Source organism: Bubalus bubalis, chromosome 6 (genome assembly GCF_019923935.1).
Source record: "Bubalus bubalis isolate 160015118507 breed Murrah chromosome 6, NDDB_SH_1, whole genome shotgun sequence".
Lineage (NCBI taxonomy): Eukaryota > Metazoa > Chordata > Mammalia > Artiodactyla > Bovidae > Bubalus > Bubalus bubalis.
The window spans coordinates 33,332,933-33,617,090 of NC_059162.1; the positions used below are offsets into that span (position 1 = coordinate 33,332,933).

The 284,158-nt window shown below is 49.5% G+C and overlaps 6 protein-coding genes and 1 long non-coding RNA gene across 15 annotated transcripts in view; 2 read left to right on the plus strand and 5 right to left on the minus strand.

Moving 5' to 3' along the window:
• Positions 1-35,896: 35,896 nt before the first annotated feature.
• KCNC4 (potassium voltage-gated channel subfamily C member 4) lies at positions 35,897-59,502 on the minus strand. 3 transcript variants are annotated; one of them, XM_006064963.4, is made up of 4 exons: positions 57,313-59,502; positions 44,984-45,920; positions 42,810-43,013; positions 35,897-40,451 (listed from the first exon to the last, which is right to left on the minus strand). In XM_006064963.4, exons 1-4 carry the CDS (start codon positions 57,979-57,981, stop codon positions 40,282-40,284), a joined length of 1,980 nt encoding a protein of 659 aa, XP_006065025.2. In that variant the 5' UTR covers positions 57,982-59,502; the 3' UTR covers positions 35,897-40,281. The 3 variants fall into 3 exon arrangements, with proteins under 3 accessions (XP_006065025.2, XP_044800507.1, XP_006065026.2); XM_044944572.2 differs by having other exon boundaries at positions 35,897-37,085; positions 57,313-59,501; XM_006064964.4 differs by having other exon boundaries at positions 35,897-37,023; positions 57,313-59,494.
• A 9,259-nt stretch (positions 59,503-68,761) lies between these two features.
• On the minus strand, positions 68,762-202,625 carry SLC6A17 (solute carrier family 6 member 17). 3 transcript variants are annotated; one of them, XM_044944571.2, is made up of 13 exons: positions 201,862-202,625; positions 197,142-197,338; positions 105,701-106,074; positions 100,559-100,716; positions 98,779-98,905; positions 97,617-97,798; positions 95,869-95,979; positions 76,142-76,383; positions 75,680-75,872; positions 73,613-73,805; positions 72,878-73,037; positions 71,521-71,683; positions 68,762-71,038 (listed from the first exon to the last, which is right to left on the minus strand). In XM_044944571.2, exons 3-13 carry the CDS (start codon positions 105,984-105,986, stop codon positions 70,670-70,672), a joined length of 2,184 nt encoding a protein of 727 aa, XP_044800506.2. In that variant the 5' UTR covers positions 105,987-106,074; positions 197,142-197,338; positions 201,862-202,625; the 3' UTR covers positions 68,762-70,669. The 3 variants fall into 3 exon arrangements, with proteins under 3 accessions (XP_044800506.2, XP_044800505.2, XP_006065028.3); XM_044944570.2 differs by lacking the exon at positions 201,862-202,625 and adding an exon at positions 201,222-201,558; XM_006064966.4 differs by lacking the exons at positions 197,142-197,338; positions 201,862-202,625 and adding an exon at positions 121,996-122,403.
• Positions 157,161-159,457, minus strand: UBL4B (ubiquitin like 4B). The gene has a single exon (XM_044944574.2). The coding sequence runs from the start codon at positions 158,098-158,100 to the stop codon at positions 157,603-157,605; it is 498 nt and encodes a 165-aa protein (XP_044800509.2). The 5' UTR covers positions 158,101-159,457; the 3' UTR covers positions 157,161-157,602.
• Positions 188,283-192,079, plus strand: LOC123334029. Its single transcript, XR_006551763.1, has 3 exons — positions 188,283-188,421; positions 188,632-188,718; positions 191,974-192,079. It is a non-coding gene; the product is annotated as an uncharacterized LOC123334029 (long non-coding RNA).
• On the plus strand, positions 200,930-210,269 carry ALX3 (ALX homeobox 3). 2 transcript variants are annotated; one of them, XM_044944573.2, is made up of 5 exons: positions 200,930-201,285; positions 206,316-206,632; positions 209,423-209,551; positions 209,929-209,985; positions 210,128-210,269. In XM_044944573.2, the coding sequence occupies exons 1-5, from the start codon at positions 201,009-201,011 to the stop codon at positions 210,194-210,196; spliced, it is 849 nt and encodes a 282-aa protein (XP_044800508.2). In that variant the 5' UTR covers positions 200,930-201,008; the 3' UTR covers positions 210,197-210,269. The 2 variants fall into 2 exon arrangements, with proteins under 2 accessions (XP_044800508.2, XP_006065045.4); XM_006064983.4 differs by having other exon boundaries at positions 209,929-210,237.
• A 4,674-nt stretch (positions 210,270-214,943) lies between these two features.
• On the minus strand, positions 214,944-234,435 carry STRIP1 (striatin interacting protein 1). 2 transcript variants are annotated; one of them, XM_025288124.3, is made up of 22 exons: positions 234,151-234,435; positions 231,672-231,741; positions 230,878-230,952; positions 230,321-230,455; positions 229,901-230,021; positions 229,064-229,132; positions 226,386-226,492; positions 226,155-226,282; positions 225,769-225,864; positions 224,737-224,919; positions 224,146-224,363; positions 223,089-223,154; positions 222,920-222,983; positions 221,752-221,823; positions 221,186-221,260; positions 220,893-220,990; positions 219,577-219,703; positions 219,268-219,368; positions 218,460-218,526; positions 217,801-217,905; positions 216,987-217,191; positions 214,944-215,820 (listed from the first exon to the last, which is right to left on the minus strand). In XM_025288124.3, exons 1-22 carry the CDS (start codon positions 234,421-234,423, stop codon positions 215,573-215,575), a joined length of 2,703 nt encoding a protein of 900 aa, XP_025143909.2. In that variant the 5' UTR covers positions 234,424-234,435; the 3' UTR covers positions 214,944-215,572. The 2 variants fall into 2 exon arrangements, with proteins under 2 accessions (XP_025143909.2, XP_006065030.3); XM_006064968.4 differs by lacking the exon at positions 225,769-225,864 and having other exon boundaries at positions 234,151-234,432.
• Positions 234,436-244,201: 9,766 nt separating this feature from the next.
• The window catches only part of AHCYL1 (adenosylhomocysteinase like 1), a 41,023-nt gene continuing 1,066 nt past the window's right edge, over positions 244,202-284,158 (minus strand). For 2 of the 3 annotated variants that reach the window (XM_006064969.4, XM_006064971.4), the window contains exons 2-17: positions 259,427-259,538; positions 257,016-257,159; positions 255,534-255,634; positions 255,022-255,124; positions 253,041-253,135; positions 252,357-252,463; positions 251,415-251,531; positions 251,096-251,159; positions 250,234-250,322; positions 249,809-249,879; positions 249,127-249,221; positions 248,949-249,047; positions 248,482-248,550; positions 247,982-248,060; positions 246,750-246,870; positions 244,202-246,251 (exon numbers count right to left, since the gene is read on the minus strand). In XM_006064969.4, the coding sequence (XP_006065031.1) occupies positions 246,245-246,251; positions 246,750-246,870; positions 247,982-248,060; positions 248,482-248,550; positions 248,949-249,047; positions 249,127-249,221; positions 249,809-249,879; positions 250,234-250,322; positions 251,096-251,159; positions 251,415-251,531; positions 252,357-252,463; positions 253,041-253,135; positions 255,022-255,124; positions 255,534-255,634; positions 257,016-257,159; positions 259,427-259,538 (1,473 nt within the window). In that variant the 3' untranslated portion in view covers positions 244,202-246,244. Of the gene's footprint in view, positions 246,252-246,745; positions 246,871-247,981; positions 248,061-248,481; positions 248,551-248,948; positions 249,048-249,126; positions 249,222-249,808; positions 249,880-250,233; positions 250,323-251,095; positions 251,160-251,414; positions 251,532-252,356; positions 252,464-253,040; positions 253,136-255,021; positions 255,125-255,533; positions 255,635-257,015; positions 257,160-259,426; positions 259,539-284,158 lie in introns of those variants that run through there. The other variant, XM_006064970.3, reaches the window with a different exon arrangement.

Below are 284,158 nucleotides of genomic sequence, written 5' to 3' on the forward strand. Positions count from 1 at the left end.
TCTTCATGCAGAGCTCAGGAGCCAGTCCCCATTCTGTCCCTAGCTAATACCCCTGTACCACAGCCTGGCATTGCTATGTTTTCGGCAGGAGTGGGTCTAGGTCTGGGCAGGACCTAACCTGTCCTACCCACCTGCCAGGGCATCTCTCCTTGCTCTGAGTTATTTTGGGGGACCTAGCACAGGCTAGAAGAAGAACTAAAGAGCCTTTTGATGGAAGTGAAAGAGGAGAGTGAAAAAGCTGGGTTAAAACTCAACATTAAGAAAACAAAGATCATGGCATCCAGTCCTATCATTTCACAGCAAATAGATGGGGAAAATGTGGAAACAGTGTCAGATTTCATTTTCTTGGTCTTCAAAATCAATGCAGATGGTGATGCAGCCACAAAATTAAAAGACACTTGCTCTTGGAAGAAATGCTATGACAAACGAGAAAGTGTATTAAAAAGCAAAGACATCACTTTGTCGAGAAAGTAAAAAATATGATTTTTCCAGTAGTCATGTATAGATGTGAGAGTTGAACTATAAAGAAGGCTGAGCACCAAAGAATTGATGCTTTCAAATTGTGGTACTAGAGAAGACTCGTGAGAGTCCCTTGGACAGCAAGGAGACCAAACCAGTCAATCCTAAAGGAAATCAACCCTGAATATTCATTGGAAGGATTGGTGCTGAAGCTGAAACTCCAATACCTTGGCCACCTGATGCAAAGAGTTGACTCATTGGAAAAGACCCTGATGCTAGGAAAGATTGAGGCAAGAGAAGGGGACGACAGAGGATGAGATGGTTGGATGGTATCAGTGACTCAATGTTCATGAGTTTGCGCAAACTCAGGGAGATAGTGAAGGTCAGGGAAGCCTGGTGTGCTTCAGGGTTGCAAAGAGTTGGACATGACTTAATGACCGAACAACAACAACGATAGGCTCCTTGGTGCTCATTGGGAAAATGATGTCTCCTTGGACTCTCTCCCTAAAACTGTGAAGGTTAACATTTTGACATAAGCATATTGTAATCCAAAGGGCTTCAAGCATCCAGAACAGTGTGGGGTGATCATGCCTAGTGCTGCCTAGGGAGAGGGGCCCAGATGAGCCTCTTGGGCAGCCCTGTCATATCCAGGGCTTTTTCTAAATACTGTCTTGCCACTCCAGTACTCTTGTCTGTAAAATTCCATGGACGGGGGAGCCTGGTAGGCTGCAGTCCAGGGGTCGCTAAGAGTCGGACACAACTGAACGACTTCACTTTCACACGTTGGAGGAGGAAATGGCAACCCACTCCAGTGTTCTTTCCTGGAGAATCCCAGGGACAGGGGAGCCTGGTGGGCTGCCATCTATGGGGTCGCACAGAGTCGGACACGAATGACGCGACTTAGCAGTAGCAGCAGTAGTCTTTGTAGAGAATGTGCATATCTTTTGCTAGGTACTCACCAGAAATATCCACAGGTTACATCACTTCCAGATAGATCCTTACTTATATAACGTTTATTTTGTAAGTAGTGGTGGTGGTGGTGGTTTAGTCGCTAAGTTGTATACAACTCTTGTGACCTTGTAGACTGTAGCCCACGAGGTTCCTCTGTCCATGGGACTCTCCAGGCAAATACACTGGAGTGGGTTGCCATTTCCTTCTCCAGGGTATCTTCCTGGCTCAGGGATCAAACCCAGGTCTCCTGCATTACAGGTGGATTCTTTACTGACTGTAGTCATAATGGAAGCTGTTGTAAGTGGTATCATCTTTAAATAATTTTATTGCTATTGTTGGTTACTGGTATTATAAAAATAAAATAGATTTTTGTACATTGAAAAAAAAAGCCCCTTGGACTTTTCCAGCAGCCTTCAGTCCTATTGGCTAGGGGCTGTCCTCTGGGTGGGATGCCTTTTTTTCTTTTCCCTGCTGCTGGAGACCCATCAAGCCTGGCCATACTCCTGTTTACTCATTGGCCACTTGCAAATCAGTTTTCCAAGGCTTCCAGATTAGGAAGAGCCTAAACACTACAAAGGAGAGATTTTTCTAGGGATTTTCAATGAGTGGGGGGGCCGGCGGGGCGGGACGGGGGAGGAAGGTGCTGGGTAGAAGAAATTCTAGTATAGCATCAATAAATTATATTTGGATATTGCAACTGTTTCTGTACTTAATTTTCTTTTTCTCTTCTACTTTTTTTTTTTTTTTTTTGTCGAATCCCTTTTAGAATTCCAGCCTCGTTGTACTGAGTCAAATTCATTTGACCAGAAGAATGGGTGAGCTTTGTACTCAAAAGGGCGGCAAAGCCCAGAGGTAAAGAGATGCTTTAAAACCCCGAACCTCCCCCCTCCTCACCTCCCCTCAGTCAAAGCTTGTAAGAGTTTGGTTTTGTTTTAGGAAGAGAGACTGTTCCCTTACAGACCTCCTTTTTTCCCCAAGAATAGCCCTCCCCACTGAAAGAGCTGCTTTTTCTTTTACATCTAAAATGAGATTTTGAACCTATCAGTCCCCCTCCTGAAATGTCCTCCTCTAATCTCCTTTGTGTAGGGGCACTTTGAACCCCAGAAGCAACTGTGGGTTAGATGATGGCCTGGTTGGCATAGCCTGCATATTTCAGGGCGTCCGTCTGTCTGTCTGTCTGTGTTGCCCGAACGTGCTCCTACTTACCCTTGGTAATCCTTTCTGGACCAAGGGTGCCAAAGTAAATATCATTCATTCTATCTCCAGCAGCAATGCTAGATGGACAAGAAAACGTCAGCCTTGGAAAATAAGCAGCCCTAATATTAGCCCAGACATGTGGACATGTTTCCCCAACAGGTGTGGGGAAAAAAAATACCCTTAAGTTCTCGTGTATTTTTAAAGCGTGATGCCTGCACCCAAAACCTCCCAGGGTGTCACTAAATGTGTTTTGGCCCAAACACCAGTTATTACCATAACTCTTACCCAAGGAACGAGCCAGCATCCAGCCCTCGGTTCCTTGGCCTCAGGGCAGGCAGCTGTCCCCAAACCTGGTTGAGCAGCTCATGTCTTCTGACCCCACATGTCCCCTCTGCCACCAGACAGGCAGCGATTCTCAAGTCACAGCACACAGCCACTCTTTCCATCTTAGACAAATGTACAAGTGACAGAGGCAGACAGGTCTCTGCCCAGACCCCAGATGGTACTCTGTCACCAGTGTGCACTTACTGCATACAGCAGCAGCCACGCACAGTGAGTCATGAGGCCTGGGTACTGTACCTGCCACTGTTCCCAGGGCTCTGCTCTCGGCACTGAGGCTGCACGAAAGCTCACGGTCCAGGGCTCGCAGGTCTGCCAGTCCAGTTGAAGAGGCCAGACATCCTCGTCACAATAAGAGCTGACAGTGCCCGACTGTGCAGAGCAGTGCTGGAGAAAAGCTCTCAGAGGAGGGGCAGTCCACGGAGGACTGCGGGGGGCAGGGCCAGTGAGGTGCAAGAAAGAAATGGGATCTGAGTGGGGTCCTGGTGCAAACCTAAACCTCAAATAAGCAGGCGGAGGAAAGTGCCTCAAGCAGAATCAGGAGAGGCAGGGATGTTGAATTTGATAAAGACCAAGTGAGGCAGAAGCACAGTATTGCTTCATGGAAGCTAAGAGTTTATCCTGTGGCCATCAGGGCGCCAGAGTGACTTAAATACACAGGCCTCACAATGTAGGCTGCAAGAGTGAGGCAGTCCCTGCTGGCCTGAACTTGACATTCATACTTACAGAGAAGGCACCTGCAGAACGCTGGTAGGCACCAGGGCAAGGCGGAAGGAGTCAAGGGAGAGGAGAGGCCAGGAAAGAATAAGAAACACCAAGCTTTCACTTAGGTCAGAAGACAAAGAGCACTTCCGTGGGATAAGACAATCATCAGTATAAGGCAGTATTCAAAAAGCATCACATAATTGCTCTAACACTCACAGTCTGTTCTTTTAAGCAAACAGAAACATTATCTAAATTATTTGTTATATATTACATAATTATTACACTTTAATAATTTTAATTGTCCTTCCCACACTGCTCAGTGGTGAAGAATCAGCCTGCCAATGCAGGGGATGCAGGTTAGATCCCTGGGTTGGGAAGATCCCCTGAAGAAGGAAATGGCAACCCATTCCAGTATTCTTGCCCGAGAAATCCCATGGAAAGAGGAGCCTGGTAGGCTATAGTCCATGAAATTGCGAAAGAATCAAACATGACTGAGTGACTGAACATGCACACAGGCAATAATTTTAATAGCACGAAGTCAAAACCTATGGCAATTTCTCATTTAAAAGATCTTCAAACAAGTTAGAAAAGTTCTGTGCACATCTGGCTTTAATTTCTTTGCTGTCGAGTAAATGAATATCATGTGTATTTCTATCTTTGTAACAATGCCCCCAAGTTCCTCTTTTTATTCCAGTTAATAGTTATTATTACTAACAATAGATAGTAAAACATTTTTAAAGGAAGTCATTTACTCTCCCACATCTTTCCCTTAGTGGTTTGAAATTAGTTCTTTCTCCTGTATTTCTGTTAATAGTTTTTAAACAAAATCTAGCAAATACCATTAATTGAGAGTTTAGAAATCTCTATGGTTCTGTGAAAGTCCCTGAGCACTGTCCACCTCACACAACCTGAATGAGGTGGCTTTAAAGTTACTCTGAATTGTGAGGCACACCAATCATAGTCAAAGTGGATTTGACTAAGCCTGCTTTTTTTTTTTTTGTGGCCAGTGGGATTCTTATAGTTCCCTGCTGCTGCTGCTAAGTCACTTCAGTTATGTCCGACTCTGTGAGATCCCATAGACGGCAGCCCACCAGGCTCCGCCATCCCTGGGATTCTCCAGGCAAGAACACTGGAGTGGGTTGCCTTTTCCTTCTCCAGTGCATGAAAGTGAAAAGTGAAAAGTGAAAGTGAAGTCACTCAGTCGTGTCCGACTCTTTGCAACCCCATGGACTGTAGCCTACCAGGCTCCTCTGTTCATGGGATTTTCCAGGCAACAGTACTGGAGTGGATTGCCATGTCCTTCTCCAAGGGATTTTCCCAACCCAGGGATCAAACCCGGGTCTCCTGCATCGTAGACAGACGCTTTACCGTCTGAGCCACCAGGAAAGCACATAGTTCCCTGACCAGGGACCAAATCCACAGCCCTGGATTGGAAGTTGAGAGTCTTAACCTCTGAACCACCAAGAAGTCCCAGAAATCTCTATACTTTTAATCAAACATAAAACAAACTTCTTAGAAGATATATTTTGCCTTAATATTTATTTCTTAAAAATATTACCGCCATCTATACATCTTTCAATAATGCCTGACAAAAGATTGCATTTTTTTGTTACCGTGTTGTATTTTGTGCATGATTTCAGTCAATTTTTTCATGGTAGAAAAAGCAAGGGTTTCCTTAAGGGCATGTGGATTTTTGTGTTTTGCAATTACTGAGAAAGACCAAAAGACTCTTATATATATTAATCATTACGTTTAAATACATTTTGTTAAGTACTGGAGTAAGTATTATAATAACTTTGAGCATCAGTGAAATATTTAAGGAAGCTTGTATTCATGGTCTAGATGGTTCATTTTTTAAATATCTTACTAATTGGAAAGCTTTCTTCTATCGTTAGTTAATATCTCAAGGCAAAAACTTAGGTCAGTAACCTCATTACCAATAATGTCAACCATATTTTGGGGATTTATTGTTTCATATCCAATTAGTTGTCCCTGCTTTTGCCTTATAATATAACAAATAAAAAGCTTAACCAGGAGGAGAAAGGCCATTCCAGATATTTTCTTATTGTTTCTTCAGTTCAGTTCAATTCAGTCACTCAGTCGTGTCCGACTCTTTGTGACCCTATGAATTGCAGCACGCCAGGCCTCCCTGTCCATCACCAACTCTTGGAGTTCAACCAAACTCACGTTACATTTGCTTTATTGATAGTATCTCTAAGCAGGTTTCTTTGCAGATCTTTTTTAAAGCATTTGCTCATTTTGTGAATATTATATAGATACATAGTAAACACTCAGATGGTGGTCCAACTGAGAAAAATCTGACAGATGATACAATCATGAAGTCATTGTTTCCTCCTTAAAAAACCTTAAGTATGTACAGATCCCAAAAGGTTGAGATTCATGATCTATGGACTCATCAGTGGGGAACAATCTCATGCCTTCAGTGGTTTGAAACAAGGAGGGAGAAAATTCTATCCCTGGGTTTAGGAAGATCAAGTTTTTAATTCTCAGGGACTTTTTAGCCTAGAAGCATTTTCCTGGATGCCCCATTCTCCCTTGGGAAGAATAAAAGCAGTTCATGGAACTTAATTCTTCACATTTCCCCTGAGTGATATATACAAGGTGAACAATGGAGGAAGAGCTCAGCAGAGTTTGAGATGCACGCCCAAGCCAGTTGGGAATTCTGCTGGGAGAATTCAGCTGTAGTTTTCTTCCCTGATAAATGTGGTGAGCTGATCTGAGCTGGCTGGGTTCTAAGTGTAGAGGAAGTGATCCTGGGGACAGAACCAAGACAGGAACTGCATATAGCTTGACAAAGTTTTGAATGCACAAAATGTCATAGCCCTCCGGCAATCTTTAGGCATCATTTAGGATTACATTTGCCTTCCCGTGTAACAGAAACTTATGTTGGCTTACCCAATTGAATAATTTTTAACTTTTTTTCATATAACCAAGAAGTCAGGAGGTAGGGAGTCCAGTGATATTGTTAAGAAAGTCTTGAAGTACCTTAGAGCATTCTAGCTTCCTGCTCTCCGTCCAAGCATGAGGCTTTTCTTCCCAGAGTCATGAGCCGGCTGCTCCATTCCCACTCATCTCCTCTTCCCAGGCAGGAAGAAAGGGAGGGGTGAGGCCCACATGCAGTCTTCTCCTCTTGGGCATTTGCCTTTTATTAAGAAATGGACAGCCTTCCCAGGGATGTTTACCTGTATTTTACTAGCTGTCCCTGTGTAAATCTGCAAGTAAGCCTGAGAGATCAGATATTTCAACTGAGCACTGCCACCAAATAAAATTGATGTTCATTTACCAAAGATTAAGGGGAGAAAGAATTCTAGAGCCTGGGCTATTTCATGAGTGAACCACCCATGCTTCAGTTTCATGTTGAATAAACCGACACTTGCTTTGCTACAGTCCCCTCTCAAAATCCTTTTCATCATGCCTTGGACAACCTATTACTTTATTTATTTTTGGCTGCACTGGGTCTTTGTTGCAGCACATGGGCTCTTTGTTGCTGTGTACAGACTTCCTCTAGTTGTGATGAGCAGGGGCTAGAGAGTATCTCTAGCTGCCAAGCACAAGCTTCTCATTGCAGGGGCTTCTCCTGTTGCAGAGCAGAGGCTCTAGGGCTCGCAGGCTTCAGTAGTCATGGCACACGGACTTGATTGCCCTGTTGCATGTGAGATCTTAGTTCCCAGACCAGGCTTCAAACCCATGTCCCCTGTGTTGGCAGGCAGATTCTCACCAGGGAAGTCCCCAACATATGACTTTAAAATATTGTCAGGAAGCACTACATGGGGAGAAAGTCTTGCAGTGGGCTCCCCATGTGCCCAGTCATGCCCCTGTGCTGGCCCCTGAATCACTCCTAAAATAGTTTTTTCAGGGTGGCAGGAGTCAGGTTGCCTGGGCCCAGACTTCGGTTTACTGTGGGGCTCCTCCATGTCCTTGACCTACCTTGCGAGTTCTTGAGGAGGATGGCTCCAATTCATAAATAACAGGAGCCATCTGCAAGAGGCTGGGCAAAGGCTGAGCCTTGCTGGCGAACCAACAGTGTTCACCCCTGCTATTCGGCAGACTCCAGGCAGGCTTGCAGCCCAGCAGCCCCGAAGGGCATTGGGTTTCAGCAGCCAGAGACTGTGTGGGAGGTTCTCCCAGACAAGATAAACTGGCAGTGGGAGGCTTAGGACTGAGGACCTAGCTTTGCATAAAGCTATGATTTTCTCCAGTTCCTTGGTGGATCAACACTTCTACTCCAAGTGCCTTCCAAGAGTGATAACTAACTATAAGATCTGTAGATTTTGCTCTAACTGAACTGAATTGATACTAAATTTGCTCAAACACTGTTTTAAGAATTTTCGCTCCATTCTCATGAAAGTGGCATAACATAGGTGACTCTGAGCAGGGCTAATAATCACTTCTGTGGATGATTAGAAGAGGGGTGGATGAGTAGTTTTGTGCTTTTCTTATTGTCAAATAAATATATACACACTGTTAAAACTTTAGAAAATACAGAAAAGTTTTGAGAAGCAGGAAATAAAAACCCTTTATAAATCTTAGGAGTCATATGTAGCTTGTATATACACATATGTATATCTATATATATGTGTGTATATATAATATGCTGTTTGCAAATGTTTGTGTGTACATTTTATCCCTATACAGTGCCTAGAAAAATTCTGTTCCCAGTATCATTCTCCCATTCTTCATTCCTACAGTCACTTCAATGTTATTTAGGGTAGTGAACCAGATAAAAGATGACATTTTGTGACATTCCTTGCAATTAGCAAGCGCTACTCTTGAGAGTCCCTTGGACTGCAAGGAGATCCAACCAGTCCATTCTGAAGGAAATCAGCCCTGGGATTTCTTTGGAAGGAATGATGCTGAAGCTGAAACTCCAGTACTTTGGCCCACCTCATGCAAAGAGTTGACTCATTGGAAAAGACTCTGATGCTGGGAGGGGTTGGGGACAGGGGGAGAAGGGGACGACAGTGGATGAGATGGCTGGGTGGCATCACCGACTCAATGGACATGAGTTTGAGTGAACTCCAGGGGTTGGTGATGGACAGGGAGGCCTGGCGTGCTGCGATTCATGGGGTTGCAAAGAGTCAGACACGACTGAGTGACTGAACTGAACTGAACTGAACAGATTATATGTGGGAATTAGGCGAACTTTCAGGAAGACCCTTAAAGGAGAGAGGAGGGCAGACAGGCCTTGCATGCATGCTCTTTTTTTCCTTTCTGATCTCCCTTTTCCTGCCTGGAATGTGGATGTGATGGCTATCACTCCAGCAGCCATCTTGGATATTTTAGGGTTGAACTGTGTGCTAACAACAGTGATGCAGAAAGCTAGAGGGAACCTGCATGCCTGATAACTTGTCAAGATATCATACAGCCCTGAAATAACTGCCTCTGGACTTCTTCTGGGAAAAAAGATAAACCCCGAGTTTGTGTAAGTCAGGTCTGTGGTCACAACTCTGTTAACAACTAAAAGAGATTCTTAGCTGCTCCAGTGCCTGACACAGTGTAAGTGTCCTGTAAAAGCTTGGGATAGCTTAGAAAGAGCTTAGAGAAGCTTAGAAAGAACTTCTGGTGATGAGAAGGGTGGGCAAAGAATCCTGACCCTTGCTCTATCATCAACTCTCTGAGAGACCAAGCTTCATGCTCTCTCTGGGCCTCAGTTTATTTTCTGTGAAGTTTGAGTGTCAGGTTAAATGCTCTCACCTTCTTTGGGCTCTTATCCTTCTGAATTTATGGATTGGACAGAACTGGGTGTTCTCTGGTTCTACCTCTTACCAGCTTCGTAACTGTTGGTGGGTCATCTCTCCTCTTGGAGCCTCAAGCTTTTCATCTCAGTTGCCTAGCATATCAGATTCACAGGAAATATTTGCTGAATCAATGGGAAAATAGGGGACCATGCTACCTATTTTGGCTGCCTCCCTGCGTGATAGCAAGGATATAGTAAGATAATCCTACACAGTGCCGACTCGAAGAGTGGGTTGCTATGATTCAGCTGGATCCAGGACTGGGTTAACCTGTCTTCCCCCAGCCCCAAGCAGAGCTTTTGGTTGAGGCATTTGCCAAGACTGGCCTCTACTACAAAATGGCCCTGCCACCGTTCTCCCCAAGCAGTTTTTTGGATAGCCAAAGTCCTTGGGTGAAGGAACAGAGAGAAAACTAAATCAGTCCTATGACAAGTGTGAGGGAGAAATAGAATCAATATCAATCCCTGCCTGAGCGAAGTTCCAGACACAGCATCCTGTATCTCCCGGCTGACCCCTTTTGAGGATACCAGGAACTCTGCCATCATTTGCCTTCAGGAGAGGAAGCTGTGGCCATCCATGGAGTTCCTTGATTCCCATTGGCCCAGAGCTCTACCTGTGCCGTTGTTTTCCAACAGGAAGTTCATTTGCCCTGGCGCTCAATCTCCATGGCAACCCTTGCTTTTGAGACACTGAATGGAAACTGCTGGTGTAGGGAGGCCAGTAGCAGAATACTGATTTGCCAGGGTGTCTGTAACCACGACTGCTTCTCAATACCTTTCCAGATACCCAAAGAGCTAAAAATACATCTGGCTCTGTCTAGGGCTCTCCAGCCAGGCTAAGCATCTTAAAGTGAGTCTGTGCTGACTCTGACCTGCTAATATTGGTTATCTTTGGTAACTTGGGCTTGGGAGACCTAGAGTGGAGCTTTGACTGTAAAAGTGCTGAGCGCAAGTCCGAAGGAGGGGTTATGTTGAAGTAAAAAAGGTAAAGGAGTGAGAAGAAGGATCTCCTGAGAGGAAACCAAAGGGTTGGAGAGGGACAGCCAGCAGAGCACACTGAATCCTGACTCTGCAAAGCGCTGGTGAACTTGCTGGTCTGACTCAGATGAGTCAGGCATTTGTTCTTCTGTTCATTCAACAAGCATACATTAAGTCACACTCTGTTCCAGACTCTGTGCCAGGCACAGGGCTTACAGGTGTGAAAAAGAATGCATATGTTCCCTGCTTTTAGCAGAAGTTACAGACTGTTTTGAAATTATCCTGGAAAGTGCAGACATACTCCATATACACCTGGATGCCCTCTCTACCATGCAGCGAGCTTCTTCAACTTGAAGACTGTGTTACATGTAACCTTGGCAGTGTTCCCAGCAATATAGTAGATGGTGAGCTAATACCGGACCAAATGTAACAGGATGGAATGTGACGGCGCTGATGCCACAACTATGGCCTGTTCTGCCGGATTGCAGCAGCCCTCGTCGTGGGCTTCCCCGAGGCGCTGGCCAGGTCTGCAGCCTGTGCTCAGGCTGTGAGGCCCTGTGCTGGAGACAGAGGAGGTGGACTGCGCCACTGTCGCCTGCTAAGGGAGCTCAGTGCAAATGACATTCATTCCTGGTCTGCCTGGCCCCTCACCCCACTTCTTTCCCGTAATCGCTGCACATGTCATTCAATTAATTCTGCATTTCCCAAAGAAGGAAGCTGTGTATGTAGTGTTTAGAGCAAGCAGTTCATGCCAGGGCTGCTCTTAAAAAGCAGGTGTCACACACTCAGCTCACGGTCCCAGCTCCAACACCGGGCCCCTCCACAAGGCAGATAAGCCTCAGAGGGAGGGAGAAATGGAAAGTGACCGCACTCTTTGGGGGCTGTTCTTGGATATACAGTAGGTGCTAAGCAGGCACATGAAGAGCCCACAAAAGATGCACCAGGTCATGTGAGGATGCCGCCATGACCCTGACCGCCCTCCTGAGCCTCAGGGGGTCAGATCTGGCAGCTGATTGGTTGGCTTGGAGCAGCGAGAAGGGGCGGGGCTCCTGGGTGCCCTCCCCACCTCCCACCCCCGGCCACATCCTTCCGGCTGTCTGGCTGAAAAAGGAACTGCGTAACCTAATTCTCTTTTTCGGGCAAAGCCGCTCTGGATATGCCCAGTGGAAGCACCCACTGCCTGAGGGAGCTGTGCTCCTGGTTCCCTGCTGCAATTCCAGGGGCAAAGCTGCCAAGGCGTCTCCTTCTGCCTTGGTATTTGGCGAGAGCAGGTCTCAGATGGTTTTCCTTTCCCCTCTTGCTGAAGGAAGGATCCTGCGGCTCCCTGGGGACCGGTCTAGAACTGATCACTTGCCTCTTCTGGTTCCTCCCTGCAGGGAGGTGGCACAGGGATCTGCAGAGCAAGACCTGGCATGAACGCTTGAGGGCTATAGGGAGTGTCCCCTCTTAGACCAGGACCTCAGCCTGCCTTTTGTTGGATTCACTGGGGGCTTCATTTGAGCTGCTTCTTACCAAGCTGCCCTCAGAGCCAGTCTGATGACACCCTTAGCAAGACATTAGCAGGACCCTTCTCATGGCTGGGGCTCCTGGGATGCAGAAATAAACAGTAGAGAAACAGTAGAGAAACCTCAGCTGACCCAGGATACCACTCCAGGAAACAGATGATCCTGTGTCTGTGGCCTGGCAGAGGAAAGAGCCTTCCACATGGGAAGAGAAAAATCCAGGTCCCAATCCAGCTCTTCAACTAGCCAGCTAGTTCCCACTTTTGACTCAAGCTGCCCTCAGAGCCAGTCTGATGACAACCTCAACGAGACATTAGCAGGACCCTTCTCATGGCTGGGGCTCCTAGGGTGCAGAAAGAAACAGTAGAGAAACCTCAGCTGACCCAGGATACCACTCCAGGAAACAGATGATCCTGTGTCTGTGGCCTGGCAGAGGAAAGAGCCTTCCACATGGGAAGAGAAAATCCAGGTCCCAATCCAGCTCTTCAACTAGCCAGCTAGTCACCTGAGCTATGGCTAGTCCCTCAGAACCTGTATACACACCTTGCAAGGTTCTCAGGAAGATTCATCAAGACATTGGCTATCCAATTACTGTGAACAAGAACACGCAAATGTGTGGCATTTATTCAATACCTGCTTTGTAGTTGGATGTGGTTGGCTGGATGATATGGCAGATACTTGTAATATCTAGAGTTAACATCTCACATCTGTAAGCAGCATGACATCTCAGATGATTGGCTGTTGCTCTTTATGAAACTGCACTCCTTGAAACCACCATCCCCGACTTAGGAGATGCAAACCCACTGTCTTTTTTAATTGAAACAGTTCCCCTGTTGGGACTTACTGAAGCTCGGGGTCTTTTGTCTCAGTACAGAAAGAACAGCAAAAGGCAAAGAGGCAAGTGAAGAGTGAATTTATTAGAATAGGATGCTCATGAGAAATACAAACAGGCAGGTGAGAAGGCTCTGCCCCAAGGACTAAGAGGACTTTATTTGTATAAACAAATGAAAAGCAGGCAGTGGGGAGGACCACCTTCTTCCTCATCCTTGGGCAGATGTCGAGGCTTACATCATTGGCTCCTCCTTGGACCCTGCATGGTTTAATTAGGACTGTTATTTTGTTGTTGTTCAGTTGCTCAGTCGTGTCCGACTCTTTGCAACCCCATGGGCTGCAGCACTCCAGGCTTCCCTTTGCTGCACTATCTCCCTGAGTTTGTTCAAACTCATGTCCATTGAGTCTGTCATGCCATCCAACGATCTTATCCTCTCGCCCCCTTCTCCTCTTGCCCTCAATCTTTCCCAGCATCAGGGTCTTTTCCAATGAGTCAGCTCTTCGCTTCAGGTGGCCAAAGTATTGGAGCTTCAGCTTCAGCACCAGTCCTTCCAATGAACATTCAGGGTTGATTTCCTTTAGGATTGATTGGTTTGATCTTGCTTTCCAAGGAACTCTCAAGAGTCTTCTCCAGCACCACAGTTAGAAAGCATCTATTCTTTTGCACTCACCCTTCTTTTTGGTCCAACTCTCACATCTGTACATGACTACTGGAAAAACCATAGCTTTGACTATATGGGCCTTTGTTGGCAAAGTGATATCTCTGCTTTTTAATATGCTGTCTAGGTTTGTCATAGCTTTTTTCCCAAGGAGCAAACGTCTTTTAATTTCATGGCTGCAGTCATGGTCTGCAGTGATTTTGGAGCCCAAAAAAATAAAGTCTGTCACTGTTTCCTTTTCCCCCCATCTATTTGCCATGACGTATTGGGACTGGATACCATGATCTTAGTTTATTAGCAAAAGTGGGCTTCCCAAGTGGTGCTAGTGGTAAAGAACCCGCCTCCCAGTGCAGAAAACGTAAGAGACTCACATTCGATCCCTGGGTTGGGAAGACTCCCTGGAAGAGTATATGGCAGTCCACTCCAGTATTCTTGCCTGGAGAATCCCGTGGACAGAGGAGCCTGGCAGGCTATAGTCCACAGGGTCACACAGATTTGGACATGACTGAAGCGATTTAGCATGCACATGAGTTAGCAACAGTGTGGTGACGTAAACTAAAATATGGTAATTCATCTCAGGTTTTGGTATAATGTCCCCTTTCACCTATATTTCTGTTCTGGCTACATGCAGAAATGCAGCTCTTCAAGGGCTATTAAATCCGTGATGTCATAAAGAAAGATTCAGACACCATATCTTTTGTCTTGTGTTTCAACTCTCAGTGTTGGTGGCTTGAGTGTGTCTGGAGCTTGGATGTTCCCGGTCTTCCTTCAAGGTACTATAGATTGTTGCTAGGTTACTGGATTCTTTTCTTGAGTGGTCATTAGCTTACATTAATGTAAGACACTTAAGCTCCCTTAAAATTCTCTTTCTGTCCTTAATTCCCTACCGGGATTTCTAAACTGACTATTTTATTATCCTACTCTATCCTTATCATTTAGGGAAGCCAAGATGGGGTAGGAAGAAGGCCTACATATGTGAAGAAAACCAAAGCCATAATGAAGTGCCCTTATGTTTAATAAAAACATTGGGAAATTGCAAGAGGAAGGGGGAGATGGACATGGCCCAATACATCAAGGAATATTTTTTGGAGAAACTGGCTTGAAGCTGGACTGTGGAGATACTCAGTGTTGGCTTCAGAGAGCTGACTGAGAGGATGTGGGTGGGCAAGGATGCTGAGGGTGGAGGGACCTGGTGAGCACAGGTAAGGGTGCTGTGAGGGAAGACAGCCTGCTCAGCAGACTATAATAGCCGAGCTTTGGCTCTGATTTCAGGTCTGTCCATTAGCAGTCACTTGTCTTAGACGAACTTAATTAGCCTTAGTCTCAGTTTCTTGACTTATGAAAAGGTTGATAACAATACCTGCCTGAAATGACCAGTGTGAGGAGTATATTAGAGCCAGGCCGCAGCTCACTAGCTGTCTGACCCACACAAGATCACTTCTCTGAACCTGACTTCTGGTTTTTAGAGAAGGGATCACACCTCCTCCAAAGGGTGATGTTAGGACTAAAGGAGCTAATGCCATGAAATATTTGGCAGAGTAAATGCCCAGTGAATATGATGATATGTCAGATCCATTCCAGGGAGGTGGGCTATTGGGAAGTTTTTTGAAAGCAGAGTTTTTTGAACTGAGCTGTCTGCCCTCTCCCCTCTTACCCATGGAGAGCGTTTCTTTCTTTTTCTTTTTTTGTTTTTATTTTAGTTGGAGGATAACTGCTTTACAGTGTTGTTTTGGTTTATGCCATACATCAACATGAATCACCAGAGGTATACATATGTCCCCTCCCTCTTGAACCTCCCACCTCTCTAGGTTGTCTCAGAGGACTGGATTTGAGCCCCCCTCGTCATAAGGCAAACTCCCACTGGCTGTCTATTTTACATATGGTAATATATATGTTTCCATGCTACTCTCTCAATTAATCCCACCCTCTTCTTCCTCCAGTGTATCCACAAGTCTGATCTCCATGTCTTCGTTTCCATTGCTGCCCTGCAAATAGTTCCATCAGTAACATCTTTCTAGATTCCATATATATGTGTTAGTATACGACATTTTTTTTTTTCTCTTTCTGACTTACTTTACTCTGTATACTGGACTCCAGGAGAGCACTTCTGAGTACTCCATGTACCCAAGAGGAAGAACCCAGTGGGGAGCAGAGCTTCTCTACACCCCCTCCCATGCTTAAGCCAGAGAGTTAACCAGGTCAGCCTTAGCCCTACAGGGTGGACTTTTATCCCCTGAACTCAAATGACCAATTTAATGACTGTAACCAAGGCAGGAAAAGAATCCAGAGAGGGCTGTCCTCTGGCAGTCTCTGGTGGATTGCAAGCCTCATTTCTTTGTTGGAAGAAAAAAAGGAATCATTTTGGTGGACTTATTTGCTTGCCACCTCACTGAATCACAGAACCTGGAAGCCTTTCCCAGCAGTGAAGATGCTGGGCTCACCACATGCCCCCACTGAGGCCTGGTAAAGGCAGTGCACTCAAGCTGCTGGGGCCACGGGGCTCTGGCCACCTGGACCAAGAGCAAGGGTGGGTGTGGTGGGTTGCACGGGCCCCAGGTTGATGCAGAGCCTGCCCTGAGACCCTTAGCTCCTTCCTGTGACCAGTCCTCAGAGACCTACCCAGAGTAGCCAGACAGCTCACAATAGTGGGCTTGGTCTCAAGGTCCCCCTAATAGGGGGACCCCTTCACCCATGGGGTCTGAAAGGCAGCCTGAGGAAAATAAGGACCATGAACCCAGAAACACTGATCTCGAATCTCCTTTACTGATGAAATATGGAGTTGCCAGTGAGAGCCTTAACCTTTCGGTGCCGTGTTTTCTTTGCCTGTGCTATGGGTTGCTGTCCCTCCCTGCTCATCTCATGGGGTTGATATGGAGACCATTTGGGTTAATGCTGTCTGTCATCCTGCCTGCGTGCTCAGTCACTTCAGTCATGTCTGACTCTTTGTGATCCCATGGACTGTAGCCCACCAGGCTCCTCCGTCCATAGCATTCTCCAGGCAGGAATACTGGAGTGGGTTGCCTTGACCTCTTCCAGGGGATCTTCTCCACCCAGCAGTTGAACCTGCATCTCTGGCATAGCAGGTGGATTCTTTACTGCTGAACTACTGGGGAAGCCCGTCTGTCATCCTGCTGCTGCTGCTGCTGCTAAGTCGCTTCAGTCGTGTCCGACTCTGTGCAACCCCATAGACGGCAGCCCACCAGGCTCCCCCGTCCCTGGGATTCTCCAGGCAAGAACATTGGAGTGGGTTGCCATTTCCTTCTCCAATGCATGAAAGTGAAATGTGAAAGTGAAGTTGCTCAGTCGTGTCCGACTTTTCGCGACCCCATGGACTGCAGCCTACCAGGCTCCTCCGCCCATGGGATTTTCTAGGCAAGAGTACTGGAGTGGGTTGCCATTGCCTTCTCCATCTGTCATCCTAACACCTTACAAGTAATCATGAATGACCAAGTCACCTAAGTGCTTCCTTCTTTCTTGGGCAAATAATCCCAAATCCTAGCCCACTAATCAAATCTGAATCCTGTCTCTCTTTCTGCAACACATTTTCAAATTCGTGGCCTGTGGAGCTTGAAGCTCTCTACAAATAGTTCTCTAAGCCAAGCTAGACTAGTGCACAGTTGAGGGTGGTGGGTAGGCATGGCTTCACGTGGAGGTCCTGCCTGGCCTGGGCTCCCCTACCTGCTGGCACTCCCCCCTCCCCTCTGGCTGTGGGCAGCTGCTATCCCAGACACCTGGATCTTTCTCTCTGCTTGCTCACCGCCCCGCCTCCCCTCTCTGCCTGCTGTGCGCTCATCGTCCACTTGTCCTGACCTCAAAGGCTGGAGTGTTAGCCAGGCCTGCAAGTGAGGCCAGTGTGTCCTGACAGTCCAGGAACTTGGCCTCAGGAGCAGCCACCTGCCTCTCTGCCTGGAGGCTGGGCTGAGCCTCCCCCCATCCTCTCAAGAGAAGCCCTGGGTTCCTCCCAGAGGACATGGCTTCTCTTCTCTGGCCACACAGCTGTGTCTGAGCACACAGACCCTCAGGAGTGTGTCTTACCTTCCTCTTTCTCCTCAGGTTTGAGTAGGGTGCCCAGCTGGGTACCTCACTCAGAGGAAGTGTGTGTCTGTGGGATGAGTAGGTGAATGAATAATTGTGCTGAAGGTCTCACAAAGGCCCTGGAGGAGGAAATGGCAGCCCACTCCAGTATTCTTGCCTGGGAATTCCCATGGACAGAGGAGCTACAGTCCTATGTATCCTATGGCTACAGTCCATAGGATTGCAAAGAGTCGGACATGACTGAGCACGCATGCACCTCACAAAGAAATCTCCTCCCCCTTGGGATTTGGTTTTCCTCCGATGTGAAATCCCTACCAACGCAGAAAGTCCCTCCTCCCCTTCCTCAGGCCGGCCATGTGGGCCTTCTTCTCCAAGAGGATAATTCCATTGCTTTTCCTGGGAGTTTCCAACCCCAAAATGGCTCAGGCTTGCGCAGTGGTGCCAAATGTGGCACAAAAATTATTCTGAGCAACTCACAGCCTGGTCTTACACAAATAGTGAAGTAGGGGAGGATGATTCTGGCTTTCCCTTTCTTCATTCCTGTCTTCCCCACTGTCGTTGATTGAGTGAGTCACTCTTTGAATCACTGATTCAGTTGCAGAGCACCAGGCACTGGTAGGTGCAGGTTATGCAAAGGGACCAAGTAGACTGTGTGGCCAGGAAGGAGTCTTTCTGTAAATGAACAGAGCAAAGTACAGGGCTGCCCACTCCAGGGAGGCCCTGAAGTCTAGGGAAGTAAGGAGGAGAGACCCCTCCTGGGGGTGTATCTGGAAAGACTTTCAAGGAGAAGAGGCTTGGGTAGGGGGGTCGTGTGGGCCTAGGCAATGAATGAGGGCTGTCTAGTGATGTGGGAGGGGGAAGGGTGAGACCAGGGAAAAAGGAGCTGTGTTTGGCAACCATCTATCTGCAAGCCAGTGTTTCATTTCACATGACAAAAGGGGGAGTAATGACCCATTCTTCTGTCAGCAACTGATTCCTCCAAAGGTGCTAATTGCTCATTACAGAAAGTGTTAAATGGTAATTAAAGGCATAATTGTGAATTAAGCTTTAAGGTGTGGGCCTCGCCCTTTGGCGGGGGTAGGGTATGGCGGGTGCAGAGAACTTCCCAGTGGCTCAGCAGTAAGTAGAGAATCCACCTGCAATTGACATTCAGGCTCAATCTCTGGGTCAGACCCTCTGGAGGAGAGCACAGCAACCCAGTCTAGGGTCCTGGCTTGGAGAATCCCGTGAACTGAGAAGCCTGGTGGGCTACAGTCCATAGGGTTGCAAAGAGTCAGACATGACTGAAGCGACTGAGCATGCACACACACTCCTTTTGAGAACTGTATTTGTTTTCATTACCTACTGCCTGGGAAGCTGTGGCCTTAGAATTGAGCCAACTTAGGTTCAGAATTTGAGTGCAGTTACTACCTATAATCTTGAGCAAGTCATTTAGTTTCTGGAACCTTCATTTTCTATAAAGTGGAGACAATAATCTCCATCCCATAGGGTTGTTTTGTGGGTTAAAAGAGATGTCACATGGAAAGGGCCTAGCTCAGAGCCAGCGCAACACAGGTGCTCAGAAATCTTGCTTTTACCTCCAAAAGTTAAAAACAGAATTACCATATGATCCAGCAATTCTGCTTCTGGGCATATACCCAGAAGAACTGAAAGTTGAAGAGATATTTGTACACTTATTATTCACAAGAGCCAGAAGGTGGAAGCAACCCAAGTGTTCTCCAGCGGATGAAGGGATAAACAGAATGAAACAAAATGTGAGCGATATCACGTGTGCACACACACACCCACCCACCCCCACACACACACCACAATGGAATTTTTTCGGCCTTAGAAAAGAAGGAAATTCTGACACAAGCTACAATACAGATAAACTTTGAGGACATTACAATAAGATAATCACAAAAGGACAAATACCGCATAATTTCATTATATGAGGTAACGTGCATAGTCAAATTCATGGAGACAGAAAGTAGGATGGTGTTTGCCAGGACTGGAGGGAAGGGGGAATGGAGAGTTGTTTAACGGGTACAGAGTTTCCGTTCGGGGTAATGGGAAAGTTCTGGAGACGGATGGCGGTGATGGCTGCACAACAATGCAAATGTGCTTAATGCCACTGACAACACACTTAAATAATAAATTTTGGTATGCATATTTTATTACAATTTGTAAAAGAGCCATGTTGCTTTTACTCTTCTTCTCCAGCAGCAGAACCTTTACCAGTTTCTCTTCTCTTTTTAAGAAAAGAGGACTAAGACAGGCTTGGTGTGACACTTCTGGAAGGTCACTTGAAGCCTAATTCTCAGGGGATCCTGCCCAGACTCCCAGAGTAGGGACTGATGAATCAGTGTTCAGTGGAGGCTGAGGAGTCTACAGATCAGACTCACTGGAAGGAATCTGCCTAAAGTCGGGCAAAGGGAGAGGAGGCAGATTAGCATTCATGGAGTGTCCACTGTGCGCTGGGCAGAGCGCTTAGCAAGTGCCAGGCATACAAATGACAAGCTTCTGCCCTCAAGGAATTCACAATCAGTTTCCACCTTTACCTGCCAGCTGGCCTTCCCCACTGTAGAGATGGCAAGGAGGGCAAGAGAAAAGACACGCCGCTTTGCAATTGTCTTCCTGGACTCGGGCTCAGAGATTTTTCCAGCAGTCTCAGATTTTGCTAAAGACCTGGCTCCTGAGCCTAGAAGTCAAGTCCTCTGTGTCCAGACCCTAAGGAGTAGTCAGAGGTGTTTAGGGAGGATCATCACGCTGCCAAGGCTGGTTAAGAGCCCAGGCCATGAAGCAGCAAGGGAAGGGAAACCTACTGGGGGCCCTGCTTCCTGCAGCCTCCTGGGTGGGTGCGGCCAGGAGGACCTCCCCTTGAGCTGATTGAAGGGACTCGCCTTGGTCAGCAACCCCTTGAGATCTCAGGCTCTCAAGAATCGAAAATCTTCATGAAGATCACCCAACTATTTCAAGGTCCTAGAATGAGGATCTCATCTTTCATATATCCTCAGTTTCCTGGCATATGGCAGATGGAGACCCCCACTGCAAAGTGTAAACAGTTTAAACATAAGGTCCCAATTCCATGCAAGTGCTTTTCATTAATTCAACAAACATTTATTTAGCCCCTACTTAATACCAGGCATGTTAATAATACAGTCTCTGTACTTGAGCTGTATACCAGATAAGAGATCTAAGTAAAATTTCCCAAAAGTTAAAAGCATGACTCTCATACAGATATGGAATGAACATATATCAAAGACTTTCTTGAACTCGCTAATTAACCAGGGAACCAATAAGATGACAAAGCTGGTTCAAAGAACATTTAAGGACAGAGATTTAAAGGAAAAGCACACCAAAATAATGTTTTCAAGTTAGAGACAAATCTGGTAAATATCCTACAGGGTAATAAAACAGGGATTATCTCTCCTACTGGACAGAAACCATTTGAATCTCTACCAGAAAAAATCTGCAAGTTAAAATGTATTTCACAGTCTGAGTCCTTCATTAATAATATCAAATGACAAAGTCAGACAATGATCTTGCCTCCTAGAGTAGTGCCATCTGATAGTATATGACATGAGTCGGGTGTGTGACTTAAGTGTTTCTAGTAGCCACCCTAAAAACAAATAGGTGAAACTAATTTTAAGAATATATTTTATTTAGTCCAGTATGTCCAAGATAGTGTCAGTTTGACATGTGGCATTAGCCACATTTCAAGGGCTCAATAGCCATGTGTTGATAGCGCAGTTACAGAGAATTAAATGATCTTCCCATAGGTCTGTTAAACAAAGCTTCAGTATGACACTGAAGGAATATACCGTTATCCTCTTGGCCTCTAAATTTCAGATAATTTTCCCTAACATACCTACTTATGGTACCTGTGACCTAGTTGGCGGGGGTAAAGGAAAGGTGAGTCCAAACAGTGACTCTTAAAAGGCAGCCGTATAACCATCCATTGTGACAAATGGTCTTGGACAACTGTATGGGGGCCATGAGGGCCCTTAGTTTTGCTAGCGGGATGGGATGAATCAGAAAAGACTTCATAAAGGATGAGTGGGCTTCACTCCAAGCAAAGGGAAGAATGTAACCAAAAGCAGGACAGTGTATAAGGTCAAAGAACCCTTCTGCTTGGGTGTGTAAGCAGGGAGGGCAAGGAATGAGCTTCAAGTTAGGCTGGGCTTAATCAAGGGTCTTGGGCATCTTACCTCTATCCAACAAGGAGCCATAGAAGGGTTTTCAGAAAAGAAGGGACATGTCCAGATTCATCTTTTAGAAAGACACGTCAAGGAGCTGTTGGCCCTGTGGCTGGCAGAATCTTCTCCATTTGCCCCAGTTGTGAACAGGGAAGAAGTCATGGTTGGTAGCCAAAAATATTTCCTAGATATCAAGTTCCAGATGTGATGCCCAAATCCAGAGTGAAGAAAGCATTGGCAAGGGGGGCAGGGATGCAGCAAAAATGCCTCTGGGTCTGAGGAAGGCTGCAAGATTATTTTTATGGATTGGTGACTTACTTGCAGACACTTTAATAGTCTTTGGGCCCAAATCACTTCAGTCGTGTCCGACTCTGTGCAACCCCATAGACGGCAGCCCACCAGGCTCCCCTGTCCCTGGGATTCTCAAGGCAAGAACACTGGAGTGGCTTGCCATTTCCATCTCCATAGTACAAGGTAAGAGAAATCTCAGCCTGGAATTAACTCAGCCACTGGCCAACTGAGGCAAGAGAGGGCACGGGCTTGATTCCCATCATCTGGATGGAGAAAGAGCTGGCTTTGATTTCTCTTGCCCTTTACATCTGAGAGGGCTTCCCTTGTAGCTCAGCTGGTAAAGAATCCACCTGCAACACAGGAGTCCTGGGTTCAATCCCTGGGTTGGGAAGATCCCCTGGAGAAGGGAAAGGCTACCCACTTCAGTATTCTGGCCTGGAGAATTACATGGACTGTATAGTCCATGGGGTCACAAAGATTTGGACACAACTGAGCGACATAATAAACTGTGGAAAATTCTGAAAGAGATGGGAATACCAGACAACCTGACCTCACTCTTGAGAAACCTATATGCAGGTCAGGAAACAACAGTTAGAACTGGACATGGAACAATAGACTGGTTCCAAATAGGAAAAGGAGTACATCACGGCTGTATATTGTCACCCTGCTTATTTAACTTATATGCAGAGTACATCATGAGAAACGCTGGGCTGGAAGAAGCACAAGCTGGAATCAAGATTTCCGGGAGAAATGTCAATAACCTCAGATATGCAGATGACACCACCCTTATGGCAGAAAGTGAAGAGGAAGCCTCTTGATGAAAGTGAAAGAGGAGAGTGAAAAAGCTGGCTTAAGGCTCAACATTCAGAAAACCAAGATCATGGCATCTGGTCCCATCACTTCATGGGAAATAGCTGGGGAAACAGTGGAAACAGTGGCTGACTTTATTTTTGGGGGCTCCAAAATCACTGCAGATGGTGATTGCAGCCATGAAATTAAAAGACGCTTACTCCTTGGAAGGAAAGTTATGACCAACCTAGATAGCATATTCAAAAGCAGAGACATTACTTTGCCAACAAAGGTCCGTCTAGTCAAGGCCATGGTTTTTCCAGTGGTCGTGTATAGATGTGAGAGTTGGACTATAAAGAAAGCTGAGTGCCAAAGAATTGATGCTTTTGAACTGTGGTGTTGGAGAAGACTCTTGAGAGTCCCTTGGACTGCAAGGAGATCCAATCAGTCCATTCTGAAGGAGATCAGCCCTGGGTGTTCATTGGAAGGACTGATGCTAAAGCTGAAACTCCAATACTTTGGCCACCTCATGTGAAGAGTTGACTCATTGGAAAAGACTCTGATGCTGGGAGGGATTGAGGGCAGGAGCAAAGGGGATGGCAGAGGATGAGATGGCTGGCATCACCAACTCGATGGACATGAGTTTGGGTTAGCTCCGGGAGTCAGTGATGGACAGGGAGGCCTGGCATGCTGCAATTCATGGGGTCACAAAGAGTCGGACACAACTGAGCTACTGAACTGAACTGAGCAACATTCACTTACATCTGAGAAGCCCAGAGAGTTTGATGGGCCTGCTATAAGATGCTGTCTCTCACTCCCACAAGAGGCAGGTCAGACAAGGATAGGGGAAGCTGGAACAGGCATGGAGAGTATGAAGAACCAAGAACTCCTGAATTTTCTGAAATTTCCTCCTTGGCATCCCACCTCATCAGTGTAAGAGAAGAGGGACCTCACTTCCCTGAATTCTAGTTCTACCTGAAATGCACAGAATGAGCTACTTAAGGCTGATAGTCTGTGGCCTCAGGAAGGGGCGAAGCAGTGTGGAGAAGGAGAGGGGATGGCTCTGGAATCAAACCATCCCTCTTGGTGGTGTGTACCAGAGGCCAAGGGGTCTTAAATCAGCTTTTTACAGTTGATGTGTTTCCAAGTGACCAGTCTGAGAAGGCAGACAACTCTTGGGTCCTATTTCCTCTGGGGGTTATATAATCACCATGTGCAGGACTAACCACCCAGTAGAAACAGGAAAATTCTAATCTCCTTGGAGATAAGACTTCCTCTGGCTTTTTGCCATGAATTGATCACCAGCTGGGGCTTCATGTGAATGTCTTCTGATGAAAACTGAAGCCCAGAGCAGCAGAGAGAACTGAATTGGAACTTAGGAAATCGACCTAACCCCCAACCTCATGTTTAGAAATGAGGTGGACAAAATGTCAAATATTCCTTTAAAGCCAAAATCCAGTCCAATAACCACCTATGTTCCAAATATCAGATATGAGTTCAGTTGCCTCTCTACCACAAAGGGGACCTTTTGTTTACTCAGATCTCTCTCTCCCACCCTCCAGATCCAACCTTCCAGCCCCAGCCCCTCGTGGAAAGTGAAAGTGAAAGTCGCTCAGTTATGTCCGACTCTGCAACCCCATGGACTGCCAAGCTCCTCTGTCCATGGGATTCTCTAAGCAAGAAGAGCGGAGTGAGTTGCCATTCCCTTCTCCAGGGGATCTTCCCAACCCAGGGATCAAACCCAGGTCTCCAGCATTGCAGGCAAATTCTTTACCATTTGAGCCACTAGAGAGGCTATGTAATTGCCTGTATTCTCTCTCTCCCCAGTGTAGGTCTCCTCAAAGGTCCTATAGTGGAGTCTACCTATTAAATTTGGAAAGAGCCTTAGAGTTCATCCAGGAAAAAAGGGAGACAGGAAGCAAGGACATTAAACTTTATGAAATGTTAGTTACTAAGCTAAGTTGTAGAGACATGGGCTCTCACTTGAGCCTTGTGAGGACCAGCTGGGTATGTGCATGCTAAGTCTCTTCAGTCATGTCCAACTCTTTTGTGACCTTATGGACCGTAGCCTGACAGGCTCCTCTGTCCATGGGATTCTTCAGGCAAGAAGATGGAGAGGGTTGCTATGCCCTCCTCCTGGGGATCTTCCTGACCCAGGGATAGGGTCTTTACCACTAGCGCTACCTGGGAAGCCTGTGAGAACCGGCTAAGGTGGGCAGTATTATCCCCAGTCCACAAAACAAAGAACTGCTGCTCAGCCAAGCTAAGCAAGCTGCCAAAGATTGCACAGCCAGAGGTGGACCTGAGGCTGGAGCTCTGGCCCTCTAATTCTTGTTCACATTGGGTCCCAGTAGAGCTGATCTGAACTCTAGAGAAAATGGCAGTGGAGCAAAAGTCCCAAAGTGAGAAGGACTCCTTGGGCCAAGCTAAAAAGCCATGCCAGGGGCCACCTGGCTCCAGCTACCTTCATGGTAGTGCTGGCCCGGCCTCAAGCTTCTAAACTAACAGTTCTTCGTCTTGGGGGTGGGGGTGGGGGTGGCGGTGGGAGGTAGGTGCAAACTCTTCTGAGAATCTGATGAAAGCTCTGAATCCTGTCTCTAGAAAACATACGTTTACCCACCCCCACACGTATAGTTTTGGCTGCAATTTCAGGCGGTCCATGGGCCCCCAAAGTCATCAATTCCCTCTGAAACCCAGGAGTCTCCATGGGAGCCTAGGTGGAGAAAGAGAAAATGGTTTGGAAGAGCAAAGGAAGATTGAAACAGTGTGCTCTTGGAGGGTAAGGGGAAGGAGCAAAGAAGTGGTGTGGAGGGCACTCAGGGAAGGAGGCGGCCCACAGCCAAGCCTCCGGTGCTTGGGCACCTCACAGAGTGAAGTTTGCTGGCATCAAGTGAGCTCCTCAAAGGGCATGGTGGGGCTCTGGGAGGACTGAGAGAAACAGGGCCCCCCACACCAGTCCTGACCCATACTGGAAGTGGGCTCTGTTTTGATCAGGGGAGTGGTATTCCGTGGCACAGCTCAAATTCCTAAATCCATTTGGAAAGTAGATTCAGAGCCCTTCCCCTGAAGCCAGCAGCATCCACGGTTAGAAATAAAAATCCAGAGTGGTCTCGGCCTCAGAGTAATCAAACCTTCCACCTGCCAAGGATGGGGTGGCATCAGGCTAACGCAGCCACCACGCCAGTCTGTTAAAAATAATGATTATGTAAAGAAAACATCCTCAGAAAAGAACCCTATCTAATCTGGGCTGGGCTAGAATAAACGCCTCCTGTTCTGATTTACCTCTGAGGTGAAATGATCTATTTCTTCCTTGAATTGCTCCCCCAGTTCTGCACATTCACGTGCTTGCTTAGCAGACTCCCAAACAGAGCGTTTTGGGGTTTGCCCAGATGTTCTATTTCCAGCCTATTCAGTTCATGTCAGGTCCCACCACATGGCTTGGTCCCTCCTTCTCCCTGTCCTCCCCACCCCCTCGTCTTCCCCTTCCTGCTTTTTCTTTCCCTCCTTCTTCCTCCCCCTCCTCTGAGATTCCTGCTCTGCTTCCCCCCACATTTCCTCTCACCTCACTGCCTCACTGGCTCCCATCCCCAGGGGCCCACAAGTCTGTGTGGAAGTACCTTGGGGGTAGCTCTTGAACCCTGGGCTGTCGGGGCAAGAGGAGGAAGGGAAGAGGGCAGAGGCACGGCCAGCACAGGTGAACAGGCTTGGGAACAGGCTTCTCTCTGATTTCTCACGGCTCTGGGTAACAAGTGCGCAGGTGTCTCTGTGCCACCAAGAGGGGAATGACCATCCTAATGGGCCATCTCACAGGGCCTGCATCAAACAGGACGTGGCCTCATCCCATTGTCCCACAGCGAGTGGCCCTAGCAAGGCATTTCTGGAAAAGTGTTTTTTGGTGTTTTCTGTTGCAGAAGTCAACCCCACCCCCACCTACCCCACTGACTGTTTCCCTATATATAAATGGGGAAGGACACTTGTTGAGTACCACGCAGCTACCTGAGCCTGGCTAGCTGTTTCATGTGGTCATCTCCCAATGAGTCCTCCTGGTAAAATTTGCAAGAGATGTCGATGATCCCCATTCCAGGGATTAGAGGCCATGCTCAGAGAGGTTAAGTCATTTGCCCGAGGTTGCACAACTCACAAGTGGCAAAGCCCGTGGTAGCATTCTGAGAGTGGATGATGAATCGATGGCAGTGGGAGTCTGGTGCTGAGGTGCCAGCCCCTTGCTGTGACTGTGGGGCCAGGGTCAGGCTGAATGGGTTCAGGTCAAAACCAGGCTGTGAAATCCACTCTCTATGGGACCTCTGTGCCTTGATTTCTTCATCCATAAGTGGCAGTGATTGAAAGAGCCCTTACCTCCTAGATTTGTTCTGAGGATTAATCCACATATAGCATATAGGGCTTAGCAGTGCTTGGCCCACATAAACACTCAGGGTTAGCTATGACTAATCCCAGTGGCACTGACTCTGATTCTGGAAGACTATCCCAGTCCCTGAGAGGAGGTTGGAGGAATGGTAACTTTCACTTCTGGTATTGCTTTAGGGACCCAGAGGCCCCATACCCTCTTTCTCATTTAATCTTCATAACTCCCGTGGGTGAGGGCCAGGGAGGTTTAATTCCTAAGTCACAGATGTGAAATTGAAGCCCAGCAATAACATCGGACTGGATTGGGCCCCTACAGAAACAACCCCTTCCAGCCTCTCTCTCCATGGCCTCTTAGGCAGCAGGACTTGTGCCAAGAATGCACCCCTGAGCAACCAGACTGGCACTCAGAGAACTGGGGAGAGCATGAGGCTCATAAAAGAACACGCTGATGAAGGTTGATGCGGAGAAAGATGGAGGAGAAGCCAGGACATGAGCCCCTGGCCCTTCCAAGTGGATTTCACTGCCAATCTAAGCCATTAACACCAGGAAGGAAAAGCCCAGCTGGTCACAACCAGGGAAGCCAAAGGGAATGGGGGGCAGTGGATAGGAGCAGTGCTGGTGGGGAAGGGTGGTGGAGAGACCTGGATGGCACACGGTAGTCTGCGGGTAAGGGGAAGGGCCCAACATTTCAGGGAATTGTTCTAGACAAATTTTGAAAACAGACATTGGCTAGAATGACAGATGTGAAGGACAAGAGTCAACAGTGAGCAGCTAATTCATTTGCTTTCTCCTCCCTCCCTCCCTTCCTCCCTTCCTTCCTTCATCATCGAGCTCCTGGATGCTGAGCAGGATCTAAGAGATAAAACTGTTAAAAAGGTGAAGCATCCATAACTGAGTAAACAAGCAACAGGCTATACTGTGATTAGTACTGTAATGGAGGGGCAAGTAAGGTGCAGTGAGAGCTAAAGGAAGAATCCAAGAAGGATTCTCAGAGGCGGTGACAGCTGTGTGGACCTTGAGGGATGAATAAGAGTCTGCCAGGAAGAGGACTCAATACTGGGAATGTGGAACGGGGCAAAAAAGAGAGAGGATCTTTGGCTTAGAAGCAACTGCTATTGCTTATCACTTTGGATTTCCCTTTTGTTAATCAGAGCCAAGCCAGAATTCCTTGTAGAGTCCTGGCCTCTAATGTGATTCAAACAAGGAAGCCCCTGCTTTCTTTCTCCTCTGAACAAAAAAATTATTATCTGCACTGTTTGAAGCTCTCTTGTGCTAGGATGTCCTGTAACAGAGAAAAAGGCTCTCACTCCCTAAGTTGAGGAGAGGTCTAGTAATCCTATATTCTGAGAAATAAAATAGACATGGACTTTAATTTATACTAGAGTGTGAATGACTGACACAAGATACTTTCCTATGCAGAGATTAGAACATGAAGAGAGGATGAGAGAAGGGCCCTGGAAGTATGTGAGTGTTTGAGGGGGTACTACAGGGGAGCCAGAAGTGAAAGCCCCTGACAAGGGTAGAGAAGAGCCCAGGGAGAAAGATGGAGAGTAGCAGATCGATTGTCATAGTGTAGCACACTGATGGGCTCTCAGGTGGTGCTCAACCTGCCTGCCAATGCAGAGACATAAGACTCGGATTCGATCCCTAGATTGGGAAGATCCCCTGGAGGAGGGCATGGCAACCTACTCCAGTGTTCTTGTCTGGAGAATCCCCATGGACCAAGGAGCCTGGAGGGCTACAGTCTATAGGGTCGCAAAGAGCCGGACATGACTGAAGTGACTGAGAACACTGAGACTCACAGGGAGAGTGGTACTCTCTGGAGCCTTCTTACCTGCCGCCTACTCCCACCATTCTACCCCCAAACTCTCTGGCCAATGGTTGCCACCTCCAGTGGGGTCCCGAGAGAAAGAAGTCCCCCAATTGACTGCCATGAAAACAGTGCTGTTCCCTCTGGGGAGGAGGTGGTCCCAAGGCATGAGGCTGGATGTAGGTGGGGCGCTGGGAAGATGACAGGTTCTGTCATGGTCCTTGGTGCTGCGAAGCCCTGGTGCACTGAGGGGAAGGCACAGGCTTGGCCCCCAGGCCGACCAGCCAGCAGCCAAGGAAGGGTTAAAGATCCAGGCAGCTTCTACACGGCCTGCTGGTGGCGATGGCACAACTCTGCTCTCCATAGCACCTCAGGAACCACCACCCTCCGGAGAGCCTCTATGACAACAGCCAGTGTGGGAAGAGGTCCTTTGTGTCTCCCCGCCTCCTGGGCTCACCCCCGGCCTCCCGGGGGGTGGTCGGTCGGGCCTGGGCCGTGATGGGGAGGCGGGCCACCTCCGCTCAGGTCCCCTCTGGGGCCTAGGGCTGAAGGCATTGGGAAAGGTCTGGTTTTGTTTATTTCGCTTTGTTTGCTCTGAACCTTTGATCACGGATATCATGTTTGAGGTGACTGTCCTTGAACCTGGGGTCTAAAGTTGAATTAAGGGGAGTGTGAAGGGGGAGTCTCTGGGGACATTAAGAATGAAGTCATGAGACAGGTGAGGAATCCCAGTCTCTAGTGCCTGCAGAGGCCTCCTCAGAGTGGTCCCCACCACCCCCACCGTGGCCTTAGGCTCTGTCCCACCCAGAGGCCTGAGCAGGATCAGGAGGCTCAGAGTTCAGGATGGAGCACACGGGAGGTGAGGGGGCGCCGGCATGAGGGCCAAGCTGAGCCGGGCAACTCCAGCTTCAAGGTTTCCTTCCCTCTTTCCATGCCCCAACTTCACCTCCTTTATCGTCTCTTTCCTTTGTTCATCAGCCCCCTACATCCTTCCCTCTTCCTCCTCTGGCCTTCTCCTCTCCCCTACTCCTCCTTTTTCATCACTTTCTTCATTCACTTGAATGTTTTCCTGAGCAACCACTGTGCAGAGAACCCTGGGCTGGGCCCTGAGAGGCTTTGGGATGAATCAGCTCCCTGGGGTCGCACATGGTCGGGGGAGGGGAATTCTACAGCGTGTAGAACACCAGGTAGAAATGGCTACGTTCTGAAAGGAAGAGCTAAAGGAACTCTCCTCTTAATCCCTCACTTCCGGCCTGCCTCATTATTCTGACAGTTTCTCAGGCAGGAGATACATAATGTAAAGAGGAGAGCTTTTTATTCCCCCCAAGGACTCCCAGGAAGGCCCTAGAAAGCGAGGTGCAAAAGCTGGGGGAGACAGCTTGGGAGGGATAAGACAGGTCAGAGTCCAGTATTTACTCATGCCAGGCCCACCTCTGCCCTTCATTCATTCATAAAACATTTATTTCACATGGTGCTAGAACCCAGGGACTTCCAGGAAGGCATGCAATAGACAAATAGAGTTGCAAGGAAGAAAGAGCGATGAAGAAAATGAGCAGCTGCAATGACAGAAAACCACACAGTGGTGGCAGGTGGGGCAGGGGGAGAGGGGCCACCAAGGAAGTGACATGTAAAGTCCAACCCGAAGAGCAAGAACTCAGCCAAGCGAAGGGCTGGGGTGAAGTGGGTCACACGGTCATGGGAGGAACAGCGTCGAGGAAACCCCTGAAGGTGGAAGAGGCTGGTAGGTGTGAGAAAGGTCCCCGGGGGCAGAGGTGGAGGGCAGGAGCGGTCTGCTGAGGCAGGAAGAGGTCTGGGGTTCAGCAGAGCCTTGAGGGCCCGCTTTCCTTTGCATACGTTTGGATTTTATTCAAAATGCAGTGGGAATCCAGCCACTGAGGATTTTAAACAGGGATAGCACTTTTTGGTTTGTTTAAGAAGTACTCTCTGCTGTGATGGGTGGACAGTGGGACCCAGGGAGGTCCGGAGAGAGGACCTGGAGCCCACCTCCGGAGTTGAAAGGGAGGAAGGAGATGGGAAACCTGTGAAGCATTTCGGAGCTGGGAGTGGTAGAACTTACTTAGAACTTACTTGCTAATGGCTTGGAATGAGGCGGGGTGGTGGGGGTGGCAGGGAATGCAAGATATTATTAGGTATTTTAATCTACTGGTCCTTTAGTCTGTGTCGCCCATTAGAATGTAAGCTCCGTGAGAGCAGGGATTTCATTGGTTTGGCTCACTCTTGGTTCCCCAGGACACAATACAGGCATTTCATAAAGATTTACTAAACAGTCCAACCAGTCCATTCTAAAGGAGATCAGTCCTGGGTGTTCATTGGAAGGACTGATGCTGAAGCTGAAGCTCCAATACTTTGGCCAAGTCATGCGAAGAGTTGACTCATTGGAAAAGACCCTGATGCTGGGAGGGATTGGGGGCAGGAGGAGAAGGGGACGACAGAGGATGAGATGGCTGGATGGCATCACCAACTCAATGGACGTGAGTTTGAGTGAACTCCGGGAGTTGGTGATGGACAGGGAGGCCTGGCATGCTGCGATTCATGGGGTCGAAAAGAGTCGGACACGACTGAGTGACTGAACTGAACTGAACTGAAGTGAGCTGAACCAAGGGATGAGAGGGCGGGATTAATGATGACATCTCAGTTTCTGGCTCACCTAGGGGAGAATAATGGTAGCATAGCAAGAGAGGAGGACCAGGGAGGCAGAAAGGTGAGCGGTGAAGGTGCCTGCGAGGGGCCAAGCAGGCAGTGTGAAAGGGCATAGAGAGCATGGCGAGGAAGTGGGTGTGCGTTTGGGTCACCATTGTACACCAGCAAGGAGAGCAGTGCCTGGAATAACAGAAGAGGCTTGATGTGTTTGTTGAATGGATGAGTGAGTGAATGAAGTCACGAGGTGAGTTCTGGACTGGGACTCCAAATGTGGCTGTCACCGGTCCCTGGAGGGTGTTGAAGGCCGTGGGCATGGGTGAGGTCATTTAGGGAAGGGTGTCTGGAGAGAGAAAGGAAGGGAACCCGCTAACCCAGCCACCGCCTCTTCCCATGCCAGGTATTGCTGATTTAGGAAGCAGGGACCCTAACTCAGCAAACAGCAGAGAGCTGCAGTTCCAGGAGTCTCCTAGGGAGTAGCCATAGAAGCAGGCAAATCTGGTCGGAGGGGGCCCCACAGCGCTGTCGGGAAAGGAGAGGCTTCCAGCATTAACAGAAGAAGGTCCCTCTGACCTGGAGCCACAGCCATACTCCTGGCTCCCTCTCAGCCCTTGATGCTGTGGTCAAGCCCAACCGAGGTCTCCCAGGAGACAGCAGGTCTCAGGGTCCCTGGCAGCTATTGCTGGCCTCTGACACAATACGGGCTGTTGGGGCACGGGTGTGCTTATCACAGCCCCGGGTGAATGAGCCTGCTCATGGGCCACCTGCTGTGTGGGTACCAGGGTGGGCACACACAAGGGCCTGGAGCTGGGAGATGAAGGCGGGTGCTCCCTGTGGTGATGTTGTCAGGGCCCTGGGAGGCTGCAAGGGGTGGACACTGGGTACGTGTCGTCAACCCAAGCCCAGGGTATCAACCGAGTCACTCTGGACTGGATGCACCCCAAATATCACTCTCTGCCCCACCCTGTGCCTGTGATTGGCTGGGCAGAGGCTGACAGAAAGTCTAGCAGGGAATTCCACCCTAGAGTTGAGGACTTTGAGGAAAATCATGCTAGGAAAAGGAGAAGGCGATGGCACCCCACTCCAGCACACTTGCCTGGAAGATCCCGTGGGCGGAGGAGCCTGGTGGGCTGCAGTCCATGGGGTTGCGAAGAGTCGGACACGACTGAGCGACTTCACTTTCACCTTTCAGTTTCATACATTGGAGAAGGAAATGGCAACCCACTCCAGTGTTCTTGCCTGGAGAATCCCTGGGACGGGGTAGCCTGGTGGCTGCTGTGTATGGGGTCGCACAGAGTCGGACATGACTGAAGTGACTTAGCAGCAGTAGCAGCAGCATGCCAGGAAAGGAGCTTATGAGTCCTGTTCAGAAGACTGGGTTCTGGACCTGCCTCCACGACTGATACCTGTGCGGTTCCATGTACATCAGAACATCTTAGAACTAGAAGGGGTCTTCTAGTTCCACCTTACAGACTGAGCAGAAATTCCTCCCACCAACCCCCAGCCCATGATCATTCAGAATCTCTCTAAACTTCCAGGATGGGGATTTCACTCCCCACAGGACAACCCATTCCTTCAGGAGTTTGTTAGAAAGCCTCTCTTTATCCAAAGGCCAGAAGGACCCAACACCAGAGGTTAACGGTGTCACCTCCAGGGAGGACAGTGGGATTGAGAGAGGGAGAGAGACAGGGCTTCCCTGTTGATTTGGTTTGGGATGCTTTCAGCACTGTCTGTTAAACTTGTGATGGCAAGAAAGGCAGGTTTTTCTTGATTTAAAGCCATCCTGCCTTCCTAACATTTCTACCTACTAATCCTAGGTCTTCTCTCTGAGATCAGAGAATAATCTAAACCCATTTCCCCTCTGATGCCCTTCAAATACCTGAGCTTGATCTCCATCAAGTTTCCACCAAGACTTCTTCAGGCTGAGCTCCAGACCAGTCTCCATCCCAGTACCCCCAGAAAATAAAACTCACTGGGTTGCAGAAAGAAGGAACCAATCACTCCTTGAGCTGGGTGTTAGCTCATGCTGATTCATTAGTGAGGCCTGAGATTTTCTTCTACATTTTGTGTGTGTGTGTGTGCGGGGCGCAGGAGGCATAATCACATCGCTTACTTCCTCCAGTCTTGGTTTTCTTATCATAAAAAGGGAAAACAATACCTTTGCTATGAGAATCAATACAGATGAAGGAAATGAAAAGCATAAAGCACAAATCTATACCCTGGGTGTGATGACCCAGAAGCCCCATTCCATTTAGGTAGCAGCTAAGTGTAGGGCTCACAGAGCCAGATGGCTTGGGTTCAAATCCCAGCTTTACTGCTTTTTGGATGTGTGACCTTGGAGAAATGACCTGACATTACTGTGCTGCAGTTTTCTTCTCTGAAACAAGGGACGATGATAACACGAAGCTCAGGATGGGTGTTTAGGAGCATTAGATTCATTGCCTAGCACTTTAAAAAGGTTAACTGTTGGGTATTAGCACCCCAACTCTATTCCTTCACAGAGAGATAGGGGTTCACAGAAATGAGGCAAATTCATGGCACTTACTTGAAAGGTGAGGTCATTAAGCCAAAGCAGTCATTGGAGTGAGTTGCCCCCTGACCCCAATATTTGTAAACCATGCACTGTGCTAAGGGTGTCTCAGGCCCTGCCTCACTGGATTCTCCCAATGGTTTCATGACGTGGATACCATTATTTCTCCCATTTTACAGATAAGGAAATAGAGGTTCACACAGGCTAATTAACTTGCCCAGAGTCACATAATCAGGAAGTGAAGGAGCCATGAGTCTGACTCCCAGCGTCAGTCTCCATCAATACAACATCTAGCTCTTCTCACCAGCTCCCTCGTTTGGGTTCCACTCCAGTTTTTGGGACCAGAGGGAGTCAGAGCCATTGCTTCCTTAACAGCATTGTCTGCTGTCCGTGAGGTGGGGAAGTGGGGTGGTCCTTGCTTCTAACTGAACTGTGCACTCCTGTACACTGTCCCTCTCCCTTCAGGGGTCTGAGAGTGTTGCTGGGGACTCCAAAGGCATCTCCTTGGGTCCCCTCAGGCTCTGTTGGCATTGGGTACCCTTGGGCTGCTTGCTGGATTCTCAGCCCTGACCATGAAATGGTTCCACACTGATCAACCAAAAAAAAACCCCAAACAACAACAATAAAAAAACCAAACACCATTTTGGATGTGGGCCCTGATGCGTAATATCATTATGGAACCAGCAGCGCATTCCATTCCATTATCGCCCCGCCAAGCTTCTCTGAGGCGAGCCTGGCTGCAAATGGCTTTCTCCTGTCTGGGGGGGTGGGGTGGGGGGTGCGGTACAGCCCCTACTTGCCCTCCACTGCTGGAGGAGAGATTTTATCTTTAATTGACAACTGGCTGCCTGCCATTGCCTCACCTCTGCTGGCCCAGGCTCCCAGCCTGACTCTGCTTCAGGAACAGGCTTCCCTTTGCTTCTCCCCTTCCCTCCCCTCACCCTGCTCCCTCGTGAGCTCTTGTCCTTTCCTGGACAGATGACCCTGGGTCAGGCCTTCACATTCACTGGCTCTGAGATGGGTGCTATCATTACACCCATTCTACAGGCAGGGAAACAGGTTCAGTGAATTGCCCCACCTTACCCAGCTGGGAAGTGGCAGCTGAACTGAGGTCCCCCATCTGCCCACTGACTCGACTTAAGGAGAGCAAACGCGTGCCCAGGCTACATAATTCAGAGCCCTGTGCAAAACAAAAACGCTGGTCCCTTCTTCAGTAATTATCAGTAACTTCCAGAGGGTGACAGCTGAGCATTAGTTGGTTGTGGGTCTTCTGAGCGCCTCAAGGGGCACAGCCCTGAAGCCAAGCCCCTGTGTGACTGTAGGAGGGTCTAGGGTAGGGCTGACATCTGAGCATTCCCCACCACCCCCACCTCCTATCTGGGCCCAGGACTGTTCACTTCCCAGCCCTCAGCGGTCCCAGTTGTGGCCCCAGGCCCTTGTCGGCCTCAGTTCATCAGCCATCCAGTCATTGCAACAACTCCGGCATCCCCTGGGCCTCGGCCCACACAGAATTGGTGCAATTTCAGGGAAGAGAGGAAGCCCCCTGCAAAACAAGGAGGAATACAGTGGAACCGCTGAAATGAACAAGTCTCTTCTTCCACGTTATGGTCGGGGGTGGGGGTGGGGGCAGCAGTGGAGATCACTGCCCAGGAGCCCAGGTCCCAGGTTAGTCCTCTCGGCGGGACCTTGGCCAGAATCACTCTTCATCTCAGGCATTCGTGTCTGGTTCTAAATGCAGCTGGGCTCCACTGGTGATTCCTGGTGGGGGTGGGGTTAGGAGTATGCATTTCTAAAATGCTGGGGGGGCAGCCAGGGAGATCCCCACAGACACAGAAAGGAGAGGCGGAGGCAGTCACACAGCGGGCACAGCAGAACGCTCCAGATGTCTTTATTGGGGCTTGAGCACGGCATGACAGTCACAGGCATGCAGACAGGGCGGTAGGGCCCAGCCTAGGCATGCCTCAGACGCACGAGGGGACAGCTTTAGAAAAGGACGACCAACATCAGGGAGGGGCAGGGCGGGCTGGGAGTGGGGAGGGAGGGCTGAGGCAGGGGCAGAGGCCAAGGTCGAAGGGGGGCACCTGGCCTCGGCTATTGCACGCATCCTCTGGCCACCAGCCAGGAAGTACAGTATTGCAACTGGTCTCCGCTCGCCTGCGGCTTCCCCTTCTCAGACCCCTGAGCCAGATGGGCAGACAGACCCCTTCCCTGCCCGTCTGCCCAGCAGCATCTTTGGAAAACAAATGGACGAAGGAGACAGAACAAAAAACCAGAAATAAAAAAAGACAAAACACCCCCTCAGTCAAGGACACAGGGAAGGTGGAGAAAGGAGTAGAAGAAGCTGCAGAAGAGCCCTGGGAAGTCCCCAAACAACTGGGGCGTGGGGTGGGAGGTAGAGCCCCAATCTGGGGTGGGGTGAGGCCAGTGGAGCAGTGACCCCAGGGGGCAATCTGGCCTTCCACCAGCCTCTGGCCCACAGGGGAAATGCTCCCAAGAGGGAAAGTCTAGCCTGGGACCACCCAGCTGGACTGGCAGTTCCCAGGTGTATTTTTCCTGGGATATTCCACACACACATTCGGCAGAAACAAAGAATCAGTGAAGGGAAAGGGGGTGGGGTCGGGCAAAGATTTGGGGAGACACAGCCTAACGAAGAAGACAGACCACCAAGAGCACGTGCACTACACACAATAGTATAGTATGTATGAATATAGATACTATATGTGCATATATATCTCTTCAATGTACAACAGAACAAGAACATCAAACCCGATGGCTCTGGGCCCAAGGGTCACATGGGAGGTTTTCCATCAGTCCTGTGCAATCAAGGATATGAGTCTTTCCCAGCGAAAGATTCTTGCCTGGGTTCCAGAGTTGCCCTAAGCCTCTGGCTTTCTGTCTGTCTGCCTGTCTCTCTCACGTTGGTGCCGCTTTAAGAGAGGGTGAGGACTTCGGCCTGGGCATAGTTGGACGAGAGGGCGTCTTGGCAGGTCTCTGTGTTTAAAGAGCACAGGTGTGAGACACTGGGACGCACGCTTTCGGCTCAACATTGCCTTCTTGAGAGGTAAGGAGTTCAGCAAAAGAAAGGGAGAAACGAAGAATGAGATATTAGAAGGAAGGCAGCTGCTGACCCACACGCTGTGGGCTGAGGAGTAGGCCAGAGATGCAAGGTATGGGGCCTGGAGTTAAGAAACCAGAAAGCAGGGATACGAAGGAAAGGGTGAGCCCTTCATCGTCCTTCTGCCAACCCAGCGCTGGGCCACAGTGACCCATAGGTGATATCACAGCTCAGCTCCATGCCTGTCGGGTAATGAACTCCAGGAACCAGGAGCCCTCAGGTCCCCAGAGCTGCAGTGCGGTGGGGAGAGGGATCACAGCTCTGCAGCCTGGCATGGAGGCAGCAAGGGAAGTTCCTGCCGGGGCTCTCAGCCCACAGGCCATCGCCTGCCCAGCCTGTGCTCCCCACCCCCCCAACACAGTTCCATCTGCTGTCACCACCTAGGTCTAGTCCACTGTCCCAGGGGCTGGTGAGGAAGGCTCCTGAATGTGCTGCCATGTCAGGCCCAGCCCCTGTCCTCAGTCTGCCAGGAAGAGAGTCCCAGCAGCTGCAGGGCGAGTGCTGAAGAGGAAGCTCAGGGAGGACAATTGTGCCCCGCTCAGGAGAGGAGGCAGGAAACCCAACACCTCAGTGAGCCCTTCCAGACATCTCCTTCTCAGCCTTGGACAGCAGGGGCCTGGGCCTTCCCTTCCCCTGCCTTCCTAGCGGGAGCACAGGTAGGGCAGGCAGGAGGCTGCAGTGGGGGCAGGGACTTGGGGAGGTGATACTCTCTGGCCAGGGCAGACAAGGCCCTGCCCCGAGGAAGCTCTGCAAAAAGGGAGCCTGGGCTGTTGCACAGCGTCTCCTCTGACTCCCAGGCACCCTCCCCTCTGGCTCCAGCTCACAGCTTCCCCTCTCAGAAGCCCTGAGGGCTGAGGACTGGTCTTCACAGTTGTCAGCAGCAACTAGTACAAACAGGAAAGGTAGCAACTCCTACCTGGGCTGCTTCCCCTGCTCTGCGGGGAGGGGCTGGGTCACAGCTGAAGGGGAAGACGGTTAGAAGCCAAAGTAATGGGTACAAGCCCAGATCCAGAGGCAAGGGAAAGCAAACTGTGCTCTCAGACTGTGGGTGGAAGACAGAGCTTTCTCCTAAAACGGGGAGGCCCAGGGCCTGGGCAAGCCTGAGGCCTGTGAAGAGGGCCACCTTCCCAGGCAGGGCCTCGAGTACTGTGGGGCCCTGTATACTTGCTCTGGCCTTTCCCAGGACCCTGGGAGGGAGCTGGGGCGGGCAGCCTACTCAGCGTTCCTGTTGGCTCAATCCTGTGTCAGCCCTACAGAAGCCAGAGAGCCAGGAGGGGTGTGTGGGAGCCCACCCAGCCCCCTCAAGGCACAAGGGGCCCCAGGCTGGCACTCCTGCATCATGTCGCCCAGGGACATCTGTGCCCACCATGGGGGTGCCATGAGCATGCCCGTTCCTGTGGGAGGGAAGAGGGAAGGAGGCGGTGGGTGCCGTGGAAACTTGGGCTCCTGACAACTTGAGGGCTGCCACAGAAATAGCCGCCTCAGTTCCCTGAACCAGAAAGGCAAGTGAGAGGAGGAAATAGCTATACTGCCCATGCTACACCAGTCACCTCACTCACGGTGTCCATGCTGGAGTCAGGACCCCAGCACTGGGGAGCCCAGCGGGGGCAGGACCTAAACCATCCTACTGGAAGAGAAGCTGGGCTCTCAGATGGGACTGAAAGGGTAGAAGGTGTCCTGCTCTCTGTCCTGCTTCCCAGGGCTTGCCTGTCTGTGTCCCTTTCTGAGGGGCAGTGGCATGAATGGTCCTGTATCTTCTCAGCTCTTCTTCTCTTCCTCTCAAGAGCAAACAGGACGCCAGCCCCACAGACCACAGCAGGGCGGGGAGAGCCCAGGACCCACCTTGAAGAGAATTTCCTGTGTCTGTCCAAGGCTGAAGAAGGCACTGACTGAAATGGGAATGTTTCTAGAATATGCTCTTCTTCATTATCCCCTGCAATCCCATGAAATGGTCTGACCTTTCTGCCCAGTTCACCTTCTGGGGCAGCTTCCAGAGTCCCCCGCCTCCTGCCGAGCCCCCGAATGCTGTCTGGTGGTGCCTATCTCTGCCCGTTCTGGAAGGGGCAGACATGGGCCTTACTTAGTCATTCCCTCCACAAAGTTGCATAATCTGGCTCTAAAAATTGCCAGGCGCCCAGCTCTGCTGTCAGGTCTAATTCCCATCAGGTGAAACAGGAAATGTCTTGGCTGAAGTGTGGTCCCTGCGAGCCTGGCTGGTGCGCTGGGGGCATGCCCTGGGGAGGGGCCCTGGGCGTGGCCGCGTGCCCCTGCGGGAGGCAGCGGGTGGGGGCAGGATGGCTCCTGTCCCTGCACTTCCCCTCAGCTGCCCCTGCCCGGGGTGCACCCCTGCTCACTCTGTGACTCACAAACCTGTTGTGCTCCTGGGCTCGTTAAGTAAATGAATACACTTAATTATAGAAATTAGATGAGTCTCCGGTTCTGGCAGCGATATAGAGCGCAGAGGCTGGGTGGGAGCGGCAGGTGACTCAGAGGCAGGACTGGGAGCTGGAGGGAGCAGGAGAGGAAGGAGAACTGTAGAGGAAGCAGGGGAAGCCGCGTGGCCAGCGATGCCGCAGCTCAGGAGGGTGGGGCACAGATGGGAGGCTGGCTCCGAGGCTGGGCTCCACCGAGAGGGGGACATCCCTGCATCTAGGCCGCCTATCCTGGGGCTCCAACTTGGGAACCCCTGCCTGCGCCCCACGCCCCAGGGGACAGCTTATTCCTGGCTGCTCTGGGTGTGGGATGGACAGACAGACAGACAGAGATGTTCAACTGCAGGCTGTTCGGTTACTTGTTGAAGGCCCTGAGGGATGGGGGTGCATTTGCTGTGATTTAGGTGGGAGCCTGAGAGGGAGGCAAGGCCCAGAGACACAGTTACAGAGTCCTAGGGGTGACGGCACCTTCAGCTGAGAATGGGAGTGAGTGGGGTAGGAGGCCTAGAAGTAATTTCCCCTCACTCTCAGGCTCCAGGGCTGAACCTTTTAGGGAGCTGGGTGCTGTGGACTGGAGGCTCGGGGGCCTCAATTCTCCTGTATCCTGTTTGACTCCCGAAGACGCAGGAGGGACGAGGCTGGAGGCATGTGTGTGTCTGTTTGTGTGCGGGTGCCCAGGGTCGGGGAGAGCTGAGAGTGCAGCTACGAGGCCGAGTGTCCAGGGGGCGGGCTGGTGAGCGGGTGGAAGGGGTGGGCGAGCAGGGGCTTTCTCGGAGGGTAGGGCGAGCTGTATCGCGATGCCAGTGGAGACAGCCCCAGACTGGTTCCAGCCGCTCCCGCTATGTTGTTTAGGCTCCGGGACTTTCCACAGCCTTGGTGAAGAAAAGGCACATGGGTCAGGGGGGCGCAGCTCCTCGCCTGAGACGCTCCATGGGATCCGTGTTCAGGGGACTTAGCGGGGCAGGCAGCCCCAAGGCTGGCTGCAGAGGTCTGCTTCAGCTGGGAAAGGCTTCCTGGCTCTCTCTGGTCTCCAGATGGACCCCAAGGGCCCCATCCTCAGCTGCCCTTTTCTTTGTCATCATCCCCAGGTAAGTTTCTCTCCAGCTGTACAAAGACCCTGCAGCCTTCAGGACCCTCCTTTCTCAACCCTAAGAAACCCTAATGATCATGCACCGCTTTTCTCCCAGGGAGTTCATACTCTGTCACATAGGTCTCATTGCTGTCTGTGCTGGTGGATGGAGGAGGCCTGGGCCCACTCCCTCCTGGACCTGAATGTAGCCCAAGCACAGAGAAGTACGGCGTGGTCTGGCATGGGTAAAGTTGCCGAATGCACACTGGGAGTTTGGCGATGCTAACTGCCACGCTTCCTTAGCAGGGCCTGTTTCCCAGCAACCCACCTGTTCCCTCTCGAAGGTCACTCTAATTGGCTGAGCTACATGCTTGTTGCCAAGAAGCAGTGTGGAGGCATCTTGAAAATAGAGCAGCCAGGACCCACAAGCACCCAGAGAGATACGGTGGTGGGACACAGGCTCCCCAGCCCCACGCATGCTCACACGTGGGCTCCTTCTCAGACAGGACCTGCTCCCCAGGACCTCAGGGTCTGTCCTCTGACTTGCACCCTCACAGCCCCCTCCTCCACACCGCTACTTCCACTGAGTCTTTCACCACACTGGATGAACACAGGGGTGCTTAGGATTTGGTTCTGTTTGCTCAAGTCCTCCATGGGGGGTGGGGTCCCTGCCACCCCACCTTCCATGCTAACCACTTAGCATTCTCCAGCCAGAACAAGGCTCCAGGTCTGAACTAGGACACAGGAGAAGCCTCAGTGTGTTTGGGGTGTGGGGGGAGGGCAGGAGGGACAGGCACACCCAGAGCCCAAGGACTGGGCTACGCAGAGGCCAAGGGTGACCAGAGGAGCACAGGAGAGTGTGTAAGTAGTCTGAGCACCATCCATTTAAAGCTCTAAATTTAGCTGGGCCACATCCAGGTCCCAGATTGCTGCTCCTGCTTCTGCCACCCAACAGGGCACATGTCCAGTAAAATTGGACACATAGCTCTCAGGGCTTGGTTAGGGTCAGGGTGCCCTGGGGACAGTGGTGATGAGCAGGCCAAGGAAAGGGCCTGGGAAGGTATCCCTGGACATATCCTGGGCTGGGCAGGCCAAGGGACATCCTTGTGGGGACAGAGAAATCACAGGCTATTCCTACAGCAGCTACTGTCCCTGCCTCACTTGACCTTGTTTTGGTTTGGAATTTGGGGATGGTGGGAAGTAGCCGGGGGAAAGGGATTGGACTGAAAGAAGACAAGCTAAGAAGCAGCCTGCATACCTAGCTGTTTTGGGGTGAGAATTGGGGTTTATCCTGAAACTAGGCAGGCTTTTAAGAGAGGTTAGATGACAAGGACAGGGCAGAAAAGACAAAGAAGTGATGGGGACTGGGCAGAAGGACCACTGGGGCTTGAGAGCCCTGGTCCTCAGCCATCATGGAGCTTCACCTTCCCTAATCATTTCAGTCCCATTTGGTCAGGCCAGGAATCCCCTAGCTCCACTGTGGATGGAATTTCAGCTTTCCCTTGAACTCTCTAAATCCTTCAGAACATGCCTCAGAACATACCCCCTCTCCCTGCCCACTCCCAGCCCCTGGTCACCTTCTGGCTCTACCTGGAAGGGACAGTCACATCCCAAGGGCTTGCACAGCTGGGCTGCAGGACCCCCGGTGTAGGACAGAGGAGGTAGGGCCTATGCCAGGCTCTCTGAAGACCTCACACCAGAAACCCATTCTCACCCTGACTCCTGAGACTCCTGGGAGTCTCCTGGGACTACTTACTGAGGAGGCCCGAGCTGTGTTTAAGGGAGGCCTAGGGGAAGGCTAGCAATGACACTGTGGAGTCAGGCCTAAAGGTCACAGCAGGAACCAGAGGAAAGGACGGTGATCAAACGGAAGGAGCGGGCAGGAGCCCTGATCTGCGGTCCCTTCACCCTCCAGCACTTGTCTTTCCGGAGGGCACCTGGCAGGTAGGGGGGCTCTGTGTACCTTCTGGGGATGTCATGGGCCTTTCTAATCCATGGACTAGAACATCAGGGGACCCATCCTAAAAGCGAGGGTGCGTCCAAGGCAGAGGAGATGGTGGCCATGGCCTCAGAGGAGGAGGGGACCTCAAGCTCCAAGGGGGACACTGGGGAGACTCAGCTCCATGGGGGCTCCCCCCCTGCCCGGCCTGGGGAGCCATACCTTTGCGGACACTACCATCGGCGCAGGCATAGTCCCCAGCGCTGAGCAGGAAGCAGGCAGCTGCCTTCTTGTTTCTGTCTCGGGTGCCGGAGCGGCGCAGGGCCCTGCGCTCCTCAGGGGTGGGGGCGGAGGCCAGGGGCTGGGTGAGGCCGGCTCCCTCCTCGTCCGACAGCACCGCATTGGCATCACCATTCTGCTTGGAATCTAAAGGGGCAGACAGAAAGGAGGCTGCAGGAGGGCTGATCCCTGACCTAGAGCATCACTTACCCAACCCACAGGGAGAGTGCTGCCAGAACCAGGGGGTGGGCCTACTCCTGGGGGCAAAGAGTGGGATGCTGGCTTTCCTCTCAGTCTTGGCTGGAGATGGAGCCACAGGTACCCCAAAAGCAGAGACTCCCCAAGTTGGCCCTGTGAGATCAGCCCAAGGCAGGCAGTAGAGTCTGCTGCCTCCTTGGGTTTGGCTCAGGCTGACACTTGGATGGGTATGCATTCCCTGGGAGAGTGTCTGGCTTGATGGGGTTAAACTTACAGAGTGGCTTCCACAGCTGTCTTCCTGGGCCACCTGAAGGCACTTATTCTTAGTCACCAGGCATTCCAAGCCAGAGTTGATGCCCGAAGGATTCAGAGCCCTTTGTCTCACGGGCTAACTTGTGTCTGGGGGAAGACACCCCCACCCCCACCCCAAGGGGAAGAGGCTCCAATTCTGCTCCCACTGCTGTATGCTCTTAGTCCCGACCCCTGCTCCACCGGACAGTCAATATCACAGGCAAAGCTGAGTCCCTGGGTCTGGAGAAGGGGGGTGGCCAGTTGGTCTGAAGGCAGGGACCAGGAATGCCCTTACTGTGACTGAGGAGTTAGGGTCAGGCTAAGGCACAGGTCATGGTGCCACAGGTGAAGTGTGCATGGCAGAAGCCCAGGGACTTGTACATCGTGATATAACTTACCCTCTGAGCCCTGAATGGACCTCAGGGTAAAACTGAAATTCCCTGGGGTACTGTCTGGGAGATTTCTGTTCAGGAATCTGGGAAGAAGGTACCATTTTGGTGGGGGAGAGAAGGGGAGCCTAAAGGGTTCCATCAAGGTCTTTGAAAGACCCATGCCCTTGAATGACCCCGGCATGTAGGATGGGCCCCCACCAACAGGCCACAGGTGAATATTCTGAGCCAGGCACCTCTCCACAAGGACAAGTCCTACTTTATCCCCAGAGCCATGCTGGGAGGGAGCTGCTGTCTTATGAGCAGCTCCCCACTGGCCTGGCATCCAAGGGACCCCCCATACTAGGAATCTCATACCTCTCTTAGGAGCTCATCCCATACCTAACAATTGGGTTCCCACTCTCCAACATAACTCTGTGTTGCTGTGGATGAAGCCAATTTCCTTTCACCTCTTGACTCAGGTAGAAGCAAGCTTTCCTGAGCTGGCCTTTCCCATCCTTGGATAGCATGATTCAGACCCTCAGGTCTGGTTATTCCACCTTGCAGCTACCAGTTTTTTCCCTTTCCTTTCCTCTCTCCCAACATTGTCTGGGCTGCTCCCTCTTGGTTCCCTTGCATCCATGTTAAACCCCAGGCCCAGGACTCAATCTAGCTTGTGCCAAACAGAAGGCAGCCTCCCACAGCCATTACGTTATCACATTTATTAGGCCAAGAGACACCAGACTCGAACGTTTGGAAAGAAATGATTCATGTGTTGATGCTCCTCAGGAGAACAGCTGCCCTCCTCTCCAGCTAATAATGACAGTGCCTGATATTTGTAAAGTGGGTTTAACTTCTCAAAGTACTTTCATATCCATCATTCATTTGGGGCTTGTCCAAGTCTTGGAAATAAGATATTGATAGCATTTCTGTTTTACAGGTGAGGCATTTATACCCAGAGAGGGTGAATGACTGGCCTGGGGAGCACACTGGCCAAGACAGGATTAGAAACCCAGGCTTCTCATTGACAGCCCCATGCACTGCCCATAACAACCTAAATTTCGTGGGATACTCATTCTACAGAGCCTGATGTTCAGGAAGCGATCAGAAAATGGAGATTCAGCCTCAATACTGTGCCTTCCTAAAGGCATGCCTTTTATTTAGGGTAGCCCGTGCAACAAGAGCACAACCCCAAACTCCAATGCCTGAGTTTCAGTCGGGAACTCCCCTGGCCACTAGGGGAGAGGTGGCTTTCCTCACCTGCCCGTTTCCTCTCAACCACACCCTCTTCTGGGGCAGGGGGGCTGGCATCACTGTAGGTGCTGTCCCTGGGCGAGGTCTCCTGTGACTTGCAGTAAATGGGCGACTCCAGCTGGGGCGGCCGAGGTACATGCTTCTTCCGTTTCTTGGGCAGCTTCTGCTTGGCCATGGCCAGAGAGTAGTACATGCCGAAGTTGTTGACAATGACAGGTACGGGCATGGCAATGGTGAGCACGCCGGCCAGTGCACACAGTGCCCCCACCAGCATGCCGGACCATGTCTTGGGGTACATGTCCCCGTAGCCCAGTGTTGTCATGGTGACGACGGCCCACCAGAAGCCAATGGGGATGTTCTTGAAGTCGGTGTGGTCATTGCCCCGCGGGTCGGAGGGCCTGGCGCCGATGCGCTCCGCATAGTAGATCATGGTGGCAAAGATAAGCACGCCCAGGGCCAGGAAGATGATGAGCAGCAGGAACTCGTTGGTGCTGGCGCGCAGGGTGTGGCCCAGCACGCGCAGCCCTACAAAGTGGCGCGTGAGCTTGAAGATGCGTAGGATGCGCACGAAGCGCACCACGCGCAAGAAGCCCAGCACGTCGCGGGCCGCCTTGGATGACAAGCCACTCAGTCCCACCTCCAGGTAGAAGGGCAGGATGGCCACGAAGTCGATGATGTTGAGCAGGTTCTTGACGAAGTCCAGCGTGTCCGGGCAGCACACGATGCGCACCAGGAATTCCAGCGTGAACCACAGCACGCACACGCCCTCGATGTAGGTCAGGATGGGCTCCGTCTCCACCTCCCGCCGGAAGCGCACGCTGGTAGTATTCCCCACCCGGTGAATCTCCGTCACGTTGCGGTCGATGTTGAAAGCCTCGTGGGTCTCCAGGCAGAAGGTGGTGATGGACACCAGGATGAAGAAGAGAGAGGCGAAGGCCACCACCTATGGGCGGGGAGGAGAGTGAGGGCAGCTGTGTCAGGAATGGATGCGCCCAGCGGGGACAGGGCCCTCTGCCCATGGAGGGAGGGGCCATAGGTCACCATGCAGTCTGTCAGGTGGTGAGAGGTGGGATTAAGGTGCACAGTGGGGGGCTGGAATCCGCCCCCCCAAGGGTCACCGTGTGTTGTGAGTTGCTCAGCCCTGTCCAACTCTGCGACCCCATGGACTATATAGCCTGCCAGGCTCCTCTGCCCATGGAATTCACCAGGCAAGAATAGCGGAGTGGGTAGCCATTCCCTTCTCCAGGAGATCTTCCCAAGCCAGAGATCGAACCCAGGTCTCCTGCATTGCAGGCATATTCTTTACTGTCTGAGCCACCAGGGAAGCCCTTTATCCATGTGCTTGCTAAGGCAGTACTTCCCAGTCCTTGTCAGGTGCATAGAAGTTAGAGGCTGCTCTTGGCTGGAAGGAGCTGAACAGAGATCTATAGCTGCTCCATCCTGCCTACTGCCTACCTCTGCCCACCTCTAACCCTGTTGTGCTCTGAGCTTCTCAAATTGGAATGGCTATATAAGCCATCTGGGAACCTTGTTAAAATGGCACTCTGATTCAGGAGGTCTGGGGCAAAGCCTGGGCTTCTGCATTTCTAACAGGCTCTCAGGTGAGGCTGCTTGTCCACAGACTGCAACTTGAGTAACTATACTTTAAGGCAGTGGTCCTCAAAGTGAGGGCCTGGACCAGGAGCATCAGCATCAGCATCAATTGGGGATCAGTCAGAAATGCCAAGTCTCAGGCCCCACTCAAACCTACTGAATGACAAATGCTGGGGGGAGGATCTAATAATGTTTCAACAATCCTTCGCAGTAATTCTGATACACACTAAGTTAAGAGAGCCACTGCATTAAGGAGTACCTAGAGGCAAGGAGCTGGCCTTCTACCTATTAAGCTCTGGCTGTGACCCACATCTTCAAGCCCTGTCATAGCCCCTCTGGCCAGCCTCTCACCCTAGAATGTCCCAGCTGACTGCCCAGACGGTGAGAAGCATTTGAAGGAAGACAGCCTGCTCCAGGGCAGGAGACAGGGTAGTCTGTGCAGAATATCGACTCTGTCCCTTCTCAAGAGGCTTCCCTGGTGGCTCAACAGTAAAGAATCTGCCTGCAATGCAGAAGCCGCAAGAGATGCAGGTTCGACCCCTGAATTGGGAAGGTCCCCTGGAGGAGAGCATGGCAACCCACTCCAGTATTCTTGCTTGGAGAATCCCATGGACGGAGTCTGGCGGGCTATGGTCCATAGGGTTGCAAACAGTTGGACACGACTGAGCATGCACGTACGCACGCACGCCCTTCTCAAGAACTGACATTTCCTGAGACACTGAGCGCCAATAAAAAATAAACTGCACCCACGGGGATCAGAGTGTAGCAAAGGCCGATCTAGACAGCTGCCGAAATCGTAGCTAGAATGATGACAGCGGCACTTAGCAGAGGAACGGCTGGGTTTAAGTGTCCAGTCATTATGAATGGAGATGAAATGCATGTGTAATAACACCAATTACGGAGCCTTCATTTGTTATTCATGTGACATCATTCACCACTGTCAGGGTACTGGTTGCTGGGGTCCACGCCCCCTGCTGTAGCCTGTCCTGCTGGGAGGGTGGAGGTGGGTTTGCTCCCTGAGCAGAGGGCTGAGCTTAAATAAGATACATGAGGGAAGACTGTGCCCCATGACCACCTGGCAAACTCCAACGCCCACCCCCTCCGATTTCCACCTGGCCATGGCATTGCCCCCTATCTAATGATGCTCCCCAGAGATGCTTCCCTCCCTGAGAGTCTGCAGGTGTGGGCAGACACACCTTGTTCTTAGTACCGCAAAACACCAAGGGGGAATATAGGGGGAATGGCGCTCTCCAGGTGGCGCTAGTGGTAAAGAATCCTCCTGCTGATGCAGAAGATGTAAGAAACACGGGTTGGATCCTGGGTCAGGAAGATCCCCCGAAGTAGGAAATGACAACCTGCTCCAGGATTCTTGCCTGGAAAATTCCACAGAGGAGCCTGGTGGTCTACAGTCCACAGAGTCGCAAAGAGTTGGACACAACTGAGCACGCGTAAGCTCATGAGCTGGGAAAATGAAGCAAGAAATAGTGCCTCCAAGGATTTCTGGAGCAGAAGTGAGTTTGAGAAGGGAACTTTGGGGATGAACATTCATTAGTTCTCTATATTCTGCCTCACACACTTGGGCATTCTGTGTTATCACCTTCAGCCTTCCCCATGAGGTAGGCCCCATTATCCCATTTTCCAAAGGAGGAGCTGAGGATCAGAGAGGTTATATACTTGTCTAAGGTCACACAGCCTTAAAGGGATGGAAACCAGATTTGAACTCAGCACCATTTACTTTCTTGTCACACCTTCCGGGCAGGGTCAATTCATAAACCCAGGAAAGTCATATCCGAATTATCAATACTTCTCCCAGCCAGCTCTCTGATGACTGATAATTTCACCCTTAGGAACATATACCTTTGACTTGGGACAGACACCAGACACTAAACTAAGACTTATTTACACTTGAGCATGGACAGGTTGATCAGATACAGTAAGTTAGGAGAAGCAGATTAGCAGACCACAGACGTGCTTTCCCACTTGACAACTCTGTCTGTGGCTTCTTCTGCCTGCTTCTCTCCATGAAGGTGAATTTGAAGTTCCCTGTCTGGTTTCATTTTTCTTCCCATGAGGAATGGGCTGTCAAGACAATTCGGCTGACATGGGCATTAGGCAAATAGCTCCAGCCCATAGGTGTTCCAAGGCCGTCCAGAGATGAGCTGGTGGAGGCACATATCCAGTGGCCATGGTGATACCAGGAACCCCGAGCCCTGGCACTGCTCTCCCAAGCAGAGGAGGCTGGGGTGAGGGGTGGGGTCAGCATATCCCAGCTCTGCCAGGAAGTCTGGGAAGCAGAAGCTTGCACTCTCAGAAGGAAATGTTAGCCAGGAGAGTTGGCCCACCTGGGAGCCCAACATGAAGTTAATTAGCAATTTGGATAAACAAGTTCATGAAAAGCTGCCAAGGGAAGGAGCAGAGGGTGCAGGGAGCAGGGCAGTGGAGGGGGGGGGGGGGCGGTGGGGGAGGGGAAGAAGGGTGCTGTGGCACCAGGACCCTCTCCCACCTGCAGAGCCAAGGTGCCTTCCTCAACTCCGTCCCATGGGCTCCTTCTGCAGCAGGCCCAGCAGGTGCCAGCCACCCCTCAATTCCTGCACTGTTCACTCATTATTTTTAAAAAACACTGAACCATCCCATCTACTTACTTCCACCCCTCCCTGCTCCTCTCTCAGAGTGAGGACAGAGAAAGGGGAACCACATGTGCCCACCTCTCAGGGCCAACAGCGGCACAAGACAGGGAAAAGGACTTGTTGAGGATTAAACTGAGGCTGGGTCCCCTGACTCACAGATCTTTCCTCTTGGCCCCTTTGACCAAAGGTGGGACAATCCTCCTTGATGAAACCTACATGGGGCCTCAGTCTCCCATGTGGCTCCTCTAGGCTGGTCCCAGAAAGCACTCCCTCCTTGAGGAGACAGGCAGAGCTGAGGCTGAGCCCTGATGGATGCAGTGGCCTGTGCTCTGGCAGGTTGCCCCATATTGGGTCCCGGGGATACAGGTTCCCCTTCAGGGCCCAAATTATTCCTCTCTCCTCTAAATTATTCCCCAAGCCAAATTATGCTGTAAGTGGCGGCCCTACTTTCACCCAGCCTTTGCCCTTTGGTGGCAAGGATACAGCTGTCTTTCTCACAACTCTTTTTTTGGTCTGTGATTTTTCTGTTTTTCTTGCTCCCACTGCACAGCATGTGGGATCTTAGTTCCCAGACCAGGGATCGAACCCACTCCCCCTGCATTGGAAGCACAGAGTCTTAACCACTGGACCACCAGGGAAGTTCCATTCTCACAACTCGATTGGGACATTAAAGGGACCAGGGAGGAGGCAGCTGCACTACCCAACTTAGAGGTCAAGGCCTCACACTTGAGCCTCCTATCCAGTCCCTCCACCCCAACCCTGGGCCGTTCTGCCAGCTGGTGGGGCTCCTCAGAGCACTGCCCATTGGCCTCTGCCCCACACAGGGCTGTGTGGCCTCAGGGAGCTGAGACTGAAGGCAAAAAAGAGCCAAGGAACCCCAGGTGCCCCATCCCGCCATGCCGCACGGTCCCTCTCTGCACCGTGGGACGGCACTAGTTCCCTAGTGGTGTTCTTGCAGGATTGCGTGAGCCTCGACACAGCATGCGCCTGGCACACAGTGAGGCCTCAGTAAATGGCAACAGAGCTGAGGCGGGGCAGGGGGGCCTCTGCGGACACCCCCTTGCCGCTTCTGAGGACGAGCTGGATCTGGAACCCAAACTATCACAAAGTCTTTGCTTTTCAGAAGTGAGATTTAGAAGGTCACTGAACTCAATGTCCTTTCTGCTATTGTACAGATGACGAAACTTGAGGCCTGGGGACAAGTGACTTGCCTGGTTCCCATGGCCAAAGTTGTCCCTTCTTTCCATTGCCTGGGGACAGAGGGCATGGATTTTGCTGGAAATCAAAACTGTCCAGGTGGAAAGCCGCCCATGTGAACTGGTCTAGCCAGCAGCAGCCCCTCTCCTGCAAGGTGGGAGGATGCAGGAGGTTCAATCCACCCTGGACAGGAGGGTCCTAGCCTCTGTGAAGGAGCACCCTGCTCCTTCAAGCTTCCTGCTCTCCTGGGCCCCTCGCACTGGCCAGCTGTATCCTGTTGGGGACCCATCTGTTCCCTGACACCCAACTGTTTCAGCTGGTGGGCCACCCCTGTGACCAGTGTCCTTCACCGAGCTCATTCCACAACTGTCCTTGACAATGCAGGACACACACTATGTAAAGTCACACACTTTTGGGTGCAAGTGGGCTCTGCAGTTACAGCCCAGGAGGCCTTGGGCAAGCTCCTTGATCTCTCTGAGCCTTAGGATCTTTGTTCATAAAATAAAAAATTGAGTACCTACTATGTGCCAGACACTATTCTGGGTGCTGTGGAACAGCAGGAAGCAAAACACATTGCCCTTCAGACTGTCAACAAATAAACAAGTAAAATACAGTATGTCAGATGGTATCAGTGTTAGGGAGAAAAATAAAGAGAAAGGAGGTTAAGAAGTGAGAGGGTGGGGTAGCTATTTCAAATAGGGTGGTCAGGCAAGGCCTCAGTGCCAAGGTGACATGGAAGCAGAGACCTGAAGAAGTGAGGGAGCAAGTTAGGTGAAGACCCAGCAGAAGGCAGCAGGAACAGGAAGTGCAAAGGCCCTGAGGCTACAGCATACTGAAGGGCTAAGAGTACCTCTCTAATAGGGCTGTTTCGAGGATTAAAAGAAATGATATTTGTAAAACTTAGCACAGAGCCTAGAGTGGCTCAGAAATCTGGCACAGGCTGGGTTGAGGGGGGTGGGGAGGAGGTGACAGACACCAGTCATTGGGAGCTGACTACAATCAGCAGGAGCAGGGGAGGGGAGCCCAAGAAGGAAGGGCCAAGGAGACAGATGGACAGATAAACATAAGAAGACTCATGCCCAAAAACCTATATTAAGGATGAAGTGTAGGAGAAGAGAATTTGAGAACACAGCCAAAGACACTTGCAGAGGAAGATCTGAGGGGATGGATGTGAAGCTGAGCCTTCTGGGGAAGCGAGATCCTGGTGCCCAGGCAGCACTGGAAAGGCTGTGGGCAGCTCTGGGGGCTCAGAGGCAGGAATGGAGAGGGAGTCTGCCAGGCAAGGCGTCTTTGAGATGTCCCTGAGCTCCTGGGTGAGGGCCTGTACTGTGATGCCCAGGCCGCAGCCAAAGGCCCCCTGCCCCTCTCCCTTCATAGGCTGCCCTGGGCCTTCCTGTCCTGAGCCAGGGCCCTCTGGTTCCAGTGTCAGAACCAGCCTCTACCATGCCCACCCTCTGCCAAGTCAGCACTTGGGGGGCACTCAGGGCTACTGAGCTGCCCAGAGCTGGTGAGTCCCAGCACCAGAAGGAATTCAGTCCAGCTCAGATCACTGGCCAAGAACTTATTCAGACAAATGTGACTCCAGGCTCTTGCTCATCCACCAGAACGTCCCTGCCCCTGAAGACTTTCTGTCCCATGCTGCCCTATCTCTGCTCTGGCTGGTCTCCTGGCCAGGAAATTCCCTTCTTCCCTAACTCTGCATGCTTAAGCACTACCCGCATTGAATATTTATTTATATATTTATTTATAACCTGCTTCCTTCTAAAAATTATTTAAGGGAGCTAAGTCATTATCATGCAGGGCCTACCCAGTTTAACTTCTATTAATATTTCCTCGTTGAAACTTCCCTGCATACCAACCCCCCTCCTAAAGAAATAAATCCCACACAGTGGTGGGATGTGTGGCTTCTCCCCTCACCTCCTATTGAACTTCATTTTTTAAGACTACTGTGGCCCCTCTCATGATATATGTGTATTATCTTTACCATTTCCTGTCACTCAATTTTCTCTAGCTGCCACCTACTCCACCTGACCTGGCTCTCTTCAGTAGAGACCACCTTTAACTCGTCTCTATAAAAGCCACCCTGGTATCTGGCATGTAGTACACGCTCAATAAATGCTTTCTGAATGACTGAAGCCAAGGTGCCTGCCTGCTCCCTCTCCTGGTCCTAAGGAGCCTGTCATGAGGAGAGGTGACAAGGGGCGCCCAGGAATCCCTCCTGGCACCTGGGCTCTCAGACCCTGTGGCTCTCCAAGGTGGGCCAAGCCTGCTGCCTGATGGGGATCCCTGCCAGGGGCAGGTAACCTCACCCAGCTGGAGGAATACCCCAGCAGGGAGCTGGGTCAGGTTGAGGCAGGCTGGCTGCCCAGAAACAAAAGGTGGCATGCATACCCTGGTGCCAGCATCCCAGGCCAACACTGACCATGGGCAGAGGTGAGGGGCCTGGGGGCTCCTGGTTCCTAAGGCCCGGCTGCCTGATTCTGTTCATGCCTGCTCCTCCCCCAACTCTCCAAAACAGCCCAAGTTTATTTTATCCCTTCCCCAACCTTACACCCCACCCCAAACAGTGACAAACAGAAACACCTCATCATCCAGAGACAAGATGTTCAGAGACAAATGTTGGTCTGTTCAGAACAAGAGAGGAAAACAGAAAACAAGCTTGGGAGGAGCCTGGGAGGCTGCCTAAGAGCAGAGACAGGTGTGAAGGTGGGAGGCAGGCCCTGGCCTGACACAGCTCCTGCTCCTGGGAAGGAGGCAGAGGGGCTGCCCTGGGGCATGCTGGCACTGTCCTCCCAAGGGTGCTATGGAAGCCAGGGCACCCAGCCTCCTACTCAGGTTCCTAGCCCTTTCTCACCCAGAGGGCATGGGGACCTCAAGCCCTGGCCTCACTTAGAAGCCTGTCATGCCCACCAAGTGGCTGGTACCAGGCAACATCCAGGCAGGAGAAGCCAGGGCCTTCAGAAAAGGTGAGCAGGAAGCAAGCTCTGCATTTCCTTCCTAGAAGGCCTTGGTTTCATTCCTCTGCTCAGGCCACGGAAAACTTGGTCTCCTCTCTCAACCAAGCCTTCTTTCTTTTTGTCCTATAAAAGCCCCACAGTGAGGGAAAGAAAGAGCAAACAAGCTCAGGTGTGAGCAACTCTAGGGAGCAAGGAGATGGGGGCTTTAATTCAGAGGGATAAGTGAAGGAAGGGATGGGAGGACAGCAGAGGGCCTCCTGAAGTCAGAGGTCCTCTCCAAGCAGAGCCCCAGGAGGTGGCAGAGGCAGCAGACAAGCACACACAGGGATGCCCAAGATCTGGGCTTAGATCGTAGTTCTACCCCCAGCTACGTGACCTTCAACAAGCCCCTCTGGTCTCCATCTCCTTCTCTGTAAGCTAAAGTTAATACTCCCTGCCTCACATGGGTCAGATATCAGAAAAAGGCCCAGGTGCCAGCACCTGACACATAGTGCATGCCTAGGCGATGTGAAACCCCAGGTCTGGCTGCAGTGGGATCCTGTGGGGTAACCTCCTCTACTCAGAAGGGAAACATCATGAGAAAACTCAAAACAGGCACTGATTTACCCAAAGGAGGACTATCATCTTTAAGAGGGCCAATAACTGGACTTAAGCCAGATCAGCCCTGGGGTCCTCTGGGAACAGGGATAAGGGAGGTGAGCAGCCCAGGGTCCCATCCATCAGGCCTCATGTCAGCCTTCAGAAAAGGAGGAAGGCCCGATTCTAGAATTCTGGATGCTGCCCAAACCCTAACTGGTCCCCTGCAGTCTGGGAAACCACCCTCACCATTGCTGAGCCCTCCCTCTGCCTAGATCGCAGGCAGTGGGCAGATGGGGCCAAGACAAGCCCGCCCCTTGCGCTAGCTCCCAGGTCAGGCCAGGGGAACAGAACCGCAGCAGCCGCCCATGGCCCAGACTCAGCGAAGAGAGTGGGGCGGGCCCAAAGGGGATGGCTCTGTGGGCCAGGCCAGTAGCTAGGCAACAGCCTCCCATAATCATCTCAGTTTATTTTCCGTTTGTATCTGTTTTGCTTCTGTCATAACGCGCTACTCAAATGACCAGCTGCTGTGTGCGGAGAGATGCCCAGGGTCAGTGGGAGGCTCCTCAACCGTTACTGGCCCTGGAAGCCCCCGTCCAGGGACGAGGGAGGCAGCAGAAGAGGCCTGAGGGAGGGAAGGTATGCACACAGACCCAGGGGACAGCACTGTGGGGTGGGGGGTGTGTTACTGGCCTGGGGTAAATAGAGCTCGCAGAACACAGCCCCAGAAACCCTGTACCTCAGTCCTGGAAGCATAACTGAGTCAGTGTCCCTTCTGACGTCCCCATCTGCCCCTGCGTTTTCTGATGTCATCCACAGCAGGTACAGAACCTTGGAACACCTCCCAGACCAGAGTAAGAAATGAGCCACCTCAAAAGCATAACAAGAGCATGTGATCATCTGGGGAGCAAGGGGGCCCTGACTTTGAGTCCCAGCCCACCGCTCTCGAGCTGTGTGACCCTAGAGAAGTTGTCTGCCCTCTCACAGCCTCACTCTATTAAATAAGGATAATATTAATACCTCTGCTGGTAGTTTACTGGGAGGATTAATGCAAAGTACCTGCATGGAGTGCTCAATAAATGGCAGTTGCTATCAGTTAATTTTTTAAACTTTTGTACTCTCACTTGTGTGTCCCAGGAACAGCTGAAGGCTTGCCTTGGCTTGTGTTCCTCTGTAGGAAACGAGCCCCTTCTGGCATGAGCTCCATACAGCTCTGTACATCAGTGTTAACAACCAGAAGGCAGGCTGCGTGGGATGGTTTGCTGGTTCTATTATTTATTAGTTAAGTGTCTGTCATAAGACACTTAACACCTCTGAATCCTGGTTTCTTTGTTAAGTGGGAAGAACTTACCCAGCCCAGCCCCCAAATTTCTGACCTCAAGTGGACTGCCCTGGCTGCTGTGATTCTATTGATACATCAAAAGGGCCAAGTATTAATATCTTGGGCTCATGGAGGACTTCTAGAGGCTAACCAGGCTCTGCGCTTCCTCACAGAGCCCCGGCTGGGCCACTCGGCAGCGAGTTAAGGACAAAATAAGTGCACTGATGGTACAGCCCCTTGGAATCCAAGGGAGAGGAAACGGAGTAGGCAAAAAGTCTTCAGAGACCCCAGAATGTTCAGAAACAGGGCCCCTAAGCATCTCATCTCATTCCTGCTTCCCTGGCACTCTCTCTTTCCCCAACCCCACCAACTTAAATCAGCCTCCTCCTCCCTCTACTGCCAACTTTGAAAGAACCTAAAGGATCTGCACTTGGCCCCTCCCCACCCCTCTCACCATGCACACAGCTGAAAGCGGACACCAGCAGGGCTAGAGGACTGCATGAGAAGCCCGTGGGGTTCACAGCCTGCCAGGGCCTCACTGAGCCCTCACCTTCTGAGCGGGTCTCAGGGCTGCAGGGGAAGAAGCAGAGGTGGCACCCTAGCTTTGCTGTCAGTCCTGAAACCAGTCCCTGCCTTCCAGAGGTTGCCTGAGGACGTGTGCCTCAGCCGCTGACCCCTCTGCTCCTCCCTCCTCTTAAGACACAGGAGATGCATGTGCCCTGGTAGAGCATTTATGCCAGCATGGCCCCTCCCTGCAGCCCCATTTCCCAATCTCCTGCTCTCCCCTGGGGGTGGGGGGAGTGGAACTTTTCCTTCCATGACTGGGTTGAGGTCCAGCACCAGAGGTGCTGAGGAAGGCAGCAGAGCTCTGAGACTCATTAATGTGACAACTTGGGATGCCAGAGGTAACTACCAGCTTCCGACGCAGGACAGCATACCCACACCCAGATCCAATGCATCACGTTGGTCTTCAGTCTCCCAGACAGACCCCAGCCAGGCTTGAGATAAGACACTAACGTCCAGGGTTCTCTTTTTTAGAGAATCTAAAGCCATCCTTCAGGTTTTATTTTTTTTAAGATGCTTAAGCCTACCACTCCACCACCCCCTTCCACCTAAAAGGATTAAGGAAAAGTGGATTGACTTGAGGAGGGGGTGGTGGGAAGGGACCAGATCCTGCCTAAATCAACCTACACTTCCTCCTGCCCCCCCACCCATCCCCGTCACCTATTTCAAGCAGTAACCTGAACCAGGGCTTTCTGGGAAGCCAATTTGTGCTGCAGCAGGAAGAAAGCAGCAGCAACAAATCTGGGATCATCACCAGGCAGCCTGTGGCTGGCCACTGGCTGTAGAAGCCGAAGGGCCCAGAACCTTAGGCTCTTCCTGTCTGATTCTCCCTTCATCCCAGCAGAGGCCAGGACAACTCTGGTGTCCAGAAAGCCTCAGGGGCATAGCTTGGGGCAGGCATCTTGACTTATCTTGCTCTTCCTGCTTGCTTCTTCTTGGGAAAAAGAAGGACTCTCCCAAACCTGGTGTTCTGGTCCCAGTTCTGCCTATTATGGCTAAAGAGCTGAAGCCTGAGGCCCCTTCTCTAGAACTCAGTTCTTAGCACACTGAGCTGCTGGGAGGGTTTCTATAAGATGGGACACAAGGAAGGGGCAAACCCCATGACCTGCTAGATCGGCCACTTACACCCTAGTTTCCCTCCCATCGCCCCAAATTCTGCCTGACCCCAGCTCAAGGCTTCATTCCAGCTCTCCAGGACTCTGTTCTTCAGAGGAATTGGGTAGAGAGGCCGCCTGAGCAGGAAGGAGGGGGTGGAAAAACAAGAGCGCAGCTATGGGTTGTCTACTCGCTGCAAGGGGGGATGCCTTAAAGCAGGAGCTGGATTAGGTCCAAGTAGTAAGTCAGGTGGGTGCACTCTCCTGAAGCGTGCAGGGGGCGGGGTGTGGGGTAAGGGGGTATAATTTCCACAGAGCCCCATGTAAAGTAAGGTAATTTGGGAGGGAGGTGGTGGTCAAGTCAGTCAGTTTCTGTCGAGAGGAGACCCAGGCTCCTGCCACTCACCCTGGCCGCCCGTGAGGAGTAGGGATCCTCGAAGAGCGCCCACATGCGGGGCTGCCAGCCGCGGCAGCCCCCGGGCCCCGCGCCAGGGCCCGCGCCTCCTTCGTGGGGCCCAAGGCGCTGCAATGCCAGCTCCCGCTCGTCGTCGCCGGCCTCGTCGCCGGGCCCCGCGCCCCCACCGCCTCCGTCTGGGCTCTCGAAGATGTCGAGCGCCTCCTCGGCGTCGCGGTGCTGCCGGTAGGTCATCCAGCAGCAGGGCTCCACGTCGGTCTCGTCGATGCCCCAGAAGGTGAGCTCCTCCTCAAAGAGGGGGCCGCATACGTCGGCGGGGCAATGCAGCTTGCCCGTGCGGTAGTAGTTGAGCACGTAAGCAAAGACGCCCGGGTGCCGGTCGAAGAAGAACTCGCAGCCCCCGCCGCAGCTGCTGCCTGCACCACCGCCATCGGACTCGGGCCGGCCCCCGCCGTCGGGATCGGCCAGCCAGGCGAGGCGGGTGCCCGGTAGGGTGCGCAGGGTGCTGCGGTAGGTCTCATGTCGCGTGCCGCCCACGTTGATGATGATCTTCTCCGACGCCTCGCCCTTGGCCATCTCCTCCTTCAGACATGTTTTGGACGGAGGCTTGTTCCCCGACTTGCGCCCGCGGTAGGAGGAGACACACACCGAGCTGATCATAAGAAGCGCTGCGGGGCTTCGGCTTGGGGCGGCCGCTGCCCTCCAAACACCCTTCCCGAGGAGGCAGCGTCAGACGGGGGAGGGGGAGGAGACGAGGAGGCAGGAGGCGGCGGCGGACCCTCTGCGGCGTGGCCCTGCCCCTGCCTGCCCCCCGGGGCACGAAGCGAGAGGAGTTGGATTTCTCGGGTGCACAGGTGGTTGGGGTTTGGGCTGTTAGCGCCGGGGAGGGAGTCAAGAGGGGAAAAGGAGAGCCGAGGACCCAAGCGAGGCGCCCGGGGAAGCAGGGCAAGCACACACACGTTCCCCCCGCTAGGACCCGAGGCACTCAGACGCTAGAGGCCCGGGACACGCCCCCCTTTCACCTCCCAAAAGACGGGGAAGTGCACTGTCCAGGCGCACTGCGAGGGTCCGGGCGGTGCGCGCGCTCACACCCACACGGGCCACCTTCCTGCTCCCAGTCCGCGCCAAGCCCCGGAGCAGCCGGCTTCCCCGCCGCAGCGGCGGCGGCAGCGCAGCAGCAACAAGTCCTGGGAGCGGCTGCCGGGGCCGGGCCGGCGCTCTCACGGTAGCCGGAGCTCCGCGGGCCCGGGCTGCGTGCGGTCAACAAGAGGCGGCGGCGGCGGCATGTGGCCTCTTCCCCCCATTCATAAATCCAGCGCAGGACAAGGATAGCGGGCGGGGCGGAACGCGGCTTTCTGACAGGCGGGTGCTGCGCAGGGTGAGGCGGCAGAAGGAAAACAAGCGCGCCCGCTGGAGCGAGCCTCTGGTCCTGCGTCCGCGGCTCGACAGCGGCGGGGAGCTACGCTGGGCTGGGCGCTGCGGGGGCCGTGCCGGGGCGGGGGGGCCTCAGACGGGGCGTCCTGCGCGGCGCCGAGCTTGGGGGGCGGGGCAGCTCCAGGGAACAAGGCTCTGGGCACTGGTGAAGGAGTCTCCCGGGTGGCGGCCGAGCAACCAAGGACACCTGCAGGCTTCCTGGGCTGCGCTGAGAGGGAGCCTCAGCGCAGCGCCCCGGCGCCGGGCTCCTGCGATCTGGCGGCGTTGGGAGCCACGCCATCCACGCGTTCACCCATCTCTGGGCGGGGCGCTGGCCTTGGCCCGCAGCAGGGGGCGAGCGAGAGGTGGCCTAGGGACGGGGGTTGCCTCCACGCCGGTGGGTTGCGGCTCCGAGGGTTCTCCGTCTCCCTCCGGCGTTGGCAGCAGACGCCACTCCGCTGGCGCCTTTTCCTCCCGGCTCCGCCTCGCTCGGGCGCGCCCTCCGCGGGGCGGGGTGGGCGGGGCGCGGCTCCGGGCCGACCCGGCTAGCTGCAGGGCCCAGGCGGCCGAGCTCTGCGTTCCTCCGCGGAGCCGAGCCGAGCCCAGCTCAGCCAGGCGCGCCGCTCTTGCGCGCCTCCGCCACCATCCTCTCCCGCCCCCTTAGGCCCCGCTCCCCGCCTTCCTAGAACCCGCAGCTCCTCCCACTGCAGTCCCGCGGCCACCGAAGCGCTCTCGGCCTCTGACCTCTAACCTCCGCCTGTCCCTTCTGGCCACTCCCGTTTCCTCCTCCCGATCAAGCAGATCGCTTTGTTGCGGTTTAATTGTGGCCGACTGGAGGCCGGGGGCGGCGGGGGAGGGCGGAAGAGTGGAGAGACAGTGTCGCTAGGAAGAGGCTGCCCCCTCCTGCCCCAGACACTGTGTTAGGGCCTCCTGACGACTCCGCCCCAAACTGGGTCCAAGATCCCCGTCGTCCTGATGCTGGCTTCTGTCACAGTCACCGAAGCCCCCGCCGGGAATAAGGCACCAGCGGCCTTGGGCAGAAAAGCAGCTCCTGTTCTGGGTGGAAGAAAAGCGTAGTCCTGGCACTGTTAAGGGTGTGGGGCAGGTGGCCCTGAAAGATCGTTAGGTTAAAGCCGTGGCTCATCGTTGTCCCAGGGGGCACACAGGAAGCGTCCATGCCACACCTTGTGACTCCCTCCAGGTTCTACTGTTTCACTCATTGCAAATTGACTTTGCCCTTTTTCTGTCACATCTCCGCTCTCCGACCCTGAGCTCTTACAGGCCACACTGCTTTTTCATCTTGATAGTTCCCACAGTGCCTGCCTCTGAGAACCTGTTTGCTAAGTGATTGAGAAGGTACCATATCCAAAATATTAGGCACTAGCCCGACTGCATTGGCTTCAATCCAAAAGCAATGTCCAGATTCATTTGTTTTTATTTGTTAAGTCCAGAACTCTTCCACATCTTTAAATTAGTCCTCTTTTTTAGTGATTTTTTTTTTTTTTTACAGTTTTAGGCAAGCCTCCTCCATATCTGTCCAGATCACTGTAAGAAGGATTTTAAAGCAGAAATGCAAGATGATTGACACACCTCCCCAGACCCCTGTGCACCATCTGGCTATAGCTCTGAGGAAAGGTTAGAAGCCCAGTACAAACGTGGGGAATCCTTATAAGCAAAAGTCTCATCTTAATGAGGTCAGAAAAAGCAAAATAATGTGATGATGAACAGTAATCTCTACTAACACAGAGACAAGTTAAACAGTATTCTGGACTGTAATCAGAAACACAAATTTGCTGGCACTCATTTTGTGTCTAGTCTCCCTACCCCTTGGATCTGATGTCTGCATTTCAGAGTTTAGCTGGCTTTGAGTTTGCTGCAGTGAAAAAGAAATCTCCCAAATGTAACTGGGAAGAGAAGACCCAGGACAAGCCAGAAGCTAGAATGAGGAAGAAAGAGTCACAACAAGGGTATTAAAGAATTGACTGTAATGAATAGCTTTAAAGCCCTAGCTGACTGTGTCCTGGCAAACTCCCTTGGGGTCTCTCCCCTACTTTCCATTCTTCAGGGTGGTTAAACTCAGTCATTCCAAGAAAAGAGAGAGGATGTTGAGGGTGGGTGGGAGAGGTGAAAAAAGTCTTGCCAGCATCCCACTCCTAAGTCACTTGTTCATTCAATAAATATTTCTTGAATATCTACTATGTCCCAGAAGCTATTCCAGGCACTGGAAAACAATGAACAAAACATGTCTCCAGCCTCGCCCTGGTAAATCTCTGCTCTCTTGGTGTTTCCAGACTGCAGGGTGTGTAGATGGTGAGAAGCCTGTGGGGAGATGGGTGGAGGGAGAAGGCTACCAGGGAAAAAGGAGGCCTGGAGATCAGAAAACTGGGATGGAGGTAGGGGAACCCAGAAGGAGTAACCGAAAACAGAGGGCCTAGCCTGGGAGAGGCAGTGGGGAGAAACGGAACTGGGTAGGAGGGCCTCTGACTCAGCACACCGCCCAGCTTCTGGAGTAGGGGACTCTGCCTCAGGCCAGAGGCCTCCAGAGAAGTCCTCACCACTTGCTGAAGGTTTTGTCCCAGAGCTCTGGGCTAATCTGTTACCTGAGCCTCTCTGAAATTTTCTGGAGAATTGAGCATGTGGCAGTTGGCCTCATAGGGCTTGTCTCCCTCTATTCTGTGTGTATGAGGACCTCCTATTTCCTCAGAGCTCAGAACCCAGGAAGGAGAGAGCCCCCTGCTCAGCCAACCATGTGACACCCTACTGTGGATGGGTAGGTGCTGCCCCCTGGTGGTGCTAGGATACCATGCTCCAGACCTCACTTGGCTGTGGTCCTGGGAGAAAAAGGGTCCCTCAATTCCAGGACCTCAGGTTATCTCTCCCATCTGGGACTCAGCTTGCTCTCTCCCTTTTCCGTTGTTCCAAGACCTTGATAACTGACAGTTTTAAGCAAGACCACAAAGCAGTCACAGTTGGAAACTCTGAATTCCACAAACTTCTTTCCCTTCATTATCACCTTTTCTCCACTTTCCTTCCCTGGACGCCCAGGTTTCTTCTGGCTGGCTGGAAATGACTTCCATCTGGGAGCCAGTTCATGCTTAGGTGTCAGCCACAGTGCACTTTCCTCAGTAGGAATAAAGGTATGGCAAATAAAAAAAAAAGAGAGTAGTGTTTGATCCCAGAGTGGCCTGGATGGGGGGTGTCGGCTCTGGAATGGCCCTTATAAGGCCCTTTCTCTCCTAGAGCTGAGGCTGATACAGAAGGTTTGAAAGCCTGACATCAAAGTTATTTACACTTCCTGATTTCCTACCTGGTTCAGGGCTCGACCACTTTGGGATTACATGAGCCACCCAGTCTCCTCTCCATTTTTTGCTTTGGACTCTGGTTGTTTTGAGGGGCTCCAGGCCTAGCAACAGGCCAGTAGGTTCCAAGCCAAGGGCCTAACCATTGCTATTCACATACCCCTGTTTCGGTATTCCAGCTCCAGCCAAGGACTGACCTCTCTTCCCTCAGATACAGGTCAAGGAGCCAGCATCCTCTCCCAGCCTTCCCTGCTTCCCAGACTGGTTAATTGAATTGCTTTATCAGCCATCATCATAGAGGCAGAGGGTGATAGAGCTTTTCCCCTTGTGGAGGGAGAGTAGGGGGGATGAGTGGAGGCTGAAACCTCCTTTGTGCTTATCACTTCACTTTATCCTGACTCCCACCCCCACCCTCAAGCAGCCTGCAGAGACTTGCAGGCTCCAAATCAAATGCTGATAGCCTTCCAGGAGGGATCTGGGAAGAACCCAGACATTAGGACAGCCCACCAGGCCTTGCAGAGGTCAGCTGGAAGGGCTCTGCACAAGGGCTGAAGACAGGGCTGGGTTGCAGTGAAAATCCTAGTGAAGGTATATTTGGGGCCCCAGGGGAATTCCAAAGATGGCCTTTTGGTGGTCCAGCTCTTAAAGGAAAAGGACCAGAACGGTGTAGACTACAAGCTCAGGCCTAGCCAGGACTGAGAGTATCATAAACCATGAACTTGGAGTCAAAAGGCTGGAAGGGACCTGGGTGTCAACTCACAGGCACATTCTCCTTGAGAGAGTCCAGGCCTGAGGAGCAGCAGTGATTGCTGGGAGACTGAGCTGGGCCTGGGGTTGCACCAAGGGTCAAGAAGGACCCGGGGTCCATGTGGCTTCTGCAGGTAGAACAGTGTTCATGGGAATCACAGGATTGGGGCAGCTAAGTGGACCCCCAGAGCCCTCCTGGCTCAAGGCTACTGAGGTAGAGACCTAGCCTGGGGGTAGAGAGTGAGAGTGCCCGTGCACACACAGTAGCTCAGGGCCCAGCTGGTAAGATTCCTTAGCATTCAGTGCTTCTCCATCTAGAAGAGTACAGATTATTCCCACTTGGGCCTAATTCCAGCAAAACTGGTTTATTCCATTAGTGTATTCATTAGTCCCCATGGGCCCGGTCCCCTCTAGCAGGGTCTTGGAGAAAGGAAAGCGGTGTCTGGAGAGCCAGAAAAAACTTTGGGTTCTCTTGGATGCTCATGAAGCCTAAGGGTCCTCCCCTGCTTGGGTCAGCTCTGGGAAGAGCAGATAGACCTAGAAGGCAGCCAGCTCTGACCCAGGGAGCCAAGGGCGGAGCTCTTCTCTGCAGCTGGCACCATGGCTCACATGGAGTAATCCTAATAATGGCTGGGTAGTTGTTAAGTGGCAGACATTGTCTTCTCCCCATTTCCCAGGGTTTCTTCCCACTATGTAAGTAAATGCAGAAGAGTCCCTAGCACTGGGGAATATAACAGGGACAGGACATGCCAAGTCAGATTATTATTGCTTCTACAAAAGCAGGGACCCCTGCCTGATCCTTCTTTGTATATTCTCAGTGCTTAGCACAGTCCCAGGTGCTCAGAACATGTGGCTTATGTTTGATGGATGGAATTAATGAGGCAGTGGGATGAGGGTAGGAGAGGGCCAGAGCCCTCCCTGTCAGCATCTTGCTATACTGGAGGGAGCATTGGATAGGGAGAAACGCAGTCTTTGGCTCAGTTTTGCCCCTACTTGGTTGACACTCAGGTCCCTTTCAGCCCTTTGACTCTAACTCCATGGTTTATGAGGCTTTGATTTCCCTGACTGTTCTATAAGAAAGTTGGGCCAGATCAGCACTAAGGTTCATATTCTGGTTACTATTGCTGTGAAACAAATTACCCAGATTTCATGGTGTAAATCCAACAAGCTTTGTATTTTGCTCATGATTTTATGGGTCAGGAGTTAGGAAAGACTGTTAGACATCCCCTGCTTAGAATCCCTCATACAGCTGCAAGCAGATGTGTCAGCCGGGGCTGCAGACATCTGAAGCTCAGCTGGGCTGAATGTTCACTGTGGTTCATCCATGTGGCTGGCAGTTGATGCTGGCTGTTGGCTGGGAGCTTGGCTAAAGCTGTCAACAGAATACCTGCAAACACATGTCCTCTCTGGCACAGGCTGGTCTCTGGATAGTTGCACTTCTTAGAAGGTGGCTGGGTTTCCCCAGAACTCCCAGTGGGAGTGGCATAACCTATTCTAATCTAGACTCAGAAGTCATGTAGCATCACTTCCGCCATATTCTATTGGTCAAAGGAAGCCTTTGCCCACCAGATTCCAGGGGTGGAACATGGACTCTGCTCCCTTGAGTGTTAAAGAATTGGAGGCCTTAAAAAAAAAAAAATGCCACCACATGCCTATGGTCTGTAGAAGCCTTCTCCTTCTGTCCAAGGCCCTCGGGGTGGGGCTGGGTGAGGCTGTTTGGCTGGTTATGGTTGTTGGGGGAGCAGGAAGGTGTGTATGATTGGTGAGACCTCCACACTTTGATATTCCCTTTCCTTCAAACGATGTCTTCTCTCCCCTCCTTCCTTGATTTCATTGAGTTTTAGGCTAAGACTGACCTTTCTGAATAGCTCTTGGAGAATGACTCACTGCAAGGGTAACGGGGGCCCTGGAATGAAGCAGGCGCATGAATGTACTCTAGTCGCAAGAAGAAAGGAAGCTAATATTTAATGAACTCTTATTCTTTTCCAGTTTAGAAAGAATTCTATACTGTATTCCAGCAGGTTTACTACAAGGAGTTCATTTTTCCTTCCCAACGTCTCTGTGAGGAAGGGATTTTATTGTTATCCTCATTTTAGAAAGTGGAGGTTTAGAGGGTTCAGGGACTTGCCTCATGTGACAGGGTTGACAATAGAGCCATGACTCAAACCTAGCTCATGACACCTGCCTGGGCAAGCATGCAGTGAAAGAAGTTGTCTCCCATGTCCCCTGCCCACATGCCCTTCTCTTCCTCCCTGTCTGCTCCCAGGGCAGGGCCCAAGTTTAACAATTTACCTCCTGTGAGAACTTACTTGTTTGTGCCCCACTCAGGTGCCAATGACTGATGATCTCTGCATCCTCCAATACGCCACAATTCCTTTGGTCCCCCTCCCATCAATAGGCAAGGTCTGTATGCCCTTCCATTAACTCTGGGCACATGCTGTGGCCCACAGAGTACGGCTGAAGTGACACTGTGCCATTTTCCAGGCCTGGGCCTTAAGAAATTGGCAGCTTCCACCTCCTGTCTCTTGAAATGGTCTCTCTGGGTAACCTGAGCCATTGCATACAAGTCTGGCCACCCAGATGTGAACTGTGCTGTGGAGTCTAGTTGTCTGGGGAGTGCGTGAGCTTAGCCTGCCAACCGTTCTCACTGAGGTGCCGGTCATTTGAATGAATGTGAGTGAGCCTGCCTTGGGCCCTCTGGACCAGCTTATCTGCTAGTTGAATACCACTGGGCAACCTCAGTTGCCACTAGAAGAGCCACACAGATAAGCCCTGCCTGAATTCCTCACCCAAAAACCACGCAGTATAATAAAATGGGTGTTTCAAGCCTCTAAGCTTTGGAGTAAATTGATAGATAACAACATGTTATCTCATTCAATCCATTCATTATACCTATATTACAGACTAGAAAATTAAAGCTCAGAGGGCTTAAATAACTTTCTCTAATTATTCTCTCAGGAAGCAGAAGTCTAGTTGTCATTTGAACTTGAACTTGGGACATCTGACTCTAACTCCCTCAAACTCAAGCATTTGTGATACTGCTTCTTAGTGAATCAGTGTGTCCTTTAGGGCTGGCATTCCAACCCCAAACATTACCTCCAAACAAAGAACTGAATTAATTTTCAAGGAGTGATATTTTTAGTACCAAGACATTCCCCTGTTTGAGAGAGAGGAGATTTGGAGATGGTGGGTGGGAGAGGAGGGGCTCCTTTCTCCAAACTCAGGACAGTGGGTGCTGATTTATTTATCTTTGTATATCCATAGCTGGCACAGAGTCTGTTCATGGTGGACACTCAATAAATGATTGTTCAAGAATAAATTAGCCCACAAAGGAGTAAGAGATGGAAACTGTTAAGTGGTCTAGGAGCTGGAGCGAGAGGTTGTTGTGCCATCTGGTGGCCATTCTTGGAACAACACTTTCTTCTCTGTGTCAGGAAAAGGAAATGGAAAGTTCCTTGGGGAACTTAGGCTGGGTCAGGGATCAGGCAGCCTCATTCTAGACTGGAGTGGGGTGCTGTGGGGTGGGGCCTCCCCCAGGAGCCAGACTTTTTGTTTCTTCCAATGTCTGTGCTCCTTGAGAGTGAGCAAAGTAGTGCTTCCCCTATCCCCCCAGTTCATTCTGTTCTTCAGAGCTGAGCACTCAGCAGATGCTCAGTAAATACTTGAGATTGAACTTTGAGAAAACAAGCAATGTACAGTCTCATATTTCATCTCTACCTTCTAATGAAGTTTGCGAAAGAGATAGCTACCTTGAAGAGATGGGCCATTCCCTCAGAATTTACACCACGGCCTGCTTCTGGAGAACTCTCCAGTCCCCTGCTGCCCCCTACCTGAGTCCCAGGCCTCTGGACACAGGCACCTTCCCACCCCCAGCCCTCCCTGCCTCCACCCTGGCAGAACTGACCGGCTTTCTTCCCGGAAGTAAAGCAGGGCAAGAATTTCCCCTATGACATCTTGTACACAGACACCAAACACCATCAGATGGAGCCTCATTTCCCTCACTTGGAAAAACCTGGACAACGGTGCATTTCTGAGCTGTTACTCTGTGATCACAGGAGATTAGACGTGTGAACTACTCGGAATCCATAAGGCCTGCTGCCAGTGTATGTGCTATCAACCATTCTGGACAATTCCTAGGAAAATAAATGCGTGCCCTTCTTCATGCCCCTCAGACTCCTCAACTGGACAGCCAGGCAGCTTCCAGACTCCCACAGTGGTCCTTGCCCACCCCCGCCAATCCGGGCATTCACCCCAAATCTGTCCTCAGGATCTGTGACCTCCCCATCCCCTCTCCCTGATCCCGGAACAGGTCAGAAAGGCAAGAGGCGTTTGGTAAGAACATACACTTTATTGTACACCATGTGGGGAGTAGAGAGGAAGGAGGGGCTGCAGGGGTGATGGTGCCTCATCCCCTCCCCTGGCCGAGCGTCCTTGACCCAGGGTTCTGACCAGCGTGGGACACGTGGACTGGAATCACTCTGAACTGAAGCCAGAACTGAAAGGGTTGCTGGCCGTGTGTGCTTGGGTCTGTACAAAGCAGTGCCTGCGAAGAGAAGGGAGTCTGGGCTCTCCTTCTCCACCCCCAGTCACTAGGCCCCAGTGAAGGGGCAGCAGGCCCCAGTTTCGGGGCCAGGCGGGGGCTCAGGGTGTCAAGCATGTCCCAACCTGTATTCTGGTGGCAAGGGGTGGGGGTAGTGCGGCTGAGAAGAAGGGCAGAGGGCAGCCCCCTGCCTGTAACACTGCAGGCCTACTCCGGCCCGGGACTATGCAGGCTCTGACCCCTAGCCTCACGTCCTATAGGCTGACTTGAGGGGTCTCTTCCTGGCACTAGGAAAGCAGCAGTCCCCACGGGCTTATTGCTCAAGGGCAAAAGTCAGTCTGGTGGGCATCAACCTGTGTGCCCACTTGTCCACCCAACATGGGTCTCACTCAGGCTTCAGGTTGCCTCAGCAGAGAGGGCTCCCTGAGCAAGAAGCTGGTGATGGGGGCTGGAGGCCAGGCAGAGGTGGGACCAGGGACCAGGTACTCCTTCAGGGACACCCCTGCCCCACCCTGCCCCGCCTCGCCCAGGAGTCTGCTCTGTTCCCTGTGGACACTGCATGGACAGCACCAAAGTGAGCCACCTGGGGACTCTGTGCAGGAACACAGGGGCCCAGCCGGCTCTGGCCACCTCCTGCTCCTCCAGAGAATTTGGGGCTGGCTCTTACCTGTCAGATGCCCCACTTACCCTTGACCCCACTGGCCCTGCCCACTCCCAGCTCTCCTGAGAGTGAGCAGAGAGGTGTGTGTCTCAGAAGCACAGAGGAGGGGCAGCCTTCTCTAAGCAGTCAGGGATGTCTCAAGGGCAAATGCAGGACAGAGACACTCTGAGATGAGGCCCTCTGGGGGCCTAAGCATCGTCAGAAACCCAGCACTCTCCCAGGGGATGAAGAGCTTGTGACGCCAGTGGGTACAGCCAGAAGTCTGGCTGGAAAATAAATGTGCAGACTTCTCCCACCCCTTAAGACCCCTCATTTCCTGTCTCTGGCAAGCCTGATGGTGTGAAGGCAGTAAGTCACCAGCAAGAGGCATATGCTTTTCTCACAGGCTTCCCACAAGACTACCCTGAGGCCTTGCCCAACGTAGCTGAGAGGAGGAGGCAGCATGGTCTTCAGGAACGTGCACACTAGGAGTCATAGATCAGCACCCTACGCACACCCACATATGTGCACACACACACACACACACACACACACACACACACACACAGCTCTGGGCCCTACGTCTAATGGCAGAGACACGACGGGATGGGCCCAGCCTGCAGCAGCAGCTCTAAGCACTACCAAGCCCACAGGACCAAGCAGACGGCCCCAGCTCAGCCACCCTGTCACAGGCTGGCACGACAGGGCCTGGTCCAGCCACACGCTACAAAATTAAAAATATATCAAATATACAATGAAAATAGATCTGTACAGCACTGAGGATGAAAATAGTCCACCAGCCACAGTATAATAAGGGTTTGTCATTTAACAGCATTTACACCCACATGTACAGATTGAATATACAATAGAAATAGAATATATAGAAGAGTATATATAGTAGTGTCTCTCCTAGGGCCTTGCTTTTCCTGTTGCTATTTCTGCTCGGGATTAGGCACAGGGCCAGGTAGGAGGTGCTGTCAGGTGAAGGGGTGCCTAAGGGGGATGCTGTGCCCCAAAGCTCATGTCTTTGTGTAGATGTGGACCCCCCCCTCCCCTCATACACTCAGGAAGGATGGGTGGGGCTGAGAAGGCTGGTAATGGGAGCATGTGCGGGGGAGGGATGAGGAAGAGAGATGGCCAGTGGACCCCAAGTGGGGCGGGGGGGGGGAAGCCAAGGGACTAAGGGGTGAGGAGAGGATCTGGGGCTATTATGCCCCTGCCAGTGCTGAGAGCACTCAGAGGCACAAGAGTGACTCAGGACCCTCTGTGAAGGGAGTCAGGCTGAGCACCAGGGCCTGTCCCCGCCATGCCCACCACAGCTCTCAAAGCTGGATGTCTGCTGTCCCAGCCAGTCTTTCTCCCTCCCTCCATCCCTTCTCTCCTTCCTTCCATCCACCCATCCTTGCATCCTTTCATCAGTCCATTCATCGCTCTGTACACTTCTGACCTCCGATCAGAACCTAATCCTCTTAACCTACAACCCTATCCTGGGGGAGTGAAGGTAAGCGTTGGTGGGGATGCTTCAAGGCTGGGACGCAGGACAGAGTCCCGGCCCTTGCCCTGGGCAGCTTCGGTGTCCCCAGCACTGCATGTGGCCCTCCCTACCACTGGCCAGGCAGCCTGGGAAAGGTTTCTGAGGTGTCCACACATGCCGTGCACACCGGGTGGCTGTGCTTATCCAAGGAGAGTGGCGGTGGCCCAGAGGGGCAGTGAAATTACCACTTTCTCCAGGTGTGAGCCCCTGAACTCCAGGGCCCCCTGTTTCAGGAGAGAAGCTGCCACTAGCAAGAGAGGCAGGCCCTGGGTGAGAGGGGAGGGGGTGTGCTTCACAATTGTGCTCCAAATCACCTGAATTGTGCTGGGAACCATCAGGTGTGCTCTGGAAACCTCTCCTCTCTGAAGGCAGAGGCAGAGGCACCACTCTGGGCTCCAGGACAGGGGTGGGAGGAGGGCAGGCAGGCTCAGCCCTAAGGGAGTGGGGAATGGTTCTGGGGCCAGTCATCGCCCTCTCAGGCAGGATGTGGGAGAACTCCCCACCCACCCCAGGCAAGGCCGAGGACACTGGAGGGTCTGTCTTGAGCTGGGTGCTAAGGTGCTTAGGAGCTCCCTCATTTCACCACCTCTGCTGACGTAGCTCATGCTCAAACCAGCGGGAGCCATCTGCCTCACCAAGCCGAGCCTGGGGATTTCTTCAGACTCCATCCCCAAATCAGAGCCCTGAGTCCTGGCACCTCTGTCCCATCACTAACCTGCAGTTGGGCACCTCTGGGCTAGGACACCCTGCCTAACCCATCCCGATGCCCCTCGCCACAGCCACCATCTGGCAGCACAGACCTAAGGGGCCCCAAGACCTAAGAACTGCAGGCACCAGCAAGAGAGGGAGGGACTCGAGAGCAGCCGCTTGGAGACTCCCCTGTGCCAGGAGTTGGGACTTCTGGGTGGTTCCAGCTACTCAGCTGCAATTTGGTAAGACGATCTAAGAAGGTTAGCTGGGGTGGGGGCTTAGTTCGGGGGACAGAGCTTCTCCCAGCCCCCACTCAGATCTAGGGAGCACAAGTCGGCTGGGACAGGGGTGGGGGATGAGGCAGGGCAGAGCCCCACTCCTTGGGCTGAGGGCCTGGCCTGGAAGGCGAGGCTAGATGGGGACACGTGGGCTGGCTGGGTGTGTGTGTTGGGGGTGGGGGTGAGGCGGGCAGAACAGGGCAGTGGTCACAGCTCTGACTCAGGGGTGCCGGCCAGGAGGTAGCCGCTTCCATAGCGTCCATTGGGGTTGCCGCTGGTCTCCAGGGGTGATGTACTGCCAGGCCCTAGATAGGAGCGGTGAGTGGGCATGGGGGAGGGCGCCTCACTGGGCACCTTGCTGAGGATGAAGCGGGTCTCGTCGTTCTCCTCCAGGTTGGAGATGTCCTTCATCATGCGGCCCTTCTTGTAGGACACGGAAAGGGTGTTGGAGCCGTCGGAGAGCAGGTGGAAGTGCCGCAGGACGAACACCACAGGGATGGGCAGGACAGCCACGACAATGAGCGTGATCAGGATAGCCATTGCCCAGTTGGGGAAATACAGGTAGCGCTCGGCAGCCTAGGGGTGCACACGGGTGAGTGCTGCTGCCTGCCTAGCTCTGCAGCAGCCTCACCCTCTCAGACTCCTCCCCACTCCCACCCCTCCCGCACTGCCTAGGCACTGGCAGAGTTGGGGTCATCAGGCGCTGATCCTCGGGTCAGCTGGTCCCCTTGGCTAAGGGCTGAGCCTCCCCAAGTCTCAGTTTCTATACTTGTGTAAAGTTGGGCTGGTCACAGAGTCATCCACAGGGAGGGGAAACATGGGTTAGAAAGACTGGACAAGTGCATTCAGCTTTCTGCCTGTTTTCCCATGTGTGTGATAGCAATAAAACCACCTCTCTCTTTGGGTTGCTGAAAAGTTACAGATCAGATGTACAGAGCCCCTGGTGGGGCCCGGCACCGAGTAGTCGCCCTGTAAGGGTTTATCTCTATTTCCTGTTGTATTAAAGGCCTGGGAAGATGTCACCCCAGATCCCTGGGGTTTCAGGCCCTCGCTCTCACCTCCTCCCTGATCCAGGCACTGTAGCCTGGGGGCGTGACCCCAAGCTGGATGATGCTGGCTGTGGTGAGCACAGCCATGCACAGCGGAGACACGAACTTCCACATGTAGAAATAGAAGCGGTAGGGCTGGAAGCCCAGCATCTCCGTCAGCTCCTGCATGAACCTGCCAGGAGCAGCAGAGAGTCCAGAAGTTGGCACCCCCACTGCACTTGCCCAATACCCCCAGACTCCTCCTCCAAAGCCTTCACTCACCAGTCCCTTCTCTCCAGGCTCTTCCACTCTTCACATTCAGTACATTATTCTGTGGCCCTGCTGGCCTCTGAAAAGCCTCTGCTGACCTCCTCTAACTTAGTCTGACTATGTCACATCACATCTCACCCAGGGAAAGGGTACAGGCCACAGGACACGCCCTGGGCACGTGGATAGGCTCCAGAGGGCTTTCCTGGGCACCCAACCCCACTCACACCGACCTGGCTCTAGACTCCCCCTGCTGGAAGAGAGGTAGAAGTGCCTGTCCCTGGCGTCCAAAGGCAGAAGGCTGCCCCGACTCAGGTTTCTAACCATTGGGCCTATGGGTGGAATTCGGGAGACTGGCAGACTATGTACATGAATGGCATTTAAAAAATCATCTTTACCTCAGTAACACCTAACTGAAATCTTGTGTTTCTTTCTATTACAAGAGCAAGCAATGACAGCAGTTTTATCAGTACCCATGAGGCTGTAAGGAATTGCTTAAATCACAGATATTTTATCACATTACAATTGAGATTACAATTGAGGTCAGTTCATCACTACTTAGAAATTACCACTGTAATTAGACCCACAGCTAGATCTTATAACTTAATGCAGTTAAGAATAAAGCACACGTGTATATCACAGATTTAAAACATTATTAAGGGCTTCCCTGGTGGCTCAATGGTTAGGAATCCGCCTGCCAATGCAGGAGACACGAGTTCGGTCCCTGGTCCAGGAGGATCCCACATGCCTCAGGGCAACTAAGCCCGTGCACTACAACCACTGAGCCTGTGCTCTAGAGCCAGAGAACCACAACCACTGAGCCTGCGTGCCTAGAGCCCATGCCCTGCAACAATAGAAGCCACTGCAAGGAGAAGCCCACGCACTGCAACTAGAGACTGGCCTCACTCCAGCCAAGCGGCCTTGGGCAATTGTGTCCTCTCTCTGAGACTTGGTTTCCCTAAATGATCTGTAGGGGGCACTTTCTGGCTAACATTCTGACTCTGTGACCTCCTGCCTAAATCACAAGCAGCCTTGGAAACACAGCACTCTCCAGGGAGTCATGAGGGGACGGACCTCTCCTCCTGTTCCCTACCTCTCCCCACGCACCCCCACCCCTTACTTCTTGGTCCCATAGATCCAGGCCACCGCGACATTCTCGAGGATGACGATGACGGTGAGCGGCAGGGTGGCCGAGTAGTCATCAAACATGGTGACGAAATAGTTTCCGGAGCGCTGGACGAACAACAGCCCCACGAAGAATGCAAAGACACAGCAGCCCACTACAGAGAGCCGGGAGGCCAGTGTGGGGGCAAAGGTGCGGGGTGGGTGGGGCCTGGGGTGTCTTCAGGGCCCCCAGGTTCCTCCCATCCCAGCCCTCCCCTCAGCAGGCCTGCAGCTCACCCTCCAGAAGGCCCAGCCCTGCATGGAGTGGGGCAGGGGTCCAGATGCCCAGGTTCTGAGTTCCCACTCCACTAGGTGGGGAGCACCCTGGAGCTGGGAGTGATCAGGATGAAACAGGGTGCAGGGCTGGCAAGGAAGGAGGCCATCCTGCCTAGACACCTCAGCAGGCCCTTGGGGAGAGGGGCAAGTGAACCAAGAAAGAGGCCTATTTCCCAGCCCAGGTTTGGCACAGATTCCCAAATAGCCTTCTCCCTTCTGGCTCTGAACTGCTCTTCTTGGGGTGGTTCCAGATGCATCCTGGGTTGGGTGGGGGTAGGGAAGCTTTCTAAGTATGGAGTCATGAATAACCCAGTGGGAACCAAATCTTTCTAAAGTCAAAACCACCACCTGATCACTTCCCCCCACCCTACCGGGGCAGCCCACAAGGCCACTGGGGACCACTGGGAGGAGTTACCTGTGAACATCTCCTTGGGCACCTTGAAAGTGTCAATGATGGGTGTGGTGATGCCCGCCATGGTGCCGATCATACTGCCCAGGCCCAGGTTGATGAGCATCAGGAAGAACATGACAGACCAGAAGGGGGAGGCAGGGAAGTGCGTCATGGCCTCGGTGAAAGCAATGAAGGCCAGGCCTGTGCCCTGCACAGACTGAGGGTGGGGGCAGAGGGTGGGGCTCAGTGGGGGCCATGCCCACCTGGGAGCCTCCTGCTTCCTTCTCTCTGCCCTTGGAGCTTTAGGAATAACCGTTCCCTCTTTCCCAGTGATCTCTGCCCCCATCTAAATTCTCTTGTTTCTGGCCAGTGGGTCTCAAACTTGAGTGGGCATCAGAATACACCCCAGGGAGTAAAACACTAATTCGGGACTTCACCTGTGAGACCTGGAATCTACGCATTGTCCAAGGACCCCCAGCGGTTCACATGAAGATACTCTCTTTTAGAAACACAACCAGCTCAAGACTCTCCTCCTCTGAGCTGTGCAGCCACCCCCAGCTCTGAATTCCAGACCTCACCGTAGCGGTCTCAGCCTCTGCTGCCCAGTGGACTCACATTGGAGCCTTTAAAAAACACTGATGCCTGAGTCCCTCCCCAAGGACAATGATCTGCTTGGCTTAGGGGTAAAGCTGGATATTAAGGTTTTATAAAGCCCCCAGGGGACTCTGATGGGCAGCCAAGGTAGACAACCACTGCTGCAATGTTGGGGCCCCCGCTCGTGGGGAACTGACCACACCCTGTCCACTGACGTCACTTCTGTGCTCTCCTCGTAGCGTCAGGGTCAGGGAACACCCACCCCAACTGTGTGAGAGTAGTTCTTGTCATTTGGTTGTTATCAAGATTGTATTATATTTTAAAAAAATCCTACTTCTACCCAGAGGACCAGGCCCCACCTGTGAGAATGGGGCAGGGTCTCAAGGAAGGGGGCCATCCTTTATACTGTTAGGGGAAGAAACCAGGGCGGGGGAGCCCAGACAGGGCCTTTTAGCTCTTGATCACATGGGAGAGGTGACAGGGGACTCAGTCCCTGAGCATTAGGTCGGTGCCAGTAGAATGCAGCTAACTTTTCAACTATTCATGGGGTTCTTGATGTTTGAACAAACTCCTGGAGATGGTGAAGGACAGGGAAGCCTGGCATGCTGCAGTCCATGGGGTTGCAAAGAGTCAGATGTGACTGAGCAATTGAACAATGACTTTTTAACAAGCAGGGAAACCTTTACCATCCCTGGCTCCATGGAGGCTGGCAGAGGCTGACAGACGGGAGCTGGCGCAGCCCCCAGTACGCCCTGGCATGAGCTGGATCCCAGGACCCCATGGGCATGTCTGTCTCCTGTTACCCCTCCTCATGGAACAGTCACTTTGTTCCCACAGGAACAAAGTCTCTGGCTGTGCAAACGGGGACAGAAGCAGAGTCTCTAAGCTTGGGCCTGCTTGTCAATGAAGGGCAGCATATCCCTGCCCTCCCCAGGGGCTAAAGGTCATTGTGGCCATGCCAGTGGGGGAGGGGCAGAAGCATCAAGACTTGAACCCTGGCTCCCCAACTTCCTAGCTGTGAGATCTCGAGCATGCTCCCAACTTAAAGGCTGCTTGCCTGTAAAACAGGAGACAACGTTAACACTCAGCTCTCAGCGCTGCCATGAGGGCCCGGAGGGACAGGCAGCAAAGGGCAGACACTAATGCAAACACTCGCATCCTGTGTGCCGTGTCTAAGGCACAGTTCCCAGTGCATTACACGTGGCAGTGATGGGTGCACAGAAAACCCGTTCAAGAAACGGGAGAGCTGCCCCGTTCCCTGGGATTTCTGGGATGTGTCTGTCTTGTTTTCTCAGTGAGACTCAGCCTACCTCAGGGCAGGGGATTTGGCCAGTACCTTTCTCTCTGGGCACATAGTAGATCCTTGCTTATCAAGCCAAAGAATGAGTCCCTGGTGGCTTTCTGCACCCAAGCTCCAGCCACCCATAGCCTATCTCTGGGCCCTGCACTCCCACATCTGTCTTCCTGCCTGTCCTGGAAGGACAGCCTCCCCCATACCTTATCTAGCTCATCCTCCAGAAGGCAGGGATCGAGGCCCAGGGCTGAGAAATGGTCCTCCTTCACGGTCTTGATGACCTTGTACATCTCTGCATAGTCCTTGGTGGTGAGGTGGGAGAAATTGACGTGGGGAGGGATGAGGGCCCGGCTCAGGACGTCATTGTTGAGGTACCCCAGGATTTTCTCAGCATTCCTGCAGCACAAAATAGACAGCAAAGTAAAAACATTTAAAAAAAAAGTGCAGGTAAAAAGGCAGGACTGGGCACCATCCAGGGGCACCTCGCAGACACCCAGGAAGGTCACTGAAGACCATGGACACAGACATCTCTGAAGCTGGCCCTGTGGTCCAGGGCTGAGGACAGAGAGCTGCTCTCACCTCCATCCCCCAGCCCGGGTGGAGGGGGGCTCTCCCAGGGGAAGGTGGACTGGAGAAGAGAGGACAGGAGGAGAGGCGCCACCTACTCGACCACACACTTCTCGTTCATGATGTTGGCCTTGAAGCCCAGCACAGCGAACACCACGAGGGTGGCCAGCACCGAGGTGAAGAAGTTGATGAAGGACACCAGGGCGGCATCAAAGTGGCAGTTGTTGTCCTGCTTGTTGTAGCTGGAGAAGGCTATGACGCCCCCGAAGCCCAGCCCCAGAGCGAAGAAGACCTGTGTGGCTGCCTCCCGCCAGACCTGGGGGTCCAACATCTTGTCCAGCTACAGCAGGGGAGGGGGAGCCATGGCAGGGCGAAGAAAAGAGACACAGAGATAACGGCTTTAGCGAATTCCCTGGTAGTCCAGTGATTAGGACTCAGCACCTCCACTGCCGTGGCCTGGTTTCCATTCCTGATGGGGGGAACTAAGATCCCACAAGCCACGTGGGGCAGCCAAAAAAAAAGAGCTTTATTCACCTGCAGTAGAATTTCCACCACACCCCCTTTCCTCAGCCTCACAGAGGCAGCGTGGCACAGTGGTAAAGAACTGTGGCTGTGTGACCTCGGGCAACTCCCCCAGCCCCCTGAGCCTCAGGTTCCCCACGGGTGAAACGCAGAAAACAAGCGTATCAGGAATCTAAAAAATACAATGATCTAGTGAATATTACAAAAAAGAAACAGACTCACAGACACAGAGAACAAAGCAGTGGTTACCAGCCGGAGAAGGTGGGGAGGGGCAACATAGGAGTAGGGGTGAAGAGGCACAAACTATTAGGCTTCAAATAAACTGCAAGGATATACTGTACCTCACAGGGAACACAGCCAATGTTTTATAATAACTATAAATGGAGTATAACCTTTAAACACTGTGAATCACTATATTGTACACCTGTAACTTTAATAATAGTGTACAAAAACTATGTGTGTGCATGTGTGTGTATGTGCCCGTGTGTGTGTGCCAGTGTGTGTGCCCGTGTGTGTGTGTGCCTGTGTGTGTGGGCCCGTGTGTGTGTGTGTACGCCCTTGCGTGCGCTCAGTCATGTCCAACTCTTTGTGACCCCATGGACTACTACTACTACGGCCTGCCAGGCTCCTCTGTCCATGGAATTTTCCAGGCAAGAATACTGGAGCAGGTGGCCATTTCCTCCTCCAGGGGATCTTCCTGACCCAGGACTGAACTTGCATCTCTTGTATCTTCTGCATTGGCAGGCAGATTCTTAACCCCTGCACCACCTGGGAAGTCTGTACATCAACTATACTTTAATAAAAAAAAATAGTATCAACCTCAGATGATTGTTGTGAGCCCTAGGTAAGATAAAAATAAATGCTGTGTGCTTAAATAGTAAGTTCCAAGTTAATTTTAACTGCTATCACTGCTTACCATGGAGCTATCATATCAAGGAACATCTTCAAGGCTATCAGCAATGATGTGTAGGGCCAACTCTAGGGAGTGTCACTCACTCAGACTGCAGTGTGAATGGTGCCTCCTGGAGTCATGCAGCATATAGCCCGCACAATAGTACAAGACAAGTAAGAACACCAATATCTCCCTGATACCTCCTCCACTTCCAACCATGAGAAAGACACCAACTTCTCCCTCTTGCTCACCCAAACTCCCTTTTCCAAAATAGAAAAAGACCTAAAGTTCATTTGCACATGCCCTAGATCACAGAAGAACCACCCCCTCAGCTCACCCAACTCGAAGCATAGAACTCAGACACTTCTGAGAGAGGGGACCCCTTTCTGGCCCCTCAGACGTGAGAGGAGCCAGAGCCTCCACAGCATCTAGAGGACACGGGGTAACTTCCAAACATTTTCATGTCTGTTTTCCTTTTACTGTTTGTTCCTCAAGGCGGGGACTAGGGCTTGGGCCCGGCATAGGATTTTAGAGTCAGACAGACCCAGATCTAAGTCTGACTCCCTCTTGAAACTGTTGAGAAGGCTTAGGCAAGTGATGGTGCCTGTTTTATGAGCTTCTGTTTTCTCAGCTGAAAATGGGAATAATAATAAAGTCTTTGTCCCAAAAGACCAAAGAATGTTCTACCATACAATTGCACTCATTTCACATGCTACCAAGGTAACGCTCAAAATCCTTCAAGTTAGGCTTTAACAGTACATGAACTGGGAACTTCCAGATGTACAAGCTGGATTTTAAAAAGGCAGAGGAACCAGAGACCAAATTGCCAGCATCTGTGGGATCATAGAAAAAGCAAGGGAATTCCACAAAAACATCTACTTCTGCTTCATTACTATGCTACAGCTTTTGACTGTGTTGATCACAACAAACTGTGCAAAGTTCTTAAAGAGATGAGAATACCAGATCACCTTACCTATCTCCTGAGAAACATGTATGCAGGTCACAAAGCAACAGTTAGAATGAGACATGAAACAACAGACTGGTTCAAAGTTGGGAAAGGAGTACGTCAAGGCTATATACTGTCACCTGTTATTTAACTTATATGCAGAGTATATCATGTGAAATGCCGGGCTGGATGAATCATAAGTTGGAATCAAGATTGCTAGGAGAAATATCAACAACCTCAGATATGCAGATGATACCACTATTCTGGCAGAAAGCAAAGAGGAGCTAAAGAGCCTCTTGATGAGGGTGAAAGAGGAGAGTGAAAAGGCTGGCTTAAAACTCAACATTCATAAAACAAAGGTCATGGCATCTGGTCCCATCACTACACTGCAAATAGACGGGGGAAAAGTGGAAACAGTGGCAGATTTTATTTTCCTGGGCTCCAAAATCACTGTGGACAATGACTGCAGCCATGAAATTAAAACACACTTGCTCCTTGGAAGAAAAGCTATGACAAACCTAGAAAGCATGTTAAAAAGCAGAGACATTACTTTGCTGACAAAGGTCCATATAGTCAAAGCTATGATTTTTCCATTAGGCATGTACGGATTTGAGAGTTAGACCATAAAGAAAGCTGAGTGCCAAAGAATTGATGCTTTCGAACTGTGGTGTTGGAGAAGACTCTTGAGAGTCCCTTGGACAGCGCAGCAAGGAGACCAAACCAGTCAATCCTAAAGAAAATCAAACCTGAATATTCGTTGGAAGGACTGATGCTGAAGCTGAAGCTCCAAGCTTCACTTTGGCCACGTCATGTGAAGAGACGACTCAATGGAAAAGACCCTGATGCTGGGAAAGAATGCGGGCAGGAGGAAAGGGGACGACAGAGGATGAGATGGTTGGATGGCATCACCGACTCAATGGACATGAGTCTGAGCAAACTCCAGGATGCAGTGAAAGACAGGGAAGCCCGGCCTGCTGCAGTCCATAGGGCTGCAGAGTTGGACACGACTTAGCGACTGAACAACTCCCTCCCAAAGTGATTGTGAAGCTCAAATGTACAGTCTCAAGCAGTGCCTTGTGCACAGGATCATTTAATCCTGACAAAAGGCCTCTGACCAGGTCAGGCCAGGGGTGGGCTTTTGGTTTTTGTGGGTGTTTGGGGGAATTTTTTTGGTGGAGGGGAAGGAATTGTTATTCATATTTGGAAAGAGTAAACTAAGACCAAGGATGAAATAACTCACTCAAAGCACTGGAGCCAGCCCACTGAGACTCAGGAGTTACTAAATACAGACTGTCCGACACTGGGCAGCGGCATCCTCCCAGCTCCAGCTCCTGACACAGCTGGCCTGCAGCCACACTCCTCTGACCACTTTCCCCTCGGACCTCTGCTGCTGAGGCTGACCAAAGTGACTTCACTCCAGACAGATGAGGTGACTTCACTCCAGACAGATGAGGAAGGCAAGGAGTGAACTAGAAAATCTGCCTCCCCTGCGGGGACAGCCCCACATGGTCCCGGGCCGGCTGCCCCTTGCTGCGCGCCTGTGAGGGAGTCTGTTCCTTGCGGGCACAGTAAAGTGATGGGCTTGGGTTCTTCCAGCTCTGATATTTCAGCCCTAACACTGAGGGCAGAAGCTCAGCATCTCAGCAGCTTCCCAGACATGTCTGAGCACCAGGAGTCACTCCCCAGCTGAGAAGGTGGTGGCATGCTTGGAGGCTGGCAGAATGATGGGCTCAGGAAGGAGGAGGAGGAGGGTGACAGCAGAGCCTTCTGGCTTCGGGTCCTGTACACAGGTGGAGGCCCAGGAGCACTGCCTGGCTGGCTAGTATTCAAATTTCAGGGAGATTACAGTCCCCCGCCCTGTGCTGAAGAGATAAAGCCATCTTTGGCCCACCAAGAAAGCCCAATGTGCAGACCTTAAGGAGCCAAGAGCCCCTTGGCATCCACGAGGAGGTGACATCCTCCCACACCCTCTCCCTCACCGTACTCTCAACAGCTATAACGTGCTAGGAGCTCCCTGTGGATACAACATGCAGCCACTCGCTCAGCAAACCCCTGTGGACCAGGCCTGGTCCACAGCAGGTAAGGTCCCAGCTCTCGTGGAGCTGACGTTCTAGTTGGAGAGATGGACACTGGTCAGACGAGCCTACAAACAGATACTAAGTTCCAAAAGTGACAAGGGCTGAGAAAGCCAGGTACCTAATTCTAGGACAGCGTGTGATGGGGGATTTGAGGCTGCACTTGGGCTTTCTTGAATTGCAGCAAGTGGGGGGCGGGGGAGTTACTCTGTGTAGCAGTGCACAGGCTTTCTCACTGTGCTGGCTTCTCTGGTTGTGAAGCATGGGCTCTAGGTGCACAGGCCTCAGTCGCTGCAGCATGCAGGATCAGTAGCTGTTGTGCCTGGTGGCATGCGGAATCTACCAGACCGGGGATTGAACCCGTGTCTCCTGCATTGGCAGACAGATTCTTATCCACTGTGCCACCAGGGAGTCGAGGAAGGGTTGTTTGAGCTGCCCTCAAACAAAAAAAGGGAGGGAAGAGGACTCAGACAGAGGTAACAGTGTGTGCAGAGGCCCTGAGGGGGAAAAGTAAGGACACTCTTTTCACACGGGGTATGTGGAAGAAGGGAAGTAGAGGAGGCCAGCCTGACTGGAGTGCTGAGGACAGGCCGGAGTGGAACAGGAGAGGCTGGGAGAGTCAATGGAACCTGAGCAGACGAGCGTGAGGATCCTGTCTTGATCCTAAAAAAGCACTGAACAGGGAAAGCAGTAAGGGGTGTGAAAGAGGAGGGAAACTGTCAGGTGGGCATTTCTAAAAGAAACCAGCGAATGCAGCAGACCTGCAAGGAAACACTTTCTGGGGCCCAGGTGGGAGATAATGGTGGCATTGTCTGGGGTCAGGGAGGTACAGATGGAGAGGCTATAGCGGGAAAACCCAAGCCTGCTTTAGCAATAGACTGCTGATGGGGGGCGCTGGAGGGAGAGATGCCAGGGTGACGGCCACATCTCTGGCCTGCAGACCCTAGTGGGTGGAGATGGAAACAGTGGAAGAGGGGCAAGACTCGATGGGGTTTGAACAGGGGAGGTCCAAACATCCCTTCTAGAAATATTGAGTTTAATGTGTCCTTAAGATCTCTACAAGGAGATATCAAGCCAGCAGTCAGACAAATGAGTTTGGAGCTTTGAGGGGAGCACAGAGCTGGAGGTATGATGTGTGAGAAGCAGATGGACCAGCAGGGACTGCAGCTGAGGCTGTGGGTAGAGCGAGAAGAGGCAAGAGCCGGGGCCAAGTCAAGGTCTGCAAGTTTAAAGCAGGAAGGAGGGGACTTTCCTGGTCCAGGAGTTAGGAATTACCTGCCAGTGCAGGGGACACGGGTTCAATCCCTGGTCTGGGAAGATCCCACATGACACGGGGTAACTAAACCTGTGTGCCGCAACTACTGAGCCCATGTTCTAGAGCCTGTGCTCTGTAACAAGAGCAGCCAGCGCTATGAGAAGCCCACACACCTCAACTAGGGAGTAGCCCCTGCTCCCGCAACTAGTGTAGCCAAAAAAGCAAGCAGGGAAGAAGCTCAAACAAGGGAGGGAGGGGAGCAGCGGCAGTGGAGGCAGGAGGAAAAGCGACAGAGGTCACGGAGGCCGTGGGAAGACAGCCCACCAGGGAGGAGGGGGACCCGTGCCACGGAGTGAAGGGTGCTACGAGAGCACGGGTGAGCTTAGCTGGAGATGTTCAGGGAGTCCTGGGGCCAGAAGACAAGTAGGAAGGAGGAGAGGTGAGAAACAGGGGAAGAAAAGGTGGACACTCGGTGGGGAAGCTAGGCTGGGAATGAAAGACAGGGCAGTGTCGGGGGAAGGCTAAGAAATCACTGGAGGGTCGCTTTTAGATCTGCTGTTTCATTTTTGTTTTTAATGCAGTGACTTGACAGCTGATGGAGAGCAGGGGAGCTGTCATCCATAGGAGATGAGGGAAGGAGGACAGCATGGGGCAGCTGTGGATAAACTTGTATATCCTGTTTCTGTCTCTGTCATCTAAGGGAGTTGCTGTCTTGGTGGCCCCTGTTTTTCCCATAAAACAGGAGGCCAAATCATCTGTTAAGGGTGAAGTGTGCTGGGAAGAGAGGTCAGAAGGTTCAGACAGTGGAAGTGGTTTAAAATGTTCACCATGGAACCCGGGAGAGAAAGATGGCCAGAGAAATGGCACAGGGTCATCCCACACTGCTGAGGGCCTGCTCTGCTTGCCGGCTCTTCTTCTTTACAAAGGTAATACAGACCTGCATCTTCTCATCTAAAAACCTTAAGGCCAGACTGGTTTTGGAAATCAGGCTTTGCTTCTAATTTTATTTTAGGAGGATAATATGGTGTGTATACCACATAATTGCATGACACCCCCTGTAGGGTCTGGGGCAGCACCCTTAATTAGATACATTTGTATTTCTGAAGCAGAATATGAAAATTCACACCAAGTGAATAAAGACTATAAATAGCCTCACATCTGTTCAGGTCACTTACTGCCAAATGAGTTATGGGAGAAAGAATAAACATTTTTTCTGTATTTCAGGGCAATTCGGAGTTTGGCATTGTGAGTAAAGTTTTAGGGACCTATACATGCTCCTAACAGAAATTTGGAGATTATTTTTAAAATAAAATAATCATAGTCTCAGTGGGAAAGAGCTTCAGTACCTCCCTTCTCCTGCATGGCTTTTTTTTTTTTAAATGATCCTCTCAGTCTGATTCTTTGCAATCCCATGGACTATAGTCTGCCAGGCTCCTCCATCCATGGGATTCTTCAGGCAAGGATACTGGAGTGGGTAGCCACTCCCTTCTCCAGGGGATCCTCCTGACCCAGCGTCTGAACCTGGGTCTCCTGCATCGCAGGCAGATTCTTTGCCATCTAAGCCACCAGGGAAGCCCAGTGGGTGGACTACCTACGCTTAGAAGGCATGCCGTCTAAGTTCATGGATGTCAGTCATGACTGTCCTACCAAGCTGCTCAAACCTCAGGCTAGAAACCTAGACAGAGTGGGAGGACTCTGGGTAGTTCGGAGAGTTCCAACCAGGAAGGAGCACAAAATTTTGTAAGACAGGACCAGTTGAAACAGACACAGCTCTGGTCATGTCATTTGCATGTTGAAGTATCTTTGATGGTTCCCCACTATCTTCTGGGGCTTTCTTGGTGGCTCACTGGGTAAAGAATCCCCCTGCAATGCAGGAGATGTGGGAGATGAGGGTTCGATCCCTGGATCAGGAAGATCCCTGGAAGAGGGCATGGCAACCCGCTCCAGTATTCTAGCCTGAAAAATCCCATGGACAGAGGAGCCTGGCAGGCTACAATCCATGGAGTCGCAGAGTTGGACATGACTGAGCAACTGAGCAGCAGCACTGTCTGCTGGAAAATGTTTCCATCCTACGTTCTGAACATCCGAACTACCCCTCAAAAGCATCATGACCTTACAGTCTGGTCTTTGTCCAGGCTGTTTCCTCTGCCTGGAATTCCCTTGCACCTATTCACTTTCTGGTGAACACATATTTATTTCTCAAAACCCAGTACGAATATCACCTGCTCTTTAAGCTTTTCCTGACTGCCTCTGGCAGAGCCAGTCGTGGTCCCTGGGCTCTCACAGCTCTTGTCAACAGCCGCATGACAGGCTTATGTGTCTGTCTTTCTTTCCACACTCTGTGCTTCTTAGGGGTGGAGCCCATCTCCTGTTCATCTTTGTGTGAGCAGTGCCTGGCACACAGGAGAGAAGGGAAAAGTGATGGAGGGTAAGAAAGAGACAGACAGAGTCTGACCTGTGTCCTGGAGGTGAGCTGAGCAGGAAGGACCAGATCAGGGGCTATGAAGTGCCAGCCCTTTTGTGCTAAGATCCAGTCTTCTAGGACAAGAAGATCCTTAGGATTTAAATTTCTACTTTATAAAACAAGGCTATTTCCAAGCTGGCTTCCATTCATTCTCTTTTCTCCCTCTCTCTTTCTAAAGTAATTCTTTCCTTTTTGATCTAGGTCAGTCATTACCAGGCTTCCCTAGTGGCCCAGCAATAAAGAATCTGCCTGCCAACTCAGGAGACTCTGGTTTGACCCCTGGGTGGGGAAGATCCCCGAGAGGAGGAAATGGCAACCCACTCCAGTATTCTTGCCTGGAAAATCCCATGGACAGAGGAGCACAGCAGGCTGCAGTCTATCGGGTCGCAAAGAGTCGGACGTGACCGAGCATGCATACACATGGGGTAGGACTGTCTTACATGCAAGGACTTTGGATAGAAACAAAAACTGTGTTTCTTTTGTGTTTGTTTGTATATGAAGATTGTATCCAGTTGCTGTTCTTGTTCCATTTTTAAAACTATGAGACATTGATTATATAACGTACAAACGTGGAAAGGATAGTGCCATGAACCCCCATGTACCTATCGCCCAGCTTCAGCAATTATCAACACATGGCCACTCTTGCTTCCTCTGTATCCCAACTCTCTCTCCTCCCCCTTCCACCTCTAGATTCCTCTGAAGTACAGTAGATCCAAATGTGGATCCAAATCTGACATTAATAAGCCCCCCAGGAAAGCAGCCGAGAGAGCCAAAGCTTGGCCTTTGGTGACTGGTTCCTGGGCATCCCTGCTTCCAGCCTGCAGCATGGAGGGGCAACCTTGCCAGTGGAAATGACCAGAAGCCCAGTGCTCATCTGGGGCTCCTGATAAACAGGCACCTTCACCATTGAATGCCTGTGTTCCTTGAATTTAAAGGTGCTCTTTCAGGATTTTAGGGATCATGGTGCCTGATTTCAACAAGGTCCTGATGATACTGTTCAGAGGACGAGCCCACAGCCAGACCTCAGAAAGCCCAGTGCCCTTTCCGGATGTCAGGATGTGACTGCAAGAGGAGAGGTGGGAAATGGGCTTTCCTCACTGAAGTCGAGGCTCGAACCTGCTTCTGGGTGCCCTCCCTGGCACAGAGCAGCAGCTTCCTGCCATTTGCTAGGCACACAGCTGAGTCACTTCCTGACGCAGGGAGCAAGGTGTTCCACGGCTTTTGACTCAGCGGCATGAAGATGCTTTTTGAATAGACAAGAAGCTGATAAGCCCTCGCCTGGACTGGTGCAAAACAGAAGCGCGTGCCCTTGCTTCAGCACAGATGGGCCCATAGACACCAGATGGCACGGAGGCGCCGGGTTCCCGCTGCCCAAGAACAGTGTCACCTTCACGATGGATGAGAAGAAATACTAGCTAACGCTCACCACACCGTCTCTGCACCCCAGGACAGTCCTACATGCTCTCCCGGCGGTGCTGTGAGCAAGCTGCTATGGATCCCCCTATCTTGCAGCTGAGGAAACTGAGGCCCCAAGGGGACAAGGAACTAGTCTTCCCATGACAGACTGATAAGCTGGGCTTGGAACTAGACTGTCCAACTCCAGAGCCTACCCCTGGGAGCAAGGCTGCCTTACCATCCTGCTCAGAAGCCTGACTCTGATTGTGGGGATCACAAAGTTCCTCCACGAAACGCTATGCCTGGGCCTTTGCAGGGAACCCACTTCTCTTCTCTAGGGGTTACCATACACCTTTGACCCTGAGGCCCATCCTCATCAGGCAGAATCATTCACTCGTCTCGTCCAGAGGCCACAAAGCGGATGCCCAAAGCTCCTGCCTGGTTCAGGTTGTGCTGGGCTACAGCCCTGAAAAAGTGTGGCTTCTGTCACGACTGATTAATAGTAAAGGGATTATGTGGCTTGAAACTGAAAAGGCACAAAAAGGTATTCACCCCTGTATTCCAGACACTCAATTCGTCTTCCCAAGATGTAACCATGGTACCAGTCTCTTGCCTACCTTTCCAGTGATATTTCATATGTATATCAATGATGTATATTGAGTTGGCCAAAAACTTCATTCAGGGCTTTTTGATAAAGATGTTATGGAAAAAACCAAATGAACTTTTGTCCAACTATTAAGGGGCTTCCCTGGTGGGTCAGCAGTAAAGAATCCACCTGCAATGCAGGAGACTCAGGTTTAATCCCTGGGTTGGGAAGATCCCCTGGAGAAGGAAGTGGCAACCCACTATAGTATTCTTGCCTGGAGAATCCCATGGACAGAGGAGCTTGACAGGTTACAGTCCCAAAGTGTCAGACACAACTTAGCGACTACACTACCACCACCATAATATTATACACACACACATCACACACACATCACACACACACACACACAGCACACACACACACAGAGCACACACACACATCACACACACACACACAGCACACACACACATCACACACACACACAGCACACACACACACACACACACCACATGCATATTTATTGTTTTTCTCCTCATATATTCCCTACTGTCCACTGGAGATGTCACCCCAAATTTCAACACTCTCCCATCCTACAAAGTTGGGAATCCACAGGGTTCCAGGGCTCCTGACAAGCTGCCCCCTCTACCCCTGCCCGCTCACACCCTCATCTCCACAGTCAGACTGAGAGGCCACCAGGCCAGGTCCTTGGTCCCAGGGCCCAGTTTAGCTCGGCTGCTGCAAGATGCCCATGACTGCTGGGTCATTCTTCACAAGGACTTCAACCCCGGGATGGCCAGTCTGCCCTGCTCTGACTAGAGCCTCCATGCCCCTCTCCAACCGCCTGCACCCTACCACTGGGCTCTGTCATCAGCACAGTGCCCCACGGCTGCAACCCATCTCTGGATGTTCTCTTTACCTTCTTGCTGTGACTCAGCAGTCACCATCCTGGCTGCACAGTAGAATCATCCGGGGAGCTCTGACAATCTGCTTCCATCTGGACCCCACCCGCAGCGATCCTGATCAACAAGTCTGCTTGCTGGATTCCGGTTAGTCAGGGTGGGCCTGAGCACTGGTAGCTTTTCCTGGTTCTTGCAGCTCCCAGGGAAGCCTGATACGCAGGGAAGGGCTGAGCAAATGACCGTAAGGCCGAGGTGGCCCCGGCAGCCTCTCGGGTGAAGGCTGTTTTCTCGCACATTTGGGACCACTGGGCCTGGGTGGACAGGGTGCTGCCCGGTCTCCAGTCCAGTCCCTCACCTTCCCCTGAGCACTGCCTCGCCTCCCGGCACTACTGCTGCCGTCATCTGAGTGATGAGAATCGTCACCTGAGTGAGTTCCGTATCTCCATCAACGTCCCCTCCAACAATCTGCCTCCGGGTCCCTTTTCCTTCTCCCTTCTGAGACAGGAGGGAAGGGGGCAGGGCACAACCATTAAAAGAATGCCAGAGCTGTTGAGGATACGACAAAAGCTGGTTAGAGCCAGTTAGGCCCAAGATGGCAGGAGATTCCACTTTCAGTGGATCCTGAACCTCCTTATATGCCCACTGTAATACATTAACTTCATGACACATACCCACAGACACCAGGACAGTTCCCAGATAGCACGAAAGACCAAAAAGTGGGTGATGGCCTAATTTCTGGAAATCCCCACCCTCTTCCCCAAAACAGTTGCCTATGAGATTACCCAGCCCAGAAAAACTAACCACCCTATATTTGGGGGCCACTTGAACTTTCCTTGGAAGGATGACCAACCTAGATAGCATATTCAAAAGCAGAGACATTATTTGTCAACAAAGGTCCATCTAGTCAAGGCTATGGTTTTTCCTGTGGTCATGTATGGATGTGCGAGTTGGACTGTGAAGAAAGCTGAGCGCTGAAGAATTGATGCTTTTGAACTGTGGTGTTGGAGAAGACTCTTGAGAGTCCCTTGGACTGCAAGGAGATCCAACCAGTCCATTCTGAAGGAGATCGGTCCTGGGTGTTCTTTGGAAGGAATGATGCTAAAGCTGAAACTTCAGTACTTTGGCCACCTCATGCGAAGAGTTGACTCATTGGAAAAGACTCTGATGCTGGGAGGGATTGGGGGCAGGAGGAGAAGGGGACGACAGAGGATGAGATGGCTGGATGGCATCACTGACTTGATGGACTTGAGTCTGAGTGAACTCCGGGAGTTGGTGATGGACAGGGAGGCCTGGCGTGCTGCAATTCATGGGGTCGCAAAGAGTCGGGAACGACTGAGCGACTGAACTGAACTGAACTGAACTTTCCATTCCCTGGGACTCCTCTTGCCTGCTGAGACAGACTGCATTCTACCTTTGTGTATCTTAAACCTGCTTTCACTTATTCATTCATGGCTCATTCTTGAATTCTTCCTGAGGGAAGCCAAGAACCCTTACTTGGTAGCCCATCAGAAGGACTCATGAGATCTAGAACATAACCATCCTCTGGCACCCCATTTTCCTGCAACCTTCCCCCACTCTTGTCCTTCCCCCCACTTCTACAGTCACACCATGGCCTTTGTCATGACTAGTAGCTGTGCTCCAAGTAAACCTTAATTTTAAAGATCCCGTCTTCCAAAACACCCAACTTTCTAGCTCACCTCTAGTATCTAGACTCTACAACATTCTTCAGCCTTGCTGGGAACTCCAGCCCTTTGGCCTCCCTCCATTTCACTGCCCCTCACCCTGTTTGGATCCTAACTTCCCTTCATCACTGACTTAGTCAATGTCCATCCTTTTCATACTCCTTCCTCACACTGTCATCTGCCCAGCAATCTCTCCATTGTCACCTTGATAAGCTCCTGACCCGGGTGATGTCCAGCCTCCCTCTACTCTGGGCTGTCCCCAAGCAGCAGTGCTGGACACAATGTAAATCTTGGGCCCTGACACATGGGACCTTGGACCGATTATTTACCTCTCTGTGCTTCAGTTTCCCCAGCTGCAAAATGGGGATAACAAGAATACTTTGGGACCTTGCTAGCAGTCCAGTGGTTAAAACTCTGCACTGCCAGTGCAGGGGAGGTGGGGCTGATGCCTGGTCAGGGAACTCAGATCTCACATTCTGTGTCGCGAGGCAAAAAGATTTTTTAAAAAATCTTTTTAACAATAACACTTCTAAAATCATTATGAATTTCAATGAGTTAATATACATAAGGTGCTTCAGATAGTAAATACTGTCTGCTGGAAAACATGATTGGTTTAACTGCTTCACTGTAGGAGCAGCCTGCCTTCAGAGCTGGTAAAATGTGAATAGCTGTCCACCGTGGAACTGGAACCACACTTGCTCAACCGCGGCGCTCGACCCTTAACCTCCATTGTCCCCCACCCACCCTGCGTGAACACACTCCCAATCTCGTGTGCAATTACGTCACACTCATCCCTCCTTAGGCCTCCAGCCCCATGCCCCTCCACCGTCTCTACTCTCAGCTGATGACCTTGCTGCCCACTTCACATCGAAAAACGACCCAATGAGAAGAGAGTTCCCACAGTGAGAAGCTTCTGGCCAGTGCTTCTCAGCTGACAGCATTTGTGCCATAGGCTGGCCGGCCCGTTGCTCCTGCTTCTGGGGGACAATGTCTGCTCTGAGCAAAGACCAACCCCTCCGCCCAGGCACTGCGTCCCATCTCTCCTGCTTATTCAAAGACTTCGTTCCCTCCTCTCCCATAGCATCAATTCCCCCCCCCCACTTTTTTTTATTTTCAAAAAAGTGTGCAATACAATGGTTTTTAGTGTATCACAGGGCTGTACAACCATCCCCACAACCAATTTTAGAACATCATCACTCCGAAAAGACAGCCCATATCCATTAACCACTGCTCCCCACTTCCCCCCCAACCTCTCAGAAGCCCAGTCCTAAGTGACCACTTGTCTGTTTTCGGTCTCTACAGAGTCCCCTTTTCTGGACATCTTATACAAACAGATTCACATAATAAGCGGTCTTTTGTGACTGGCTTCTTTCCCTCAGCATAACGTCTTCAAGGATGAAATCATCCATGTGTGGCATGTACTTCACTCCTTTGTGCGGCCAGCCAATATTCCATTGTATGACTATACTACCTTTTATTTTTCCATTCATCAGTTGATGGACATTTGGGGGGTGTCTACTTCTGGCTGTTATGAATAATGCTGCTAGGAACACTTGTGCACAAGTTTTTGAACATATGTTTTCAGTTCTCTTGGATATGTGCCTAGGAGTGGAATTGCTGGGTCACATGCTAACTCTGTCTAACCTTCTGAGGAACTGCCAGACTGTTTTCCAAAGCGGCTACACTATTTTACATTCCCACTAGTAATATATGAGGGGTTATTTTTATCATCAGAATTCATAACATTCTGAAATAACACCTTTGATCTCACAGTTCTCTTCTGGTTACCACCACATTTTCCATTCCTCTGCTCCCCTCACAGCAAAACTCCTGAAAATAAGTGGTCTTTGTTACTTGTCTCCAGTTCCTCCCCTCCTATTTTCCCTTGAACCCACTGCTCTTGTCAAAGCACCAGTGATCCTGCTGCGGCCAAACGCCTTGGCCCTTTCTCAGTCCCCACCATCTGACCTTTCAGCAGCTTCGGACTTGACCCTCCTTCTTAAAGCACTTTCTCCACTTGGATGGAATTCTCTGCACTTCTCTCTATCTCCCTCTCTTCTCCACCTCCCTCAATGACTATCTCTCCCCCAGCCTCTACAAGCTGGGACCCCACTGTTCAGTGTTCAGTCCTTTTCTCTACGCTGACTCTCCAAGTGACTATAACCAGTCACAACTTTAAACTCCCAAATGTATACTTCCGCCATGTTTCAAAAGTACTCTCAGAGTTCCCCATCAAACCTGCTCTCCCCACCATATTTCCCCATTTCTATAAATGTCAACTCCATCCTTCTAGTTGGTCAGGCAAAATGCTTTGCAGTTGTCCTTGTCATCCCTCTCTCTCACACGTCACATCCAATCCAGCAGCAAATACAGATGATTCTACTTTCTAAATATATCCTCAATCTGACTACTTCTCATCACTTACATTGATGTCACCTGGACTCCGTCCTTAGTCACCTCCCACCTGGATGAATTCTGGCACCTGGATGGAGCCTTCTAGCAGGTCTTCCTATTTTACCCTTGCCCCCTCAGGCATCTATGGCAACCAGAGTGACTTTGGGAAGATGGAAGTCAGATCATGTCACTACTCCGCTCAGAACTTTTCAACAGGCCCCATGACACCCTGAGTAAACAGCAGAGTCCTCACCTGGCCTGGCTCCTCATTGCCCCCTTGACCGCAGGTCCTCTCTCTCTCCCCTCCCACTCCAGCCACAACAGCCTCCTTTACAATGCCAGACTTGTCCAATCTCAAGGGCTTTTCATTTATTGTTTTTTTTTTACTCCTAAATTTTATTTTTTTTAATTTTATTTTATTTTTAAACTTTACATAATTGTATTAGTTTTGCCAAATATTATTTTGGAATGGAATGTGCTCCTTCCAGATATCCACATGCTGTGCTCCCTCACCTCCATCAGGTCTTCACTCAAATGTCACTTTCTCAGGGAGGCCTTCCTTGAGCACACTAGCTATGCAGCCCTCTCCCCAGGGCTCTGAATATTTCTTTCTCTGCTTTTTCTTTTCCTCCTTAGCAACATCATCCAACAACTCCTTTATCTTATATTAGCCATCTCCCTTCACTAAAATATAAGCTCCTTCAGGGCCAGAAAGTTTATCTGCTTTGTTCACTGCTGGATCCCGGGACCCACAACAGTGCCCAGAATTCAGTGCCCAGGAATTCAGTGAACAGTTGTAATTTTGATAAACATTCCCTGGAGGTTTTTGTGGTTAGATAATCTATTCTACTGCTACTGCTAAGTCACTTCAGTCGTGTCCGACCCTGTGCGACCCATAGATGGCAGCCCACCAGGCTCCCCCGTCCCTGGGATTCTCCAGGCAAGAACACTGGAGTGGGTTGCCATTTCCTTCTCCAATGCATGAAAGTGAAAAGTGAAAGTGAAGTTGCTCAGTCGTGTCTGACTCTTAGGGACCCCATGGACTGCAGCCTATCAGGCTCCTCCGTCCATGGGATTTTCCAGGCAAGAGTACTGGAGTGGGGTGCCATTGCCTTCTCCAATTCTAATTCATTGTATATTGGGCAACTCACATCATTTAATGTATGGTACCCCATACTGACTTGGGTTTTTAACTGGATGGAGAAAAGCAGCCCAAAGAGTTCATGAAGTTCATTAGCCACTAACATGAGGGACTGTCCCATCAAAGGTGCTAGTGGGTTATCAAGGTATCCTGGCCACACTGCATTCATCACACCCAGTAACAGCTTGAAAACATGGACTGAAAGTCCAGGTCCTCTAGCTTGGATTATTTCTCATGTTAGAAGACTGAAAGGAGGGGGCATCTTCCTGATTATTCAGTACACCCATGGAGGGCCTATGCTTTTTTAAGGTTGATTCTGAGATGCCCTGGCCAGAAATCTTGGACTCTCCCACCACTGCCAAATGGCATAACCCCTGGTGATGTCATTTACACTGTGGTTGATCTGAATGGAGCAGTTCACAGGCAGGGCGCCCGTGTGCAGCCACCCTGGCACTCTATAGGACTCTACTAAAGTGAGGACTTGAAATGCCTCCCAGTTCCCCATACCTCACCAGGCCCATGCTGAAACAGTCCCAGATGTGCAACAGCAGTTTGCCATGTACAGACAGACATTTGTGTCTGAGCGTGGGTCCACACTTCTTGCAGATGGTTGGAAAGTTTTGTAATAAATAGGAACTTTACCCCAGCTATTACCACTGAGCCTCACTTGCCTAAAACAAATGATGCCACAGACTTTGAAGGAGATCCTTGATCCTTTGACCTCTGAGGCCCTCAAGCCTCCCCTTCCCTACTCAATTCATCCCTCCAGGGTCAAAGGTAGGAGCTTCCTGCTCAAGGTCTCAAGATTCACCCCTACACCCAGGTTCTGTGCATACTTGAAACTCACAAGAGCTAGATGGACCAGGTCCCACACCTGCTGGTTCTTGACCTAGTTCCTCTGGAGCCTTTCAGATTTCTTTAAGCCTCACCTCATGAAGGCTCTGGTCCTCTGCAAATGCTAAAGTGGGACCACACTTTTCTCTGAATATCCAAGAAAAGGTGTGGGAAAGGAGCACTCCTATTATTCAAAGTGCACATCAACTTTTTGCATCCATCTGATTGGCAAAAATTAGATGTACACTGCAATTGGCAAAAATTGCAGTGTAACAAACGTGGAGCAAGTGGGACTCCCATCAACAACTGGTGGGAGTGATAATAATGCAACCACTTTGGACAACGATACAGCCAACATCTAGTAAAATTGAAGACACGCATACCCTCTGAGACATCAATTCTATTGCAAAACATATACACCCTAGAGAAACGTGTACTCATGAACATCTGTGTCATATGTTTATTAGCATTAGTAGCAATGGTGAGAATTGAAAACAACTTAAATGACCATCAACTAGAGGATAAATAAGTTCATCCTCTAGCTTGACCATCAACTGGTCATGTAATGAATAAATTCATTACAGTGGAATACAATACAGTCATAAAAATGGATGCACTAGAGTTACATGTATCAATATAGCTAAAATCTCAAAAGAGTATTTAGCAAAAATAAAAGCAAGCTGCATAAGGTTGTATATAATGCATTTTATATAAAAATTTAAAGTATGCACATATGTTATATTGTTTAAGGATACACATATATATATTACAAAAATTTAAAAGTGAATTAGTAGAATAAACCCCAAATTCAAGATAGTGGTTACTTTAGGGAAAGGGAAGTGAATGGGAAGAGAATGGATACTTGCTATTGTTGCTGCATAGTTGCTAAGTTGTGTCTGACACTTCTGCAGTCCCATGGACAGCTGCCCACCAGGGGGCTTCCCAGGCAAGAATACTGGAGTGGGTTGCTATTTCCTTCTCCAGGGGCACTTTTATGGCATCTGTAATATTTTGTTTCTTAAGAATGTTTATTATATTATTATATGTGTGTTTATATGTCTGAGATGTTTCACTTAAAAAGATGTTTTAAAGAGTGCTAAATCAGTGAATCAGAAGGGAACAGTATTGTGTGTGTTGGGCCTGGTAGCTAATCTTATGAATCGGTTCCACTGGCTTCTAGAGTTAAGTCCCAGGCTCTCCTAACGCCACCCAGGGGCCCATTGGACCTGTGTGAATCTCCACGTTTATGATCATCTCTAGAGTATATAATTTTCTCATAAAATTCAACAAAGTATAATGGAAAGTCTCAAATGAACACAGTAGACTGATTACGTTTCTAGAAATACAGTTGAATTCATTCATAAAAACCACTGACTTTCTTCTCACGGCTGTTTTACCCCAAAGAACCCAGGTTTGCATTTTTCTCTTTTGTCAGACATCACATGTTCACAGCAACATACCGGAGCCAGGTGGCTCCAGAGTCACACTCATGCCTCAGGAGATTCACTAAGTGCTTCATAGAGCAGACCTCTGTGCTAGTTCACACAGAAATCCCAGATGTTACATCCAAGAACGCCGAAGGCCAATCATCCCTGTCTGATGAATATGGAAGGGTGTGTGTCCTGCGCCTTGTTACCCACCCCTAAACATCAGCTGTTTGTAGCTGCAGAGCAGGGGAACTGGGAGGGAATGGGGCTTTCAAACTCCACTAGATTTGGATTCTTCTCCCTGTGTCATTTGTATGGACCCTCGGTGTAATCATTAATGTGTGTGTGTGTTTACTTAAACACATGTGTGAAACAGCACTATTAAGGGACAAGGTCAAGGCACAGGACTGGGCAAGGTCCAGTCTGCAGACACAGGGCCAGAACCCTGCCAGGCCAGACTGAAGCTTCACCAGGCCCCTGATATTGCTACTGATCAGCTGGCATTTGGAACTGAACTTTCTAGCCTGCCCACCAGGGCGAACTTCTTGCCTAGGGTTACCTTGAAGGGCATGCCAATGTGCATTTAAAATTCTCTTATTCCTCAGTGGACCGGTGCATGCCAGCTGTGCCTAGTGGTTTGAAGAGCAACAGAGAGACAGGGCCACCTGGTGGGCAGAGACCATGCTTAGGAAATTGGGCATCCACTTTCAGGACATTTATGCCCCTGAGGCAGCCCTGGGAGCCAGGCACCATGATTCTGCTCTTCCCTCACTGGGCCATTGGGGGGATTAAATGAGAGCGACGTAGCTGGCTTCAGTAAGGGTAAAATCATGATTCATGTGGTCTTTTACCTTTAATAAAATAGTAACCCCATTCCCCTGATTTGGGTACAAGTTGGGGTTCCCAGGGAGCTTTCTTCTCTTGGGCATCTTCTTGGTTCCTACTGTCACAGATTCACTCAATGAACCCCCACCCCCAGCCCCACAGCCTGGCCAAACCTGACTTTCCACTATGGCCGTAAGCACGTCCAGTGCCTTTCCACACTTGCGCATATAGTTCCGCTGAAATCTATCTGCACCCGAGGCTGTTTCAGATGTCACTCCTCCCTGAATTCAGCTTCGGATTTCACCCACACTGATGTGCTCTCTCCTTGGAACCATGCATGCAGGGCCTGTGCTCCCATCCCTGGTGCCTCCGTCCAGCAACCAACACAGAGCCCGCCACCCAGCAGGCCCTCAGTGAGTGTTAAACTGCATGAAACAGATGAGGCCCAGCAGAGCTGTCCGTGTTCCCCAGGAGCCTGTGACCCTTACCTTGGGAGTGAACATGTGTAGGATGCCGTCGATGGCCCCCCGCAGCAGCAGCCCCCGGACCAGGAAGCAGGCCAGCACCACGTAGGGGAAGAGGGAGCTGAAGTACATCACCTGGAGAGAACAGGGACCCACTGTGGGGCACAGCCCCTCCTGCAGCTGGCACCCCCCTCGCTGCTCCAGCTGGGGTGCACGAGCCGCCTCTGATGGCAGTAGAAAGCAGAGCCCCAGGCCCCCCCAGGCATGCTGCCAAACCCACCGCACGTCTGGCACTGAGCCACGGCAGAAGCAGGCACACAGACAGGCTGGAGTCAGTGTGGCTGTGCCTGAGGCTTGTTTTCTCCTTTCAAGGGTTGCTGGGGCTGGGCCCGCAGCCTCCCCACCCCCAAGGGCTGCCACTGGGGCGAGGAACTCTTTGCTCTTCCCTCTTCATTTTTTTTATGTCTTCATGCCGGCTTTTCTGTCCCTGACTCCAGGGGACTCCCTAAGGATCTCCCCTGTCCTTGGAACTCCTTTGACAGAAAGCATCCAGGAGGGTACAGGCATGGCTCCCAAACAAAAGCATCAGAAGAAGGTCCTGCCTCTTGTGATTATAAAGTATACGTTATTTTCTAGCACATGCATTTCTTGAACATTTCTATATCCCCATGTGCCTGGCACAGAGCCACCCACAAAGGAGATGCTTACAAAAAGTTTACTGGGCTGAAACAAACCAAGAGGGCTGTTCGGGGAGGATGGTGTAAAGGTTAAAAGCACGCATGTCCAGAGTTAGACCACCTGAGCTCTGATCCCAGCTCTACCATTTTCCAACCATGTGACCTTGAGCTATTTATTTAACCTCAGGGTGCCTCCATTTCTTCATCTGTAAAATGGGTATAATGATTCCGAAGGTTGTTGTGGTCCAAATGCGCTCATAAATGTGGCAGTGTGTGATGAGTGACATGAAGTGCTAGCTACTAGTCTGGCCTTTGGAGAGAGAAGAGGCGGTGGCTGAGATCACACTACCTTTCCAGGGCTTAGTTTCCCTGCTCATCAAATCCAGCAAAGAACCTGGAGCCTCAGACAGACAAACAAGGTTCTAGTTTGAGCCCTGGGGCTGACTAGCTGGCTGTTTGACCACGGGTGAGATTTTTTTCCCTTTTTTCAAGCCTCAGTTTCCTCATTTGTAAAATGGGTAGATTGAGCTATAGGATTTCTAACATCTTTTCCAGCCCTGGCAGTCCACGAATATTGATACATGACAAAGAAGAAAGGGTCCTTATTTGAAGGGAAAATGACCTGCTGGGAGAAGCTGTGTGGGGTTATGCTGGTCTGCATCCTCAGAGGCTCTCAAAGTCCCCTTCACTCAGAGCACCCACCTATTCACAGAGCCCATTAGTTACATATACAGTGAACTGTTAAGTTTTCACCAAAAATTGCTGAGCAGGCTCTTCTAGGATTTTTGCTAGGGAAGCTGAGGGGCAAGGGTCTAGCCAAACATTCTAGTTCAATACTCCTGTTTTGTTTTTTTTTTTCCTTAACGTTTTCAGAGCAGCCCTGAGTTATATGAGCATGGGGGCAGCTGGGGTCATGGCAATGATCTTCCACAAACCCAGCCTGGTGGGCTGTCCACGGGGACCAATACTACAGCAGTGACATGCCCATCTCGACCTTCACGGGTGACCCCGGGTCCTCCGCCCCTGCCATCCACACTTTTTTGCAGCACCCTCTCCCCGAGTAAGTGTGGGTGTCCCGGCCCCCTGGCCACTCACCTTCCCCGAGGACTGGATGCCCTTGACGACAGCCATGCCCACGATGCTCCAGGCCACGAGGAGGCACAGAGTCATCTTCCAGTTGAGGCCCCCGCTCTCCGAGATGGAGTTGGAGATGTCCAAGGCCTCTCGGTACCAGAAGTAGGTGGTGGCTGAGCTCTTCTCACACTCTGCCTCCACCACTGGAATGGCAGCAATGGCCACAGGGGCCTGTGAGTCCACCTCCCCGGCTGGACCCCAATCCAGGGCAGCTGAGCACGGTAGCAGGAAGGGACTGTATTATTCTGGGTTGGCCAGGGTCTGGCAGATCCTGGGAGGCTTTAGGGCACACTGATCTAACTGAATTCCCGTTCATGCCATCCCCTTGCCCATGTCCATCAATGGAGAGCAGGAAGGATGAGGCAGAACTGGCCTCAAGTTCCTTGGGAAAGGTCCTGACCTAGGAGCCAGACACCTGGGTTCTCATCCTAGATCCTTAGCGAAATCAGTGGTGTGACCATGGGAAAGTTGTTTCTGAGCCTCAGTTTACCCATTTATGAGGTGGCATAAATCACCCAGCCCTTTATAGGACTGGCATGTGAATATAGATTGTTTCCAGACAGAACAGTGCTAGAGTAACACAGGGTAGTTAATAATAACTAAACAAAACTCACAATTTCCAGAGTTACTCCTACACTCACTATTTCATTCAACCCCTATAAGAACTCTGTGGGACAGGCTGGCAAGAAATCATCATAAAGGGACATGAGGGGACTTCCATGGTGATCTAATGGTTAAGACTCCATGCTTCTAATGTAGGAGGAAAGGGTTCAATCCCTGGGTGGGGAAACAGAGCCCACATGCTGCACGGCCGAAAGAAAAAGAAGGTGGGAGAGATGAGGATCAGAGAGGGTAGGTGGCTTATCCAAGGTTGCCAGCCGGGAGCCAGCATATTGCACAAGGTGGCACAGCAAGTCAACGAAATCCCAAAATCTGCAGGGAAGGAATGGCGACTCAGATATAGAAAATGGATTTGTGGACACAGTGGGGGAAGGAGAGAGTGGGATGAAGGGAGAAAGTAGCATCAGCAGCCTAAGCCTCCCCTCTTAGGCTCTGTGGATTCCTTCCTGGGACAGAGCTAGCTGGAATCCCCAGGTGGGTTCCTTCGAGGAACCATACTTGCCTGCCACGGTCCCATTCCTGGAGACAGGGCACTCACTCCAGGGCAGTGGGTACTGGAAAGACTTGAAGAAGTAGAAGATGCTCCACCCGATGATCACATTATAGTACAGCCCCACAAAGAGGCAGACCTGCAGACGGGGGTCCACAGGGGTCACAGAGGCTGCAGGCGGCTCTGCCCCCTCCCCTCCCCCATGCACAGCCTTAAAGGAGGGAGAGGAGAGATGGGACGGTGGCAGCAGAGGGCCTGCTCCTAATGCTCCACTCATCTGCTATTTGGGGAATCCACAAAGGAATGCTTCAGATATTAAAGTTCTCTCCTTTAAGCAATGAAGTCTTAAACTGTTAATCCTTTCCAGTTTGACATTCCTCTAAGATGCTTGAAGCACTTCCCCATCATTTCCTGATGACTCAGGATTATAATTCCAGAACGGCCCTATGGGGCTATGGAGGCATGCCCAGTTATTGCTGCCACAGTAAATGGCCTCAGACAGCTGTGCTTATTGAGGTTTTGTAGATGCTTCTTATTGGCTTCCCATGTCCACCCTTCTCTCAGGATGCTGCTTTCTCTTTGGTACTGTCAGAAGCCTGCCTCTAGAAAGACATGACTTCTCATTTTTCAGAACATGATAACCAACCTTGGTAGAACTGTATTTAAAACAGAAGCACATGCACCCTGACTGAGGGTCAAAGGGGTTTCCTTTGAAAGTAATGCTTCTACTGTAGAGATTTTCTGCATCCACTTGGGATGCAGACCCCTGCCTATAACCAGAGACCTCCTCTCTTTCCAGGGGCCTGGCTAGCTGATGTATGTGACATTACTGGGCAATGTGAGGGCTGAGACCCTGGCTTCATCAATTTTGTCTGAACCCTGGTATGCATGAGAAGACACTCCTATAGCATACCTTACATGTGTGGGAATATAGTGGGAGAGATACCCACTGCCTTTACTGGAATGCTTACCCTCCAAGGAGGAGACCCCACTCACACTCATGCGCATACATACAGCCAGCCCCAGCAGAGGGCGCTGTATTCGGTCATGTCAACCTGTGCAGAGGTGATCTCTCCTAGTCTCTGCCTGAGGCAGGTTTGGGCTGGCCCTGTTGCCAGGCCTGACAGATCCTTCCAGAGGCAGATTCCAGTTTTTATCCCTGGTGTGAGCATGGGCACCTGCAGGCTTTGCTCTTAAGGGAGGCTCGGTTTCCCCACCTGGAGAGCTAAGCAGGGCCTCATCTGCAGCCCCATGGATCAGCCTGGAGCCCTCATGGAGCATTCCCATCCAGGCCAGTGGGGTCTCCCCATCTCCCACTGTTCCAAAGCCACACCCCTCCTGGGTTGGCCACAGACCTCTGAGGCCTTCTTCAGCTCCGTTCATGCGCACAGCAAACTGGAAAGGAGACACCATACCCCAAGGCTGCCTTTTCTCACCCAAATAAAATACCCTCTAACCCAGGAGAAAGGATGGGCCTCCCTCACAGAGTACTGACGGGCTGGTAAGCAGAGCGGGTATCTGGGATGGTCCACGTGTCCCCAGAGGACTCTGGCTGAGATGTCCCAGGCCTTTCCTCCTTCATAACAATCCCAAATATTACATCATTCAGGCAGTGGTGCCAACTTCCAGTTTAGGAAGTATGTGGTCCTGAGACACCAGTTGGATGCAATACTCAGGATGAGGGTCTCCCTCCCTGCCCTCCACCCCTCCCAGGACTCTGGGCTGTAAGCCCTGTGCCCGAGAGCAGCCCCGCTGCCTCCCAACCTGTGCCCGCCACCGGCCCCCAACTTACTATGCAGCTGGAGAAGCCGATACCACCCAGGCGGGGGCACACGTAGTGCCACACACCGATGCTGCCGCGGCGGATCCTCTGGCCCACAGCCAGCTCCAGGAAGAAGAGCGGGATCCCAATGATGATCAGCAGCACCAGGTAGGGCACCAGGTAGGCACCTGGGGAGGAGGGAGGGATGTGGGAGGGCATCTGGAGCATGGCAGCCAGGTAAGGCAGGGGTGGCAGCCAGGTCCTACAGCCTCAGCCACATCTCCAATCATCCTCAAACTGTCTCCAGGCCCTGTGCTCCTCCAGGAATGCTCTGGCTTACACATGCAACCTACCACACACTGGCTGCCCAGACCTCCTTCTTCCCCTTGGCTCCACTGACCCGAAACACTAAAGGAGGAGCCAGATGGATGTCAACGCCTGCTATTCACAAGGCAGACAGCCCTACCTCCCTACGCATTCTGTGGACACCTGTTCACATCCCCTCCCACCCACAGAGGAGCAGCCCCCACTCACTGGCCCCTCAGAGGCACAGACCCTGGGGCACCGTCCTCCCCAAGTCTGGGGGGACCAGATGCTGACACAGCACACTGGACAGCTCCAGGGAAGCAGAGCTTGGAAGCTCTCCAGGGACACAGAGTCTGACAAGCATCGCCATTAATCTATAGCTAATTGGGAGGAACGGAAGAGAAATTAGCAGCTTAGGAAAGCATAGCCAGGGGGATCATAAAGGATAGAATGGATCTCACTAAAGATTCCAGACAATAAATTTAGCTTGCTGTCCCAGATCTCACTGCAGACACAATCTCGATTCCAAGTGACAGGGCATTTAGCAGAGGAATTAAAACCATGTCTGGACACAGACAATTGACCCTGGTGGAGAGCTGTGCCAACAACCCAGTCCTGTGAGCCGTGCTATTGGCACAGCCCTGCCTGTCTGATAAAGGTGTCTCCAGTGCCCACTATCCCCAGACCAAGCCCTGCAAGCTGGGAGCCTCCAGAAGACCCCCCAGCCACACTGCTCTGTTCCCCCTAATGCAACATCCCAACATGTGTAATAAACCCAGGAGTCAGGCACCTCTGGGGCCCACGACTCGGCACTTGGCAACAGCCCATCGTTAGCTATTCTATACCAAGGTGTGCAGTGGAGCTATCTGGGCCACAGAAGGCACAGACACTATCCCAGGAGAGCTGGTAGGACCCTCGGGTTCACCTCGGGTTCACCTGAGCATCTGCACACGCATCACACATGAGCAACTGAGCATATACTTGCTGAGAGAGGGGCGTGGGTCCAATGGAGCTAGTCAGAAAAGGCGCCCAGGGGAGCAACCCCCCGCAACTTATATAAGAGCATCTAATTCATGCAACACACACGTGCACACAGTCACATGAACGCATGAATTTAACTTGTCACTAAAGAGTCTCTGCATCATATAAAGGGAGGGGGGCCTGAAGGACCCCTGGTTCTGTCTTTTAACCCAGCTCTGTCTCGTGGTCTCCAGCTCTGGGAAATGGAAGAGGAAAGGACTGATCTGAAGGACAGCATAGGGACATAGGCTCCCTGGTGTTGTATTTCACCCACGAGTCCTCAGGTCAGGGAAGATGTGCAGGGAGACAGGTCTCAAGGGTCAGAGAAGTAGGGTGGCATCTTCTGTGGATGCTTTTCTCCTCTTCCCAAGAAACTAGGGAGGGGCTCCAGGTAATTGCTGTCCAAAGACAGGTCCTGCTGCAAAGACTTGGCCCCTACCAGCCACCACTCAGGCCCCAGGACTCTGACTGGACTGGAAGTTTCTTCAACACACTGAGGTCTAGCTAACCACAGGGCTCAGGGGACTGCAGGCTGGATGAGCAGCATTCTGCCTGGGTTCATCACAGGTGCTTTTTCATATCAACTCTTATTAAAGTCATTTGGACATGCACCCTCCTCTACCTTAGAAAATACAACTGGGGACACATCTGAATTTACTTTGATGGTTTAGTGGCTTTTGGGGCCTCAGATCATCAGTCTAAACAGCTGGGAGCACTGTTCAGGGAGTTATAAAATTTAGCAGAACGTGACTACAGAGAGTTAGATTCTGGGATCTCTGAGGCTTCCTGGATCTCTAGCATGTCTTGCTATTAACAGCAAGCCCCAAGGTGGGCTTTGAAAGACCACCTTGATCTCAGCCTGTTGAGATGCATGCTGAGTGGGGGTTGAGATCCGGACCTTGAAGTCAGACCTTCTGGGCCTGAGTTCTGGTTCCACCACTTACTGGTTCTGTGACTGGGCAAATTACTTGATCTCTCTGTGCCATTGTTTTCTTATCTATGTAAAGAGGATGAAAATATTAGGTAGAATCATATGAAATTGCTGATATTTGATCATTTTTTACTTAAAAAAATGCCCAGTTCATATGCTTCAACTGTACATCTATTGCACAGGGCTGCCATGAGGATTAAATGAGTGACTTACCCACAGTAAGCACTTGATGACCATCTGCCTACTTCTCATAAAAATAAAGAGAAAAACAAGCAAACTGCGAGGATGAAGAATAAAGAAACTGTCAACGTCTGGTGGAGCTAGGTGGAGTTTTGGAGTTTACATTCAAAATTAAGCAATTCTCACTGGATCACTCAGGGCTCAAAACCAGAGTTTTGACTCTCAGACCAACCATCTCCTGTGACGATCTGCCTCCTTCCAAAACACATTTAAGATGACTATAAAAAACAGTAAAATGTAGGAGTTAAAGGTAGAGATAAAGAGGGATTCCAGGAATTAGAAAGGATGCAAAATGAAGGTAGGAGCATGGAATGGGGAGCTCAGAGTCCTGAGACCTGATAATGCTTTTCTTTTGGGGGTTGTTAGTGATGTCTAGTGCCGTGGCAACGGTCTGATGACACTGGGAACTAACAGACTTTGGCAAGAATGCTGCCTGGGGGCAGGAGGGTGGTGGAATGTGTGGCGGGGAGAAGGACTCTGTGATTCAGCACTGGATGCTCAGGCAGACTGATGATCTCAGCCATGAAGGATGCGGTCGGAGGCTGCCAGCCAGAGCCCCTAATGCAACGTGCCCTATGAAGTCATTTTGGGTACTCTGAGCTTTTAACATCTCACAGCACTTGAGAGAATCACACACTTCCCTTTGTAACTTTGCTTTGGGCTGGCCTTATATCAACTCAGTGACTTGGGCCTGGCCATTGTCATACAGGGGCTTTCCTGGTAGCTCAGCTGGTAAAGAATCTGTCTGCCATGCAGGAGACTCTGGTTTGATTCTTGGGTCAGGAAGATCCCCTGGAGAAGAGATAGGCTACCCATTCCAGTATTCTTGGGCTTCCCTGGTGGCTCAGACCGTAAAGAATTCTCCTGCAATGTCGGAGACCTTGGTTCGATCCCTGGTTTGGGAAGATCCCCTGGAGGAGGGCAGGGCAACCCACTCCAGTGTTCCTGCCTGGAAAATCCCAATGGACAGAAGAGCCTGGTGGGCTACAGTCCATGGGGTTGCAAAGATTTGGACACGACTGAGCAGCTAAGCACAGCACAACACAGCATGCCACACAGATTGAAAGCTCTGATCGCAGCTATTTATTGGGTGAGTAAAAATAAAGATTTTCAAAGCAAGGAGAGTACAGAGGGAAGAGACTGTGCCCTGGTGGCAAGATGGAAGTTTCTGGCCCTAAGTCAGTTGGGCATTCTCACTCCCTGCCCTTCAACAGAACTGGCAAAGGAGGAGAAGTCTCCAGCCAGGCTCTGCCTTCTGGACCAGGGAGAGCATCCCAGAGGGGAGGGAGGGACTCTGAATAGGGCTGCATCTCTGGGGGAGCCCACATGGCAGATCCATGGGGCAGGGAGGGAAGTGACAGGGCTAAAATGCCTGTAGAGCTGGGCCCACACTTTCAGGCTGGAGTGTGGCAGTCCCAGGGTACAGGGACCCAGGGGCAAGAAAGTTCTTTGCTGGCTCCCAGGACCAGAGGTCTGAGCTTGGAATTGTCAAAGCCCACTGGGTATTTTTTTTTTTTTTGGCTTATTTTTGGTTCATTTCCTCCTGGTTTCAAAGCAAATTGCCTTTGGAACATTCCAGCCTACCTCAGAGGTGCTAGGGGGTAAGGCCTGGGGTCTTTTACCTACCCCAGGAGCTAGAATAGTGAGTAGAAATGGTCTGATACCAGGGGCAAGACCCTCTGTGAGGAGTGAATCCCCCTCTGGAGGGGAAGCACAAGGGCCCCTCCAACCTGCGAGGCAGCAGGTGTAGTGATTAAGGGCTCAGGCTCTGGGGCCAAGCTGTCCAGGTTTGAATCCTGACTTGATCACCAGCTGTGTGACCCTGAACAAGTGATCTAACCTCTCTGTGCCTTAAGTAACAGCCTCTAATATGAGGATGATAATAACTTTTCCTCACATGGGTTTTTGGGGACATTACCATAGGAAGCATATGAAATTGGTGCTTTGGCTGTTCCAAGATGCAGTTTCATGCATTTCAACCTAATATCCAGGAAGAGCTTATGATAGAGCCTGGCATCTATAAGCATTTAATAGTAATGGCTAATAGCTTCTCACTACTGTGTGTCAGATATGTGCTCAGTCGCTCCAGTCGTGTCCAACTCTCTGCAACCCTATAGAATGTAGCCCACCAGGCTCCTCCTGCCATGGGATTCTCCAGGCAAGAATACTGGAGTGAATTGCCATGCCCTCCTCCAGGGGATCTTTCTGATCCAGGAATTGAACTCGCGTCCCTTATGTCTCCTGCCTTGGCAGGCGGATTCTTTACCACTAGCACCACATGGGAAGCCCCATCAGATATAGTGGTAAGCATTCCATTAATAAATACAAAGCTCATTTAATTCTCCCAACTATCCTGTGAGGCAGGAACTATTATTCTCATCTTACAGATGCAGGATAGAGAGGCACAGAGAGATGAAGCAACTTGCATAGGGTCCCAGAGCCAACTGGCTCCCCTGGGACTTGAATCCAGGCTGTCTAGGGCCAGAGCCCACATTCTCTCCTGCAGCCTCTTAAGAGCTGTTAGCCATTCCTGGGGAAGAGTCTCAGTCTCACTCTGGAGTCCTGAGTTCCAGGCTACAAGGGCCTTGGCTCTGCCTCATAAAGGGGTGTTTCTTTTCTCCCCTCAGCCCAGCCCACATGCAGGGCACTCTGGGACAAGCAGGGCTGCCCCTTACCTCCTCCGTTTTTCTGGCACAGGTAAGGGAACCTCCAGATGTTGCCGAGGCCCACAGAGAAGCCAATCTGGGCCAGGATGTACTGCAGCTTGCTGTTCCAGGCCGGCCGGTCCTCCGCATCCAGCTCCTCCTCCGCTGCCTTCTGCTTGCCGCCTGCCTCGCCGGCCACATTCAAAACACTCTGCTTGTAGTCCACGGGCTCCTCCAGGGCCAGCAGGTCGGCCACCGACTCCGTGACGTGCTCATTGCTGTGCTCGCGCTGGGTCACCTTGCTGTTCTTCGGCATTGGGCCCCCTGGGTGGCGCAGCCCTGCTTCCCAGCACGTGGAGAAGGTGGGACTTGGCTGCCGTCAGCTCCTTCTCATCCAGGGACCTCTGAAACCAGAAGAGCAGGAGAGGGTTTGCTGACCACACCAGAGAGGTGGGGAGCCCGAGTGGACACTACCCAATCAACTCCCTCTCGCACACTCAGAAGCTGGTCAGTGGCCCTGAACTTCAAGCTTGCCTTCTTCCCCAGTGAGGGCCACTGAGGGCCTCAAGGTCTGCACCCTCAGTTTCCCCATGGGCCTTCTCAGCTGAGCATCATCAGAAAGGCAAGCCTGATGGAAGGGGTAACACCATACACCAAACCCAAATAAAGGGTCACCCATCACAACATGGCCACCCGTCACCATCATAGATCCTAGAAATTCGTTCAAGAACATTTGGAGGGCTCCACTGCCCTCCCCTCCTAGGGCAGCACAAGGTGTAGCCAAGTCCTAGCCCTCTTGTGTTCTATTGAGTCAAACCACCTGGTGGGACCCAGGGAAACCGGCACCTGCATTCCAAATGCAGCTGGGGGCCAGGGGCATCAACATGCTTGTCAGTAACACAGATTCTCAGTCCCACCCCAGACCTACTGAATAATATATTTCTACAGAAACTCCAAGTGATTCAGAGGGACATTCATGTTTGCAAAAAAGAAAAAAAAAAAGGCTAACGCTCTTACATGGGGCCCCTGGACACCAGCATTCCCCAGGCAAGAGTACTGACCAGGCTCAGCTAAAGATTCTGGCAGCAGAGACCTAGAGATGCTTGCTCAGTGCCAACAAATCCTGGGTCATCGCTCAGCAGTGACATTATCTGAAGGCCACCGCAGCCAAGAGCCAGTTCTCCATCCTTCTGTGACAGTTTTACAGCAGATAATGTCTGCACAGCGCAGGCGGGGGAGGCACAACTCTCCCCTGCTTCTGCCATTCCCCATCCTTCTTTCCTGCTTTCCCTTAAACAAATAGAGCACCAAGGAAACGAGTCCTTTGAAGGATCCCAAAACTCTGCTTGTATCAAAGCACCTCCTCATTAAGGGAAGGTTGGAGGATTTAAAATTAAACCACGTACACCCCGGCCGGCAGTTGCCTTGCATCTTTCTAGGGATGTAAATCGTCCTGTTCTGTCATTACTCCACTAAGCGAAGGAGCTGCCTCTGTTCCCCTTGCACGTGCCATCTTAACACTCGGGCAAGAGCTCTGTGTAGCAGAAGTGTACAGACCTGCCCTGCTGCTGGCCTTGACCCAGACCTCCTGGCTGGCTCCACCCAACACCTGACCTTTGAGGAGATCTGGCCAGCCAGATCCTATTATACATGTAACGAAGCTAGGAGACCTGGCAGATGGGGACAACTGTCCTCCCTGGTCTGCAGGTTAGCCAGCCCTCCCCAGGCCAGGTTTTGGATCACACAAGCAAGTGACACTTTCTTGTCCTCTTCATCTAAGGGGGACAGTGATTCTTTAGTGACTGTCCCCTTCTACTGTAGGCACAGTCAGGGTCTTGGGACAGAGCCAGACTGCCTGAAAGACCTCAGAATTCCCTATAAGAAACGCAGCTCTGGGTTGGGACTCTGTTTCACAGTGGGTCAGCTGAACTCTCTATCATGGCCTGGAGGGTGCCCCAAGGTAGGACTGTATGTCTGTGGACCCTCAAGCCCTCAGCCTCCCCCCAAGCTGCTATGGTGCCTGAGCTGCAGAAGCAGATGGTGCCCGTAGGAGTTGTGCCAGGGGGAGGCCTGTGTTCTTGCCTAGGCTGCCAAGATGAACCCCTCCTGCTCCCCAGTCATCAGGTCGTGGTCCCCAGGCCCTCAAGTGGAGAACAAAATGCAAGGCACACGTGATGGCGGCTTGTCCAGCTAGTCTGCCATTCCTCAGCCACGTTAGGAGTTTTATAAGAAGCTAGAGCTGGGGAGGAGGGTCAGGTAGGTCCCTCCTATGAGCGCAGTCACCAGGGCACCTGAACTCAGAGCCTCCCTGCAGGTAGCCAGCCTGCAGCAGGATTAGATCAGAACAACCTGGAATGCATTCGATATGATGTGCTGTTCATCTTGTCACAACTGGAGAAAACAGGGATTCCTGCAAGTCAGCAGAATTTACCTTGAGGCTGGCCAATTCAACAACACACTTTCCCATAAATAGATCAGTGAGTGGCAGCTCTGGTCACCAGCACGAGAAGGGGGCCGGGGAAGAAGGCACCATTGTAAACTGAGAGGGCTCAAGGACAAAACCGGCACATTCTAATATATCCAGAGAAGGCTACCCTCAACAGCATCACGGAAACCACAGGCATCAGCTCAATATGAGCTTCTTCCTTCTTCCCAAGACATCAGTGATGCACCACAGGAGGGGGCCTGGGGTCCTCTGGGCCATCAGCAAAGTGCTGCTGCACACTTGCAAGCTGAGACACTGGGCCAGGCTGCCATCAGGACTGGAACCTTCTGCATCCATGAATGTGCTCATATTACAGGAGTCCAATGTTCGGAATACTAAAGTTTGACGGATCCTAGGAACATTCTCATTTTACATATGAGGAAACTGAGGTCCAGAGAGAGGGAAATAATTGCCCAAAGCCACTGGGTCAGATCCAGCAGGGGGTGGAACACAGGAAGAAGACAGCGTCTTCTTTGAGGGCTTTGAAGTCAGAAAGGCCTGGATTTGAGAGCCCATTTCATTCATTCATTCACTCACTCACTCATTTCACTGAGTTGACAAATATTTACTAAGTGCCTTCTTCTGGTGGCTTAAACAGTGAAGAATCTACCTGCAATGCGGGAGACCTGAGTTCGATCCCTGGATTGGAAAGATCCCTTGGAGAAGGGAATGGCTACCCACTCCAGTATCTTTGCCTGGAAAATTCCATGGACAGGGGAGCCCGGCGGGCTACAGCCTATGGAGTCGCAAAGAGTTGGACATAACCGATCAACTAACACTTTGACTTTCTCTGTAGCAGGCTCTAAGTGTGAGGGATACGGCAGCAAACAAAAGAATCCAGAGCTTCCCCTTGTGGAAGTTCTATTCCTGGCAGACAGTCCAGACACTCAAAGAAATAAACATACAAAATAACCAGTGGTGATTTTTACTATAATGACAAATATCATGGGATGGAGAGTGAGGTCGCTGGCAAGCCGGAGGGCTGCAATGTTAGGATCTGGAGAGGCATCCCTGAGGAGGAGACACTGGGGCAGAGGCACTCAGGAAATGTATGTCAAGTGCCTCAGTGAGTGAATGAAGTGCCTGTGTGACTTCCAAGCCCCTGCCCTCCAGCCCACACCTCCCCCACCTCTCACCTCCACCCCTCCACGCTCCGCTCCGCCAACCGTCAACCGTAAAGACACTGGCTGGTGCCCTGAGAGAGGTGGGCAGCCACCTCGCTTGAATTATGCGAGTGTCGGGCCCTTGCTGGGTGAAAAGCTTCTATCTGATGACAGGTCCTGCCTCCCAGGGAGGGCTGTGTGAGGATTCCACGAGCAGATGTACGCAGAGTGCCTGGCACAGGGCTTGGCACTAGGAAGGACCCCGAGGGTGGAGGCCGCAATCTGGAATTCTGGTCTTGTTTGTCTTTATTCATTTAAAATGAATTCATTTAAAAATATGTAAGTCCCCCTATTTATATTTCATTACATAAATGTCCTGTTTCTCCTCAGGAAAAGCCAAAATGAGTTTGCGGGTGGAGTGGGGTAGAGGGCGGAGAGCGTTGTGAGGCACCACCAGCGCAGAGATGTCCTCTTTCGCTAGCGAGACGTAGCAGCACCCTGCAGCTGGTGGGGCAGCACCCTGCGAGGTCCAGGCCCACCCACCTGGCCCCGGGGTCAAAGGGAAGCAGGTAAGGGCCATACGGGGCCAGGCCCCAGGTCTGAAGATCAGCAATGTTATTACTGATTTAAGAAAAAAAAAAAAAAAAAGCATGGCCTCACAGTAGAGCCTGGCAATATTATGAATAGAACTATAGCTCATATTTGGAATAGTTTAAAATCATTTAAAAACATGTTTTACACAGTCCATGGGCCCAGTATGAGGTGGTGATTCTGCTCCAAAGCCAAACTGCCTGGGTTCGAATCTCAGCTTCCCTCTTCACCAGCCACCAGCCTGGCCTGGTTCTTCCCGTCACTGAGCTGATTCCCTCAGTGCCAGTGAACAGAGCATGGCCACCCAGTAATGTCAAGGGGAGGACAGGTCTCAGGAGCAGGCCCGGCCCCCAGCAAGTGCTCACAGATGTCACCTCTTCTTATCTCACTGGATTCACAGCCTGGCCCGAGAAGTGCAGTGAACAACTGTGCCCCCGGGTGGGACAGGGCATGGCCACCATCACACAGCTGTCAGCATCCACGTCTCCTTGCTCCTGGGCTCTCTCCATGTCTGAAGGGGAGGCGGCAGCAGTGACTTCAAAGAACCTGCCCTCCAGTTCCTTGAAGCCTGGAGACCCTGTGCTGGAAAAGGTGAGCTTTCAGCCCAGGGCCCTGGAATCCAACGTGTATCCAGCGACCTTGAAGCTCGGCCAGGGACAAGCACCAGAATCAGAGAAGGTCCAGGCAGGTAGATTCCTCTCTGCCCTGCCTTTGCTGCCGTGGAGCCAGAGATGATCCAGCCAATGGGAGGCCCATTCGGTGCTGGTCTTGCTTGACCAACCACCAGACAACTGTGCAAAGTGGCACCATCAACCTGACCTCTCTGGACCTTGCTTTCCCTGTGTGTGCAACGGGTAGGTCTGGATGATCTCTGAGGCCCTTTCAGCTCTGCATATAGCCAGGGAGTGCTCCTCCTGCACGTGCATGTGAGCAAGGTGTAACCTTCCCCAGGCACCAGATACTGCAGGTCCTTGGGCTTGTCTGTCAGGCCACCCTCTTCCGGATGCGAGCTCACTGGGGCGCTGTGGTGATGCTTTGACCACCAGCCCTCTGTTCTCGGATTATCGCCCCCGCAGTAAATGAGGTGGGTTGTAAAGGTGCTTTCCCAAGAGGCACATCAGAGGATGCAGTGCCATGGTACACCCCGGAAGGATGCCTCAACTACTTAAAACACAATGCAGAGAGGTTCGAATGCCGAGAAAGCCCTCGGTTGCCAGATCTGTCACTTAGCAACAGATGCAGCTTACAGCTCAGAATAGCGCATGTGAGAGAAGCAGGATGGGCGAGTGAACTGTGAATCTTCTTAAAAAGAGAAAAAAATAGTGTGACTAGGAGGCAGACAGGTAAAAATATCTCGGGACCAGAGGGATGGTGGCTCCACAACAACCTTTCAAGCACAGCACTCACTCAGTGATTACCCCCGGGCCGGGGCGCGGGATGGCTGCTCACCCTGCAACCAAGGCCAAGCCAGGGGCCTCTTCACCCCACAGGAGCTGGGGAAGGGGGACCCTCTGAGCACCTGCCTCCTGAGGTCAGTAAGGTGGTACCTGGTAACTCAAAGGACAAACTCAAAGGAGTCAGTTTCCACTTGAGCCTCCCAGGTGAACTGAGCGGACAAGCTGCTATCTTGGGGAAAGAGGAGCCAAGGGGACCACAGACCCCGAGGACTGACTTCACTGAAGCCCTGGGGTGCTCAGTGTTGCTGCCTTGGGTGGGTGGGTACTCTGGAGAGAGTGTTACAAGTCTGTAAATGCAAACCTCTATCACAGGGCTTCCCGGTAGCTCAGCAGTAAAGAATCCGCCTGCAACATAGGAGACCTGGGTTAGACCCCCGGGTCGGGAAGATCCCCTGTAGAAGGAAATGTATTCCACTCCAGTATTCTTGCCTGAAAACTCCCATGAACAGAGAAGCCTGGCGGACAGCAGTCCATGGGGTCACAAAGAGTTGGACATGACTTGGCTACTAAACCACCAGCACAGCACAGGGAAGCCGTGGGCCCTCTGAAGAGAAGAGCAGTGGAGAACGCCCAGCTCCCTGGGCCATACAGCCAAGTGCAACTCAGGACGAAGCAGTGGTGAGAAGGAAGTGAGGTCAGGTCCCTTCCTCTAAGGGAACTTAACCGCTTCCTGATTTCCAGGTGACAAGCCGTGGTGGCCCACACTCTTTTTCTAATTACCTCAGAGCCTCTGGGCTTCCACTGAGCCCAATACAGATCAAACTGTTAACAGACCCAAGTTGTCCTCTAAATTATTTTTAACTATCTTATTGGAACCTCTGGCAGTCAGCTGATACAAACTGCTCCTGGCAGGCCCCAGCCTGGGGTGGCCACTCATCTTGGGTTTTCTCACCCAGGAGGCACAGCCAGGCGCCAGCACATTCCTGGCCTCTCCCTCCTCCACCCTCCATCCCCACATCACAAAGTCCTGCCAGTGGGTTCAGATCTGTCCTCTCCCAGCCTCGTGCTCTAACTCAGGCTTTCTCTCCGTGGAAGGCCAGCACCAGGCGCCCAGCTCACAGCTCCTCCAGGCCTTTGGAGGAGATATCATGTCTCCCCACGCCCACTGCCATCGCATTGCCGTGGCAGCTCCTCCTGCAGGCCCCCTTCCACCTCCCTGGGCCTGGCTCCCCCCTCCTCCCCGGCCCACCTACCACTCCTCATCCTCTGCTTCCTCGACCTTCTAGTCTTTGAAGGTCCAGCTCAAGGCTCAGCAATGACGTGACGCCTTCCACGACTGTCTGGTGAGAAAGAACATCCCTTTCTCTCCCTTCCTCAGCACACTTCTTGTAAGACTATTTGCTACTTTTACCATCTGGCTTTCTAGTATAGCTAGTTATTTAAGGCCTGATTCCTTTTCGAACCACAAGGCTCCCTGAGGCTCCCTGATCCACCCAAGATGGATCAGCTCTGTGCCCCTCCCCATTGCCCCACACCCAGCAGGGCCTGGCACACAGGACAGGACATGGTATTCACAGATGCTCCGAGGTCTCTGCCTGCCCACCCTCCAAGAACAACCTGCTTCCCTGCTTCCTATGTTAAATCAGAACTTCAGCCTGCTCCTTTGAAACAAAGACGTGACGGCAAAAAGCTAACAGCTCTGAGCAGAGACGTGGTAAACCTACCAGAAGTCGTCTGCCCAGCCGGAGGCTCTAATCTGGCGCAGCCCTACAGCACATGTGGGGAGGACCCTAGGCCTTGGAAGACAGATTTCTAGCCCTGACTCATCTGGAAAATAGGGAACAGCTCTTACCTACCAACTGCATCTGGTTATCACATGGATAGAAGGAGAAAGAGAAAAAAAAGCTTCTTGAAACATCGAGTCAACAGAACGGTCACTTCTGACTCCATTTCACAGATTTTCCAGCTTTGTGCTGTGGGCCCCAGTTCTTATCCCAACTGACTGCATCTTTGCTTCCCCAAGGCCAAATTCTGGTGATCAACTACTACATGTGCTCAATAAATACAATATGAATGAAGTGAGTGAGTGAATCAATGAATTGATGTATTTTGAACTCCTCAAATTTTCTAGAATCTGATGTTATTTCTCAGCTTCAAATTTTCCCATCTTCTGACATGATACTCTGATACCAGGAGTATGTGATGCCCTAAGCATCTGTTTGAAACTAACATAAACTAAGAAGTCTGGCCATCGCTCAAAGACATTTTGCCTTTCATATAGGAGCCATGATTTTTGCCTTTCATATAGGAGCCATGATCTGTGCCTCCTTGTCTCCACTTTGCAGGCAGGATTCATCCACACCACAGAGAAGTAATCACTGGATGGGCATGGTCTTGGCGTGGAGTCTTCCAGAGGCTAACACACGGGCAAAGGAGCCAGTGGAATCTTCTACATCTCGTCTCACCTTCCTGTTGCATTTACTGAGCATGTTCTCTGCAGTTGATATTTTGTTTTCTTAGTCAAGGAGGAAGGAAAGCAGGAAAAGGGGCAGATGGTCCACGGGGGGAGGAACTGGCACTGGAAAATATGGGAGAGGCCAGTGCCAACAAAAGCTTTTGGTTCAGTTCTACCAAGTCATGTGAGGAGGAATGCACGCCCAGTGAGTGTGAAAGCAAGAGCAGCACCATGGCTGCCCCCACAGACACCTGAGCCGTGCACTAGAATTTAGGTGCTGAGGGCAAAGTGGACTGTGGTGATAATGACAATCTCAACAGTAGCACAGGCACTCCTCTGGCGATCCCAGTGGCTGAGACTCCATGCTCCCAGTGCAGGGGGCCCAGGTCGGATCCCTGGTCAGGGAACTAGATCCCATATGCCACAACTAATGACCCTGACTGCCACAGCTAAAACCCAGTGCAACCATATAAATAAATAAATAGTTTTTAAAAGACCAGCATCACATAGGCTATCCTTCTTGTGACACTGTGCAAAATTACACATCTTGGGATTGATGAAATATAGCACACAGTCAAAAAGTGGAGGCCCAGAGTCCCAACCACCAACATAAGGTGACTGCAGAATCTCTCAGCCACCACACTGTCCCAGGAGGATCATGGGGTTTGGAGTCAGGGAAACCTGGGCCTGAGTCCTGCAGCCACTTGCGAGCCGTGAGTCTTTGGGAGGGTTTACACCTCTTTTGGTTTCAGCTTCTGGACCTGAAAAGATGGGGATGAGGCTCTGACCTCATGGGATTGTCATGAGGATAAAATGAAATAACACAGGGAGCACACCATAAACCCCATCAGCTGCCCCTCCACATGAGAACACGGGGGAGATGGGCTCAACCAGGAACAGAGGCCCATTCACCCATGTGCCTGCAACGTCCAGGAACCAGCATGGAACAAGCACATGGTTACCTGAGGACGTGTGGGGCTAGTGGGGGATGCAGGTGTTTGGAGCTCCAGCATATTTCCACTTCTCTCTTGAACTGAAGGAGAATGGAGCCCAGAGACTCTGATGAACTAGAGATACTACTGAAATATGGGATTTTAAAACTTCTCTATATTTTCCTCTCTCTTTCCCTCCTTCCTGTCCTTTATTTCCTTAAACAGATATTTACTGAACAGTAACTGAGCATCAAGCCCTGTCCTAGTACAGCAGAGAACAGAGAAAACAATGTCCCTGCTCTGGGGGATTTAGAGGACAAATAAAAATCACGTATAATAATAATTAATATCACATGAAAGTGAAAACTGATAGTCGCTCAGTCGTATCCAACTCTTTGCAACCCCATGGACTATACAGTCCATGGACTTCTCCAGGTTAGAATATTGGAGTGGGTTGTTGCCATGTCCTTCTCCAGGGGATCTTCCCAACCCAGGGATTGAACCCAGGTCTCCCGCATTACAGGTGGATTCTTTACCAGCCAAGCCACCAGGGAAGCACAAGAATACCGGAGTGGGTAGTCTATCCCTTCTCCAGCAGATCTTCCCAACCCAGGAATCGAACCGGGGTCCCCTGCATTGCGGGTAGATTCTTTACCAGCTAAGTTACCAGGGAATATCGTATATATAGGCATACACTATAACCATAGTGATATCAAATAAATATATACAGGGGATAGAGTGAGGTAGGTATGCTATAATGTATAGGGGGTATTGGAAAGCAACTCTGCTAAAGACCTGATAATGTGAGAGCATAAGCCAGGATGTCCTGGGGAAGCAATCATGGCAGGGGGAGCAGAAAGTGCAAAGGTCCCAAGGCAGGAGCCACACAGGCCCTGTGCTTAGAGCATCCTAAGCCAGGGTAAAGTAGGATATGCTGAGACAGGAGAATAGCTGGCAGCCTGAGCAGGCAGGACCCATCAGCCGTGGAAAGGAGTTTGGGTCTTCCCTCGAACAGAAAACTGTTTTTAAAGGGATGGATAGAGTACAAGTTAAAAAGCACATGGATTAGGAGTTTGGGATTAGCAGATGCAAACTATTATGTATAGGATGCATAAATGACAAGGTTCTACTGTACAGCACAGGGAACTATACTCAGTAACCTGTGACAAACCATAATGGAAAAGAATATGAAAAAGTATGTATACATATGTATAATTGAATCACATTGCTATACAGCAGAAATTAACACAGCATTGTACGTCGACTAAATAAATTTTAAAAAGAAAAAGCAGGTAGGTTAGAGATGGCGGTGACCTGGGCCAGGCTGTTGGATAAGGATGAGGTTTTAAAGAGAGGAAAACAGAGGACCCAGGGTACTGAAACGTACACAGGCCCCGAACAGAAGACCCATGAGACTGTCCTGATGTAGGAAAAAAAAATTATTTTTTAAGTCAGTTGTGAAAAGAAAAAATTCCAGGAGTGACAAGCAAAAGCCTGATTCCCTGCTTTTCTTATTTATGGGAGGCCCACAGTGGCAACAGATGGGTCCTTACAACCTCTGCCTTAATCCTCTGACCTGGATTTTCTTACAGCCACTATTTCCTCTTGTTCCAGAGAGAGAGAGAAGGAATCACGGGTGTCCAATTACCTAAATTACCCACCAGACTGCCGAAGAGCACTTGAAAGAATAGTGATCAGAAACTCTTAATTACTGTCCCAACATGATGCCTCTTTCCTGAGGACCAGAAACGTTTGTGTCTCTTTCCCCAGCAGCCTTCAGCAAGGCTTTGTGGAGGGGTGGGCCGAAAGGCACCCCCATCAGGAGCAAGTCACCAGCCACCTGAGATCACAGTGGAGGAAGCACACGTTTGAAGACCTACTGTCCTTCCATATGTTATTTATCCCCAAAACAACTTGGGGTAAGATGGAATGCTCATTTTACAGATGAAGAAGCCTAAGCTAAGGGAAGATAACTACTGTATACTAGATTACTACCATTTACTGTATTACCCAGCCATGAAACGGAGAGACAGCACCCAAGCTGTGGTCCACCTCACTCAGTAGTCCGTACTCTTCCATACTTTGGTGCTTTCCAATCTTCCACACATGATGACGCAGAGAGAAGAGAATACTGCCATGGCACACTGGGTAAATGCAGGAGGCTTCTCCATCCTAGGCCATTCAAGGCTATTCCAGGGGATGAAGGTGTCATTATCTCTGGGCCACCCATCTGGGGCCCTGGTTAGGAAGTTCTCCAATGCACTGTGCCACATTGCAAAGCGACACGTGTGAATCTCATTCAGCAAGTCAACAATGGAACAAGTCCATCTACCATAATTCCGCCTGGAGTTCAGGAGCTTTCTCACTTGGCTAGATCCATTCCCAAAGCTAAAAGCATAATGCAAATTGGGGAACTGGTCAAGGAGATTCCTTCCGGTGGTTCTAAAGGAGTCCCCAAACTACTAGCAGGCAGGTTGTCTCAGAGGTGTGCCAGGACCGTGGACAGCACCCATCGGGCCATTCTGAAAGCCAGCGCTCGCTGCCCATTACAGGAGCATGCTCTCCTCCCTGTAGACCCCCAGCAAGAGGAGATCCATGTCCTCCCTGAGCACTCACCTGGTAGCACCTGCTGGAGCCATCCCACCAGATGACTGTTCACATCCCCTGAATGGTAGCTTTATCAAAGAGCACTGCTGGCCTGGAGTTGGATTTAAAACCACAGGAGCCCAGAAGTCTTATAATTAAAGAGAAAATGCAGCCAGCAGGAATTTGGGGTGTGGACCAATAGATTCTATTTGCAAGTGAAATAATAGGTGGCAAATTAGTGGTGCACAGAATCCAACAGAAGTTCCAATTAAACCCATAATTAGAAATGATGGAATACAGCAAAAGGAAACTTATCTTCAAATGAACTGTGAGTAGGCTGTGGGAGACAGAGTGCCAATTCACTGGGTCAGATGCAGTCGATTCAATGACTTCCAGGCCTGGAAGCTGGGGTGTTACTTCCTCTGGCCCCACGCTTGCCCCATCCTCACTCCACAAGTGGCCTCAGAGCAAAAGCATTTTCAGTCTCAGCTCCCAAGTTGGGGACTCAGGCTGCCCGAGCCTCATCTGACACAGAATTGTTCTCTAACAAAACATACCTGGTTTTAAACATGAGAATAATTTGGCACAGTAATGCATCTTACAGCTGAGCTCACGTTTTCACATGTGAATTTTCTGTGCACAGTGAATATCTAACTATATTTTTTAATAACTGAATTTATGCAGAAATGGACCATATCTTAATTTTTAAAATTACTCATGGGGGATGGGGGATGGGAGAGAGAATTACCCAAAGACTGTATCTCCTCAAAATGGCTGTCTATGGAGCAAGGGCTTCCGAGAAGACCTCTTTGTCCCCTGGGGGTGCTTATCTTTCAACAAGCCACTCTCACTTTCAGAAACCTCCCCACTGTGAACAAAGCGGGCTCAAAGATGCGAGGCAGGCTAGGAGAATAGGGACCTATTCTTCCAGGTGATTTCTCAGAGAGAGAAGAGATGGAGAAGCAGAAGGAATCAGAGACCAAGTTTCCCAGAATAGTCAAGGACGCACGTGGTGGAGCCCCAAGGGTGAGGAGCACAGGCTCCATGGGGCGGGACCAGGAAGCAAGCAGCATCCCCCTGGGCAGCCCTTGCCGCCACTGCTGCCAATGACCTTGGAGGGTTAGCAGTTTAGCTCTGGGGTCTGGGACCTCACCAGAAACTGCTGCAGGTCCCTGGCACACACTCTCCAGCAGAGAAACCTGACACATCAGAGCCCACCAGTGACTGGCTGCCCTTGGTACTGCAGAAGCAAAAATCCTCAGGCATCCTCACATTTGCTCTGACTCTTCCTTCACTGCTCCTAGAAACAACCCCACACTGGGACAGACTTTATAGGAATGAGGTTGGGGTGGTAGAGATCAGGAAGAGAAAGATGGACAGGACAGTAAAGCATCAAGATGGAGCCTGGGATGTTCTTCTGGATTCCAACCAACCTGGGACCACATACTGTATTCCCCCTTAGAAATGCTCATTCTTTACCAATTTCCCATTAGTGGAGGCTCATGTCCCTCTTCTCAGAGCAACAGCTTAAAGAAACAAACTCACAGGTTTAGACAACCTCGTTTGGGTAAATACCTATGTCGTCAGCAAAAATTTATTAAGAACTTATTATGGATTCACATCACATAGACATCAAGAACATGAAGTCTGGAATCTAACAGACCTGAGTGCAATTCTCAGGTTGCCACCCACTACCGTGTGACCTTGAGCAAATTATTTAACCTCTCTGAATTCAAGTCCCACATTTGTAAACTGCTGAGAGCAATAATATGCCTTCTGGGACTGTAATGAAGGTTAAATGAGATAGTATATGAATGAAGCATTTAGCACAGCGCAGAAGCCTCAATAAAAACTTAGATATTATCATTGTGTGCCAAGCACCCAGCACCCAGCCCTCCTAAAAGCAGGCCAAATAGGCATTTCCCCACAGATGACCATCCCACCTGCAATCACAGGGCATGCACTACTACAGAGCTACCCGTGGTACTGTGCTTCTGACCTCTGGAAGTCAAAGGGGATACCAGACTAAGGAAGGCTGATGTAAGAGGAATCTATAATAACAGAATTTTCCCCCATCCTGGTGAAATTCCCCATCCAGAAATTTTGTTGTAAGGATTTCTTGCAGCCCAGCCTGAGAGTGAGCAATAACTCAGACCTGGTTTAGGAAAAAAACAAAATCCATCTTCCTTTTAAACTGTTCTGTTGCTTATCTTAGCAGCTTTGAAGGGATTAATGATGCATCGTCCTGCTGCAGCAAATCTGGATAGGAAGGAGCATGAGGAAAAGGAAGCTGCACAGACAGAAAGAACTTGCTTCTTAGGATTCCTCTCCTCTCTGTATTTATTATATCATCCTTGGAATTTGCTCCCAGATCCAACTGGGAGGGCAGTGATTCCAGGGTGCATGTACCACTCACTCTCATGAGCATGCACACACGTGCACATGCACACACACACACCCACTCACATACATACATTTCCAGTCGCAGACTAGAGTTCCCTGAGTCAGCATGGCTTCTTTCTTGCTGTCCTGGGGGGGGTCCCCTTATTTTCTTTGCTCTTGAGGTGCACATATCTTAGCTCAGCACCCAGAGGCCCCAGCACAGATCTGCCCACCCGCTACCCACCCCCCCACCCGGCTCCACATCTCACAGCCCTGCTCTTACTCAGGCTTCTCCACTCAAGATCTCCCAGGGGACACTTGAGGGTTGGAAATAGGTCAGTTTGAAGCTGCACTATAGGTCCTTCTCAACCACATGGAAAGCCCTGCCACTTTCATTTGTCTCCACACTCCCTCTCACACCAAGAAACAAGGACAAGAAGAGAAAGACTCACTTCTGATTAAGATCCATGAGGAAAGGGATGCGGAACTAACATTTAATGAGCATCTGCTAGGTGTCTAGCACTGGGCTTAAAAATAAGCCTGCAGAAATGTACTACTGGCATCCCTGCTCTACAGTGGAGGAGATTGAGCCTCGGGAGGTAAGGGACTTGCCCAAGGTCACCCCACACTGGCACATGGCAGAGCACTGGGCCCAGTTCTCACTGAAATCATAGGGTCTCCTCTTCCGACACCCCAACCCTCTCCTCCAATCTCCCCTCTCCCAACCCGGCCCTGTTCACCTTTCCCATGGGCTCACAGCTCCAGGACACTTGCCAGTAGCCAGATCTCTGCTTAGCTCACTCTGGAGACTTGCTCACCTTTGGTCAGTGATGTCAAAACACTGGAAGCTCGGGTCCTTGTCACTCACAAGTCCCAGTAAAGAGCTTCCATTCAACTCACAAATAGCTGACACACAACTCTGCATGTGACTCAGGCCAAACACTCACTCCAGTCAGGCTGGTGGGCACAATCTGCCTTCTGCACTGAGTCACCCTCCAGGCTGAGCTGCAAGGATTTGCTGAAATTCACCACCTACTTAGCCACAGCTGCTCCACTAGAGAAAAAGCCAGCAGAGGAGCTGAGCCTCTGATGGTCCCCATGGATGGGCCACGGCCAAGGACAAGTAGGTATGACCTCAAAGCTCTTCCTGCCCAGGTCCACCTCAGCCGATCATGAGATAATGCAAGCACAGCATGAGACACAAGAAGCCCTCTGTTAACCTCCACTCACTCTGACCTTGTTCTTCAGACATCAGTCCAATACAGCATAACTAAAGTTTTGGTTGAATTGCGGCAGGGGGAGCATTTCAGGATTTTTTAGTTCCTGAAAGTTCCCATTAACAGGGGCAGTGCACTCAAAACAAGCTTCCTTCTCTACACCCCTGACCTATCTCCCCAACCCAAACCCACCTGCCTCGTGTTCACAGTTGAATTGCCCCAAAGATAGCTCCGGCTAGAAATTTCTTAATCCAAGCGGTCCGATAAAAATTTTCTCAAAGAAAGAAAGAGGAAAGGGAACAATTTTTTTTTAAACTCTCCTTGACAGCGACTGGATTCCGTAAGGTGAATGGCCTCGGGATTTCTTAACACTTGCAGCCCTGACGGGGCTGTTTGAGCCTTAAAAGGAAAGAGCAGGAGGCCGCGCCCCTGAGGGAGCGATCCTCCCTGGAGCACTACAAGCATCGCGCATCGCTGGAGAGCACGGTGTGCACAGGTATAAACGTGACAGAGGCCTCGCTCCCGAGACGGCGCCCCCTCCAGACTTGCACCTCGCGCACCTACGTCCGTATTTCCGCCATTCCGTTCCCAGACGCGCTTCCCTGGAGGGAGCACGGGCTCTCCGCTACCTAGCTTCGAGTTCAGCCAGGACCAGCCCCAAGACTGGGAATTAAATATTTATCTCAGGCGCGAGCGCTCTGCTTCTCTTGCCAATGTTACTGTCAAGGTCATGGGCCTGAAGCCGAGTGGCTGGGGCTGGGGTCCCCAGCCGAGCAGAAGACTCCCGGTGAGAACTGCACCCTAGGCGCGCAGCTCTAGGCAGCGGTTCTTGCCGGGCCTCCTTCCCGGTCCTCCGCGTGCGCTTGCCTCTGCAGCTCTGCCTGATTACCTCTGGAGTTCTTTGGCCCTCCTGAGCCCGGGAAGGTGAAGCCGGGTGTCCAACCCGTGAGCTGGGCGCAGAGCACCCGCGAAGCGCCGGAGGAGCGCGGGCCCCAAGGTTCCGTCGCCAGGCAACGGCGGATCAAGTGGCTGGGGCCCTTGCACAGCCAGGAGGATACCCGGGCAGCGCCGCCTCGCACCTCAGTCCTTAGGCCTCCCGGGCTGGGGTGGGGCCGGAACAGCTGAAGTTGCGGCGGCTGGTCCCATAAAGCCAGGCGGGGCGCGGCCGGCGACTCACCTGTCCAGCGTGGGTCGTAGCGCGGTCTCGGCTCCTGCACTCGGACCGAGCAGCTTCGGTCCCCGACGGGTGGCGGGCTCACAGCCCCTCCCACGAGCAGTCCGAGTGTGGCGGCGACGGGCCCCAGCCGGGGCTGGGAGGAGACCCGGAGCCGCGCACGGGCGCACGCGACTCTGATCGCTCCTCGCTCCCTCCCTCGCCGCCGGTCCCGCCCGGTCTCCCGCCCGCAGTGTGCTCGGGCCTCGGCGGAGCGGTCCGGAAACCCAGGTACAGCTGCGGAGGGAGCGCGTAAGGCTGCAGGCGCCAGAGCCCAGTGCCACCCTCCCTGCACTCGGGCCGCGCCGGCTCTGCGGAGCGGAACGGAGCGGGGCGGAGCGCAGCGCTGCGCGCACTGTTCCCTCGCTTTGCGAAAGGCCACCCTGACGGCGGGGCGCCGTGACGCAGGCTTGACTCACGCGCGGCCCCGCGTCAGTGAGAGGTTCTGGGGACTCTGATGGCAGACGTAGGCGGAGTGGGCCAGGAGAGGGAGGGGTCTGCCTGGGAGCAGCCTCTTGAAGACCCCGGCCAAGGAACTCAGACCCTGGAGAAGCAGTACCAGATTCTGCCCTAAAAAGAAATGGGACCCCCATGGCCACGGCCCTCCTGAGCCTGGGCCTCACTTCCTTCATCTTCCCAGGCCCATCTCTTTCGGCTGTCTGGTATGAACTCAGCACCAACTAAACCTGGTTATTCCCCTGCCCTGGCCACTTCCACCTCCATGCTTTTGTTCACTCTCTTCTCCTCAATTCCCCACTCCACTGTCCTTCCACCTTACCACTCCTCAAATCCTTCCGTGTGTGGTTCAACTCCTCAAGACATCACTCATCTCCTGAGCTCCTATGTATGGTGGAGGCTGCAGGAGGTGCGAAGGTCACTGCTCTGGGAGATGAGGGCGTGGAACCTCCGGGAGAGGCAGAGTAGGGTTTACCTAGGAACCCGTAATTCAAGACAGAAGGATGGGAGAACCCTACAAGAGGAGTAAAGTGAGGACTTATGGAGGAGATGAGACAGGATCCTGAACACAAGCAGTGACAGGATTTCAGTGGAAAGGGGTAAGGATGAGCCTTGTGGAGGGGACAGCATGATAAGGGCAAAGATGCAAGGGAGTGAAGAAGGTGTGCAGTTGGGATGACTGCCTGATATGGAGCAGGGGTGGGCTGAGAGCAGGTGCAGTTAGGGAGGTGGGAGCCATCCCTCGGGGACTTGGAAGGCTGTGTGGGCAGCCTGGATGAATTAACTCAGCTCTAGAGGACACTAAGGGGACGTTGGCATTAGAGGCAGGTGTCTGGGAGTGATGGGAGCAGGCTGTATCAGTTGTTCTACTGAAAGGCAGTAGGACCATTGTCATGAATTCTGAAGGTTCTGAGATTTTACCCTTGCATCTAATGTGAAGACTCCCCAGTCTTTTACAATCGGCTGTGAACCTGCCAACTTTGCCCCCAAGGGAGACCTTATATTTATTATACTGGAGGACAAACAAAACTGCCCTCCACTGGGGGAGACACTATCTCTACCTTTCAAGGCTGTTTGCTGTGTGAACCTCCTCAAAAAAGATGATCTGGAACAAAAAGCCATCAGTGCCTCTACCCCTGAGACCTGTGGAAACTTGAGTCCCCCATAAATTATCTCCTGATAGACATTTATCTCTTCACTCAACCACTAATTAGTGTTAGCCTACTGTTGGCCTGACTCCATTCTAGGCCCTGAGGATAAGACAGAGAACAAGACAGATAATGATCTCTGCCCTCCTGGAGCTTCCACTCTGGTGGATACAGCCAGCCATGCATAGGGGGTGGAGGGGCATGGCAGGCAGTAGCAAGTGATACAGGAGGCTTGACGCACGGCCCTGCGTCAATGTGAGGTTCTGGAGCCTCTGATGGCAGACATAGGCAGAGTGGACCAGGAGAGGGAGGGGTCTGCCTGGGAGCAGCCTCCTGAAGCCCCTGGCCAAGGAACTCAGACCCTGGAGAAGGTAAACCTGTGATGACTGACCTGGTGTGGGAGAGAGAAGGAAAGAGTCTGAGAGGGGTGGTTGTAAGGCAGAGAACTTGAAGGTGGTATGGTGAGGGGTAAGGAGAAGGAATTTGGAGTCATACAAACCGACATTTTCATCATGACTGCCATTTACGAGAAACCTTGAAGAAGTTACATAACCTTTCTGAGCCTCAGTTTCCCCATCTGTAAAATGAATAACACATACCCCATAAAGTTGTTATGGTGGTCAGCGAAGATTATTCTTTTAAAATATCTGGTATCACATGTGCTTAATAAATTACAGTTATTAGTGGTATGAGCGACTTCACTTTCACTTTTCACTTTCATGCATTGGAGAAGGAAATGGCAATCCACTCCAGTGTTCTTGCCTGGAGAATCCCAGGGACCGGGGAGCCTGGTGGGCTGCCGTCCATTGGGTCACACAGGATCGGACACGACTGAAGCGACTTAGCAGCTTAGCAGTGGTATTATTGGGTGATTGTATTGTTACTAACCACAATAAAGAATCTAGAAACAGGAGCAGACTGGAGGAGCAGTGGGGAAGAAAGTCATGAGATAATAGATTTAAGCCATACTGGGAATGAAGCAGATTTCCCAGGTTACACTGGTGGTAAAGAACCTGCTTGCCAAGTGCAGGTTGATGTAAGAGACACGGTTTCATTGTTGGGGATCTTTGAGACCTGCCCCTGCTTTCTCACTCCCTCACAAAATCTCTCCCTAAATCCTGGAGCTTTTTTCTCCTAAATACCTCTAGGATCTGGCCAGTTCTCTTTAATTCCGCTGCTACAACCCTAGGCCAGGCAATAATCACTGGCCACATGAACTCTCACTCTCACCTGACTCTGACTTCAATCCCATCCCTTTTTCTCCACGCAGCAGCAAGCATGATCTTTTAAAAGCACAGATATGCTCACCCGCATCTCCAGCCTGCAGACTCTTGCCCACATCTTTAACAGGTCCTTCAAGGCCCCTCATCATCTCCAGCCTTATTTCACACCCTTCTCCCCACAGCCTTCTCTGCAGCCCACTATCTACACAACCTTCTCAGCTCTCCTGCTCACCCACTCTTTCCTGACTCAGCCTCCAGGCCTTATGCCCTCTCTGCCCAAAGCCACTAAGTCTCCTCCTGTTCCGCCGTTCCCCACCTACTCCCCCACAGAGTTCACTTAAACCCTACTTCCTCACGAGCCTCTCCTGACCTAGAGAAGAGTCCAGTGCATCTCCCAGGTGGACACAGCTTCTTCTTCATGGGCCTCATCATGCTTGTGACTGAGGACCTGCTGGTGTGACTGGGGCTGAGGCACAATCTCTGTGGCTGGGGTGTAAGCTCCACGCAGCAGAGATCACCTTCAACACAGAGTAGACAGTCCATAAAGATTTGCTGAAAAGGTAAGGTGTGGTTTGAAATATGAGCATAAAGTCCAGGAAAGAGGGTGGAGATGCAACTGGGGAGTCATAAGCATAAAAGGGGTCATTAAGTGGAGGAAAAGATGGCAGAGGAAGTACATAAAAGACAGTCAATCAGACAGAATTTGAGGGGTGCAGGGCATTGCTTACTTCTAAGGGGCAGGAGGAGCAAGAGGGTCAAGAAAGAAGACAGAGAGAAGTCAGGAGGTGAGAGGACAATGCCTATCACAGGAGAACGAAATCTGAGCTGAAAAAATTGGCCCCTGCAGTAGAGGTGCCAATGTTCATAATTCACCCCATTTTGACTAACCTAGGAACCCTCTTCCAACAACACAAGAGAAGGCTCCACACATGGACATCACCAGATGGTCAATACCAAAATCAGCTTGATTATATTCTTTGCAGCCAAAGATGGAGAAGCTCTCTACAGTCAGCAAAAACAAGACTGGGAGCTGACTGTGGCTCAGATCATAAACTCCTTTTTGCCAAATTCAGACTTAAATTGAAGAAAGTAGGGAAAACCACTAGACCATTCAAGTATGACCTAAATCAAATCCCTTACAATTATACAGTGGAAGTGACAGACAAATTCAAGGGATTAGATCTGACAGAGTGCCTGAAGAACTATGAACAGAGGTTCATGACATGGTACAGAAGGCAGTGATCAAGACCATCCCCAAGAAAAAGAAATGCAAAAAAGGCAAAATGGTTGTCAGAGGAGGCCTTACAAATAGCTGATAAAGAAAAGATGCAAAATGCAAAGGAGAAACACATTTGAATGCAGAGTTCCAAAGAATAGCAAGGAGAGATGAGAAAGCCTTCCTCAGTGATTAATGCAAAGGAATAGAGGAAAACAATAGAATGGGAAAAACTAGAGATCTCTTTAAAAAAAGATACCAAGGGAACATTTTATGCAAAGATGGGGACAATTAAGGACAGAAATGGTATGGGCCTAACAGAAACAGAAGATATTAAGAAGAGGTGGAAAGAATACGCAGAAAGTGAAAGTGAAGTAGCTCAGTCATATCCGACTCTTTGCCACCCCATGGACTGTAGCCTACTAGGCTCCTCTGTCCATGGGATTTTCCAGGCAAGAATACTGGAGTGGGTTGCCATTTCCTTCTCCACAGGATCTTCACAACCCAGGGATCGAAGCCAGGTCTCTCACATTGTAGGCAGACGCTTTACTGTCTGAGCCACCAGGGAAGTCCAGAATACACAGAAGAACTATACAAAAGAGATCTTCATGACCCAGATAACCATGATGGTGTGGTCACTCACCTAGAGCCAGACATCCTGGAATGCGAAGTCAAGTGGGCCTTAGGAAGAATCACTACAAACACAGCTAGTAGGGGTGATGGAATTCTAGTTGAGCTATTTCAAATCATAAAAGATGATGCCGTTAAAGTGTTGCACTGAATATGCCAGCAAATTTGGAAAACTCAGCAGTGGCCACAGGACTAGAAAAGGTCAGTTTTCATTCCAATGCCAAAGAATGTTCAAACTACCACACAATTGCACTTATCTCACACGCTAGTAAAGTAATGCTCAAAATTCTCCAAGCCAGGTTTCAACAGTATGTGAACCCTGAACTTCCAGATGTTCAAGCTGGATTTACAAAAGGCAGAGGAACGAGACATCAAATTGCCAACATCTGTTGGATCATCAAAAAAGAAAGAGAGTTCCGGAAAAACATCTGCTTTATTGACTATGCCAGAGCCTTTGACTGTGTGGATCACAACAAACTGGAAAATTCTTCATGAGATGGAAATACCAGACCACCTGACCTGCTTCCTGAGAAATCTGTATGCAGGTCAAGAAGCAATAGTTAGAACTGGACATGGAACAACAGACTGGTTCCAAATCGGGAAAGGAGTACATCAAGGCTGTGTATTGTCACCCTGCTTATTTAACTTATATGCAGAGTACATCATGAGAAATGCTGGGCTGGATGAAGCACAAGCTGGGATCAAGATTGCTGGGAGAAATATCAATAACCTCAGATATGCAGATGACACCACCCTTCTGGCAGAAAGCAAAGAAGAACTAAAAAGCCTCTTGATGAAAGTGAAAGAGGAGAGTGAAAAAGTTGGCTTAAAACTCAACATTCAGAAAACTAAGATCATGGCATCCGGTCCTATCACTTCATGGCAAATAGATGGGGAAACAGTGAAAACAGTGGCAGACTTTATTTTCTTGGGCTCTAAAATCACTGCAGATAGTAACTGCAGCCATGAAGTTAAAAGACGCTTGCTCCTTGGAAGAAAAGTTATGACAAACCTAGACAGAATATTAAAAAGCAGAAACATTACTTTACTGACAAAGGTCCATCTAGTCAAAGCTATGGTTTTTCCAGTAGTCATGTATGGATGTGAGAGTTGGACTAAACACAAAGCTGAATGCTGAAGAATTGATGGTTTAGAACTGTGGTGTTGGAGAAGACTCTTCAGAGTACCTTGGACCCCAAGGAGATCCAACCAGACCATTCTAAAGGAAATCAGACTGGATATTCATTGGAAGGACTGATGCTGAAGCTGAAACTCCAATATTTTGGCCACCTGATGCAAAGAACTGACTCACTGGAGAAGACCCTGATGCTGGGAAAGATAGAAGGCAGGAAGATAAAGGGACAACAGAGGATGAGATGGTTGGATGGTGTCACCGACTCTATGGACATGAGTTTGAGTAAGCTCTGGGAGTTGGTGATGGACAGGGAAGCCCGGAGTGCTGCAGTCCATAGGGTCGCAAAGAGCTGGACACGACTGAGCGACTGAACTGAACTGAACTAAGGAACCCTCAGGGCCAATTGTTCTCATCTGCACAATGGGGAGAATAATTGAGTTTTTTTTTTCCCCCAAGTAATACCTTTCTAACAGCAGCCTGGTGTACATTAAAGACTCTGTACATGTAACTTGCTGTGGTGATGACAATGGTGGTGGTGATGAGGATGATGGTGGTGGTGGTGATGATACATAGTGAGGAGCTGGGCCAGGGGCTTGGAAGAGGGGCTTCAGGCCAGAGATCTTTGTCCTGGGGTCCCATGCAGATGGAACAGCACCTGGAACTATGCCGTGCAAATCAGGCCATCTAGGAGGTCATCTGTCCAAATGAGTCATGTGTTAAGGAGAAAGCAGCAAGAACTTGAATGGGGAAGGGGCTTCCCTGGGCTTGCAGGCAGCCGTCCCTTCTCTCCTGGCTCACCTGGTGCCAACCTTGGAGGACGGCAGTCCTTCATACAGCTCTGAGCACACCTGCTCCTGTCTACAGGCAGTGATCTGGACTTCAAATCCATCTACATCTATTTGGGGAGAGCTAGTCTGTGTCAGGGACTGTGCTAACCTCAATAGTCTGTGGCTGATTTCAGAGGCAGGGTTTATACAGTAGGTCAAGGACAACTTGGAAGGTGTTAGGAGCTAAACAATGTTCCTCTGCCTCGGCCAGAGCCTAACAAAAGCCCCAAAGCAGCCCCAGATAGGAGAAGACAATGCTGAACTTCGTCTTAGGTCTGTAACAGGAAGCAAATGCTTCCTGAAGCACTGAAAAAGGGACTTTGCTAGCACCTAGGGGTTTGTGTTCAGTTCAGTTTTTGCTCTGAGTATTCTGTTGCTTGGAGAAGAGAACAAGATTCTATCTCTTCTCCCCAGTTTTCTCTGTGCAGGCATGTGCCATATATATATATGATTCATGTAAGAATCTTTGTAAAAACAGCACAGATGATTTTATTCCTTATTACATTTCTGTTATATGTTTCTTCTCAAAATCCATCCTTCTAAGTTCTATCAGAGTTCATATGAAAAATAACTGAAATTTTAGTTTAAGCTATAAATATGAAACAGCAATGTGAAATTCTGCTAAAGGAGCTAACGTAAGTTTGAGTTTCACTAATAGAATTATCATTTTCAAATGAAAGGATAGATGTAACCAGTCTATTGAGCTTCCTCTCTGGAATTAGAGGTTTGCTCTAAAGAAATAGAAAGCAATCAAGGACAAGCTTGTGAAGGACTTTACCATGTCCCCAGCCTCACAGACCTAGGTCTGGATACAGACAGGCAGGCCGTTTAGTAGTTGTCGGTTTAGGGGACAAATGAGAGATAAAGCTAGAAAGCAAGTTGGATTTGCTAATATGGAGGCCTGACATGCTAGACTAAAATGCCTCTAATTATGTCAGAAAGTAATAGGGAGTCACTGAAAGTTTTAGAGTATGATAGTGACATTATAGTGATGACTTCCTATTTAGACTTAAATGGGAGATGGCAACCCCAGGGTCCCTCAGAAGCATCTCTGCTCCCAGAGAGGAGACAGCAATTTCTGTACCCAGGTTCTACCCTGCAGCAGCTCTGAGAGTCTCTGTTCTTAATCTTAACTCCCCAGGCTGCAAAATGGAAGCCTCACTTCTATGTCTGAGAGAACCCCAGTGGTGAGCAAGTTGGGGAATGCCAGGAGAGAGAGAGAGAGACAGCAAGAAGTCAGAGGTTCAGGAGGACCAGAGGGGGCCTCCAGATATTTTCCTGTACCTGCCACCTCATTTGGAGAAGGCAGTGGCAACCCATTCCAGAACTCTTGCCTGGAAAATCCCCTGGATGGAGGAGCCTGGTAGGCTGCAGTCCATGGGGTCACTGAGAGTCTGACATGACTGAGCAACTTCACTCTCACTTTTCACCTTCACACATTGGAGAAGGAAATGGCAACCGACTCCAGTGTTCTTGCCTGGAGAATCCCAGGGACAGCGGAGCCTGGTGGGCTGCCATCTATGGGGTCGCACAGAGTCGGATACGACTGAAGCGACTTAGCAGCAGTAGAAGCAGCAGCCACCTCATTGTCCCCAGGTGTGACTCAGGTGAGCCCAGACCACTTGGTTCATCACCACCACCCTCACCTGATATCAGCATCTTGAGGTTGTCCCTGTGGTGCTGGAAGAGAGGAATGGACAGCTCTTCACAGGAATAAGAGGCACCTCTCAAGGGCAGACCAGGCCCCACTGCCCAACTCCAAAGACAGCCCAACCTTCTGTTTACTGGGACTCAGTGCCCTGGAATGCTGGCCCTGGGGCATCTGACTCCATAGGGCCCTTATCCAGCAAGGTGGGTGCCCCAACTAAACACAATCCTGCACAAACATCCAGAACACAAATCAAAACTCACCTGTAGGATGAGTGATTTGACCTTTCGCATGACAAAAGGACTTGCCATGTTCTCTTCCTCCAAGATGGTGAGATGTATACAGTAAGATAAACTCAAGTTCCAATCCCACACTCCCTTGCCAGATGACCTTTGACAGATCACATAGTGTATCTGATCTTCAGATTCTTTATCTGGAAAATGGAAATAATCTGTTCTCTAACCTCATGGGGTTGTTGGAAGGATTAAACGAGATAAAACCCTTTTTTTAAAGTCAAGGCAGTATTCCCACTGTTGCTATTAGCTCTGAAGATGTGCCCAATGCTACTTTAAGCACCTTACACCTATTAATTCATTGAATGTTTAAACAACCATTTATCCAGGATGTTATAAAATATAAAGTATTTTTTCTCCTTAAAAGTTGAAAACTTCATTTAAAAAATAACTCAACCAGACTACCCTAGTGGTCCAGAGGTTAAGACTCTTTGATCTCAATGCAGGGGGCCTGGGTTCTATCCCTGGTCAGAGAAATAGATCCCACATACTGCAATTAAAGATCCCACATATCACAACTAAGACCCAGCACAGCCCAATAAATAAATAATAATAAATTTAAAAACTTCACAACTAAAAAACTTAATACAATTCAGTAAGTGATTGGTTGCAAACTTAACATGTACGATAGCTATAACCTTCAAATCTACAGCAACCAGTAAGAAGATATAAGAAATGCTTCAGCTACAATAGCAATAACAAAAATGAAAAATACTAGAAATAAACTTTAAAAGATGTGTGGAAAATTCCTGAATGCCACGGAGAGCTCCAAAAGGCGTTTGAACATAAGAAACAGCATGTTCTTAGATTGGAAGACAAAACATAATGAATGTGCTGTGCTTAGTCGCTCAGTTGTGTCCGACTCTGTGACCCCATGGACTGTAGCCTGCTAGGCTCCTCTGTCCATGGGGATTCTCCAGGCAAGAATACTGGAGTGGGTTGCCATGCCCTCCTCCAGGGGATCTTCCCTACCCAGGGATTGAACCCAGGTCTTGTGCATTGCAGACAGATTCTTTACCTTCTGAGCCACCAGAGAAGCCTAAGAATACTGGAGTGGGTAATCTATCCCTTCTCCAGGGGAACTTCCTGACCCAGGAATCGAACTGAGATCTCCTGCATTGCAGGCAGATCCTTTACCAGGTGAGCTACCCAGGAAGCCCAATGAACATGTTAATTCTCTCTGAATCAATCTATGTTTTAAAATGACCTCCATGAAAATAACAAAAGATTTTATTTTTATTTTTAACTAAACAAGCGGACACTAAGCTTCATCTGGAAAAAGAAATCAGCAGAAATATTCAGGGAAATCATAAAGGAGAGTAATGGGCATGGTGTGAGAATTTACCAGGTCATAAAGCATGGTATAAATTTATAAGTTTAAATTAATGTAGTCCTACTTATGAGAAAGACGTGAAGCAGAACATAGTCCAGAAAGAAACCCAGATTCAATCACTTAGAATACAATAAAGATTACATTTCAAATGAGTAGGGGGAAGATGGATTTTTAATAGACAGAACTGACAGTATCCTTACACCCATATACATTGTAGATGTATTGAGATTAATAAATGAAAGAAAAAATAAGCCATAGAAAGTATCAAAAGTGGTACTTAGAAGGATATTTATATAGAATAGATACATTCGAACAGAAAGAAAGAGTGAAAAATCAATGAACCAACCAACCAACCATCTCAAGAATTTAGGGAAACAGACCCAAAGAAAACAGAAGAAAGAAAATGATAAAGGCAACATGTATACATGCATACTCAGTAGTCTTAGTCATGTCTGACTATTCGTGACCCCATGGACGATAACCTACCAGTCTCCTCTGTCCATGGGATTATCCCGGCAAGAATACTGTGTAGATTACCAACATAGAAATTGATTAACTAGAAAAGCATATATACAATCAAGAGGATCATCAAAGTCAGAAGTTTGTCCTTTGAGAAGTCTGATTTTTTTTAAAAATGAAACCTAAAAGTACTAAAAAAAAGCATGGAAGAAAGATTGTCACAGCCTGGGTGGGGAAGACCTTTCTAAGTCTGATATGTAACCACGGGCACTTCCTGTACCTCCTCCTGTTTTATGTATTGTTCTCCAAATCACTTCTCACATCTGGCGCTCAATTCACAATCATGCTTGTTTGCTTCTTGTCTGCTCTCAACAAGACAGACAAGCTCTGTATTCCCTGGAATAGGGCCTAGGACAGTCCTGCCATATAGTGGGTGTGGAGGGCTGTCTGTGGAGTGACTGTTCAGAAAGTGGGGAAGGCATTTCCTTAATATATAAAGAGCTCCTAAAAATCAGTAAGAAAAAGATAAAAGGATATGAATAGAAAGTTCATAGAAAATAAAATACAAGTGACTCCTACACATATAAACACATGTAAAAAGATGTTTAGTTTCACTCACAACAGAATAAACGCACATTGAAAAATGAGATACCATATTTTACCTATTATGTTGACAAATAACTTTTCTTTAAAAAAAAACCTGATAACACATATGTTGCTGGTAGGAAAAGAGTTAAACTGTACAGTCTCTCCAGAAGATAATTAGACAGCATTTATCAAAATTGCAAAGGTGCATCCCATGGCTCATTAGGCCATATCTGTCAAAATTATGAAGGCACACACTCATTCGTCTAAAGACATTCATCCAAAGATACTCCCTCAGCAGTATTTGTCACTAAAAAATGGAAACAATTTAGACGTCTATCAACAAGGAATTGTTTACATAATTTATGGTACCGCCACACAATCAAATTTTTTGCAGCCATGAAAATGAACAAATCTGCTCTATATGTTATGATGTGGAAACATCTGCAAAATGTGTTGTTAAATGAAAAAAGATGCAGGGCTGTGTGACCATTTGTGTATACTGCACATACTGGTAGAGGCATAAAATATTTCTGGAATGATACAGAAGAACCTGATAATAGTGCATAACGCTAGGGCAGGCATGGCTGGGGGAAGGCATGGGAGAAAGATTTACTTTTCATCTTTTGAATTTTAGTATACTTTATACTAAAGGTATAAGTATAGTATAAGTATAGGTATAAGTATAACGGTTTAGTATAGCCATATCTGCCTCTATAATGCATCTGAGATCTCTAGAAAGGGGAAATCTGAATCTGGCCACAGTGACTGCCTTTACGGAAGGAAACTATGGGCTGGAGGGCCCTGGAAACAGAAACTCGGCACTGAACTCTGTGAGTTCCGTTTTAATTTTTCTTGACCATGCTGCTGCTGCTGCTAAGTCGCTTCAGTCGTGTCCGACTCTGTGTGGCCCCATAGACGGCAGCCCACCAGGCTCCCCCGTCCCTGGGATTCTCCAGGCAAGAACACTGGAGTGGGTTGCCATTTCCTTCTCCAATGCAGGAAAGTGAAAAGTGAAAGTGAATTCGCTCAGTCGTGTCCGACTCTTAGCGACCTCATGGACTGCAGCCTACCAGGCTCCTCTGTCCATGGGATTTTCCAGGCAAGAGTACTGGAGTGGGTTGCATTCTTGACCATAGGCGTGTCTTACTTGCTCATTAAAATACCAAAACGCATTTCTCCTTGCTCCTCCAGACTGCCACTGTCTGCTGGGCCCCACCCCCAACCCCTGCCCCTCTGTTCAGGCTCATGCCGCCTTCTCCACAGTGGGACATGGTGGGAAGAGCAGGGACTGCTGAATCTTCTCTGACTTGGGGCTTCCTTGCCCTCATCTGTAAAATGGGAGAACAGTAGTGTCTATGCTCTAGGGTGCCTGAGGCAGGTGTACATGAGATAATATCCCCCCGCTGACCTTTGGCAGATACCTCTAAACTTTGAAGGAAGAAAGAAGTGGCAAAGGCTTTGAGCATTGACAGTACATTCTAATATTTATGAAGAGCAGTGAGGATATTCTTCTAGTTTGTACTCGGGGTTGAGGAGTGAAAGAGGGTGTCCCAAATTGCTCACGTGCCCAACATCCTGGAGCCCCAAACTCCCAGCCTGGGAGGAAGCTTTGTTCAGTGTAAACAGAAGGGAGCAGGTTCAGCTCTAGTAGGCGCAGCATCAGCTGGGTGTGAGGTTGGGGGCGGGGGGAATGTGCTGGGAGACAGTAGGAAGGGAGGGGGCTATCTGTCTGACCCCACCCCAGATCTGGGTAGGGAGAATCAAGTGCAAAGCCTGCCTTGCTCCAGAGCCAGCATGAAGCTTTCAGTACCGGAGTCAAATATAGACCCATTTCCATAAAAGCACCAGCCTGCTTCTATAAATACCTCAGCCAGTTTTCCGGGGTTCTCATGTGACTTTGATGCCTACCTCTGTCTGCGGGGATCCGTCTCCATGGTGACCAGGCCATGTGACCAGCTACTCTTCATTCATGGCAGGTTGCCGCATCCCGTGTTGGGGGTGGGGTGGTGAAGGGGGCTGGAGGGAGGGCTAAGGAGAGGGAGAACGGGAATGAACAATGAATAATGATAAACTGTCTGGTCTTGGGGGAAACGGCAGAGCGCCAGCCTTAATGCAAGGATGCTCTGACAGAATTATTAATCTCCCCAAGGCTGGCTGTCAGGGGAGGAACATTTTTATTTGAGAAGGAATAGACATTTTTGCCTCTGAGTCAGAGAAGCAAAAGTTCAGAGCTGTAAGGGGCACCTTAACAACTCTCGAGCACTGTTATAGTCCCCTGGTTGTCAGATGAAGGTAACCAGGCCTGGAAAGGTCGAGGGACCTGTCCAAGGTCAGGCAGAGAGTCAGTTGGAAACTGGGATAAGAATCAGCATGCGTGTGCTCTGTGGGCTCCTCCGCATCCCTCACTGGGACTCTGCTTTGGCCTGGGGATGACAAGGGGCTGCAGAGATATAAGTGTGACTCTGGTCAGTGGGGACTTCAGTACCTTGGCTCCCAGGTCATCCCACCTGGCTGGGATCATGGGTCCTTCAGGGGAGGGAAAAACCATTCTGGGCCGAGACTCCACCCTGGCCCCTTGACGGATCCATGTGGAGAGAGTGGCTAATAAATTATGAGAAGTCCTGCAGTATCAGCAAAGCCAGATGCCATCCCTAGTCATCTATGGAAATCTTTCCGTGATCAGAATGTCCCAGATCTGCCCCCATCCAGCCAAACCCCTCAAACATCACCAAGTCCTATGCCCATCCTTGCTTGGGGCTGGGGATGAGATGCAAAGGTAGGAAAGGACTCTTCCTGCCTTCACAGAGCTGCCCTGCTGCACATGGAGAAGTGAATAGAAGAGAATTTGGTTAACCAGCAGCTCAGCTCCAGGGACATTCGGAGCTGGATGTAAGATGGGCCATAGAAGTTGGGGAAGGCCTACAGGAGGACAGGAGGGGAGGACATAGCCAGGCAGGCCGATGGGGAGGGGCATTCTCAGGGGATCCTGGGTGCTGGGGTAGGACCTGTGCAGGGGCAGGGGGGTGTGGGGCACTGCTCTGTTGAGGTGGACCAAGGAGGGAACTCTGGACATGCCTTGGGTTAGGACACTACTGATCACAGATTCGATTCACGTGGTTCAATCCCGTGAGCTCAAACCACCAGCAAGCAGTGTAGGGTCCAGGAGTACCAGAGATGACAAAGAAACTCGTGCACTGACATATTTCTGGGGGAGACAGAACACAGAATCAGACATTATCATGGGCCTGCATGTGTCAGCATCAGCCACAGGCTCTGCAACCACCTGGCCTCAGGACGGGTGTCCAGCAAGCTCCACAGAGGTTAAAACCCATCAGGCTGGAGGCTGGTACCAGCCACAGTGACCCAGGGCAATCCTCCGTCTCCCTAACTCTCTTCACCTCTGCAGTCCCTTTAGCACTGAGGACAGAGCCTCCTGCCTGTCCCTGCCCCCTCACCACCACAGGCTTTTAGCCAGCCTGACAGTGGACTGGTTATAATAGCCCATCCCCAAGCTCAAGGGGTGAGAGCTGATGCTCTGATGTGGAGGGGGAGTGGCGAGAGAACAAGCCGTGCAGGCCATGCTTTCTCTCTGCTTCACCACCAGCTGAGCACCCACGCTGTGTGTTTACTTTACCAAGGCTGCCAGCTGCTGGAGTCCAGAGACAGTGCCCAACCTGTTTCTAGAAAAGCCTCTTCTGGCTTCTAGCTGGGAATGTGGGGTGGAGGCACACGTTCATTCAGCACTGACAGGTAGTCAGCATGGCGGGGTGGTCAGAGCACCCTAGGGAGACAGATTTGAATTAGTTCTGGCTCTGTTGCTCACTTGTGACTCTCTTGGGGAGCTTATTTAGACTCTCCAGGCCTCAGTTGCTTATCTATGAAAGAGGATAATGTCACCTAATATGAGAAACAGTTGTGAAAATCAAAGTGATTACGAAGTGTCCGGCACATAGAAAGTGATTTTAAAAGACAGTAAACCAGAAAGAAAAACACCAATACAATATACTAACGCATATATATGGAATTTAGAAAGATGGTAACAATAACCCTGTGTACGAGACAGCAAAAGAGACACTGATGTATAGAACAGTCTTATGGACTCTGTGGGAGAGGGAGAGGGTGGGAAGATTTGGGAGAATGGCATTGAAACATGTATAATATCATATATGAAACGAGTCGCCAGTCCAGGTTTGATGCACGATACTGGATGCTTGGGGCTCGTGCACTGGGACGACCCAGAGGGATGGTATGGGGAGGGAGGAGGGAGGAGGGTTCAGGATGGGGAACACATGTATACCTGTGGTGGTTTCATTTCGATATTTGGCAAAACCAATAAAAAAAAAAAAGACAGTTGCCTCGGACTTCCCTCAGGGTCCAGTGGTTAAGACTCCATGCTTCCAACGCAGAAGATGTGGGTTTGATCCCTGGTCGGGGAATTAAGATCCCACATGCTACATGGCACAGCCAAATGATTTTTTAAAAAGTAAAAAGTTATCTCTACTACAGTGGGTGAATGGAAACACCTCCTCGTGGGTACCAGCTTCCATGCTCACCAGCCCAGCATTCTCCTGAGTCTGCCCCTGCACCATCTCTCCTGCTGAGAAAATTTTCCCCCTCAGCTCCCTTCATCAGAAGCCTTTCTGTCCTTCAAAGCCCCATTTCAGTGTCACTCCTCCCCGCTACCATGCCCGATCACCCACAGGATGCTCCTTGCGTAGACTCTGCTCACACTGAGGACTGGCCATTGTAGCATCCTTCAGTACGCAGCAGTAACAACAAGTGCTACCGGGATGGGACGCCATTTACCACGCTGAGAACCTAACAGGCCTGAGACTTAGAAGGGTAAGTGACTTGTCCGTGGTCACACAGCTATGACGTGGCGAGAGTGAAAGATAAAACTCCGGCCCGTTTGGTTCCACCTCTTGTGCACAGCTTCTGCATCCTCCCTGTTAATGATACTCTTACTTGACCATCTTTACTCTCTCAACTACATTACCAGCCTATGTGGTGTGGCAGAAAAAAAAACACAGACCCTGGGTTCAGCTAGAAATAGGGTTAAAATTCACCTTTGCCACTGACGAGTTGTAAGTCCTCAATCTTTCCAGATCTGTTTCCTTGCCTACAGTTGTGTGCGGTTCTTGAGATGACGTGACATGTGGTAACGGGCCTGTCTTATAACAACAGACATCACTGCTGGCACGGCCTGGTCCCCCAGGTGCCTGGGTGTGTGAGGACAGCTAGTCCTTGAGTGTACATCCTGCGCCAGCACCCTTCTAAGGGCTCCTGTACATCCTCTCTTTTTCTTCCTGAGAACATTACCATGAAGTAATGTTTTGTAAATGTTTTAGTAAAGTCCAAAAGACTTTGAGGATCCCCATTTTATAAAACCAGAGCTTAAAGAGGTTGAGAAACTCGCCCAGTGCGGCAAAAGCAGACAGCAAAGCTGGGACTTGACCCAGATCCATCAGATCCCAAAACCCATACTCTGCACCCTGATTCCTCACTGCTTCCTTGCCAAGCAGGTGATGAATGTTCTCCTCCCGTTACTGCCATAAGGTAGTTAAACAGACATCACAAACTCCATTTTACAGATGGAGCAGCAAAAGCCTGAGGTACCAAGTGACTTGCCCAAGGTCACACGGTGACAGAGTCAGTTCCCGAACTTGGGGCTCCTAAACCCAGGGCTCCACTTTCTCCCTCGTCCCTGCTGCCTGTAGCTGAGATACTTGAGACAGAGACACCAGGACTCTGGGAGCTTGGCCAATAAGTTGGCCACAGGTCTCAGCCTCAGTCCAGGAAACCTCCAACCATGGAGAAATTTGCTTTGAAGACAAAGGATGATTCCTGGCAAGGAGAGTCATTCCTATTTCTGTTCTAGACAAATGGGAAGCTGTCTCAGATTCCATGATAAATCTTTTTGCTAAAGATGATACATCACTTTGAGCTGGTTATATGCGCAGTCTTTGGACATCATACAAGTCAATTATTGAGACCAAGTTCTCAACGCTGAGCAGAGATATTTTCTTCGTATGCTGTAACAGAGCCAGAGCCTCCCAAGGACTGCAGAGTGCTGACACCTGCCCAGAAGCCCTGTGGGGAAGGTGTCCACCACTCCCATTTTGATGGCCTCCACTGTCTCCCCCTGAGGTCACCACAAGGTTTCTGGGCAGGATTATTGACAGCCAAGATTATTCTGTCTATTTTATAATCCTGAGCCTTACTCTGGGCTAACTGGACTTGGGGAAGTAAGTTTCCACTCCAGGACAAAACCCCAAGTACAGAGCAGCAAACAGGGCCTTGCTTCCCTGACCCTGAGTCTCAGAAGCACATCCCTACACTCTGAGGAGCTCCTTACCTGAGTCTGAAATATTTCCAGGTCAACTCTCTGGCCCCTGCAAACCTCTTGAGCATCACAACTTGCTGAGGCTGACTCCGGAGAACCACTCCAGGCCAGCAGATCCAGCCTTCCCTCACTCTTGGACTCTAAGAGGAGCCTGTGTGTGGCTTTCAGTGTTGCAGGACCAAGGTTTGAGATCCTATCAAGAACATGGGTGATGTGGGCTTCATGACTTTGGGCAAGGCTTTAATTTCTGTGAGCCCTCATCTGAAAATGTGACCAATGGCCCATCCTAGCTCCAAAATGCTGAGAGTCATTCTCTGGGATTCTAGGAACGCAGTTGGAGATGGCTGGAGCATAAGATGAGGGGGCTGGAGTGGTAAGGAATAGGGAGGTAGGGATTAAATGGAGAGGGCAGGGGTCTGAATCATACGGAACTTGAATGTCATGCTAAAAGGCTTAGATTTTATTTTAAAGGTAATGGAAAACCAGGGGAAATTTTTAAGCATGGGAGAAGAGTTGCCAGATTTAGCAAATACCAAATATCTATTTAAGTTTAAACTGGGCATCTTGTATTTTATCTGGCAACCCTGCATAGAGTGACAGAGAAAGCTCTCTGGCCACTGAGTGGAGAATGTCTCATAGGGAATAACACTGGAAGCACAGACCATTGAGGAGGTGATTATCTTTCAGGCAATAATTACAAAAGTTAGTATTTGTTGAATGCTTGTTTTTACCAGGCACTGTTCTAAGCATTTTATGTGTATAAATTCATTTAATTCTCATAACAAAGTGTAATATCATTTCCATTTTACAGGTCAGGAGACAGTGGCACAGAGGGGTTAAGTTATTTGTCTAAGTCACACAGCTAGTTAGTGGCAGAATTGAGATTGAAGTCCCAAGCCCACATGCTTAACCACCGCGACATGCTGCCACTCCAGCAGACCATGAGAGCCTGGACCCAGCCCCTGTAGTGGGACTCAGGTGTCAGTCAGAAGCTGTCTTGAAGCCCCAGCCCATGGGGTGGGGGTTGGGACACTGACTGGCAGAGAAGTGAGAAGGGAGGCTCAGGGATCCAAGCTCTGTCATAGTGACACATTTTCAGATTACCTGGTACTTTTCAAAGCAGGAAGAAGGGCTCATAAGAAAAAGAACTAGCATCTCTTAGCATCTACCAAACACCAGGCAGGGAGCATAGCAATCCTCGAAGTATTCAGGAGTCACAATCAGCAGACACAGTGGTCGACTGCTGTGGAGTAAAGGAGGACTTGAGGATTCTGGTTTGGGATGACTGAGGGGCATCAGTAAGGGACTAGAGAGAATAGGCCATGTTGAATTTATGTCCATGTCCATGTCCATGTCCAGGACATGTTGAATTTATCAGGTATAAGACCCAGAAAGGTTAAGTGACTACCCTGGAGTCACACGGAAGGTAAATGTCAGTGCAGAAACTAGAAGTCTCTTTGACCGTGTCTGGGGTGCCTGATAGAGACAGGACCCCAGTCTAGGTTCAAAGATGAAGACACCCCAGAACAGAAGTCGTGACCAGGATTTGGGGACTGCTGTTTGATGCGGGCTCAGGTGGTGCCTACGTGCTCAGTTCTGAGAGCAGACCGTGCCCCTTCAACTTTGAAATGAAAGCCAAGGGCAGTGCTGGGCTGAGTTTTAAGCACCGTGAGCCAAGAACATTCTCTCTGCAACGGTTTTCTCCATCTGTAAAAAGACAACAATATCCACAGCAAAGTTGTTTTGGAGATTAAATGAGGTAAGTAAACGGGGAAGCGTTGACCCAAGCCGTTAATCTGCCCTTGTGCTATTAGTACAATCTTCTGCCTCTGCCACTACCCCTCTCCTTTCCTGCTCCTCCATCTTCCTCTCTCTCCCCAGTCTGCCCTCCCATTTTCTCATCTTCCCTCCTCTCTTTTTAGGCCTTGGGACAGAGCCTGTTCCAGGGAGTGTCTGCAGATAAGCAGCCTAGAGACAAGCGTGCAGTCTCCCATCTCGGCCAGCCCAGCTCCCTCCTCCCGCCCCTAGCTCTCCATCCCCAGCCCCACACTCACATGCCACACAGGACAGCCCACCCTGGAGGGCACCAGCCCACCTGGCCTTCTCTCCAGCTGACCAGCAGCTCCCCTCCCTGCTGCCACATCCACTGGCTTCCTAGGGGACCCGGCGACCCCCACAGGCGGTTGCCCAGGGATTGCCACCAGAGGTGGCCGGAGGGACAGCAGAGACACCACAAGAGGCCCAAGGGGATGGGGAGGCTCCAGCCCGGACAGCCTGGAAATGTACAAAGCCGATCCCTAGGGACTGAGCGAGAGACTGACGTCAAGCCAAGGCTGAAAATATAGTCTGGAAAGTCACGGGGTAGCGTGAAAAATGAGCCGTTCTCCCCAGCCAGAGACATGGACAGTGGGGAAGAGACATGAATCCTGGCTCTTTAGAGGCTCCAAACAGCAGGGGCTGCTAGCTTCTAGGCTGCCTGTCGAGAGGTCTCGGGGGTCCCCAGTGTCCCATTCAGGGGCCAGGGCAGCTGCAACCATCCCCATTCCTGAGAGCAGTGAGTGCCCTGAGAACTGAGAGCCAGCAAGGGAATCTAGGGGTGATCCTGGCCCCCTCCCCCATGCCCACACTGCTCAGTCCGTCTTTGGCTAAGCCGTGGTGTGGTGGGCAACACGACCTCCCACAAACCATACCCAGAAGGTCCAGAGAGCCAGGGCCATGCCTCAAAGTGGAGGTCAAGGTCTCTGATGGCACTGGGCTCTGAAGTGCAGCCCGCTGCCAGGGAAGCCTGCTTCCCCATCCCGTTTTCTTCCCCTCCCCCCCACCCCCGACCTTCATAGCTACTTGAAAGTCTCTCCTTTTAAGAGGTACAGAGGTGTTGGGTGGCCTGGTGTCCACTCCACAGGCAGTCTGTCAGGGAGCGCCTGGATTCTGCTGCAGTGGGAGGTTCTCAGAAACTTACTTCCCATGGCCCTCAGATGCCCAAGCACCCCCTTCAGGCTGGCATGAAAGGAACAGAGGAGCCCCAGGCATGAGAGCTGGTCGTGGGATTTGGGCTTTCTGGGACACCCAGCCATGGGCCCTCAGGGCCCACGATGACATCAAAGGCAAACGGCCCTGCCCCCACTGGCCTTGGTAATCCATAAGCTCCCAAGATTAAAAAAGCAGTCCCAGGGAAAGTGACCAGGGTTCCCCACCAAAGCAACCGAGGTTACATTTTCACCACTTCATGGCAATAGAGTCAAATGAGGTTATTTGGTTTATCTTACCCCTGAGTTAAGGGGCTTCCCTGGTGGCTCCATGGTAAAGAACTCACTCGCCTACCAATGCAGGAGAGACAGGAGACATGGGTTTGATCCCTGGGTCTGGAAGATCCCCTGGAGGAGGAAATGGTAACCCGCTCCAGTATTTTTGCCTAGGAAATCCCACGGACAGAGGAGCCTGGCCAGTCCATGGGGTCACACATAGTCAGACGCAAGTTAGCGACTAAACAACAACCACCCTTGAGTTTAAGATTCTTACCTTCTACAGTTTTCCATTCCTGTGTCTTGTTCCCTCTTCTGGTCTGCCCCTCCAAGTTCTCTTCTTAACACCCCAGCTCTGGTGTTGTCCACTCTGAATGCTCCCACCTCACTCCTCACCCCCAGCACCATGATCCCCCCCAGAATAAAACACCCTCTCCTTTGAGCTTCTCCACAGACAAGCCTCCTGACACTGCATCTAACTGTCACACACATGTCTGCCTCCTCCTGCAGGGCTCTTGCAGGGCAAAGAGGGGCCTTGGTCATCTCTGCAACCTTCAGGGTTCAGCTCAATCCAGCCAGAAGGAGGGCTTGGCTCAGTTCATGGAATTTAACTAAACAGGATTCATGTGTATGTTAGCGTCACAGAGACCCTAAAAAGACAACCAAGGGCTGGAGGCCTGGGCTGGGAGGTGGGGATGTCGTTGGACTCTCCTTCTCTGGGAGCCTGTCCCCAAAGCCCCGGACCTCAGGGCTCTGACAATCCTTAGTGGGAAGCAGAGCCATGTGCCTGAAAACCTAAGTCAGAGTATATCCCTAACCTCAAAGTCCTGGCCTGGGTCCTCACCTCACTGGGATAAAAAAACCAAAGTGCTTAGCAAAACCCAAAAGCCCTGTGTGACCTGATCCCCATTATCTCTAACCTATCTTATGCTGCACTCTGTCTCCTTTCTGCTCCAGCCACAGCAGGCCTCCTCCAGCACCCACCTCAGGACCTTTGCACCTGCTCTCTCCCATTGCTCAAGTGTTACCTCTAGGAGGCCTTCTCTGATCAGTTTATTCAAAACCACATGCATGCACACACATATACACAAGCATGCTCTCTCTACCCCTTCCCTGTTTTCTCCTTATTATTGATCAGCAACTGATACCTATATATTTTATTTATTTATTTATTATTTCTCTCCCCAAGTAGAGTGGAGATTCAATCAGAGCAGGAACTTTTATCTGTTTGATGTTTATTCTTCGCTTAGTTAATTCATGCTCCTCCTTTAATATCTTGTAACAAATTTTGAGATATGCAGTTATCTACTCTTTTCAGTTATATTAGATGGTGAGAATTTTGCTTTTTTCCATTTCTTTTCCATGGGGATGGTCTTGATCCCTGTCTCCTGTACAATGTCACGAACCTCATTCCATAGTTCATCAGGCACTCTATCTATCAGATCTAGTCCCTTAAATCTATTTCTCACTTACACTGTATAATCATAAGGGATCTGATTTAGGTCATACCTGAATGGTCTAGTGGTTTTCCCTACTTTCTTCAATTTAAGTCTGAATTTGGCAATAAGGAGTTCATGATCCAAGCCACAGTCAGCTCCCGGTCTTGTTTTTGCTGACTGTATAGAGCTTCTCTGTCTTTGGCTGCAAAGAATATAATCAATCTGATTTCGGTGTTGACCATCTGGTGATGTCCACGTGTAGAGTCTTCTCTTGTGTTGTTGGAAGAGGGTGTTGCTATGACCAGTGCATTCTCTTGGCAAAACTCTATTAGCCTTTGCCCTGCTTCATTCCGTATTCCAAGGCCAAATTTGCCTGTTACCCCAGGTGTTTCTTGACTTCTACTTTTGCACTCCAGTCCCCTATAGTGAAAAGGACATCTTTTTTGGGTGTTAGTTCTAAAAGGTCTTGTAGGTCTTCATAGAACCGTTCAACTTCAGCTTCTTCAGTGTTACTGGTTGGGGCATAGACTTGGATTACTGTGATATTGAATGGTTTGCCTTGGAAACGAACAGAGATCATTCTGTCGTTTTTGAGATTGCATCCAAGCACTACATTTCAGACTCTTTCATTGACCATATTGGCTACTCCATTTCTTCTAAGGGATACCTGCCCACAGTAGTAGATATAATGGTCATCTGAGTTAAATTCACCCATTCCAGTCCATTTTAGTTTGCTGATTCCTAGAATGTCGACGTTCACTCTTGCCATCTCCTGTTTGACCAGTTCCGATTTGCCTTGATTCATGGACCTAACATTCCAGGTTCCTATGCAATATTGCTCTTTACAGCATTGGACCTTGCTTCTATCACCAGTCACATCCACAACTGGGTATTGTTTTTGCTTTGGCTCCATCCCTTCATTCTTTCTGGAGTTATTTCTCCACTGATCTCCTGTAGCATATTGGGCACCTACTGACCCAGGGAGTTCCCCTTTCAGTATCCCATCATTTTGCCTTTTCATACTGTTCATGGGGTTCTAGCATATTCAAAAAGCAGAGACATTACTTTGCCAACCAAGGTCCGTCTAGTCAAGGCTATGGTTTTTCCAGTGGTCATTTATGGATGTGAGAGTTGGACTGTGAAGAAAGCTGAGCGCTGAAGAATTGATGCTTTTGAACTGTGGTGTTGGAGAAGACTCTTGAGAGTCCCTTGGACTGCAAGGAGATCCAACCAGTCCATTCTAAAGGAGATTAGTCCTGGGTGTTCTTTGGAAGGACTGATGCTAAAGCTGAAACTCCAATACTTTGGCCACCTCATGTGAAGAGTTGACTCATTGGAAAAGACTGATGCTGGGAGGGATTGGGGGCAGGAGGAGAAGGGGACGACAGAGGATGAGATGGCTGGATGGCATCACTGACTCGATGGACGTGAGTCTGGGTGAACTCCGGGAGTTGGTGATGGACAGGGAGGCCTGGCGTGCTGCGACTCATGGGGTTGCAAAGAGTCGGACACGACTGAGCGACTGAACTGAACTGAACTGAACTGGAGTGAACTGAGACGGTGAGAATAAGAGAGGAAGAAAAAAATATTTGCTTAATAGAAATATACATATAAACATATTCATAAGGAAATCTTGTCCTTGTTTCCACAACTGGCAGAGTATTTGTAATTCCCTTATTCCACTGGATGGCCCTTGTTCCAGAGTATTTATAATTCCCTTATTCCACTGGATGGCCCTTGTTCCAGAGTATTTGTAATTCCCTTATTCCACTGGATGGCCCTTGTTCCAGAGTATTTGTAATTCCCTTATTCCACTGGATGGCTCTTGTTCCAGAGTATTTATAATTCCCTTATTCCACTGGATGGCCCTTGTTCCAGAGTATTTGTAATTCCCTTATTCCACTGGATGGCCCTTGTTCCCTTTGCCCTCAGCAGATACCTCAGTGAGCTGCAGTTTTTACAGAGTGGGGGTGGGAATTTTAGGGCACATAGCAGGCCTTCAAATAATATTTCTTACATCAGTAAGGAAGAGGCTGGTCTACATGGATCATTGGAAGTAGAAAGAAGCCCGTCTCTGATTTGTGTAGACAACCAGAATAGACAAGCCAACTAAAAAGTTCTGCTCACCACATAACTATGTGAGCTAACACCCAGGTCAGGAGATAATCTCTTGTTGGTTTTTGTTTTCCAAGGTGCTTGGACACACAATCAGAGAGCTGTCACTTGGGCTCTACCTGCCTCAGGTGAGGTAGGTGAGGTCCTACCTGCCTCTGTGGAGCGCTCTCTCGGGCTGGATGGGTAGGAGGGCTCAGGCGCTGGAAGACGGTGTGGAGGAGGATGAAAGGCGGTCCCTCAGCCCCCTGTGCAGCAACTCCTTCGCACTTTCCTCCGGATGGCATTTTCCAGTGCCCTCACTAGTGCCACTAACGAGCCCCAGGGGCCCTGGGGGACTGCCACCAGGGCTTCCGCTGGTGCCCTGAGGGCTCTCCACTCTGCCTGCAGGCTCAGAGAACCTACCTCAGTAGCAGCTTCTCCTGAGTACTGCTCAGGACAACCAGGTTCAAGCAGGAAAGCCAACTCCAACACACAGCTCCCTGAAGGCCTAGCATCAATCCTCACCCAGCCATAGACCCAGAGAGACACCCGGACTGGGAGCTCCATGAGGGCAGGGGAACAAACTGATCACCCTTCTCCCAGATCTCTGACTCCAGCCCTGGGACCTGACCCCAGCGAGGCATGTGACACACTCAAGCAGTTCCAAAGGCAACAAGCAAAATGGGCAGTGCTTCTGAGAGGGTCCTTGGGACCATCCACTCACTTCTGCCACTCATTGGCTGAATCATTTGCATTCTCTGAGTGCTGATTCTGATTCTTTATCTCGAAGGTGAGAATAACAATGCCTGCCTCACCCACTGTTTAAAGGTCCTGATGTGACCCTGTGTTTACAGCCAGAGACTTGCAGAAGCTCCACAAATGCTGCAGCCATGCAGGCAGAGGCAGAGCTCCCCCAACACACCCACGTGACATCCTGGGACCGCCAAACACACCTCCCTACTCTTTCACCGATGCCTCCTGCCCTGCTGTGTGCCAGCAGGAGCACCCTGCCTCAACCAATGAATCAGACCCAGTAGGAGATGTGTATGGGAGCTTACACGAGCGTGGAGCTGGCTAAGTGGGTCCAAGATCTGTGGGGCAGGAAGGGAAGATCATGGGTAGACTGAAATCCACAGGCACTAGCTGAAGCTGCTGGCCACAGGCTTGAGTCCCTCTCAGGAAAGACCCAAGTCGTCTCTATCTTTTTTTAAAAAATATGTATTTATGTATTCATTTATTTGGCTGCTTTGGGTGTTAATTGCAGCATGCTGGATCTTTAGTTGGGGTATGTGGGGTTTAGTTCCCTGACCAGGGATTGAATCGGAGCCCCCTGCATTGGGAGCACAGAGTCTTTAGCCACTGGACCACCAGGGAAGTCCCCCAAGCCTTCTCTTAAAGCAGGGATCCCCAACCTCCAGAATTCAATGCCTGATGATATAAAGTGGAGTTAATTAATACTAGAAATAAAGTTCACCATACATCCAATGTGCTTGAATCAACTTGAAACCATTCTCCACCACCCCAGCCCTTGGACAAATTGTCTTCCACGAAACTGGTCTCTGGTGCTAAAAAGGGCTTCCAACAGAGTGAGCCAAGCCCCCCAGGATTATCTCCATAATTTAAAGTCAACTGATTAGGGGCTTGAATCACCTGTGTAAAAGCCCTTTAAAGCAGCACCTGAGTTAGTGTTTGATTTAGTAAGTGGTAGATGGGAAGTCGGAGAAGGCAACGGCACCCCACTCCAGTACTCTTGCCTGGAAAATCCCATGGACAGAGGAGCCTGGTAGGCTGCAGTCCATGGGGTCCCTAAGAGTCAGACACGACTGAGCAACTTCACTTTCACTTTTCACTTTCATGCATTGGAGAAGGAAATGGCAACCCACTCCAGTGTTCTTGCCTGGAGAATCCCAGGGACGGGGGAGCCTGGTGGGTTGCTGTCTATGGGTCGCACAGAGTCGGACACGACTAAAGCGACTTAGCAGCAGCAGCAGATGGGAAATGTATGGTATAAAATAGCTGCCGCTTTCTTTCTGTTGTCCAACTCCATGAAAGACTAGCACATGAAAGACTTGGATTCTATAGCCAAGCCAGGCTACCAGGAAGCCATCACACATCCCACTTGCTTAAATCTGTATAAAGACACTTCTTGTCAACATACAGTCACGGTTTACAAAGCACATTTAAATTCCATTGTCTCACGTAATCCTAATGACAGCTCTTTGAAGGGAATTTATTTTATTGTTGACTTACCTAACCTCACACACAGCTGCTAAGTGACAGAGTTGGGATTTGAGCCTGTGTTGACCTGATTCATTCACATCCTCACCAGAGAGTGAGTTTGATAAGGGCTGGAGGAGAGAAAAGCTTCAGTTTCTGGCTGCATTTTAGAAAAGGGCAAAGGAATAGAGACCCAGATATGTGAAACAATCTTTGCCTAAATGTTGGTTTTGCTGGGGCCCATTCTGGATGACAACAAGATAAGAAGTCACAAACAGGGGATTTTACTCTCCTGCATATGGTGCTTAAAAAGCCCCATTTCTTTCCCCCAATTAAATTAAATCTGTCCCAAGCCTCTATCCTACCAGTCCAGAGGGAATTCAAGGTGTTGTTATTGGAGCTTCCTTCTCCACTATCCATTAGAGGTGAGCAAAGATTCTGGAGTCGCCCACATCACAGCACGTTCAGGGAAGGGCCCACTGGCCCCTCTGTGTGTGCTGTCCACACAGCTCTGCTCATGACCAGTCCTCATTTGGTCTCTGCCAAGAGTCAACTTTCTCAGGTCACCTTGCTGCCATTGTCCTCTGGCTCCTCCCAACCTCCTGGGAAGCCCCATTCCTTGCTCTTTAGCTTGTTTTCCTCCAAACTTCCCTTCTACCATCTCCTTCAGCATAATCCCCTCAATGAACCTGTATTTTTTTCTTTTCTTTTTTTTTGGTTTTGGCTATGATTTTTTACTTATTTATTTTAATTAAAGGATAATTGCTTTACAGAATTTTGTTTTCTGTCAAATCTCAACATGAATCAGCCATATGAACCTGTATTTTCACAAAACAAAATCCAGGAAAGGGTAAGAGTGGTCTTCTAGGTGCCCTGACAACCAACTGTTGTAGTAACAATAACAGACTTACTGAATATTTATTGTCTACTAATCACTTACGTTGCCTCATTTAATCCTATTAATAAGACACTATTATTATTAACCACTTTTACATATGAGGGAAACAGAGGCCTGAAGTCACGTGTCCAAGGTCAGCTCAGCTCACAAGCATCTCCCAGCTTTCTGACTCCAGGGCCTGTGCTCCACTGCTCTTTGCCATCTCTCCCTAAAACTGGTGTAAGGAAAGGTGGCACAAAAGCCTGCCTGGGTGACCTTGGGACAGAGGAAGGACAATTAGCCACAGAAGCAAAATCAAGTCACAAAACAGTTGCAATAAATTATCTCATGCAGATAGGTGGGCAGTGGGGAAGGGGAGTAAAGGACTCAGATTCTGGATCTGCTACCTACCAGCTCCCTGACTTACCCTTTCTGTCAGTCTCCTCACTTCCAAAATGAGGTTGGTGAGCCCAACTTTCCAAGCTTGATGAGAGGATCAAAAGGCAAAAAGTATGTAAGAGCTCTTTGTAAACTCTGAATTCTGTAGATGTTTCATGTTAAGGGTATGGGAAGAACATATGCCTTGCCAGCACTTGAGCTGAATAACATCAGTCGTGGCAGCCCTAAACAAAAGATAGCCTGGTGCCAAGGTTAGGTCACTGTTCTGGGAGCTAGGGAGCCAGGCAAAAAATTCTCTTAAAGACTGAAACAGAGAGTTTGCTTTCCTGTGCTAAAGATGCTGGAAAACATAGAACTACATTTCCTAGACTTCTTTGCAGCTAGGGCCCATGAGTGACCGAGTTCCACGAGGAAAATTCCTGCATGAGACTTGGAAGGGCTGGGGAAGATAGGTGTGGAGGCAGAAAGAAATGTAAGGCAGAAGCGGGGTCAGGGGAGATGAAGCCTCTTGGGTGAGCTGTGGAGGTTTCCAGTGCCTGCTCCCTGGGTACAGGCAGCAGAGCTGTGTCTCCACCAGGGCAGCCCTGTGGGATGCTCATGGAATTCTCCTGGCTCTGTGATGTCTTGGCCCTCTCCAAGGTTCTATAAACTACCTAATATCCTCTAATAAATTCCTTTCTGCTTAAATCAGCCAGAGTGGAATCTGTTCTCCCAGACTGGTATTGGAAGAGATTCCAAGCAAGAAACCCTCGAGGATATGAGAATCTGGGACTGGTTTCCGAACACGTTGCATTTCCACACAACAGAGAGTCAGTTAGCTCCAGAAGACGGGATTTGAGTGGTGGTCGGCACATCACGGTGAAACAGCTACTGCTCTCACTCTAAGGGCCCCACAGTAAGGAGTCCGCGGGAGGCAAGGCTTCAGCAACTTAGCTGCTGCTGAAGTAAACCTCTAAAATAAGCTTTTATTATGAAAAATTTCAAACCAACACAAAAATAGAGTAGTATGCTCAAGCCCTCATGCACCCAGTTTCTACAGTCACCCTGCTATCATTCTGTCACTGCAGGAACTTCCTCTGTCCCAGTTCTCTGAATTGTTCTGAAAAAAATCTAATGTAACATTTCACCCCAAAGTACTTCAGCGTGCTTCTCTAAAAGGTGACTTTTAAAAATATAACCATGACAATATCTCACCGCCTAGAAATGGACACTAATTCCTTAATACCATCAAATATCCAGTCAGTGTTTATATTTCCCCACGGTCTTGCCTTTTTAAAAATATTTTTTCATATGGACCATTTTTTAATGTCTTTATCAAATGTATTACAATACTGCTTCTATTTTTATGTTTTAGGTTTTTTGGCCACAAGGCATGAAGGATCTTAGCTCCCTGACCAGGGATCGAAGCTTCATCCCCTGCATTGGAAAGTGAAGTCTTAACCCCTGGACCACCAGGGAAGTCCCTTGCCTTTTGTTTTTTAACAGTTTGCTCAAATCAGGATCTAACTAACTCTATACATTGTGATTAGTTGATACACCTCTTAAATTTCTTTTAATCTATAAATTTCTCTCCCTCTTTCTTGCTCATTTTTTTTTCTTCCTGTTGAAGAAATTGGGTCATTTGTTCCATAAAATTTCCCATAGATCAACCTTCCCAACTAACTTCTTGGAAAGTTAAAATCTACATGTCCAAGACTCTGTTTCAACTAAGGTTTCATCACAACCTGGCTTCTTCCAGGCAGACCACTCCCCTGGTACTTGTAGGTGGAAGTGGGCCAGCTCAGAAGAGGCAGCTCTTCAAAGCGGGGCTGAAGACAGCAGAGTCCAGGGCGCACCTGTCGTGGGGACTCTGGATCATCCCTGGAACCCAAGGAGCCAAGTGGTAGGTGAGATGGCAGTCTGGGTGTCCCTCCTGGCTAAGTGTCCGAACCTGGTCACTTGGCCCTCCCAGGGATCCTGTAAACCATAACCCCTCCATGCAATACACCCCTTTAGGTATGAACTGGTCAGAGTGCATTCTGCTGACTGCAATAGAAATCAGTGTGGGTGGAGGGCAGGGGCAGAATAAGCCTTAATTCTGCAGAGCACTTTAGGGTTCATAAAACACTTCGCATATATTGGGTGCTCTTTACTACCCCAAAAGAGGGCATTGAACAGATGAGTCAGACCAAGAAACCAAACCTCCCAATTAAAGGAGTATCTCAAGCTCAATCTCAAATCTTCAGATTCCAGGCCTCACACTGTTCTCATCATCCACCTCCATCTCATCACGGGCTGCCAGACTCACAGCACAGAGGAGGGGTGTCTGGGGCTACAATGCCCCAGGAAATAAGCCAACACAGAGAGATGCAAAGGCTGTAGAGAGACTCCTCCCTTTGGGTAAGACGAATGCACGTCCTCCCCCAAACTCTCTTCCTGGTGATGTCAGGGTCACATGGACAAAGTCCTGGGGTCTGAGCACCCCAATACTCCTCCTTTCAGGCAGGCCGTGCTGGAGAGAGGGGCAGCAGTGATCAGGAAAGACAGCCCTCCAGGTTAAAGCCCACTCTGTCGCCCCAACTCTGTCACCAAAGCCTTTCAGAATCCAGTGTGTGGACTCTGTTCTAGTGTATGTGTGTGTGTGTGTGTGTGCGCGCGCGCACGCGTGCATGCACGAGCATGTGTGTGTGTGTGTGTGTGTAAGGGGGTACACTGGGAATTGGTCAGGGAAATAAAGTGGAAGGGGGTTCAGGGGATCCTGAGAGGACCAGGGCTTTTTCCAATGCACGGTCACTCAAGTTTAAGTAGTGGCAATGGCCTGAAATTATCTAGATGAGAGGAGAGGCTGAGGAGGGGGCTCCGAGGGCCTCCCTCCTGCTCTATCTGATGGACAGCAGCTTTGATCCTGGAGTCTGAGGCTCATAAATAATATCCCAGGCATGGGTGCCCTGGGACTTCTCCAAGGGCAGCTGGCTGACAAGACCAACTCTGCCAGGCCTTGCAGGCAGGCCTGACCCCATTGCAGCAGGCCGTGACAGGTTTATGGCCAGCAACCGACAGTAGTTACCTCAGATTTATCACCCATCTACAAGGGCAGGGGGAGCCACTAAAGGCTGCCAGGGAGCCGCTCAATCACTGTGATGGGAAGTGCAGTCGGAGGTGGTGGAGAGCAAGGAGGTAGGAGCATGCTGGGAGCCTGGGCTTCCTGCCGGCTCCTTGGGTTACAGTCTGTTCCTGAGGGGGATTTACAGTCCTGGAGCCCACAGGAGTCAAGCCACCTCCGAGAGGGAGGCAGAGCTGAAGGAGAACGAGGATGCCAGTACAGTTGGACTGGCCCAGACAGAGCCGTGAGGGGAAGCACAGGGAACCAGCACCCAACCCGCTGGCCACAGTGCCTGTGAGAGGCAGCTTGCCACCTTGGCCAACACTGCCTGACCGCCTGCCTGGGCAGTTCTGCCTTCCTGGCAGCACGTCCATCTTTGAGCAAGGCTGTTTGTGGCAACCTCGTATGTGCGAATACCTGTGCCCTTTCTCTGGATGTGTGTCTGGGGGTTTACGTCAGCAAAAAAGGTGCATGCATGCAATGAAGCCATTTCGCATCGTGCTTGAGCACCGGCCTGGACAGCTATGTCTATGAATTAATATCACACCTGTGCACAGGTAGGGTGGAGGGCGGGGACATCATCAAAGGCAGAGGGTTCTGAGTCCTTGTTCACGCCTATCTAATGGGTGAGTCAGTAGATACAAGAATACAAGAGAGAGCACACAGGAGGACAGGGAGAAGGGCTGGTGGGGTTTAATAGAAGGGTGAGTATGGATGAAATGGATGGGAGGAAAGAGAAGCTGGGCAGGGGTGGATGGAAAGAGACTTAAAGATTAGAGGGAGAGCCAAAAAGTGCCCAGATGTCCACACAATGCAGCCAACTCAGCCCCAAATGTGGTCATGAACAGGAGGGAAAGGGTGGAAAAGAGGTACAGGAATAAAAGCAGAAAGGACAAGGGAGGAGGAAGGAAAACTCGAGAGGGAGGAGCAGGGTAAGGCAGCTGGTGGGAACATCATCTGCTCCAGGAGCCCGGGACCTGGCTCTGCAGCTTTCTCACCTCAGCCATCTCCACCAGCTAGAGCTTGCTCGGCAGCTGGACCTGAGCACAGGGCAGCCTGCCCTCTGGCCACACCACAACCACCCAGGCCCAGCTCAGAGCCCAGAGAGAGTGATCCAGGCCTGGCCTGAGTGAGAAGCAAGCTTGCCACCTTGGAGAGTTCACACAGAGAAAGGAGTCTCTGCCCTCGGACATGAGGGGGCTGATGTCAATACAAGTGTGGAGCACCATTGCAAGGCCCAACTGCTACCCAGCACACAAGTGTGTACACCCACATGGCCATTTTCATGTTCCTACATGTCTTGTGAGCACCTGGGTCCTGACCATGTAAGGCATCGCTTGGATAGCGCAAAGCTGGTCCTGCAGCCCTAGGAACTCCTAGGTTCAGCGCTGCAAAGTCTCCTCTTTCTGTCCTTGCATTTGCTGTGAGGGATCTTCTGGCTGGACTGCCTGGGCTCCAGCAGCCTGAACCCCAAAAGGCCAGGTGTGAACCCAGACACTGCAAGTGGAACAGAGCCTAAAGCTCATTTCTGCAAACCTGGTTCTGCCACTACAGACCACACCCTATGGGTGTGAGGTGTTGAGGGGGTATCTGTTTGTTTGCCGGTGTGCTCCTTGGGTATGTCACATGGCTCTGGGTATCATGGGGCACCCAGCCAGGTCAGATGCTGGCTGTGCTGAGCCAAGCAACAGTTCTCCAAGTGTGATGTGCAGACCCCTGGGTGTCAGGAAAAGTCCCTGAGGTACCCTTCAACTTTTCCCCTTCCCTATCCTCCACTGGTGTCTGGCCCTTTGTGAGATTCCCTTTCTCTGAATGTGGGCAAGACCTGTGACTTGGTTCTACTGTAGCATCAGGCATCCAGCGTCTCTGGAGCCCTGGGAACACTGTAAGCCTTCTCCTTCACCAACATCTACAAGAATGTTCATCCTGACAGACTGTTCCCAGCCCTACCACTCAGGGCAAAGGGTAAAAATCATGCGGCCAGTTACACACACATCCCCACATCTCAATCCTAGGCTATGTGGCGGGGCTTCCGTGAGCCCCTCTGCTGCACCAAGAAACCAGGGACAGCAGGGTCGCACTTCTCCCTACACTGTCTTCTCAGGGAGCCCAACCTAGATCCCCAGCACAAAGCATAGCCCATGCTAAGACCACCATAAACCTGTATCATCAAAGAATAAAGGACTTATGAAATAGCACGTGAACCAGGGTGTGATTCCTGTTTCCATCAGAAAGACGATTTCGCCAGGGACCAGAGGATAGAGGCTGTTGGCCTGTGGCGATGCAGGAAGGAGCTTGGAGGAGAAGGCAGATTTCTATGTGGCTGAGAATACAAAGTTGGAAACCCAGATGCCGTGGCTGCCCTGAGATGAGTCCTACTTGAGCAAAGCGGTTACCTCTAAAGGGATCTGTGTGTCCTTTTGTGGCAGGAGAGAAATGCTGCGGGGAAGTGGCAGGGCTACATGCCCAAGGCTGCAGTTTAAGAAGAGTGCCCCCTCCAATTCCCATGGCTCCTCAGATGATAACAGCAGAGGAGGGAGCCTTCAGTGGGTTTGCTGGCACAGGTTCTAATTCACCTTTGAAATGAGGTGAAACTGAGACAAGGAAGGACCTCCAGGGCAAGATAGGAGCCAAGTTTCTCCACACTGGGGAGGATTCTAACCCACTGCAGGAGTGTGAGTGGCCCCTCTGCCCCCAGCCTCCCAATATTCCCTGATACCTGTAAGTTCATCCATTAGGGGACAAACCCCACAGTGGGAAATGCAGCATTGAATAAAATATCCCTGGGAGAGAGAACAGAGGCAAGTTCTTGCTCAGTTCCACGAGGCAGTGCATTCTCCCCTGGGCTCAGCTTTGTGGGGAGGGCTGGGAGCTTCCACCCCCCCAGGAAGGGTGGAGTCAGAAGTGGGAGACCATCACAGGCACTCCAGAGCAGCACAACTCTCCTTCCTCCCATGTGGGGCCTGGAGTCCCTCGCCCGCAGCGCTGGGGACTAGCAGCAGAGGTGGCTGCTCCTGGCCAGCCCCGACACTCCCACTAACCAGGGAGACAACAAAGCCGTCCCCCATCCCCTTGTGCCAGCTCCTCTTGACAAAAGGAATAAAACGGCCCACTTATCTTTATCACTCACAGATTTTCCAGGAAATGGGCTATTAGTTCCCCTAATGTAAAGATAATAGGCTTGTCCCCCTCCATACGTGGCACAACCCAGCATGAACATACTTGAAGCTCCATCAGGAGGTCTCTCCTGCAGAGGATGGGGTACCTGGGAGCAGGACCTAGAGAGGAGCAAGAAGCTGGGGTTCCCCCACCCCCCGATGGCAGAGACACAGTTTCAGGAGTCTCTCCCTGCCCTGTAGCTGATCCCACCCTACTCTCAATTGTAATCTTCAACACCTATGGGGTAAGTAAACATTACTATAATACACCCCAACAAATAGGATGTGGGGGCCCCATAAGCCAAGGACAGGGTGCTTCCCAGGGACCTGTGTATGCCTGTGTGTGCTAAGTCTCTCCAGTCGTGTCCAACTCTTTGTGACCCCATGGACTGCAGCCCACCAGGCCCCTCTGTCCATGGGATTCTCCAGGCAAGAATACTGGAGTGGGTTGCCAAGCCCTCCTCCACAGGATCTTCCTGACCCAGAGGTTGAACTTGTGTCTCTTATGTCTCCTGCACTGGCAGGCAGGTTCTTTACCACTAACGCCACTTGGGAAGCTTTGGAACTTGGGTGCCTCCAGTTCCTTTCTAGATTGTGCTTCATCCATTTCCCTTCCTCTCCACAGACCCACTGCGTAACAGCACTGCAAGGACTTCAGAGCACCAGGCTCTCGGTGAGTGCCCTGCCCTCTCACACACGGGCTGTGGGAGCCCCTCAGCCCCTGGCGAGGGCCTTCTCACACCAGAACAGAGAAAGGGGCCTGGCTTTTCTATAGTCTGTGAGGACTGCGCCCTGCAAGGTGGTGGCTGGCACCTGGGCATGTAGTCACACGGGCTGCAGTCTGGTTTTATGTTGCTGCTTTACTTGTCACACGTATGACCTCTCCACCGAAGCTGCACGCTCTGTGAGAGCAAGGGCCCTGACTGGTACTCTCTTTGCTCCCAGGAAGCCTGGGCAGTGATGGGCAGGAAATGGGGGCTCAGTGAGCCCCAGTGATTGATGAGATTTGGGGCAGGGCACAGGGGGGCGCGGCCCTGTGCTGCTCACGCTGACCACAGTGAGTGTGCAACGATGCAAACTGCCTTTTCAGCCTAAGCCTCGGCTTCCTGCTCTCCCACATGTGTGTGTGTCCCTGAGAACACCAGGCCTACACACAGAAGCCCTCCCCAACTCCTACCTCTGCTGCCTCTGCCCCTTACGCTGTGGAAGCACGAGCAGGCAGAAAGTAGGGACAGCCTCTCTCAGAGGGCAAGTGCTAGCTGCCAGGCACTGCTTTCCCCTTGGCCATCGGAGGTCTGGGGGTGGGCGCCATGGCCTGGGGATGGAAGAAATGAACTCACATTATCTGTCTTTCTGCCCCCAAGGAGAAAGACAGTCTGTCTAGAGACACGGAGACTCTGAGCCAGGAGGTGTGCTGACAGCCTGGGCTGTTGCTGGAGAAGCAGGGGCAAAGCCGCCCAGCCCAGGAGGAGCTGCCCCCCCAGAGGGGCAGAGGGTGGGGGCAGCCTGTGACCACCCCTTTTGGGCTGTCCGTGGAGCGACCAGAGCCGCTTCTAGTGATGGGGAGGGAATCCCTCTGGGTTTCAGAGGGGAACTCACAGGCCCAAGAGAGGAGAAAAAGGCCCCAAATCCCTCCAGTTGCTCTGAAATTTCAAAAAGGGGTAAAGATGCATCTATGTCAGCAAGAACTTGTGGGGAGTCACTGGGGAAAACTTAAGGATGAGGCGGGGTGAATTTGAGTGTGCAAACAAGCAGGATAGCTGGTTACTGAATAGCCTCCTTTTCCTTTTCCTTATTGGGACTCAGAACCTCAGGCTCCCTCTCCGCAGTGGGCTGTGCGAGTGGCTCCTTGGTCAGGAGGTACCGTGCCAGCTGCTCCAGGTCCCCCAGGCTTATTCTCTGCAGGCACTCCTCGTGCTCCCGCCTCAGCAGCTGCAGCATTGCCTCAGTGTCCTGGGGCCCAAAGTGTTTGGCCAGGACCTGGCCCAGGTGGTGCCACAGGGGCTGGGGCAGGCGGGTGTCCTCAGGCGCTGGCTTCTCCAGGGGCCGCATGACCATGCTGATGGAGGCGTTGGGCCCAATGCGGTAGTTGGAGAGCCGCTTGTCATCTGCCAGCAGCTGGCCGCGGAAGAGCAGGTGCTGCTGCTCCTCTGGCACATGCAGCCGCTCGGACACCAGCTTCTTCAGCATGGCCACGCTCTCCTGTCCTGACACCTTCAGGCTACATCTCCGGCCCAGGAGCAGCTTGACTGTGAGGAACATCAGGCTGCCAGCAGATTCAGGAGGGATCCATGCTCTGGCGGCTGCCCTGAGGGTGAAGGGGTTCTGTAGGAGAAGGTTTATGTGTGTGGCTTCTCCTTATCAACGGAGGGCAGTGGTCCCAGGAGGCCGAGGGCCGGGCCCAAGAGGACAGCCATTGGCTGATGCATGGTGATGTCACAATGCCGCTTATCAGAGGGCTCATTTCCAGAGTGGGACTTTAGGGAAATGAGAGGGGCATTTGGGACACAGAACATTCCTTCCTCCTTTAGAGGAGAAATGAGGGGAGAAGAGGGGAAAAAAGGAGGGTCGGGAAAGCGAACATAGGACTAGGAGAAAGGAGAGCAGGAGGGTGTGACAGGAGGGTCCAAAGGACAGGGCAGCAGAAGGAAACATGCCCACGTTGCCTCATTCAGCACTATTTCATGCCCTTTCTGCCGGGACCCATCCCCAAGGAGAGATCATATCATGATAGACACTTCCTGCTCTAATTTATCAAGGGTCCTCCTTCTGTCACACACTTGACACGCCCTCTTGGATTGGGTTTCCCAGACACAGAGACAGGGATTTTCAAGCACATACATAGTTGGGAGGTAACCCCAGGATGCTCCTGTAAGCAGGGGTGAGAAAGCGAGACAGATAAGGGTTGGCAGCCCACACTGCATCAGTGTGCAGATGGCCTCTGTGGTCAACTAGGAGCTCTTAGTCCCAACGGCAGCTTGGGAGGCCGCATGGAATACACCAGCTGTGCGTCGGGGAAGTAAAGAAGCTGGATCCGTGTGTGCTCAGTCCTGCCTCTGGTCAGAGGGGTGCTAACTTGGTACCTGTGGTCTGAATGCGTGCAGAGCCAGCTCCAGTGACCAAAGAAGACCCTTCGGCAGAGACTTGCAGGAGCTGGCAGTAACTTTAACTCTCTCCACTCCCATCTCACCCCCATCCCCTACTCACACATAATTCTCTCTTGGCGCAGTTAAAGCCCACTCAACCAAAAGAATGAGACTACCTGAGGGAGGCGCCAGGACACAGAAGTCACTGTAAAACCTGGCAATGGCGGCTAGCCGCTCCCACCCCAGGGTCAGACCACCTGGGATGATACACTCTCCTCTCATGGGTTGAGACAAACTAAAACCCTAGAACCTAAAAAAATCCCTCATGACCTTTGAATTTCAGAGCCAGCTAACCCCACCTGGGGCCCAGCCCCTTTTGCAGAAATGAATCTGCCGGAACACATCTTAAGCAACTGGGAGTGCCGAGGGGCTCAGGCTGGGCCGCCGGCAGCGTCTGCTGCAAGGGCCAACCTTAGTGAATCCTCCCGGCCTCTGGGGCAGGTACTGTCCTACCCTCCACCTGCCAGAGGAGATGGTGGGGCTGCCTACTGTCACCGCCAGCGGTGACACACGAGTTTGGCCTCCTGCGACATCTGCTCGGTGCCCTCTGTGTGCCCGAGGGTGCCCGGGGCTCCGAGGCCAGTAAGGAAGGAACGTGCTGGGGCCTCTGGTGTCAGCAACTTCTGTGGCCTCGGTAGTTTTCTCCTCAACTTGAAGGTCTCCTGGGCTGAGCCCTGTGAATGTGCTAACACATTTAAGTCCATGAGGAAGGCAATGGGTGCACTTTGGAAATGAGTGAGCGTGGAGGCCTGGCTGACGTCCCACAGCTGGTGGGGAATATTGTCAGGGGTGCACTCACTTCTCCCTGACACTTTGTGCTCCACGGCTGCTCCCAGCAAGAACCTGTTCTTTCCTCTTCTCCCCTCTTCTTCCCCCTTTCCTTACTCTCCCTGGGGCCTGGGCTACACTTGATTGAGACTGTTGCCAACAGCCCTGGACTTTCCAGACCTCACCCTTCCACAGCACTGGGCTGATTCTTTACCCAGGTTGCGCCTGCCTCCACCCCCTCCTCTGACTCTGGCAACCTTGGACAGCAGAAGAAAACACCCACGAATGCCACAGACTCAGCTGTCCTCTTCCTTCCTCCAAACCCTTGTTCTCACCTCCAGCAGGTGACCAAATTCTAGTCCATCAAGAAACTAAGCTAAAAAGTCAGGAATCTCACCCCAAGAATGAATGGCCCCGAGGGGGCGGGACTGGGAGGAAGAGATGCACTATGAATTCTGAGCCACTGGCTGGAAGAAAGTGAGGGCCTGAACTGGGCTGGGATTGGTGGAGATGCAAAGGAAGGGCAGATTTTGGATTTTGTTCCAAGGAAGAACAGAAATAATAAGAGGGCTCCTGTGGTCGGGAGAGGAGAGGAGGAGGAAGGTGGGGAAGGGGCAGCTGACTGGGCGGCACTCTTCTGAGTGACACCATCTGGTTTCACCCTTTTGCTTTTGGAATCAAACCTAGCTCCTCAGCCTGGCATCCAAGGGCATCATGACCTGTCTCTGCTTCCCCTCAGCCTTCCCCACTTGGCATCCTCCACTCCAGCCACACCCACCAGCCTTTTCCTCTACTTAACCTGTTTCATTAGAATGCTTCAGCTCATCCTTCTAAATGCTGGTTAAAAACCACTTCCTCCATGAAGCCTTCCCTACTTTCCCCAGTCCTAAGTGAAGGTAATCCCACCTGCCTCTGTGCAGCCATTACCCTCCTTGAACATTACTTGTGTTGATGTACCTATACATATCTGTGTCTCCCTCACTGACTCTCAGTGGCAGAGAATGGGTCTCATCTGTTTCTGTAACCCTGCCTCCAGCACACAAAGACTGGTACACAGAAGGCCTCACATACATGTTTGTTGAATGCAGATGATAAATTTCAACATGCTGAGCCGTGCAGGCGGATGCAGGGTCCAGAACAGCAGGCTGTGGAAGCGAATGAACCTGCTTGTAGCCTCTCCATCTCCCCCAGAGAAATGAAAATCCAAAATTACATAAAAAAATAAATCAGAAAGTGCAGGCTTTACCAAAGGATCTTCTATAGTATTCTTTAAACAGCCACCTCCCTTGGTGCATTTGAAATAAGATATAAATTGCAGATGTTCATACAGTGCATGGGGGCCCCGTGGACTCCATGATGGCAGGACATCTGTCTTGCTGAGGGAGCTGAGGATGGATGAGGTTTCCCTTTGGCCGTCTGAGAGTTCCTAGCCTCTGGAAGGAAGGACCCTGTGATGGACAAATCATGGGACAGACAAGGTTGTGGTGGGGGGAGCTACTGTGAAAGATGCCCAGAGCAGAGCTAACCTAGGAAGGCTTCCTGGGGGCAAGATTTAAGTCGTCTTCTGCTGGAGATGGAAGGAAAGTGAAACGGGGAGGGGAGTGGCCTGCAATCTCTCTCCCAGGCTATGGAATTTATGAGGAAAGAGTAGGAGCCCGAGTCCTGGGCTTGGAGGAAGAAGAGAGCCAGCTACCTGCCTCAGCCAGACCTCTTGGACTTGCCCCAGCCACTGGGGAAGAAAGGTTGGGCCTGGGCTTCTAGAAACAGGTGAGACCACAGCTCAGACTCTGGCTCCTCAAAGCTAGTGGGCACTTGCAGACTGGCACCTCTGTGACCAAGGCTTCAAGGGCCAGAGCTGCTGGGTCACATAAATCCACTTCCTGATCTAGAGAGTCCCAGTGTGCTAGGGGGCCATAAGGACAGATGCCTTAGAATTAGCGTGTCCCCTTTAGGAGAGATGGTCACCACTGACCCCTGCCCTCTGTGTTGGAGCCCCCATTGCCCTCCCCAGTAATGGAGGAACCTTGTTGGGCCCTCAAATCATATTTGGAGCTTGGAAATTTCATAATTTTTTCCCAGGCGATTGCTTGTCTTCATTATGCAATTAGCATGAGAAAATGCAGTTGTGTAATCAGAGCAGGCAATCAGACAACGATTGCCATAATTAGGGAGGAAGATTAGTGGGAATGAGTGGGTTTTGTGACTTGAGGGAAAGGAACAAATGTGTACAGAGAGAACGCTGGTCAGTGGTGGGTCCCAGCCCCTCTGACAAACAACTTTAAGTGCAATCGTGTCACAGGAAAACCAGCATAAAGTCTTCAGGAGAGGAGGAGGGGGAGGGAGAACACTTGGGTGCCTGGAGCCCTTGGTGTAGGACTCTGGGACATTGGCACACAAGGGCTTGAACTCTGTAGGATAAAAGCCAAGCGTCCAGCGGTCAGCCTGGGGCCACCTGGAGCAGCCTGCTCCTTGAATCTCATTTGCTTCCTCTAATGCCTCCCCTCCCTTGTGAAGGTCTCAAGAGACAGGTCATGCCCCCAGGACCCTGCACAGTGCCTGACCCATAAAGACATTCAGTGTGTATTTATAAAAACTTGGAAATGTGAGCTGTTACCCCCAACTGTCAGGGGAAGACTCCATTGCATGAAGCTACATGCCCATGTGTGATGCCCCACAAATGGGCTGAGCCCTCTTGCTGGCACAGGTAGGCAGCCCAGCAGCCTCTGCAGACCCAGCAGGCCAAGGGCATGAAGGGGCCAGGAGATGCTGGTTGGCAGCTGGCAGTGGCGGTGCCCTGAGCTTTGGCTAATCTACAACCACTGACTGCGGCTGCTCCAAAGGCTCATGAGCAAGGGACATTATGCCCCTACCCACCTCGCTCTCCGGGTAAGTTATCAAGTTATTATTACACTTAGAAATGTCAAGCTGGCCTTCCAGGGGAGGTGGGGCAGAGGGGACGGGATGCTAGCTGGAAGGGGACTGAGAGATACTGAGAAATGGGGGGATGGAGACAAAGCAAGCAGAAGGAAGGCAGGTGGAACCACAGAAACAGTGGAGAGAGGAGGGGGTGGAGAACGCGCGGGCTGAGCACAGACCATGCTCAGAAAGGAGAGGAGTCCAGAGGGATAAGAGGAGTGAGGGGCAGGCAGAGGAGCCGTGCAGAGGCGGCAGGGAGAAGGGACAAAAGGACATTTGTGCCAGGAAAGGAAGGAGGGGGAGAAGGAGAAACGGGAAGGAATTGTTACTGCAAAGAAAGGACAGTGAACACCTCTGCAGGCCTCCCTGCTGAGAACAGTGTCCCTCTTCCCCTTGCCTTACAGTCTGGAAATGGTTCACGGGAAAAACTAGCAGAGAAAGTGGAGTTCAGACGTGGAGAGCCTGAAGTCCTGGTTCCAGCAGCCCCTGCCTCCTCCATGCCAGGCAGCCCCACCTTCAGCACTTCCTGAGCACACACGCGGCGCTCTGCAAGGCCCGCAGGGGAGAGAGCTGACCAGCAGGCAGGCAGAACACAGGCCAGTCCCCAGACACAGCCCCGCGTTGAACCTGCCCTCAGGCCACCACTGTGGAGTCTGTGCCGCTGTCTGTAGCAGTGATCAGGGAACCCCTGCCCCTTGAGGAGGGGTCTCCCAGAGCTGCTCAGGCCAGGCCAGTGAGGGCTGGCCTGGGACCAAGCAGGCAGCTCTTTAGGTGGCCCTGGCCTTGGGGGCTCTCCAGGATGCCTGGCACGCAGGTGTTCAGTAGGTAAATGAGGCCCATCATCCGTCCCTCATCCACTGGGTGGCACTGGCTGTCTCAGCAGCCGTACCCAAGTGGTCTGTGGCTGCTCCAGTGGGGACCCAAAGCCCTCTGACACTGTTTTAGGGGCCGAGGTTGAGGCAGATAGGCCCAAGCCTGGGCAGGCAGGGAGAGGGAGCTGGAGCAGATGGAGGGCAGGGGACCACAGCAGGCCTTGGGAGCCCCGGGATGTGGCTGCAGCTTCTGTGGGCTGCCAAGCCTCTCTCCAGGCCTCTGTCCTTGCACCCTACAACTTAGGTCCTGCCCTGCACTGCTGGCCTGCCGCTCTGGAGATGTCACACTGGCTGGGAGCCCCTCAGAAGCCCAGTGTAGTGCATATATCATGCCACTCAGACTCACACCTTCTGGAAACCCTTGTGGGGCTGCAGCCTACTGTGACCACTAGATGTCACTGGTGACCTCCCTGGCCAGCTCCAGCAGTCCTAACCAACAAGACCTAGGGCCTCCATCCTCTCTGGGCCTGGGCACACAGTCCTGGGACAGGGTCCAGAGCCTCATGTGGAGATGAGCCCTGTCCTCCTGCAGATGGCAGTCACCTCCCTCCACCCTCAGGGGTCATGCTCTGGGCAGCCGTGCTCCAGGCACAGACATCGGTGCCCACCCTGAGCTGGGCACTGTGCCAGGTGCTGAGGCAAGGAGAGAGCATAGGAAGACACGTCCCTGTGTGGAGGACGCACACACAGAAACCTGTCATATTAACACTGGGCATAAACGTGACCATGGAGAGGAAGGAACTCCCAACTCCACCAGGAAGGAGGTCTAGGTCAGAGAAGCTTCATCCAGGAGGGCGCTTGGTGTGTCTGAAAGGGGAGCAGGAGCTTGACTGAGAGCCTGGCAGGCACAAGCCCGTGTGTAAGAGTGTGGGACTCACTCTAGCTGGAGTGGGTAGGGGTGGGGTGGGCAGGGGGCGAGAGATGGGGCAGGATAACTGGGCAGGGACCAGTCACCTTCACGCAAGAATTCTTGACTGCAGCCAAAACTGAATTATCCACGTCATACCCTAAATCCTTGCAGTGCATGTAGGCACACCATAGGAGCAGCCCTCACCTATTGCTCACTCTTATACACACACACACACACACATACTGCCAACCTAAGCTGGGGTCCACAAAGGGCTTTCTTTCCCACACCGTCTCTGCTCTACCAGGGCTGTAGGAACACCCAGCCAGCACTGCTGCTGAGCGGGTGTTCCCTCCTTCCCAGGCCCTTCCCTGGTGAAGACCCCGTCCGTCATGTGGCTGGTGGCCCGTCATCTCAGTTGGGGGTGCTTCCACCATGAGCCACACCCGGCGTCCTCTCAGCCCATCTGCACCCTTGGCTGCGTGGTTTCAGATGATAAAAGACAGCTTCAGGCTGTAGCCATGGTACCTTATGCTCATTTAAACACACTAAATGTGCTCTGAACTTCAGAGGGGTGCATTACAAAGCCTCCGAAATCAGTAAAATGACTCATCAGAGATGGAGCCATCATCGGGTCCTGGGACTGAGGGTCGGGTGGGGGGGTCAGCTGCTTGGAGTCAGGGCTGGTTATCCACGCCTGCGTTCCACAAACATTCCTCACACACTAAATCTGTGCCAGACGTCTGCGCTAGACAGTGGGGAGGAACTCTGAGCTACCAATTTACCCGGAGCAAGAGGTGGGGCTCAGGCTGGACTCAGACTTGGCAGATGGGGCAACTAGAAGGGCAGGTGAGATGGGGAGAAGCTGTGTTCTTCTGTCCTAGAAAAAGGACAGATACAGGGCTCTGGGGAAAAAGCTCAGGCAGAATAAAAATGTCCGTCAGGGCAGCATGCAGGGGCTAACCATGAAAAGCCTTGTCACAGGCCAATGTTAAAGTCCTCTGGGAGGCTGTGGGCAGCACCCAATCAGATGGTGTCAGAGGCCTGGGGCGGGGTTGTTATTGCTTAGTGGCTAAGCTGTGTCTGACTGTTTGTGACCCCATGGACTATAGCCCGCCAGGCTCCTCTCTCCATGGGATTTCCCAGGCAAGAATACTGGAGCGGGTTGCTGTTTCCTCCTCCAGGGGATCTTCCCGACCCAGGGATCAAATCCGCACCTCCTGAATTGCAGGTGGATTCTTTGCCGCTGAGCCACCAGGGAAGACCTTAGATCGGGGTAGGGGAGAATGTGTGGGGCCCAGTAGGAATCTGCCTTCCTCATCTGGGGTCAGGGAGTAGGGAAAGCTACAGGGTCCTGGCGGCTGAGGTGGGGCCTGATATGCCAAGCCAGGTATGGTGTTATGGGGCAGATTGTGGTTCCACTAGGATTGATGCTCTGTAACCCATCATGTGTCTTCCAGTTCCTGAGCCCATTCCCCCCTTAGCTTCCTAAAACAAAACAAAATTATAGTCTTGTCTTGTAACAATAGAAAAAAAGATTTCTTCACATCTAAGCCAGATTAAGTGGAGAAGCAAAAGGGCTCCAGGATCAGGCGGAATGGTGGCAGCTACAGAGACCTGGCTGAGGGACGGAGGGGTCCCAGAGGGCCTAGCATCAGTGGATAGATACCCCCCTGGGAACAGCTTTGATTAATCTTCCCTCCCTCTAGGGATGACAGCTCCTTTGAAGATCTGTGTCATCAATCAGAGTGGCAGGAACCCTCTACTATGCAGCAAAGATCAAACATGATGTGTTAAAAGTGAAGACAGAGGAGGTGCCCACAGAATGCTGCCCTGAACCCCGCCTGCTCTTGCTGGTTTCATGAGTCTGCCATGGGGTCGGGGTGGAGAAATCTGTAGGCATCTCTAAAGATGCTGCCACACCCATTCTTCAGGACCAAAGGGGCCCTTTGTTGCTCCTGGGGAGATGCCAAGGCTGGTCCTCCAACAGGGCAGTTTGTGCCACCCTCTCAGCCTGGCTGTTGACCTGAGGATGCTCAGGCCAGCCCTTAGTTGAGATTCTTGCCCACCTGCCCCTTCTCTGAGTTACAGGCAGGCTCTTGCCAGGGAAGATGGCATATAACCACCCATGTGACTCTGCTCCAAAGATGCTGGGACCAAAATGGAGGTCCAGAGAGAAAAGATGAAAGAAAGCTGGGAACAGACCAGATGAGCTTGGGCTTGGGGGAACCAAATGACTCGGCAGGCAGGCCTCTGTCAGGAAGAGAGGTGCTAAGCTACAGCTGACAAAGCAGCTGGTCAACTTGGATTTGATTTGGGCTTGGATGACCCCGAGGAGTTTCAACTGGCAGGTGGGGCACTGGGCTGGGCAGACTGCTGATCCTGTCGTGGTGACTTCTTGCTCCTCTAGCTGACAGCACTAACCACATGCAGCTGGTCATTAGAAGAGGCGGGAGCCAAAAGCAAGAGGGAAAATTTCTAATCCAGCCCACAGCTGGTTGGATGTTCCAGGGAACAGCATGGGGTATATCAACCAATGGAAGAACTTGGGCCCAATCAGAGGCTGCCTCACCTCCTAGGAGATGATCAGAACTCAGTCAGCCTGGGTATCGAAAGCCAAGAGACCACCTGCTAGACTGGCAGCCTGAACTCCCAGGTGATAGCCTGCCCAAGGTCACCAACAAGGGCTCAAGAGCTTCTCAGCTGTAAAAATACCATGTTGGACATTAAGTTCATTCACTAACAAGTGCTCCTGGGGCTCCTAGACAAGTCAACTCATTATTCTCACTCACAGGGACCTGATTAAGAGTTAAGTGTCTCGAATGGCAGGGTTAGGGTTATGGCAGGGGTTCTTTGTCTTGAAGAGAACTAGAGAATACCCAGGGGGCCATGAGCAAGCTGTCAGACCTGTCCTTCCCTTGGCCTCTCCAAAATACTGCCCCCCATTGACATTCTTAGTATATTAATACCCATGTATTCCCACTTAGCAGAACTCTGCACCTCAGATTCAATAACTGAATTTGAAAATTGGCATTTTCAGTTGGTCTGGACACAAGGTGCTTCAAAGAGGCCTGGGAAGCAGTGGGCAGTGGCCTGGAGATGGAAGAGTCAGGCTGATTGGAAGCTGAGAGCTGGTCTTGCAGCCCAAGAGCTGGTCTTGTAGCCCTAACTCTGGACACTGGCTTGCAGATGTCCATCAGATGCCGGTGTCTATAGGAGTAGGGTGTCTGCAGTGATGGCCCAGGACCAGAAAGCAGGGTGTGGGAGACAAGAGGAGAAGAGGAAGCCTCCAGCCTGGAGAGTTGTGGGGAAATGGAATCTAGACCCTGGCTTCTGACCAAGTTTATGTGCTGGAGATCTGGTCTTCAACCCTGAGACCCTCTGGCCCTTTGGCTGAGCAAAGACAGAAGTAACCAGGCTGGGTTCTTTGCCAGACAGAAACCAGTGGCCCAAGAATGGGGTCTGGTGGGACTCTCATGGGTTGGCACAGAGGCTCTTCTCCCCTCAGTTGCTTCAGGGGTCACAGAGTGGTCAGCGCAGGAATCTCCTGGGCTGTCCAAAACCACAGAGCATCCTCTCTAGCTCATGACTGAGGAGAAGGGTAAAAGGGGATCTTGGTGCAGAAGAATTTAGGGTAACAATTAGGGGGACATTTTCTGACGTAAAGCTGGTGTGCTGCTTTCTGCAAACTTTTAGCAATAAAGAGAATGTGCATGTGTGCATGCTAAGTCACTTCAGTCATGTCCGACTCTTTGCGACTCTATGGATTTTGCAACCCTATGGACTGTAGACAGGCCCCTCTGTCCATGGGATTCTCCAGGCAAGAATACCCGAGTGGGTTGCCATGCCAGCCTCCAGGAGATCTTCCCGACCTGGGGATCGAACTCGTGTCTCTTACGTCTCCTGCACTGGCAGGCAGGTTCTTTACCTCTAGTGTCACCCGGAAAGCCCAATAAAGAGAAAAAGCCTTGTTTAATTGAACCAGTTAGCCCGAAGCAGGAGGATGGGCAAAATGCCCTTGACACACAGATGCTTTTCACAAGCCTTTGTGGTAAACTCAAGCAGGGGTGCCTAGACAGAGAGAACCCTGAGCTCCCAGTCCACCAGGCCTCACACTAATGCAGCAGGAAGAGGACAACTGACGTGTAACCCTCCTGTTCTGCTCAACAGAAGAGGTGATGAAACGGCCCTACTGTGGCCTAGCCTGGGGACCCCAGGGTGGTAGAATCATAGATTGCCAGAGGAAAGGGAACTCAAAGAGCAAGACCTGCTACTCCCAACAAGAAAGTGGGGCCAGAGAGGTAGCTTGCTGCTTTCAGCCCTCTTCTGGAGGGTCCCCATGCCTGTGGACCCCTGGGAGAATGCCTTCCAGGAGAAGAGCCGGCGCCTAGCCTGAGGAAGTGAGGGGGGACAGCCATGGGGAGCCGGGTGTGGGGAATGGTCCCCATGGCCCTAGCCAACCTTCTGGGCCCCAGATGAAGAGTGCATCGCTGATTCCCCTTGGAGGGGAGTAGTCAGTCACCCCATAAAAGTTTATTTTTATACATGTCTGATCTATTTCACATCCGCTCAGATATTTTGACACATATACAGGAAATGTAACTCTCTCCCATATGGCAGTGTGTGTTTGGCCAGACCTGGGGAAACTCAATAGGGTCACAGAGGAGCAGAGGGGAGCTGCAGCGTCAGGGAAGAATGCCAGAGGCCTGAGGCCACAATGGGCACCTGGGGCCAGCAGGCTGGGGACAGGGGTCAGAGCGAGGTCAATGCAGAAATCCCCCTGCCTGTGTACAGGGCCCCAGGGTCTCACGCCCAGGAGGCTGAGAGTGCTGTGGCTGCTGCTCCCCAGGAGGGATGAAGTGATCCAGGAGAGGGCAGCTAGAGCAAGGGGATGGGGCTGTTAGAAAAACAAAGACAAGTTAGGCCTGAGGGCCAAAAGCTGAGACTCCTCAGACATCAGCAGAGGAGTGGGGCTCTTCTCCCCACTCCCAATGCTGGCATCTGAGCACAAGCACAGCGGGAGACCCACAGCTCCAGTGAAACAAAGGGAGGAGTAAGGCACTCGGCTGGGTACTACCCACCTGGACCTTCCCTGAGTCAACAAACTCCTGTGGGCCTCCATTTCCTCATAAGCAAATCAGGGTTGATATTACTTAGCTGGGAGGTCGGGAGGATGAAAGGGGAGAATGCACATATTGTTTCTCAAATGGGTCTGATATAGGAGAAGAGGTTGGCACTTGCCAGTTCTCTGTTCTGAACTATAAAATGGGGAGGATGCTGGTGTCTCCCTTGCAGAGCAGTGGGAGGTTGAAATGGGACAATATGGGACAATGTGAGTGAATCACCAGGCACAATGCCTGGCTCCAGGGATGTGCTTTCCAGGTGGCACAGTGGTGAAGAATCTGCCTGCCAATGCAGGAGACACAGGAGAGGTGGGTTAGATCCCTGGGTTGGGAAGATCCTCTGGAATAGGAATGGTAACCCACTCCAGTATTCTTGCCTGGAGAATCCCATGGACACATGAGCCTGGCAGGCTGCAGTCCATGGAATCACAAAGAGTCAGACATAACTGAGCACACACATGCACAGCAGTGGGTTCTTGGTTCTTCAGAACACGCTGGGTCTTCACATGATGCTGGGGCAACAAAGAGGGGCAACTCGCCCCTCCACACGGGTCAGGGAGGGTCCTTTTCCGCTCTTGCAGAGAGGAAAGTAAACTCATTTTTCCATGACAGATGGTAGCCAGAATAGCACACTAACTTCATTGGTCTTTTCCCTTTTTATTTTTTGAAGTTTAAATTCATTGACATAGCATTCCTACAGGGTGCCCCATGGAGGTATGTTGATGGACAGGCATCAGTAACTCACAGAGTCGAGATTGGAGCAGATTCCCGGCTCTCTCCCCGTGATCCCTTAATGCTGGCATCAGACACAGGGCACAGCGAGACTGGTGATGGCACAATCTCTCCAAACAAAGCCATTTGGACTCTCCTACTCCTATGTGCTTGAACACCACACGGGTAGCCTGGCCTCTCCTTGCCCACAGCTGTGGGCGCTGCTGGCCTGGAATACGTCCCTGCCTTGGTCATCACTGCCCCAGTGAGCTGGTTCAGGATCTCAAAGGGCCAAGGAGGAGACTCGCAGTCCCTGCTTGGTAAATGGAGTGTGACAGCCAAGAAGTCGCGAAGCCCTCCCCTTCCTCCTTTCTCCTCTGGGACCCAGAAGGTTGAAGCTCGAAAAGCCCAGGGAGTGTCAGTAGGTGGAGGCTGCACTTGGCCTCACCTCACCCCACTCCCCCACCCACCTCCCTGTAAATCCTGGCGACACAACAGGAAGGCCCTTTAACTAGCACATAAAAGTGCTTTGGGCTTTCAAAGGCCTGCTCTGCATTTATGGGGAGCCCGAGGCTTTTACGGGCCATTTCTAGTCCCCCTCCCCCTGACCTACTGATACATTGTGGTTTCTAGCTGTGGTGTGGGGAATTATCAGAGCCCAGGCCTAGTGACCAATGGGGCAGGGAAGGAGAACGAGGGAGCCTTGCACCAGGGAGGCAAGGATATCTCAGCAAGGCCCAGCCGGTCACCCAGCCTCCATGGGCCAGGCAGTCTTCTGAGGTGTCCCTCTGACTGGCCCCTCTGTCCTTTGACAGGGCTCAGAATAAGGCCTCACCAAGTTGGTGCTGACGGACTGACTGATCTAAAGCCAGAGTAACCATGGATCAGCCTCAGAAGGGGCTCAGCAAATGCTCCTGAAGGGCAGGGAGGGTCTTGTCCTAAGAGAGATTCAGCCTGTTCTGGAGCTAGCCAGGCAGGTGAGCCAGTCAGACTAGCGTTCAAACAATGGATTTTTTTTCTTATTTATTTTTAATTGAAGAATAATTACAACATTGTGTTGGTTTCTGCCATACATCAACATGGATCAGCCATAGGTAAACATATGTTCCTTCCCTCATGAGCCTCCCTCCCACCTCCCACCCCATCCCACCCCTCGAGGTTGTCACAGAGCCCTGGTTTGAGGTCCCTGAGTCATACAGCAAATTCCCACTGGCTATCTGTTTTACATATGTTAGTGTATATCAAACAATGGATTTTGAAGATCTTGTTTGGCCCTGAAAGACTGAGCCTATAGGCTTGTAAGGATGTGGCATGGGGGGTGTGGGGGGGTGCAGATTGTTAAGCATCTCTCCAATGTAGAGCTGGAACTTCATCCCAGAAGCCTCTCCTCCTTAGTACAGAGAATGCTCTGGCTCTGAGTGTTTGGGCAGTGGGAATAGGGCAGGGGGTGTGGTCCCCAGCTTGGGAGATGTGAAGGCTGGTGGAAAGGAAGAAGCGGCCAGAGTCTCCACCTGCTCCCATCTTCTCCTGCCTCCAGGCTCCCAAAGTAGACCCCAAGACCCCTCACTGAGGTCTGCCAGGACCCCCGCTCCATCCTGCTCACTGCCCCTCCTTTCTTGATTGTCTTCTGTATCAAGCTCCTTCTCTGCTCTTTTCTTTTTTCATTTTTCCTCTCCCTTCTCATTCTCTCCTCTTCCTCTTCATTAATCTCCCTCCAATTCTCATGCTGTGGACCATTTCACTTTGTTTTTACCTTTTCTTTCTCCTCTTTCCATCTTTATTTGATTTAACCATCTTCCTCCCTCCTCTCTTGTACCAGAGTGTCTCTTAAGGTCTCATTTAACAATGAGATCACATAATTTTTTAAGATTCCATAAACATAGGCCATGCACAGTGCCAGGCGCTTCCATGGTTATCATTATGTTTAAACCTCACCATCACCCTCTGAAGTTGAGGCTGCTTGCATTTTACAGGTGCAAAACTGAGGCACACAGAACAGGCATGATTGCCTAGGACCACACAGCTATCAGATGATGGACCCAGGATTACCTCCAGCTGCCTTCGCAAACAACAACAATCAAGATTTCTTATAGTAGTGGCATATAGTATGGCTCCAGAATATAGTGCTGCTGCTGCTGCTGCTGCTGCTAAGTCGCTTCAGTCGTGTCCAACTCTGTGCGACCCCAGAGATGGCCTCCCACCAGGTGCCCCTGTCCCTGGGATTCCAGTACACGCCAAATAGAGATCGTATATTTAGTGCAGTTTACAATACAGGGCCAGACACTGTTCTGAGTGTTTGTGTTCTCAGCTCACACTCCTATGAGGCGGGTACTGCTGCTTCTACCCTCATTTTACAGACGATGAATCTGAAGTGTAAGAGATGAAATAACTTGCCACACTATAACAGGTAGGTGGCAGAGGAAGGTCAAGCCCAGGCCTCTGGACTGTATACAGCATCACTGGGCCCTCCCTCCTCTCCATGTTCTGTGGCAGGCAGTCCTTTCATTGGGAATTTCCGGGTGATGGAGGCATCACTTCTGGCTCAGACAGTAAGAGTCCTCGGGGACCTATGGGCCAAACCTACCAAGGGAAGGTGTCCACAGCACATATCTGGGGTTGTGTGTCCTAAGGAACGCCAAGGCCAAGTGCTAAGCACGGATGTCACCGGCAGGGGTTGGCTGAGACAAGAGGATCTTGTCTTGTTTCCAGACTAGAGAGAATAAAGGCCTCTATTTGGAGCCCCTGCCCCCCAGCTGGCTCCTCTGCTCCCGGAAGGGCCTCTCATTCCCCTCCTGGGAGGGCCTGGAGAGCGTGCCCTTCCTCCTGACCTGCTCAGGGAGGGGCTCTGCTAAGGTCAGGCAGCACCCCACTCGGGCCCATGGCCGCCCCAGCCGCTGCAGAGTTCTTGGCGGGCACCTGGTCTGGTTCTCCTGGCACGGCGAGGAATGTGCTTCTGTCATCCTATCCTCCCTCCCCAACCCTAGCCCAGCACAGAATTGGATTAAGAACAAAAATATGAGCTGTGTTTGTTTTAATCAGCTTCAAGACATGGGGGCTTTTAAAGGGAAGGAGAGCAGGCCGGAGCTGGCCCCGGGGCAGGCAGGCTGGGCGGTGATGCCATCCCAGGGTCAGGAGCACGCCGAGCCATGAGTGCATCTGCAGGTCAGATCCTGGGGCAGATAAGGGCTGAGAGGGAGAGGACCTGGGGGGCCAGGGGGCTGGAGGAAGGATGAAAAGAATAGGAAGGAGGGAGGGAAAGACAGGGTTTTCCCTAAGCCGGCAGAGGGTCGGCAGCCGGCAGTCCCAGCAAGTCCCTCTTGCTGGCATGACAAGAGGCAGGAGGGGAGGATGCTGTGAGGCTGGGGGAAGCCCCTGGAGCCCAGAAGAGCCAACAGAGAGTCATTTTTTGGCTCCTCTTGGCCTTTGGAATGAGGGATAATGGGAAGGAGTCGAGGGAGAGTCAACTGCGGTCTCCACCACCCGATAGCAGGAAGAGCCCCTGCCTGGGGTCACCACAGAGTCCGGGCAAGGGTATCCAGGCTGGAGCTGGCACCAGAGGGGACAGGTGCTGACAGTGAGTCAACCACACAGAACCCAGGGGCAATTGCGAGGTGTCAGGGTCATGTTGAGGGAATCAAGGCCTGAAGGAGCAAGAGGCTGGGAAAACAATGATCTCCCTGGGTAGATCTCAGGTTACATGAAGACCTGGGGGCCATGGGGTATGGGGAAGGGTTCTGAAGAGGGAGCCAGAGGGTGCTCTGGGATCTTGGAGCAACTGCTTTTTAAAAAGCCCCTGTGGCCATAGGAGTATATACTTGCTATATGAGAGGTTATCTTTACATGTGCCCTGTGAGCCAAGGAAAGCTGCCCAGAGAGATTCAGGGACTAGTCCAAGGTCACACAGCCAAGAAGAGAAGTTGGTACAATGACCCCAGGCTCAGGTTTTCTGGCCAGTGCTCCAACCTCCATGGATGGGACAGCCTCGGCTAATTCTCAGATCAAAGCCTCCAGATGGAAACGATAACGTCAGACAGCTGAGGACAGAGCTCCCAGAGGCGTTCCCCAGAACTCTCCTATTCCCCAGCCTCTGGGCATCAGGAGAAAGGCCTGGACTGGCTCTGTCCACATGCCAATCACACTCCAACACTATGGGCCATCCTTGCCCAGAGGATATCTGAGCCAATCCCCAGGTCCCCTTAGATCAAAACATGAGGTCCTCGGGACAGAACCGGGTCTTCTAATTCAGGTTCACAGATGGGTTTCGGTCCATGATGACACTTTTGCCAGTCAGAGGTGAAAGAGAAAAATCAATAATCCTTATATGGTAACATTTGAACTTCCCTGGTAGCTCAGTAGTAAAGAACCCACCTGCTAATATAGGAGACATGAGTTCGATTCCTGGGTGGAGAAGATCCCCTGGAGAAGGAAATGGCAACCCACTCCAGTATTCTTGCCTGGGGAATCCCATATTCAAAGGAAACCTGGAGGGCTCAGTCCATGGGGTCGCAAAACATTTGGACACAACTTAGCAACTAAAAACAATAAAATATGGTAACATCTAGTCAGCTTTTAAATTTGAAATATCATTCCTGTTCTGATTTTAAATATTCTTTCTTTCTTGTTACAAAACATGATGAAAGTAGGACTTCTGGAAAACCTATTCTTGGAAAAATTATAATTGTCAAACCTATGTCCATCCCCTTAATTTTTAATTGGTCCATAAAATCCACAAGTTTGAGAACAACTGTAATATTTTATTTGGAGACATTCTTACCTAACCTGAGGCACAGGCTTCCCAGGTGGCGCCAGTGGTAAAGAATGCGCCCGCCAATGCAGGAGATGCAAGAGATGTGGGTTCAGTCCCTGGGTTGGGGAGATCCCCTGGAGGAGGAAATGGCAACCCACTCCAATATTCTTGCCTGGAAAATACCATGGACAGAAGACCCTGGTGGGCAACAGTCCATGGCTGCGAAGAGTTGGACACGATTGAGCATGTACACACACACACACACTGAGGCACAGTGCAGAGCTCTGCACACTACAAGTACTCAGTACATGTGGAACAGGGGATGTCTTACAGTCCAGGCCAGCAGGGACTTGGATGTGGAGACCTGGACTGTAGACTCTCCAATGGCTGGACAGGCCTGAGCAAATTCCTGCCATTTTCAGCCTCAGTTTCCTCTTCTGGAGGAAGAGACAGGAGGACACAAGACTTTCAGGCAAACTCTAAGATGAATCCCAGGGGCAACATTCCACGGCTCCCAGAAAAGAGACCCACCAGCCTCAAGCACTGAGTCTGCAGCTGTGCCCCAGGCAGAAGACTGACAGGGGTGCAGGGGGCTCTTGAACAGATGGCCCATGTGACAGAAGTTCTAGTAACAACAACAGAGATCTGATGGCCCTGAGAAAAGAGCTTAACTGGACAGTAGCCAAGACTTAGGCCCAAAGCAAATGAATGCCCATTGGCCCATTGGCCCAGGCCTCTGGATGCATCTCCCAGCCCTCCCAGGCTGGGATCAGGATCAGAGCTGCCCTTTCATTGTGAGTCTCGCCACCCTTCTGTAGGTCGAGTGGATCCAGTCCAAAGCAGCCAAACTGGACTTTCCCCTGCTCTGTGCCAAAGGCAGGGGATGCACACATTATTCAGGAAAATGTGCATACAGTAGTGCCACATTAGTCAAATTTCAAATAGAAGTATTCCTCTATTCATGAGGAGGGCATGGCAACCCACTCCAGTATTCTTGCCTGAAGAACCCCCATGGACAGAGGAGCCTGGCAGGCTACAGTCCATAGGGCTACCAAGAGTCAGACATGAATGAAGCGACTTAGCAGGCACACACGTGTAAGTACCCCAGTGTGTTAAGTGGCAATTGGACTAAACAAAATATGAGCAGCCTCCACTCTCAGGGACCAGTCCTTGGCACATACCCTACTGACCCGAGGGGGATACAGACGGGAGGAGACCCAGTCTTCCCATAACGAGCATTCTGGACCACAGAAAAGGTGGATGTCATGCACAGACCCAGCAGCAAAGTAAAAGCAGGGGCAGAAGGCATGAACTGTTGGCCGTCAATGGGATCTGGAATGAAGCCATCTCTCTGCATGCTGGAGCGAGATCAAAAAGAGCGTGTGCTGATTCAGAGCCGGGCACTGGTACCCCCAGGCACTGTCTTCAGTGTGTGGGTGACTTTTTAGCTTTGGTCCAGCTGTGAAGAGGAAAGAGGTATCTTTGCCCAGGTCCTCGGGTGCAGGCGGAGTGGGCACAGCTGTCTGCACTGAGTGTGGGAGGAACAGGGACCACGGGGGCAGGGTGATCACAACCCTTCCACCCCCTCGGGCAGCTTAGCTCTGCACAGTCTCAGCCCCATTCCCCAGACACCAAGGGACACCCGCTGCTGACACCATGGCATTGGGTTTCCCTTGGGCCGGCTCAGGCTACTGTCACCAGGTCTGCCAGGAAATTGCTGCTGACACTCAGGGAAGGGCCCGGGGAGTGGGGAGGCCAGGGATTGTGAAGTCGGTGAGTTCTGAGAAGGCACTAGAAGGGGCTGGAGCAGGGGAGACAGCTCTGGTTCTGAGTCTCCATCCCACTCCTGCCCCTTCTGGGCCACTGCAGAAGGCCAGGGAACCTGGCAGCTTGTGGCTAGCCTGGCCACGTGGAGTGCCATGGAGGGGAAGAACAGGACTCCCCCCATACCCCCAAACCCGATGCTATACAACTCTGTCCCTTAGCATCCCTCCAGGAGGAATGCCACGCCTGCCCCATCCCCATCTGGCCATGTGCCCAGTACACTGAAGGGCCCACCACATGCTTTAATCTGGATAAAGATCATGTTCCTTCATTGTGAGTCCCACTAGGTCCCAGGCGGTTCGCTGTGCAGCCTCGCCTGTGCCTGTACACCATCTCTTTCTCACTCTCTCGCCTGGGCTTACTAAAATAAAAACATGCAGTGGCTCCCAGGTGCTCCTGAGTATTTCAAAAGTTTGGGAAGAAAATGGGAACAAGGCCAGGGGTAAGTGGCAGAAGGGGAAGGGACCTTCAGACTGGGAATTGGGACCCTCCAACTGTCACTGCCCCTTCTGTTCTCTGACAGGACATACGTGCACATGTGTGAGCATATGCATGCATGTGTGCACCTGTGTGTGTGCATGCATGTGTCGGGGATGTCAGGGATGGAATGACCATCAGGACCACAGAGGGCCACAGGACACTCTGGGCTTCCAAGGGCAATAGTTGCAGGATTTTGGGGCCCAAGCCACTTGCAGAGAAGCATCTGAACAGCACCACTCTCCCCGCTCCCCACACCGCCCCCCCCCCCCGCCCCACCCCCACCCCGGTCAGCCCGGCTTTGATCCTGGATTGCCCCACCCTAGTCCCCGGCCAGGCACGGGGAAGAGGAAGGCTAGAGGCAGAAGCAGACCCTATGGACATTCTGCAAGGGGCTGGGCCTTCTGGGAGAGAACTGGAGAGTGCTGGCAAGGGTGGTGAGCATCCTGTGAGTATGGGGTGGGGGTGTGGGTGTCCAGCCAGGGGACTCCAGAAGGTGATGTTCAGTTCCTGGTACCAGGCTGGAAGCCACTGATCTCACCAGCCAGAAGCTTGGAGCCTTCAACCCAGACAAAGACGGTTCTCTCCCTGGGAACCCCTTAAGGGCAGGGATAGGGCATCTCAGAGGAGGACCAGTCAGTCTATCCATCCATCCACCAGCAGGTATTTCAAATAGCTGCCAGAGGCCTGACGCTGTGACAAACGTACAGAATTTTCTCAAAAAGGCCCACCTCTCCCTCAATCTGGGAGATTCAGGAAGGCAGCTAACAGCAGGGCCAGGCAGGGGAGAGCAGGGCCTGATTTCCTTGAAATTATCACCTACTGTTCTTACTCTTCATTTAATCAAGTAAGGACATTAAAGACAGATAAAAGTATGCTAACACTTTTTAAAAAAAATAAAGAGGATAAAAGGCAGTTCTTCCCAAGATCAATTAGTGACAGAGGTTAGACCAGAGGTTACTTTGTGGGGAACTGACTCAAAGAGACACCAGGAGGCCTGGGGGACACTAGGCAAGCACTAGTTTCAGATCGGGAATACACGGACATTCGCTGGCCTGTACTCCTGGGTTAGTGCACTTTGCTCACGTAAGTTACACCTCAGGAAAAAAAAGCACAGACAGACAGAAGTCAGATGTTAGCTCACGAAACCACATGGACTCAGGCAACGCTTCATGAATTCAAATTCCAGGTTCACCTCTCGGTATCTATGTGGCTTTGAACAAATTACTTAACCTCTCTGTGCTTCAGCCACCTCACCTCTAAATGAGGATAATAATTATACTTACCTCAAAGAGTTCCTGTGAGGATTAAATGAGTGAAAACATGTGAAGCAACCACGTTTGCCATATAGTAATCACTTGGTAAGTGCTAGGCACTGTTATATTAATATTATTTCAAGAAAGTGCAGCTGCCAATTTCATACTGAAATACAAGAATAAATTTAAAAATTTAAAATTAAGAAAACATAAAATGACACTTTATAATGTGAATTACATGGTGTGACATGGCTTTCTTGCACAAACATAATTAGAGACTCTATATGTGATTACTAATTAATTATTCAACAAATATGTATTGAATGCCACTAGCTTCTAAAACTATTCCAAACAGTAAAATAAAGCAGTGAATCAGACAAAATCCCTGTCCTCATGAATTTACATGTGGGAGACAGTACAGAAATAAGCAAATAAATATGTAACTCAAGGCTTCCCCGGTGGTCCAGTGGTTAAGAATCTGCCTTGCAATGAGAGGGACACTGGTTCAAACCCTGATCTGGGAAGATCCCACATGTCGCAGAGCAACTAAGCCCATGTGCCACAACTACTGAACCCACACGCCGCAACTACTGAGGCCCATGCTTCTAGAACCTATGTCCACAACAAGAGAAGCCACCGCAATGAGGAGCCTGCACACCACAACGAAGAGTAGCCCCCGCCAGCCACAACTAGAGAAAGCCTGCATGCAGCAACAAAGACCCACCACAGTCAAAACACAAAATAAAAATAAATAGATAAATCTTAACAAAGTTTTACTGTATATATTAAGCATCAGCAGAGGACATCAAGCAAGATAAATACCAAAAGATCTACACAAAACCACACCACACCAAAATGGCAGAAAATCAAGACAGAGAACAAATCTCAAAAGAAGTCAGAAGGGAAAAAAAAAATGCAAATGCTTTACTCACAGAGGAACAAGGTAAGAATTATATCAGACTTTTCCTCAGATACCAAGCAAGCAAGATGAAAGGGAAGTGAAATATTTGAACTGTTGAAATAATTCTGTATCCAGTGAAATCATCCCTCAAAAGTGAAAGAAACGGACTTTCTCAGGCAAACAAGGTCAGTAGTGGTAAATGCTGTGAGAAAAAAGAAAGCAGGGTAAAGGCTTAGAGAACAATGAGGAAGGTGCCGTCTCAGGGAGGTGAGGACATCTCCCGAAGGAGGTCCATTTCCATGGGGACCCGAAGAAGGAGAAGGGGCAGAGCAGGAGTCACATGAGGACCAGGGAGGGAGCACACGCAGAGGGAGCAGCAGGGACATAGGCCTTGAGGTGGGAGTGTGCTGCAGGGAGGGAGCATGCGCAGAGGGAGCAGCAGGGACATAGGCCTTGAGGTGGGAGTGTGCTGCAGGAGCAGAAAGACACTATCACAGCTGGAGTAGGATGAGCCCGGGGTGCAGGATATGAAGAAGGCAATGCCCGAGGCCTGGGTCACGGGAGGAGTCTGAGTTCAGTTCTGAGTGCCAGGAGAAGCCACAGGAGGAGTCTGAGCTGAGGAGTGACACAGTCAGGCCTCTCTCTTCCAAAGATCACTCTTGGCCTTGGAGTGTGAAGAATGGGGAGGAGCAAGGAGAACAGGTCCAGGGCAGCGTCCAGGCAAGAGATGGTGGGGCCATGGACCAGGATGGAGGGCAGAAGGGGGTGAGTGATTCACTGGATTCTGGATACTTTGGAAGGTGGAGCAATCGGATGAGGGGCGGAATGGATGTGGGGGGTGAGGAAAGGAAAGGGACCATGTGGGTCTTTGGCCTGAGCAACTTAGAGAGGGGCAGCGCCTGTGGCTGAAATGGTGCCCCTGCAAGAGGAGCCGATTGGTGGCCGAGTCGAGGGTTCTGCTTTGTTATGTTGAGACGCCTTCTAAGCCTGCAATCGGAGAGGACACGCAGACAGCTGGACATACCAGTCTAGCACTCAGGGGAGCGGGCAGAGCGGAAAATACCACTGGGAGTCATCAGCAGCAGGAAGTCAAGCTCACATGCCCTGCCTGTTCTCACGCTTGGGGTTTTCTCATAATCATTATGGAAAATTCCCTGTAGCTCTGCTAAGAAAAGTGGAAACAGTCTTTCTAGGGTTGTCTCATTAAGGTTGGAATATTCTGGGCGACATCAGAGAAGGCAAGACCAGCACCCCTTGTCTCCAGTAACTCCATCGATCCTCTCCCTGTGGGTGGTGAGCAGGTGTCTGATGGCCGAAGATCCAGGGAAGGTGTGGTCGATGCTTTGTGCCAATGGCCAGAGAAAAATACCACCTGGGCAGGACCACTCAGTGCCCTGGGTAGAACTGGAAACAATGTTAGATGGTGCTCTCAAGAGAATGAAATAATCATGCCCACCCACTTCTCTCTCAGACCTGATCACAGTATGCCCTTTGGATAATAGCTATGTCTGGTCACTAAAACTGTGGCTGATGGGACTTAAACAGCCTTTTACAGTGGCTGACATTCCTGTTTAACAAAAGAAAGCAAACTTTAGACTCAAAGCCTTCCAAAGGCAACTCGAGCTACAGTGTAATCACATTCTATGCCTTAGTTTTATTTATTTTTCTGGCTACCCTCTGTTTAAGACAAGTGCTACTGGTGTTCCATTTATAGTAGGACTGTACAATGTCCTTTGAAAAGATGTTCATGTGTATGTGGACATGTGTGTGTGTGTGGTGAGTTAATTTAAAAAAAAATGTTAATAGTACAAGTGGCACTCAGATGTGGCCGAAATCATGAAGGTGCTACTCACATGACGAAAGCCTGAAAAAACATGACTATAAAACATGAAGAAATGGAAACAAGAGCCTTGAATCTCATATTCGTACACAAAGCCCATAACCACCCAAATCACCCAGGATCAAGGGCAGGAGCATTTTACTTTTCCTTTATAGCCCCAGCAGGCTGCAGGTAGATAAATTTTCCACTTCCACCAAGAATGTTGCTTTTGGTATTTGCTGTGGCTAAATTTCACCAAAGGGCTTCCCTGGTGGCACAGACTGTAAAGAATCTGCCTGCGATGCAAGAGACCCATGTTCAATCCCTGCATCGGGAACATCCCCTGGAGAAGGAAATGGCAACCCACTATAGTATTCTTGCCTGGAGAATCCCATGGACAGAAGAGCCTGGTGGGTTTCAGTCATGGGGTCACAAAGAGTCGGAGACCACTAAGTGACTAACACTTTCACTTTCACAGATTTCACCAAAGACAAAAATTCTCTGAATATACAATTCTCACCATCTCAAGGCCACAAATTTGATGTTATTAACACAAATGGTATTTTCCCAAACACTGCAAACTTATGAAATGCTTCTCAATCAGCAAACACTACAATATGCCCTTTAAATAACAGCTGCATCCAATCATACGTCTAACTCATGGAGATGGAAGTTCTGGATCAAAATGTCCCCAAATGGTGCCCTTATCAAAAATAAGGAGTAGGTTTGGGCATGACTCAGATCTTTAAGCGGCATCTGGCCTAGGCCAGACCTCAGGTGTCTCTGTGTATCAGGTGCTCCCCACACAGGACTGCCTGCCCAAGTCAGGTGAGAGTGTCCATGTGGGGTTCCTAGACCCAGGCAGAGAACAGAGCTCAGGAAGAACAAGAACAGAAAATATTCAGATGTGAGTCTTGCTGTCCTCTTAGCACCCCAAAGAAGCCACCACACCCCTTCCCTGGAGACCTTTTGGCCTGCTGGTGTTATCCCCAAAGTAGGAATTATGGGTCCTGGGTTCTCAGCACCTCCAGCTGTGACCGGGCTGAAGGAGGCACAGCTGTCTTGCCAGAGGCTGTGTCTCTTGCGAAGGAGAAACATCCGGCCAATTCCACCAAGAATGTCAGTCAAAATGCAGGGCGGGACTCGGTCAGCTCAGCCATCCTGTCCAGCAGTTCTTGTGTCCTGGGAGCAGGCGCCTGGACAGGCCAGGATAGGACCTCATCTCCACAGTCCTCTCCCATCTAAAACCTGCAGCCTTGGGGGAGGGCCGCAGGATGCAGAGGATGTGACCTAGGATGTGGGGACCCGCGGGCTCCGTGGAGAGATATGCAGAGGTGAAAGGGCAAACCTGCTTCTAGTCTCCTTATCAGGAATGGCCGAGGGAAAGGGAAGTGGGCAGCCCTGGAGGTCAGGCTGGGGGGTCATGGCTGGGGCAGAGCGAGACCCAAGAGACCTAAGAGGAGAGCCTGCTGGGTGGGGGAAAAGGAGAAAGGGGTGGGGGTGTAGAAGGAGGGTCAAGGAGGAACCAGCTGCACGGCAGTTTCCCAAGTGGTGGTGGGGGGGTGGGGGGAGGTTGGTGCAAAAGCTAGGGCGGCCAGCCCTCCAGGTTTGCCTGGGACTGTAGGGCTTACTGAAAGACAAGACTTCCAGGCTTAAAATGCAGGTGTAGCTCTGGCTGGGGACTCACCACGCCACTGTGCTAGAATGCCCTCTCACTTCTCCCTTCCCGTTCTCCACACAACAAATAATGATACGTCCCCTCTGCGCTGGCCTGCTGCCAGACAGGGGGGTGAAAGGACAAGCGTGGCCGGGGCCCTGCAGGCTGGGCGCCCCTCCCGGCACACGCAGGTGGACTCCGCACAGCACACCCGCCCGGCCAGCACACTGCAAGGTGCCTCTGGGGCACATTTCTGGGAAGCTTTTTGTCTACCCCACCAAACCCCAAAGGTGGGGACTGGGTCTAGTTCACAGCTCTACCTCCCAGTGAGCCGGCCTAGGGCCCTGAGCAGCATGGGTGCTTAATGCATGTCTTTGGCTTGAGGGGCTAAGGCACTCAGGGCAGGCTGGAAGTGAGGACACCTGTGAATGACCAGTCCCTCCCCTGCACCAGTCCACAAGCACAAACACACGCGTATGCACACAGGCACACCTAGACTTTGAGCAACATGCTTCCTGACTCAGCACAGAAGGGCGCCCAGCCCTCTCAGCTAGGAAGGGTGACGCCTGTAGGCAGACCCCAGCCTAGGTTAGGGGAAGGTGGTCCCCTAGATGAGGGCGGGCAGAGCTGGCTTGTTCTCTCCCAGCTGTGAGGTCTTAGCCTAGGGCTCCATCATCCTAGTCCCTCAGGGATCCCACCTGCAAGGAGCTCACAATAGTCAATGTACCCCATGTATGTCTGGAGTCATCACGGGGAATCAGAGCCACGCTGAGGCTCCCCTGACCTTGGTCCTTGCAGCCGGAGAAACCAGTGGGGACCCTGAGGGGAGGCTAGGCCTCTGGGGGCACAAGGGACTGCAGGGGTGGAGGCAGTGCTGGAAGAGGGTTGGGGTTCCAGCTACAACTCCAACCAACTCCTCTGCCTGTTTAAAGAGTAGGGGACTATATCACTGAAGTCACCACAGGACTGTAAGCTTCTTGCAGACACAAGACTGTGTGCACTCATCTTAGTCTACCCAGAAGGTCAGTGCTTGGATGGGCTTTCCACACTTTTCATGGACGTTGCCCTTAGAGAGCAGCGCCCCACGTTTCTGTCCTGCCCCCTGCTGACGTTTTATTATATTGCAACTCATGAGATAAAAACGAAAAGCAATGGGTGGGATTTCTGACGGGCTGTGTTCAGCCCGCATTTGGGAAGTCTGGTCTTGGGATATCATTAGGATAAGACCCCTGAGTGTTCCAGGAATAGCTGGAACATAGCCACTCCCAACCAACTGAGGAGTGGGAGAAAAGAGCAGGATGTGGCAAGACAACTTTAGAGAAAACAGCAGCACACACTATCCACAGAACACAGACAGCAAAAGCACAAAAGGGACCTTGGGCCTTTTAAATCAAAACTTAGGTGTCCAGAGCTGGACTATCAGTCTTTGGCAAATGCACACTCATGCTTTCCTTTAGTTAGTTATTCACTAGCAATTTTTCATAATTCATAAACACGCATGAACTAGGAATTTTCTTTCTTTTTAAACAGTAGAGCACCCCCCTCCCTTTTCTTCTAAAGGAAATTTCACGAGAATCCTGGTAAATAAAAAGTGGAACCGCTCTGGCTGCAGTAGGGGTAGGGGTTGGGAGGTGCCTGCTTGGCCCCCCTTTCACTGCTCCAACTGCCCTGAGAAGCCCCTTAGAACGCTGTGGAACATGATCTAAAGCAACATAATCTATGCCCAGAATGGCAGGAACCTGTCTCTTTCATTCCTATGTCCCAGCACCCAGCACATGCCCAGTTCAGTGCCCGGTTTCAACAAATGTTGGGTGAAATGAATTGAATAAGTGAAGCTTGCTGCGGTATCTACCCAGGTCTGATTTGGGGCGAGGGCACTGAGAAGTGTCTCTGCCTCCAAACGTCTCCCCCATCAGCCTGCCACAGTGCCTACCATTCCCCATCCCCATGCAGTCTAACGCTGCCTGTTCCCCGGGATTCAGAGCAGATGCCACCTCCTCCATGAAGTTTTCCCAGATGTCTCCCGCCACAGTCATCTTGCTGCCTTTGAACGCTGTGGCCACTTTATAACACCTCTTTCCTGCATTCTTCACACTCACTCAGCCCTCAGCCCAAGTTATTTGCATACATCTCATTTCCCCAACTATGCAGATGCTGCCCTCCTTAAGGGTAGGACAGGTTTGACTGACTGTTTCCATCTCAGCCTTTCAAACAGTAAAAATCATATCAATGTATTTGAGGTAGAAGGAAAGTCTCCTGATTTAAAAGGACACTGTGTCTCCAGGAAGGCCCATTAAAGTTCTCAACAGGGGCACCTGGAATCAATCTGACTAAGACATGAGTGCGAAGTAACTTCTCCACTCCAGCAACCATCACCAAGGAGAGAGCATGCAAGGAGATCCAAAATAGGGACGTCTGAGTGGAAAAGAGACACGTAGGGCTGCACTAGTCCCAAAACTGTGTGAAGAGGTTGGGTCCCTGGCTCTGAGAAGGATTTGGAAAATGTGGTCCAGGAAGAGCTGGAGGAAGGGACAGTGAGAGTAGAGACTGGAGGAGGCTGGAGGAGGGTCCTGGGTCCTGGGGCACTTGAGTTCGCCTCTCCACTCCCTTCTCCAGTGCCTGGCAGGCTGGGACAGGGGGACTAGTTCCCTTTTCCTCCCCCAGAACATCTGGGGCCGCATCAGACTTAACAATCTGGTAAAGAAAATTGTTATGGAAATATGTAACCGTGAGACGTTATCAAAGGCGTCTTTAAAGTCCCTTTTCAACCCCCAGCCGGGTGGAGGGGATTGGAAATTGGAAAACTGGGAGACGATTACAAGACCATCAAAGTGGCCGAAATTCAATCCAACCTGAAGGTTTAAGGATGGCTAGCAGACCCCTGCCCCAGCCCAGAAGGCTGCAAACCCACTGTTTAAAAACCAAATCAACGGCATCATCAGATCCGGGTCTGGAGCAAACAAACGGCGCCCACAAAGGCTTCCCTGGATTTCCCTTGTGTTGAGGAAATCTGAGAAGTGAGGCCCTGGGAAGGCTCCCAGCTTCCAGGGCTTCTATCTTCTCCTCCCCACCCCACCCGACTCCACCTCACCCCACCCCACCCCCATTCCGGGCTCCGCTCTTTGTCTCTTCATCCTTCTTGATGCCTTTCTTCTACATCTCTTTGTGTTTACTCTTTCTCCTTCCATCTGTCTGTCTCTCTTCTCCTTCCATCTTTCTTTATATATTTCTTGTCCTAACCGTGTTCTTCCTCTCCTTTTCCTGTTTCTCTCTCATAGTCTGTCTTTTGCGACATTCCCATCCCTTTGTTGTGAATTTCCATCCATTTTGTCTTTTAGCACTGCATCTGTCTCTCTACATTTTGTCTTCTCTTTCTCTTTTTCTCCCTTTCGATCTTTCTCTTCCTTTTTCTTTCTTTCACAGCAGAAAAACCTTCTTTTCTTCAGCCTCTATTGAATTTTTCTGCCTTTCTCTGCTTGAGGATTTCTTGTACTTTTAGGCTACGTATGAAAGGAAATCCTCTTTGGCTGGTATATACCCTTATGAATCCCAGGTATTTCTCCCAGGTGTCTAAATATAAATAGCCCTCCATGCATGCCCATCGAAAGACATTAGTCTCAACCTCCATCACCATGAACTGTCCATAGCGGCAAGATCACTGTGCCCTGTGCCAGCATACACAGGCACTCAAAATGGACATGTGGTTTTACCTATGACCAGGCTCTGCAGACATGGAAATTTATGTCCGGAGGGGTGGAATGCTACAGCACATAAAACTGATACAGGCAGAGAACCTCGGTAATTTACAATTCTTTTTTATGTGGAGTGAGAGAAAGAGACTATAATTTTGCTACTAATAAAGTTCTCCATATTTATTCTCAAGATTTGAGGGTTTATCTTCATTCATATTTCTTGCGGTCGTAACCTTGAAGGCTCTGTGAGATCGCAGGTTTGTAATTAGAAAAGAGCTCAATTCGCACGTCTCTTTGGAAACACCGAGAGTTTCATTCCGCCCTGCAAAATTTGTCGGTAACCAAGCACGAGAAGAAAGCTCCATATAGTCATTCACCTTCTAAGAACCGTTTCGGAGGCGCAAAGGGAAACACATACGTGTTTATGAAAGAACGGGATAGAGAAAGGGCAGAAGAAAACGAAAGCAAGCGCACGGTCCGCGCCGCAGGAACCCCGGGAAGGCGCGGGAGCCGGCGAGGCTTGTTGCGCACAACAGACGGGAAGCCGCAATTCGCTGCTGGGCTGCTCACCACGGCCTGCGGCCCGGATGAGAGCAGGACGCGAGCCGTAGCGGCGGGTTAGGGGCGGGCAGCACCCACCCTCAGGTCCGCCACCCGCCCGTCGTGCCGTCTGTCCGTCACGGGCCCCAGTGCGCAGCGCTCCCGGCTCGCGCGTTTTCTCGGTCCGCCGCTCCACCTCTGCTCCCGGAGAGTCTGGCCGCGCCGCGGACAAGCCGTTAGTTCACCAGGCCCCAAGTTCACGGGCGCCGCGCGGGTTCCGCTGGCGTGCGCACCAGCTGGGCTCAGGCCCCAGGCTGTGGTGCTGGAATCCTCGGCCCCGGCTGGAGAGAACGCGCCGGGCAACCGTAGGCTCGACCCCCGGCGGGGGGGCACCCCTGAGCCTCAAGGCCGCGGGTGATCCGGGAAGAAACTAAGCGCCCGTTGTCTTTGATCTGGTTTTATAGAGATTTGATGTTAACATTAAACTTTGAATGCTTTTATCTATTTCGATCTCTCTCTCATTCTTATTTTGGGCGGGGCCTCCTGTGCCAGAGCTAAGGGCTGGCGAGGGCACGCGGGCGGGACGGGCACCGGGATCGAAAGGACGGGCACCGTGGTCGGCTGGACGAGCACCGAGGTCGGCGGGCCCAGAGGTGACATGGCGATGCGAGGGGAACGCTGGACGTATCCACCTACCCACATCCACATGCAATTCCCAATCGCCCCACGTATCCCTCCGTCCCCCACTCGCACGCCAGACCGCTCTCTCCATCAGCAACGCCGGCGCAGAAGGCCGAGCAGAATTGAGGCGCCGCGGAGAGACCAAGGCTCGGAGGGGCGCAGAGCGCGGAGACCGGGAGTAACTGGGAACCGCCGCCGCAACTCCGGTCTCCCTCCGCAGCCTCTGTACCCATGCCGAGAGGCTCAATTACTTTCAGGTGTGGACCACTTAATAAAATAAATCTTCCGGGGGCAGGAGGCGAGTTTTCAGGAGCCTAATTCAAATCAGCAGACTTCGCATTTGTAAAGAGGGGCTTCCCTCAAATCCTTGTGGTTGGGGGGGTGGGGGCCAGGGAGTCAAGAATAGAGGTCTCTTTCTGGGATGATACTGTCAGCGGCTGGGCGGAGGACCCTGGGAGCCTCTCTGTCTCCGTCTCTCTTCGGCTGTGACTTTTTCTGGCTCTGTTCCGGTACATCAGAACGGAACCAACCATTTGGGGTCTGAATCACTCTGTTAAACCGACTAGAGCCCTCTAGCCCAGACAGGAGACCCAGTAGAAACAAAAGGTTCTGTCTCTCTCCATGCCTCCCCCACCCCAACCTCTTTCTCTCTCTTCTCCTCCTTTGTCTCCATCATCCGTTACCCAATGTCCTCTCCATCTGAGATTTCCAAACCTGGTTTTGCAACACTGGAGGGAAACTCCAATTATCTCCAGGGCTTTGTGAAATGCTCAAAATGAAATAAACCTTTAATTAACTTTAATTATTTAACTGCAGGTTATGGACCCCCCAATTGGCAGGAAAAGCAGAAGAGAAGGCTGATGGATTAAATAAAACATCCCAGGGTGTCACAGCTCCCTGAAGGTGAGAAATGCCAGCTTTAGAGATTTCAGGGCTCCAGAAAGAATCCCAGGCTCAGAAGAAGAAAGTTCCCAGGAGGACAGGGACTTAGTTTATTAAGGTTTGGGGCCAGAGACTGCTCTGCCCTAGGCTTTCTCCCCTCACCCTCTTGCCAACTGTCACCATCTAGGCCTTTAGAGGAGGGAGTGGGCTACTCTCTTCCTATCCCACCCCACTCCCATTTAAGATCCTTCAGTAAGGTCCAGTTTACATCAGACAAAGCAAACTGTTTCCTTCCTCTTTTGCTAGGCAATTCAGACCACAACTGAATTCTTGTCTGAATTTCCCAGGTTCTGCTCTTTTAGAAGAGTTACTCACCCCAAAGTCCCGTCCTCATACCACCAGATCTAGGAAACTGCCCTTCTCAGGGCTCAGGGATGGGAGCCCCCGAGAGGTGACCTCAGATGGCTGAGGTGGAGGGCAACTCGCTCCACAGCATCTGACAAGGGCCCACATGTTTCCCGTACAGAGAACAAATCTGCCCCATTAAAGCGTTACTCCGTTGGGGAAAACACTGATGCAATATTGGAAACATGCTGGGCCCACAGTGAGCGCCGGAAAGAGAGGCAGGTCTTCTCAGGAAGGCAGAGGCGGCCAGTGGGTGAAACTAATCCCGCCACGTCCACCCTCGCTTGGCCCAGCAAACTGAGGGAGGGATTATGGACCAAAACATCCAGACGCAGAGGGAGGCTGTGGGACTGGTGGTGCATTTACAGAGAGAGCAACTGGGGACAGACGGGGGGGTGGGGGGGGGGGGAAAGGTGCCGGTACCCTGAGGGCAGCAGCAGGAACAGGACTCGCTGCCTGGACTTGGGGCCGAACTGGAAGGAGAGTCCACTTCCCGGAGCCCAAGCTTTACAACCAATAACTCCATGGTTTGGGCCCCAGCGACACTGCTGATCTAAATAGTTTATTAACAAATGGAAAATACATAAACACATAACAATTGCCTCTAAGAAAAAAACTTATTAAAATCCCCCTGTGTTGTTTGTAAAATAAATAGCTGAGACCATATGGGTGAGGGGGAGAATGGTCGTGTCCTAATTGGCTCTCTGCTCCTGGCACAGGTTCCCTCTTTAGGCCTCAGTTCCCTCCTGTGTAAATGAAGGTGACAGCCTAGACGTACACTGGTGATTCTCAAGCTTTAGATGGCATTGATATCACCGGAAAAAAAAAAAAAAATTAAAAACTGCTGGCCCTACCCCAAGAGTTTCTGACTTAGTAGGTCTCGGGGAGCACCAACAATCTGCCTGTTTCACAAGTTCCTAGATGTTACTGCTGTTGGCCTGAGATCCATACTTTGAGAACCTCTGGACTAGATGATATGTAAACTTCCATCCAGATCTAACACACTCTTCCATCTCCATGCTCCTGTGTCTGCCCCATCAAGCCCTGAGGAGTCTGGAGCCACATATGAGAGGGGCTGATGTTTTTACACTCGAGCTTGTACCCCCTGTCATCAGTGCAGAATAAATCTTTCACTGGCCAATAGGGACTGGGGCTCCTGCCCACTGAAGGATCCCAGTCCTCTCACTACACATATTCCAGTCTGAATTAACCCCAGCTGGCTGGCTGTAGGGCCTGAATCTCCAGCAGTGGCTAACACTGCTTTCCCTTTGTACCAAGCAGGGCTGGGCCTAATCCTACTTAAATGTCAAGCAGGCCTATTGTGTACAGGGCTGCCTTCAGAGGGGCTGGCAAGAGCCCAGGGTACATCTTCAGGCCCCTCGATGTAGCCTAGTGTCTGCCAAACACTTGGTCCACCACACACCCGCGCACATGCACACGCTCCGTCACACGCAGAGCCGGGTCGTCAGGAGAGCTAGTTTTACTTTGATGTACCTCTCCGCTGCACATTTGTTTCAGCTCCCCTCCTGGAGCCACAGCCTTATTTATCTTCTTGGCATGGGTTCTTAGAATACTTCCATTCAGGCAGCAGCAAAATCACTCAGCTCCACTGTTTTACGAAGTTTATCAAACAGCAAAATATCCGGTCTCTTTGTCCAATGGATCTGGTGTGAATGTGCCTACAGAACTGCCTTTCCCAGACGCCCTGGGGTCTTTGTGTGGTTATATGTATATCCTCCCCTGAGAGGACCCCATAAAATTCAGGGCCTGCCTACTTATGCTGCAAGGGGCCCCCCAAAGCAGCCGCAGGGCTCAGAGGCATCTTCCTGAATCAGGAGACCCAGCCACATATACTCTGCACATGCATGCGCTACGCTCATACTCCACCAGCAGAGCCTCAGAAGCCCACAGCAGACTAACAGCCCTGCGCCCCACCCCAGTCGCCCCTTCCCCAGGCCTGCCATGGCGCCCTCACCCCCTAAGGACAAAGCTTCTGCTAAAATCATTGCTGTCATCTCAATCCCAAAGTTTGGGAGCTCTGTGGAAGGACCCACCTCCCCTGCAGCTGAGGACTCGGACCCTCTCCACCCACTTAAAGGGACAAAGGTTTCATACCTTCCATAGGCTGACTCAGAATGAGGTCCTTGCTGCTCTTCCCCCTGCCCCTCGACTCCAAGCATCCTGCTGGCTTCCCAGAAATCATGCCTACTCCAGGGCCGGGCTCCCTACCTATAGCCCCCCACCTACCTGAGGCCTACCAGCCAGGGCTATCTGAAGAGCAAGAGGGCCCACTCAGCACCTGGTATGCCCTGTGCTGTCACCAGGATGGCACTGATCATGGGCTTCCAGAGCCTGGAAGTTCACTGGGTGCCCTCCCTGCTCTGCCTCTTAAGGATCTCCCCAAATTCCAACAGGAACTTTGTAGACGCCCTGGCTTTGCAGTTGACAATATGTGCTAAGTGAAGAACCCCTTTCACGATGGAAATCTGGCTCAGGGTTCAAAATGTCCTCTGAAGCCACGCCTCTGTGCCTGGTCTCTGCAGCGTCCGTTATCTGGGCTGCAGGTCATCCATACACCCCACCCCCAATGTGGCAGTAAGTCTGGTCATTCCTTCCCACTAAATATTAATACCTCTTCCCTTCAGCCATTCCTCCATGGTGGTTCAGATGGTAAAGAATCTGCCTGCATTGCAGGAGACCTGGGTTCAATCCCTCAGTTGGGAAGATCCCCTGGAGAAAAGAATGGCTACCCACTCCAGTACTCTTGCCTGGAGAATCCCATGGACAGAGGAGCCAGGCGGGCTATAGTCACTGGGATCACACAAAGTCAGACACGACTGAGCGACTAACACTTTCGCTTTTCACTTTCAGCCATCCCTCTTCATTTCCTCGGCCACATCCTGTCACATCTTTGACACCTCGTGCCTGGACCACTGTCCTATACACTGTCTTGTCCCCTTCTCCCATGTCCCTGGGGAAATAATGCTACCTCCCTCACAAAGAATTAGATAATGTACTTAAAATAACTGGCCCAGGGCTTCCCTGGTGGTCCAGTGGTTAAGAATCTGCCTTACAATACATGGGACACAGGTTCAATCCCTGGTCAGGGAACGAAGGTCCCACATGCCACAGAGCAACTAAGCCCATGTGCCGCAACTATTGAGCCCATGCTCTGGAGCCTAAGTGCCACAACTAGAGAGCCTATGCACCTCAAAGAAAGAGCCTGCACACCACAACTAAGACCCGATGCAGCCAAATAAATAAATATTTTCTTTAAAAAGAAGTGGCCCATCATAAGTGCTTAATAAACTTTAGGTACCATCATTGTGCATGCGTGCTCAGTTGCTTCAATCCGACTCTTTGTGACCCTATGGACTGTAGACTACCGGGCTCCTCTGTCCATGGGATTCTCCAGGCAAGAATACTGGAGTGGGTTTCCATTTCCTCCTCCAGGGGATCTTCCCAACCCAGGGATCGAACCTGCATCTCTTATGTCTCCTGCATTGGCAAGTGGGTTCTTTACCACTAGAGCCACCTGGGGAGCCAGATACCACCATTAACTATTTTTATTCTGCTCAAGCTACTAAAATTATATTCCTAAAGCACACCTCTCATTCTCCCACTAAATAACAATAACAACAATAATAATATTAACACACTGATCACTTACAATGGGTCAGGCCCTGCTCCAAGTGCCTCTCCATACTCTCCCCACTGCCCAAAAGAAAATAGGCTCTGTATTCCACATGTGCCATCTCCTGGTCCCACCCAGCCTAGGTGTTGTCATGTCTATTACTCCTTCACAAACCCCCTGCAGGGGGCAGCTGAGCTCCTTGTGCCTGGAAATGCCTACTCACTTGACCCAGACTCAGCAGCTAGCTGCCCCCTTCTCCATCAGCCCACAGTTTCCCGGCCCCTCCCATTTTCTCAGGCTGCTCAGAGACCTCCCAGGATTCCCTGCAAGGGGAAATGGTCCTGTGTGCTGGTTCTCAAGGTGTGCGGTTGGGAATCCAGGGCTCAGTGCTGGTGTGCTCATGACTGCCCAGTGGTGTCCTTGTGCACCTGGAAGTGACCTCAGAGGGCACCAGCCCCTCCCTGCTACATCTGTTCCTCAACCTGTCTCACCCTTAGTGATCATCTTAGAGGACTGAATATTGTTCACGTGTCCAAATCTTGTCTCCCAGAAGAAAAAATTCCATAAGAAGGATCTACCCAGGCTTGGAGTGGGGGTGCATCTGCATCCCGCACTTGTGCCCAGCACAGTATCTGCCTCACCGAACACTCAGATTCAGAGTGGCTGGGGGCAGATGCAGCCCTCACCTGTCTGCCAAGACTCAGGTAGCACACCTGTTGGAGATGGTGCAAGCTGACCAGGCTACCTGCCTGGTTCTGTCATTTAGGAAGTATGTGACACCTTGGCCAACTTACTTCATTTCTCTGAGTTTTGTAGTCTCATCTGTGAAGTAGAAATAATAATAGCTACCTCTGGAGAAGATTATATGAAATTTTAAAATGTAGACCTCCCTGGTTCAGACCTACCTCACAATCGGCTCTCAACACCATCTTTCTCCCCGTCATTCAGGACAAGGTGTAAGACCAGAGTTCCTCTGCCCAACTGACAGCAAGGCAAATAGGGAAACTGTATTCTCTTCTCATGTTAAAGGTGAGTGTGCTTCCTTCCTTCACCCATGTGAACAAAGAGCCCCCATGGAGCCTGAGATCAGCTCACTGTACTGAGTGAGGCTCCTAGGAGTTTGCCTGCTGTGACAGCTGAACACTTGGGGTACACAAAACATGTATTGCCCCATTTGGGGATCTCCCCTGTCTCCCTCAGGACAAGCAGTGTGGCTCTCACTGCCCAGTGGGCTTTGCCACTTGCCTGCCCTGCACCCTGTCGTGCCCCTTCAGGTCCCCTTCTTTTTTTTAAATTGGAAGATAATTGCTTTAGAATGTTGTGTTGGTTTCTGCCATGAAAGTAAAAGTGAAGTCACTCAGTCATGTCCGACTCTTTGTGACCCCATGGACTGTAGCCTACCAGACTCCTCCATCCATGGGATTTTCCAGGCAAGAATACTGGAGTGGGTTGCCATTTCCTTCTGCAGGGGATCTTCCCCACCCAGGGATTGAAACCGGGTCTCCCACATTGTAGGCAGACGCTTTACTGTCTGAGCCACCAGGGAAGTCCGGTTTCTGCCATACAACAATGCTAATCAGCCATAAGTAATATAATACCCCCACCCCTCATCAGGTCCCCTTTTTAACCCATCGGTGCAGCCCCAACAGTGGCCAAGGAGCCACATGGTGGAATTCTCTCCTATACAAACTCAGGACTGACTTGTGTGCCCAGTAAAATATGGCAGCAGTAATGCTGTGTGAGTTCTGAGGCTGGGTCATAAACAGCACCTCAGTTTCCACCTTGGTCTTTTGGCTCATTCTCTGTGGGACAAGCCAGCTGCCAGGTTTTGAGGGCTGCTTGCAGCAGCTCCATGAAAAGGCCCACTTGGGGAAGAATTCAGGCCTTCATGAACAGTCAACACCAACCTGCCAGTGATGTGAGAGGGCCACCTTGGAAGCAAATCCTCCATAGAATGACCACTGTCTGATTTGGGGTCCTGAGGTACCCCTAAGACAGACCATTCAGCCAAGGTGCTCCTGAATCTCTGACCCACAATCACTGACTATTGCTATTTTAAGCCACTAAGTTTTGGGGTGATTTCTTATGCAGCTTTAGATAACTAATATACAAACCAATCTCAGCTTCTCCATTCTGTAAAATGGGAATATTAATATCCACCTTATAACATAATAAAGAAGATATGAGATGGTGTTTGACCAGCACATTGTAGGTGACCTGTGAGCGGTGGATCCTACCATTACAACCCATCCCGCTCCCTCTCCTTCTCAAGAGACTTTAGAAGAGGCCAGTAGAGCCCTTCCACCCTCTTCACTTGCTTTTCTCCCAGTCTCTTGTGAGGTTTAGGCCCAGTCTTCGTATTCTCTTCCGCCAACACAGGAGCAGACCCTGGGCTGGAGTGTACTTCTGTGTGACATGGTGGTGAGCTCCATCCAGAACTCTGGGGTGGGTCCCACGCACATTTCTAAGGGGGTTCAGTGGTATGTGTTTGCATTTCCTTTGAAGGGCCCCAAATGTGATAATTACATACTTGTTAGCCCTGTAAAATAACAAATCTGGAATCTACACTCTGGAACCAATGGATTTCCTGCTGAAATGAGTTCAAGAGGTGCCCTGACCAGCATTCCGGGTAAGAGCCTGGCCCCGAGAGGCCCTGCAGACCACCCGCCCGCCCACATCCCACAGCTCCTCCGCTCAGCTCTCCACCTCATGGCTGGCTGAGCAGATGTGCTTTTTGTTGCAGTTGTTTTCCTGTTTTCTTCATATCCGCCCTCTGGGTGTGGCTTCCCACTTAGCCTAGGGAGACTTCTCAGGCCTGAGGCTCCCCCCTCCATGGCTCCCACTAGCAAATCCAGTGCTTGGAGCTGGGCGTGGCAGATGCTGGGGGTGGACACCTGTGGAACCAGCCTGCCTTCCCCCTAGAGCTTCCCTTGACTCCTATGGACTTCTCCACCTTTGTCTGTCTTCCTCCCACCCTTCCCCAAACTCTCTTCTTGCCTAGGCTCCAGCAATATTCAACAAATCTAAGTTCCCCAAACTTGGCTTCCTCTTTCTCACCTCTGGGCTGTCTTTCTGGAATGCCTTCCCTCCCTGCCACCTCCATACACCTTCCTCTGGCTGACCCTCATTCAACTTTCGAGATTCATCCTGAAAGTGTTCCATGGCAGCTGCCTCCAGCCCAAGGCGGTGCCCATCTCATGGCCCCCACAGCCCCCTGTGCTTTCCTGCCTCAGAACAACATGCCCTGCTGGATACCTGCCTGTTGCTCTGTGTCTCTCCTGCTAGAGTGGAAAAGCCCTGAGAATAAATGGTCTGCATCTCTGAGTCTATTCCCACTGCATGGCCCCCCACTCTCTGGCACATGGCAGGCATTCAATAAATGCCTGATGAACAAACGAATGAATAAAATCAATTGATCAAAGTCTGCCAAGAGGTCTAAACCGGCCCCCTTCTGTTTCACACCAAGAAAGAGTTCATGAAAAACTCTCCCACAAAATGACTTCTCTTGGTCCAAGCCAGCACTTGCACAGAACACATTTACTGTAACACCAAGGCAGATGTCAGGGCAAACCTGGCCTGCAGGGTACTGCCACATCCCAGATGAAGCTCTGCCTCTCTGGCCCCTGCCCCCATACCAGCCCTACCCGAGGAGGGTGGGTGGAGAAAATGAGCAGAGAAATACAAGTTTGGGGGTAGGGGGGACTCAGGCTCAAGAAACATCTCTGTGAACTCATTCATTCCAGAAAGCTGAACTACAGACTCACTCCCCTCCTTCTTCTGGGGATGAAACTGAGGTACACACAAGTTAACTAGTTCTCCCATTGAAAGAGATCAAATCAACAGAAGAAAAAAAAGTAGCTCCCTAACTTTCCAGAAATTTTATCCCAAAGCATAGACTTCACCTTGGGTTGTCAGAACGACAGCCAAGGATCCTGGATATCTATAGCACAAAGCTGCTGCTTCCCCCACCCCACTTCTTTTCTTTCTTTTAAATATCATGGGTGAGGGGGAAGTACCGGATCTAAAGGTTTATTTACCATTCCTTAGTCTGACCTTCCAGGAAGAATGTCACTAATGAGAAACAATCTACGTGGGCTCCCCATCCCAGAATTTTCATAGGGATCAATTTAGGATTTCAAAGTCTAAACAGGACAAGAGTAATATTGACTGTCTTGCCTTCAAAGAAAAAAAAGAAAAAGCAACTGAGTTTTTCCTGTCTGGAAGGAAGTTTTGTATGTCAAAGAAATGTCAGATCTGAGGTTCCATCTTTCCCGTTGTTCTGACTGCTCTTGGACATCCCCTGGGAGATAAAGGGGCACATTCACTTTCGTGCGGCATAGGCTCAGGGCAGTCAAAAAGAGAAAGAAAGCTGAAGTTGGGACCAACGTTCAATTCAAGAACCAACCTTAAAGTTGAGGCTAGAGGCCAGGAGTTCTGCTCTGGAGACCAGATTCCATTTTGATTCACATCCAAATGATTTTTTTTTTCACTGTGGAGGAGACATTTCCATTCCAGCAAAGTTGACATGTGGCAGGGGTCACGTCTGTCCTGCTCTCTGCTGTATCCCACTGCCAGCAAATGCCTGTCACAAAGTAGGTCCTCCTATTAAATGAATGAATGAAACAATCATCCAGTGTAAAACAGTTACCTAGAAACAGCCAGTAAGCATCATGTCCATTTTAAAAGTAGTTTTTCTCAGCAGGTGGAGTGATTTTTCTTTTCTTTCTTTTTTTAACGATAGGACCCAGAATTATCTGGATCATCCTTTCAGCTCATCTCACGGAGTCTCTGGACACTCTATCAGTGACAAAATGCTATTGTAATTCAACTGGTTATTAAACAGCACGAATGGTGAACTCACAAATTCTCTTAAAACTCTGCCCCACATCTGGCTGTGTTGGTGGGTCATAAAACCTCTCAGGTGTTAGATGCTGTTTCATTTGGTCTCAGCTTAGCAGAAACCCCCCTCCACCTACTGTCCCAACCACCACAGCTGGGCATGGCGAGTCTCAATAAACTGTCATTTGGTGATCAGAAAGGCAGCAGTATGGCTCCATCTTGGACCAACTCTGTTCCCATCCACTTTGGCCTCAAATTGCATCAGGAAGAAGTTCTGAGACCTCCCTGGTGGTCCAGTGGTTAAGAATCCACGTTCTAATGCAGGGGATGCAGGTCTGCTCTCTGGTTGGAGGACTTAAGATCCCAAGTGCTGCAGGGCAACTAGCCCACATGTCACAACTACAGAGCCTGAGCACCACAGCTAGAGAAGCCCACGTGCCACAAGAGAAGACTGTGCGCTGCAACTAGAGAAAGCCTGTGTGCCGTGAATAAGACCCAGCGCAGCCAAAAAAATCCATTAAAGAAAAGAAGTCCTGACCTTCCCTTGGGAGAAGGAGGTGTGCATCTAATGGTTCCAGTTTTGGTATGTTAGCTGAAGAACAACTATGAGATAGCTGGTGGGAACCATGGACCTGAGCATAAATTTTTGATCTGCCACTGATATCCACATTGGACAAATGGCAGCCTTCTGTGGCCTCAGTCTCTCTCTGATAATACGGATAATAATTGTGTCTCCTTCCTGGGGTTGTTGTGAGGGTCAAGTAAATCAATAGAGAATACATTAGACAGTGCCTGGCACGCTACATGACACTACCTGTGTTAGCTATTATTTTTATTTGTAAAATGAGGTCCCCTGTGATACTTCATGATTTCTCAGCTCTCCTAAGAAAGAAAACCTTGAAACTCTGAGGTTGCATTTTTGTTTTTTCTCTGCTCCTGCCCCATCAAACTGGCCAGACCACATATGGATAAAGATGAGTGTGCACTAGTGGTGTCTAAGGGGGGGCAGGAAGGCGCCCTTGAAGAACTGTCTTGCATGGTCCTGGAAGAAAGCCCTGCCAGAGGGGCAACCCTATCTACCTGACCCACCTCAAACGGAATCTGGGATTTCCTGCCACCTCGGTTCAATTGGGAACACCATCTCAGCATAGAAATTGGTTCTGTTCAAAGAGGGGGAGAAAGGCAGAAGGAATTTCTGGGTTTGGAAAACAGGGTGGGTCCTTAGGTCTCTCTGTTCAGCCCCCAATTATAGAACCTTCCATCTGAGGTCATGGAGCCTTCCACCAATTCAGTGATGTAGTCCAGAAATCTGGCAGCAGTTTCTGGATCTCTTAATGATAATAAAAATCTCTTAAATGAACACAGTTCATCACATCCATCAAATAAGTGTTCCTCAAATATTCCTTGTTCATGGGTAGGGCCCACTTTCATGATGAGTAAACTGAGGTTCAGAAAGGTTATCATTGGAGGCAAAACACTTGGCACTTAAGTTTGGCTGCCCTGTTTAGACTGTTGATGATGTTTTTCTGTCATACTTTCATCCTCCACAGGAAGCTACTTGACTACTTTGTTGAAAAAAAAGGTGTCCTGAATTGACATTAACATGCTCCTGAAAAAAGTCAACAATATCTACAGCTCTAACCCAATAACTATTATTTTCTAAATTGAGGTAAGTTGATTTACTAACTCAATATCTATTGAAAAACCCCTATGAATGGGCAAAAGTGATCAATACAAGGTGGCTGCCCAGAGCGGGGATCCACTGGATCCTAGAGAATGGATGCCCCTGGTAAGGCCAAAGAGGAAGCTTAATTCCAAACTAAGCCTCCCTCTTGGCTGGAAATAGCAGCTCCAGGTGCTCCCATCTCACTATTCCAGTCTGTAGTCTGTGATTAGGGGCCCTAATGGCCATAATGCCTCCAATGTGGTGTTTAAACCAATAAGGCTTCAGAGAAGTTATGGTATGTTTAATAATGGCTTAATGACTACTTGTGAGATGCAAGGCTTCTGGTTCCTGTTTGCCCTTGATTTACAGCCCAACTCTGGCTGAGGACAGCCAAGAAACCCCCTCTAAGCCCCCAGCGGAAGAGGGAGGTGTTCACACCAGGCCCCTTGGATTCCTTTAAAAATTGAGAATTCAAATGAAATACAAATGATGTTCAACTCCCCATCCTTCTTGCTAATCTCTGGAGGCAGTTAAAATAAAAAACTGTGTGACCCAGAACTAGGGACTCCTCAATCTACAAAAGTGAGCAGGGGTCCTACGGCCCACAGGTATTTCTTCCCAGATCTTAGGTAAGGTGGAGGTTGTTTCACTTTTAAGAAATTCTAAGCTACTGCCCTAGTCCTGGGTTTCCTTTTGGCTAGGGAGACCCAGCCATTAGGTGACATGGTCCTACTTTGTCCTTCTAAAGTGGCAGGCCCGGGGCAACAGCACCCGAGGTCTGAGCTGCAGACAGCCCCTCTCCAGGCGGTCTCTAGGCACTTTCAGATTATTTGCCCATTAAAAGGCATTCACTCCATGCCTGTTGTTCAAACACAAACCCCTCTAGGAACTCCTCCACCTGCTCCTAAGGTAACCTCTGCTGTACTCTGTTCAGTCCTGAGATGCCTCTGCAGCCCCGCTGTCTTCTCTGCCCCTGCCTCTACTTCTGAAACTCACCAGGAATATATAGAGACTCAGAAGACTGACTGTCCAATGTCCACAGCCAGATGAGGACTGGAAGTGACTAGTTCAAGGCCTCACAGCTAATTAATTATCACACCCAGCTCCCAGCCCCCAGCACCTATTACCAGATTAGAGTTGTTTCCACACAACAATGACTCCTCGACCGGAGGAAAACAAGAGATCTCTATAACGGAGGTGTTTTTGTTGAAGGCCAAGTTTTTCCAACTCCCAGTAAAGAGAGTAAACGTTCCAGCCCAGCCCCTACCTGTTCCCTGGCCATTATCCCAGACTAAAAGTCAGGAGAACGGACCTAAAAGTATTTGTTGGGCCTGGAGGGGGTCTCTACCCTGAAGTGTCTCACCCTTCCAGAGTCAAGAGCCTCCGGGCCAGATATCAGGGCCAGTGCTGCTCTGAACAAGGGACTCGCCAAGATGCACAGACAAAAGGGACTCTACCCTCGAGAGAGGGGGTGGCTTCCTCCCCTTCTCCCACTGCTTCTGATACCAGGACTGGAGTGAATCAGGGGGCTACCGGGCTCCGAGGGGTTAACCCGCGCGGGGCTGCACGTGACGTGGATGGTTCCAGCATTAAGTCAGAGTGCGGCCCCCTCCCCTGCCCCCCTCGCCCCCCCCCCCCCGCGGCGCGCGCCGCTCCCGGGGGCTCCGCGCCCCCGCGTCCAGGTCCCTCCCCCTTGGCGGGCGCTCACAGGCCGCGCGGGCAGCGCGAGCCCCGGAGCCCCCGGCGGCCTGTGCGCCCCGAGCCGGCATGGACCCGGAGCGCTGCGCGCCTTTCGGCGTGGGGCCCGGGCCTGGCCCCTACGCGGCCGCCGGGGACGAGCCTCCGGGCCCCCAGGGAACCCCCGCCGCCGCGCCTCACCTGCACCCCGCGCCACCCCGCGGCCCGCGGCTGACCCGCTTTCCGGCCTGCGGGCCCCTGGAGCCCTACCTCCCGGAGCCGGCCAAGCCGCCCGCCAAGTACCTGCAGGACCTCGGGCCCGGCCCGGCGCTCAACGGCGGCCACTTCTACGAGAGCCCCGAGGAAGGTAACGCGCGGCGCGGGGCGCTCTCCCTCTTCACACCCCGGGCCCGCCGGGGCCTCCCAGCTTCCATCTCCCGGTCGCTTATTTCAGAAGTTTTCTACCTCTCTCGCCCCTCCGCACGGCTCTCTCTGAAGCCGGACCGGAGCTGGTCCGCACTGGGCGAAAGCTAGCGCCGTGCGGGGAGGCAGAGCCACGCGTGCCTCTGGCGGCGGGAAAGGGAGGCGGGAGGTCCAGGGAGACTGGAGTGGCGACGGCCCCGGGCCCCGTTGGGCCGGAAGACGGCCGGAACCGGGAAGCAGAGATCGTGCCTTGCCGGAGTTGGGCGGGAACTGACACCGAGGCCCAGGAGCCAGGCTTAACTCTTGGCCCCAGTGAGGGGAGAGAAGCGCGGCTTTTGTGGTCGGCCCCGATCTACAGTGGCAAAGCCGGACTCAGCTGAGGGAGGTTGCGGCCTGGGGTCCCCCGGGAGAGGCGCTGCTGTCTGCGCCTTAAGGCGCTCGGTACAGTGGCCGCGGTTGGTGAGGCAGTCCCGGGCCATTCTCAGTGCAGAATAACTGTGTTCTTATTTCCCAGACTAACCTGGCCTCTCCGTCGTATGCACGGCGATGGCCGCCCTTCTAGCAGTCTTGGCTTCCTCGAGCTGGATGATCACCGCGGGGCCGTCGGGAGTGGGCCTAAGCCCTGGGCGCCTCCGGCTGCTCCTGGGCTGATGCCCTGGGCGCTAACGCCAGTTGGACCGTGCGGTCTCCAAAGAGCGCGCCTGAGGGGGCCTGAACCCAACCCCGCGGCTGCCACTGCACCGGCTGACCTGTGGAAGTGTCGGTGCCCGCGCCCGCCTCATCTTTGCTGCCACATCCCGAAGCTTAGGCCCAGAGCTGAATCCTTCGAGATCGCCTCCCAACTCGCCTCCGACCCCGCTGGCGCCTCGCGGGCCTCTGCGGAGTGGCCAGGCAGCTCCGGCCTTCGCCCAGTCGGGGCGGTGAGAACGTGTAAGGGAGGGCAGGGAGGTGTGTGGGGGTCAGTGGAGGAAATGAGCGAGTCCGCGGAGCTTCGTGTCTGTGCCCTTTGAAAGAGGCTCTCCTGATAAAAACCACAGTTGGGACTTAATGAGAAGCAGTTGGCCTGGCTCCTCTGATCCCAGCCAGACGGAGGCGGCCGCGCAGCGCCGTGAGCACCGCCCGGGACACAGGTACCTGGCCTGGCTCGACGCGCCGCGTTCGGCAGGACGCACCCTGCGGCTCAGCGTCCCTGCTGGGCACGATGGATCACGGACGGACAGCCGGGATCGCGACCGACCCTGGCGCCGAGCAAACTGCTGAGAGCGCTGGAGCAGAAAGAGCGGCGAGGAGGACTCTAGCGACCGCGATGGTGTCAACAACGAAATGCGTGGGGAAAAAAAAAACCAAAAGTGTAAACAACCAAAAAGAGGGAAGAGGAAATTCGACAAAACAACAGTGGAGAGAGGAAAGAAAGAAAGAAAGGTAAAAGGCGATCAGCGAACTGGGCAAAACGGAAAGAAATGAAGAACGAACGAATAAAAAGCGGAGGAGGATCGAAGGAAGAGGGTAAATGGAGAAGAGGGGAACGGACGAAAAGAGAAGCAGCAGACAATATGAAGAAAAAGAGGCATCCTAAAAGTGCAGAAAATAGCAAAATGGGCACAAGTAGGAGAAGGAAACTAACCATGCGGGTTGACCAGAGGACAGACCAAACGAAAAGGAGGCGCGGCGGATACGAGCCGAAACTGGGTAGAGCCCCGGGCCGCCAGTGGCCTCCCCAGTGCCCTAGCCTGAACTCGGCTGGTGGGCGGGTGGCTTGCGTCCCTGCTATAGAGACGGGCTGCTAGGGAGAGACGGCCCGGGGGACGCGGGCCGTGCAGTCTGCTTGGTGGGAAATGTTGGTCAAAAGGGGGAACCCGTCTAATTTCTCGGCTTTTAAAATAACAAGCTCAGAGCGTTTCCAGTTTAGACCATGAGCGCGCAGCTGTGCCCCCTCTTTTGCGCGATCCCGGCAAGGCCCTTAGTTGAGCGCTCTAAAGCCGGCGCACCGCGCTCCTCTCCAGCCCGTGGCCGCCTTTTGCGGAGAGCGCGCAGCTCCGGTCTGGACCGCGGTAGTGTCGGGGCAGTGCCAGCAGCCTTCGCGCCCTCAGCGCGTGGCTGCTCAGCGGGCCAGAGAAGTGCCTGGCCTTCCCCCCCACTCTGTTTTGCCGGGGGCCTTCCAGTCTGTCCTCTAGTTTGGCTTCTTGATCTCAAAATGCGCTCGCCGCCGCGGAAGCCCTGAGCCGGCTAACCCTGCTGGCCGCGCTTCCTGGGCCGGCCTCGGACTTAAGAGTACCCAGTCGTCAGCCCCACTGAGACTAGGGCAAGGTTGGAAACTTCTCAAGAGAGCCCCAAGGCCCCACTGGGTGTTTCCAAACGGCGTGTAGGTCTACACCGGCTTCGGATCTTCAACCGAACTGGGGAACCCCAGGCTTCAGAGACCTCTGCGGGTGTCTTGCGCAGGGGCACGCGGGGAGTTAGCTTTCCGGCGAAACCTGAAAGCCTGAAAGCCGGCTAGCTGGTCCTGCGGCATCGTGGACGCCATCCATGGGGGACAGTGCGGCTTCCAAGCTGCCATGGCTTCCAGTCAGTCGCTAGTAGGACCCGGGATGGGGGAGTGCACTGGAGAGAAGGAAGTGAGGGACAGAGCTCTGCTGATGCTCTTCCTGACTCTTGTCGTTCAGGCCGACAGACTGGTTGTGCAGGCCACCCGGCACCTCAGTGCTGGGCTCCAGGGTTCCAGTCTCCAACAGGAGCACTACCCCCTTAATCGCCCAGTGGCCCCAGTAGGTATAAGTGACTTCTGTACAGAGCCCGTGAACACTTTGAATGTACTCCAGGCTTACAGTGCATCGTTCCCATGACAAGCTCAGATTCAAACCACTGGCCTCTGTTCCCGCTCTGCCTTTCCTTGACCATTGCCCTCCATTTAGCCCATCACCTCTTTTCTCTTCTGGGCCTTGCTTCTCAGGAGGCTGCTTGGTGTTCTATGACGCAAACCCCTGTCCACAGAGGGAATTCTCTGGCCTCACGCTGCAGTCCTCTGGGCAGATGGAGGTTTCAGGGCAATGGCACTGAGGAGGGGAGAAGTTCTATGGTCCTCTGGGAGGGCTGCAGAACGGGCAGTCCCAGGAGGCCAGCAGAGGCCAACCAGCTTGGCTCTTTTGGGGGGTAGCTATTCCGAGAAGGCTTGCTGCATTTTCATCCCTGGTAGGTGTGTGGCTTAAGGTCAAGAAGGCAAGTCCTGGAGCCCCAGGTCTGATCCCTTCCAATCTGGGCATATCCTATCGAGACAGACACTGAGGGCCTGGTGAGAGCTGAGCAAGACCTGGAGCTTTGGGGAGCCCTCTGCAGGGACATCAGAGCTCCTCTGACCCCCATCCCTGAGCCACCCTCACCCTTTTCTGCCTGGAGTCCAGCCATCCCTCCCTCTGAATCTGAGATACCAAGACCCCTCCCTCTCCAGCCTGCAGTGTGTATGGTGCCCCTCCCAGTCTCCCTGGTCTTCCTGACCACTTAACATTATCTGGTTCAAACTACCATTGAGTCGTCCTTCCTTAGGTCCTACCTGGTGGAACTAGGACTATAAGCAAATGTATTGCCCAGGAACAGAAGTCAAGGACTGAAGCAATTTCCCCACCTGTGCTCCACCTGAATCATGAAAGAAGTGTCTGGGCTGTCACTATGGCCTAGCCCAAGGGCAGGCCCTACCTGACTCTCCCCAGCCTCCAGGACACATTCTTGAAGCATAGCTTTTTTCACAGCCTGGGGAGTTCTGGGAGGTCACTCACCACCTTCCAGCTATGGGGGGCAGGGGCAGGGGCAGGGGTGAACCTCACCCAACTTGTCCTCCACAAGGAGACAGGGACTCATCAGATCCAGAGCTCCAGAACCCATCTCTTTGATCCTATCTCTCAGTCTTTTCTCTCCTGCCCCTCCCCACTTTAGTGAGCCAATACCAAGTCCTGGGAAAGAAACCGCCTCTTGGTGCCAGCTTCCTGGGCTTCCTGGGGGCCAGGCCCCCACTGGAGATGGGCCTGGCGCCAGGGAAGGGGCTGTGTGAATCAGTCGGGCGTCTCTGTGGCGTCGCTGCTGACATCCCCAGAGGACTGTTGAGAAGAGATTTCATGGCGACGCTGCTGGGGGTCCTTGCCAGAGGGAGAGGGCGGGGTGATCAGGGTGACCTATTTTTCACCATGCCCTGTCGTGGTGGAGCTCCACCAAGCTTTCCAAATGAGGATAAGCACGTCAGAGTGGGGCTGCTTATTAATCACGGGCAATGGGGGAGTCAGAGACTCCCAGGGAGTGGGGATGGACGATGGCAAGAATGATGGGCTCTGAGGCTATGCTGTTCCCCACTGTTCCCCACCTCTCCTTCTCCAAGTATAGCCTGTCACCTGTCTCCTGCTGTCTAATGCTGGGGCTTCAGTGCTTGCCCAAACATCAGTGAAGAATCTGGCAATCCCTCTTGAAGCTTCTTTGCCCTTTCTACACCAGGACAGGAGGATTTGACATTGTCCTGAGACTGGGGGTTCAGAGAATAAGGCATCCTTGTCCTTGGCTGGTCCTGGAGCAGAGGCCTGGGCATGAGGGTAGAGGAGCCAAGGCCTGCAGTCAGGGCTAAGGAGCAGGGGCATCCCTACCCTCTCCTCCCACCCCTGGGCTTGGTCCTGCTGTGGCATCAATCCTGGCACCTCCACACTCTGTGGGATGCGCCACCACAGAGCACTTCCCCGAAATGAACCCCCCTCCGGCCCCAGCAGATCAGCCCAGACCACAGAGCACATGGTTCCCCAGGGCCCCCTCCCCAGCTGTAGGCTCAGCAGGCAGGCCTCCGAATGCCAGGCTCCCTTGAAGGGTGGCTGCTGGGAGGACGGAGGAAAAAGGAAGGGGGAGGCGGGGACTGAAGCGTCAACGTTCTTCCCCCTCCCTCCATTCCACCCACAAAACCCCCTGGTTCGCTTTCCATCCTCCTCTTTGTGTTTTCCATTGCAGCTGAGGAGAAGGCCTCCAAAGCTGCCAGCTTCCCCCAGCTGCCCCTGGACTGCCGAGGGGGCCCCCGAGACGGGACCTCTAATTTGCCAGGCTCCCCAGGCCCCTGCCTGGCTAGCCTGCGTGTCCCTCTGTCCCCGGGACTCCCTGACTCCATGGAGCTGGCCAAGAATAAGAGCAAGAAGCGCCGGAACCGCACAACCTTCAGCACGTTCCAGCTGGAGGAACTGGAGAAAGTCTTCCAGAAAACCCACTACCCTGATGTATATGCCCGGGAACAGCTGGCTCTGCGCACGGACCTGACCGAGGCCCGAGTACAGGTGAGGGCACCTCGGCCACAGGGCTCCCTGGCTGCCTTGACCACCCAGACCATGAGCCAGGCCACACGGGGGCCAGGAGAGGTGGATGCTGGCACCACAGTGTTGCCCTTCCCTTGCCCCTGTCAGCCTTCCCGGGCTCCCCTCCACGCCTAGCTCAGCTGCAGCCACAGGCTCGCAGCCCAAGTTGAGGCTCCTGTATGGGATGAGGGTGACAGCCTCCTGGAGTCAAAAGACCTGTGTGGGTGTCCTAACTTTGCCACTTACTAGCTGACCAGGTGACTTGGGGCATGTCACAGTCTTGGTTTCCCAATTTAGGAAAGGAGAATGATAGTACTACCACATGAGGAGTATCTTGGAGGATCACAGGTGTGACAGCATTTTAGATGTGAAATGCTAAACACGTCTCAGGGCCGCTCCCAGGGTAGCTGCCCAGAATGGGGAGGGTCCCTGCCAGGGGTCTCAGGATCAGTGGTGCTTAAAGCCAGCCTGAGCCAGTGACCTCAGTCTTGCCAATTCCCAGACCGTGGCTGGGAGAGCCTGGCGGGAAGCCCCTGCCCACAACAACAAACTCTTCCCAACAGAGATCAGGCCCTGGGGCTGGATGGAGCTGTCGCCAGCTTCACTTGGGTGGAGCCCAGCCTGTGTGGACGGGGCAGGAGGACAGAGGGATGCTGGGAAAGAGAGAAGGGAAGGGAATCCATGTCCAAGGCGTGCTGGGAGTGAGAAAGAACATGAAGGTGGCGAGCAGGAGGTGGGGACAGAAAAGGGGCTTCTATATGAGTCTGGGCCAAGAGGAAGATGGTCATTGCTGCCTTGCTCTGAACCTGCTTGAGACACAGCAGGCTCCCTGATGCCAAGCTGGAGGCCCCAGGAGAAGGGTTGGGTTTGGCCTTCTTGGGAAAGGTGAGGAGGTGACCTCTAAGCAAAGGGGAGTCCCTGTCCCAGTGGACCCAGGGCAGAGCTCATGCTTATCACAGCCTGGGTGGGGGCCCCTCCAGAGGCTCTAAGGGAATATGGGAACCAGCAGTCAGTCTATAAAGAGGCCAGCTGCAGCCTAGCAGAGAATGCCCTTCAGTTGAATTCAACATAGGACTCTACTCTGCTGGGTCTTCCTGCTTCCATGTTCCTACCAGGTAGCCCCCAAAGCAGACTTTGAGAACTGTTCCCCAGAGCTCCTCAGGGCATGGGACCATCAGGGTAAGAGGCCCAGCTTTCGAGATAATTCCAGATCACATAAGCTGTGGAAGTCCAAATGTCACATCTCCAGACAGCCCAGCAAGCCTCAGTGGGGATCATGGCGGGGGGATGCTCTGAATAGCTACCCCCATGGAACTGCTTTGGGGAGGCAGTACACACTTTGCCCACTGCCCTTCTAGGCCTTTTCAACCCTAAAGGGGTGGAGGGATGGCCCAGACCTAGTCCAGAAGCTTCCATGATGACTGAGGCCCAAGAGCAGGGATGCTTGACAGGAGCATGACACCACCCATAGACCCCACCTCGTTGGGAGGAGTAAGGGGACCACCCACGGGACAGTGCAGGGGGCAGGTTCAGAGCTCAGAGGGGAGAGCGGGTGGTGACGGAAGAATTACAAGAAAAGTGATCAGCAAATCCAGGCTCCTCCATCTGTCTGCAGAGGTTGTTGTTGCTCAGTTGCTCAGTCGTGTCCAACTCTTTGCAACCCCATGGACTGCAGGGGAGGGAGAGCAAATTAAGGATCAAGGAGGAACCGGTAGTGGGCCCTCCCTAGCCTTGACCCAGGCCTGCTCTGGGATCTGCAACCCTGGGTTAAGGGCCAGGAGTACGCCCAACTTCTTAACTATCGGGCCTTCCCTTCCTGCGTGAGAGGGGGTGTGGGCAGTGAGGGACTCAGATAGGGTTGCTTATACACACATGCAGCTCCTTTTGTTGTGGCTCCCAGCCGAATCCCTGGAAAGCAGGAGAATGTGTTTGGTTTGGTTTTGATAGTGCCGGTATCTAGCCTAGAGCTTGACACGTGCTCCGGCACACACAGAACATAACCAGGTGACAAATCCAGCCCAGCTACGTGGGCAGCACACAGATGTGCCCCCCTCACCTCCCAGCTCAGTAATGAGTGGGGAAGAGTTTCCAAGACCGATGGTGGCAGTAGGATGCGATGAGTATCGTGAAAGCTCTGCGGGGCTTTTCAGGAAGTCCAGTAGAGGGTGCCCAGCTCACATGTATGTGTGGGGGGATGGGTAGCGCAAGCTGGAAAAACCTAGGCAAAAGCAGGAGGAGTGAGACAGCAGTGTTTGAGACGGCAGCTGGGGTGAGAGGCCGCTAGGAAGAACTGAGTGTTGTTGCCCGACAGGAGATGAGGCTGTAGGGAGGGGCAGGGGTCAGTGCCAAGGGACCGTGTTAAGGAGCTGGGCTTTAGGCTGTGGCCTTCAGGTTACCTTACTGCATTTCTCAGGTGCGGACATTGGGGAAGAGATAAGACTAGAAGCCCAACACGGGTACTCGCCCCGGGGCTCTGAGGCCACAGACCCCAACACTACCCTTACCAGACACAGCCAGACTGGAGAACCAGTATGACTCAGCCTGCGGGGTAGGGGAGGGCCCACAGGGCCAGTAAACCCCCTCTGGGTTTGGGCTTCTTTTAGGCCCCATCCCAGGCCCTGAGAATGACATGAATTTATAAGTTCCTGCAATTCAGAGTCACCAGCCTGGAGCCAGCTCCCCACCACCCACAGGAGGATACAGCCATCAACTCTCTCCCCAGTGGGCTCCATGCCTCGTGGCTGCTTTGTCACCTCCTCAACCTGTCCCCAGGTCTGGTTTCAGAACCGCAGAGCCAAGTGGCGGAAGCGTGAGCGTTATGGGAAGATACAGGAGGGGCGGAACCCCTTCACATCTGCCTATGACATCTCCATGCTGCCCCGAACCGACAGTCATCCCCAGGTGAGACCCCTCTCCACCCAGACTCAGGGCCTGGCAGTTCTGTGGGAAAGCCAGCCAGAGTGTAAGCTGTGGCCCCAGGGAGAGCAGGAGCAGCCTTAGGGCTCCATGTGACTGTGGGTGAATCACTTCTTTCTCTGCAAGATGGGCTTTGACCAGTCTCATGGATGTATGTAGAGCAGTTGGAAAGCTCAGTTGAGAAGTAACGGCAGGGGGCCTTCTGAGATGTCACTGTGAGAGTTGGGGGGTAGGTTCTAGACCTGGGCCAAGAGGAAGCTCTCTCCAAAGCTTCTGGAGCCCTAAGGGCAAGAGAAGAGTCTCTAGGTGAGGGAGGCCCCTGGGCCTTCTGATTCATGGGCTTGCTTCTTCTCTCTTTTCAGCTGCAGAACTCCCTGTGGCCCAGTTCAGGGTCTGGGAGCCCCGGGGGTCCTTGCCTTGTGAGTCCAGAGGGCGTCCCCTCCCCATGCATGTCTCCATACTCCCACCCTCATGGGAATGTGGCTGGCTTCATGGGGGTGCCAACCTCTCCTGGAGCCCACCCTGGCATCTACTCCATCCATGGCTTCTCCCCCACCCTAGGGGGCCACAGCTTTGAGCCTTCTCCGGATGGCGACTATAAGTCTCCAAGCCTCATCTCACTCAGGGTGAAGCCCAAGGAGCCGCCCAGCCTGCTGAACTGGACCACATGATCTGTCTTGTGGACACGCAGACTTGAGCTGCCCAACCCTGTTTCTGCTCCCAGCTGCTCCTACCCCACCCCGGCCTGGATGCCAGAGAGGGCACACCTCTGCCTCCAAGCCCAGAAGGTTCCTGGAGGCCCCGGCAGAGCAGCTGGGACCCTCAGGCTTCCACAGGGAACGAGCTACAGAATCTTTCCAGTTAGAATAAGGCAAGGCTGCCCAGGAGAAAGGGGGCTTCAAAGCAGGTAGGACTCTTCCTACCACACACTGGGTCCCCTCTCCCAAACTCTGGGCAGGAGGGAAAAAGATGCTGCCCTGCTTCCTTCAGACTTCTTTCAAACTGTCAATCCTCCAGCTGAAACAACTGGCCCCTCATTCAGGGAATACAGGAAAATGGGAGGATGAAACAGGTTGAACTAGGCGTTCCTTGCCACTTAGAGGAAACCAGCCTTGTATAACCGCGCAGACGGCCTGCCACCACAGCGGGTGTGCACCCAGTGTCTGGTGCTGACAAAGGCCTGGAAACTGGGGGTCAGTGTGGAAGGTGCCCCTTCTCCCTGCTCCTCTCCTCGTGGCCTGTGCCCCCTCCTGCAACATGCTGTGGAGTCCTCTTCCCCTTCCAAGGGGCAGAAATTCCACCAGAAACACCAGTATTTGAATTCTCTTCCATGAGATCAGGCCAGAGAAATGCCGTGGAGATGATAGGCTCCCTTGGTTTACTCATTGGATGTTGGTAAGAATAAAACAGATTTCCCCAGACTCAGCCCTTGAGATTCCAAACCCCACTTTTGTAAAGATACTTTTGTAAAAAAAAAAATGTGCTGCCCAGCATAATAATAAAGGTGGCAGTATTTTTTATACCAGGTGATTGTGTATCCTCAGCGTTTGGCACTTGGTTGCTCTAGGGCTGGTCTGTGCCTGGGGTCCAGGCAGGGATCCTAGAGGGTAGGGGAAGATGAACCTGCAGCCAGCCCTCAAGGCCCATGCCTGTCATGTCACCTGCCCAGGGTCCCTGGTACAGGAAAGTAAGGGGAAAAGCCTGGCTCTAGGGTTGCTGGGCTCATCTGGAAGGGAAAACCAGGGGTTGGAAGGGGAGTGAGAGAGCTGAAACAGCTTGTGGGTGAACTGACACTGGAGGGGAGATGGAAGTCTGGGGAGCCCGCTGAGGGTTCTGAGCTTCCCTGGGCAGGGACCCCAGAGCAGTGGGGGTGGGGCCATTCCCTGCTCCCAGACGCCCCAGGAGCATGTCTGAGCTGTAGGGCAGAGACGAAAGCCAGGACCCTTTCTTGTGGTTTCAGAGTATTACCCATTCTATCCTTCATCCCCGCTTTCTGCCTTATCTTCCTGGAAGGCAGGAAAAAAGCAGGCCCGGCCCTCCCACCCTCCCAGTAAACACAACCACATTGCTCAGAGCAGCTTGGCCTCAGCTAGCAGCCCAGCTCCCCCCATCCTGGGCCTCCTCCAGGCGTGGAGAAACCCAAGCACACAAAGACTCCAGTGGCCAGCACTGTGCTTCTTCCCAAGGAGGGTGCAGATCCATCAGATGGATGGATCTGCCTAGTCAGTGACAAGGCTCAATCACCCCCTGCCCCTGAGGACACCAGTGTCTTCCTTCTCTTCCCTTGAGGGCCTGGCTTCTGAGGTTCAGGTGTCCTGAGCCAATGTCCATCAGGAAGGGAAGAGCCTGGGCAGTAGGGAGAAGCAGTCCCAGCTACCACTGATGAGCAGCACCACCTTCCCCCAGCTGGTCAAAGAGGAACTGCGGAGCAAACCCACCCTTCTACTTCCAGGGTTAAGAGCACTGCACTATAAGCTTCTTCATCTAAGGAGTAGCCAGCAAGATTTTGGACTGTCTCACAGAAGATGATGCAAAGAGAAAGATTAGTTCTACAGATACTGAGTGCCCACTTGAGCCACGTCTTATGCTGGCTGCCAGACATAGAGCGGTGGTCAAGAAAAACCACAACCCCCTCTCTCTCACAGCTCAGAAAGAGGGAAGAGGAAGGAAATCTGTGGGAGCAAAGGAAACAGAAGTGAGAAAGAGACAGAAAGTAAAGAACACAAAGTCGAGTCGGAGATCAACGCAGCAAGGGCGGGAGAGGCGGGCAGGGCCGCAGCGGGCCCTGTGTGGGAGGGAGGCCCTGGTGGGGGAGGGCACAGGGAGGCCGGAGACCAGCTGCTGGCCCCCATCCAGGGGCATCTGCCCACAGCTCATATTTTTCTGTCTAGTGACAGCCAAATGAAGAGAAAGCTAACTTTACAACCGCCCACTTCACACATAATGAATATGAATGGGCATCCCAGAGCCTGTTCCCTGGGATTATCTGTGAGTTGACGGGTTCTCCCACTGACTGGGCCATCCCAGCCGGCCTGTCCCCTGGCTGGGACTCGGGCAGCCCTTCCACCTGCTTCCCATTAGCCGTCCTCCCATCCTCCCCTCCTCCTCCTCCACACCCTAGGCGTCTCACCCCAAGACACAGCCCCCAGGTCTCCAGACGCCCCTGCCCCCAGTCTCACTCCAGAGGCAGCCTTACTCCTCAGCCTAGTCAAGGCCAGGTTGGGGGCTCTAATTCACCCTTTTAGAAAAGGAAAAGGGAAGTGGCCCCACTTGGAATCTTGAGAGGAGCTAGGCTTGGTCTCCCTTTGCTAAGGCTCCTCTCCGCTCCTGTGGGTCCCACCTAGAGAAGCCCTAAATCTTGATCCTGGCAGGGGCTCAGACACCAGACCCAGAGAGGAGAGCCCTAGCTAGCATGCCCTTCAGTCTCAGCTTCCAGTCTCAATCCAGCATCAGGAAATGCTTCTTATTACAGCCATTCAATCTTCAGCCCCAGGCACTCCCAATCCTTTACACATCAGCCTGAATTATAACCCCAATGCACAGACCCTCTGCAGCCCCAGACAGGAATGGAGCCCAGCATCCTCAGGAACTGGGCATTTCCTGTATCCAGCAGGGGGAGAACAGCCTCGGCACTGGCTCATCCCTGCTGTGAGCACAAAGCATGCGCTCCGGGGGCCCTTGTTCCTGATGCTGGAGCCCCCTGCCTTCCCCTCAACAACTGAAGGCTCCCCTCGCCTTGCCCCTTCCCCAGTAGGAGGGCACTGGCTGGGAGCAATGGGCCCTGTGAGGCCCTCCAGATGTCTGTCTCTACCACATTACTGTTTCCACTTGCTTTTCTGGCAAGCTCTCCATCGACTGTGAGCTTCTCAAGGAAAGTAACACTGTGGTGTCTTGTTCACCTGGACACCCAGGACACCCAGAATGGGCTCAGCCCACACATGGCTTCAAATGGCCAATCTGCCCAAAGCACTGTCTGTGGCCATGGTTAAGGCCCTTCCCCTCCTGGACCAGCAGATGTAGGAGTCACCTGCCCAAGATTTACTGGCCCGTGCAGCTTTGATAGTCTTTGTTCATTCTGCATAGATACAAACATATTTACAGACCTTTGCAAACCAAGAGAGAAAATGGCACCTTTGTTAAGGTGATGCTTCAGAGGAGAGATTGGGGAAATAAAAAACCAGGAAGGAGGTAAAAGCCTCTGCTAGGTGGGTTCAGGGAGCCAGGCTGCATGGTGAAATAAGAATGTGAAAATTTATCTTACTCAAACTGCAGTCTCAAAATACACACTTGCTATTGATCCTAGTACAAAATAGCAGAGAATCCATCATGTACACATAAATTGTATTGAATCCCCTTGTCCTGTGTGAGTTACTTTGTGGTAAAGGACAATTGCAGGGACCTTCCATCTCCTAGGCCATGTGACTTACACACGGAGCACACTGCTGGTTCCACCAGGCTGCTCATAATCACGCTGGTGCGTCAATGCCTGTGCTGGAAGCCCAGCTCTGGGCCTGGACTGAGGCTCAATGGGCAGGTACTGAACGAAAGAGCCAACAAAGGGGAGAATTCCCCCAGAATACATTTCCTTTATAAGTCAAGACCCCTTGGAGACTTAGAAAAACCCCATACGTGGCCTACAAGTAAGATAAGGAAACTTGAAGCAGTTCTGAAAAGGGGACACCCTTTCTCAGCATCAGAACATAAGATCCTCAGAAGCAGAGCCTCAAGATCGAGCAAGGTGGAGGCAGACGTATCCGGGGATCTGAAGGCTGGAGGCAGGCTCCAGGAGGCCTCACTGACGATGAGCACAAAGGTGCGCCCTTCTTCAGCCACACGGGCCTGCCAACCCTCTCTTTCCCAGGACTCCTGATGGTCTGCTTCCCCAAGCTTTGGGTACTTAAGTCTCCTCTCAGTCCCAAGCACCTGCCCAGTGAGGGCCCAGGACAGACCCCTTCTCTGATCTGGCCCCTCCCCTCCTAGTACTGGAATTGGTTTGGCTGAGGCCAGCTCAAGGGTGTGACCCAGAGAAACCTGGGGCTCCTAGTGCAATTATCTCTAACCCAGGGGGGTGCAAACAACTTATCACTTCAGCAACCCTGAGCCCTGGGGCTGGAAGCCCTGGAGCAAAACCAGACTAACTGGGGCAAGAACACTTGGGCTAAGTACCAACTCCCCCTCTGCTTCTCCCTCAGATGGGAAAAGTGGGCAGTTTGGCAGGGACAAGCGGGTGATCTATCAATGCTGGCAAGAAAGTCCGCTTTCTAGACCTGGAGGAGATGTTCAGGGGCCATGTTTCCTGCAGACAAGGCAATGGGCATTGGTTTTGCTTCCTTTTAATGTAAACAGACTACACAAACACATTAAAAACCTCAACATGACACGAGAATACACACAGATTTATATATAGATATTTACAGACCTTGCACACCAAGAAAAAAAAATGGCCCCTCTGATTCAGGGAAGCTGCCTCTCCCCTAACCCTATCCAAAACCAAAGTGCTGGGGCAGCGGCAGGAGCCTCTGCAATTGCTTCTGGATGAAACCTAGCAAGAGGCTGGAATGACATCAGAAACCCCCAGAGCAAGGCCAAGATTCCGCTCTAATCCCAAGCCCTCCTTCTTTGGCAAGCTAACATGCCAAGGATTTGCGTCTCAGAAGAGTGAGCATGACCCCTAAAATTCAGACATGGTGCATTCCCAGCCCATTCCAGCCTTCGGTGGAATGACAAAGGAGCTGCAAATAACTATGTCCAAGAGAGGAGGGCAAGGAAGAGTGAAGGAAGAGAGGATCTCAAGCAGAGAGATGACCACTCCCGAGCAGGACCCTGGGAATCAAAGAGAAGCCAGATCCAGACTTGCCCACCAGCCCAGCACTGGCTCGGAAGGGCACAGTAGGGATGTGCTGCCACCTGGAGGAGGAAGGCAGCACTGCAGCAAGGAACCAGGACAGCCCCTGGGGTACCTGGAGATCACCCCTTCTTTCATTTTCAGCCTCCCACCCAGGAGCCTCACTGAAGCAGCTCTTCCCAGGAAATGGGCTTGGAGAAGACCTCCCTTTCTAACCAGAGGTCATAGTTCATCTGGAAGTCCTCAGGGAGGTCCACCCGCTGGCCCAGGACACTTTGCAGGCAGTTATCCACAGGCAGAAAATCGGGGTTGCTGTGGGCCCGGTCATAGCGCCGGGCGTTGAAGCGCTCGATGTTGGCACGGAGGGCACACTCCTCTGCCTGGAAGTCCCAAGGCCGGGCATCGAGATCTACAATGAAGCAGGAGGACATGTTATGTTGAGAGCCAAAGCCTTGTGGCAGCTCCCCTTGGGGTCACTGCAGCTCAGGGCCATACAGGCTTGGGCTTGGACTGTTCAATGTCAACCAGTAGCAGGAAACCTCCAAGCCCAACCCTCGGGAAGACTTACAGAACTTCTTTCCTAGGTACACAGGAAAGTCAGGTCAAAGGGGAAACGCCAGAGCTATGGAAAAAGAGGCTATACAGCAGTTTATGTGGATCTGCTGAAGGAAAGCCAGGAGTACAACACACTTCTCTGAAAGTCACATTCCCCCTGGCTCTCCCAGATAAGAGGCAGGAACCTGCAGACACCCCCGTTTGCTTATTCTCTCAAATCCCTGACCAGGTGCTGTGGGCCACCTTGGCTCTGTACAAATTTAGGGTGTTGGGAGTGCAGATGCAGTCACGTGGCCCTGGTGCCGTGGTCAGGAATTCTAAGGGTGTGGCAGCATGCCTGGGGGTACCAGGAAGACCTACTCTGCCAGGGAGGCCAAGGTGGGAGGGGAGGAACACGTGTAGATACTGAGGGGTACAGGGAGGCACCCTGCCAGGAGAGGGAACAGAAGTCCGGGACAGGATGGCCAATGTGCTCAGAGCCCTCGGTGTGATGGAAGCTGGGCTGAGAAAGTGGGACAGATTACAGAGGAGGACAGGGAGGGACCATGTATGGGCCTGATGCGTTAAGAGTTTGGCTCTAATTCTTCGGGAAATCAGAAGTCAAAGAAGGATTTTACTCAGAGAGATACCACCACCGGATCTGGGTTTTATAAATATCAGTAGGGCAAAGTCTGAGGCACTAATGAAGGGAAAGGAACTAGAGGCAGGGAAGCCATCAGGAGCTGCGAGAATTTCGGTGATCAGAACCAAGGCAGCTGCAGGGGTGAGAGAAAGGACGAGAGGTCAGAGAAAGTCTTGTGACAATTCCTGGTAAAGGAAAGAGGAGGTACAGAGAGGAGCAGGGATGACCACAGACAGAAGCCTGGCAGTTTCTCCAAGTCCTTCCTGGGCTTCCCTCTCTGATGCTACAGAAGCAGGAGCTGGGCACTTCCAGGTTGGTTGCTCGGAGGGAAACTTAAGAGCAAAGGGAGAGCTGTCGCCTGCCCCTACCCCTCTCCCTTGCCTCACACGGAGCCTCACCGTTGCCGTAGGCCCAGTCGTCGTTCAGCCGATGCCGCACCTTCTGGTAGATGGCCGACATGGTCTTCATGTTGCTCTTTCGCCACTGCCGTCCCAGATACTTGGTCTGCACCTTGAGCAGCTTCAGCACATACAGCTGCATCATGGCCTGTTTCACTTTCAGGGCCCGCTTCAGGATGGGGGCTGACTTGAACACCACCAGCATCTGGAAACGGGCACGAGGGAGGCTGTGTTGAGGGCAGAAATGAGCCCTGCTCTATCGTCCGGGCAGGGTGACCAACTGTCGCAGTCCTCAGACTGAAGAGTTTCTTGGGACATATGACTTCCACTGAAGTCTCCTGGCTAAAACTAGGCAAGTCCCAGGCAAACCTGGACAGCTGGTCGCCCAAGTATGGGTCATTCTGGAATCTGAAGAAAGCTATGGATTCCACCACCCGAAGGATCCCTATGTGCAGGTACATACGATTTCAGGGGGTTAGTGGGCCTCCCCACCCAAGGCATCCACAGAGTTAAGACGATTCTCAGAACCCTGGTTATGTTACCGGTGGAGATTAGGAGGCTATACAAAATTCCTTCTATATTACACGTGAATTTGTCTCAGTGCATGACTGCGCGTCTTCCAGCTTCCAGTTCAACTCATCAAGGAACCAGGGATCCGCCCTCAACATGTAAGAATGTGGCTACAGGAGAGTTAGGTGAGGAGGATGTGGCTGCTCCAGCAACCCTGGGGACTCCCTGCCCCACGTGAAGGGGACAGGACGGTGTGTGGCACTCCAAGCTCTGGGACTCGTGCCTGCTGGCTGTGCTGACTCACCATCGTCCTTGAATGCTTCCATTTTGTCAGCTTGTTCAAGATCCGAAGCAGATTGATACAAGAAAAGAGGTTTCTCCAGCAAAACTGGTTATTGTCACCTGCTTCCTGCAGGGAAAACCCAGGAACCATTGTCCCCTGCACAGCAGCAGGCACCCCACAGTTTCCCAGGCCCTCCCATATATGACCTCAGCACTGCTGGGTCGCTCCACGTGGGCACCAGGAACCCTCTCCTCTCCTCAGCCTGGGGGAATGCCATCCCAGAAGCTGGCAGAGGGTAGGGGGTGATCCTGAGAACCTTCCTGCAGGAAACGTGGAGCATGACATTGGCGGCTCTGGCCTCAGCCCCCACTACCTGGGGCACCCAGGTTCCCTCAGAGCTGTGGCCCCAGAGTTCCAGCGTGGGGAGAAGGAAACAACTCGACCAGGTGAGCTCTGGGTCAGCAGCCCCTGAAGACCACAGTCCTGACAAAATAATTTCTAAATCCAAATGTTCCTACAAGGTCCCCTCCCTGGTCCTCCTATGCAATGTCAGTGCTTCAAAAGCCAGGCACTCAACAGTGAGCTGACCTGTGAAGACACCTTTCCCCCGGGTGAGGGGGCAGGCTCTCCGGTCCGGCCCTTACTCAGAGGGAGCGCTGGGGCAGAGGCCAGCTACTCACCAGACTCTCGGCAGTCAGCTCTGGCAGCTCGTGCACCACGCAGTGAGGGTAGTCCAGGACAGAGATGCTGCAGGGGGCGAGAGAGCAAGGCACCCACCATGAGCAAGGGCTGGGGCCTGGGGAACGGCCGCTGGCTTCTGGCTTTCCTCTCTGGCTTGCCGGAGCAGAAACAACAATCTACCTTGTCTGCACTACCCTGATAGGGAAACACCGGCTACAAGAGCACTCATAAGACCCCTTTGTAGCCAGAGACAAGCTTGTAATCTTGTGAGGGGTGGAGAGAGCACGCTATCCCTCACAGCAACAAACCTGGGGCTGGGGGTAGACTTCTCAAGGCAATTAATTTACACCAAACCCCTACTGGAGACTGTGTCTGGCTAACAGCTCAGCTTGTGGTGTATCACAGTGACAAGCAGTCAGTGTCAAGTACAGCTGGCACCAGGTGACGCGGCGGGGTAAGAGCAGACAAGGCATCACAGTGCACATGGCCGAGCTCCTGGAGCAAGCAGGCAGCCCCGCCAGGCTCCTCAAAAGAATGGGGGACACAGAAGGACTGAGGGCAATACTGGAGCCCAGGATGAGAACCTCCCACCCAGGCATAGACAGACTGAGTCACCTGTCACCAGACTAGCCAGACGCAGGTTTGACAAACTGACGTTTTCTACAGACCACGTCTCTTTCATCTTTGGGTCCTGACATCTGGCAGAGCACCAGCTTGTGGATGCTGACTGGGCTCAGTGGAAGAGGCCAGCTAGGAGCCCTGCCATCTGGCCATACCCACCCCTTCCTGATCCCTGGTCCTTATCACCTGTTCTTGGCAGTGATGTAGGACATAATGTTTTGATTGAAGAACTTTAGGATCAAAGGGATGCAGTTGGCAAACACCAGGTGCTGGGCCATGTACTCAAACTGAAAGCAATAGGAGAAAAAATAAGCATGCTCCTTGGGATCTCACCCTTTCTCTAGTGATAAAAGGCCTCGCATGGAGGACTGTTTATCTGCACATTTGCGCAGAGCTCAGGGAGGTTTGAAGGCCAAGCCTCTGTTCTTTGGGGAAGGAGGAGCGGCACTGCCCAAGGCCCTGGCCCCGTGGACAGAAGGAAGGGGCTGTAGATACCTGATAGACGTGGTTCAGCTTGAAGTGTTTCAGCAACAGCAGCAGGACGGCAGAAATGGCCTTAACGATGACCTCTTTGTGGCGGTTCACATCCACTCCCAGCTTCATGCTCTGCAGCACTGTGGTGCTGGAAGCACAACCCCTGGTGAGCCCCCAGCACGTGCAGCACCTCCTGCCTGGCGCTCCCAGGAGACAGGACTCCTGAGCCTTCTTGGGGCAGAGCTCCCACCTAACCCTCCACCCTACGGACATCTCAGAGGTTAGGCCCGGCTCCTCCCACCCACCTCCCAAGCAATCTAGCTCAGTACAACTGACTTCTTCCTTCTGATGCCCCAAACATATTCTTAGCCTATTTCCCTGCTTTTCCTCCAAAAATGAACTTCTCATCTCAAGATCTTCCTTAGGCTTCTGCCACCATATGTACTTGTGTTTCTCAGAGCATGTTCTGCTGGAATACCAGCATTTTAAGATGGCTCTTGTTATGGGGAAAAGGGGTTCGGAGTCAGATAAATTTAGGAAGTATTTACTTAAATCAGTTTCTTAATTTAGGAGTTAAGTTCTTAATTAAGGAGTTAACTATAAATCTTTATAAGAGGAGATTTAATATTTGAGTCTGGAATCCTTTTTCCAAGGACCGTCAGATGGCCTGGAGTTCTCTAACATCCCCTTTGGTGTTAGCCAACCCTCTTACTCCCTTGCTGGCTGTCACTGCTGGACTCAAGTGGCCAGCCCACCAGGGAGTTAGGCTCAGAGCTGGGCAGTCCTGGCAGGCAGGCAGGAGATCAGGTGCCCAGGTCCTTCTCAAAGTAGAACGTGATCTGAGTTTGTACTCTCACATCAAAAAGATGAGGTCAGGGCCCCAGGGAGGAAGAACCCCTAAAGATTTCACTATCACTCCGAGACATTCAAAAATATTTTTCACGCCAGTTCACTGGTGAATAGTAAGGAATCTACACCCAGCTCCAATGGCTGATTTTTGCGCAGAACCTAAAACTGTATGTCCTGAATGTCCTAATCATTTAACAGAGGAGGAATAGGAAGTGACTTCTCCAATTTACTCAGTCGCAGAGTCTACACTAGAATCCAGGCCAACTAGATGAAAGTGTCCTCACAAGCAGTAAAACTAAATATTTCACCCAGTACATTTTCTTTCTTCTAAACCAGGAATACCCTGAAGTTAATCTGCAGAGAAGCTGAGCTAATATAACAGCAGCAGCAACAACAAAACCAAGAACCACCAGCACCCAGCAACAGTGGACTGAAAGGCAAACACGTCCCCTTCTGTACATCCTCAACACTCAAGACTTGACACTCACGGCATCTCCTCAGGCAGGACGTCAGCTAGGATGTTGATTGAGTCTGTTTTGGCCTTCGAGGTGGGAGCTGCGGCCAGCAGGATCTTCAGTAGCGCTATCTGGCGAGGAGCAGACATTCACACAGCATGGCTGAGAGGGCCCCAGGCAGCACAGACTCCTGAGAGGCGGTGCTTTTAGAGGTGCTTACGGGGCAAAAGGAGGGGCTCAAGGACACCGGCGGGCATGCTCTCAAGGCCTATGTTGTGGGGCGGTGACCCCATGGCAGGCAGAGCTGTCAGGAGGCACGTACTCACCATGTACTGTGGCAGGCTGGGGAGCAAGCCTTGGTAGAGAGTTTCTGCAGGCACCTGTTCAACTTCCTCTTCTCCCTTTCAACACAATGGGTACAAGGGGCACTGATACAAAGCCTGGTCCCGACAATGCTCTCCTGAGCCAGCCTGCTAGCTGGCTGGAGGAGAATCTGTAAGTATGGATGTAAACAACAATGCTAATGATGATCACAAACTTTTACTAACAAAATGTGCCAGGTACTTCACTTGTAAAGACACAATGAATCCTTCCTACAACTCTATGAAGAAAGTACTATTGTTATTTCCATTTAACAGGAGAGGAAGGGAAAGCAGAAGGAGATCGAGTACCTTGCCTAAGTTCCCATCCACCAAGGGGTGGAGCTGGGATTCCGAGGCAGGTGGTGGGCCCAGAGTCTGTGCTCTTACCCCTGCACCCAACACGCAGCAGCCCTGCAGCAGGAGCTAGACTAGGAGCTGTGTGAGGGCAGGCCAGGGTACTCTGCAGCCTAGGCCCATACAGTGCTGGGAAAGGCTGGGATCCTGTGAGCTGAGGAAGGCCCCCAACTCACCCCTGAGAGAGGAGAGCGAAGGTACTCCTCCTCCATCTGTGCCTGGACCTCTGCAATCGACGTGTACTTGTGCTGGAAAGAGAGGGAAAGAGGCATTAGGGCAAACAGCCTGCATTCTCTGGCCAAACGCCCACACCTGGGAAAGGCCCCATGCAATTTTCTTCAAACGTCATCTTCTCAAAGAGGGCTAAGTCGCCACAGAGATCCTGAACTAAAACCCAAACCCAAAATATTTTTCTAAGTGGGCACCTATCTCTTAAAACCAGTATAAAAAAAGCACAGAACAGGTTAGGGGGACAAAGGCAAATTAAAGGAGAGAAGAGGACTTTCAGATAGCTACAGCTATAGGAGGAAACTTAAAAGCAGAATCAAGGACTCAAGTACTCAGAATCAAGTACTCAAATACGCAAAAAGCCTAGCTGCATGAGGCCCACCTAGTACTACAAATTTCAAAAATATTTTTCAAAAATATATGAACATTTATATTCCAGATACACTCTTAGGGGACACACCTCTTCCTCATTGTGCTGCTTCCTCCCATTGGAGGGACACGTGTGTACCAAACACCCTGGTCTCTCCCCGCCGCCCCACCACTCACTCCTCCCCTTCCTGACTGGCCAGTATGGGAGGAGGAACAGGACAGTCTCAGCTCCACCTCTTTCTCTTCTCTCTTAAGGAAAAAGAAAGCCTGTGCACTCTTCTGCTCCTTGCCTGGGCTGAGCAGGGCTCCAGCCCGCTCTGGTCTGGGTGGGCGAGTCTGCCCAACTCTGGAAGGGAGGTGTCAGGACACCTCCCACAGCTGTGCTCTCACAGCACTCCACTGGCAATGAAGCTGGCATCTGAATCTCCATCTGCCTACTCCTCTAACTCAACTCCCTGAACTTGGGCAAGGAAAACAGAGGCTATTTCCTAAGCCCCTTAAAACGCCAACTGTCAGTTAATATAATCTTTAATGGGTACCCCAGTAAGTATCCAATAAAAAAAGCTCAGTTAAAATAAATAAAATGTATGAAAAAGTGTTTTCAAGGATACTGCCACTGTCCACCTATTCCTCTACCCCTGGTTCCTTCAGGCAGACAGAAGGCTAAAAAAGCTTCTGCCAACAGGCTGGTCTCACTTTACTCACTTGGGACCAAACTAGGCCAAAAGCTTACCTGAAGCCACCTACCTGTTTCAGAGTCTTGATGCTTTCGTGGATTGGCCTGGGCAGCCCCACCACTGTGTTTGTGTCACTGGAGAACAAAGGCCCTGTGTTAGGTCCGGGTCCTCAAACACCTGAGGCCGGGAGGGTGACCTTCCCACTACCTTTCTTTAAAAGGCACTCAGATCATACTCACCTGCCCAGAGTATAACCTATGAACTTGCTGCGGCTGGACTCGAGGAACATCTCAATGTCTTTCTCTCTGCCAAAGGAAAAGACTGCGGCTTTCTTACAAGTTACCTCAAGGCATCATGGTTAATAAAACATGGAACGTCCAGAAATTGTGAAGCTAAAAGAAAAAGTCTCCCACAATTGTTTTTCTTTTTAAAAAAAAGAAAATAAAAAAAAGAAAGAAACCTTCAAACTATTTTAAGGTCCTTCACAATGCTGTTGGATCAATCCTCTGAAAACATATTAAGTGTAACTAATTAACTCATAAAATTAAGGTGCTACATCAAACTTAAAAGCGTACTTTATTCAAGCGTACTTGATGTTAATAACAAGTCTGTCAACAGAATTTCTCAGATACTTTTGAAATTTCCAATTACAGCTGTAAACTACTCATTTTTTCATATGAGTCATATTGTCCTGTCTCAGACCATTAGGCTAGCTTGCATTTTCTGATGACTTGTTCTGTATTCCCATCACAGATCATTGAAAACTGGGGCTTTACTTAGATGAAGAAAATGACTTCTATATCCTTTCCCACGTTCATCTATTTCTTAAGTTGATGCCCTTTTAAACAGATTACATTTATATGCATACAGGAACCTTCACATCCATAGATTCACACACATGTATCTCAAACATCTTAATTATGGTTCTAAAGAAGTTCTTCCTTAATCTATAATTTTCTGTCAAATATCATACACAACCCCTGGGAGAGTGGAGATGGGTTTACTTAAATGTCCTTGTTTTAATTTTTTTCATATTTCCTTTCACTAGTATCGCATCTAACCAAGAGCTAATCCACATTACTGACTTGAGAGCCATGTAAGGGCCTCTTTGTGCCAGGCCAGCACCCTGACACCCCAGGACCAGCACTGGGCACTTCAAGAGAGGCTCATCCCAAGGCCAAGGACATCCTGGCCTTGCACAGGACCTCATGTGACAACTCAGGCCAGATGCCAGGCCTGCGGGAATGATGACTCTGGTTTCAGGAGTGAAGAGCGTTTGGGAGGTCTGAGACTCACCTGACCTTGGGAGCCCACGGGAGCCCCTTTGGGCAGGTCAGCCTGTCGGTCTGGGGGTGCTGCAGTGGGGGAGGCATGACCTCATCCCGCTCAAGGGGGAACGTCTCCCCCTCCAGACTGTTGTCATCATCATTCTCCTCCTCCTCCTCTCGAGAGTCATCAGCCTTGTAGGGATCCCGCTCGTTGAAGGCATCCAAATTGTCCTGCTTTATGAGTGCCTGAAAGCAGAGGAAGGGAGGTCAGACAAGAGCGAATCAACGAACGAGAAAGGGGCATGGAAGCTGCAGAGGCAATTACGTAGAAAGGTGGTAGGAAGACAGCCAGAAGCAATGGAAAAACCTGAGAGCAAGTCATGGTCTCGGGCCCAAGTGACAAATCAGTTCTTGCCCCAGAGTCCCTCAGAAGTGCCACATCCTAAGTGCCCACTAGATCCTGGCCCCTGGGCTGGGGACAGTGTCCCTGCCTTAAAGGCATGCACACTGACGCTGATCAGAGGGGACTTGCAATAACCTGGGGCTCATCCAGGGACCATGCCACTGCACCTGTGCACCCTGAGAACCCTCAGGAGTCATGGGGACCTTGTTGCCTCACCTTGTGCTCCCGACGGCCCCGTTTCTGCTGCTGCTCAATCAGGTCGGAGGCAGAGGCCGGGGGTGAGGCAGCCCTCATGTTGCGGATGACCTTGATGCTGTCCTCAGGCAGCGGGGGGAGCCCCAGGATGGCGCGCTTCTCGGCCTTCATGCTCTGCAGCTCCTCAAAGCCGCCCAGAGTGCACTGCATCAGACAGGTGTGGAGCCAGGTCAACATGTCCATAAGCCAGTCCCTGTCTGTGTCAGGCTCGAAAGCATCTGTGACACCACGTCTTTACAGAGACCACACAACCTCTGAACAAGGGACTGAGCCCACCTCCAAGAGAAGCAAGTGACATCATCATGGGAGAGGAGAAAGGGGGGTCAAGGAGGAGAGACACATAGGCTGACAAAGCCTGGCGCAGAAGCACACGTGGCTCTGTGCGGCCCACAGACTCATCAAGTAACAACAAAGCTGCTTGAAGAGCTTAACCCTTCAAGTTCCTAGAAAAGTAGGTGACACTCAAGTGCTTCAAACGCTGTACATGCTAGTCTTTCGAAGTTAAATTGGGAATATATTGCTGGATGCTCAAATTAAGAAAACAAAAAACAAAAAACTTCATCTAAACAGCCCTCTAGAAGTAAAACCCCAGTAGAGCTCAATGATTTTAAGCTGCTTCATTTCACTGTTTCTGAGCAATTCAATTGCTTTCCACTCTGGCTTCAATGAGGCTTCATAGGCAACCAACAGGCTTCTGGCCAAGATGCAACGTGTAGACCACTCTGAAGGGGCCTAAACTCACTGAGCTCTGGCTCCGCAGAGTTGGCCTATTATGGAAGATGGGAAGGTGAGGCCCAGGGAGAGCAAGAGTACAGACTCCAGCTCCTCTGTCCTCCCAGCAAAAAGGGCTCCTGGTCTGGCATGGGTCTGGCTACTGAGCATGGCCCCCAAGCCAAGGGTGATGGCCAGCATGCTCTCCTGGACCCAATCCTTCCCTACCTAGAAAGAAAGTAAGCCACCATACCCTGAGGATAATGTAGGCTCAGGGCTCACCCTTTCTTCTTTCCAGTGACATCTGACTGAGGGGCCCTTTATACCAGCTTTAATCTTGCCTCGAATCATTTTACAAGCTCCAGGTTCAAGAGCAGCCTGTCTGGGGAGAAAGTGTTCCATGATTGCAGAAAACAGTTTCCAGGAACCAGGGAACCAACCACCTATTCTGATTCAAACACAAGTCCTCTTTGGCTGCTGTGAGCCCAAAGTGACACTTTTTTGTCATTTCCTTTCAGGACCCTTCTTTCAGAGTTTTTTTTTTTTTTTTTTTTCCAACTAAAGCAGTTATGTATTCATATAATTCAATATCCAAAAGGATACACAGTGAAAGTATCCCTCCTCCCCTGTCCCCTAGCACCCAAGTTCCCCTTCAAGGAAGTGCTCACCAACACTGTCTTCCAGAGCAGCAAGAGAACCTTTTTCATGGGGAAGTGAGGCGCATGGCCACTGCAAAATTTGGTCACCATCCCAAACAGCATGATGGCAAATGGCTCACTGTTGTACAGCGGGGAACCTGGGGGACACCAAGGTATCAGGACCTCTGGCAGCAACAGGACCCTCCCAAAGCCCTCCAGCCTCCATTCCCAGGGCCTCCAGCCAGGGCCCCAGAGTCCTACCCAGCTCAGCCCTGAAGGTCTGTCGCATCGTACTCCACTCGGCCTTATCACCCTCACACTCCTGGTGAACGGTCTCCACAATCAGGTACATGATGTTGAGCAAGACCCTGGGAATAAGAGGCAGCTCATAAGGGGGCAGAATGGGGGATCAAGGGAGCACCCCTGGTTTCCTCACATCCCACCTGACATGAGAAAAGCCTGCACACAAAGGCTGGCTGGGGCGGGGGTAGACGTAGGGCTGCGGGGACTGTAAGGTAGAAAAACTGAAAGCTCAGTCCCACAAAACACCTGTGATGTTTCCTTCTTTGTCCTTGGTGCTAAGGTTGGGACCAGACCTTCTATTCTGTGTTTCTAGGGTATGAGTGCTTACTCAAAGCAGATGTTTAATAAATGGCTACTGAATGGATATCTGGACATGAGCAAGAATGGCCCAAAGCATTTACTACCCTAAGCTTCCTGGAATGAGAAAAACAGAGGCAGGAGTGAGCTGCCGAAGTGGGTGTTGGATCAGACAAAGCAGAGGATGGTCAAGGTGAGAACAAGCAAGTGTTTACCCCGTGATGGAGTAGAAACAGGAGCGAGCAGGACGATGGCCAGGGACCCTAACTACAGTAGGAAACGTCACCAGCATCTAATCTGAAAACTTCCAAATTCACAAAAAGAGGTGGATTCTAATCCTCACAAAAATGGAAAGGTAATCTTGCTGTTTAGCAGCTGCTAATCACAATGGTGTGATCACTCATCTAGAGCCAGACATCCTGAATGTGAAGTCAAGTGGGCCTTAGAAAGCATCACTATGAACGAAGCTAGTGGAGGTGATGGAATTCCAGTTGAGCTATTTCAAATCCTGAAAGATGATGCTGTGAAAGTGCTGCACTCAATATGCCAGCAAATTTGGAAACTCAGCAGTGGCCACAGGACTGGAAAAGGTCAGTTTTCATTCCAATCCCAAGGAAAGGCAATGCCAAAGAATGCTCAAACTACCGCACAACTGCACTCATCTCACACGCTAGTAAAGTAATGCTCAAAATTCTCCAAGCCAGGCTTCAGCAATATGTGAACCATGAACTTCCTGATGTTCAAGCTGGTTTTCGAAAAGGCAGAGGAACCAGAGATCAAATTGCCAACATCTGCTGGATCATGGAAAAAGCAAGAGAGTTCCAGAAAAACATCTATTTCTGCTTTACTGACTATGCCAAAGCCTTTGACAGTGTGGATCACAATAAACTGTGGAAAATTCTGAAAGAGATGGGAATACCAGACCACCTGACCTGCCTCTTGAGAAATCTGTATGGAGGTCAGGAAGCAACAGTTAGAACTGGACATGGAACAACAGACTGCTTCCAAATAGGAAAAGGAGTACGTCAAGGCTGTATATTATCACCCTGCTTATTTAACTTATATGCAGAGTACATCATGAGAAATGCTGGACTGGAAGAAACACAAGCTGGAATCAAGATTGCTGGGAGAAATATGAATAACCTCAGATATGCAGATAACACCACCCTTATGGCAGAAAGTGAAGAGGAACTAAAAAGCCTCTTGATGAAAGTGAAAGAGGAGAGTGAAAAAGTTGGCTTAAAGTTCAACATTCAGAAAACGAAGATCATGGCATACGGTCCCGTCACTTCATGGGAAATAGATGGGGAAGTGGAAATAGTGTCAGACTCTATTTTTTTGGGCTCCAAAATCACTGCAGATGGTGACTGCAGCCATGAAATTAAAAGACGCTTACTCCTTGGAAGGAAAGTTATGTCCAACCTAGATAACATATTCAAAAGCAGAGACATCACTTTGCCAACAAAGGTCCGTCTAGTCAAGGCTATGGTTTTTCCTGTGGTCATGTATGGATGTGAGAGTTGGACTGTGAAGAAGGCTGAGCGCCGAAGAATTGATGCTTTTGAACTGTGGTGTTGGAGAAGACTCTTCAGAGTCCCTTGGATTGCAAGGAGATCCAAACAGTCCATTCTGAAGGAGATCAGCCCTGGGATTTCTTTGGAGGGAATGATGTTGAAGCGGAAACCCCAGTACTTTGGCCACCTCATGCTAAGAGTTGACTCATTGGAAAAGACTGATGCTGGGAGGGATTGGGGGCAGCAGGAGAAGGGGATGACAGAGGATGAGATGGCTGGATGGCATCACTGACTCGATGGACTTGAGTCTAAGTGAACTCCAGGTGTTGATGATGGACAGGGAGGCCTGGCGTGCTGCGATTCATGGGGTTGCAAAGAGTCGGACACGACTGGGCAACTGAAATGAACTGAACTGAAACTTGGGACACAGCCAGGAAACATCCTGACGTTGTCAGGAGTAACCCCATGCAGATGGGCAAGCTGTGCTTGAAAAGCACAGCTTATACATGGCTGACACAAGGAGCCACTTCGCATGCTTCATCCCGATACAAAAAGCTACTCCACCAAGCTTCTGGGCAGCAGCGTGGGCAGGAGGCCACACTTATACTAAGTGGGTCCACCCTGATTTCCTCTGGGGGTCTCATCCCAGGGCCCACCCAGGGAGCCCTCAGTAGGGCCTGCTTATCATACACTGAGCCCATCACATCCACAGATTAGCGCGTGCAGAAGAACAGCACACACAGCGAGGAAACCCGGAGCCCCTGCCTGCCCCGCCCTCCTTCTCCAGCTATCGCTCAGGGAGCCCAGGGGCACTGCTCGCCTCACCTCAGGTCCGTGCTGTCCGCCAGAGAGATGGCTGGCTTCCTCACCGCACTGCTGCAGGCAGCACTGTTGCTGTGGGAGAGACGTGAGAGTCAGCACCTTCCCCCAGGCAGGAAGAGAAGTGGTTCCCCCAACAAGTGCTGCCCAACAAGGTGATAAAACCCTATGCGATGCACTTAGACTCACAAGAGCCCACAGGACCCAGTGGGCAAAAACTCAGGCCCTGAACCAGACTGCCAAGGTTGGAATCGTGGCTCTAACACTGCCTAGCCATGTGCCCTTGGACACTCAATTTCTCCATGCCATAGATTCCTCATCTGCAAAATGGGGACGGTAACAGCAGCTATGTCATTAATGAATTAGTACGTATAGTGTCCTTAGAACAATGCCTGGGACCTGCAAGCACCCAACGAGTGCTTTTACTACTGACGGTGTTTTCCTTAGATGAGCAGCAGCTGGCCTGTCCACCAGACAAAGGACTAGTGGAAACAAAGGCCAGAGCAGGTGCTGTTTGAGCTCATGTGCCAGCCTTGTGCCCAGTCTCCTGCTCAGGGGAAACTCAAGGCAGTATGCAGGTTCACAGTGAGAGACCTTTATCTTTTTCTGGAGGAGCACTGTAGGCCGGCAAGAGCTGCACTGTCTAATGAGCTCTTTGGTGTTAGCGAGCTGTGGGCCCCTCATTGGTCTTCAAGGTTTGGGTCAGCATCTCGCCTATTATTCAAGCTGGTTGGTCAGAACAGAGCCCTACGTGGTCCATTTAACCCTCTCAAAACTGCTTAGTTCTGCAAGCTGTGCCCCTCTGCCCCCCTTCCCCCACTTAAGCCCCTCAGAAGAACTCACTCTATTTCCATGTTCAGAAGCTCCACCAGAGCGTTGAAGGTGCCCACCTCCAAGAGCAGAAAGGTGTTGTAGCGCATCCAGGACTGAACCTCGGCCTCTGAGCTGCACTCCCCAAAGGTGCCTGCAGACACAGGGCACGGCTTGCTGCGTCCCTGCCTGCATCTGACCGGGCAGCAGACACAGGGCACGGCTCGCTGTGTCCCTGCCCGCATCTGACCGGGCAGCAGACACAGGGCACGGCTTGCTGCATCCCTGCCCGCATCTGACCAGGCAGCAGACACAGGGCATGGCTCGCTGCGCCCCTGCCCGCATCTGACTGGGCAGCAGACACAGGGCACGGCTCGCTGCACCCCTCCCTGCATCTGACTGGGCAGCATCACTGAAGCTGGTGTCGGGGGTCTCTGGGTGTCCACTCAGTACCTTGGGCAACATAGAGAATCGCCCGAGCCACCTTGAGCCTCTTCTCCCTGGCAGTGACCTCCAAGCCATCCAGGAGCCTCATGGCGTGGGTGCGGTGCTGGTTGGTGTCCAGCTCGGTCCACTTTTTATCTGTCACTGCCAGGAGAGAGACTGCTTAGACTGGAGCCCAGAAAAATCCTCCCAATGGAACAGACACCATATTAACCCATCAAATTCAGGACTGCCACAGGACCAGAAGCTCAGAAAGATAAATTACTCCTTACATAAGGGAGGAGGTCACACCACTGCCCCATGAATTTGAAGTGTGGTTGAAATACTGCTATTTTGGGTGCAATTTTAATTACATAAAGCTCCCCCCATGATACACACTTCTGAAAAGCCCCCACCAGAGTACCTGCAAGCCCACCCTACATGTCACATCCGGCCTGGAATAACCATGGTTCAGCAGGCTTCTTAGGCCACTCCAGGATGACTGAGGTCATTCAGATGACTAAGAGAAACCTGTAGCTCTCAGGATGCAGGGTGAAAGGAGCCAAGAAGTAGGGGAATCGTCTTACCGTGCATCCGAAAGTCCTCCTCAAAGCATTTTCGATTCATCAGGAATTCTGGTCCTTCCGTGTAGCTATAGAGCTCTGTCAAGAAAAAAGGTCATTATCTCCATGTCGATGTCCCATAGCAGGGCCACTAGTAGCAGAGAAGGTAAGGTGTTTGCCTCCAGGCCCAACTCTGTCCCTGAGTCACAGTGACTCCTGGATGATGCTATCTAATTACTAAGGGGGTCTCAGTGCTCTAATGTGCACAATGGAATGCTGACTACCCTTGCAGCCAATAACCAGATGCCAGCTAGGCATAAAGCCTGGCATTTCCAGTCCAATGCGCATTGATCCCACCATGCTATGCCAAAGGCTGACTGCCACCATGAACATGTCTCTCTCAAGTGGCATGAGAACAGGGCCTGTACCATGCAGGCTTGAGAAGCAGCTCAGGCTGATTTCATACTATACATGAGCAGCAGTGGCAACAACAGATGGACACAGAGATAGACCCACTCACTGGCATTCCTCAGGACTCCTTGTTCGAGGAGAGACCACTGTCAGGGGGACTGTGTATGGCCAAAGAACATCAATGTCCACAGTGGGACTGGGCCACAGCCAACTGAGCTGACCATGCGGAGATGTTTCATAAAAGTAAAGGACAAGTCAAAGTTATGAGATATGAAGGGCTTGAATCTAATAATAAGTTTCATATATACATATCATTACTAGTACTAACTAGGAGATAAAATGAACTCCAAAATGATACTCACTCTCAATTTTATTAAAGACCAAGTAATAGAAGGCCTCTGCCTTACCTGAGAGCTCTGCAGCCCACTTGTCTGTGTCAGCATACTCAAACTCCAGGTCTGGAGACTCAGAATAGCCCTGTTGAGAAAAGGAGAGTTATGTAAAAGATCACCGTGTTTTCCAAAGGAACAAACACACATGCTTCCAGAGACACCACTGTGTTATAGGACATCACTGCCTTCACTTTTCTGACGTTTTATCACAACGTTTTTGTCTTCTGGGTTAGTTCGGCTCTCCCTACCAAGCCCTCTCAGAGTACCTTGCACTACTCCTTCATGGCACTTACCATAACTCGTAATTATACATGCGTCTGTGCATCTGTTTAGTGTCCATTCTCACCAATGATTTCACAATGCTCAGCACAGTACCTGGCATGAATGACCGAATGAAGAGCGTATACTCAAATAAGTACTTGTTGGATAAATGAACACTAAAGCGTCCATGTGTTCCATGCAGTAAAATGATCATTCCACATGGTACGAAGATTTTAGAAGCCTTGTTTCTTTCTGGCTAGTGGGCTATCAACAGCTCACTACAAAATAAGTATTGACACCCTCAGTCTTCCTGCCTTTCTCTCAAATTTCATCAAGAACTGACAGAGAAGGCAGCAGCTGAACAGAAATGGCTTCCCTCCCACACATAGGAGAGATTATGGCAAAGAATCTTTTTACTGCTGGAAATATGTGAGTACTGAGAACACACCATCTGGGAAGCCTTGTTCTGGGAAAAGAGAAGAGGTGAAGAAAAAGGCAGTCCTCAGCTTAATTACAATCTACTTAGGAAGACAATGACCACCCACAAAATGACATAACATACCCTCAAACATGAATAACATAAATAACTCTACTTCTTATTCAGAGGCAACAGACTGCACAGTTTCATAAGTTCCTGAGCTTCAGTTTCTTCATTTATGCAATGAGGATGACAAAAATCTATCTTGAAGGTTTTTTAAGGACTAATCAAAATGATGTGGCACACAGTGGGCTCTCATCAAACACCTGCCTCCCTGTTCTGCAGGCATGCCTCAGCCTCCCAGCTGGCTGATTTCAGCTTTGACTCAAAAGAGAGCTGTATCAGTATTTCTAAGAAAATAGATTTTGGCAGGTCTTTCAGCTTAAATGTGTTCACTGAATGACCTTCCATGTGTTCAATCTATATAGAAATTAAAGGGTAGAAAGTACATTTAATGGAAACACTTAGGAAAATTTTTAACTATTTAACAACTATGATGCTTCTGATGATGAAACTGGATTCACCCCTACCACTTTAAAATCCTCCATACTTGAAAAATTATTAAGAAGTCACCACTGATGTGCAATCAGCCCATCATGCAAGGGCTCCTAAAAGGTCGGTTTCATTGCTTTTTCAAATAATTCACTTCAAGCTCAGAGTGTATCTGACTGGAACTTGTCAAATTTTGATGTCTGACCAGAGGTTTGTTCTTGCCAACAAAAACCAAGAGCTTGAGAGGTACTGATTTAAGGTGTCTAAACACAGCATCATCTCTCAGGTATGACCTGATACATTATATCTGGACAAGAAAAAAATGCCTTCTCATTAATAAGCACCTGACTGCTAATCAGCCTCAGATGAAAGAAATTTCCTAGTAAGTGCTCTGGGAACATGCTGATTAAGAAGCCCTAAAACGCTGCTACCGTGTGTGTCTTCATTCATGAATTCTACAATGGAATGCAGTGGGAGTAATTCTTTAACTCGGGGTGAGGTGACTAGTCAGCTCCAGACTACGGTGTCTCCGGAATGGGAGGAACAGCCCACTAACGAAAGAAAAGAGATGTTGAGCCCCAAAGCCTGTTTAAGTTATTTCTGATCTTTAACAGTTCAGCATCGGGCGGACTGGGCACACCAACCACCGGGCACTGTCTAACCGTGGCCTGAATCTGCAGTGGCTAAGCTCAGAGCAGAATAAGACTGTTCCCCTTTCCAACCGTCGCGACCTACAGGCGCGTAGTATTGATACTATTAGTGCTAATTAATTAGCTCAGTCCTTCTCGGAGGTGCCTTCCCGACCCTCGCCAGTCCCTTCCTAGCCCACACACGCCCTCCACCGTGCGCCGCGGAACCTATAGGACCAGAAACTGGAGATGATTAGGGGGTCTGGGGTGTAGCCGCCCCGCCCCTCTAGAGCGCACGCAGATCACTGACTCTTCACCCGAGAAATGGGGCAGGGGGCGGATTTCCGAGGGGCTGGGGCCCGGAGGCCGTGCCCACAGCCCGGGCCTCAGAAAAGGCGACACGGGCTCCGGGAGGTTCTCCCGGTCGGCAGAGCTCAGGGCGGGGACCCCAGCTTCACGCCTCCGACCCCCGGGGATGCCTGCCTTGCTTCCTGCTCCTTTCGCTGTAAATGACAACTCCCCTTGCCGAACCCTCCAGGAAACCCAGCCTGGACCCGAAAGCGGCCCCGAACTGGGGCCGGGGTCCACCGCCGCCGCCCGCCTGGTGCTAGCCTCGCCCCCCGAAGCTCCTGACCTCCGAGTCTTTTCGCTGGTTGCGGTTGAACTCTCGGGCTTTGCCACCAGGCAGGAGGCCTCCGGCGGTCCGCGGTGCCCCAGGTGGAGGCTGCGCGGTTGCAGGCGGCGGAGGTGGCGGCGGCTGAGGCTGCTTGTTGTTCATGATCAGCGGGCCGGGAGTGCCGGCTGCCGGCTCCATCTTGGCGGCTCCACACCCCCGGCTCGATTCACTGACCATGGCTGTGATGCAACTCTCGCGTGATTTCCTCCCGGAACGCGCCCTGGTCGCCATATCAAGTGTGGCGGCAAATGCCAGAGCCATCTTGACTGCCCAACACCTCGCGAGATTTTCTCTGTGAAATCTTATCCTTCTTGTAGTTTCTGTTTCGTTTCCAGTTTAGAGATCGTTTTATCTGCAAAGCCTCGCTTAGCCCCTCAGCCAGTTTAGTGGAACCTCTCTATTTCCTTTAACATCGCTTTGCACTTGTTACTTTCACAGCTCTGTCCAAAGCTTGCGGGATATTGTAGAGAACAAAATGGACACGATCCCAGCCTTCATGGAGATTACCTTCACGTGGGGGAGATGTGGGAAACGAATGAGCAAATCAATGAGACAATTACAGTTATGACATTCTTTTATTCATTCATTCAACAAACATTTAATGAATGTCTCCTAGACTTCAGGCAGTGCGAGAGAATGGGGAACAAAATCAAGTTCCTACACTAATGAAAAAAAAATGAAATGATCTATAACATAGAGCCTGTGAGTGAGCCAGACAATGCGCTCACAAACAAGTGCTGAGAAGAAACGAAAAAAAGTGTAAGGCATTGGAAGGTGACCGTGATTGAGGTACAGCTGGGCTATGTTAGGTAGGCTGCTTAGGAAAGGAGGGGCTGAGAGTGATTTTCAATGAGTTCTGAAAGAAGTGAGGGAGAGCCATGCCAATATCCATGGAGGTAACATAGACAGAGGGACCAGCTAACTCCAGAGCCTCCTAGGTGGCTTGGCAGGAACTGAGTGAGCCAGGAGAAAAACAGTAGGGGATGAGGGCCATGTAAATGCAGGGGCCAGATAAATATAGGGCCTAGAAAAGCATAGAAAGTAGTCTGGATTTTATTTTAAGTAAAATGGAAAGCCATCAGAAAGTGTTGACCTGCTGCTGCTTTTGGAGAAAGGATTGGGGTGTTGCAAGAGTAGGTGAGGGTGGACAGGTTCAGAGACTATATAGATGGAAATGATGGTGTCTTACGCCAGGTTGGAACATTGGGTTGATATGGTATTTCTGTATTGTGTAGGTAGATTTGCTGAAAGACTGGAATCCTATCAGCAGGATAGGAAGGAATAAAGGATGAGTCCTAAATTTTTGGCTTGAGCAACTGGGTGGGTGGTTGTATTGCTTATTAAAATAGAGATGTCAGAGGAAAATAGGTTTGGAGGAAGATCAAGATGTCTGTTTTAGACATGTCATGTTTGAGATGCCCATTTGACATCTTAGAGGTGATGTGTAGTAATTACCTGATACTGTGTTGTGAAATCCTTAAAAGCATTTTATTTATCCTTGTTTCTCCAGAACTACATTGTGGCTGCTCAGTTCTTGGAAAGTCATCGTGATGCAACTCTTGTATGATTTCTGCCAAGGTTCTAGCTGGTAGTTGTTTTAAAAGTCTTTGTTGCAAAATAATAAATCCCAGGCTGCTATGTTGGTACTTCCTCCTACCTATGTTCCTGTCCTTTGGTCCTGTTCCTTCTCAAATCCAGTAATATATTTTATAAATTAGCATTTCATCCAAGCTGAGCTGGTTCAAGCTGATAGGAAAAACCAAGGAATTTGCAGGAAGAGGACCAAAGCTGAGAGAATTCTTAGGTAATACCAACAAACTCCGCACAACCCAACACCTGACATCTAGTTTCAGTGACCACAGTTTGGTCATGTTCTAAGACTGATCAAAAGCTTAGAAGCTTTGATCAAGTTCCAAGACTTAATTATCACAAGTTGTATCACCTGGGGAAAATTTTAGACCTTTAAACAGTACACTATTTCAGCTACATTCAGAATAAGGGATATTTTGATTTAGTAATTCCACTTTTAAAAAATTGTTTTATTGTTTTTGGCTGCACTGGGTCCTTGTAGCACAGGGGCTTCTCTAGTTTTGGTGCAAGGGTTCAGCAGTTGTGGCACGCTGGCTTAGTTACACCCCAACATACGGGGTCTTAGTTTCCCAACCAGGGATTGAACCCACATCTCCTTCATTGGAAGGCGGATTCTTAACCATTGGACCACCAGGGAAGTCCCAGTAATTCCACATTTAGTGATAAGTTCTAAGGAGATAAAACTTTAGGCAAAGATATTGTGTGATGATTTTCCGGGCAGTGATATTTTCAATAGTGTAAAGTTGGTACAACCTAATTTGAAAAATAGTCAGTAAGAAAACAGCTAAGTTAAAAAAAAAAAAAGAAAGAAAGAAAACAGCTAAGTAAGTAATGGGGCAAGCAAAAGATTGAATAAGGAGAAGTCATTATTTATGTTTAATAGCAAGAATTTTTAGTGGCATAGGAAAATACTTATGATATAATTGAATGTACAGTTGGTTCTCATTGTGCTTGTGTTTGTATGTGTGTATAGAAAAAAAGACTGGAAGGAAATACACAAAATTGTAGTAGGTTTAATTTCTAGATGGTAGAAACTTACATTATTTTCATTTCCTTCTTTATACTTTTCTGTGTTTTTGAAAATTTTATTATTAAGGTGCTATTTTTTGAGGTATAATTTATGTACAATAAACCACATGTTTGAATTATACAATTTGATATGTTTTGACATATGCATAAACACATAAAATCATGACCATATTCAAGACAAGAACTTCCCTGGTGGTCCAGTGGTTAAGAATCTGGGGGAGATGGGTTCAGATCCCTGGTCTGGGAAGATCCCATATGCTGCGGGGGAATTAAGCCTGTGCACCAAAACTACTGAATCCCACGTGCCCTAGAGCCATGCTCCACAGCAAAGAGAAGCCGCCACAAAGAGAACTCTGCACACCAAAACTAGAGAGCAGCCCCTGGTCACCACAGTTAAAGACAGCACAGCAACAAAGACCCAGTGCAGCCAAAGAGTAAAAAAAGTTTCCATCACCCCCAGAAATTTTCTTGGTAATCCTCTCCTATTCATTTCTGTGTCCCTCTCCCATTCCCAGTTAACCACTGTTAAGTTTTCTGACACTACTGATTAGTTTGCATTTTCTACAGTTTTACAATAACAGAATCATACCATATGCATTCTTTTTTGTCTGGATTCTTTCACTCAACATAATTATTTTGAAATGCATTCATCTCATTGCCTGATAGCAATAGTACATAAATAGAATTCCATTGTTTATCCAATTACCTGTTGATAAATATATGGGTTGTTTCCAGTTTTTCTTGCTTACTTAAACTCAATATTGAGAAGTAACATGCCTTTTTTTTAAAAGAACAAGAATTGTCCCAGGTTGTGTGGAAATATTTCCTGAATGAAAGCAGGGTCTCCAAGCTGTGACTAACACAAGAATTCTAAATTGGAGAGCTACTTAAATTAGTACCACTTTTGAGTTCCAGAGAGTACTCACTCCACCCTGGGAAAAACTCCTTGAACTGTGGCATTTGGTAGGAAGAGGAATCTCCAGTGTGAAGAAGCTGAAGCGGAGCTGGTGAACTCCCCCTCCCTCACTGGCTAAGACACTTTCAGAGAAGCACAATTCAGTCAGTAGAGGGTAGAAGTTGCAGAAGTGCCTTGATCAATTTCCAATCTTCTTTCTGCACCTACAAAATGAGGATAATACCACCTCTCTCTGAGGCTATGGATCAAATGAGCTAATTTATGGGAAACCTTTTTAAAAATAATAAATCATTGTTTTCAAAAGAGAATTATTTTTATTACCAAGAGGTGATGCCTATGATGAGAAGGCCCTTCCTTTACCAGAAGCGGTCATGGTTCAAGAAACCAGAGGAAATGAAATTTCAAGTGTGAGCTATTATAGCATTGTAGGTACTGTAAAAACATAGTAGTTGTTCCAGCTGGGCTCTGTAGAAGGAAATTGGCACATACTGTGTGCCTATAGAGGAGAAGGAAACGGCAACCCACTCCAGTATTCTTGCCTGGGAAATCCCATAGACAGAGGGTCCTGGTGGGCTATGGTCCATGGGGTTCCAAAGAGTTAGACATGACTTAATGATTAAATTGGAGAAGGAAATGGCAACCCACTCCAGTATTTTTGCCTGGAGAATCCGTGGCCAGAGGAGCCTGCTGGGCTGCTGTCTGTGGGGTGGCACAGAGTCGGACATGACTGAAGCGACTTAGCATGCATGCATGCATTGCAGAAGGAAATGGCAACCCACTCCAGTATTCTTGCCTGGAGAATCCCAGGGACAGAGGAGCCTGGTGGACTGCCATCTATGGGGTCGCACAGGGTCGGACACAACTGAAGCGACTTTGCAGCAGCAGCAGCAGCAGTGTGTCTATAGGGTGTCAGATACTGGGCAAGGTGCTTCACATTCATACATCTGTGAACTACCAGCAGCCAGCTTTCCTGGCAGTAGAATAAGAGCGGCAGTCCTGGAGGGGGATTTTGAGCAGTGCATCACAGTATCCAGGATACACCACACATTAGTTTCTAGTTCTGTGCAGCAAATTACTCTAACAGAGGATTAAAACAACAGTGTGGAGTCCTATCCCAAGGCCACAGGTGCGAGGCTTTGTGCCAAAGACATAGACGTAGAGCCCAGAACCAAGGTCACCTCTGAAACTGACTAATCCCCTTTGTTCAGTTCAGTTCAGTTGCTCAGTTGTGTCCGCCTCTTTGCGACCCCATGAATCGCAGCACGCCAGGCCTCCCTGTCCATCACCAACTCCCGGAGTTCACTCAGACTCACGTCCATTGAATCAGTGATGCCAAAAGCCCCCTCATCATTGCCAGCCAGCTTCTTGACCCATTAGTCAAAAACACCCACTCCAGTACTCACCCTATATAGCGCCCTAACGAATCATCTAATGCTACCCTTCCAGCAGGAATTTTCTCTTGAGGCTATGAAAATTGGCTATTAGCCCACAATAAACATCAGCTCTCCTTCGAGCTGGCCCATTGCTGTAACAGCATCACCCACTCTAATAAACTCTATTCTCTCATTCTGCCTTGTGTCTGGAAATTCTTTTCCAACCTGTGTTTAGACTGCCATGACAAACAACTTTCCTGGTGGTCCAGTGGTTTTAGTCTGCCTTCCAATTCAGGGGATGCGGGTTCAATAATCTCTGGTCAGGGCACTGAGATCCTATATGCCAAGGGGCAACTAAGCCCACAAACTGCAACTACCAAGCCCATGCACTGCAACTAAGACCTCACGCGGCCAACAAAAACACACCAAACAACAACAAAAAACCCATTTATTATCTCATAGTTCTACGGATCAAGAGTCCGGGGATGGCTTAGCCGGGTGTCTCCAGCTCAAGGTTGTTAAAAGAATTATTCTTGACATTTGTTAAAATGTCAAGACTTTATTCAGGGCAATTGTGATAGGTGTCAATGCTACTGGAATAGGCAAGAGAGGTTGGGCTCAACTCCAAGTATGACAAAGACAGCTGGGAATTTGTAGCCAACAAGTGCAATGAAGGGGTCAGTGGGTGAAAAGTTACTCAGAGGAGACATCAAGGGTAGGGGAATTCTTGCTGAAGACAGGCAAGGGTGATCAGATAGTATGGGTAGGGGATGAGGAATATGATCAGATAGCAAGGGTGAAGGCATTCTTGCTAAAGTGACCTAGCTGGATCCTTGTTACAACCGAGCTATGCAAGATGGGGCCAAGGTCAAGGCCTAGTCAAGAAGAAAGGCCAGAGGACCCTGACTAGAGTTTGGTCAAGTGGAGAGTCTTTGTCAAGGTCTCTCCTGAAGTTCTAGTCAGGCTATTGGCCAAGGCTGTGGTCTTTTCTGGAGGCTTGATTTGGGGAGGGGAGACCCTGATGCTGGGAAAGATTGAAGGCAGGAGAAGGGGATGACAGAGGATGAGTTGGTTGGATGGCATCACCGACTCAATGGACATGAGTTTGAGTAAGCTCTGGGAGTTGGTGATGGACAGGGAAGCCTGGTGTGCTGCAGTCCATGGGGCTGCAGAGAGTCAGACACGACTGAGCAACTGAACTGGTCTACGGAATGCTGCTCCACATCCCCATAAGAGGTATAACATAATAAATTATATATTTGTATATTTCCTAAAAATCTGAAATATTCTCAATTTTAAAACACAGGAGTTTCAGAAAAGGAATCGTGAACCTATTATCCTTTGTTGGCCAGAGACGCTGTGCAACAACCAGACAATGTGAGAAAACTCGCCATCTGGTGGTTGCAGTGGAGAACAAACAAAAACAATAAAACAAAATAAACAAAATACCATTATTAAAAGTTCCAATTGTGTAACTTCCAATACTGCATATATACAAAAAATTGACTGCAACTTAAAATTGGTTCCGTTCAGTTCAGTTCAGTTGCTCAGTCATGTCCAACTCTTTGCGACCCCATGAATCGCAGCACACCAGGCCTCCCTGTCCATCACCAACTCCCGGAGTTCACTCAGACTCACGTCCATTGAGTCAGTGATGCCATCCAGCCATCTCATCCTCTGGCGTCCCCTTCTCCTCCTGCCCCCAATCCCTCCCAGCATCAGAGTCTTTTCCAATAATGAGTCAACTCTTCGCATGAGGTGGCCAAAGTACTGGAGTTTCAGCTTTAGCATCATTCCTTCCAAAGAAATCCCAGGGCTGATCTCCTTCAGAATGGACTAGCTGAATCTCCTTGCAGTCCAAGGGACCCTCAAGAGTCTTCTCCAACACACACACAAATTGATTACACACTCTATATTGGAGTCACAAAATTTTTAATTATTTAAAAATTATTATTTTTCGGCCATGTGCTTATGTGGGATCTTAGTTCCCCGACCAGGGATCAAACCCGTGCTCCCCTGCATTGGCAGTTCAGTCTTAACCACTGGACAGCCAGTGAAATCCCTTAAAATATTTTAAAATTGCTTTATTGGTTTGCTGAGACTTCCTGATTCCAGATTCTTTACCGTCTGAACCACCAGGGAAGAAAAAAGCAGTTAATCCATGGTCCCTCAGTGGTAAAGAATCAGCCTGCCAATGCAGGAGACAGGGGTTCAATCCCTGGATCAGAAAGATTCCTGGGAGAAGGAAATGGCAACCTACTCCAGTATTCTTGCCTGGAGAATCCTATGGACAGAGAAGCCTGGTAAGCTACACCCATAGGGTCACAAAGAATCAGACACGACTGAAGCAACTTAGCATGCATGCACTTAGACTAGAATACTCTGATATTTTCTTTTTTTTAGAATGTCATGTATATTTAAAGGTGTGTATTCTTTTTTAATTGGAGAATTGCTTTACAGTATGGTGTTGATTTCTGCCATACATCTATTTATATAAATCACCTATAGGTATATGTGTATCCCCTCCCTCTTGAACCTCCTTCCCACCTCCCACACCATCCTACCTCTAGGTTGTCATAGAGCACTGGATTTGAGCTCCCAGCATCATACAGCAAATTTCCACTGGCTATCTAATTTTACATATGGTAAAGTAGATGTTTTAATGCTATTTTCTGATGCTTTCATTCTCTCATTTTCTGCTGTCACAGAGACTTCCTCTTCTTACCTAACAGAACGCAAGTCAAATGCCTTCAGGGGGCTTCCCAGGCGGTGCTAGTGGTAAAAAAAACTTGCTTGCCAATACAGGAGACATGAGATCCAAGTTCGACCCCTGGGTCAGGAAGAGCCCCTGGAGGAGGGCATGGCAATCCTCTCCCGTATTCTTGCCTGGAAAATCCCACGCACAGATGAGCTGGTGGGCTACAGTCCACAGGGTCATAGAGTCGGACATGACTGAAGCGACTTAGCAGCAGCAGTAAATGCCTTCAGACCCATCTTTCCCTTTATCCCTAACATAACCTTTATGCCTAGGATCAGCAAAGTTTTTACATGGAGGACTATTTCAGACTTAGTGAGCCATTTGGTTGTGCCTCCTCAACTCTGCCATTGTGAATGAAGTAGTGTATAGACATTACATAAACTAATGAGTGTGGTTTGTGTTCAAGACTTCATTTACGGACACTGAAATTTGAATCCCGCCAGGACTGTCTGAATCAGAACTAGATTCTGAAGAACTACCATCTTCTAAGACACTAGTATGTATACTGCTCGGACAATCAGAGAAAGAAACTGCATAAAATTCACTGAAAAATTCTTCACTCAAAAGTTCATGATGCCTCACTTTTGAAAACTTTACAGTAATAATTTTGTGTTAATAATATACACAAGGTTGGAACAAAAACCTAATGAAGCAAAATGTGAATGATAATGACAATTGTTAAGTTGTATAATGAACCCTTGATCAATTTCAAGCTCTAACAACTTCGCATGGTAATGTTAATTGTAAAACGTATTGATGTCGTCTCTGGTCAGTAACATTCAGGTAACAAAAGGCATATTAATATGTCTCTGGTCAATAATGTGTTAAGAAGTATTTTATGAAGAAGTGCTCTGAAATTACTTATGTATCTCATTCTTTATTATTAAACTGATTCATTTATACCAGTATATAGTTTCTTCTTCTATTCAGTGCTTTATAAATCATTACTTGGATGCTCAGATTTTTCCAGATTTGCCCTTAAATATCGGTTTCTGTGTCCTTTTGACATGCAATCATTTTTTGAGTACTTCCTTGCTTTCCTGCTCTTCATGTACTTCTGCACAGCCATAGAATCAGCCATTTCTCCAGAGTCCTCACTCCTTTAAGTGGAGAATGTAGTGCTTGAATCTGGATGCTAGGAGCATGCACTGCACTGGAGGAAGCGTGGAACTGCTGCTCCAAGGCTCACTTAGTAGACAGAGCCAGGGAATGTTTGTACAAACACCCATTCCCCTATTTCTTTATGTTGAAATTCATGAGTTCACACCAAAACCCTGTAGCTCCTATTCAAACTCAACACTAGAGTTTGTTCTAGTCTTTTCCCTTTCTAACAACTCCTCTAAAAATCAGAGAGCTGGCTTCCAATAGCCTTAGTATTTCTTCTGGTTTAATCAAGTTCCCTGTTCCTACACAATCCAACATTGCCATCCCTTTCTTGCATGGCTGTCCTCCCCACCCCAAGTGTAGGGAGACTCCCAGCACTAGGCCACATCCCAGCTCTCACCCACATATCCCAGGCTGCGAACCCATTTGGATTGCAGCCCTACCTAATGCTGAACTGTGGGTAAAGGAAGAGATCCTCGTTTCACTTGTATCCCGAATATCTAAAACAAATCCTAGTGCATGGAAAGCAATAAAAGACACGTTGAAGAATTAATTTTATAAAACTGCACAGTCAACAGTTCATTTAAATTCTTTATATTCAAATACTTAATTTTCAAATATTTTCCCATCATAATAAACTTTTTATAAAGTTATCAAACAGATTCAGGAAACAGTTTTTTTAAAAGTTTAACTCTAGGCAACATGAAGTTTATCTTATATTTGGATTTATTTCCATGGATAAAACCTTGCAGAACTAAAAACACTCATTTTACCAATCTGCATTGCAAAATCAACACTGGGATCAGTTAATAAAATAGGGTATTACTTTTGAACAATATTAACAGATACACTGTTAAATTAGAAAATATGGAGACTACTTCAGAGATGGATACAGGTATGGTGCGGGGAGGGGATGGGCTAAAGCTTACGTAACTTTGGAGGCATTTTTTAAGAATTAGGTACAGGGTCTTATGAAGGGGACTGTGTACCTGAGGAGGCCTGAATTTTAGGCAGCAAGGTGCAGGAACGAAGTGCAAGTGAAAGTGTGCAGGCCCAATGCTGGGCACAGAGCAGACACAAAATTTAAGATATTACTGAGGAACTCTGCATCTAGCCTCTTCCTCTACCAGTTCCTAAAAAATCTCTTAGATATTGCTAACGGACCCATGACTTCTCTCATCTTGGAAAACAGATTCTAAATGAAGGTGTTGTTCAACCAAGAATGACACAGGATTCCAATAAGGTCTTACCATTTTAATTGACTTTAATGATTATTGCTCATCTGCAAGGATTAATATTGCATTCATTAAAAATCATTCAATACAAAATAAACTTGTTCCTTCTAAGTTGCTCTCCACATGCTCCCTCTGATGCCAGACATTTTCCCACAGTGTCCTTTGTTACATGGCTTGACAGAGACGGAGCCCTTACCGAGTATTCCTATGGACACAGTAATAGATATGGGAGCAGGGGGCAGGCCAGAGGGCAGCAGGACCTGAGCCCCGTCCCTCTAGCAGAGCTGACATGATGGATACCACTGTTGGCCAGGTTATCTCCCCTAAAGGATGTGCTGTTCTGATTGGCTGGTTAAATGCCCTGGGAAAAGGGCTTGAACTGTTAGCATCTACAAAGAAGAAAGCATGGTTGCACTGGCAAGGAGTGGGAAGGGTAGGGAGAAAAAAGAAAGGGAAAAAATTTTTGGCAAGATCACTGTCCCCTGATAGGAAGTCACAGGGTGGAAGCTTTCCTTTCTTATATTTCTGTTTTTAATTAATGCCTGTCTCTCTGATCAATAGCAACAGGGAAATGAAAATTTCTAGTATCTAGCACTAATGCCTGACCCAACTTTGAAGGATCACAAGCTAGAACAAGTTGAGGATTTAGAATCCTGGATAATTATGCACTTAAAGCTCATGAGCATAAAGCTCATCTGACCATGCAGAAATGCTGGTAAGCAGGGTTCATGGCAGGGGAATACATCATCTCTCTGATTTCTAAGAGCCTTTCTGGGGATTCTTACAGAGTGTGAGCCAGGACATACCGATTACTCTATGCACAAACTGCCCTTTGAGGTCTCAGTTCATACATTTTCTGTGTCACGTGTAAATCAAAAGTGGTACTGCTTCTGTAAAACTAAAGTTATATGGGGCCTAATGTCCCAGACAAGTTAAACAGAGCCGATTTCCCTCGCCCTGGCCCAATTTAGCCTTCCTTCTCCCATCCACACCTATCTCTCTTTAAATATTTTAAACTGCAGAAGCACAGCTGATCAGAAATTTGCTCTTAAAGAGAGTTCAGTGCTATATACTGACTAATGACTCAAGAAATTTGCTTCCAGCACAAGCTGATGGGCAGAGCTGATAAAATCCGCTATTATGGCCCCAGTTCATTGATGCTATGAACTATGGGCTAGAAACTGGGATTATCAGAGTTTGAAATCAGCATTTCTCTAGACTCAACTCTGCACTTTTAGCTCCAAAGGTTCAAAAGATAAACTGATAATAACTAATCACTCAAGCAGCTCCTCAATATTAAGACTAAACGTTTTTCTTACTTAAAAAAAACAAAAAACCCTAAAACAAAAACAGAAATAAATGCTAGGGGACAAAATTCAACTTAACAGAATAGTCTGGTTAAAAACCTGGAAAATGAGAGGGTCTGGTGGGAAGCGGAGGAAGGGCTGTACTAAATCCAAGTGGGCCTACTGGATCTTAACAAGCAACACTCACTAGTACACATCTCTGAACCAAACATACCACCTTTACACAGGAAACAGGGCTTGGAACATCTAGGGGAAATTAACATGCACCACCTACATCTAACCTACCTGCCTGGTAGGTACCATCCCTGCTCCTCTGAAGAAGTGAAAGAGCACTGATTCCAGCAGCTGAGAAATGGGCTCTTTTAAGGCAATTTAGACATTGCAGATTGTTCCACACAGACGGTACCTTAGCGTCTCCTGTTAATAAGGTACCCAATTAAGACTATTAAGTCCCCAGAAATGGAAAAGAAAGGATCACCTTTCTGGGCTGGGAGAGTAAAATCCTTCTTTAGAGACTAGGGTGAGAAACCTTTAATCTCAGTTTCATCTAAAGAGCCATGAAGCAAGTTCCTGCGTGGTCTGTAGAACTTGGATAATGAGATGAAAAAAAAAACAAGAAAGAAATTATAGGAAAAAAAAATCAAAAGGAAAGGATTAAGAAGAAAATAAAAGTTATCTTAAAAAATATTTCTTTTAGAATTGTGTGGTTCATGTGTTCTGGTCCTTGGTAATATGGTCCATTAGTATCTGTAAAGAAAGAGTGACTGGTTAGCACTCGTGTCTTCCACATGAGAGTTCCAAGAGAAGAATCAAAAACAGAGAACACTCTCCAGGGTCTTCCCTTGCACAGGCCAGGGATTCCTGCAGTCATTCCCCACGGATCATTTCTCACTGTGCTTCCACAGGATTTCCAACAATGCCATCTCTAGCTTTCTCTCCTGCTCCCTAATAAGTCAGTAATTTTCAATGTGACAATATGTTAGAATAATCTGAAGAAGTTTTACAAAATAAGCCTGGGCCCCATTCTAGACTAACTCTATCAGAATCTCTGGGGGAGGCGCAAGCTCCAAAATTTTAGAAAATGCTGACTTCTTTACATCTACTACTAGATAAATAATTTTTCTGTTTACTTTTTAGTGTGGGACAGAGTTCTTGTACATTTCAAAATCAGCTATAATATTTAGAAAAGTCTGCTTGGCATAATATCAGGGACAACATCTTTTCATTTACTTTCCCCCGAGTTACCTGTAATAATTGGGTTTGAATGGCCCATTTTTGTTGAGTCCCAGATATTTTGCTTGGTCATCTGTCAGCTCTGTCAGGTGGGCATCAAATGATGGCAGGTGCAAGCTGGCAACGTACTCATCTAAGAAGAACAAAGCAGCAGGGAGCAGACTCCATATAAAATATGCCTCTCAGGGCATAACCTCCCATTACTTCATCTGAAGCTTTCTGAGAGAGAGGACAAGGCTTGGAATAACACTGAAAGAATCTAACTTGGAATATTCACCTAATTAAAAAAAACACTCAAAGTTGTCTTTAAGTATCTTTCAGTACAACCAGAATGTATTAAGAAAGCCATTTGCCAGGGTGGTACGGCAACTTGTACCGCCCCATTCTTCTCTGGCAAAGCTTCTGGGTTCACTTCAATGGCCAACATACCACGGACTACCCTCACCTTCCTGCAGCAATTTCCTTAGCTGAATTATAGTCAAATTCTGAGTCAAGGTGGATCCTAGTGAGCTCAAAAGAGTTAAGTCATCAACATTTACTTAGGGTAAGATCCATAATGGCTTCAAATCTTTGGATCACGGATTTCTAAGGCAGCTGGCACAACTATATTAGTTTTCCATAGATAAGCTTCCTGGGCTTTTACCTTTATGAATATGAATTAAAAACCAAAAAGCAATCGGAAGTAAGCTGCTGGAGGGGACAAGAATAAGGTGGTTTTTAGCTTTAAGAGGACAGGGGTTTGGGCTGACGAGTAAGAGGGGAGATTGGCATCATATCTGGAAAGGTAAGCATCTAAAGATGATGCATTGTGTCAGGTAAATACAGCACAGCTGACCGCTGGAATGACAGGAGATTGTTTATATGTCTCATAGAGGATGGACAATAAAACCTGTATTTGGTTTCTGTTTCTTCCATTTTGGTCCTGGGCTGTAATCAGTGGTAGTTAAGTTCACTGAACTTCATAAACTACTTGGGATAAGAGCATCTACCCTAAACCACTGTGCTAAAGCACCTTTACTCATTAGCTGTATTTCTTGCTACGATTTTGCAATGTACGTATTCTCACCTTACCGATAAAGAAACTGCGGCTCATGGAGATTAGAACTTGTCCTGAGGTCCGAAAACCATTAAGTGCCAGAAGAGGGATTATAATCCTGACTCTAAATCCAATGCTTTTCATGATACTCATTTTACCAAACCACCCAACAGTCTAGGGGTCAACACAGGTTTCTGTTTTCACTCACCCATTTTCTTAGGGAGCAAGTATACATCTTGTTTGTATCGTCCCTCAGGCGCATTATAGAGTTCTATCAGTGCCAAAGCCTAAGGCAAAAGTGGGTCAGAAAACACAAAAACACTTCTTAGGGACATTAAAATAAAAGTAGGTTTAACAGGGTCTTGGGGTAAGTACTTAGTGAACTACCACAGCGGCAGCATCCAGGACTTCAACTGTAATAAACACCAGCACACATCATAAGAGGATTTATTGGTGCTTTTGTTTAATTCCTAATAAAAGAACAGACTACATACAACTACACTGGAACACTGTATTCCTAATGAAAATAGTTAACGCAAAGAACACAAACACTGACTCTACCTAACGATTATTTTCTATACTTGACAACTTGTAACTTGAAGAAAACAGGTTGCTAAGAACACAGGAGGCCATGTTCGCACGGGAACTCGGGTCTAGGCCCAGATCCAGGCATCTCAGTGCAGGCCAGGCTGATGTTCTGTCACGTACCTGTGTTGTAGCTGTGATGGACAGAACAAAGGTAGGGACCGTGGAGCAGCTCAGATTGAGCAGACGACCCTGAAATGTTGAAACAGAGCCCTGGGGTGAGTTGTGTGATCCCTGTCACATCACGAAAGCCACGCAAATGCAGGAAAGGACTTTATACCCCTCTTGACTCAGCTGGTAGAAGAAGTACAGTTCCAAATCAGGACTCTAGGTTTTATCTTATTTTCTGTAAGTCCATCTGAGTCTGACACACTAATGAATCAGTTGTGGTCAGGAAGTAGTGTGTTGTTTAAAAAAGTGGATACTTTTTGAGTGATTCTATTTTGGGAACCAGACTATATATGACAAATATACTTCTATCCAAAGATAGAGCTCAGGGAACAACAGGCCGAATATGTTTACCCTGCCGCCCCTCCCCCAAGGGTGCTAAAGCACACTGCTGTGCTGCCCGAACCCTACAGTATGTGCACCTCTGCCAGAAGGACGACACGCTTGCCGTCCGGCCAGATGACATGATCCACCTGAGAACGTACTCGCTCCCATGTCAGCTCAGGAGTGCGGAGGCTGGTCTGAAAGGAAGAGAGCGCAGTTGACTGGCTATAATGGAAGAAGGAAAAAAGGTCTAGTAACAGGTAAGAGAAGCCTTACCACATCAATTTCTGTGTTTGAGTGGCCCATATTGCATACGATACAACTGTTTTTCATGCGATCCAAATGCTCCCGTGTCACTACATTCTTATTTCCTAAAAGTAAAATAGAGTAGCTGAGGAAAGAAATCCTGTGGGGGAAAGGTACTGACTGACTTTCAGTTAAAACATGGGAAAGAACTTCTGGCACTAAAGAGCATGTATACACTGCGAGCAAAGAAGTGTGTGTTGCATAACAGCTCTTTAGGTTCAGTTATTTCATTTTAAGATCAAGCAGTACATAAAGACATCAAGAAAAAAGGCTCTTTGTTCTGGAAAATATGTTAAGGTTCTGACTGCTTACTCTAGTTCTCAGACTTTTATGTAGGACACAGGTCTTACCTACTTTATATGAAAGTCAACTAGATCACATTCAAGATTTAACCTCAGTTAATACTCTTTCATGTATACCAAAGCACTGCTGGGCTTCCCTGATGGCTCAGACAGTAAAGAAATTCCCTGCAGTGCAGGAGACCTGGGTTCCATCCCTGGGTCGGGAAGATCCCCTGGAGAGGGGAATGGCTATCCACTCCAGTATTCTTGCCTAGAGAATTCCATGGACAGAAGAGCCTAGCAGGTTACAGTCATGCGGTCACAAAGAGTCAGACATGACTGAGTGACTAACACAAAGCTCTGACACTCACCTGTGCAAGTTATTACAACATCAACTTGCCGGATGACTTCATTTAGCTTTACCACCCTGAACCCATCCATGCTGGAAGAAAAGGAAGGAATACTATGAGCAAGAGTAGGACAGAAGCTGGTCACAAAATGAGGCAAATTTGTTTCTGAAGTTAGATCTAGGGCTACCTCACTGGAATGATAAGTGATAAGCTGTGCTAAGAGATACACACTGGCCCCTTCAGACTGCCCAAGATTCCATCCAGGAAGGGAAAATACCAAGAAGCTCTATGAATCCCCTATGATTACAATGCAGAGAACAGAGCAATCATAGCTGTCTCCTCCTTTGAGGAATTTTCCCAAGGACTAGTTAATACAATCAATCACAAACTCTTGGAAATACAAAGTACCTGGAGCCAATCTAATGGTATTATCACTCTGCTCTTACCAGGCCTGCAGAGCACAGATGGGGTCAATTTCCGTGATATAGACAATTGCTCCAAGGGCCTTGAGAGCAGCACAGCAGCCCTTTCCAACCTGCAGACGTAAAACAGAAGTCAGGTCCACTAAGGCGTGGGTATTTAGGATGGGTGTCCCTGATGGCTCAGCGGTAAAGGATCCACCTGCAATGCAGGAGATGCAGGTTCGATCCCTCGTTTGTGAGATTCCCCTGGAGTAGGAAATGGCAACGCATTTTAGTACTCTTGCTGGAGAAGGGAATGGCTATCCACTCCTGTACTCCCGCCTGAATATCCCACGGACACAGGAGCCTGGTGGGCTACAGTCCAAAGGGTTGGACACGACTACTGAGTAACTGAGCATAGCACACACACATTTAGGCAGATAGGCTCTCTGGGAGATGGGAATTAACCTCCCTAAACCCATCAATCATCTAGCAAATCCTTGCAAAGATGCTCCAATCCAAGCAGAGGAGAAACTGATCCTGATTATATTGTGATCAGAGAAGTGATTTAGCAGACATTTCACAGCAAAGGCTGGAGACTGGGACAGTAAAAGAGATAAAGGAAATAAAAGTATCACCATCAGGGAAATGAGACCAAGGAAGAGCAGCTTGGTCTGAAGGTTACCTTCAGATTCTTATTCTAGGAAAACTTGATTAATTGTCACTTAATTCATTCCCTATGTCTGTATATTTAAGTGTGAATAAAGGACTTTTACTACAATTTTGAGATACTTTGTCTAAAAGCATATTTTAAACTCTATCAGTACTCTACACTGACAACATAAATCTCCTTCACTCAACATTTGTAAGCCTGTGAAAAGGCAGACACTGAGGCCCAGCTACTTACCTCACCATAGCCACACACTACCACTTGTTTCCCACCAAACATTACATCTGTGGTCCTCTTCAGGCTGTGGAAATAGACAAGGGCTCAACTCAAACATTATTAGCTGAAACACAGTCCCTCTGACAGTAAGTGTGGGGCAACGCCCCATGAAAACTTCAACTAGAAGCTGGCTGGGCTCAGTATGAGATAGAACCCCTCTAACAAACTTTTAAAGCCACTGGAAGACCAGGGGGCAAAACTGGAATGATACCAGACTAACATTATAACCCAACCCAAATTTATCTTCTACAAATCTGAATAATTATACATTTCAACCTACCCATCCAAAATGGATTCTCGGCAGCAGTATAAGTTATCAAACTTCTGTTTGGTAACAGAATCATTGACGTTCATGGCCGGAACACAGAGCTTCCCAGCTTTGGAGAGCTGATACAGCCTAAAAGGGGGAAGAAAGCCACAAAAACAAAAACAAAGTTAGCTGGTAAAACACAGTAACTGGCAAAGTCTGCCTAATTCTCTTCAAGCTCTGTGCTGCCCTCCCCAGTCTTATTTATTGCCCAAGAATATCAGTAAACAAGATATTTCCTTATTATCCCTCCTCATGTCTTTTCATTTTCTCTTCCCCAACACCCACACCTTTTTTTGGAAGGAAAAAAAAACCAATCTTTCAATTTAAAAAATTTACCTCTCTTCCATAAAAGGGGATACAGTTCCTTAGACCAAGCATTTTCTCTATCTTAAAAAAAAAACAAAAAACCCACGCCTACTTCTGATAAAGATTATCAATGATTCTGATATGGTTCCATGCGTGTGTGTGTTTAAGCATATGCAAGGTGCCCCCAAATGAGAAATACTCTCTCAGGTATTTTTTTAGGTATTACAACAAGCAAATCATATTTTGCCCAGGTTTATTTTTTATAATATGTATAACATATAGTTTTACAATAGATTTTTTTATTTCAAATATAAAAGTGTAATCTAAAATCGAATACAGTTTTTCAAGATATACTCGCTCCCTACCTCCCAGCACTGATTGAGAATCACAGTGGAATAAATGGGTGAGAAAATGTCTGAACTAGAATCTGAAATAACTTCTTTTAGGGTCTCCTTGATTTTTTAAAGGTAAAAACTCAAACGTTTTATCTAATGAAAATACTCCCATTTAAGTTACAAGTTGGAAACACAGCCCTAAAGCCTAAAAGAGACCAGAAGAATCTGCTGAGGCAAGGACACAAGGGGCAGCTACTCCAGAGTCTGTTACCTGTGAACACCAGTCACGCTCTCTTCCACAATGCCTCGGATCTTCTTAAACACGTTTGGATACTTCTTATAAACCCAGTGGGTTAAGTCTCCCCCATCATCCAGGATCTATAGAACAGCCAGAAGACTTCTATGGGCATTCAGGCTGCTAGAGCTGGGGGGAACTTTGAACCCACTTTCTGCACTAGTAAGAGAGCCCTATATGTTTTGGAAGAGCACTCCTCAGAGCTCCTTAGAGCAGGTTTAGATAGTGGAAACACAGTCAAATTTGTTGGTGTAAATGGTTAAAAGGATTCCTAAGTTTGTTCTAGGCTACAGTGAAGAGTAGTGTAGGCTAATCACAGACTCATTTTTAGTCTAGAGCCCTGAAATACAGCCCCTTGGAACACAAAAGGAGCTGGGGCAGGAAGGAAGAAACCAAAATTCTACTCCAAAGAGATACCATATCATGTTCTTCTATTTCATTCTGCTGTGTTTGAGCCACATGTGTTCAGTTGGTCTTACCCTTCCCCCGCCTTTCCATTCAGCACTGAGACCCATTTTGAAAAGCTATCAAGCTAAACACTTTGGCAACAAAGTAAGTGCGTAAGACCAAACATCCAAAACATATTTAGGGAACCATGCTTTGAGGGAAAAAAGGAAAGAAATCCATTGTCAAAAGTATAGGATGAATATGCATTATTACCATATTGGCTTGCCACCCATCCATGTTCACACAGCGGTCAATACACCACCAGAAGTCATCTTCTGACTCGCCCTTCCAAGCAAACACTGCAACTCCTGTAGAGATAAAAACAAATCAGCTGATTCCTCCTTTGGGCAGTGTCCTACACCAACATCTCTGAGATCTGAAGAGAAAAAGGCTATGGAAATTACTCTGGAAAGGAAACAACTTAGGAAGGGCAAAAAGTTAAAAGAGCATCTTTAGTCCAGAAATCAGTTAAGAATTAGGGATTTTTATTTTTAAAAGTATTTTAGAACCTTAAAATGTTATTCTCTTTGGCCAAATTTTTCTTTTAAATGATTTTATTTATTTATTTTTGGCCATGCTGGGTCTCCGTTGCTGCATGGGCTTTTCTCCAGTAGCGGCGAGCAGGGACTACTCTCTACTTGCAGGCGTGTGGGCTTCTCATTGTGGTGGCTTCTCTTGTTTTGGAGTATGGATTCTAGAGCACACAGGCTTCAGTAGTTTAGCACATGGGCTCAGCAGTTGTGGCTCCCAAGCTCTAGAGCACAGGCTCAATAGTTGTGGCGCACGGGCTTAGCTGCTCCGTGGCATGTGGGATCTTCCTGGATCAGGGATCAAACCCATGTCTCCTGCATTGGCAGGTGGATTCTTTACCACTGAGCCATCAGGAAAGCCCCTCTTTGGTCATTTTTTATATGGAACTTTCTTCTAAGGAGATAAAATGAAGCGGGAATCAAAACGAAGTTGTTCATTCCATTGTTTATGTTAGCAAATATCTTGAAACGACCTAAATGTTCAACATTAGGAAAATAGTGAAGCAAAAATCACATGGTCACATGACTGTTATAAATGATACTGTCAAATTTTTGAGAGACATGGAAACTACTTCTGAAGATGTTATACTTAGGTTATAAAATTGGACATATACTGAGACTTATTTCATCTCTGTAAAAAGTGAACAGAAAAAATGAGAAATATATTTATCATGTATCATGATGTGCTATGCTATGCTAAGTCACTTCAGTCATGTCCAACTGTGTGCAACCCCATAGACGGCAGCCCACCAGGCTCCCCTGTCCCTGGGATTCTCAGGCAAGAACACTGGAGTGGGTTGCCATTTCCTTCTCCAATGCATGAAAGTTTAAAGAGAAAGTGAAGTCGCTCAGTCGTGTCCGACTCTTAGCGACCCCATGGACTGCAGCCCACTAGGCTCCTCCGTCCATGGGATTTTCCAGGCAAGAGTACTGGAGTGGGGTGCCATTGCCTTCTCTGATCATATATCATACTATATGATAATAAAAAAAGGAGATAATATATTATCTCTGTGTAGCAGGATTTTAGGTTTTTTTTGGAACCTCTAAAATTTTCTGCAATAAATATCTGAAAAGAGTAAAGAAGAAAAACAAAAGTGAGATATAGTTGCTTTCTGAGGATCACAGGAAAGTGGAAGAACCTTAAAAACCTTCAGAGTGATTTTCCTTTGAACACTTTAACAATAAAAATTGTTTTCTGTTTAACTGAACGCATAACTAGTTCATATATTTTCAGTTCAATACTGAACACCAAATTATCTAATGAACTATCAGATCTAATGAACACAAGGTACTTCTTGTGTCCTCTCAAAAGTGACGAAACTTTTGTGAAAGGACACCAGCTGAGCTCATACTCATATAGCTCACATAGTTTAAAGTTCTTATTCATTAATATTAGAATTAGGCATTTCTCCACATATTAGATTCTTTACAAAGATCACTTTTTAAAAAAGTGAATGGGTACAAAGATCATTTTAAATGACTATATAATGTTCCATTATGGATCTGGATCTTCACTGTCCATTTCCTTCCTTTTGACATTTTTTATTACCCTCTACTTTTTATAGCTCCTAGACATACATGACAGTAAAGATAATTCTGGTATGTAAAAATTATGTTTGGATAGTTACTTTGAGGTAAAGTCAGTGAAAAACAGCCGAACTTACCGGCCTCAGCCAGTGCTGCAGCCACCTCATTCTGAGTGGAGTAGATGTTGCAGGCAGACCAACGGCACTGCGCCCCCAGGGCACAGAGTGTCTCAATCAACACCTACATAGATGTGTAAAGAAACAAAGTGAGAAAGATGAGGCCCAGACAGGAGTGCTGATTAAGAGAACACCACCTGGGAACTCAGTGGCAACAGGTGCAACACTGGGAAGTAACAAAAGGGTGTAATCCACTACTTAATAAACTGGAATCTACCTTTACCCCAAATAGGTAATCTGAATAACCTATTTATAGCTATCATATTTTGCAAATCTAGATCTCCCTAAGGCAGGTTTGTTAAAAGTAAGCTATACAATCAAAGTAGAAAACCCCGTTATAGTGTAACTGGAAGGTTTAGTTGATAGTTAGCATTTGGAGGTTAGATAGGGAAGAAAAAGCAAGCAAAAAAAAATCACCACCCCCCTCCTCAACCCACCACCAGAAGTCCATCATTTTCTCCCATCAAACTCACCGCTGTCTGGGCTGTGATGTGTGTACAGCCCACTATTTTAGCACCAGCCAAGGGCTTCTCCCCCTGAGCACGTTTCCTGAGTGAAATCAGAGCAGACATGTCTGTGAAAGAACAGAGGATTTGAGCTAGGTCTGCACTAGTGAGATCATTAATTTCTGCGCCAGCAACATCTAGGGCGGAGATATGGTGAGGTACGGGAGAAAAACTAATTTTTTTTTTTTTGGCCTTGCCACACAGCTTGTGGAACTTTAGTTCCCAATCAGGGACTGAACCTGGGCCCTTGTCAGTGAGAGCACAGAGTCCTAACCACTGGACCACCAGGGAATTCCCTCTAAGCATATTTATTTGATGTCCAGCAGCTTCAACTGCAGAACAAGAGGAGGCAGGGAGTTGTCATCTAACCACCTGGAATTTCTCTCTTCCTCTACTGTTTCAGCCTTATATGTAGAGGGCTTGAAAGTGAAAAGTGAAAGTGTTAGTCACTCAGTTGTGTCTGACTCTTTGTGACCCCATGGACTGTAGCCCGTTATACTCTTCTGTCCATGGGATTTCACAGGCAAGAATACTAGAGCGGATAGCCATTCCCTTCCCCAGGGGATCTTCCCAACCCAGGGATCAAACCCAGGTATACTGCATTGCAGGCAGATTCTTCACCATCTGAGCCACCAGGGAAGCCCGTAGAGGGCTTATATGTAGTCAAATTCTCAAAAGTGGAAGGTGAGTGTCATCCTTCCTTTGGGAGAAGAAGGAGTAGTTATGTCACTGGCTAATGGATTCCTACAGAGTAAAATCATCAGACCTGGAAGAAAGACTTTGCATCAGCAGATGCCACTTGCTTTTGTTTTTCTATGCTGTCTAATCCTATTCTGTCAGTTTTTCTGAGTTCTGTACTCCTGCCCAGTATAGAACATGTCTCCAGTGTGAAAGCAACAAAAGTAAAGAGACATTATTTTGAGTGGGGCTGGGTAGAGAAACCAAGATTTAACTGATGGTCAAATTATTTTTACTCTTGATCCAGTAGAGGGTGCTCAGGATCAAAGATCAAAAGAGACCCTAGGTCACCACATCCTTAGCTGAAAACCCTCCCAACATTTGCTACTTCTGAGAAATCTGGGTCTCTGAGATTGGCAGGATGGAAGGATCCCGCAGAACTAACCACTAGGTACTGATCCAGGACTTGCTGACTCTGCAAGCAGATCTCTGAATATGGTGTCATGGGGGAGGAAAAGAGAAACTACTCTGTGTAATTACCACACGCTGAGAACAGGAAGCAGCAGAGAGAACAAGAACAAGAATCCTGAAGCTCAAGCGCCATACAGAGAGAGCTGTTACATAAACAGCTCCATACAGAGAGCTGTTTATGTCCAGGATATTGGAGTTTCCCAGGAGACTTTCATTAGCTTTCAAGCCTTAAATTGTTTGTGCATCCTGATGACCAGCAAGTGGGTTGCTTCTGGTCCCCGACCCACTCCCTTTCTTTACCTTGCTCTGCAATCTCAATCTCCCGGCGTCCAAATTCTGCCTGCTTGATGTTCTTCACACAGAAATTGCTGCTGCCCTTGGAGTTGGTTTGCTGCTTTTCTCGGGGGGAAACCTCATCATCAGAGCTATCTGTGTAGGATGCAGCTAAAGCCAGGAAAGAAAGAAATGAGGAAAGAAAAACCTCAATGGCCCCAACTCCACAGGGTGCAGTCCCCAAAGGACTCTCATTTAAGTTAAGCAAATGCTCTTAATTGGAGCCACCTTTAACATCACTCTCTGTTCTACCTTTTACATCACTCTCCATTCTACTTCAGGTCTAAGAAATGGTATGAATGAAACTCCTGTAGATCCTTCAGTGTTGTGGCTCTTTTACCCATCCTGATAATTTTGCCATCAGTGCCTGTGATAAGGAGCTACTGATCCCAAAATATGCACTAGCTCATGAGGTGCTTGGTCCCAACTGGGACTGGAACCAGACATGGCGAAAATGGAAGAGCAATTTAGGGCATATAAGGAATGCTATTTCCATAGATCACCAGTTCTCAAAGTATCTAAAGCATCTATCAGAATCACATGGAAGGTTCACTGAAACACAGAAGGCTAGGTCCCACTACCAGAAATTCCCATTCGGTAGGTCTCAGGTGGCACCCAGGAATTAACATTTAAAACAGGTGCTGCTGATATCGCTGTTTAGAGGACCGAACTCTGAGACCCATTAATGCAAAAGGATAAAAACAATAAGATAATCTTTTATTATAAAATCTTTTAGAGATTTTACACTAGGTTGCACTGAGGAACAGAGAAATGACACAAAAGATAAGCAGCTCTGGTTCTATTGCCAGCCCTGAGACCACTCAAGACATTCAACTTTATATAAGCAGTCTCACAAAACACTAAAAAAGTCCTTTCAGATAGACATGCAGGAGGATATATAACAATCATTCTTTACTTTTCAAATCACTCCTTTTCCATTTTCCTCATCACAGACCCAGTATACCAGGTCTCTCAGAGTGCTACATACACATCCTCCTCTGTCCAGCTAGCACAAATAGTACTAAAGGTTATCTACCCACTAGCACAATTTAACTCTCTCACTAAGCTTTTTAAAATGCTCTACTAGGTCCCCATAAAACATGGCCATCAAGATCTTTAAAACTTCCTTAAAGCTTTTGTCACTCATCTCAATTTTTTTCTCTTATAACTCAATCTTTCAAAATTTTTTCTTTCTTAGCTATAACTAGCCTGCTTGTCACCTATCACTTTTTGTATCTATCTCACTCCAAGACACTTTTTCATTTATGACAGCCGTTATATCTGGAACTTTCCTTGCACACATGCCCACAGTGAGCGTGCACATTCCCTTCTCTTCGAACTGGACCATGTGCATACACTGCCATCCGTACTTGTCTGCGTATCCTGTCCAAGGGGGGAAACAGCGTAGTGGCACAGGGCAGAGAAGAAGTTTCCAAAAACTGTTTATTTTTTAAAAGTCCTTGTACCTCAGGCCCAGTCCTTAAGTTAATAATACAATGCAAACAAGATTCTGGGAAAAGAGAAGAAATGGCTTTTGGTACAAATTCCTTTACTGACATTTACAGCAATCTATGACCTTGGGCAAGCCTTTTAATCTTTTAACAATGTTTCCTCAAGTTGAACATTGAGGGGGTTGGATTATATGCCCCATTTCCTCCAGTACTCAAACTAAGATTGTATATCCTTTTCCATGGTAATTTTCTAATACCCTCCTCTAAAGTTGAGAACAGCACAATTCAAAGCAAAAAAAAAAGATTACTTTTTTTTATATAAAAAAGATTATATAAGGTTAAGATAGGAGAGGAAAACTAAAAAGAAACAGCTGGAGCCATGTAAATTGGACTCTTTCCCACTCCAGAGATTAACAGGGGAGGATACTTCAACATCAAGGGTAGCCTAGTAACTAAAAAGAGTGAAATACCAATTTTTTGTGATGATTCATGCAGTTAAAAGGCAAGAAAAAAAATAGGTGGCAGGGTATATCTTAAACAAAGAAATCAGAAATTATGCTTCCAAAGTATACCTCTTTTTCAAGGCCAGTTCTGTCAGCCAAAATGATTCTCTCCATTCTCAATGTGGGCAGTAAACGTGGGAATGGGAACTGGCCCAGTACTATCAACCACGCACTGGCCACAAACCACAATCAGAAATCATCAGGGGAGGAAAGTCTCAAGACGACAAAAGCTTCTCCAGCTACAAGCCTGGCTGGGAACATTCCCATTGCCACCCGCTAGTTATCAGCTTTTAGCACAAAGATGGGCAGTGCTGACATGAGGCATTTTCAGATCCTAGATACGTGAAGAGAACTGGGTAGAGCACTAGCTCAAGGCTCTGGAACAGGGACAAGAGATCACAGAGAACAAGGAGTTCACACCTACCTGAACTGTAGCTGTCAGTGGAGGACTGAGAGATAGAGCGAGACAAAGATCGTCGGCCAGTCTTGGTGGGGAATTTGGTGAACTCCTGCATGTCATCAGCAAACTGAATTTGCTGTAAGAGGAAGATGAAAAGTTTAAACTTAAAACAAGGATTCTATGAAATGTTTCATTTTTAAAGGCCATACAATGTCTCCCTAAAAGTTAATGTTACCATGTGAAAGTGAAAGTGGCTCACTAGTGTCCAACTCTGCGACCCCATGGACTACATTCCATGGAATTCTCCAGGCCAGAATACTGGAGTGGGTAGCCTTTCCCTTCTCCAGGGGATCTTCCCAACCGAAGGACTGAACCCGGGTCTCCCGCACTGCTGGTGGATTCTTTACCAGCTGAGCCACAAGAGAAGCCCAAGAATATTGGAGTGGGTAGCCTCTCCCTTCTCCAGTGGATCTTCCCAACTCAGGAATCGAACCAGGGTCTCCTGCATTGCAGGCGGATTCTTTACCAACTGAGCCATCAAGGAAGCCCTAATGTTATCATGTGGCTCCTACTAAATCAGCATTCTTCCACCAGAAATGAGGATGGCAGAAGCTATTCTCTGACTCCTCCCAAAATGCCAATTACTATCTCTTCTCAAAAGTTTCAGCAGAATTGGTGGGGAGGAAGAAGGGGAGCAGAGAGAGAAAGCTTAAGATCCAACTTTGTTCAGCATTTGTCTAATTCTACAGGTCTTCTTTCTCACTTTCCATAAAGTTTTCTTTCCTCTTATAACCTTGACACATTAAACTCTTTACCCCCTTGTTCACAACTCTATCAAAAAGCAGGCATAATCTCTTAGGGCTTCTTCTTGTTTTTTATTTCAGAATATTCTCTTGTAGCATATCTTATCCTGAAGTTAGCAATGGTTTTGTTACTTGAAAAGATTATGAAGAGATGCCTTAAATGGTGATGGGCATGGAGGTGCCAATAGCCAGAGTCCAGTCATACACCTATCCTTTACAAAGGCAATGGAATAACACCAGAGCCTGCTATATCCAGTAAAATACTAGAATATCCTAATAAAAATTTAAAAACACACACCATAATAAATTCCAACTAATTTGAAGGAAGGAGAAAATAATAACTTGGTAAACTCTGGGTTTAAACCTTTCTTAAATGAAATAAAACAGAACAATATAACTGTTGAAAGGATACTTGGAACAACTGGCTTTAATAAATGGCAAACAGCTTACAATTAAAATTATTTATAGATAAATTCATGAGTGTTTCTAAAGTGTAGGAAAACACTCTATTAAGTGTTTTAGACCTTCCTGAATTCCTGTTTAAACTGATAAACCCTTTCTTTGAAATGTAAAATAAACCTCAACCTCAGCTGAAAAACAGAACTTGAGATTCTGAATTGAGAAACAATTCAAGTTTGAGAACTTGAATCAAGCTTCTCCTCACAATCTGACTAAATCTGAAAAGGTTCCCACGGAGAATTCATTAAGCTGTTTTCAGCAAACAACTGGAAATGTAACCTATTACTGGAAATGTAACCAATTACAGATGAAAATCTCTCCATAATGCTGGCAGCCTGGTTATAGGCATTTTGAAGCCAGCATTAGTAAACTGTACATTATTTACCTCTGCTAAAGGTTCCCCTCCTGTCTCATGTACCCTCCAGCTAGAGCAGCAGCTGGTGGTAGTGTAAGAGTCAGGCTTAAATGTGCAGCTAAATGTGAACAAGGTGATTACTGAATTAGGAGGAAAAAGTAAGGAAGCGGGAATCAAGAGAATCAAGATTTGTGTTTTTATACCAAGAATCAAAGCAGAGAATACTGATGTCTTTGGCGTTCAGCCTTCTTTACGGTCGAACTCTCACATCCATACATGGCTACTGGAAAAACCATGCTGATGTTACTTTGCTAACAAAGGTCCGTATAGTCAAAGCTATGGTTTTTCCAGTGGTCATGTATGGATGTGAGAGTTGGGCCATAAAGAAGGCTGAGTGCCAAAGAATTGATGCTTTTGAACTGTGGTGTTGAAGAAGACTCTTCAGAATCTTTGGACTGCAAGGAGATCAAATCAGTCAATCCCAAAGGAAATCAATCCTGACTATTCATTAAAAGGACTAATGCTGAAGCTGAAGCTCCAATACTTTGGCCACCTGATATGAGAGCCAACTCATTGGAAAAGACCTTGATGCTGGAAAAGATTGAAGGCAGGAGAAGGGGACAACAGAGGATGAGATGGTTGGATGGCATCACCAACTCAATGGACATGAGTTTGAGTAAGCTCTGGGAGATGGTGAAGAACAGGGAAGACTGGTGTGCTGCAGTCCATGGAGTTGCAAAGAGTTGGACACGACTGAGCAACTGAACAACAATAATACTGATGTCCTAGGTATTCAATTTTGTGGTTTTTCTTTAGGTTATTTTGTGAAATAGAGAGGAGGCAGAGTCCACAAACTTTTTTTTTTTTTAAAGTATAAGGACAGATCCTAAAGGCGTGGAAGGGAAAGAGAGCTACATTCTTGGCACCTAGCCCAAGGTCTTGCACATAGAAAGCATTCAATAATTATCTGTGGGATGAGTGAGGCTTTCAAATTTCTTTCTTATATAAGATCAAACCAATAAAATTTCAAAAATAAATAATGAAGATTCAAGCGAAACTACATATACTACACCTGAACTTAATTAACAAGCACCTTTAAGCATCTGAAGAAACAGCTTTTTCAGTTTAGGTGCTAAAACTTTAAATAGCTTAAATATCAAAAACACAACTGCCTTTCCAAACCCAAACAAACCCACTTACTGAAGTGGCCACTAGTCACCATCTGCCCTTCTAGATAGGATTTCCCACTGCGTGTTCACATGACTTCTGCAGTCAGCAAAGCTAGTTTTACTGAAGGGATTAATCCAGGACCAAGGTGATGACTTTCAACCCAATAGGCAGTTATTTTGGTGGCAGAAAAAACACACAGTCAAGAGACTATCAACACCATTCAATGCTGTGCAGAGGCAGCTCCTCCTCCAACAGCTTCCCTGCTCCTGATACGGACAGCCTGTTTGAAGCCACTCTCCTGTAATGGCTGTTACAATTCCCTCCCCTGTTCCTCTTTTTAGTTCCAAAGGTTCTGGATGTATTCTCAGATACCACCTATCTAGGGGTGGAAGGGTTGGGGAGGGAACTGCAGTAACCTTTTCAGTTTTTAAAACAGAAAACAGAGAGAAAGCCTGCTGTGTCAAGATGGAAATGTATTTCTTTGGCAACCTAAGAACTAACAGTCATAATCCCACCTTGTATTAATACAGCTCATCGGTAGCCTAAAGCTTAGCAAAATCTTTCCCATCTAAAAATATGAGACTGTTGCAAGTGGCTTACTAATCACTGCAGTATCTCAACTCTCAAATAATGAATATGGTCCATATTTGAAGTGGGTAAAAAGTTAACTCAGGCTGTGACATGAATGGGTTACTGTCTATTCTTGCAGCATTTTGATAATCTTAGTGCTTACAAATAAGACGATTCAGATACACACAGATGTACGATAACCTTGTCTTCTCTTCGACCCTGAGTAACTTGCAGAAGGGAACTTGTATCAACAGTTGCTGTTGTGAAATGCAGCTTCTTTGCCAGATTCCACCAGGCCTGCAAGCTCCCCTGGCTGTCTTCACAGCAAGAAGCTCTGTCTTCTCTGTGGTGAAGTACCACCTGGAGTGTTATTCACCTTCACATTGTAAATAAAGACAGTGCTGCTAAAAGCAATTTATAGATATCACAAGTTTTCTCTCTAGTGAAACCAGATCTCAATAATAGCCTTCTAATTGGGTTGGACTCACTCCATTTAAGCTAAACATGGTCATTTAGGTGAAAACAAAACACAGAGAACGACTACAAAGTTGTTATGTTTACATTACTTCCTATTTATTATGATTTCTTCTAACCATTATTAAGTTTTTACTGGTATGCTTTCATATTTCTTCAAATCTAGATCTGTAAAGACTGCCAGGTCTAAATATGACATAGGATGGGGATGGAAGGGAGGGGAAAGAAGATAGGTTGAAATCTAAAGTGGATCTGAAAACCAAAAAGTCCTATGCTAAAGAACTATTCTGTGTTTTGATACTCACCCCCATAAACAGCAAATACACAACAAACATACTAATGTTCCTTTTTTTTTTTTTTTTTTCTGGTTTATTTTTGGCTATGCCACATGGCTTGTAGGATCCGGGTTCCTTGACCAGGAACTGAATCTGGATTCACCGCAGTGAAAGCACCAAGTCCTAACCAATGGACCACCAGAGAATTCCCACCAGTGCTCTATTCCTGAACTAATATCAATCACATCTGAGAAAGGTTAAAATATCAGACTGACCCATTCTCCAAATAGGACATTCAAATATGGAAGTCTACTTGCTGTGCCTTAAAAACTCAATTAAATGTCAGGCCAATTTTATATGCTAACTATCTTAGAGCACTTTTTAAAAGATGACTCTTATCTATGTGATACTGAGAATGGTAAAGAAAAGTTCTACTGAAGAAACAAATTGGGGTATGGTATACCACCATCTCGTGATAAGTCTGGTGACAGTGAGCTAAGAATTGCTCTACAGAACTTAGCAAGAAAAAGGAATCACAGGTAATTGAAAACAACTCCAGAGAAGAAAAACAGTTGTATACTATTCCTTGCTGCTGCTGCTAAGTCACTTCAGTCGTGTCCGACTCTGTGCGACCCCATGGACTGCAGCCCACCAGGCCCCCCCAGCCCTGGGATTTCCCAGGCAAGAGTACTGGAGTGGGTTGCCATTGCCTTCTCCGATACTATTCCTTAGTTGATCCTAATTGATACTTTTTTTACCATGGGAAGCTGAGTTTACTTCCACAAACACATGGTCTATCTACTCAGATATTTAAATAGCTTAGTTACACTTCCTTCCCAGGTCCCACCCAATTTTGCTTTCTAGCTCCTAAATCAGAGAATTAACAGCCATAAGAATTCTTCTATGATACTATGGCCAATGGACAGTGATCAGGGTAACACTCAGAGTATTACATTCATTTAGTCAACACATCTAGGAGGCACCAACTAAGTTGTGGGTGCTATTATAGGAAAGAGCTATGAAAGGAAATATGGTCCCTTACAATCTGTAGATGTGTTCTGATCCACAGTATAACAACCCAAAGCCATATGACAAATGGCTTTGTCATAGAATTTCACTGTTTCTTTAGGAACATGCTCGATACTGTAGTCTTCACAGCCTAATCTGGATATTGTTTAACTGAGGCCTCCAAAAACCAGATGTTAGGCTAGACAACTTATTAAGATGTTATTTCACATGCCTATCTAATAGTTTTTAATTTCCTCAGAAAGGTTTCCTCCTAAGGGTGAAGAACTAGGCTCAAAGGTAAATAGCAATTATTAGGAAAACACATCATTAAGAAAGCATAGCTTGGAAGTGAATAGAGGGTTCAGTCTTCCTTACTGCTGAGGATTATTTGAAAGGCCAATTACCTTTTCTGGTACACTACTGGTTTTCTCAGATGTTCTCAAATTTACATGATGTCCCACTGTCCCCAGCATATTATCTGTGCAATCTTTTCTGTTTAGAAATTATGGTCAGCACTGAAGTGACTTAGCAGCACACCTCTTAGCTAACCCTTGTCAACTGAGCAAAAAAGTGACTATCAGAAGCTAGAAATTTTAACAAAGGCAATTATTAAGCAGTATGCTAGAACACCTTCCAGGATTCCAACCACATCTTTTCTAATCTTTTTTTCCCACACCATCTTCTGGCTAATTTATTCTTTCTTCTACAGACTACTCTCATCTGCCTTTTTTTTCCCCCACTCAGAGGAAAAGAGAGAATGGCTATCAGGATAAAAAGGTCTAAGACCTGTTCTTAATACTTACCATTGATCAGTCTGATTCCCATTTCAAATGAATCCAAAGAAATAGTTATCAATAAACACTAGCTTCTTGGTACAAGGACTATATAAATCTGAACATCTTTCAGACTTGCAATTATAATGGCAAAATAAATTTCCCAAAGATGAAGGACATCCTTTTCTCAACTTGTAGCCTGCAGGTATATCAGAAAACAACTCATCTCAAGGGAATCAATCTCAGGCCACACAGTCAAATCCAGAGCCATCTCCAGTCATTTATTCCATTCCCTGGTGCAGAAACCAGTCTTCTGAGACTTGGTCGGTTTTGGCTGCTCACTCTCTTCCTTCCCTGTCTCAAGTTTCTTAAGTTCTCAGTTCCCCCAGATGGGCCCTGAGTTTCTATAGGGAGGGGGTAGGCAAGCTGACTAATTACAGCACACATCTCCCTCCCCCACTCCACCTGGCTCTGTGTCTCAACAGTAATAGGATATAACACACACACACACAGCCAGAAGCCAATTCTGCAGTCAGAACAAACACTGTATCTCAACAGTAGTAGGATAACACACACACACACACACACACACAGAGAGAGAGAGAGAGAGAGAGAGAGAGAGAGAGAGAGAGAGAGAGAGAGAGAGAGAGAGAGAGAGAGATAGAGAGAAAGCCAATTCTACAGTCAGAAGAAACACTCCTTTCAAAATGGAACTCAACCTGATTCTTCTTTAACGTTGCTGGGAGCAAGGGGTGAGCAACACCAAGCAAGGCCCACACTGTTGAGTCACTTAAATGGTAAGTGAAGTGAAAGTCGCCCACTCATGTCCGACTCTCTGCAACCCTATGGACTGTAGCCTGCCAGGCTCCTCTGTCTATGGAGTCTTCCAGGCAAGAATACTAGAGTGGGTTGCCACTTCCTTTTCCAAATGTAAGGAAGGAACATACAGCTTGAAAAACTCTGCCAAAGAGTGGTTTACCCTATAAGCTACTCCCCCTCTCTTCATACCAGACTGTGCATTTCATAGGCTTTCTACTGATATTATCTCCAAAAGTGCACCAGTGAAAATGAGTGATCTTGGCCTCTGATTGCCAACTAGAGATAAAACTAATAGGTTTAAAAAATGGCAACAAGTAAGAGGAAAGCCGTCCTGATCTTCTGAAAACCACAAATTACAACAGAACATAACATGCATCCAGACTATGTTTCAAAGCGTATTTAGCTATCTGCCTGGCCAGTTCCTAGTTTCTTGTCTTCAATCAATACCAATATTGTATGAAAACATGCCTGTCATTCTTTTTCTCCTGACACTGAATTATTGTTAACTCCAGGTTAATTTTGGAGGGGGGAGTAATAGGTGACTGAAAAAATCTAGGTTCCTGAAATATACCCATGTCTTTAGAAATACACCAAAACTCCTCCCCACCCCAACCACTGCACTCCCCCCATCATCACTCTTGCACTTTGCCTATCTTTATTATAATCATTTTCAACATAAAAAATTTAATATAAAGGACATTTGTATAGCCTCCATCTAGACTGAAACTTTCCCTTTTCCATATTAGATTTCTTTCTCTATATGCACACATGCATACTTTCTAGCAAAGCTATTCTCCTGCGGAACCACTACAACATTATAATACTTAAGAACATTAACAGTTCCATATCATCAAATATCCAATCTGTATTCAAATTAATTTTTCTCAGGTATATCCTGCATAGTTGTAAACTCAGCTCTACCACCTCAGGATGGAATCAAGGTTCACAAAATACATTTGGTTGTTAGGTTCTTTAGGTCTCTGCTAATCTAAACAAGTTCCATCCCTGCCCTACCCACCCCCCCCCCCATAATTTTCCTCCAGAGTCCAGGTCAGTTGCATTATAGAATCTCCCATATTTTGAATTTTTCAGGTTGTTTCCCTCCTGTGAACTGAAAGTTCAGCTTTGAAGTTGGATTAGAGAGAGATTAAATTTGGCAAGAATATTCCATAGTTGATATTATATACTTTACTTTGCACATCAGGAGGCACCTAAAGTCAGGCTGTTCCACTATTAAGGACACTAACTTGAACCCTTGGTTAGAGTGATTAACATCAGTCTTTGAAAAGAATATTTTCTCCTTTGCAAGCAAAGGTTAATTTGTGCGGTGATCCTTGTCAGCAATGTCCTGTTCCCTAGTGACTTTACCATCTGTTCATAATCCTTGCCTGAGTCAGTTATATTGGGGAGGGGGTGGTTATAGAACCCTGATTTCTGTCATTCCTTCCACATATATTAGCTGGCACTCTTTTGCAAAGAAAAGTTCTTTTTTTTTAACTTGTCATCCGTATTTTTATTTATCTATGTTACACTCAATTGCATGAGTGCACTGAATGCTCCAGTTGTCCCAAACTGGGCCAGCGGGAACTTCCTTTAAGCTGACTTTTCTTCTGACACGATCGCCTTTAAATGACTCCTCTCTTTCTGACATACAAGATATATCAGGCTCATCTTGTTCTTTCTCTGCTTCCAATCTAGAATCAAGTCATTTCTCCAAGGAGCCCTCACTTCTTTCAGAGGGAAAAGGTATTTAGAAACTAAAATCTGGATACAAGGTCTGCCCATTGCTATGAGGTGTCAGTGCTTCTAGCTTCTTGCAGTAGAGAGAGAAATTAATCTTTTGGTTTTACTCATGAATTCATATCAGTACTTCTATTTCAAATTTAACACTCATTTTTTAAACTTCTCATTTTCCTATTTATATCTTTTCTCTTTGGTGACAATCCTGACTTTGAATAGCAATAAAATATTTACTTATTTGCTTTGGCCTACAATGCACATAAAATAATTTCAAAATTACAAGACTAATATTAACAATAATCTTTGCAGTGAAGTGTCAATATTTCCTTGAAGTTCTTTTTGTCCTCAGGATATATTTCATACAAAAAAGGAATATATTTCACAAAGAGTACTGCATAAGCAAAGTACTTTTTTTCTAGGTGACTGTGTAATCTTCCAGATATGTAGTTAGGTTCATTTGTTTGTTTATACACAATTTTAAGGTTTCCTTTGTCTTCTCTAATTTTACTTTTGACATATGAAGTACACCTCAAATTTTAAAGATATATTCAGGGAAGACTCATTTCCATTCTTATCCCCCCAACTCTGTTCCACTCTCCTCTATTAGTTTCTGGTTTACACTTATGTTCATTTTTGAGGTGGGGAAAGCAAATATGAATTTATATTCTTATTTTCCTTCTCTTTTTTCCTACATTTTCTGAAAAGGTAGCATGCTAAAATATTCTGCACCTTTTTTTTTTAACTTGGAAATCATTTGTATTGGTTCATAGAGTACAAGAATCAACAATTCTTGAATGCTGGGCAAGACCAAGTCTGGTTACATATACAAATATTATATGTTGTAATCAAAAGTCATGAGCCTTAATTTGCTCTTTGGTGCCAATATTGATTTTAAGGGAAGCTCACAAAGGGTCGCTGAGGGTTGGACACGACTGAGCAACTTCACTTTCACTTTTCACTTTCATGTATTGGAGAAGGAAATGGCAACCCACTCCAGTGTTCTTGCCTGGAGAATCCCAGGGACGGGGGAGCCTGGTGGGCTGCCGTCTATGGGGTCACACAGAGTCAGACACGACTGAAGAGACTTAGCAGCAGCAGCACAAGATGTTAGGGGGCTTCCCTGATGGCTCAAGCGGTAAAGAATCTGCCTGCAATGCAGGAGTTGTGGGTTCAATCTTTGGGTTGGGAAGATCCTTGGAGAAGGAAATGGCAACTCACACAAGTATTCTTGTTGGGAAAAATCCCAGGGACAGAGGAGCCTGGTGGGTTACAGTCCACGGGGTTGCAAAGAGTTGGACACAACTGAGCATGCACACGCACAGACTAGATGTTAAACTGGGGCAAACCTGTCTGCAAAGTATGCTGGAATGTTCCTTAAGATGAAAACTTGTCAACTGCTTACAAATTAGGTAAATCTGTATTCTTCAAACAAATCGCTATGAGAAAAAAAAGTTAACACCGAAAGCAAGTAAATAGTGGACAGCTCTAAAGGAAGACAGAGTCTGTGGCATTTTGGAAGGAAAGCCACATAGATTGAATAAATGTCATCTGTGTAACTTCTTAGCCTATCAAGTTGGAACAAGATTAATTCTTCCTTCCTTGATTTGGAAGGCTAGCTTAAATAAAGTATAAAGTCAATGGCATCTTAGAAACTTAAATCCTCTTCACATATTCATCTGAGTGAGTGAATCCCACCTGTGATATGGCAGAAGAAATACAAGTAACTCCAAATAAGTAGCAGCTGAGTCTAAAAAGAATCAGTTTCCAGAACCCTAGACTAACACTCAACAAGGGTTAGTGAGACTTTTTTTTAGTCACCATCTACTGCTTTCCATCAAGGAAGGAAAAAGCCATCAAAACTCAATATTAAATAACATAATCTGACTTTAAAGACCTAACATTAAATACTATGTAGTAACAGGCATTATTTCCAAAGACGAGTGGGTCAATGGGACCTTTCAGAATCCATTCAGTAGTTAGACTGGATATTTTCAAGTTCAATGGACAAGGTGAAACCACTTTAAAGATAAGCAGCACAAGCTTCAGTTTCCCAGCTCTTAAGAATAAAATACATAATTTTAAGCTTCTAGAGGGAGAATAGAGACAGTAACACATGGACAAGAATCTATCAAAGATAATCAGTCACATTAAAAACATAATTGTATTTTTAATTGTAGAGAGGCAGTATTTGCCATCCTTCTTGACTTTCTAACTTGAGGTGTTTATGTTCAATTTTAGTTAAAAATCTCAGCTTAAAATCATGACCTTAGATAGCCTATAAGAAACAAGCTGGCTGAAAGAAACTGCTGCAACTTCTTTGGAGCTACTGAAACATGAGAGATACCTGTTGCTCCAGAATGAATACAGTACAATCCCCCTCCACTCTCTGCCTCCCAGACCAGACAACAAAAGTCTGGATTTTCCTGACCTATGACTTCCTGACTAGCCATTTTCTAATGAGTAAAGCGGACAGATGCACAAGGATAGAGGTCTCTTGCTTTGGGCTGTATAGTAAATGAAAAGTCAAAATCAACTTTTGATTAGGAAAAGTTATTCAGCGAATTTTACCAGTATCAGTGCTAGAATAACATTAATTTAAATGTCTTTTCACACCATTTTTGTTTAAATCTCGACATACAAAGAACAACTAAAACCACCTGAGAGCACTCAATTAGAACTTTTACTTAAAGCTGATTAGAAGTTTGAAGTTCACATTTAATAGTATTGTGAAAACCAAGGTTCTGAATGCCAGGATTTCTATGCCTTTCTAGTTTAAGCACCTGCTTCACAATTAGGGCTTCCCTGGTGGCTCAGAGGTTAAAGTGTCTGCCTGCAATGCGGGAGACCTGGGTTTGATCCCTGGGTCGGGAAGATGAAATAGCAACCCATTCCAGTATTCTTGCCTGGAGAATCCCATGGACGGAGGAGCCTGGTGGGCTACAGCCCACAGGGTCACAAAGAGTCGGACACCACTGAGTGACTTAACTTTCACTTTCACTAACTTTCAAAATTAGTGGCATATGACTAAGATTTTTCTTTTAGAGGATCTGTATTTTTGAAACATTTTGGAATCCTTTGACTGTTGGATCTACCCTTTACAGATGACAAAACAGAACAGGGATGGTGGTTAAGTGCCTTGGTCAAGGCAATCTGCTACCAACATTAAGATTAAAACAAGAACAAAAACTCAAAGAGTAAAAAGTAACAAACAAACCAAAAAACCCACCAAAAAAAAAAAAACAACCCTCCAAAAATGGTACTATTATCCTTCTTTTGGAATAGTCTAGGGGATGCAGCAACTTTCCCTTTATTTTCAAAGGGTTAGTTTAGAGAACACTCCGCTACTGCACTACTGCTTTCTGAACTTACAATACCAGATGAACATGGTAAGCTTTGGGATGGGAAAAGAACTTTGAGTTCCAAAATCCAGACTGATTTTGGAGAAGTGAAACAATGCAAAGAAAATATTTTAAAGTTGCCTATGAATTGCCATTGAGAGATACCACTCCTTAGACTTGGAAAGGGTGAGGAGACAAATTAAGCCCAAACATTGTGGAAGCAAAGAGCTCCACTCTGATACATACTTCCAGCTGTCTTTTGGGGATGGAGTGGGGAGGAGGAGAATGTACAGGCGACCCAATCATGACACTTTACTAGGATGAAAGAAATGACCTCAGAGTTTACCATCACAATCAAAAGCAGTTTTAAAACTCCACCTGTATTTACTTATTTACACAAGGAGATTTTCAATTTGGTATGGTTAAAACTGAATAATAATTTTTGGGGTGTCATTTTGGAAACCTGCTGGCTATTTTCATAAGATATAACCATGCTTTGAAACATGCAAAAGAGAATATACTTTAAATTTGGATTTTATCAGTGTTAATATTTATCCTGTGTAGAATAGTGATGGGAGGACGTTTCTTTCACAGACCAGCACTTAGTGTAGTTAGAGCACATGTCCTAAAATTGAGAACATTCTACTAGGTTCTTTTCTCATCTGTGGCATACCACTCAACACCCACCTCAACTCACCTTGTACTTTGTTAACATGTCTGAAAGACCAAGTGAGGTTGCATTTTCCCAATTCAAAATGAGCTATAATAAGTTTGGGGACCTCCCAGTAAAAATTTTAAATAAAAATACATTTCGTCATTGATGCCTTCCCATTTTCTGGTACCACTTCTCTAACTCTACAACTAACAAAAAGTTCCTGTAAGGTTATTAATTTTATTGAAGTATTCTGGACTTACTTGACACGATATGTGATTACTGGATCTTGGTTTCATAGCCATGGTAGACATTATTTAAAGTACTCATTTAATGAATAAATTAAAATATCTTGGCTATATGGTTGGCTATATGGTTTTTAAGAATAGAATTTTTCCAAAAACTGAAGAGCAGGTTTTAACTATAAAGCTTCGTAAGCTGAATAGAACCTCACAACAAATCTAAACAGATGCAGGAAGTGAGGTCTGAAATTCCTTTGATCATTTTAAAGGGTTTCTTTAAAAATAGAAAACAAAGATAACTGGTGGTATGATTATATTCCACTAGATTAGGTAGCTTTGGCTTCAATGCATCATTAAGCCAACAATGAGATGTCTTTTATGTTAAATAGCAGGTTGTAAGGTTTCACAGCAGAACTGTTTTTTCCATATGCTAGAGCAGTTACAACTGGAACCATCTAGAGTCTCCTGGCTCCTCTGGGAAGGACTGTGACTTCTGTTCTCCGAATTTACACAAGTGTGGCCTGAAGGGCCTTGAATACAGCACTTATTCAGCAATCCCTCAATGTGGGTCTGGAAAGTTTCCCTTAGAAACAAGAATATCCCTGTAAAGACCACCTTAAAGAGGTCTTGGCCTGTGGTTATACTGAAGGTCAGACCTCACGGCGGTAAAGGGAGAATTGGCACAGGGTTCTGCAGTGCATTGTGCTTCAATCTCTAAATCTGGCAGTATCTTTTTTTAATGTAATTCTTTCTCCTATTGCCCAAATGAAATTTCATTCACATTTCTGTAGTATGTTACACATTGTACTAACACTGGGCAATCCTTTGGCCATTCATGTAAGTTAAACACCAACTTTTCTAGGGATAGACATGTTAATATTTTTATCAATAAAGCCAAACCTTATCTGCCCTCCCCTTTTTATCCTGAGTTCTATTTGATAATAAAACAATAGCGACAGGCCTCTTGAGGGCTAAAGAGGAATGATCTTTTGTCTGAGTCTCAAATCCATTCACTTTGGCTTAAGGAGGAGGCTGCTCTCCTGGCTACCTGGCTTACCAGCTTAGTTAACTGTCTTTCTGAGCTGTGCCCTCCTTTTTCTTCTACCATCTTTCTCCAATCTTTACTCTTTGGCTATTGCCTTAGCCCCTCAATCAACTACGGTGATTTTTCTATGTTTTGAAGCCAGAATTTCATGAAAATGTCCTCTCGTATAATTTTACTATCACCCTCAGTCCAGGAATTCACAATATAAATAACCATGTTAAGGAAATCTTATATTCTGACCTGATTTTTAATCTATTGAGTCCAAGAAGCTCAGCCAACCAGAAGCCAGAGGTGGGAATGCAGATGGAGAGTCAAAATCATTCTTGGCACTTCAAAGACAACACAGACTGAAGAAATGCTATTGATTTCCTGGAGTTCTAGCCATTCCTTATACTTTTTCTAGAGGTACCCTTGAGTTCTTGGCAAACTGCCTTGGCTATATAGATGAAGAAATCACAACCCAGTCTTGTTAGGAGAAAAAAATGTCCAAACACCCAAACTCCTGGCCTTGCTTTATTCCAATCATGACATTCTCAAGTCCAGGCAAGGTTTTTAGCCTGGGGTCCATGGATGGGCTTCAGGCTGCCAACTCCCCCTTATATGCAAACGTTACATATACGTAATTTTTCTGGAAGATAAGCATAGCTCTGATAGGGCTCTAAACTCCAAATTGTTAGAACCACTACACCAGACTCATGTGACCCAAGTAATAACCTCAGAAGAATGTAAATGCCACAGGACGGACAGGGACGCTTGTCTTGTTCACCAATGTACCCTAAGTGGCTGGCACAGGTCTGGGGACACAGGAGGTCCTCCACCTTGAGCTGACAGAGTGCAATGATTTCTGGTTATGGCTTACTCTGTACACCTTGGGAAAGAAGAGCAAGTAGAGGCTGTTTTCAGGACCTCTCACATGGGGCACAAGATTTCCCTCAAGGTCAAAGTCATCCAAGATAGGTGGTAGCTGCATTACCATCCAAATATCAGATTTCAAAATTTTGACTAGCCTTGCTAGATAATCTAAAAGAGTGTTCTAAGTCTGGGATCTCTCAAGTTTAACTGAGGAAGCTGTACCAAAATCCACATCCCATCCCATTCTCCACTTGCCCCTTACTTTCACACCCCCTCCCCATTCTGATTAAGTAGGTAAAGCTCCAGTAATGAATAGGTAATGAATATTTTTTGGGAAAAAAAAAAAAAAAAACTCCCTAGGTGACTGATACCTTTTGTTCCTTCTTACTGCATAAGAAGGACTGATCTGAGACCATCTAAGCAGGATCTGGAAAAGCAAACACAGGCACGTGGAGTTTACCAGGCTCTTGATAAAGTGACTCAAGGAACACAGGGAACAAATGAGTTAGACAGTATTCTTCAGAAAAAAATAAGGCCAAGGAAGTAGAAAATCTGCTTTTAATACCAACTCCATCTGTCAGCTGTGGACAATCCATTAGATGGATCCACAGAGGTTTAGTAGAACATGACAAAGAGCCTGTCTAAGGAAGAGAGACTGTATTTTTACAATGGGTTGGTCCAAATTCAGTAAAAATTGGCAAGGTATTCTCATTCCAAACATGCCCAGGGCTCAGCTAATCCCCTCCCTGTGGAGTCAGAAAAGAATGTGCAGAATTCTGAACCCTCTACTCTCCAAATAGAATAGGTCCTTCTCCTGAAAGTAAAGGTTGAAATTAATCCCATCAATTCTCCACTCCTAATTACAAACAAGGTAGAGAAAGGATGTGCCCCTCAACATGGGTGTTCTCTTTAACCTTCATGATTTGTAAACACCCTTTACCCCACCACACTAAATACCAAGCCTCTGCCAACCTTGATCATTCTCAACGGGCAAAAAAGAACAGGAACCATCACTAGAGTAATGCTTCCCTCTGGGAAATTCCAGGGAAGGGGTGTGATAGGGTCAGTCTGTCCAGTATGCATCTTGCTTGGACTTATACTTAGAACACCATGTTCCCAACCAGCTTGGTCTCTTTTCTGTTACAAACCCGAAGTAAACAGATTCTACAGCAGCTACAAGCCTGTTACCAAGGTCACTGTATTGATCAGTATAATTAACATTCACAATTCATCTAGTTCAGTATGACAAGCCAGCTGGGCTATTCTCCATAAGAGCTGAACACTGGGAATCTTCTTGTCTTGCTTGCAAAGAAGTCCGGTGCTCTGGACACTAGAAACAAGTACTGTATTGGAGGCTGGGTACCACCTGGCCACCCACAGGAAACTGAATTAGTTACCGGAACAAGTGAACATTTGCCACCTCTACAAAGCACAGATTTCTACTTTTAAAGCTGAAAAATTCTGGAGGTCTTCCATTCCCCTGAATCATGCCTGGGTTACCTACTATAAAAAAACAACCTACACAGATTTTTCAGTGCCAACCAGAGTCCAAGTTCTTGATTACGGCAAGCAATGGCCCAGCTCCCTGAAGACTGTGACTTGAAGAAGGTGTGTTTCAAAAACAAGGGCACATATAGCTTTTGAGCACAGAGCTCAGCCTTTGGTGCAGAAGGGGCAGTCAGGATTGCAGAATGAGAAGAATCACAAGTTTGCTCAGCACTGTCAGGCAGAGATGTTGTTTATTACTTTTAGGACTCCAACACAGATTCCAAAATGAAACTGTTCAACTCATCATTGGCCCCCAAATCTCAAGGACCCTAAGAGTAGGCTTAAATCAAGAGTAAACCAGAATACCAGTTTCAACTGGTATTCTCTGGGCAGTGTTTCTAATGCTAAGTGTTCAGAACTTGGTGGGAAATTCAAAATACCTTTCTCATTATGTCTAAGGACACCTCTACGCTTCTAGCCTACTGTCTTGTGGTTCTCATCATCTTAGCTCCAAAGATTCTCTTACCTATTTCTGGCATTACTAAGCTGCCGGAAATTCCCATCAATTTCTTACCTGCAGTTCTTGGTACTCCACTATCATTCACATTAGAGAGGTTCAAGAAAAACAACACTGGCCAGCTGAAGGGGAAAGTAAGCCAAAGTCACCAAGAGAGTTCAACCCACTTTCTCCTAGGGGCAATCATCTCACAATAGTTTACTCAGTAAACAATTATTGACACTGTAGGGTGCCAAGCCCTTCATACTATACATATGTTATGGGATATGGTCCTTGTCCTTAATAGACTTGGTCTAGAGAAATCAAATGAAAAGATTCGGATATCAAGTCAGTACTGAAAACAGTCGGAAAAGTACTACACTGAAATCAAACCTACTTCTGAGATACACAGTGGAGCAAATTATTTTATTGAGTTTTGATACTCAGCCTAAAGATGTGAGCCCCCTATTCTAAATACTCCTATGGAATGAACTCTAGAGCTCTTGGGGTATCAAAAGTTCATTTGAGGACAATGGGGCTGAGAAGGTACAAAACCCCGCAAAGTTACTGAAATGCTGGTTTCAGTGCGCACAAGTTCCTGAGTTGAACCCTTAAGGCATTGATAATGAGTCTCTTAGGAAGCTGAGGAGCATCCCAAAGAGGGGGGTGAAAAGAACACGAACAACCTCAGCTTTGTTCCAAGGACAAACTGCAAGCCTGGAAATTTAACCTCAGCTGTTTCTGAATCTGTAAGGGAGAAAGATACCATGGCTTAGAGCCCTGTCCTTCTAAATCAAGGTTTTTAAAGCCAGGATCCAGAGATGAGTTTCAGGGAGTCCTATAAATTCTCTGAAAGCATAAATAAGTTTTTGTGCTCTGGAATTTTGCTGAAGAAAGAACAGTGATTTTTGTAAGATTTTTAAAGGGATCCATGACTCAAAAGATAGGAATCACTGTTCTAGAGTCTCTAATCCAGTGACTACTTCACTGGTTTGAGCATTCCCTCAAATTGGCAAAAGAGAAGCCTATTTATCTAGCTTTCACACAAATTTTTCTACTAATTGACCTCTTTTGAAATTAGAGACAGGATGTTGCATTTTGAGAATTCAAAGCAAAGAGCTCTTTTCTAAACGCCCAAAATAAAGCTAACTGTCATGAGAGCCCCAAAAGGTTTCCCTTAAAGCCTCTGAGTAAGGAAACAGTGCAGGGTGGTCAAAGGAGGCAGAGAAGAATCGGTCCTCTTAACTTTCCCTAACAGGCCTCTTCTGACTTCAGGATCCTCAAACGGTTAATAGGGTTAGGTCATAGCCCCGAAACTTTGACTTGCAGTCAAGCCAGTCCTGGGGTAAAGGGACACAGTGATTTCCATTATGCCCATGGAAACCTATACTCCAAAGGTTCACCTTAATACAATTAAAAAGTACTAAAAGAGGTGGAGCCATTTATGAAAAACAGAACTTCCAAAATCCTGCTGCTGCTGCTGCGTCACTTCAGTCGTGTCTGACTGTGCAACCCCATAGATGGCAGCCCACCAGGCTCCTCTGTCCCCGGGATTCTCCAGGCAAGAATACTGGAGTGGGTTGCCATTTCCTTCTCCAAGGCATGAAAGTGAAAAGTGAAAGTGAACTCACTCAGTCGTGCCCGATTCTTAGCGACCCCATGGACTGGAGCCCACCAGGCTCCTCCGTCCATGGGATTTTCCAGGCAAGAGTACTGGAGTGGGGTGCCACTGCCTTCTCCACCCAAAATCCTAACACTGCTCAAAGCTCGGAGATATGAACAGCTTCATTGCTACTGCTGCTAAGTCGCGTCAGTCGTGTCCGACTTTGTGTGACCCCCATAGATGGCAGCCCACCAGGCTCCCCCGTCCCTGGGATTCTCCAGGCAAGAATACTGGAGTGGGTTGCCATTTCCTTCAATGTATGAAAGTGAAAAGTGAAAGTAAGTCGCTCAGTCGTGTCCGACTCCTAGTGACCCCATGGACTGCAGTGCACCAGGCTCCTCCATCCATGGGGTTTTCCAGGCAAGAGTACTGGGGTGGGGTGCCATTGCCTTCTCCCGAACAGCTTCATTAGGGAGGCCAAAATGAATGAAACATGGTTACACTCATCTGCTCCAGCCTTCAGTCCCTTCATTCTGCTACTCACCAGCTCACCATCTACCTCACAGAGCTGTGCACACTGCAGATCAGCACGTGAGCACTTTCCTTGGTACCTTGAGCACACAGGCACAGTGGATCCCACCGATGCCATTGCACACACACAGGTTCAGGAAAGAAGAGACAAACACGGAAATAACAGGGCTTGCTCGAGCCGGGCAGTTCTTCAGAATGTAAAGAACTAAACTTGAGGCAGGTCCAAGATGAACAGCATGGAACAGTGAGCAGTCTCAAATCCTTCCTGTTTAAGCCTCCCTGCTAGCACACAACTAAGAACAGGGTGCCCATTTTAAAAGAACTGAACTGGTTTGGGCTGGTAAAGGAGAACACTTTAGGCCCATTAAGCCCGAGAAATTAAGTACAGGGGCACATTAGCTGAGGCACTGGGGCTTTTAAAACAAGAAAGCAGAAACAAGTTTTGCAGTCCTAGATCTGTGGTTTTGTCAAAGTCCTTTCTCAATCTCTACCCAACATCCCAAATACTACCTTTTACCAGCAGTTCATTACACTTTTTTACTTTGTGTCCTGTTTGGGCAGTAAATGATTAACCTCATTGTACATTACTAAGCAGTACTAATCACTATATACATTTTGAGATTAAGGTACTTGACTGAATTGTTTTAGAAAAACTGAACAGAGATAGGAACAAAAATTAAACCCGTATGACTGTAAACAAAGGCAAAGGGTGAGCCACCCTAGGTCCGTAATTGCTGTGGAGTAAAGGCCACACATTTCTACAAGAGAAAATCAGTTACACATTAAGAGCAGGCTGTTAGAGGAGAGAGAAACAGAACCTGAGTGGGTTTGGAGGGAGCTGGGGTACATAGGGATGGGATCTGAAGGTGACTGTATACACAAAGCTAAGGTTACAGCTCAGAAGAGCCTCTGGAATTGCTTCATGTGATTCAAGGATTCTAGTTTTGGAAGTCTCCCAAACTATTGATTGCAGGTTAAGGAAATAAACTCCTGGACTCAGCTAGGCCAATGTCTGAGAAACACCCATATTCTATAGGTACACTGTGTGTTACAGGGAAAGAGGTGGGGGAGTGGTCCGGTAGAACCTACCTCATTTCCGTTACAAGCTCTAAGCTCTCCCACTGTCTATGTACCTCCTGGAACTCAGTCTAGTGTTCAACAGGAATAAGCTCTACATAAAACAACATTTTTGTCAGGGAAATTTCCTGTTGAAAGACATTCCAATAGAAACATCTTTGTTTTCACTCTTTGAGAGTATTTTGAAATTCCATATAAAGCAGGGTACTTTTGTGTAAGAAGGCACTCATTGAATAGCAGGCTGGGATAACAGGCATAAGCCAGAATTGTACTAGGCAAACCAGGACATATGGTCACTCTAGTTAGAAACAAATAAATACACTAATTAGTCTTTATTAAATGCTAATCTCAGTATCCTGTAGTACTATCATTATTCCTCATTTCACAGATTAAAAAAAAAACGGAGGTTCAAACAGGTTAAGCTACCCAAGTTGTCCAAAGGTCACACAACTTCAAGGTGGTAGATTCTGAAGGCAAACCTTACTGCAAAATCAAGTGCTTAACTTACATTGTACTACTCCTCACAGTTTTAGAAACAGAAAGGGGGACATTAAGAGGTCTTATGTAACAGCGAAACCAAAGTGGGATCGCAAGAGAACTACCTGAATGAGATAAAGGGAAATGAGACAAAGGGAAATATGGAATCAGAACAGAATTCATGTGAATAGAAATAGATGTGAATTTTTAAATACTTACCACATTCAGGGCACTGATAGCACTGACAAGAGTTGGAAGGAAAATCTGTGTTAAGAATCTGTCTTTAACTTTGGATTCTTGGATTTCAGGAAAAAAATTATATTCTATGTGAATGGATTGTTCTTCATACAAGAGGGGTGTGCTTCCGACCCACCTCAATGTGATGTATTCTGAATTATTATATCCAGTATAAGGGTGGCCTTTCTTTATAAAATTTTAATATTCAAATTTCCAAACTTGAGAAACAGTCAGGTATACATGATTCTCCTTTACTGGCTAGTTCCTTTAAGTAACAGCTTCAAGAGAGCATTAAAGTGTTTATTTACAGATTATAACTACTTGAGGTGGCAGAATAAACTTTTAGGAGTCACAGGCAACTAAAGATCGACATGATTCTATGTATCAAAATATCTTTTACAAACAATTTTACAAGAATAATATACTGGGTAACACACTGGAGCGGGAGGACACCCTCCTCAAGAAACAAAAGGTACAGATTTATAACACTGACAGCAAGGAATGTAGACAATGAACAGATTTCTGTTACAAGCTAAAAATCTAAAGGAACTTACAACACAGTAATATGAAAACTGTGCCTGACAAACTGAACAGAATCCAATAAGAAAAAGAGAGGTAATCAGTATCTGTAGAATCTAAAAGAGATAGGATCTTCTTACACCTCTGACTCCTGTTCAAAGACTGCACTACAACAGTGGTCATTCTAAAGAGAAGTAACAGATACTAATGATGTGGAGAGGATAGGAAATGCCAATCTATCAAATCACTTCTCAGGGAATCCAAGAAGTACTGGTGTGAATTTTATAAAACGGCACCACCAAGAATTAGCCACAACAAAACCCTGATTAAAAAAAAAAAAAATCCTGGATTTCACTTAAATGTCTAAGCATTATTTACTGGGTCTCTATCTGGTACGCTTCCTAAGTCTCAGCTGACCCTTCTGATGAATTAGTTCCACATATGCTTTATTCAAATACATCCTACAAAGAATATCCTACAAGCAAAAGTAGTTCTGTCATGTTCTTTTTCTCTTCTTCCTTACTATGCTGGTGGTAAGATTTGACTGTATAGATCCTAGTCAAATGCCTAATGTTTCACTCTAGAGAGTCACTCTATATGTTCAAAAGTACAGGTGTTCTGACAGGCCTTCCAAAGAAACATGTCTATCTCAGGAGGCTTCATCAACAAACTTGGGTTTACACTATGGGGGCAAATTAAAAAAACCAACAACCCAATTTGACACAATCTCAATTTCCAAAGGTCCAAGGACAAATATTACCACTGCAATACAAAGTAGCAGAAAAAGAGGGATGAATACCCAGTGAAGATGAAGAACTGGCTGACTTGTTCGGTTTGACTGATAACTGCCAACATTAAACAGGGATCCTCTTCAGCTGTGATACAATGTACATGGCCCTTACAACTCAAGGTCTCCTTTTCTCTCCCAAATTTTCCTGGCAATTCCATCTGAAATCACCAGTGACAGCTGGCGAACAAGACTTCACACACGAATCATACTCTAGCTATTAATACTATCACATGAAAATATCCTTTAGAACTTAGTGTCAGCAGAAGTTGCCTCCCTGAGGAATTGGTATAGATTATTTCCCATGTCTGCTAATAAGACTGTAATTCTGATTCATTCTCCAGCTCCTAGGAAGCTTAGGGTTGCATGTGATGATCAGCCAGCCTCATCAATTGTCTTAGCCCTCAGGGTTAACATTTTTTCCCTTTTTTCTATAGTTCGGGCTCCTCATTTTTATTGTATGTGTCCTGTGTTGTAAATCATTTCAAATGCTCATTAAAGACAGAGAGTATAAGTATACTAATATATTTCTTTTTAAAAATCATTTTTGCTTACTCCCAACATATACCTATCTGCACATGTTCTAAACACAAAGCACTTATTCGGCAGATAAGGAAATTGAGGCACAGCAGCTCATTTGCTCAAGTTGGGACCCATTTAGCTGGCTTTCTGATACTCAGATCAAGCTTTGAATAGGACTGTGGAGTCATATTATCTACATAGTACTGTGGCAGATCTCACAGCACACAAAAATGAGTAACTTGTGATTACAGTTTTAGAATCTTGCTATTTATGCATTTAATGGAAGGACACCCAAACTTCCCCAAAGTGAATAAAACTTCACAAGTTGCACAGAATCTGATCTGACTGAAGACCATCAGGGTCACCCTGAAGTAACCTATAGCCTCTGGCTGGCACCAGAAATGTCCTCATTTCCTAAGGGGCCTCAGGCTTAGAATGATCCAAGGATTAGCTGGTCTAGAGCCATGCTAAATTCTCACAGGCAAAGGACAGCACTATTTGAAGAGGCCTTTTCTCACACCATTCAATACATGCCAAGATAAAATTTTTTCTCTTACTTTGCTCATGCTTTCTCACATTATCAACACATGGCAGAAGTACAAAAGTGACCTAAGTCATAATGTCCAGTTCAGCTAAAGTGGTGAAAAAACAGTTTACTTAGGACTTGCTAGGTGACCTTGACTAGTCCTCAACGAACCCATTAACTAAATAAAGGCCTTTTTTATCATCACTGGGGGAAGAGTAATTAGTCATCATAAAGCACTTTAATAGAAAGTGCTGTGCAAACACTAAACAACAAAACTCACAAAGAGCAAGATTAATAAGAAACACAGGGGTACATTTACCAGCAAATGGAAACTTACAACAGGGTCTTCCCACATTCCTGGCAGAGACCACTCCTTTGAGCTAATGGAATATGAATCTCTTTTTAGAGATTTTTCATTAGTACTTGACCTGACAGTGATACACATTAGCAACATTCCTCATTGGGAAAAAAAAGGGGAAAAAGAGTTATTTATTCCTGGTAGGCAGCCATACAGACATCTCAATTACCAGTTAGCCAGCCAGATGGGCAATTACTATTTGAATACCTACTATATGCTTGGTACAGAGCTGGGGCACAACGGATACAATGGTGAACACAAGTTGCCACCTTTATGGAGTTGACAGTCTACAACACAAACTTTTGTTTTATTACTAGTGGCACCTGCAGGAATAAAACCTTACTAAAATAAAGGCAAGTAAGAATAAAGAGGCCTAATCCCTGAAGCCACTAGGCCGACAAAAGGCTACGCACAGAGGAAGAGTTCAGGGAATGAGGGTACCAGGGTATTCCCATTCTTCTCCCTAACTCATCCCAAGTACTATCCTTAAACATTCTGTTTATGTACACTTTGTCTCCACCTAGTGCAGATTACAACGGAGAAGGCGATGGCACCCCACTCCAGTACTCTTGCCTGGAAAATCCCATGGACGGAGGAGCCTGGTAGGCTGCAGTCCATGGGGTTGCACAGAGTCAGACACAAATGAAGCGACTTCACTTTCACTTTTCACTTTCACGCACTGGAGAAGGAAAATGGCAACCCACTCCAGTATTCTCGCCTGGTGAATCCCAGAGACAGGAGAGCCTGGTGGGCTGCCGTCTATGGGGCTGCACAGAGTTGGACACAACTGAAGTGCCTTAGCAGCAGTGCAGATTACAAAGGGTTACTGCTCCAACAAAGCAGTCAGCTGAACTGAGAGCACTAAAAACATGATTAATCAGACTTCTTAGAATCAACGGATCTTCTGCAAGGTTTTATAAGGCATTCTGTTGGGTAAGATCTAAATTTTGTGGGAAGACAGAGCTACAGCACACAATGGTGACCTATCTTCTCAATCCTGTATTAGATTTCTGGAGTGATAGGTTAATTTCCTTAAAAGAAAAAACAAACAAAAAAATCATCTCTCCCACAGCCTGAAGGACTGTCACTATCTACAAATCCTGCTTTGTGCAGCTTACACCAGCAGTGCACCCCATCAAACACTGCAGGTGGGGACCGCCTTGAAACTCTGTCTTTATATAGGAGGGAAATATTTACCCAGGTTCTTACTGGTTTCAGAAAGGTCACCTCTCTGCAAAGGTTCTCTTGTTCTCCGTTAACTGGTGCCAGTGATATAGAAAATCAAAATGTGGTTGGCAGTAAACACTCAGAAAGCACCAAGGATCCCAATTCCACCACTCAGAGAGCTGGTTAGATTAATACTTCCAAAGGCTGCCATTTAATCTTCCAAAATAAAAGAATCAGAAGGATGGTCTTTGAGCTCAACCCACAGCATAATAGACTAAACCTGTTCTGCCTCAGTAAGTGCAGTAAAGAATGAGCAATCGCTCCTTACCACCCACCCCTCCAACCCACCCAAGCTCCTTTCTCAAGGGATGCCGAAGTGATCTATTCACACGA

Coding starts and splice junctions, on each gene's coding strand:
- KCNC4 (XM_006064963.4), bottom strand. CDS start 57,981: ATGATCAGCTCGGTGTGTGTCTCCTCCTACCGCGGGCGCAAGTCGGGG. Junction 43,014..44,983: donor GGTTGAGAGGAAACGGGCAG/GTGAGGAAAGCC, acceptor CTGCCCCTTTAG/ATTCCAAGCAGAATGGTGAT. Junction 40,452..42,809: donor CGATGGTAGTGTCCGCAAAG/GTATGGCTCCCC, acceptor TTCTTCACCAAG/GCTGTGGAAAGTCCCGGAGC.
- SLC6A17 (XM_044944571.2), bottom strand. CDS start 105,986: ATGCCGAAGAACAGCAAGGTGACCCAGCGCGAGCACAGCAATGAGCAC. Junction 98,906..100,558: donor TCGGCTTCTCCAGCTGCATA/GTAAGTTGGGGG, acceptor CCCCGTCTGCAG/GTCTGCCTCTTTGTGGGGCT. Junction 95,980..97,616: donor GCATCCAGTCCTCGGGGAAG/GTGAGTGGCCAG, acceptor TGTTCTCTCCAG/GTGATGTACTTCAGCTCCCT.
- UBL4B (XM_044944574.2), bottom strand. CDS start 158,100: ATGTTCCTCACAGTCAAGCTGCTCCTGGGCCGGAGATGTAGCCTGAAG.
- ALX3 (XM_006064983.4), top strand. CDS start 201,009: ATGGACCCGGAGCGCTGCGCGCCTTTCGGCGTGGGGCCCGGGCCTGGC. Junction 201,286..206,315: donor CTACGAGAGCCCCGAGGAAG/GTAACGCGCGGC, acceptor TTTCCATTGCAG/CTGAGGAGAAGGCCTCCAAA. Junction 206,633..209,422: donor TGACCGAGGCCCGAGTACAG/GTGAGGGCACCT, acceptor ACCTGTCCCCAG/GTCTGGTTTCAGAACCGCAG.
- STRIP1 (XM_025288124.3), bottom strand. CDS start 234,423: ATGGCGACCAGGGCGCGTTCCGGGAGGAAATCACGCGAGAGTTGCATC. Junction 224,364..224,736: donor GGGGCCGTCGGGAGCACAAG/GTGAGGCAACAA, acceptor CTCTGCTTTCAG/GCACTCATAAAGCAGGACAA. Junction 222,984..223,088: donor ATAGGTTATACTCTGGGCAG/GTGAGTATGATC, acceptor TTTGTTCTCCAG/TGACACAAACACAGTGGTGG.